The 288,358-nt window shown below is 41.9% G+C and overlaps 1 protein-coding gene across 1 annotated transcript; it reads right to left on the reverse strand.

Moving 5' to 3' along the window:
* Positions 1 to 22,677: 22,677 nt before the first annotated feature.
* On the reverse strand, positions 22,678 to 162,120 carry LOC132406050 (calcium/calmodulin-dependent protein kinase type IV-like). The gene is made up of 11 exons (XM_059991229.1): positions 161,999 to 162,120; positions 120,753 to 120,831; positions 113,509 to 113,571; positions 97,491 to 97,573; positions 92,452 to 92,524; positions 71,337 to 71,427; positions 64,433 to 64,507; positions 35,330 to 35,405; positions 26,647 to 26,773; positions 24,746 to 24,898; positions 22,678 to 22,926 (listed from the first exon to the last, which is right to left on the reverse strand). The coding sequence occupies exons 1-11, from the start codon at positions 162,118 to 162,120 to the stop codon at positions 22,780 to 22,782; spliced, it is 1,089 nt and encodes a 362-aa protein (XP_059847212.1). The 3' UTR covers positions 22,678 to 22,779.
* Between the last annotated feature and the right edge of the window lie 126,238 nt (positions 162,121 to 288,358).

The following is a 288,358-nucleotide window of genomic DNA, read 5'->3' on the forward strand; positions in this document are numbered from 1 at the left end:
GAAGGCTATCAAAGCTTGCAGCGGGAGCTGGACCAGCTGGAAAAATGGCAGGTGGAACTTAGTGTGAGGTGTTGCACTTTGGTAGACCAACTAGGGTAGGACTTACACAATGAACAGTAGGGCACTGAGGAGTGTGATGTGTTACACCTGCAGCCCCCTCCTTTGTGAGAATTGCAAGAGCATTATTGGGTTGGGTCAGAGGACCCAGGAAATGAGAGAGAGAGACATGGCCATTGTCTCCTAGAGACAACGTTTGTGGATTGGGGACTATGCTATGTGCAGGCCCTCGGGCAAAGTGGGCTGGTTGAGAGAGCGAGATTGCATCACCCCAACCTGATTGACATCTACTACCCTGCGAGTTAAGATAAAAGAGGGGCTGTAGGGACAGCCCCTCAGATGCACCAGAAGAAACGCTAGCGATCCCGTAATAGCGGGAAGCCATTTGAAGGAAGCCACGTGCGTTTGGTTCCCTTGTCTGGGAGCTGGTGGCTGGTACCACAGAAAACGACTTTGAACTAATAACGGGGAACCAACTCCCCTGACTCAACGGATTTGCCTCATAGAAGACCCGGGCAAGTTTAAAACCATCTCTCTTAAACCCAAAGAGCTGCAGCTTGAAAGGACAGTGACTTTTATCTTTCCATCGGACAATACAATATCCCCTAGACTAACGATAGAGCTATTGCTTAATTGATGATTATTATTCTACCCGCATTTTTAGATTGAGTATTGACGACGTATATTATCTGAATGTCTGTATTAATCTTATTTTTGTGCCCCTTTATAAATAAAGACTTTTAAAAACAGTACCATCAGACCAATGGACCTCTCGATCTTTGCTGGTAAGTGACCCAGTTACGGGGTTCGTAACAAAAATTGGGGTTCTCGTCTCGAGATTTGAAACCAAATTGGGGAGCCAGTGAATCGGGCTTGTAAGTCCAAACTTGGATCTGGTACGCGGGTAGCCAGATGGGAAACCAGCAAAGATGGACGTGGATGAATTTATAAAAAACCCGACTCTGGAGGCGCTAGAGGCGGCCACCAAATCAGACTTGGTAAATTTGGCGAAGGGGTTAAACCTCGCAGAGGTGAGGTCGTCAATGAAAAAGCGGGAGGTGCGAAGGGCCATAACTCAGTATTACATCGAGAAGAATGTGTTTGCAGCTGAGATATTGGAAAATATCCCTGAAAAGGTACCAGCTAGTGGAACGGCTCAGTTAGAGTAGGAGAAATTAAGGTTGGAACATGAAATTAAGTTAAAGCAGCTGGAAGCAGCAGAGAGAGAGAGAGAGAACGAAAGAGCCGAGAAAGAGAGAGAGAGAGAGAGAGAGAAAAGGCCGACAAACAAAGGGAGCATGCACGCCAGCTAAAGGAGTTAGAGGTGAAACGGGATCAGGAGCTCCAGCTAAGGGCGCTAGAGGTGAAAAGGGAGCAGGAAAGAGCTGAGAAGCAAAGAGAGCATGAACTTCAGTTAAAAAAGTTGGAAGCAGCTGAGAAGGAGAAGGAAAGGGCTGAGAAGGAGAGGGAGGCAGAGAGACAGAGGAAATATGACTTGGAGATGGAGAAGTTAAAGCAAGAGCAACGCGGTCAGGGGTCAGACCGAGAGGAGCGGTTTGATGTTAGTCGGGCGTTGAGGTTAGTACCCCCGTTCGAGGAGACGGATGTTGATAGTTATTTCTTGCTTTTTGAAAAGGTGGCAGTGAATCAGGAGTGGCCCAGAGCACAGTGGGTGGCGTTGTTACAAAGTGTGTTGAAAGGGAAGGCACAGCGGGCATATGCGGCGTTGTCCACGGAGGAGGAGAGTTATGACAAAGTAAAGGCGGCCATTCTCCGGGGTTACGAGCTAGTACCTGAAGCATATAGACAAAAGTTCAGAAATTTACGGAAAGGGTGGAATCAGACGTATACCGAGTTTACCCATGAGAAGGGTGTACTCTTGGACCGTTGGTGCACCACAAAAATAGTGGATGAGGATTATGGGCGTCTCAGGGAGTTAATTTTAATTGAGGAATTTAAAGGTTGTGTTCCGGAGGAGATCCGGATGTATTTGAATGAGAAGCCGAATAAGTTAATCTCAGAATTTGTTAGGTTCGCAGATGAATATGCCCTAACCCACAAGACAAAGTTTTCCTTGAATAAGAGTTCCCCGAGAGACCGTGGGAACGATCGAGAAAGTCTGCCGGCTGAGGCAGAGGTCCCGCCGGGAGCTAGTGGTAAGGTTGAGGGGGAAAGGCCAGACGGCCAGAGATTTCAGGGCTTGACCTGTTTTAATTGTGGGAAGAGCGGGCATGTTGCGTCTCGGTGCTTTGCTCCGAGGAGGGAGACGGGAAAAGGGAAAGCAGCAGTCCCTCTCGGATGTGCAGTGGTAATCAGTAAATCGACAAGAGAGCCCCGGGTAGACAGAGTACGAGAAGGGTCTGAGACTTGTCTGTCAAACGGAACCGTGTCTGTGAGGGAGGGAGACACACCAGTTCCCGTACGGATCTGGAGAGACACGGGGGCTGAGCTGTCGTTGATCAGCAGCAAAGTACTAGAGTTTGGTCGAAAGACGAGAATGGTAGCTGTAAAGGGGATAAATAAAAGGATAGAAATGGTGCCCTTACATGAGGTCATTATGGATTGTGAGCTGGTGTCTGGACCCGTTGAAATAGGGGTGCCATCAGAACTCCCGAGAACTGACGCGGACGTCCTTCTCGGTAACGATTTAGCAGGTGGTAAGGTTTGGGCAGCCATGACGAGGACCGGCCGGCCGGTGAGTGTTGAGGCTCTGCCCCTATAGTCCCAGATCTATCCCGCATGCGTGGTCACTCACAGCATGTCGAGAAAGGCAGCTGAGAACGTGACCAGTTTAAATCTGGCCAGTTTTGATTTGGCCGAGACATTTCTACCGACCCTGTACCATGAGGGTTTAGAGGGTGGTAAAACGAAGAGTAGTAAAGTGAAAGAAGGTAAGGGAGCGGAGGTAGATCTGCCCTTAGCGAGGAGAAAGGTCCTAGAGGCAGAAAATAAAGATGAGGAACCGATAGAGCGGTTAAGAGGTCCAGAGTTGGACAGGGATGATCTGTCTGGTTTGGCAGAACTGTTTGAAGAAGTTGAAAATTCTAAAGGTGTTCCCGATAATGAAATGAGGGCAGCCCTAGATGAAAAGGGTGTCCTTACCTCGAAGAAGTCTGCTGGGTTGGCAGATAAGGTTGTTTCAGCCCGCGGGGTTGAGTTTACTCCGGAAGGGAGTTGCCCAGAGAGTAGCTGGGAGAATCAGGGGAATTTAGAATTTGGACCGGGTACGGGTATTAAAAGCCTGGAAGAGGCCAATATTCCGTTTGAGTGTGTCCAAGATGGGGATGCACGTGGTACTGAACCTAGTAACGGAGTTCAGAAGAAGTCTGAGGTATTTGATTCAGTGGAACAGGGCGGCCGTCCTTGTGGGTCAGATAGACTAGGTTCAGTGAAAAAAGGGTTAACCTTGGAAACAGTGGGAAGTGAGAATTCCCAGGTGTTTGTGCTTGAAGGTGTGTTCAAACTTAATGCGGAGCTCAAAAATGGGGAGATAAATATTATTATTGAAGGAAACGGAAAGTCTGTAGTTCCCAAATCGAATGAAGAAATTTTAAACCCAGCAGATCGCTTACAGAGTAAGCCGGGAGATAGCGAGGCCCCCCACACTATTGTTATTCCAGGATGTGGTGTGAAGAGGCTGAATTCGAAATGCTGCTTGAACAAAGAGTTCTAATTAAAAACCAATAGCCTGAAGGATCCTGACGAGAGGGCTAGCCACCTGTGTAAAATTAAAGAATTGGGTGGAAATGGTCTAAGTTTGGGACACCCTGTTGATAAAATAACCCCTATGAAAAAGGCAGGCGGGAGTTTACCTCGCCAGATTACTCAAGTTCCCCACATGGGAACTCACTGGAAAAGAGGCGACGGTTAATGGGGATGCCATTTTAAATAGCAAAGCAGGTTGTACGGGATTTCGCCAAGCCTGTGAATAATAAAGACAGCCCCCTTGGAAACCTGCCTGTTAAGTTGAAAACGACCGAAAAGATTGGTATTCACATAAACTTTTGTAGATGCACGTAAGCTAAGATCACACCTCCTTAGTTTTGTTACTGAAGAAAAAAAAAATAGGTGGTTATTAAATTGAAGTCTGATGCTACAAGACATTGGTACGGTACAAGATGTTAAGATATTAAAGAAAGTGACACTGAAATCGTTAACTGTTTAGATACTGAATTGAATGTATCACTGTATTACTCTGTAGAAAAGAAAAACTTTGGTATTGTGTTAGCTTCCCCAATCCTGTAAGACTCTGTACTACTTCGATTTTAACCGCTGGTAAAAACGCTTTGAAGAGGGGAGGTGTTACGCCTGCAGTCCCCTCCTTTGTGAGAATCGCACGAGCATTATTGGGTTGGGTCAGAGGACCCAGGAAATGAGAGAGAGACATGGCCATTGTTTGTGGATTGGGAATATGCTATGTGCAGGCCCTCGGGCAAAGTGGGCTGGTTGAGAGAGCGAGATTGCATCACCCCAACCTGATTGACATCTACTACCCTGCGAGTTAAGATAAAAGAGGGGCTGTAGGGACAGCCCCTCAGACGCACCAGAAGAAACGCTAGTGATCCCGTAATAGCGGGAAGCCATTTGAAGGAAGCTACGTGCGTTTGGTTTCCTTGCCTGGGAGCTGTTGGCTGGTACCACGGAAAACGACTTGGAACTAATAATGGGGAACCAACTCCCCCGACTCAACGGATTTGCCTCATAAAAGAACCGGGCAAGTTTAAAACCATCTCTCTTAAACCCAAAGAGCTGCAGCTTGAAAGGACAGTGACATTTATCTTTCCATCGGACAATACAATATCCCCTAGACAAACGATAGAGCTATTGCTTAATTGATGATTATTATTCTACCCGCGTTTTTAGATTGAGTATTGACGACGTATATTATCTGAATGTCTGTATTAATCTTATTTTTGTGCCCCTTTATAAATAAAGACTTTTAAAAATAGTACCAACAGACTTCAACGGATCTCTCGATCTTTGCTGGTAAGTGACCCAGTTACGGGGTTCGCAACAGATGGAACAGAGTGAGCTGGGAACTACAACTCATTGAAAGGGGAGGCACAGGTAGATAGGGTTGTAAAGAAAGCTTTTGGCTTATTGGCTTGCATAAAGCAAATATTGAATACAAGAGATGGGATGTTTGTTGAAGTAGTGTAATACATTGGTGAGGCCTAATTTGGAGTATTGTGTGCAGTTTTGATCACCTACCTCCAGGAAAGATGTAAATAAGATTGAAAGAGTACAGAAAAAAATACAAGGATGTTGGGTCTGGAGGACCTGAGTTATAAGGAAAGATTGTATAGGTTAGGACTTTATTCCTTGGAACATAGAGTAATGTGGGGAGATTTGACAGGTGTTTTCAAAATTATGAGGGGTATTGATAGTGTAATTCAAGCAGGCTTTTTCCACTGCGGTTGTGTAGGACTACAAGTAGAGGTCATAAGTTAAGAGTGAAAGGTGAAAAGTTTAAGGGGAGCATGAGAGGAAACCTCTTCACTCAGTGGGCCATGAGAGTGTTGAATGAGCTGCCATCACAAATGGGACATGTTATCTCAACGTTTAAGATAAGTTTGAATAGATACATGCATGGTAGGAGTACAGATTTCCCCCCCGGCTATTCGAAGGTGGAACGTTTCTAGGAAATGGTTCGTAAGCCGGAATGTTGAAAAGAGATGAAGCAATTACCATTTATTTATATGGGAAAAAGTTGTAAGTGTTTGCAGACCCAAAAAATAACCTACCAAATCATGCCAAATAACACATAAAACCTAAAACAACAGTAACATATAGTAAAAGCAGGAATGATCTGATAAATACACAGCCTATATAAAGTAGGAATAGTGTACTTTTCTGCAATCATTGCAGCACTGTCCACCATAGCGAAAATCTTACGCAAGTGCTCTCGGCAGAAGCACTCTTTACAGTAACCTTTAAGCTATGATGCTGCCAAATCGTACCAAATAACACATAAAAATACACAGCCTATATAAAGTAAAAATAATGTACGTCCATTGTAGTTTCACTTACCGAAGTCGGATAGACAGTGAGCACACTGATGATGGTGTGTTAGGCTGAGTCATCGGAGGTTGGGGTGGTGGGAGGTAGAGGAGACTGGGGTGTCCTGACGAAGGGTCTCGGCCCCAAACGTCGACAGCGCTTCTCCCTATAGATGCTGCCTAACCTGCTGTGTTCCACCAGCATTTTGTGTGTGTTATTTGAATTTCCAGCAACTGCAGATTTCCTCGTGTTTGTCATCTCATCGTCGTCTGTTTCCATCAGGGCAGACAGGTCACCTTCTTCTTTGTCTGCCTGCCTCGATGTTGAAGGTTGAGGTTTGTCGCCTGATGTGGAAGGCTTAAAAAACGACCCTATGCTTGCCTACTTAGCCTCGCGCATTTTTCTATCATATACTTCTTTGTAAGCACTCGAACCATCCTGCAAACCTGCCCTAAACCTACGCACCCTTTCGAAATTAAAGCCATACTTTTCTGCAACCATTGCAGCGTTGCCAATCGCAGTGAAAATCTCACGCAGTTGCTTCACGTTCAGTTCCTGGACGACTTCACTTTCGCTGCTGCGTTCGGCTTCAATTGTTATCCTCTCCTCTTCATCTCTCAGTTCTTGGTCATGGGATGCCAAAACCTCTTCGTCAACTTCCAGAAACCCTTAGCCAAACTCACTATGTCCTTACTACGTTCACCACAATCGAAACGCTTTATTATGTCTAGTTTTACTCTAAGTTTTACCCTTACGCGCTCTTTTAGACTTTTCCAACACCTTCGAACTCATCTTGCTAGCTGATGCACAGAATAAATCGACCTAAGGCACGGAGGCTCACAGGCACGTGTTTGAGCAATGTCGGCTGGAAAGTTCCGGGGCAGGTGCTCGGCTGCCTTTCCTCGTAACAGTGAAAACACCTTCTGTTAGCGAGAACTAGTAACTAATGTAGGTAAACACAAGGAAATCTGCAGATGCAGGAAATTCAAGCAACACACACAAAATGCTGGTGGAACACAGAAGGCCAGGCAGCATCTATAGGGAGAAGCGCTGTCGACGTTTCGGGCCGAGACCCTTCGTCAGGACTAACTGAAAGGAAAGATACTAAGAGATTTGAAAGTAGGAGGGAGAGGGGGAAATGCGAAATGATAGGAGAAGACTGGAGGGGGTGGGATGAAGCTGAGAGTCAGAAAGGTGATTCGCAAAAAGGATACAGAGCTGGAGAAGGGAAAGATCATGGGATGGGAGGCCTAGGGAGAAAGAAAGGGGGAGGGGAGCACCAGAGGGAGATGGAGAACAGGCAGAATGATTGGCAGAAAGAGAGAGAAAAAAAAGGAGGGGGGGAACTAAATATATCAGGGATGGGGTAAGAAGGGGAGGAGGGCCATTTACGGAAGTTAGAGAAGTCAATGTCCATGCCATCAGGTTGGAGGCTACCCAGCCGGTATACAAGGTGTTGTTCCTCCAACCTGAGCGTGGCTTCATCTTGACAGTAGAGGAGGCTATGGATAGACATATCAGACAAATTCAAATGTGTGGCCACTGGGAGATCCTGCTTTCTCTGGCGGACAGAACGTAGGTGTTCAGCAAAACGGTCTCCCAGTCTGCGTCGGGTCTCACCAATATATAAAAGGCCACACCGGGAGCACTGGACGCAGTATACCACACCAGCTGACTCACAGGTGAAGTGTTGCCTCACCTGGAAGGATTGTCTGGGGCCCTGAATGGTGGTGAGGGAGGAAGTGTAAGGACAGGTATAGCACCTGTTCTGCTTACAAGGATAAGTGCCAGGAGGGAGATCAGTGAGAAGGGATGGGGGGGGGGGGCGAATGGACAAGGGAGTCGCATAGGGAGTGATCCCTGTGGAAAGCAGAAAGGGGGGGGGAGGGAAAGATACGCTTGGTAGTGGGATCCCGTTGGAGGTGGCGGAAATTACGGAGAATTATACGTTGGACCCGGAGGCTGGTGGGGTGGTAGGTGAACTAATGTAAGTCTTTCGTAATGGCGAGGTGTCGTAAAGCCACCAGTAAGGTGTCGTTGAAAAATGAGGACACCTTACTGCATGGAGGCCTATGGTCCTGTACAGGTCGATGGGAACAGACTGGTTAAATAGTTTGGCATGGACTAGATGGGTAGAAAGGGCTGTTTTCTCTGCTGTACTTTTCAATGACTCTATGAATACACTAACGTCAAACATGAATTGAGTCCACTGAATTTTGTGGCATCTGAGAGATCCAATATTGTCACCTCAGATTTTGCTATAGGTTGGGGAGATGGTGCTTTAGGAATTGGTAGGTCACTGAAGGAAGATGAATGTGGCTGAGAGGATCAGTAGCCCTTGTACTACTTCTGCCATTTATGTATCACCTCCAAATACAGTATAAATGAACATTCAAAGAGCTTAATATTTTCCTATCAGCTTCTCAACCAGCTGAGGAGGACAGTGAAACATTTTTCAGGGCAGCCAAATTTGAGAAACATCTCTCAGTCTAAGGTCAAAAGGTTGTATAAAGTTAAAAAAAATCAATCTGCACTCAGAAGTTAGTCTGAAGTCTCTTCCCAATCCCAACTAATGGAGATATTTATTATATGCAAATAATATATCAGAAGATGGTTTATAAGTGCAGATGCAATCAGAAGCTAGTCAATTTGAAGGGACCTTCCCTCACTTTATATGAAAGTAAGTGGTAAAGAAAATAATTTAGGATTAAAGGTTGGATGAGTGGAATCCAGTCATATTTGAATAGCAGCCCACTGGACTATCCAAAATTTTACTAATTGGAATATATGAAGCTGTATAGAGTATTGGACTCTGCACATTACATTATGGGCACATCCCTCTCTACCATTGGACATATCACCAAGAGACGCTACCTCAAGAAGCAATATCCATCATCAAAGATTCTTGTCATCCGGCTCCTACTGTTGGGCATGAAGTACAGGAGCCTGAAGACCCACAATACCAGCTATTTCTCTCCAACCGTTCAGTTGTTGAGCAAAACCCATTCACCACTAGTTTAGCATTACTATGACTACTTGGATCACTTTGCACTAAAATGGACTTTGTTCCTTTTTATTCTAATTGTATTTTTCTCATAAAACTACTGTATGTATAATTTATTTGATCTATGTTTTTATTCTTGTGAACACTGCTTATATGATACTATAATACTTAGATGATACTGCTGCAAGAAAGCTTATCTGTGCAGACATATACTTGTGCGTATGACAATAAACTTGACTTTGACTCAAACTTGACGAATTGCAAACAATGATAAACAGAAGGGAGATGCACTAAGAGTGTGCAACACCAGTAAAAAGCTTATGGATTTGTAATTGCTTCCCCACCGCTGCTGATTTTTACCACATGCACGTGGGTGATTTACGATCAAGGATGTGCAGATGTTCATCTTGAGTCAAGTTGGAGTCACCTTCTCCAGCTATATGATATTTTTATTACACACAAGTAAAGAAAACAGATGCTTAAAGATCTGCAGATGTGATCAGAAGCCAATCAATTGGAATCCTCTTCCTCCACTTTCTGACCCTTTTATTGCTTGCAAATAAGGACATGTTGAAGGTATGCTGAAAGCTGTGCAAATGTAATCAGAAATCAGTCAGTTTGGAGCTCCCTTCTCAAATTAACTTCAAGAGGCATTCACATCCCTCACCTTCCAATCAGTCACTGCGCATTAGAGGTTTCTGCCTTCGCAGCGTTGAGTTGATGTTGTTACGAATGAGGAGCAACTCTGATGGGCAGAAGGGTGCAAAGTGGACCCCCCCCCCTTTTTGAGAATCACAAAATCGCTATTATTTCGGGTCTGATACCAAGGAAATGAGAGAGGTAACACCAAAGGCAGTTGTTATTGACAACGCTCATGAAAAATTAATGAGAGAGAGGCCCACAGGTTGGAATGTCTCCTATTGACAAAAAAGAGAGATTACTGCTATTGTCTCTTGGAGAAGGATTGTGTATTGAGTACTGTTCTATTCATTGAAACCCCTCAGGGGGCAACCAGAGCGGTCTGGTTGAGGGATTGCATCATCCCAACCTGATTGGCGCCTGAGACCCCGTGAGTAGGGATAAAAGTAGGGTCTGGGGCAACACCCCTCAGACGCACCAGGAGAGACGCTACCAGACCGGTGGGGGCTTGTGTGTGTGTCCACCCTTGCCTGGGTGACGAGTCCGCCACGGAAGAACAGTCTAGCTAAAGGATGGAGGGGTCATACATGAATGGCCACAACAACAACGCATCAAGATCGTAGGGATCAAGATCGTAAAAGGAAAGTCGGCAAGTCAATAGCTGTTACTGCTTTCTCTCTCTCTCTCCAACAATTGCAACACCTCGAACAACAACTACTGCAGCCTGCATGAACTGAACTGAACTTTATATTTCCATCGGGCAATTCATTATCCCCTAGACAACAATGGAGCTTATTTCTTATTGATTATTATTATACCCACACTTTTAGGTTTAGTATTGATGATGTATTTTATCTGTATATTTGCATTGATATTATTTTTGTGTATTTTTACTAATAAATACTGTTAAAAATAGTACCATCAGATTTCAACGGATACTCCTATCTTTGCTGGTAAGACACCCAGTTACGAGGTTCGTAACAACTTGTGGCCTCGTCTCAAGATTTGATACCAAATTGGAGGGCCAGTGAATCGGGCTTTTAAATCCAGACTTGGATCTGGTTGCGCGGATAACCAGATGGGAAACCAGCAAAGATGGACGCAGCCGAATTTACACAAAACCCGACTTTGAAGGTGCTAGAGGAGGCCACAAAGACGAACTTGGTAAATATTGCAAAAGGACTAAATCTCACAGAGGTCAGGTCGTCAGTGAAAAAGTGGGAGATGCGGAGGGCCATAACTCAGTATTATATTGAGAAGGATGTGTTTTCGGCTGAGGTATTGGACAATATCCCTGAAAAGGTACCAGCTATTGGGACGGCTCAGTTAGAGTTGGAAAAATTAAGGTTGGAACAGAAGAAAAGGGAGTATGAGCTCCAGCTAAAGGAGTTAGAGGTGAAGAGGGAGCATGAAATTAGGTTAAAACAGCTGGAAGCAGCTGAAAAGGAGAAGGGAAGCAGCTGAAAAAGAGAAGGAAAGAGCTGAAAAACAGAGGGAGTATGCAGAGAAGGAGAAACAGAGGCAGCATGAGCTGGACATGAAGTTAAAGCAAGAGAGAAGGGTCCAAGGGGCAGACCGAGAGGAGAGGTTTAATGTTAGTAGGGAGTTTAGGTTAGTACCTCCGTTCGAGGAGACAGATGTTGATAGTTATTTCTTGCATTTTGAAAAGGTGGCAGTGAATCAGAAGTGGCCCAGAGATCAGTGGGTGGCGTTGTTACAAAGTGTGTTAAAAGGGAAGGCACAACGGGCATATGCGGTGCTGTCTGTGGAGGAGGAGGAGTATGAGAATTACGAGGAAGTAAAACAGGCCATTCTTCGGGCCTACGAATTGGTACCTGAGGCATATAGACAAAAGTTCAGAGATTTAAAGAAAGTGTGGAATCAGACATATGCAGAGTTTGACCATGAGAAGGGTGTGCTCTTGGATCTTTGGTGTGCGGCAGAAAGGGTGGAAGAGGATTTTCGGTGTTTCAGGGAGTTAATTCTGATTGAGGAATTTAAAGGTTGTGTTTCGGATGATATCCGGATGTATTTGAACGAGAAGCCGAATAAGTCTATATCAGAATTTGCCAGGTTCGCAGATGAATATGCCCTAACCCACAAGACAAAGTCTTCCTCGAATAAGAGTTACCAGAAAGACCGTAGGGATGGTAGAGAAAGCCAGCCGGCTGAGGTAGAGAATAAGCCGGGAGCTAGTGGTAAAGGTAAGGAGGAAGAAAGGCAGGCTGGCAGGAGGGTTCCTGGCTTGACCTGTTTTAATTGTGGAAAGGTTGGTCATATTGCATCTAAGTGCTTTGCTCCGCGGAAGGAGACAGGAAAAGGGAACGCAGCAGTCCCTACAGGGTGTATTGTGTCGATCAGCAAATGGACGAGAAAGCCCCAGGTAGATAAAATACGAGAGAAATACGTGAGAAATTTATCTCAGAAGGAACTGTGTCTGTGAAAGAGAAAGAAACACCAGTTCCAGTGCGGATCTGGAGAGATACTGGAGCTGAGCAGTCATTGATTCTTGGTAGGGTACTAGATTTTGGTCCTGAGACGGGAGAGGTAGTTTTGAGAGGCATAGGAAAAGGGACAGAAGCTGTACCTTTGCATGGGATCATTATAAATTGTGATCTGGTATCTGGACCAGTTGAAATAGGGGTGCGATCAGAATTCTCGAGAGAAGGCGTGGACGTCCTTCTTGGTAATGATTTAGCAGTGGGTGGGGTGTGTTCAGCCATGAAGCTGATGAGCAAGCCTGTAAGTGTTGAGGACCCGCCCCAGATTCCAAGATCTACCCCTCATGCGCAATCACTCGCAGCATGTCAAGAAAGGCAGCTGAGAAAGAGACCAGTTTAAATCAGTCCAGTATCGATTTGGCTGAGACATTTTTACCGACCCTGTACCAAGAGGGGTTAGAGGATGGTAAAATGGAGAATAGGGAGGTGATAGGGAGAAAAGGAGAGGAGGTAGACCTACCCTTAGCCAGGAGGAAATTTATATAACAGGATCTGGTTTTGAGGGATTTCGACAAAGCATGTAAATAATAAAGACAACACCATGGAAGATTGACTGTTAAGTTTAAAACTAAAATAAAGATTAGTATTTGCATAAACTTTTGTAATGTACTACAGAATAATCACACATGTATTGGTTCACATTTTGTAATATACACTTAAGCTAAGATCACAACTCTTTAGTTTTGTTTTGCTGAAGAAAAGGAATAAAAATAGGTGGTTATTAAATTGGAGTCTGATGCTACAAGAATTTATTAAGATATTAAAGGAAGTGACAATGTAATTGCTAACTGTTTAAATGCTAAATTGAATGTATAACTGTATTACTCTGTAGTGAAAAACTTTTGTATTGTGTTAGATTCTGAAATTCTGTAAGACTCTATTAGTTAATTTTCCCCTTTTGGGTGAAAATTCTTAGAAGGATGGGGGTGTTACGAATGAGGAGCAACTCTGATGGGCCGAAGGGTGCAAAGTCACCCCCCCCTTTTTGAGAATCGCAAAATCGCTATTATTTCGGGTCTGATACCAAGGAACTGAGAGAGGTAACACCAAAGGCAGTTGTTATTGACAATGCTCATGAAAAATTAATGAGAGAGAGGCCCACAGGTTGGAATGTCTCCTATTGACAAAAAAGAGAGATTACTGTTATTGTCTCTTGGAGAAGGATTGTGTATTGAGTACTGTTCTATTCATTGAAACCCCTCAGGGGGCAACCAGAGGGGGCGGGTTTGATTGGTTGCATCATCCCAACCTGATTGACACCTGAGACCCCGTGAGTGGGGATAAAAGTACGGTCTGGGGCAGCACCCCTCAGACGAACCAGGAGAGACGCTACGAGACCGGTGGGGGCTTGTGTGTGTCCACCCTTGCCTGGGTGACAAGTCCGCCATGGAAGAATGGTCTAGCTAAAGGACGGAGGGGTCATACGTGAATGGCCACAACAACAACGCATCGACGGATCAAGATTGTAAAAGGAAAGTCGGCAAGTCAATAGCTGTTACTGCTTTCTTGCTCTCTCTCTCTCTCCAACAATTGCAACACCATGAACAACAACTGCTGTAGTTTGCATGAACTGAACCGAACTTTGTATTTCCATCGGACAATTCATTATCCCCTAGACAACGATAAAGCTTATTTCTTATTGATTATTATTATACCCGCACTTTTAGGTTTAGTATTGATGATGTATATTATCTGTATATTTGCATTGATATTATTTTTGTGTATTTTTACTAATAAATACTGTTAAAAATAGTATCATCAGACCAACGGATACTCCTATCTTTGCTGGTAAGATACCAAGTTATGGGGTTCATAACAATGTGTAATTATGATCTCTGAGTTATGTCAGGAGTAGTGCTATTCTGGAATGAGGTGTGAATGTCTGAAAACAGAAATAAATTCCAAAAATGCTAGACAAGCTCATCAAGTCACCTATCTCAGTGTGGAAGTAAAAATTAGCTCACAGTCTGCAATAGCAATAAGGCAGACAAATTACATTGCCTCAATAAAGATTAACGCGCGGCTTTACATAGTAATAAAGCAGTCAAATTATGTTGCCTTTATTGAAGGAGATTTCCAGTAAAATGTTAAGGAGATATTGCTGAATTTGTGTACAGAATTAAGTGAAATCTGAAGTAGTGGATAGTTAAATTTTGGCTATGTTGACAGCTCCAGTCATTGGACCAACTACTGCTTAGTAACACAGCTAGTAAAGATGGTACTTCACAACTCCGGAGACCCTGGTATACTCATAATGACTGGTTTTATATAAGTGTTTTTCCGGTGACTCCGTGGAGAATTTCACAACCAAAATCAGTGATAATAAACCTGATGCTGATGGTGATTCCTATTAGTACTTCAACAGTGAATGGGTTAGATTGTTGCTAGCTTCTATAAATTAACCCTAGTGTTTATTATGCGTGTTTAGGTGAATGGTAAGACATCAGGATGTGGAATGTTAGTGGAAATGTTGGGTGAATAATGTAGGATAGGAACAGTGCAAAAATGAGTATTTGATGATTGATGATTATTCATTATTTTTTTCTTCTTTTTTTCTCTTTATTAGTTATTAGGTTGATGGATTAGTTTTTCATAGGGTTAATTTTTTTTTCTTTTTCTCTTTTCTTTTTTTACATATATATGATATACCTAGTTTTGCTTTGTTTATATGATATTTGTATCATTCATGATTTGGGAAGACTTAACTATATTGTAACTATTGCTTGTGTACCCTTTCATGTTCAGTTTAAGTTTGTAAGTATGTAATCCCACTATCTATGTATTAATCTTATCATGTTGATAATAATAATAATAAAAAGATTGAGAAAGAAAAGATTGACGAAGTCTGGGCTGAAGGGTACATTTCAAAGATTCAAAGTACATTTATTATCAAAGTACATATGCAGTATACAACCCTAAGATTCATCTTCCCGCAGACAGCCATAGTACAAAGGAAACCATTCACAAAACACAAAAAAACAACAAACACTAAAAAAAAAGCAAAAAAAAACGCAGAACATAAAACACTAAACCCACAAAGTCATAGAAAGACTCCAGGGGTATTCAGTTTAGTTCAGTTCAGTTAATCTAGTATTGTGTCATGCATTAACCTCAGGTTGCAGAAGCTAGTTTGCCCTGATGAAAAAATCGCACAAAATAGCAACAAAGAAGAGAATGACCAGAAACTGGGAACACATAACATGAACTGCAGATAGATGCTGTATCCCTCTATGGTGCACATTTTTTAGCTTTACTTTATCCATATCTATTCAGCCATGGATCACCTTTCTTATGGAACCTTTATTAATGACATTGAGAAATATGAAAAATTAATATCAATATCTGGCATTACTTTTCATAAATTTTCATAGATAATTTTGCAGTCTAGTTCAGCCAACTTGCCATTCATACATACATACAGAATTGCATTATTTAAACTTTAAGAACCTATTTTCAGGCTTAATGTTTGCACTGATAGACTGAAGCCTTGATATTAATGAATGGGTCCAGATCAGACCCAATCTCATTGCAGACTGTCAAGCAAGGCTGCACCACCATCTGAAATATTTATTCATTCTCTTTTGTCACAGAGCTACATGTTAACTCCAAACAGAGTGCAGCCAATAGAAAGAACAAAGGGGAATCTGTTTGATGTATGTGGCTTCCAGTCTAGAACTGAGGTCACCTCAACTTCCTTCATGCAGTGTTGTAGTACACATTTGTGCACATTCTGCGGACAAGCTCAACGTCATCATTGGCACCAACACTGAAGGTTGCAAGAGAGTTGGCCTTCAAATGAACACCCACAACATAAAGTGCCTCTGTCAACCGGCCCTCTGATGGTAAAGATCTTCAAGATTTTGACATTTTTCTATATCTCAGAGCCACCCCCCCCCCCCAATAACTGCAAACAACTCTGATAAACTTCAATCTTGCTTTCAGTGTACAGCACTGCCTTGAGTGACTGAGAAAAAGAAAGCGTTTGATAATAAAGATCTTGTATCTAGCACAATGCTCATGGTTGACCAGGCAGCAATGATCCTTCTACTGAATCCAGCATCATTAGAACCTGGCATCATAGAAAAACTGGAAGGATGTCACCAGTGTCTCTGTAAAATCCTCCGTATGGATTGGCAGGATAATGAACCAACATTAGCACCTCTCCCACCCAACAAACACCAGAGGCATTTAAAGAGAAGTAGATAGATTTTTGAAAGATCAGGGAATTGAGGGCTATATGGAAGTGGTACTGAAAAGGAGTTGAAGCCTCCAACAGATTAGCCAATAATCGTAGTGAATGTTGAGGTAGTCTTCAGAAGTTAAGTAGTCTAATCTTGCCCCTATATTTCTCTATACCTGTTGGTCAAAGACAAAGCCTGAGGTTCCAATATCACTAAATACTGGTTCACAGTACAGGTTGTTCCCAGGAAATAAATGGGTTCTGTCCTTACAGATGTCCATTCATTGATTTAATAAGTGCAATTATGAATAAAGCATGGCAACACCTCAACTTGGGAATCTGCAAAGATCTGGCTGCATTACGGCGTGGTATGGAAGCACTATTGTTCTTCAGTAGAAATTCCTACAAAGAGTAATGAATACAACCCAGTCCATCACAGGTAAAACCCTCCCCACCACTGAGCACATCCACGCAGAATGTTGTTGCAAGAAGGCAGCATCTATCATCCCCCACCACCCAGGTCATAATGTCTTCTTGTTGCTGCTTTCAGGAAGAAGGAAGAGAAGCTACAGTTTCAAAAACAGTTATTACCCCTCATTCATCAGGCTCTTGAATCAAAGGGGGAACTTCACTCAACTTCTCTTGCCCCATTGAAATGTTCCACAGCTATGGACTCACTCTGAAGAACTTTTCATCTCATGCTCTTGATAGCTATTGTTTATTTACTTATTATTATTATTTCTTTCTTTTTGTATTTGCACAATTTGTTTTCTTTTGCATACTGGTTTAATGCCTAAGTTAGTGCGGTCTTTCATTGATTCTATTATGATTATTATTCTATTATGGATTTATTGAGTATGCTGCAAGAAAATGAATCTCAGTGATGCATATGGTGACAGATATGTACTTTGATAATAAATTTACTTTGAACTTTTGAACTTTAAACCAGAAAATACACAAAAATTACTCAAGATGGTAACTACTTTCACAACATTGTAATGAATGACATCAAAACCACAGTAGACTGATAAAAATGTACAGTCATTAAAAGTGGAGAGAGAGAGAGAAAAAACTAGTTCTACCATCTGTAGGAACAAACTTATGTATTACATCAGACTTTTGAATTTGTTAATATTATAGAAGTTCGACCTTTTGTATGGATGTCCAAAGGTTCGGCATTTGTAACATGGTGAAGGTCTGTATCATCTATCTGTCCATGAATTCTGCCCAACTCCTGGTTACCATTTTTTCAAACAATCCAGGTGCACAATGCCTTCCCTCATATCTCTTTATATCATCAACTCAAATTCCACTTTAAAAGTCTCAAAGTTCAAGTTCCTCAAGTTGTAGAGGCTTACGGCAGATGAGGTTACTTTGGAAATCTCTGATAAAAGAATATTGTAGTTAAAAGTAGGATAATATAAAATCACACAGTGGATAACTGTAAAAAGCCTTACCATCTTAGAATGGGTGGCGTGGTAGTGTAGTGGCAAGCACAACACTTTAAAGTACCAGCGGCCTGGGTTCAATTCCTGCCATGGCCTGTAACGAGTCTGTACGTTCTCCCTGTGGCTGCGTGGGTTTCCTCCATTTCAAAGATGTACCAGTTAGTAGGTTAATTGGTTATTGTAAATTGTCCCCTGGTTAGGCTAGGGTTAAATTGGGGGATTGCTAGGCAACGTGGTTCAAACGACCGGAAGGGCCTACTCCACGCTGTATGTCAATAAAAAATTAATAATATTCTTTTCTTAACCACCTTCAGCCATTTTACACAGACCTGACTTCCTGAAGGCATCCCATGGGAGACTGACTAGTTTTACACAACAATCTGTAATCCTAGATATGTGCAATCTCTTCATGATGTAAAGACAGGTGGCTATTTTTGGCATGGCAATAAAACTCAGTTACTCCTGACATCTGTTCAAGCACAAACTGTTTGCTAGTTCTTTATATCAGGAGAGATTGGCTGATACAGTGCACTTATGCTTATTATTCTATGAAGTTATTTCAGATATACATTACAATTGTACTTCAGTGCTAATCCATCCTCAGGCAAGTGTTAGATGAGTGTTTTATACAACTGCAATTGCCAACAAATTCAGAGAATCTGGAGTCATAAATGATCTAATTCTGTAGTTTTTATTTATGATTATAGATAACATAATAACGTTTGTAGCTGCTTTCACACTTCTGCAGTTTACAGCTGTGGATGAGCTCCTGATTCATGCACCAAAACAAGAAACACACACCAATATCTGGTATCCCTTGATATTCCAGTTAATGAGTGCAGATAGGCAGCCAGCATGGCGGTAGAATAAAAAGTTACTTCAGAGAAAGGTGGTTAATGCAATAAAAATAACATCAAATGCAATAGAATGCCCCAAAAATATTTCAAGCACATTAAAAATCTTGCAATTTGCACAAGTCAATGTAAAACAGCCAATTTTCAGCTGCATATATGTGTTATGGATTTGTAACAGTACTGTTTTATCATCAAAATGCTGCTTCCGACTAAATTAAACAGAGTTACTACAAGATATAATCAACTGCATACTGACGAAAGAAGATTGCATTAAAAAGATTGCTGTACACAAGATACATATATCTTCTACGTAATACTGCTGGAAAGTTTTGAGTAAAAGCCTGGCCAAAATATTCTTCTCACACACAAGTAATGCATAGTGCCATATGGATCATTCTCAGTTAAAAAGCCATTTCATTGATTATAAATATGCATAACATATCAAAACATAAATTTGTTGATAGAAGTCCTTTGAAGACCTGTAAATAATTTGGAATTAATACTACATTGTCTGACTGATGTATTTTTATGTCATACTTTACGTGGCACAATAATAGAGAATGACCAATTTGACAAAATTATATTAAAGCATTATTACACTAATTTAATCTTGCCTTACAGCTGAAATGCAACAACTAATATACTTAGAAAATCAATTTCTAAAACATTGGCAGTTTATCTAGTTAAGAAGAAAAACAATTGGAATCATGTTTGTGATAACCAAATGCTTAGTTTTGGAATTTGTAAAGCAAACAACATATAAAAATGAACATTTTCACCTTTTAATAATCTCTACTAATACATGATGGTTTGGAGTTTTGGTAACTATTTACATAAACTATCTGTTTTTGCATAAGAGGCATATACTGTTAAAGAGTAGCACACCTTGTGGAATTTCCATATTTTCAAATAAGTCAGAAATTCTGTAGGATTTTCTCTCTTCATCTGCTGTATTCCAAGGAGCGAATGCAGAAAATCAGTAAAATCAGAGTAATTGTGAATATTTTGGATTATTTTGCAAATTAATGCAGAATGTTTCCCCTTATGTCAAACACAAGCTTCTTCTAAACCTTTCAACACCTCAATTATATCTGTAAGTATTTTCAGCCTGAGGTTTTAATGGCTTTGATGTGCTTTGTGACATTTATAGAAATGCATCTTGCTGTTCACCACCTGATTTTCGGAAAGTGAAAAACATACTCTTCAGACTGCTGGCATTTTAGGACATCAGATGTGTGACTAATATGTTACCAAGTTGTAATCTTTGAACTTTTAACATTTTAAGGCAAATATTTGAGGTGAGTTTCCACCAGTGCAATGAATATGCATCGGCACATTCACTGAATACACAAGGGACACCTACATTGTAGCCCAAGGATGCATGTAACATTGATTCCTGCTATTCCAGCCGTTTCATCAGAGTTAATAAGAAGGCCAACATGTAGGAGGGAAATATTCTTTCATTTCTTCTGACTCATACAAACATTGTATCTGTAAACAATAGAGTGTAAAGTGTATATGGTATAATTTATGTCTAATTGAGACATTCTAACAGAATAACCTAACTAAAATATGTCATTTCACAAGCCTTCCTAACAAATTTCTAACATATTGTCTAGATCAAGAAATTATGACTTATTTAATGATCAATTTGAACACAATGAGAACAATAAATATTTATGGCAGATAAAAAAAATGAAAAAATAGTTAAATTTCAATGATGCATAAGGTGGAACAGATTTTTGAGTTGTGAGATTATTTGTATTTATTGATGTAGATTGGAAATATTCCTAAATCTATGGGACATTAAACTAGGGATCTGACCTATAGTTGGACTTCATGATTTTATTAGACCATCAATTTTAACAATTGTTATACTTCCTATGAGTTGAGTTAATTTAAATCTACTTGTATTAAATAGTCTTAAAATTTTAGGCATTTTAAGAAATAAAAAAAAACCAAAGTCAAGGCTTAGCTGTCTCACACACAAAGTAATTTCTCTTGAATTGAGATTAATGATGAAAAAAGCCAGATAAAATGTTCCAGCAACATAATATCAATCTAACCATTTACCAAATATTGTCAGCTGAAGTGAGAAAATTGTATTCATGCAGGTCAGTCAGCATCCAAAAGTCAAGTATCTGTTGATGAAGTTTATAATATGAATTGATCATAATCAGTTTGAAATATGATTTGGGTTTAAATTACAACGTTTGATAAAGTCAAATGGGTCAAGCCCTAATCTTCAAAGAATCTGTGCTTTTAAAAGCAAAATGTTGAAAGAAAAAAATTGAAAGTTTGACCAACTCTTCCAAAGGGAAATATTTTTGTCATGTGGTTGTTCATACAGTTAATCAAGTAATTCTTTGATTTTACATTCCACTTACAGTATAATATGGTATGCATTATCGATTTATTAAACTATTTTTTTGCTGTAACAAATAGAGTGTTCATAGAAATACACGACACTAAAATGCTCACAATGTACTGTTCTTTGTTTGGCCTTTTTGATTTATAAAGTTTCCCTTTAACCTTTTACAGGAATATGTTCCTTTTGTAAATTGATGAATCACTTTACATATTGGTCAGACAAATGAGTTGCTTACATATTCCAAAAGCTCAAGAAATACTTTCACCTCTAAGGTTGGATTGCACTTATGAATTGGGCACAATAGGTGGCTAAGCGAAGCAACTTAACTAGTAGAAGAACCATGCCAATAAAATATTTTTGACTGATGTCTGAATGAGCCAGTCCTAGACATTTGGAATAAGAGGAGAAATAGAAATGAAACTTTCTGAATTTTCTATTCCAAAATAAGTTTGAAATCATTAGGGGTAGATCAACTTTTTCAGGGAGGTACAATAACTGTCATGATTGAAAAACAATATTAGAACAGTAAAATACTGTAAAATCCTGCTGGAATCTTTTTAGTAATGCTGATCGGTAAATTGGAGGTTCATTCTCGATGTTACTAAGTGAGAAAAAAGACAAATTAGAGTTAATACCATATCAGTCATATGATATTTGCCTTTAATGTAAAAATAAAGCCAGACTGCTATTTAATAACTGGCTTTAACCTATTAGCATACTTATCAGTCTGTCCTTCAGAAGACAGGAGAAAAGAATATTGGCATGTGTGATATTGCAGAATACGATACACACGAGAGGACTTAGTGTCACAATCCCTGGGCCATGCTAGTTATATAAATAGATATTGAACTGTACAACATACCCCTGATAAGACACAGGTTTTGCTTTCAGAACTGACAAGGAATGCTGAACCTGAGAGAATAGGGAAGACCTGGTATCTTCAAAGGCCTATTTTCCTATTTCGTGTTTGGGTTAATCTGCGATATTTTCAACAATTTTTGTTTTCTTTACTCCAGACATCCATTTTTACTATTATCTATTTCATCAACGTAGTTAAGTTATGATTAAAATAGTATAAATTACATTTAACAATATTTGCTTGTACTACTATTGATCTAGTCTGCTTTCACACCAATTGATCTGTTCAGTCAAAGCCTTCGGGCCAATTTGACCCAGTAAACATCGCCACTGAAAGGAGTTGTATTAGTTTTGCAGCAAAGCCCTTTCCTCCTTCTTTGTTTAAATCACCTAAATTAATTAATTCCATTTACCTCCAGGGCAAAATCTTTATTATTAAAAATATTTGAGTGGATATTACATCCAATAAATAGACTGTAAGATGGTTGGATACTAAAACTGCAGTCACCTTATATTTAAGTATTATACTTTTGTAGATCTATACTGAGTACTACAGCATAAAATACTATAAATATATACACATCTTCACTCATGATTTGAAAATCTGCCATATTCATTCTACTAGAGCAGGGGTTCCTAACCTGGGGCCCACGGACCCCTCTGTTAATGGTAAGAGTCCATGGCATAAAAAAAGGTCAGGAACCTCTCTACTAGAGGAAGATGCAGAACACTTTTTACAGATTTTATTTTTTTGCAAAACACGCCATTGCTATTGATTCAGAGTACTGCTCCAGAGAACCTTGCCAGTATTCTTTCCATAACTTCCAGTGAGGGAGACAGTCCATGGAAGGAACGCCGAGAGCCTTGCTATAAATTTTGCCCATTTTCCTTTTCGGGGCTCTGATCTTGAACAGAACTGGAGTTGTGCCTTCCTTTGGTGCTCTCGTGATTGCTATGGCTATGGTTGCTTGCATTTCCTAATCGGCTTGAAGCTACAACAGCCTTCACAGCTGCCTGCAAAAACATGAAAGAACAGATGCAGACTCAGTTTAGCATTTCACCTGAAACGCAACACCTTCAGCAGCACTATATTTCTCAGTTTTGCATGGGGGGGCGTTGGGGGTTTAATGATCCTTTGACGTTTGCACAATTTGTTTGCTTTTTGTGCGGAGGGGGGCTTAGGGTTTGATGCTCTTGTTGCAATCTGCGTGATTTGTTTTCTGTGTATGGGGGGTGTTGATGTTCTTGTCCATTGCATGATTTGTTTTTATTTGTGTGGGGAGGGGGGAGGGTTTGATGTTCTTGTTGACGTTTGCGTGATTTTTTTTGTTTTTTTTTTGCACGGGTTGAGGTTTGATGTTCCTATTGCCACTTGCGCAATGTGTTTGGTTTTTGTTTGCTCGAAGAGGGGCAGATTTGGGTTTTGATGTTCTTGTTGCTGTTTTGTTTTTTGCACATCGGGGGTGTTGATGTTCTTGTTGCCCTTTGAGATATTTGTTTTTTTTCGCACATGGGGAGGGGGTTGATGTTTTTCTTTGAATGGCTTCCATGGTTTTCTTTGTTTTGTGGCTGTCTGGAGAAGACAGATCTCAGAGTTGTATACTGTCTACATATTTTGATAATAAATGTACCTTGAACCTATGAAATAGGAGTTGAATGCCCGATCTTCTGGTAAAGAGGAGAGAGTGCTCCCATCTGAGCCATCTTTGACACTTGGTTGTGGAATTCACTCCCACAAAGAGCAGTAGATAATAAATCAGTAATTTAAATCTGAGATGGATGTTTGCCAAAGGATTTAAAGTAGATCAAACTGCTGCTGGCAAATGTATTTAGGATGCAGAAATATGTAATGGCATCAGTTTTGAGACTGATGGAATTCACTTGTGGGTTGATATGCTAATATAATAGAAACTGAATGGTGCCCTAGAAGTGTATTGAACTCCAGGCATACAGCAGGAAAGTGTAAGTTCTGACCAAGAGCCTGCTCCTGCAAAATTTATTATCCAGAAAAGTTGTGATTGATTTGCTACCATGTTTCAGATCTCCAGCCATTGGGTAATGATGACTGAACTTTTTGGTCTTCAGAATATTTCAGTTCAAATCCAATTCCCTCTGCTTATTTTGATTTTATTTAGAAATACAGCACAGAACAGGCCCTTCCTGCTCAATGAGCTGTGATCCTCAGCAACCCACCTATTTGACATTAGCCTAATCACAGGGCAATTTACAATGACTAATTCACCTATGAACCAGTACGTCTTTGGACCGTGGGAGGAAACCAGAGCACCCAGAGGAATCCCATGCAGTCACGGGAAGAATGTACAAAATTCTTACACACGGCACCAGAAATGAGCTCTGAACTCGGTTGCCCCAAGCTGTAACAAAGTCGTGCTATCTATTGGTGACCTGGGGTTTCCTCGATCTCACCTTCAGTTGTGAAGCAAAAGGTAGATTCAATGCAGTACCATGGATTGTGAATGAATGTTTGTCAAAATGGCACTAAGAATAGCCACAGGTGATGAAGCACAGTGTTAGCACTTCAAACAAGAACGGTAATGGAACATTACAAATAATTCCAATGATGAGTGAGATTGTGTTTGTGTGTGTGTGTGTGTGTGTGTGTGTGTGTGTGTGTGTGTGTGTGTGTGTGTGTGTGTGTGTGTGTGTGTGTGTGTGTGTGTGTGTGTGTGTGTGTATTTATTTACAGAAGTAGATAAGCAGAATTTTTTTAAAGCAGAAATTAGAAGTTCCTTTAAAATCCAAGGATGGATGTGTTCACCTAAACTTTACTTAAAGTGTAATTGATTGCCAAATTTCTTGTGTATTTACTCACTTTAAGCTTGCGCCTTGCATTAAATTCTTGCATTTTCTTCTGTGCATTGTCCATGTGAGCAATATTGGCTGCCTTCCCGGTCACCCAAGGGTGTTGGAGGGCCTGCTGAACAGTCAGACGCTTCTGTGGATCTTGGACTATCAGCTTTCTTACCTATGTGCAAAGATCGAGGAGCTCAGATTCCACACCTTTACAACAAGCTGAGCAATAAAGATGTTCATTATGTTGTTTACCTGATCACTCATCACACGTACACTCAAAGGCCCCTTTATTAGGGACACCCACTCATTCACGTAACTATCTGATCAGCCAATCATGCGGCAGCAATTCAATGCATTAAAGCATGTAGACATGGTCGAGAGGTTTAGTTGTTGTTTAGACTAAACACCAGAATGGGGAAGAAATGTGATCTAAGTGACTTTGACCATGGTGCCAGCTGGGGTGGTTTGAATATCTCAGAAACTGCTGATCTCCTGGGATTTTCATGCACAACAGCCTGTAGATTTCACAGAGAATGGTGCAAGAAACTAAACAAGAATCCTCTGAGCAGCAGTTCCCTGGGCAAAAGTGCCTCCGTAATGAGAGCGGTCTGAGGAGAATGGCCAGATTGGTTCAAGTGACAGTAACTCAAAAAACTATGCATTATTACAATGGTGTGCAGAAGAGTATCTCTGAACATCGAACCTTGAAGTGGGTGGGCTACAACAGAAGAAGACCATGAGCATACAATCAGTAGCCTCTTTATCAGGTACAGAAGATACCTAATAAAGTGGCCAATGAGTGTACAATCCTTTTTCACTGTGCTAGAGGCTTATGTAATATTTTTATTCAGTGGAAGCAGAAGAAATAGAATAATCTCCAAAACTGAGTAAAACAGCCCAAGAATCGGAGAAATTCAAAATGTATTTCAATGGGAAAACAGTTGTATGTTTTGAGTAGTGAATTTCAATGTCCTGATATTGAGAAGGCCATAATTCGTTGAGTGTACTGATCTTATAAGTGAGCAATCTGGCAATTGAACAAATTCAGTCTTTAGAGACTTTGAGTTTACATGAAAGCCAGTTCAATATCATCCAAGCAAGATAATTTATGCTGCTCTCCAACACACTTCCTGTAAAATCAGTTCAACTAGCAAATTATTAGGGAATTTTCAGACGCAAATCTCTTTCAGACCAGATCCAAGTGTCTTCATTGCGTTACAACAAACAGTCTGTTGCAGAGACTCGGGGACACAGGATGACAGGGTTCTGATGCAGGGGTTTCACTCTGAAATGTCAGCAGTTCCTTCCCATAGTAACTGCCTGACTTCCTCTAGCACGGGGGTTCCTTTTTCATGTCATGGGTCAATATTATTAAGCAAGAGGTCCAGATTGAGAGCCCCTGCTCTACCAGACAGCTTGTTGCTCCAGATTCCAGCTTCTGCAGTCTCTTCTTAAACACAAGCGATTCTGCAGATGCTGGAAATCTTGATTAGCAAGCACAAAATACTGGATGAACTCAACAGGTTAGGTAGCATCTATGGAAAGGAGTTGATGTTTTGGGCCGGGATCTTTTGTCTCCTTCTTCGTTGTTTTACATTGAATTATACTGTATACCATCATGCTTTCAGATGATTCTGCGCACAAAACTGCAATCAAATTGACTGCAATGATGATATTCTAGTAATAGTACTGTCTTCAGCCTTTCAAATAGACTTCAATTAAACTCTTTTTAGGTGCAAGGGCATCAATCACCTTATAAAAGTTTTTAAATACAAGCTATTTTGGAGATGGAGAGCAATGAATGAATGCTTCTGAGTAGTTTTAAAAGATTCTCAGTCATTAAAAAATGATACACTGCCCTGTAATATATTGAAAGATTCACCACTCTACATTGGTTTCTCAGATCCCTGCAATATTTACCAAATCTTTTGCATTTAGGGACACATCATCCCACCAGGGGGAGACAAACTCATAGTCACAGTTCAAGATCCTGCTGTACATATACTGGTCACCACGGGCATCAAAAAATGGTTCAAATCCACAGAGTCTAGAAAAAAAAGCAAAAGGTAACTGTCAGGCAGTATTTCAATACAAAGTGCAATCAAAATGCACATGTAATTATTGATGCAAGAGATCGGCTGCAATTCACAAAACGGACGGACTCATGATCTTTCATCGGAAGTTACAAATTGGAATCAGACTCAGGCTTATCATCACTGATATATGTCATGAAGTTTGTTCTGCAGCAGCAGTACAGTGCAATATATAAGCTACATTATGACATATAAAAATTAACTAAAAAGTGGAAAAAGGGAGTTTGTGTTCAGAAATCTGAAGGTGGAGGGGAAGAAGCTGTTCCTAAAACAATGAGTGTGTGACTTCAAGCTCCCGCACCTCTGTCCCTATGGTCATGATGAGAAGACAGTATGTCTTTGATGGTGAGGGTCCTTACCTTTTTAAGATGTCCTCAATGGCCATGGCTGAGTCTACAGCCCTCAACAGCTTCTTTTGATCCCGTATATTCGCAGCTCCATACCAGATGGGAATACAATAAATCAGAATACTTTCCATGGTACAACTGTAGAGTTTGCTCGGGGCTTTAGTGAAGAAATCTCTGTCCAATTATCATCAACATATCATCTGTAGCACCAGGGGTCCAACGCACCTGACCACCGCTACAATACCATCAGGATTGCCTAGCGTTCATACCTAGACCACATTTCAGGAAATCTCATCATCTGCTTATCGTCCTTCTACCTGTATAAAGGCAGAAGCTAAAGAGCAAGATCTCAGAAGTAAGGGCCACAAAGAGGTCATCACAGGAGGCCGAGGAGTGCCTATGGGATTGCTACGAGTTGGTGGACTGGGCCACATTCAAGGACTCATTAAAAGATCTGAACAAATGTGCTGCAATTGTTATGAACTTTTTGAAGTCAGTCATGGACAAGTGTGCCCCCACAAAGTCATTCAGTCTTCTGCAATCAGAAGCCCTTGCTGAATCAAGAGATCCACAGTCCTTTGAGGACCAGATCAATGGCGTTCAGATTTGGTGGTCAAGTAAGTTACAAACTTTCAGGTATGACCTCTGGAAAGTCATCTCAATGCCAAGTGGCAATTCCGGACCAAATGTGAATTACAGAACGACGCTCGGCCGCTGTGGCAAGGCTTGAGTGCCATCACGTTTTACAGAGTAAAACCATGCGACATGGGTGACAACAAGGTTTCGCACCCAGATGAGCTCAATGTCTTTCATGGTGACTTTGACCGACCAAACATGGAGTCTCCTTCACAAACTCCCGCAACCCCAAGGACCCTGTGATTTCAGCCTCTGAGGTTGACGTGAGAGCATCCTTCACAGGAGGGTGAACCCATGAAAAGTATCTGGTCCAGACGGAGTACCTAGCCAAGTATTGAAGATCTGTGTTATTCAACTGGCTGGAGTGTTCACTGATATCTTTAACCTCTCACTTCGGCATTCTGAGGTACCAAGCTGCTTCAAGCAGGCTTCAATTATACTGATGCTGAAGAAGAAAAGTTTGGCAATGAAAGATATCAACTCCTGTTGGAGTCGCAACTTGGATCCACTCCAACTTGCCTACTGTCTTAACGGATCAACAGCAGATGCCATTTCATTGGCTCTTCATTCAGTCCTGGAACATCTGTGCTATGAAGATGCATACATATATACTTCGATAATAAATTTACTTCAAAATTTTGAACTTTGAACAAATCAAATATCCTCAAACTCCTTATGAAGTATAGCCACTGGTGTGGCTTCTGCAAGATTGCATCAAAATGGTGGGCTCAGGATAGATTCTCTGAGATTTTGACACCCAAGAGCTTGAAGCTGTTCACCCTTTTCACTGCTGACCTTCGATTAGGACTGGTGTATGTTTTCAAACATCCCCTTTCTGAAGTCTCCAATCAATTCCTTACTGATGTTGAGTGCAAGGTTGATCTAGTGACATCATTCATCCAGCTGATCTATCTCACTCTTGAGATCACCAACTGAGATTCTGCCAACAATAGCTGTGCCATGGGCAAATTTATAATATGATCATGAAAATACAGCCAGAAGTATCAGAAAAAATTAAGAAGGAATGGGAAAAAGAACTTCATTGTCTTATACCCACTGAGCAGTGGGAGAAAATTTGACAATTAGTCAATTCCTCTTCTATTTTTGCTAAACATGTTCTAATACAATTTAAGGTTGTACATAGGGCTCACATGTCCAAGGATAAACTTGCTGGATTTTACTCTCATGTTAATCCAACCTGTGACAGATGTCATTCTGAAGTAGCTTCATTGACCCACATGTTTTGGTCTTGTCCTTGTTTGCAAAATTACTGGAAATATATTTTCGGTATTATTTCAACAGTTCTGAATATCAAATTGCAACCGCATCCTATTACTGCAATTTTCAGTTTACCAATGGTGGATAATATTTGTTTATCCCCCTCAGCTCGATGGATGATTGCATTTGTTACATTAATGGCTAGAAGATCTGTCCTATTGAACTGGAAAGAAATTAATCTTCCAACTATACTTCAGTGGTTTTCTCAAACTATCTCTTGTTTGAGCTTAGAAAAAATTAGAAGTGTTGTCTTTGATTCTTCAGTTAAGTTTGAAGAAACTTGGAGACCATTTATCCAACATTTTCATATCAGTTAAACTGACTTTTCCTAAACCCTGCTTTTATTATCCTTAATTATTTGGATGGAGGTGCGGAGTTATTGACGCTACTGTGTATATTTGACATAATGCAATGGCCCATGTTGGTTAGGTTTATTTTTCTTTTCTTTTTTGGGTTTTTTTTTCTTATTATTTACTCCTTTTTTTCATAATTACTATGAGTTTGGGAGGTTATTATATATGGATTATCATCTATATGAATGTATACTTAACCTTTTAATTATGTACTTTCAAACTCTCTGTATTCATGTTTCATTTATGTTTGTTTAAAATTAATAAAAAAGATTTAAAAAGAAAAGGAAAGATTTAACAGAGGTTGGGACTGCTTTCTCAGGAGCAAAGAATGCTAAAGGAATTTGAAGGGCAAGGTTTTCACAGAGAGTGGTGAGTATTTGGAACGAGCTGTAGAGGTGGGTATAAATAGGAGGAACTACAGGAGCCCGAAGACATACAATTAGCATTTTAGGAAGAGCATCTTCCCCTCTCCTATCAGATTTCTGACAGACAATGAACTAAACCATAAACGCTAACTCATTATATTTGCTTTCTTTTGCTCAACTTCTGTAATTAAAAACAAATAAATATATATTTCTTATTGTAATTTATAGTATTTTTATGTTTTGTACTGTACTAATGCCACAAAATAACAAACTTAATGATCTATGCCAGTGATATTAAATCTGATTCTGAAGCCCTCCAGTCTGGGCAAAGTTCCCATAAATCATTTCAGCATCCTTGCTGGTTTAATCACACATATTCCTACAATTGTGGTAACCGGAAATGCATAAACTGCTCCAAATGTGACCTAACTGACGATTCATCAATAGTGTCCCAGACTGAACAGGATGTGCCCAAGCTACTTGGATTGTCTAGAGGAAAAGGGGCTGAGGAAGAAGCAACTATTGCTATTTTTGGATTAATTACATTATGAAATAAAATTGCTGTAAAGTAGATCTTATAAAGATTCTGATAAAGTGCATTCATTTTCATAGTTCTTGTAACAGTACAGTTGAAATAGTTATTCTTAAGAGTGCATAGCAATTCCACAGTGCCCTTCACATCCACTTCAATCAATTAAGTTTTTTTTGAAGATTGGAAGTCCCTTCTCTTCTCTTTATCCCATCAACCCTACTAGGGCATAGGCCTCCGACAGCAGCTCGCCACAGTCCTCCATCCTGGGCCAGTCTTTCAAGTTTGTCCTCGGGTATAGCCCATCGTCAAAGATCCTTCCTCTCCCGGGGTTGAGGTCCGTGGAGCTTTTGTTGGCATTTCTGTAGCTCTGGGGTTTAAGGGGTGGGGTTGTCAGCCCTATGTCCAACCTCAGTCAGGCCTGCAACTGTCTGTGATGGAGATGAAGTTTGGACCATCCTTTCCTAATTCAAAGACTTCTTTACACAGAGAGTGGTGAGTGAATTGAATCCCCTGTCAGGAGTGGTGGTAGAGGTATATACATCAAGGGCATTTTAAAAACTCATAGATAGGCACACAGACAATAAAAAAATGGGGGCTATGTAGGAGGGAAGGGTTAGATTGATTTTAGAGTAGGTTTAAAGATCAGCCCAACATTGTGGGCCAAAGGGCTGATATGATACGTGTTCTATGCTCTACATTCTAAAATTAAGATCCCTCTGGTGTTGTAAATATTGCCAAGGACATAGGAGGGTTTTCTTAAAAACTGCCCCCTGAAATCTTTTCTATCTTCCTGAAAGGTTAGTCAGGGCCTTTGGGTTAAATCAGATTGCTGCAATATCAGTAAATGGGGATCTGTAAGGGGTGTAATGGTAGCATATCGGCCAGTGCAGTGCTTTACAGCGCCGGTGATCAGGAATCACAGTTCAATTCCCGCCACTGTCTGTAAGGAGTTCGTAGAATTTCTCTGCGACTGTGTTTGTTTCCTCCAGGTGCTCTGGTTTCCTCCTACATTACCAAGAAGTATGGGTTAGGGTTAGTAAGTTGTGAGCATGCGACATTGGTGCTGGAAGTGTGGGCTGCCCCTAGCACACCCCTGGACTGTGTTGGTCATTGACTCAAAGAAAGCATTTCACTGTTTGCTTTGATGTTTCAATGTACAAGTGACAAATCTCTTTTCATCTCAAATTGTATTTCCAATGTGCACAATTCAGCCCAAGCAGAGTCCCTGCTGACCACTGACTGGAGCAGGGTTGAGTACAGCTTGGTCCAGACTTTTCAGTGCAAGTAATTCCTCTGCACCAAGCAATTTGCTCAGAACCAACAGATTGATTAACTTTTCAGAAGATCACAATCAGGTTTAATATCACCAGCATATGTCCTGAAATTTATTAATTCAGCGGCAGCAGTACAATGCAATACAGCGGCGTTTTCCACCTTTTTTTTAGCACAACACCCCCCTAAAGCACCCTTATACTTGCCAACACCTCTCTTAGGCACATTATACTTTCCGCACCCCCCTCCCCCCGCAGGGTGCAAAAAACATCTCTCCTATATGCTAGCATGAGAAAAGTGATTGTACTTTAAATGTTATTTGTCTTTAAACCTAGCTTACAGAATACCTGGGCGCTGTACAGCAGCTTCAATATCAATGTGATTCTTGAGCTTGATGGTTTTTGGCAAGAGTTGAAATATTTGGTTCAAGTTGTGACAGCCAAAGCCTTAAGTCCCGACGTGTAACAATGCCCAAGTGACTCTGTTATGTGGTTCACTGCAGTGGAGCCTCTTTCAACAAAGTAGGAGGATGGAAATACAATGAAGAGCAGTTTGGCTCGTCTCCAAAAACCAGGAAGCTGACCGTGTAGCCAAATACCAGAAAAGCCTACATTTTTGAAAAGCATTTTTGCTTCTTCATTGTTCTGAATTTCAATAATTTCTTCTTGCAAGCTCAGTTCCTGTTCTTCCACCTTGCAAAGAAACGGGTTAATTACTCAGTCCGGAATTTCCAGATTGTTCAAATCCTTGAACAGATTCTGAAAATCCACAACGTTTCTTTGACCTTTTTGACACCGTGGTAGAATTTTTGCTCAAAGTCGACAAAAGAGCTTGGGAAACAGGATTGAACTTGTATGTGCAGTGACTGCAGGTGTAAGCAGTATTCTTGCAAATCACCCTCTATGAAGGAGAGTGCCATACTTCCCATGCAGGGAAACTGTGGGGGCATTCTTCTCACAATGTCTTGCTTAAAAATATTTCCAATTTTCCAATGAAAGTGGACACTGCACTTTTTACCCGGATTAAATCAAAATTCTCACCCTGCAGTTTCACATTAAGAATGTTCATTTTGTCAGACAAATTGGCTAGGCATGCCACATCTCCACATACAAGTTCAATCCTGTTTCCCAAGCTCTTTTGTTGACTTTGAGCAAAAATTCAACCAGGGTGTCAAAAAGGTCAAAGAAACATTTTAAGCAGCAGCCTTTTGACAGCCAACGCACTCAGTGTGAAGAAGCAAGCATGCAAACTCTTCATCGGTATCTTGGCATAACTGGTAAAATATTCTGCTATTTAAAGGATGAGCTTTAATTTTGCAGATATTACAAGAGTTATGCTTGAAAAATGTCACTGGCTGAGGTTTTTGGCTGCGAGATGTTGACAATGGATTACACAATGAATTGCAAACAGACATGGAACTTGTTTTTTCATAAATGCCACTAATCCAGAATGGTGACCTGTCGTACTGTATATAGTGCTCCATCTGTTGCACAAGATATCATGTTCCTAATCAGAATACTTTTATCCTCAATATGCATTTTGAGCTCGTCGCAGATTGGTTCTCTGTTGATATTTGTTTTTAACTTTTTACAAAAGAGAATCTCTTCATAAAGCTTTCTATTTTTGATAAACTGTACACAAGCCATTAGCAATGCCTTGTTGTCTCGCACAGTTGACTCATCCAGTTGTATCCCATATTTTGTAGCTCTGTGCATAGTTGATACTTAATGTCTTCACTCATTTTGTCAATATGCCGAGCTACGGAGTTATTACTCAGAAGAATTGATTTTTAAATACTGGTATCCATTTTGAGAACAGTGGTGAGTACTTCTGACACAGCAGGCATAAATAAGCTTTTACCAATTGTATGAGATTTTCCACACTTTGCTAACATATTGGAAATGTTATAAGAGGCAATAAGACTACTATTAAGGTCACTTTTAGATTTCTTGGCATATGACTCAAGTTTGCAACACTTTTCAAATGTTCCTTTCATCTTCTGGAACTGAGTAATATCATAAGTAGCCTTTTCAGGGTGTCTTTTACGAAAGTGTTCCTGCAATCTTGATGGTTTCATGGTTTCATCAGACAGTACAGTATTAAAAATAAGACATATGGGGTGCCGTTGATCTGACAGAATTGGAATAAAACCATATTCCAGGTATGTAACATTGTATTGATGCATTTCCTGTCATTTCTGTTTCTTAGCAGGATTAGAATTCAAGGCTTCTCTGCCTTCAGAATCATAGAGATTGCACTGTATGTATTTATCCATTATTAATGGGACTAAATTAAAATAAAATATAAACACAAACTGGAATGCCTATCAGATGTTGATGAGGGCAGTGAGTTGACATGGATGGACCGGTGGTAGAGGCATGTAAAGGAATGGCGAGGCAAAGATGAAGACGATCACAACATCAAAAATTACATTGACAAGGATTCAGTTTGGAATCTGAATGTTAGTTGGGATACAGCTGGTGTTCAGCAAGCTACTTAATACTATTCCAGTCAGTGCGATTGACCAGCCATGTAAGGTCTCATAATCCCCAAAGATGGTTCCTAACCACGCATATGAAGCTGAGGTCACTTTGATCACCTCAAGAAGAACCCTCGGAGTCAGCAGGTTAACTGATTGGTTCTACTTCATCGTCTGCACGTGCTTCATCCTTAATTTTTGGATCAGTGACTGCTATACTAACAGTCGCTCAGGTCTCGTGCCTCAAATTACAATACTACTTACTGCCTTCCCCAAGAATCTTGAACACCACCCCCCACCCTAATGACTTCTATTTCCCCCTAACGCCTCTTTATGTCATGTAGCCACCCCTTTGGGAATTGCTGCAATACAGGATAACTATAGAAAAAAAATCTGTGAATTATCGTTAGTATATATTAAATAGTTAAATTAAATAAGTAGAGCAAAAACAGAAATAAACAAAGTAGTAGTGAGGTTGTATTCATGGGTTCAACGTCCATTGGAAGAAGCTGTTCCTAAATCACTGAGTGTGTGCCTTCAGGCTTCTGTACCTCCTACCTGATGGTAACAGTGAGAAAAGTGCATTCCCAGGTGGTGGGGGGTCCTTAATGATGGACGTCGCCTTTTTGAGGCATCGCTCCTTGAAGTTGTCTTGGATACTAGGGAGGCTAGCACCCATGATGGAGCTGACTAACTTCACAACTCTCTGCAGCTTACTTTGATCCTGTGCAGTAGCCCACCCACCACCCTCCTCTCCTACCATACCAGACAGTGATGTAGCCAGTCAGAATATTCTCCACAGTAAATCTGTAGAAATTTTTGAGTGTTTTAGGTGACATACCGAATTTCCTCAAACTCCTAATGAAATATAGCCACTGTCTTGCTTTCTTTATAGCTGCATCGATATGTTTATAGAATTTAAAGCAGTGAATGAACTAATTCCACTTTTTTCAAAATACAGCTTTTAAATAAAGCTGCTTTACTTTATCATTCGCTAGGACAGATTTTGTCTGCAGGTTTCCACTACTTATGCAGGCATTTTATCAACGTCATATTAATTCAGCTGCCTATATGACAATGCCAGCAGTTCAAATTAGTGTCAGCATGAACCCAGGCCCTAAGGCTGGTTGTCTTTGAGTTACTTCTGTTTTGGCATCCACAGATTGAGCAAAACATATTGCAAATTAATGGCTTCAGCCCAAGTTCTTAGCAACAATGTTATTCTGGTGCATATGTCTCCATACTTACAAGATGTAGGTAATGACTCCGACAGACCACATGTCCACTTCAGGTCCATAGGTACAACCACGCAGAATCTCAGGTGCTGGAGTAAAATGGAAAAGGTGGAAAATCAGTAATTTATGACTTTGTTCATACTGTTTCTGATCTCTTAAAGGTTTCCTATATTAGAACTCAATATTCTCTGAAATATTCTGTTAATTTTGATTTTATTTAACAAAAACATGGGATCTCCTGACAGATCAAAGTCTTTCACAGTACGTGAGTGTTGCTGGTGTTTACTGTTGATCACTAATTGTCTTTCAGCTGAGTGGCTTGTTCAGTTCTTACAATAGACACAAACTCATCAGTTTCACAATAATTTTATTCCTGATTATATAATTATTTGTACACATTTCTCCGCTAGGCTGGTGGGATTTAAACTCACATTTCTAAACCTTGACTCTTAGCGTCCCAATCGGTCATCCATAAATGGAACCATTAAGCCCTTAGGCCTTGCGATTGGTCGGGTCTGACCATGGATGTTGCGCCCCACCTGTCCTTGTGGTACGCAAGCCAAGCCAAGGCAGTACAATGTGGGGAGCAAGCTGTTGCTATGCAGGAGGTTCCCCCTCTCCACATATCTGATGAATCTAATGGTATGGCAGAGACTGACACAATTTGGCACCTGCCGCATCACATGAGTTGCCAGTCCGTGTTAAGCTCATCTAGGATTACCTCATCTAGGACTGCCTCGGGGTTTAGTCCCAAAACCCTCCCCATGAGCGGGTATAGCTGCAGGGCAGAGGAGGTTTGAATCAGAGTTTTTCTTTCTCCTAGATGAGCTGCCAACCACTGCTGATGAGCCCCATCTGCCTGAAGCATTTGGTTGTTAAGATGCCAGTAACCTGCCTTCATCCCTTCTCCTGTCAATAGAACCGTTTCCATCGGGATTAGTTGCTGATCCACACATGAAGGCCAGGAGCTGGACTTGGTTGTCAGAGGCTATTTGAGACGCATGTCATTGGGAGCTTTTAACAAGTAGTAGGAGCTTGTCCTCACTACCTCCCCTGGCTATGATACACTTAAGGATCTAACCACTAAGCCTCTAATGTGCAAATCCTGTGATCAGCAGGAATTGCAGGACAATAATTGGAAGTAGAAATAGTGAGCTCAGTCCCTACCAGGTCAGATTTAATCCCTGTTTATACCAGCTAAGAATACAAACCAGGATTAAAGCAGACAATATTCCTGGTCCACGTGATTTAGATATTCATTGTCTAAACCTCTGAACCGCTAGGAAGAATCACATGGATTAGATCTGACATTTAACGAAATGAAAGTAACACTCATCCTCACTGACCCATCATAAAGTCACATCATAAAGTAAAGCAAGTCAAATGCGACCAAATCAATACTATATCTTAGTGTATTTAATATTTCATTAGTACTAGAGTAATATTGTAAATATTTTGTTTAATTAAACATTCTTGTTCATTTAGAAAACTCATTATGGGTGATAAGAGATTGCATTTGTCATGACACTACCACATGAAATGCATGTACCTTGCTTGAAATAAACATGAACGAAGACTCGCATCATTTCGGACTCCTGTCTTTTTATTGCAATTGGTTTTCATGTTTTGAAATGACAAAACATAACAATGGCAACGAGATATTTCGAAAACAAACCTGAGATGACTATCTGGCAGTAGAAGCGCAGTGAGACGCTTGACTTAAAAAAAAATCGTAGTGAGAAATAGTCGTGATAAAAAGAAATGCAGCATATTTTGTTCCTTCAGAGCAGCACGTATACATTGCAAAAGGAAAGATGATCGAGCTAAAAAAAAGGTGGAAAACAGAAGAATTTATGTGTTCGTAAACACTGGGTGATAATAATCATAAAAAAGCAGAAATTGCAGGCCTTGTCGGAAAGATGTACGCATTCCATTACACAACAGAAAACAAGATTTTGTATATTGAATGAATTGAGCAATATTTTAAAGCAAATGGAATAGCTGATGAGAAGCAAGTCCCAATTTGGCCAAATGTACTTGACTTAAAGGCATACAGTCTGCTTCAAAGTTTAACTGCTCCAACCAAACCAGTTGAAATGAGCTTTGCTGCTATGGTGAAAGTACTGCAGGAACATTTAGAACTCAAGCAATTGTTGACTGCAGAATGCTTTAGATTTCATAAATGGGATCAAAAAGAAGGGGTGTCCATTTCAGTGTACGTGGCGTAAGTGAAGAAGTTGTCTGAGCATTGTCAGTTCAGTGATGAGCTTAATGGGTATAATGGATACCAGCTCAGTTGTTTCAGTCATTTTACAAGATGAGTTTAAATGGCATTTCAAAGATACTAAGCTGAAGCTCGCAGATACACAAATAAGAACTTACACTGGAGAAAGGATAACTCCTGTGGGAAAGACATTAATAACAATAACCAACAAGCCACATTGGGCTTGTGTGTGGTAAAAACAGGAGTATCGTGAGGCCGTGATTGGCTGAGACAACTACAACCCAATTGGAGAACCATCTACTATTTGTATGCCACATCTGTTTTCATGCTGTACACTGTGAACAGTTGCCCAACGGAGGGCAAAATGGTGTTGGTGTCAACCTCTGGGACACTGATCTGAAAGCATATTGGACCAAGGAAGGACCATGCTGCTCAGAAGAAGCATGAAATTGATGAAAGCACTGATCCAACTACAAAGGTCTTTGTAGGCAACATATTTGAGAAAGCTTCTGATATATTAATCAGGCAGTTACTTGCGAAATGTAGCTTGGTTTTAAGCTGGAAGAGAGTTCAAGGAGCTTCAGGAAGGTGGCAAGCATTCGGCTTTTATGTATATAAGGAATCAGAATGTACTTTGTGTGCATTAAGGTTATTGCATGAATTTCAAGTGGGAGACAAAAAGCTGCTTGTAAAATTAGATGCAACGACCAAAGCCCAAATGGATGAATGGAATACGATAAGACCCTAAGAGGTAGGAGCAGAATTAGGCCATTTGGCACATTAAGTTCCACCATTTCATCATGGCTGATGAACTTTTCCTCTCAGCTCCAATCTCCTGCCTTCTCCCTGTAACCACTCATTCCCTGACCAATCAAAAATCGTTCAACCTCTGCCTTAAATATACATTAAGACTTGGCCTCCACAGCAGCCTGTGGCAATGAATTCCACAGATTCACTACTTTCTGGTTAAAGGAAATCCTCCTAATCTCCATTCTAAAAGGACACTCTTCCATTCTGATGCTGTTTCCTCTGGTCTAAGACTCTCCCACCTTATGAAACAACCTCTCCACATCTACTCTATCAAGGCCTTTAACCATTCAACAGATTTCAATAAGGTCACCCCTCATTCTTCTGAATTCCAGTGAATACAGACCAGACTTATCGAATACTATTCATATGACAAGCTGTTCAAACCCGGAATAATTTTTGCGAACCTCCTTTGAACCCTCTCCAGTTTCAGCACATCCTTTCTAAGATATGGAATGCAAAATTGCTCACAATACTCCAAGTGAGGCCTCACCAGTGCTTTATAAAGTCTCAACATTACATTCTTGCTTTTATATTCTAGTCCTCTTGAAATGTATGCTAACATTATGTTTTCCTTCCTCGCCACAGATTCAACCTGCAAATTAACCTTTAGGGAATCCTGCACAAGGATTCCTAAATCTGTATGCTCCTCAGATTTTTGTATTTTCTCTCCATTTAGAAAACAGTCAACTCTTTCACTTCTTGTATCAAAGTACATGACCATACACTTCTGAACACTGTATTCCATCTGCCACTTCTTTGCCTATCTCTTAATATGTCTAAATCCTTCTGTAGTCTATTCCTTCAAAACTACCTGCTCCTCCACCTATCTTTGTAATGTCTGAAAACTTTGTAACAAAACCATCAATTCCATCATCCAATTCATTGATATACTATGTAAAAAGAATTGGTCCCAACACAGACCCCTGTTGAACACCACTAGTCATTGGCAGCCAACCAGAAAAGGCTCCTTTTGTTCTCTCTCTTTGCCTCCTGCCAGTTGGCTTTATTCATGCTAGAAACTTTCCTGTAGCATCATGGGTTTGTAGCTAAAGCAGCCTCATGTGTGGCACTTTGTCAAAGGCCTTCTGAAAATCCAAGTACACGACATCAACCGATTCTCCTTCGTTTACCCCACTTGTTATTTCTTCAAAGAGCCCAACAGATTTGTCAGGCAACACCTTCCCTTGAGGAAATCATGCTGACTACAGTCTATTTTATCATGTGCCTTCAGGTACATCAAAAGCACAACTAATTGACTCCAACATCTTCCCAACCACTGAGGTAAGCCTAACTGGCCTCTAATTTCCTTTTTTCTGTGTCTGTCCCTACTTGAAGAGTTGGGTGACATTTGCATTTTTCCAGTCTTCCAGAATCATTTTAGAATCTAGTGATTCTTGAAAGGTCATTAGTAATGCCTCCACGATCTCTTCAGCCACCTCTTTCAGAACCCTGGGGTGTACACCATCTCATCCAGGCGACTTATCTACCTTCAGACCTTTGTTTCCCAACAACCTTCTCTCTGGAAATGGTAACTTCACACACTTCATGACCCCTGAACTTCCACATTGAAGACGAATGTAAAATAGTTATTCAGTTTGTCTGCCATTTCCTTCTTCCTCATTACTACCTCTCCACCATTGTTTTCCAGTAGCCTGATATCCACTCTCACCTCTCTTTTCCACTTAATGTATCTGAAGAAATTTTTGGTATCCTGTTTCATACTAATGGCTAGCTTACTTTAATATTCCATCTTTACCTTCTTAACTACTTGCTTAATTGCCTTTCATTAGTATTTAAAAACATCCCAATCCTTTAAGTTCCCACTAATTTCTGGTCTACAATATGCCTTCTCTTTGTCTTTTATGTTGGCTTTGACTTCCCTTGTTAGCCATGGTTGTGTCATAGTGCCTTTTGAATACTTCTTCCTCTTTGAGACATATATATCCTGTGCCTTCAAAATTGCTTCCAGAAATTCCAGCCATCACTGCTCTGCCATCATCCCTGCCAGTGTTCTTTCCCAATCAATTCTGGCCAACTCCTCTCTCATGCCTCCGTAATTCCCTTTACTGCACTGTAATACAATTACATCTGACTTTAGCGCAGGCATGGGCAAACTACGGCCTGCAGGCCATATGCGGCCCGTTAAGCTTTTTAATCCGGCCCGCAGAACTTGATGAAATTATATTAATAAACCTTGTTAATGTTTTTTTCCCCGCAATTCCGGCGTTTTCCCAATAGATGACGCACTCTATATACATTTGTGGCGACCCATTTCCTGGCACATCCGAACCGGCTCACAATTAGCCAGAGTTCCGGATAAGGGAGATAGCCTGCGGGGATTTGCGAGCACAGATCTTTGGAGCCTCTGCGCAGGGGGGCAGGTTGAGGGAGGCTTAAAAGTGAGGCTGGGGATTTCGAATAAAGTTTTTTCTTCGACTGCAGTTACCGACTCCGTGTCGTAATCTTAGCGCTGCATGTAGCACACCGCTACACATTGACCTTTGTTGAGGTGCAGCATATTACTCTACATTTGCGCTTTACTCTTTGTTCAGCTCGACCTATTTGTATGAACAGGCGTTCAGCGTCATGAACATCAACAAAGCCAGCCACAGATCCAAGTTAACTGACCAACACCTCAGATCCATCCCGAGAATCGCCACAACAAAACTAAATCCAGACTTTGATGCGCTGGCTAAAAAGGGAGACCAACAACACTGTTCCCACTGAAATTAAAAATAAGTTTCTTCATTGTGTTATGTAAAAAATGCATTTGAAAATATTTTCTTCAATAAGCCTTACATGTTGCATGTCATTTCTGTTAAGTGATGGACATGAGTAGTGTGCAGGTGCACGTACTTTCTCAAAATAAAAAATGCGCTCCAGATCAAATAACGCGCTCCGCATACTGGCCACGATTCTGTCATTGTGCGGGTCGTTGTTGAGTTTTGGCACAGGGGACAATTGAATAAGAAGGAGCAGGACAAGTAGACCTGCATCTCCTACTGTTTTTGAAATAAAGACAGTCAGAAGGAGAGTGATGATAATAATATCTTGAAGGATAACAGAATTTTCAGTGCGTTAAAATAATAACTGTTACTATTAAAAAAAGCTGTATTTTATTCATTTAATTTTCAGTGTTTTAAAAGTCATTTCAATAAATAGCTAAATACCATGGGACTTCAAAGACAGATATTTTGTTGTAATGCATTTGTTCATTTTCAATTGAAATTAAAGCACATGTTTTCTACATATCCCATGATATTTTATTTTCTCTTATGAGGTGTATTACCAAAATACTCTGTCCATCTGCTCCTGGTCCAGCCCCCCTGTCAAATTTTAGAACCCTTTGTGGCCCACGTCAAAAAGTTTGCCCACCCCTGCTTTAGCGCCTTCTTCTCAAATTTCAGGGTGAATTTGATCATATTATGATCACTTACCCCTAAGGGTTCTTTGACATTAAGCTCTCTGATCAATTCCAGTTCATTGCATAACACCCAATCCAGAGTAGCTGATCCCATAGTGGGCTCAACCATGAGCTGCTCTAAAAAGTCATCTTGTAGGCATTCTGTAAATTCCCCTCTTGGAATCCCATACCAACTTGATTTTCCCAATCTACCCATATATTGGAGTCCCCCATGACTATTGTAACATTGCCTTTTTGGCATGCATTTTCTATCTCCCATTGTAACTGTAGACCACATCCTTACTACTGCTTGGGAGTCTGTATATACTGTAACTCCCAGCAGGATCTTTTCACCCTTGCAGTGCCTTGGCTCTATCCACAACATCAGTTATGCCTACAACATCATATTTGCCAATCTGTAACTGTGCTACAAGTTCATTGGCCTTATTTCACATACTGCTCACATTCAAATATAACACCTTTAGTTCTGTATTCGATCTTTTCGATTTTGTCTGCCATTACATTGCAACTCATCCTGTTGACTGTAATTTTGCCATCCCATCAGCATCTCCTTGCTAGGAGTCTCATTACACATTGCCTCTGTTTGTAAACCAACTACTCCATCTTCAGTGCTATCACTCTGGTTCCCAGCCCCCTGCCAAATTAGTTTTAACTCACCTGAACAAATCTGCCCACAAGAATATTGGATCCCTTCGGGTTCAGGTGTAACCTGTCCCTTTTGTATAAGTCATACCTTCCCCAGAACAAATCCCAATGATCCATAAATCTGTACCCATGCACCAGTTCCTCAGCCAAATTATCCTATTCTTACCCTCGCAGGCACATGGCACAGGCAACAATCCAGAGAATACTACCCTGGAGGTCCTGTTTCTCAGTTTTTTACCTAGCTCCCTAAAATCTCTCCTCAGGACCATCTCACCTTGTCTACCTATGTCATTGGTGCCAATATGCACCAAGCCTTCTGGAAGGCCAAAAAGAAAGGAATCAATGGAGATACAAAAACAGAGGATTCGTCAGATGGTGTTGCGTATGAGGAAACCAAGAGCAGAGATCAGATCGTAAAGGGAGTGATAGAAGGATTAATAAGAGAATACTCCAGCGAACTGAAGATCAAGATGCACAAACCAGTAGAAGAAAAGGGAAGGGGAAGAGAGGTGTCCAGAGTTGTCAGAGTCAACTCCTGCAACCAACACGGAGGGGGGCCCAGAACCTGAGATTGTTAACACAACTACACGTCTCTACCGCCAGGCAGAGTTAGCGCTGATGCTTTTTTCTGCTGGTGGGGGAGGGGGGTAATCGTTGCTGTGCTGATGCTTACGCATGGGAAGCAGGTGCTGGAAGCGGCTCTAACGTTTAACTGTCATTCATTCTTTGGGGCACTCCTCTGTTTTGGTGGATGTTTGCAAAGAGAAAGAAAATCAGGATATATATTGTATCCATTTCTCTGACATTAAATGTACCTTTGAAACCTTTGTCAGGAAAGACGTTATCCCATACAAGGAAGAAAGCTTCTACGGTGACTAAATCTTGAGGCTTGACTGGGACAATTTCTTATTTACAATGCAGTGGATGTCTATAAAACAGTTGTATTATTTAGTATAGTGTGTGTGTGTGTGTGTGTGCGTTTCAGATGCATTCTATATTGAATTGGAGTTTATAGCTAACCAGGGAGGAGTGTTGTGTGTTTAATATTGCAGTGGTATTTGAGTAACATTATAAATATATAGTTTGATTTAGCATACTTGCTCATTTAAACAATTCATTACATGTGATATGTAAAAAAATAAGTGAAATGCATATGTCATGATGCTACCATGTGGTATGCGCACTTTGCTTACAGTAAGCACGAACTAAGTCTTGCATCATTTCAGACTCCTGTCTTTTTATTGCAATAAATTTTTTGTTTACAAAACATAAAGTCAACAGGCTGGATGTGAGTCTTCCACAGTTGTATCAAAAGTAGAACAACAGGAGGTGTTAACTTTTTACTATTTAGAGTTGCTACTTTATTAGGTTGGGTGTCAACGTGCAAGTCCTCTAGCCTGCAGCTCAGCCTTGGGCCAGGTGTAGCACCTGCTTAGCCCCCGATCAGGGTCATGAGAACCCACGGGAGCAGGTGGTGGATGGTTTTATGAGCAGCTGGTGCAGATCACAAGTCCTGGCTATGCGACTACGGACGCCAGGCAGACAATCTCAGAAGAATATTGATAATGGCTGGGGTCACCCATCTTGTAAAGACACTGCCCAGAAGGCAGCAATGGCAAACCGCTTCTGCAGAAAAATTTGCCAAGAATGATCATGGTCATGGAAGTACCATGATTGCCCATGCTATACCACACGAAGTATAACAAAGGAAAACTTTCTTAGGTACACCTACTTGAAAATGCAAACATAGAACATAGACAACTGCAGCACTTTACAGGCCCTTTGGCCCACAGTGTTGTGCTGACCATGTAATCTACTCTAGAAACTGCCTAGAATCTCCCTACTGCATAGCCCTCGATTTTCCTAAGCTCCATGTACCTATCTAAGAGTCTCTGAAAAGACCCTGTTGTATCCGCCTCTACCACCTTTGTTGGCAGTGCATTCCACGCACCCACCACTCTCTGCGTGAAAAGCTTACCCCTGACATTTCCTCTGTACCTGCTTCCAAGTACCTTAAATTATGCCCTCTCGTGTTAGCTATTTCAGCCCTGGAAAAAAGCCTTTAGTTATCCACACGATCAATGCCTCTCATCATCTTGTACAACTCTATCAAGTCACTTCTCATCCTCCATTGCTCCAAGGAGAAAAGGCCAAGTTCACTCAACCTCTTTTCATAAGGCATGCTCTCCAATCCAGGCAAATATCTGATTGGCCCATCATGTGGCAGCAACTCGATGCATAAAAGCATGCAGACATGGTCAAGGAAATCATTTGTTGCTGAGATTAAGCATCAGAATAGTGAAGAAATGTGATTTAAGTGACTTTAACCATGGAATGATTGTTAGTGCCAGATGAGGTGGATCGGGTATCAGACACTGCTGATCTGAGATTTTCACATTCAACTGTCTCTAGAGTTAACAAACAAAAACAAAATAATATCCACTGAGCAGCAGCTCTGTGGGTGAAAACGCCTTGTTAATGAGAGAGTCAGAGGAGAAATGCCAGAGTGGTTCAAGCTGACAGGAAGGCAACAATAACTCAAATAACCATGTGTTACAACAGTGGTATGCAGAAGAACATCTCTAAGCTCACAACACATCAGTCCTTGGGCAACAGTAGCAGAAAAACATATGCTTGTGAGGTACCAAATAAAGAGGCCACTGTGAATTTTCACCATAATTTCATAAAAATTCATCAATTCTCATTATTAAAAATATCTCTCCTTTTAGTGCCAGTGTATTAATAGGCAATTCAGCATGTCCATTTCTTGCCTAGGAAACATTCTAATCTGGGTGACATACATGCATATTTCAACTTTAACATAAGAATTGAAGTCACTCAAGCCTGTTCCAACATTTAATAAGATTAATTGTCCACTTTCCTGCCGGATTTCCTTATTGTTCAGAAACCGTTTGATTACACCCATGGAATGAACACTTTCAGCTTAAAGGGAAGACTTTGCTAGCTTTCATTCTAATTCATAGACACTGTCAAGTCAAGTCAAGTCAAATCAAGTCCAGGATTGATGCTAATCGCAACAAGATAATACTGTAAAGGACAACAGGGCAATGGGCTCTGCTTAAAGATCTAAAGAGTAGACTATAAGACATAGGAGCAGAACTAGACCATTCGGCCCATCGAGTCTGCTCTTCCACTGCATCGTGGCTGATTTATTATCCCTCTCAACCTCATTCTCTTGCCTTCTCCCTTAAGCTTTGACGTCCTAATGAATCAAGAACTTTTGAACCTTTGCTTAAAATGTACTTAGACTTGGGCTCCACAGCCATATGTGGCAATGAATTCCACAGATTCCCCACTCTCTGCCTAAAGAAATTGCTCCTCATCTCTGTTCTCAAGGGACATCCTTGTACTCTGAGGTTGTGCTCTTTGGTCCTGGACTCTCCCACTATAGGGCACATCTCTCCACATCCACTGTATCTGGGTCCTTCATTAATTGATAGATTTCAATGAGATTCCTCCTTCATTCTTCTAAACACCAGTGAGTACAGGCCAAAGCCATCAAATGTAATCAATGTCAACCCTTTTATTCCCAGGATAATCCTTATGAACCTCTTCTGGACCCTATCCAATGCCACAAATCCTTTCTTAGATAAGGGGATCAAATCTGCTCACAATACTCCAACTGCTGTTTGACCAATGCTTTATAAAGCCCTTACATTACATTCTTGCCTCTACATTCCAGTCCTCTAGTCCTCTGGAGTAGTACTGGAGCAGACAGCTAATGTAAGATGGCATTTCTTGAGGACTCTCACTCGTTAAAAGTTATTGTGGTTATCAGTTTACTGCCCGCATAATATGAAAATGATTACTTGAGCCTAGAGTTGAAGATTTTGGTCAACCATTTCTGAATCTAGCTTTTGAGCAAGTGTACATATCCATTCCTGATGAAGGGTCTCAGCCCGAAACGTTGGCTACTCTTTTCTCACAGATGCTGCCTGACCTGCTGAGTTCTTCCAGCGTTGTGTTCGTACATACCCATTTCCTTGTGACACTGAAGGCCACTTAGCCCATGAAATACATGCTAGCTAACAGAGAAAACTCATCAGTACTATTTACCCTGTAATATGTTACTTCAGACAGCCTATTAATAAAGGTAGTGCTGGTGAATCATGGTGACCTTCTGCGGGCCACATAGAAAACCAAATATACCTCTTCTGAATTACGGTCAGTGCAATATGAAGCATGTACTTTCTCATTAAGCAACTTAATGGACTACAAATCTCACATTCTTCTGATTGACTCGGTGGACTTAATTCCCAAGCAAGCAAGTATGACACCTGTAAGTGGACATAGGTTCATCGCCATGGCAGAAAGTGAGGCAGGAGGGGGGTGTTCTCCAAGCCAGACTGAAACACTGAGGAACAAGACTCCTTTTACCCGGTATCTTGTTAGCAAATGAGCGGTTGCTGGAGAACAAAACTGAGGATATGAGGGCATGTTTGCTGTATTGAAGAAAAAAATGATAAATAGTGTTCTGTGTTTTATTGAGGTGTGGCTTACTCCCAGGACACCAGACACGGCAATCAGTCCTGAAGGCATCTCGATACACAAGATGGACCAATCTGCTAATTCACAAAGAGAAGAAAGTGGAGGTGTGCGTTTCATGCGGTGCTCCAATACAATAGTTTAGGCGAATTCACGTTCCTCCGACCTTGAACACCTAATGGATCAAATGCCATCCAGTCTATTTATCTAGGGAGTTCTCCATAATCCTGACCACAGTTTGCGTACAGCCAGCGTCTGACTATTGTCAAGCACTTGATATATCGCATGATGCTGTCATGAAACAGCCCAGCCCGACATTGCATTTCATATTGTAGCGCCGGAGGTCCCAGCACACTGTTATACTAAGATAAGGAATGCCTACCATAGCATACCAAGACCACATTTTGGGAAATCTGATCACTTTGGCTGTCCTTCTCCTACCTGCATACAGGCAGAGGATAAAGAGCAAAGCTTTAGAGTTAGGACAATAAAGAGGTAGGCATGGGAGTCCGAGGAGGAGCTACAGGATTGCTTTGAGTTGGTGGACATAGCCATCATCTGAGAATCTGAATACACCATGAGTACATATCTGAGTACACCATGGTTCTCATGAAAATTATAAAAACAGTTATAGATGAGTGTGTCCCCACAAAATCATTCAGAATCATCCCTACCCAGAAATCCTGGACGAACAATGAGATCCACAATCACCTCTTATAAACTAAAATCAAGTGACATAGGTGACAACAGTGATCCTAGGCTCACTTTCATCGCCAAAACATCGAGGAACCACTATGATATCCCACAGACCCCACTGATCCTGTGATTTCAGGGGCTGATGCACAAGCAGCCTTCAGTAGAGAACCCATGGAAAGCACCCACCGCAGATGGGTTACAAAAAGTAGTGAATACAGCCCAGAGCATAACAGGTAAAGCCTGCCCTACCAATGAGCATGTCTACTGGTTAGGCATAGTTCAGCCAGAGACTCATTCCACCCAGATGCAACACTGAGCGTCATAGGAAGTCATTCCTGCCTGTGGCCATCAAACTTTACAACTCCTCCCTCGGAGTGTCAGACATCCTGAGCCAATAGTCTGGTCCTGGACTTATTTCCACTTGGCATGATTAACTTATTATTATTATTTAATTATTTATGGTTTTATATTGCTATATTTCTACACTATTCTAGGTTGGTGCAACTGTAACGAAACCCAATTTCCCTCGGGATCAATAAAGTATGTCTGTCTGTCTGTACATGGAGGATTCTCGCAGGAAAGCGCATCCATCATCACGGACCCCACCACCCAGGTCATGTTCTTTTCTTGCTACTGCTATCAGGAGGAAGGTAGAGGAGCCTCAGGACTCACACCACCAGGTTCAGGAACAGTATTACCCCTCAACCATCAGGCTCCTGAACCAGTGAGGATAACCTCAACTCTGAACTGATTCCATCAGGAAGGAGGTACAGGAGCCTCAGGTCCCACACCACCAGGTTCAGGAACAGTATTACCCCTCAACCATCAGGCTCTTGAACCAACGGGTTCACTCAACTTCACTTGCCTGTCACTAAAATGTTCCACGATCAATGGACTCATTTTCAAGGACTCTTTATCTCATGTCCTCCCCATTAATTGCTTATTTATTTATTAATATTATTTCTTCCTTTTTATATTTGCACAGTTTGTTGTCTTTTGCACACTGGTTGTTTGCCCAGTTGGGGCTGTCTTTGATCGATTCCATTATGGTTATTGGATTCATTGAGTATGCCCGCATGAAAAAGAATCTCAGGGCTGTATATGGTGACATACATGTACTTTGAACTTTGAAAAACCCCTTGATCCTCCACTTTAGAATGGAGGTGGATTACAATGGCAAATGAATCTACTAATCAGTATGTCATTGGATTGTAGAAGGAAACCAGATAATCTGATCCTCAACCAGAGAATAAGTTAAGTTAGCCCTTGCTACCTTCTCACTTGGTTCCTAATCTGTGGACTCCACCCAGGATGTCTTGCCCTGTGCAGTATATCAATGAAACTACTGTTCATCCAATAGTAAATAGGAAGAGAATAGTTTTACTAATATCACAGTGACAATGAACCATGCCATCCAAATAATCATAAATTAGGGGAGATTATTAACCATGGATGCTGTAACTGGAGGAATTCAGCAAGCCAGGCAACATCTGTGGAGATCTGTGAGGGATGGTCGACATTTTGGGGACGTGATACTGCATTATAAGCAGAAAATAGGAAAGAATTCCATGGGAAATCTACTTAAGACCATAAGATATAGGAGCTGAAGCAGGCCTTTTGGTCCATCGAGTCTGTTCTGCCTCAATGGCCCAAATACTTAAGGCTTTAAACTAATCAACCACAGAGGGTTCAGGTGAAGAAAAAGTTAGAAAGTTAAAGCAAAAGTACATCATAGGGCAAGGTAGCAAATAGGAAATGATAGCCAGATTTGGACAAGAAAGGCAAAGCATACAAACACAAGAGCAGCAGGGTGGCATGAAGTGTACCACTCCTGTGACCAGGCTTCATTTCCGATCTCTGGTCTGTTCAGAGTTTGTATTTTCTCCCTGCAACCATTTGGGATTCTCCCATATCCCAAAGACTAGTTGATCACTTTGAACTGACATATTGACCCTATAGTGTAGTTTCATGGTGGAATCTGGGACAGGGGTGGGAAACCGATAGAAATATGAGATAATAATGTGGCTCGGTAGGATAACTAAAACATTGGAATGGATGATAGTTGATCTGGATTCAGTGGACTGAAGGCTCTGTGGATTATTATTCTATCAGAATGCATTTGCAAAGCAGAGAAAATGATTCAAGAAAAAAGGGTCTATTTGAAAGCGAGTAGCAATTCAAGATAGATGAATTAAATGTACAAATAGAAATAAATGGGTACAATCCCCAAGCACGAACAAGTTGCAAGTTGACACAGGCTAAGAAATAAATCATTCTGAGCATTTGACATTTCAGAAGGATGGAGAGAAAGGAAGGGGAAGTGGGATAGCTCTGTTGAGAAAGAATAGAATTAGTCACCGAGGGAAATGGCTGAGAGGTTTTTATGGTGCAGATAAGAAATCGTAAGGGGAAGTAGTCACAGATGGAGAGAATTCATTCTCCAACAAACAGTGGAGTAAAAACTAAAAAAAGTAACAGGCACTTGAAAAATAGGTTCTGTAATAATTGTGGGGATTTTAATCTTCATATAGATTAGAGAAACCAAATTGCCAAAGAAAGCTTTGAAAGTGAGCTCATTGATTACGTTAGGGACTTTTTTTTAGAATAAAATGTTAGCTTCAGTCCTGTTCAATGAGAAAGATTAATTAATCATAGAGGAGTAAAGATTCCTTGGAAGAAAAATGAACATAAGATTAGGTTTATTTTCAGATTGAAAGTAATGAACTTAGGTCTGAACTGATGTTTTTAAATGAAATAAAGACAATTAAATGGTACGTGGGCAAAGTTGGTTAAAATGGAAAAGATTTAACAGAGAACTGAGTAGTAACTTTTCCACCCAAAGGGTGGTGAGAACAGAGTTCAGAATAAATTATACAGCATATGAGCCTACTTCCAGATGAAGATGGTGCCACTGAACAATGCAACCAAGGGCATTCTCCAGACAGTCCAGAAAACTACTTCTATCACTTCTTTTACATCATCTTTTTCTTTCAAATGTGGTTCAAATGTTGGAGCCTAGGACCTACGTTTTCGTGGTGTTTTTTTTTTCAGGCCAATTGAGCGATCTGGTGCTTTGCTGTCTCCAAGGGTGTTCTGAGAGGTTTCGAGGCCAAGGAGCCTGGAGATGGGGCGCGAGCCTATGATCGACTCCCATTTCGCATTGATCTTGATGATTAAAGCATCGAGGAAGACTGAAATCATCAAGAGAGCAGAAGGCGAGTGAGAGTTTACCAGCTTCTTGCTCACTGTTGTTGGAGGAAGGAGCCTGCATGCGATGGTCTTTCCCTCCCTCTCACTCACTGCTCCTGAAGGAAGGTCCCTGTGTTCAAATGGCCTCTCTCTCCCACTAGCTCAATGCTGCTGGAGTCCTGGGTCTTGGGCAAGGTTTAATCAACATGGTTTGTGGATTGGACTCTGCAGTTCACATTATGATGTGCTTCTGTTTCTGGTCACTCCATTTGTTGCTATTTTGTGTGTTTTTGTTTGGGGTTGTCAGCAGATAATGAATGGCACAGGGCTAGATTGAAATGAACTGAGCTGAGCTGAGTATGCCTGGACTCTTTCAATCTTTTGTTTTATATTCTGTGTGTTTTGATCCCTTTTTTCCATTTTTGCATTTATTTTTGCCAATGGGGGTGGGGGGGGGAATGATGTTTTTCTTTGAACACGTTCCATGGTTTTCTGTTTTGTGGCTGTCTGTGGGAAGATGAATCTCAGGGTTGTATACTGCGTGCATACTTTGATAATAAATGCACTTTGAACTGAATTATATAGTATATTAGTATATGATCATATGGAATGAGCTGTCAGAAGAAGTGGTTGAGGCAGGTACAACAGTTTAATTTAAGAAGAGCTTGATTGATGCGTGTTCTTAGGGGAGTTGGGCTTAGAAGGATTTGGGCTGAATGTAGGAAATTGAGTATAACTGTCAGGGCACTGAGTCGGTGTGGACACTTCGGGCTGCAGGTCCTGTGCCTGAACTGTATTGATCTATGACTTGTATGACCCTAAAATATATTAAAAACTAAAATGGAAGATACGTGTTAGTAGACACATGGCATAATTCTTAACAAAAATATATTCAACTGTGAAACAAAAATTCGACAGAAGAATGATATAACCATTCATTAGGATGCTAAAGAATTGAAATAAAATACATAGAATCCTATGAAGGTTAATGATTGGCCAGACGATGGGAAGATTTTAGACAGCAGTGAAAGATTTTCTAAACAAAAACCGAGAGGGAGAAAATAGATTAGAAGAGAAATATAACAACAAACAGTATGAGTTTCTACAAGAACATACACAGGAAGAGATGGCCCTGGGATGGTGAATGTTGGCTTCTTCGAGGCTAAAACTGGGGAATAAATAATGGGAACTAAGGAACTGGGTGAACGAACAAATATTTTTCATCCACCATTATAATAAAAGACATGAAGTGTGTTAAAAAATAGAAAATCTGGGAACAAAAGGTAGGGAGGAACCTCCAATTTTCACTATCACTAAAGTAAAAGTGATAAATAGACAGACCTGTTGGCTGGCTTCTCGGGTTTGTAAACAAGGTGGATGTGGAGCTGGTGGAGTCATTGGTTGTGATAATCCAAAATCATCCTGGTACAGTAAAGATGGCAGGGTCTCCACCAAAGTTAGGTGTTCCTTCCCTCTGCAAGCCTGCAGGTCACCCTAGGACAAGGTGTATCACTTATTTAGCCTCCCCACCCCCCAATCAGGGTCATGTGAAGCCATGGGAGCAGGTGATGGATGGTCACATGAGCAGCTGGTTCATATCATGTCTTGGTTACATCACCACTAACGTCAGGCAGACAATCTCTGAAGAGTATTGATAATGGCTGGGGTCACCCGTCTTGTAAAGACACTTCCTAGAAGATGGCAATGTCAAGCCACTTTTGTAGAAAATGACACCGTGATCGTCTATGTCATATCACACGGCACATAATGAAGATGATGATTATATTAGAAAATGGCAAATATGATAGCCCTATTTACAAAAGGAGGGAGACAGAAAACACTGAAACATAGATTAGCAGAAGCAAGAGTAAGCTCAAAGTTCTAAGAAAATTTATTATCAAAGTACATATATGTCACCATATTCTTGCAGGCATACTCAATAAGTCCAATAACCATAATGGACCATAACCGCAGCAAATGGGTGCACAGCCAATGTACAAAAGACAACAGCTGTGCAAATACAAAAAGAAAGAAGAAATAACACTAATAAAATAAATAAAAAAGCAACAAACATCAAGAACATGGGATGAAGAGTCCTTGAAAGTGAGAGTGGTTCTGCTGTCTGGTTCTTCAAGCCTTCTCCACCATTCTAATTGGCCACAGCTGATTCTCTACATCAGTGCAATTTTTCAGACCTCTTCCCCTTACTCTTTGATGCCTTTGGTGTCAAGAAATGTTCCCACATTCTCCTTAAATGCATTTAGTGACAGCCATCTGTGGTAATGCTTTGTCAGGCACCCAGGACTTTTATTCTTCATTTTTAAATTTCTCTTTTGTCTATCCAATAATCCAATATTCATTCCATTATTCCCCTTTCCGGACTGATGCTGAAGTCACCCCTTATAACTGACACTTGTTCAGACTTTGCCGTTCATTTCACCAACTAATTGATTGGTTAAGGTGTTGTAGTTAGCTTACATCTTGTGAATAAATACAGAAAAAAAAAGCAAACAAGGACGTAGTGTTATTTTGTAAAATAATTAGATCGGAGTTGGAGCAAAAATTAAAAGCTTTACATCCGTCATTGGGTTAATGCTGGAGTGAATTATCAAGGAAGAAGTGGGATAGACAATGCCATCATAGAGAGTTAACTTAATTTTATGGTAGAGAAATCATGTCTGTCAATTTATTGGGTTGTCTGAGGACTTAGTAAGCAGAAGGGATGAAGGGAACCAGTGGATAAAGTGTACTTTGGATTTACACAAGGCGACACATACAAAGGTTCAAAGAGTTCAGGGCATAGGGAGTGATCTGTCAGCATGGGTAACCATATGAAAACAGTGAGTCAGGGATTAAGGGTTCAAATTTGTTTTTGTTTTTAATAGGAGTTGGAGCTCAACTATTTTTGATGCTTGTTAATAATGCTGTTGACTGAGCTGAGTTGAGGGTACAGTTGCTGGATTTGTCGATGATACTCTGATGGGTGTGGAAGTTGTAAACAGTAAGACACACAAAAAAAACACTGCAGGAAGTCAAGCAACAATGAGAAGGAATAAAGTGCCGAAGTTTCGAGCCGAGAAACTTCATCAGGACTGGCAAGGAAGCGGGGAGAAGCCAGAAATAGAAGATGTGTGAAGGGACAGATGTCCCCTGCTTTAAGAAAGTTCGCTTCATGCCACTTCACTTTTACGAAAGATCTATATTAGTACCTGTTTTTGCTAACCAAAAGAAATCTGAAGAGCATTTTCGCTTTTACAAAAAAAAGCGCCCGCTTTAAACTTGTGTTTACCCCGAGAAAGACTACTATGACCTTGAAGGCTAGTGCGGGCAGGTGTGTGCGCATGTGTGTACGTGCTGATTCTTTTCTACAAATCAGTTTTGGCTAAATCTTTCTGATTCTGATAAGCATTACTTTATATAGGCTGTGTATTTATCATATCATTCCTGCTTTTACTATATATTTGTGTTATTTTAGGTTTTATGTGCTATTTGGTATGATTTGGTAGGTTTTTTTTGGGTTTAGGAACGCTCAAAAATTTTTCCCATATAAATTAATGGTAATTGCTTCTTCGCTTTACACTATTTCGGCTTACGAATGGTTTCATAGGAGCACTCTACCTTCGGATGGCGGGGGGGGGGGGACCTGTATGTGGGTGGGGGAGGGGCTGGGAGGTGATTGGTGGTAAAGGTAAAGGCCTGAGAAAGAAGGGATCTGATAAGAGAGGAGAGTGGACCGTGGGGAGAAAAGGAAGGAGGAGAGGCACCAGAGGGAAGTAATAGGCAGCTGAGGAGAAGAGAAGGGGTAAGTAGGGGCCAGAATGGGGAAGGAATATAGAGAAAATGGAAAGAAGGGAGAAATCATCAGCATCTACTTTGCACCGATGTAGAGGAGGCCACATCATGAGTAGATGAATCCAATAGACTCGCAGGTGAAGTGTTACCTCATCTGGAAGCACTGTTTGGAGCCCTGAATGGTAGTAACGGAGGAGGTGAATAGGCAGGTGTATCACTTCTTCCGCTTGCAGGAATAAGTGCCAGGAGGGAGATCAGTGGGGAGGGATGAATGGACAAGGGAATCACGGAGAGAACAATCCCTGTGGAAGGCGGAGAGTGAGGCAGGAGGTAGAGATGTGTTTGGTGGTAGAGTCCTGCTGAAGATGGTGGAAGTTGTGGAGAATGATGTGTTGGATATGGAGGCTCACATGTGGTAGATAGGTTCTCAGGATATCCACAAGAGTCTGTAAAGCTGAGCTTCCCAACCTTTTTTATGCCATGGACCCTTACCGTTAACTGAGGGGTCCACGAACCTCAGGTTGGGAACCCCTGCTGTAAAGGGACATGGTGAGGCAAAAAACATATGGCAGTTGAAGTGTAAAATGGGAAAATTTGAGGTCATAACTTTTGTGGAAAATAGAGACAATCAGAACACTGTTGAATTGGATGAGGATTGAGTGATTTGCGTGTCTTCATACATGGAGTTCAGAAATTTGAAATACTTCCACAGTAAGTAATTAGGCAAAATGAATGTTGGCAATTACATTAGAAGGAATGGAATGGGGAAGTCAATGACTCTTGCTGCAATTGAACAGGCCATTGGTGAGACCACACTTGGGATTCATGAACATAGTTTTGGTCCCCTTATTTACAGAAGACTATCCTTACACGGCGGCCAATTTAGATAATATTCCTAGGATGAAGGGTGTTTCTTATGAGACAAGGGAGATTATGTTGGGTCTATATTCAACAGATCCTAGAAGAATCTGTTGATTCTTCAGCAATTGCTGAAACGTATGAGTCTAAGGAGACTCGACTAGGCAGATACTGAGTAGTTTCCTCTTGTGGGAGAAGTTAGAATAAGGAGGACACAATTCCAGAATGGGAGTTTACCCATTAAAGACTGGAACAAGGAGGACTTTCTTCTCTCAGAGGGTTGCATTTGTTGGAATTGTCCACTCTAGAGAGAAGTGGGGATGCAGGTCACTGAAAGTTGTTAAAGACAGACGTAGACAGACACTTGTACTGAGTGTTATAAGCAACAAACAACATGCTGGAGGAACCCAAAGGGTTGAGCGGCATCTGTGAAAGACCATGAAAGGAAAAGAATTGTTGGTGTTACAAGTCAAAACCTTGCATTAGGACTGGTGCAGGGCTTTGACTTGAAATGTTGACAATTCATCTCCATCCACTGATGACGGCCAACCCGATGTGTTCCCCTCTGAGACTATTGCTGCAGATTGCAACATCTGCATTTCTTGTGCCTCCAGGTGTTCCAAGTAATGGGTGGAAACATGGAGTGAATGCCAAGATCAAATTGATGGAAATCTTACAGAACGTTCGAGACAGTTTGAGCAGCCACTTGATCTATTCCAGCTTCTTTTTCTAAATATCTGACTTCCATGGCAATTTAAGTAGGAAGAAATTCTTTTAAAATTTTGCCTGAGGAGATAGTGCTGCCTACGTGGAGTGACCACGTGGATTTCCACTGGGTGCTTCAGTTCATTCCCACTCTCGAAAAGAGACATGGGCTGGGGCCAAGTAAGTAGAGAACATGCTCTGTTGGTGCTGGAAACATAGAACATAGAATAGTACAGCACATTACAGGCCCTTCGGCCCACAATGTTGTGCCAACCCTCAAACCCTGCCTCCCATATAACCCCCCCCACCTTAAGTTCCTCCATATACCTGTCTAGTCTTAAACTTCACTAGTGTATCTGCCTCCACCACTGACTCAGGCAGTGCATTCCATGCACCAACCACTCTCTGAGTGAAAAACCTTCCTCTAATATCCCCCTTGAACTTCCCTCCCCTTACCTTAAAGCCATGTCTTCTTGTACTGAGCAGTGGTACCCTGGGGAAGAGGCGCTGGCTGCCCACTCTGTCTATTCCTCTTAATATCTTGTACACCTCTATCATGTCTCCTCTCATCCTCCTTCTCTCCAAAGAGTAAAGCTGATCATAATCCATACTCTCTAAACCAGGCAGCATCCTGGTAAATCTCCTCTGTACACTTTCCAATGCTTCCACCAACTGGACACAGTACTCCAAGTGTGGCCAAACTATAGAGCTGCATCATTACATTGCATCTCTTAAACTCTGTCCCTCGACTTATGAAAGCTAACACCCCATAAACTTTCCTAACTACTGTAAAGAGGGTTTCTTCTTTTTTGTTAACTAGCAGGAAAGCTAATTTACTGATAACGAGAATGGTATTCCTTTGTAAACCAAATGGGGATTAATGTTCTTTCTTCTGAGTCTGTAAGCTTTTGTTGACGGGCTTTTGGGCAGATCGGCGCGAGGGGGTCGAGAGAGAGGATGCAATGCTCTAAGCTGGGCGAGGATTGGACCCCAAAGGGGGGTCCGAGGCCGGGAGATTCTCCGAGGAGGGGTGGGGGGGATGAAGCTAGATGTGCTTGGTTGACCACTCGGAGGGTCCTGAGCTGTTTGGAGAGTCCGAGGAGTTCGGAGGGTCCTGAGCTGCGAGTCGAGGAGTTCGGAGGGGATCGAATGGTGGCCAGAAGACTTCAGAAATTGAGCTCCAACGGCTGTGCACGAAGTGGTTTGGACTTTGATAAGTTTGGCGCCTTTTCTTTAATTTTCTCTTCATATATACTGTATCGTTATTAATCACTTAGTTATAGTAACCTTTATAAATTGTACTCATTTAATCGCATATGGTGTACTGTCTGTTTTTGGGTGAGGCGGGGACATCACACAGCATCCACACCAGCTGATTACCCAGTTTGGCGGGGCCGAAGGCTGCTCCCCCTAGACGAAATGAGCTGAGTGAGCCTAAGGCGACCCAGGGGGTTACATTGTGGGGTGCTCGTCCGGGATTGATTTCTGTGGAAGCTGTGTGATCACCCTCTTTAAATTGTGTCTGCGGCGAAGAGCTGGTGTGCCTTTGTGGGTGTGTGATTGCTGGTTATCGCTGTGTGTGTGTTGGGTGGGGTGGTTGCTGTTGTTAGCCTCGAGGTCGTTGTTCGAGTTCCAACTAGCGCTGACGAAATGGTGGTGGGACCATGGGTTGTCCATACTGTTTGGAGAGTGAGGAGTGACAGGTTGGGATGTTTCAGCAGTGGTGGGCTCCGCCCGGTTATTGGAATAATGTCCAGTCCTAAAGGGGCGGAAGCGTGGGCGGAGCGGACCTCTCAGTTGTTGGGTGAGTGGCAGTGCTTGGCTGAGGAAAAGCGACAGGGACGGGCTGGTGACTTTGTTAGAACTGTTGGGCGCAATTACCTCGAAGTGACCGCTGCCAGTTCTGGGAAAGTGTGGGAAAATGCGTGTGGTTTGACTGGAAGTCAAATGCCGCAGCTGGGGGGCTTATCATATCCGTGGCAGGAGATTGGTGGGAAGTTTTTAGGGTATCCCTTTTTGCCTAGGGGGGCAGATAAATTGCTTGTGGTGCAAAAGGGATCTGTCAAGGGGATCAGTTGTTCCGTTGATTCGAGAGGTGTCGGGAAACTTAGAGGAGGCCCAGTGGGGGAACGGCTTGGGGTCTCTGGGGGAGCACGTTCCCAGCAATGTACCAAGGAACTCCCGAAAGGAGCAGACTCTATTCCTGAAGGCTTAGAGGGGCCATGCGTACAGGTGTTGTTACGGATGGATGGAAGTCAAGTTAAAGCCATCCTCGGCACCGGGGCGCCGGTGAAGTTGCTGTACAGTTTGTTTCATAACCGTTATTGGAAGCATTTACCCTTGACAACATTGAGGACACTGGAGATTCGGGGTACCAGTGCCGGTGATTATCCAGACAAAGGTTGTTGGTCAGTGAAAATGGAGTTCTTAGAGGCAAATGTGGAGGAGACTGAGGTTCATGAATCGTTAATGCTGATGTGTCCGGACCCTGTTGAGACGGGCAGCATTTCTGTTCTAGAGAGAACCAAAATCCTGCTGGTGCGCTTGGGAGCCTGCCCGGAGGAGGCGGGTGAGCACTGTTTGGAGACATTGTCGATGCACCCAGGGTTTCGAGCTGCTTTTGCGGATGTGTGTAGCAGCATTGGGCTGATACCGAATTCAAACAAGCGCCAGTGGCGGTACGGCCTGGGGGAAGTATCTGAGGGTGAGACCCTCTTAGTGGACGCTGTGAAATACCACGAGAGAGGGGAGTTGACTGCTGAAGACACCTCGGAGAGAGAGAGGTTGCGGCGACTGGCCCCTGAAGCCGTGGAAGACGTAGGCAGCATGTGTGTGGATTATATTGCGTTGAAGAGGCGCACTGTCAGTGACCAGAATATGGCCCTGAGGGCCAGAGAGGCGATGGCCTGTCTGAGTGGTGTGAAGTGGTTTAAGGTGCTGGATCTGAGGAGTGGATGTTGCCAGATCCCGATGAGTGGGGCCGACAAGGACAAGACGGACGTTATAAATTCCCTAGGAGTCTTCGGGTCCGAAAAGATGCCACAGGGTATATCTGGAGCCCTTGCAACCTTCCTGCGGGGCAGGTGGAAGACCATAGGGGATGTGGAGGCGTTTTGAGTTTTGGTGTATGTGGATGATCTCTTGGTGTTTGGATTTGCCTCAGGAGAATATGAAGTGAGGTCGTTGCAGGAGCAGCTGAGAACTACCGAGTTAAAGTGTTTTCGGGACACGTGCCAGGGCTGGCGAAGGTCGCAGCTCGTGAGTGACTGTCTCTACGGAATCAAGTTTGAAATGAAGACGGAGAGACTGGAGAAAGCGATCTGGAACCAGTCGGAAGACTTACAAGTTGGAGAGAATGAAGAAAGTTGTCTGACTGAGGGTAATAGCAAACTGAGAACCCGGTGAGGGGAGTTTGCGGAGGTGAAGAAATTACAGACGAATCTCAGCAGAGAGAAGCGGAAGCTTGAAGGGAACCTGAAGATGACCATCGACAGTTCAAATGAAGTGCAAAACCTGAAAGTTGATCTGGAAGAAGTCATGAGGAAGAAAAAGCTGGAGAGAAGTGCAGTGAATACTGAACAGGAGGCTGAAGAGACTGCGGGAGCAGTGCAGGCCACGTGTTTCCGTTTGGAGAAGTTCAAACAGCAGCTACCGATCACAGGAATGAGGAAGAATACAGATTCGATGGATGATGTGCTGGATGTGTGGTACATGCTGCCTTTTGCTGACTTTCCCTCGATTGAGGAAGAGACCTTTGGCCCTTCTCCCATTGAGTCAGGTGTAGTGGGGAGGGTTAGCTGTGTGCAGTGTGGGGCATGAGTGAGAGGTTGAGAGAGGAGTTCGTAGTGGGCCCAAGGTATCCCCAGTTGTGTCCGAGCCTGAAGGGTTTAGGTGAGGGGGTACGGAGGCCTCAGAAGGGTTAGGGAACTCCCAGATAGTTGGCCTAAGTAGCGCCTGAGGAACAGGGCGTGAGGGTTACTGTGTGGGGAGATGTCACTGTTAGTGCTTGGGTTATGGTGTGTTGGCAGGAAAGGTGGCGAGTTATTTAGTAGTCATGAGGACATGACTTTTATTTGGTGGAGGGAGAGTGTAAAGAGGGTTTCTTCTTTTTTGTTAACTAGCAGGAATGCTAATTTACTGATAACGAGAATGGTATTCCTTTGTAAACCAAATGGGGATTAATGTTCTTTCTTCTGAGTCTGTAAGCTTTTGTTGACGGGCTTTTGGGCAGATCGGCGCGAGGGGGTCGAGAGAGATGACGCAATGCTCTAAGCTGGGCGAGGATCGGACCCCAAAGGGGGGTCCGAGGCCGGGAGATTCTCCGAGGAGGGGGAGGGGGATGAAGCTAGATGTGCTTGGTTGACCACTCGGAGGGTCCTGAGCTGTTTGGAGAGTCCGAGGAGTTCGGAGGGTCCTGAGCTGCGAGTCGAGGAGTTCGGAGGGGATCAAATGGTGGCCAGAAGACTTCAGAAATTGAGCTCCAACGGCTGTGCACGAAGTGGTTTGGACTTTGATAAGTTTGGCGCCTTTTCTTTAATTTTCTCTTCATATATACTGTATCGTTATTAATCACTTAGTTATAGTAACCCTTATAAATTGTACTCATTTAATCGCATATGGTGTACTGTCTGTTTTTGGGTGAGGCGGGGACATCACACAGCATCCACACCAGCTGATTACCCAGTTTGGCGGGGCCGAAGGCTGCTCCCCCTAGACGAAATGAGCTGAGCGAGCCTGAGGCGACCCAGGGGGTTACACTACCCTATCTACCTGTGAGGCAACTTTCAGGGATCTGTGGACAATGCTTGTGTGCTGAACCCAACACATCCTCACACTGTGTTGACCTTTGGCACAAATGAGCATTTCACCGTATTAGTGCACAAGTGAAAAATAAAACTAAATTATTTTCCTTTTTTTAAATCAGTCTACCTCCTGCTCATAATAAAGTGGCCGTTGAGCGTACGTTCATGGTGTTCTGCTGCCACAGTCCATCCAGTTTGAGGCTCAATGTGCTGTGCTCTCAGAGATGCTCTTCTGCACACCACCGTTGTGGTTATTTGTTGCCTACCTGTCAGCATGATGCAGCCTGGCCATTCCCCTCTGAGCTCTCTCATTAACAAGGCACTTTCTCCCACAGAACTGCCATTCACCGGATGATTGTTGCTTTTCGCACCATTCTGCATGAACTCTAGAGACTGCTGTGTGTGAAAATCCCAGGAGTTCTCAGATGTTCAAACCACCGTGTCTGGTACAAACAATCATTCCACGGTCAAAATCACTTAGATCACACTTCTCCCCCATTCTGACAAACAACTGAACCTCTTGACCACGTCTGCATGCTTTTAAGCATTGAGTTGCTGCCACAAGGTTGGGTGATTTGATATTTACATTATCAAGCAGGCATATAGTTGTACCTAATAAAGTGGCTACTGAGTGCACGTTTTCATTTACTTTGATTTCAAAGTGTACTGTGTGGTTATCTCTCAAATTGTTCCTTTGGTGGTTGTGTATGAAGGGGATGGAAATGGTGAGAGGACTATGGTGGCCAGAATAGGTGAGAACTACGAGCTATTGAGATGATATAAAAGGAAGTGGAGTTTTGATAAGGGATTAATCAATTTGAAGTCATTGTAATTGTTATTGGAAGACACTTAGAATGAGAGACTACAGAATGTTGCTGAACAGAAGGATTTAGCCATTTTTTTGGGGATAGAAAATTATTGCATCCTTTGAATCTTTTTAAGATTCAGTAAAAATTGCCTAATTTTGCCAAACACTAATAAGAACAATATAAATGTACCGAACATAAAATAAAACTGAAAAATTCAAGCCTTCTTTATAAATGTCACATTTCTTCTGAAATGAACAGCGCAGATTAAATTCATCCCCACCTGCTAGCTTCAGAATCTTGATATGAACGCAAGCAGAGAGAGCTACAGACACTGTGAAAACTCAACTTTGCTTAGGGCTGTCTGATTCCATCTTGGTTATAATATTTTCTCTGTTACAATGACTGTTAACTGTGACAGGAAAAAAGATTAGAGCGAAGGCTGCAAATCTGACACTTCCCACGATAAAAAAACAGGCCGCTTAACACAGCTCCATCTGTGATTGTCTCACACCTCTTGCAACCACCTAATATGATACATATGATAAAGCCAACCACTCCATTTTGGATTTTACTTCAATTCTTAAAAGATTAAAAAAAATATCTGAAGCTGAAAGAATCCTCTGTATTAATGTATTTATCTGTATTAATATATTTAATGCATTTTTATTTTAGTTAACAGAACTAAAACAGATAAAAGGCAATGAAATGTTGTAGCAAATAGAAAACCTGAAGGGTGGGCTTTTCCTGTGAAGGACTGGGCTATATCTACCACCTTTAGTTGGCTTTTCCATTCTAGGTACGGAAGCACCAAGGCCCAAGAACAGAAAAGCCTGCAAAAAATCAAAGGATACAGCCCATGTTTTTCCTTGTATTTGCACAGATTGTTTTCTTTTGCACACTGGTTGTCAGTCTTTGTCTGTTTTTTTTTTCACTGATCCTATAGTATTTCTTTGTTCTGCTGTGAATGCCTGCAAGAAAATGAACGTCAAGGTAGAGTATGGTGACATATATGTTGTTTGATAATAAATTTACTTTGAACTTTGGGTGTGCTTTGAGAGAGAAGAAGAATAGACTCCTGGTAAGTATTTGTGGTAGCATAATCTTGGAGAAAACATTTAATATCAGCAGTTAACACCAGCAATGGTGCAACGGTAGTGTAGTGGTTAGTGCAATGCTAACATAGCTCAGGGTTGTCCAGACTTTAGAGTTCTATATATTTTGACACTGTGTCACAAAGAAAATTTTGGAGCATAGAACAAGAGGTGGTCAAAGAGGTAGGCTTTGTGGTGGATCTTAAAGAGGGAGAGGACAGGAGAGATTTGGAACAAGTGAAAATCTGCAGGTGCTGGAAATCTGGGCGACACGCACAAAATGCTGGAGGAACCCAGCAGGCCAGGCAGCATCTACGGAGAGATTTCTGGATGAGTTTAGGACTATGGCAACTGAAGACCCTGCTGCCTGTGGAGGGGGTGATTAAATTCAGGGAAGAATGAGAGTTCTGAATGGGAGGAAAATCAAAGTTTGAGGCCTGGGAGAAGGGAGGAGACCATGAAGAAATCTGAAAAGAGGAATCTGGTGTAAGTTAAAATTTGGTTAGCAGATTGGTGGATAAACTCAAACTTATGGGGAGTGGAACAAGGGAGGACACCTAGAAACATTTCCATTGGTTGCATCTAGAGGTAACCTTGAGAATTAGCAGTAGGTAAGCAGAGCAGGAATGATATTTGGCTGGATGGCAGAAGATGGTCCAAATCCTGACAATGAGGCGAAACCGTATCTGTATGGAACTCAACCCTGGTTTTGGACAATGCAGGTGAAGACCACCCTGTAGATGAGAGATACAAAGTCAGGATGAGCTCCATCGATTTGTCAGCTGGACTCCAAATGTAGCATGAGAGAGCAGGAAGAGAGGTCACTGCCGGTCATTCGTTGGACACTTTTATTCATTTGGATGATGGAAAAATCATTTCACTTCTCTTACCCTTGGGAGAATACCACTGGGAAAATGTAACCTGCTCATAAGAATTATATAAAAGATGCTGACCCATTTTACACTTCACTCTGATTGAGATGTATTTGATCTGTAAAGAGAAATGAAGGGACAGAAGATTTAAGTTGATCTTGGAGTAAGTTAAAGGATCAGCACAATATGGAGGGCCTGTGCTGTACTGTACCTTTCTATGTTCTAATAAATTGGAGTGAAATTAGAGGAAGTTAATTCCTCATAAAAATATGAAAGCACCTCTTCTTTCCCTTTTTTCTATGGCACCCTTCCCCGGATCCCCTCCTCCTTCCCTTTCTCCAAAGATCCATTCTCCTCTCCTATCAGATTTTGTCTTCATCCTTTCCTACCCACCTGGATTCACTTATCATCTACATATCCTCCTTCCTCTCCCCCCACCTTTTTTTATTCTGCATCTTCCCCCTTCCTCTCCTGAAGAAGGGTCTCGGCCCGAAACGTTGACCATTTGTACATTTCCACGGATGCTGCCTGGCTTCCTGAGTTCCTACAGCATTTTGCATGTGATGCTCTGGATTTCCAGCATCTGCAGACTTTCTCATGCTTATAACTTATAATGGATTGTGCTCCTTCAGTAAGTTTGCATCCAAAGATCATGACATTTTAAAATATCGAAAGAAACCCTGTGCCACTCACCACAATAACCTGGAGTCCCACATACTGTCTTCATGGCAACTTGTTCATTCACAATTTTGGACAGACCAAAGTCAGCTAAAAGCAAGAAGAAAGATAATGTAAATTACAGTGAAGTGAGAGTCAATCATCACAGAAACCACCTCTGTGGCCACCATGTCCTTGCTCACCATTAAGTGCACATCTCTACCGACCTATTTATCAGCATTTAATCTGTAGATGCCTTGATGGTTCAAATGCTTCTTCAGTCTCTTAAATGTGAGAGACTCTGCTTCAACCACAAATGCATTCCAATCACCCATTGGGTAAAAAGTATTAATCCTCAAGTCCTGAATTCCATGTGATCGAACATATTGGACCAGTCTTCCATGTGAAATCTTGCCAAGGCTTCACCGAAACACATGTGGACTACATCAACCATGCTGCCCTCATGAATACACTTGGATAACCCTTCAAAAAGGATCTCCCCAAGCAGTACCCCTCGTGCTAGACTAAATTAATCCCTGGCTCTCCGAGTGAGATTACTTCGTCCCTCAACATTATTTCTAATGACTTCACTTTTACTGATGCTGCATTCACAAGCCTCATTTGACTCTCCTGCCCTTCTTGAATAAATATTCCACTGTGGAGCAGGGTCTAGATGCCCTTGCAGTTTGGACAACACCAAAGTAGAATCTTTCACTGGGGAATCTTACCCATTTACAGAGGAGGAGGAGGATGTGAATCAGCCCATTGTGTTGATACAAGCCAAATGGACAATCCCTCTTCTCAGTTCTCAGTTCACAATCCCACAGGCCTTCAGGTACTTTTGAAATACGTCAAAAGCTTTTGCCTCTACTGCTATTCGGGTTGTTAATTACAAATCTCCACCACTTGTTGAGCAAAATAAATTTTTTCCTCAAGTCCATTTATTTTGCTTAAACCTGTGCAGCCTAGTTATTGACCTCTCTGTTAAAGATTGTTAGCAATACAATTTCAATCAAACAAATAAATGCTGACTTCTAGAAGATTAGTATCAAACCCATTTTAATTACAAGACCTATCATGAGGGGCTGGGGTCTATCTCACACTCAGGGTGTCCTGGATCCCAAAATAAGCAGTGGAAAGTTCCTTCCTTTATACAGTACAGAATTAAGATGTTCATAATTTTAGTTTTAACCGAACACTAACCACACAGAAAAATAGGAGCAAATAGGTACATCTGTAGCATGAGGTATTTTTAATCATAGAACAGACAGTAACTAAATCATATGAATGCATGTTCCTCTTTTCTGCACTTAGAACTGCATCCTGAAGACATCCTAAAGACCATCTGCTATAAGTCTAAGCTTAGGACATTGGGTTGTTGGGTTACAAAGTTCAAATAGTAAAATGCAAGTTAGCTACCTAGTTCATTAACCCTTTTGCAGACCCTTTGACCAGCTGGTCTGGATGACCATGTGCAACATTTTAGCAACACCAGAAGAATAAAGAAGTTTTATATTTTCATAACTTTAAGGGTCATAATGGAGAAATACTGGCAACTCTGGTGCTATCAGGTAAATATTCTTCCATGATTTAAAAATTTATTCTTCCACGAAGATGTTCATCTCAATCACTCATGATTTTATACACTTCAGTCTTGGCTAATCCAAAGAAAACAACCTTATTTTAGCGGTCCCTCACAGCAACAACAATTCTTCAGACCAAGCAATGTACAATATTCGTAGAGTATGTACACAACGCTGGAAGAACTCAGCAGGTCAGGCAGCATCTGTGAGAAAAGAGTAGCCAACGTTTCGGGCCAAGACCCTTCATCAGGAAATATTCGTACCTCTCTTCTGCACTAAGACATGGCACTGGGCGATTGAGAGGGTGAAGATCTTGATGAACGGTCTTGGCCCGAAACATTAACTATTTATTTCTCTGCATAGATGCTGTGTGACCTACTGAGGTCCTCCAGCATCTTGTGTGTGTTGGTCTTTAAAAAAGTGATTCAGTTAGTTCCAGCTCTTGGCTCTTCATCGTGGTATAGTCATTGAACCATGAACCACAGTGCTGTATCTTAATTCTCAAACGTAACTTACAGTGAAATCACTTTAGAAGTTATTGCCACACAATTTACTATACGTTCCCAACAGTTCATTGATTAGAATCACATAGAGCACAGAAAGGAGGCCATTTGATCCATCAAGGGCTTTTGTCACAGTCTGTGCGAAGGAAACTTGAGTGCTGGTATCTCACTTATGGTGTAGAAGGCATTCCTGGGAAAGGGGGCTACAAAGGGTCATGGCATTAAGTAAATTACTGTTAGCGCTGTTGTTTTAGCAACTCTTTGAGATCTTCTGTCCTTTCCTTGTTGCTTGCTGCTTTGCCAGGATCTGTTGCCATTCCCTGTTCTCTGCTGTTGCTCCCATAGTAACGAAAACTGTCCCAGCTGCTGTGCTCCATGCCCACTAAAATGATGGCCTGGTACCGAGGCTTTGGGCCTACTCCGGGCTGCTCCAGGATTTGGATCTAAGGATCAGTTTGGTTTGGAATGTTGATGCTCGCTTCTGTTTGTATGATTTGTGTATTTTTCCCTTTCTCTGTGCACCGGGCATTGGCCTTTATTTTATTTTTTAAATCGGGTTATTTTTGGTTTCTTGCTTTGTGGCTGCCTGTAAGCAAACAAGGATGAAGGCCTCAGCAGCTCTTGCTACCCCCCCCCCCCCCCCCCCCAGCGGTGGCTGGCTGGTGTGGAGATTGCCAGCCACTGCTGCCAGTCGGGGGAGGGTTGCAGGAGCTGCTCCATGTCTTGTGTGACTGCCCAGACCCTATACCTCCTCTGGAGACTCAAGTAGCTAGTGCTGCTATAGAGTTCCAACCCAGTCATTCCTTTCCTACTCCCAGAAGCTGCTCAACCACCAGTGTTCTCTCAGCAGATACACAGGCTGGTACTTGGATCGGAAAGGTTTGGAGCAGGGGTTCATGGCATAAGCATGGTCGGGAACCCCTAGATTAGATGGATGTGAGCCAAACACAGCCAAAAAGAATTAGCTTAGATGGGCTTGACATTCTCTTTCATAAGTTCCCATTGCACATTGATCAAGAAATCTTAGAGTTGTTCAGTCTAGCAAAAGGATGGTGAGACAGCAGCTTCCATCACATGTAAGAGATGGTGACGAGAGAGAATGGAGGATCTAGGTGGTCTGTCAATGCCTAGAGTGACCTTTTCTTCTTTCTGTACTCTGTAATTCCAATCAATGGACTGTTGGGAACATATAATAAACTGTGCGGCAAAATTATTTCACTAAGTTAGGCTTGGGAACTCATGAGGTTCATGGTTCAGTGAATACAGCTTGATGAAGATCCAAGAGCTGGGACTAACTGGAGCTCTTTTTTTTAAAAAAGCCTAACACACACAAAATGCAGTGGCTCCCATTCACCGTGTTAGCCTGGCGGACAGGCCCGAGCTGGCATCGCACGCTGAGTGGTTTCAGCGCTTGCTCCTGCTCGCCCAGTGCCGGCTGTCACATCTCCGTACCCACCTCTGGGCAATTCCTAGCCGTGGAGGTGCCGGTGGTAGGGAGGGGATTTTGTACTAAACTCGGGTTTCCAACACAGCAGCAGGGAGGGCGAGGGTCTCACGCAGCTCACAAATGGCAGTTCAAGGCTCAAGCAGATATAAAGCAAGATGATGGAAATACTCAGCAGGTCAGGTCAAGACATACATCTCCACTTGCTGTAGAGACTGTGAGCAAGGGTCTCCCTCCTCCCACTCTGTCCCTATTCTAATCAATTTTTACAGGAGCACCATCGAGAGTGTCATGACTAGCTGCATCACCATCTGGTACAGGACTTCCAAGGCATTTGATCACAAGGCTCTACAAAGGATTGCGAGGGCTGTTGGAAAGATTATTGGGGTCTCTCTTCCACCTCAGCATTGTCAAGGATCTCTACCGTCCGTCCCTCAATCTCTCTGATCCTCCACCATCAGGCAGGAGGCCCATAGCATTAGGACTGGGCCTGTTATGATGGGAAACAGCTTCTTTTCCCAGGCTGTGAGACTACTGAACTCCCTCCCACCACCCATGTCTTATCACTTATACAACGCCAGTGGAGTTATACTATTTGCCTTTTAAATGGTGTTGTAAATGCATCTTATGCTAAAGGTGAATTTTCTGGAATTATGTGCAAACTTATTTGTGGTAATATTATTTTATGCGTTGTTTGTGAGGAGTGTGCACCTTGGCCTGGAGGAACATTGTTTCCTTCGGTGGTATACATGTTCATGGTTGAATGACGATAAACTTGTACAAAGTGCCTCTGACCTGAAACACTGGCTCTGTTTCTCTTCCTACGGATGCAGCCTGACATTCTGAGTATTTCCACCATTTTCTGGTATCTGCAGTTCTTTCAATTTAACCCGGCAGGTTTTTGTTTTTGAAAAAGTAGAGGGTGGGGATTGTGGCCTGTACCTGTGAGGCATTCAGACTAGCAGACTAAGGGTGCTGTAGCTTGCATCTCCAAGTTTGCGGATGACATGTAGCTGGGCAGTAGTGTTAGCTGTGAGGAGGATGCTAAAAGGATGCAGGGTGACTTGGATAGGTTAGGTGAGTGGGCAAATTCATGGCAGATGCAATTTAATGTGGATAAATGTGAGGTTATCCACTTTGGTTGCAAGAACAGGAAAACAGATTATTATCTGAACGGTGGCCGATTAGGAAAAGGGGAGATGCAACGAGACCTGTGTGTCATTGTACACCAGTCATTGAAGGTGGGCATGCAGGTACAGCAGGTGGTGAAAAAGGCAAATGGTATGTTGGCATTCATAGCAAAAGGGTTTGAATACAGGAGCAGGGAGGTTCTTCTGCAGTTGTACAAGGCCTTGGTGAGACCGCACCTAGAATATTGTGTGCAGTTTTGGTCCCCTAATCTGAGGAAAGACATTCTTGCCATAGAGGGAGTACAGAGAAGGTTCCTGGGATGGCAGGACTCTCATATGAAGAAAGACTGGATCGGCTAGGCTTATATTCACTGGAATTTAGAAGATTGAGGGGGGATCTTATTGAAACGTGTAAAATTCTAAAGGGATTGGACAGGCTAGATGCAGGAAGATTGTTTCCGATGTTGGGGAAGTCCAGAACGAGGGGTCACAATTTAAGGATAAAGGGGAAGCCTTTTAGGACTGAGATGAGGAAAAACTTCTTCACACAGAGAGTGGTGAATCTGTGGAATTCTCTGCCACAGGAAACAGTTGAGGCCGGTTCATTGGCTATACTTAAGAGAAAGTTAGATATGGCCCTTGTGGCTAAAGGGATCGGGGGTATGGAGAGAAAGCAGTTTCTGAGTTGGATGATAAGCCATGATCATACTGAATGGCGGTGCAGGCTCGAAGGGCTGAATGGCCTACTCCTGCACCTATTTTCTATGTTTCTATTTTTCTATGAGATTATTGACAGGATAATTATAGATTAAATAAAATGGGAGCCAGTCTTAAGGTAATGAAACCTGTACACAATTTAAATTAGAACATATATAAAAAATTACAGCATAGTACAGGCCCCCGGCCCACAATGTTGTGCCAACCTTTTAATCTACTCTAAGATCAATCTAACCCTTCCCTCCTCCATAGCATTCAATTTTATATCATTCATTTTTCTATCTAATGTCCCTAATATATTTTCCTTATCACCACCCTTGGCAGGATGTTCCACACACCCACCACTTCCTGTGTAAAAAGCTTACCTCTGATATCTCCCCTATGTTTATCTCCAATCACATTAAAATTATGCCCCCTCTTTTTAGCCATTTCCACCTTGGGGGAAAAAGTCTCTGGCTATCCCTTTGATCCATGCACCTCCATCAAGGCAACTTTGTATTTGAATGAGGAAAGTCTGAGGTGGATGCAGACTGTGGGTAGCGAGTCTCGATCTTCCATTTGGCTTAGTGCTGTCGGTCCAAGATCAGACCTCATGCTGCGTCTGCAACCAAAATATTATCCTCCCTTTTCCCTTTGCGAGCTGTGCATTTCCTATGGCTTGAATCTCAATAAAATGGCAGTGTTCTAAAGAAAATCTTCAATGACGAGACAGAGAAGCTGACTTTCATTATGAGAGTATCCTTTCGGGAAACAAACTTCCTGTTGTAAGGTATTTTCATGGTTTTTATGATTTATGGCTGCAGAAACTCAGAGTATTATATTAACACATCAAAAAACATGAGACAGGTTTTCCCTACTGATTAAGCTGGTAAAGGCATTCAGCCACTACAGCATAAAGAAGCCAGCCAACGTTGTTATGAGTTTATGCTAATGTAGCAGATCCAGCATTCTGTTTCACCCCTATGCTCTTGGACTGGGAGATCAGACCTGATTGCTGGCTGATTACTCCTGGTAGAAAGAGTATTTCTTGAAATTGCATTCCAGTTAGATATTAATGAAACAAAGAACAACTGAAATATATAGCTGGTCAGGCAACATCTGCAGGGAGGGAAACATTTACCTTTTGAATTTTCATCAGGGAATGAACTACCGTGAACTTTTGTTGGTGTGCAACTTGAAATGTCCTTTCTGCAATACTTTGAAATATTGACAGCAAAAAGGGTGAAGTGAGAGGCAAATTGCTTACATGGACAGTGGCGAGTGTGTGGAATGCACTGCGGGGGGGGGGGGTGATAATGGAGTAGTGGAAGCAAATACAACAGAGGCATTTACCATGACATGCAGAGAATGGAAGGATATAGGCCTTGTGCAGACTGATTCAATTAGGCATTTAATCACCAGTCCAACTAGTTCAGCGGAACATCATGCATCGACAGGCCAGTTCATGTGCTGTATTGTTCTATGTTCAAAGGAGGAATTATGTCCCTGTATTGTGAAGTAACGATGAGTTCACCTTAACTTTGAAGTTAAGTGCATCTTAAATTAGCTTAAAATGAGACTCACCAATTTTCAATGGTGCAGCTGAAGAGAGGTCTGCATACAGTAAGTTTTCAGGTTTAAGGTCTCGATGGACCACCCCATTTTCATGTAAATACTGAAAGGGTTTTGAGAAATACAGCAAATTAGTATTTCACATTAACAAATAAAGAACAACCTAATTTTGCATTACAAACGAAGAAAGGCCTAGATTTACGCGGCAGCCTTCAGGGCACTCGGTGACACTCAGCAATCGGTGAAGTAGATGTTGCCGTGCGGCAGTATGGGAAATAAGACTGTCTACTTGCTGTCCGCAAGCTGCCACAGACAGCACGTGACATTAATTGTATGGGACTCATGGGAAATCTCCACAAGCAAGCTCACCCTCACTTGGGAAACAAACATTTTTGATCAAAAGACAGTCTTCTGGAGAAATTCACCAGGCCAGGCAGCATCTGTGGAGGGAAATGGGCAGGTAATGTTTCATAAAACATAGAACACTACTGCACAGTACAAGCCTTTCAGCCCAGGATTCTGTGCTGACCTTTTAACCTACTCTAAGATCAATATAAACCTTCCCTCCTACAGAATATAGCCCTCCTTTGCTCTCTCATCCATGCACCAATCTAAGAGATTCTTAAATACCCTGAATGTATCTGCCTCTACCATCACCCCTGGCAGGACGATCTACATACCCACCACTCTCTGAGTAAAGAATTTACCTCTGATATCCACCCCTATACTTACCTCCAATAACCTTAAAATTATGCCCCTGGTACAGTCATTTTCACCCTGGGATAAAGGTCCCTAGCTATCCACTTGATCTATGCTGCTTATCACTTTGAACATTTCTATCAAGTCACCTCTCGTCCTCCTACCCTCCAAAGAGAAAAGCTCAACCTATCCTATAAAGTGGGTGGAAATACTGTTCTACCAAATATTTTTCCATCCTCTAGCTTGCCGTTCACCTTGGGCAAGGTATAATACCTGCTTTGCCCCCCAGTCAGGGTCACGTGAAGTCATGGGAGCAGGTGGTGGGTGGTCGTATGAGCAGCTGATGCACATCACAAGTCCTGGTTATGTGACCACTGACACCAGGCAGACAATCTCAGAAGAGTATTGACAGTGGCTGAGGTCACCCATCCTGTACAGACACTGCCAGAAGAAGGCAATGGTAAACTACTTCTGTAGAAAAATTTGCCAAGAGCAATCATGGTCATGGAAAGACAATGATCGTGGCCCACGTAGTACGACATGACACATAATGAACGAACAAATCCTAATACGATGTGCTCCCTAGTCCAGGCAGCATCCTGATAATATCTCCTCTGCTCCCTTTCTAAAGCGCCCACATCCCACATAATCAGACCTTTCATCTGGATTCCAGGGTGTACCATGCCCCTAACTTTGTGCTCTTTGGCAATGGTGCAAGACTAAGCATGAAGTAGATCTACACACTCTGATCCCAATCTCAATCTGTTGCATAAAATCTTCAAGGAGCATATTAATGATGAAGCATTAAGTAATGTCTTTCATCAGGAGTTAGGCAATGTGCTCCTGCTCATGTGAGGCTCCTTAAATAATTTCCCTGGAAGTGGGAAATGAAAGAGAACCGGAAGTGATCCCGAGAGTCATGGAGTCATACAGGCCTTTCGGCCCAGCTGGTTCCTGCTGAACAAGATGTCCATTCAGCTAGTCCCATTTGCCAGCATTTGCCCCATAATCTTTCAAACCATTCCAATCCATGTACCTGTCCAACTATCTTTTAGAAGTTGTTATCCTACCTGACTGAATCACTTCCACTGGCAGCTTCTACCACACACGTGTAAATAAAGTTAATCTCTCCCTCCTCACCTCAAACCTATGCCCACTAGTTCCTGATTCACTAATCCTGGGGAAGGAAACTGTGCACCGTTAGCCTATCCCCCAAAGTGATCCTAAAAATGGGAAAACATCTCAGTATCATTTCATTTTAAAAATTTGTGCAATATGTCTTCTCTTGCATATTGGTTGTTCATCAGCCAATATTTATGTGTAGTTTTCCATAAATTCTTTTGTATTAATTTACTGTATTTTCCTGTACACGCCTGCAAGAAAATGAAGCTGAAGGCAATACAAAAGCAGTACTCTGCAGAGATCTCAGGCCTAGCTAAAAAAAACAAATTTCATGACGTATGTGTGAGTGATGATAAATCTGATTCTGATATGGGGCTCTATTGTGGACTGAGAGAGGGAAGGGGGCAGGGAGAGGGGAATCATGTTGGGAAAAGGGGAAAGGGAGAGGGGAGGGAGGCAGGAAGCACCAACAACACATTCTGTAATGATCAATAAATCAATTGTTTGGAATCAAATGACCTTGCCTGGTGTCTGCACACATGCCACCCATTCCTCCACCCCCCCTCCACCCCTGGCACTCCTTCTCTACCTCCTATCCCACCCCCCTCCCGGGGCATGTCACTCTCGTCATTCTCAACATCCTTTGCTCCCACCAGCTTTACAAATTCACTCTCTGCTCCATGATGACAAATACAGTCCTGTGCAAAAGTCTTAGGCACCACAGATGTGTGTGTGTGTGTGTATCCAAGACTGTATATGGTAACAAATATGTACTTTGATAATAAATTTACTTCAACTTTGACTTTGAAACAGGTGAGGTGATTACTAGATTACTTTAGGGAAGAGAAATCTGTAGCTAGGAGTTCTACCTGTAGTATGTATTTTTTATCCGAACACTGACTGCAACCAAATGCACATGGAGCTTATAGTGAGATTATGTAACTGTTCTCGGTGCAATGATCTGTTTATGCATAGAAGACACAAACAGTTGTCATGCCAACTCCTGATTAATGTAATTATCCATATTCTACCCTTAAAATGCTCTTTGAAAAGTTTACGAAGCAAGTGTAGACCTTAATCAGAGTGTAAAGGATAGTTCCCACCTTAGAGAGCCATCACTCCAATGGAGACAATTTGAAACTCCTTACGCTCCTCGAGAAAGAACGAGGAGTTTCACCACCCACAAATAAGCAAATTAATCCTTTCTTTGCTCAGCCTTCTGCGGTCAATGCCTTCCAAATGGAAGCAATAGTACTCCCTCATTATGAGGATCGCCTCCGACTGACAGCCCATCCACAGGGGTAGAGGGTACATGTGCTGTACATTTCCCTGCGAAAGCACGGTGAAGGAACTGACCGCTGGCTCATTGATACCTATTGGATTCAATTGAGAATCAGTTCTGGTGCTGAGCCATTCAATTCTTTCCTATTCCACACTCACCCTCCTGTACTTTTCACTGACTTTCTACCACAGTCTTTCCACCTTCCCTTTCATACCCCTGTTTCCCATCATCCTTCCAAATTATTTTCCTTTTCACTTCCCTGTCTCTTTGTGATGAAAATTTACCGTGAACTGACTAGAAAGTTAGTTGCTGTTGTCCAGATCTCCTTTGGCCTCCACCACCTCCCTGTCCAAATTGCTGCTTTCTTCCCATTTGCTTCCAACCCATTCTCTCCCACGTCGCAGAGATCAGTTACCTCCAGCACATCTTGCTCCTACTCATATCTGCTCTTGCCTTTCCCATGTACAGGAGACTGATTAGTACAAAGATAAAACCCTCTGGCACAAGCCTCAGCAGCGACTGTGTCAAGTAACCCACACAAATCTTGTTGTTTTGCACTGAAAGCCTGCCAGAGAGAATGTGTATTTGTCAATATGACACTTAGCACAGCAGCATCTGTCGAGTTACATAAGTGCATGTAAGATGCGAGTTGGATCCAATTCCATCACAGTGGATGGCTTCTATAAAGTTGTGACTGCATGTCCAAAAATTTGCCATAGCAATTTAAAATGTCATAAACACCTTATTGCTGAAATACAAGAACTCAGCGCATCAAAATAAAGTCCTGAATTTCTCAAGATTCGCACTGCATGGAATCTGTGCTTGCATATTCCCCTTCTGCTTCTTGCACCTCTCCAATTAATAGTTGCTTAGCAACACCCTGCATTGTCCTGCAGACATCAGAAATGGGAAATGAATTGCCGTGTTCTATGCTGATACTTCACCTATTTAAAAAAAATAAGTGCAAGTGTCCGTTCTCATTCTACAAAGAAAGTGTCCCAGTTAGAAACAAAGAATCCTCAATAAAATACCCATTCAAAAACTTAATGTAGTGTGTTGACATATCATGCCAGCCCCCATTATTTTATATCATTTGCAAAAGACATTCTTGCTCATTCTTTCACAATACCTCACCCCCACCACTGTAACCTACACAGGAATAAATAAATCTCCATGTTATGTAATAATTTAAATGAATAATTCCATTCCTCAGCAACACAAACAAAATGCTGATGGACTCAGTCAGTCACGCAGCATCTATGGTGGGGGAATAAAAGGCCGGAGTTTTGGGCCAAGACCTTTTATTAGGGTCCCAGCCCAAAATAATGACTGTTTATTCCCCTCCATAGATGGTGCCAGACTTGCTGATTTCCTCCAGCATTTTGTGTTGCTCAGAACTCACAGCATCTGCAGAATCTCTTGTGTTTATGATAGCAATTTTTACCTCCAATGAAGTTAATGATCATTAATTCTCCAGCTTGCTTTCTGATGACCAATCTGCTACTCTGCAAATTTTCAGCATCCTTTCTCAGAAAACTAAATACAAAAAGGTTCAGCCCAGTAGAGGCCCTTCTGCCCACAATGTTCTACTGACCCTCTAACCACTTAAGATCGATCTAACCCTTCCCTCCCACATTTAAAAGTTAAAGTTCAAGTCTGTCCCAAGACTTACAGGCTCATCAGGCCGGTGCTTATGCTGGTTTCCGTGGTGTGAAGCGAGACTGCCAGATAGGATGCCAGTCTATTGCGAGGTTAACCCCCAGCATTTTGCCAGTACCTATTTTCAGCTGGGTAGACTGGAGCAATGTGTCTCCAGAGACACAACACACTATCTCGGCTGGGGCTCGAACTCATAACCTTCAGATTGCTAGCCCAACACCTTAACCACTTGCCCACGCGTCACACTTCACTCCCACATATCCCTCCGTTCTTCTTTCATTCACAAACATTAATTAAGATATACAAAGTAGCACCATAAAGATCACATGTTTTATGGCACTTCCATCTCCTATGGCCCAGACACATTGAAAGTTGTAAGGGAGCAACCTCACATGGGGCCGGTGTGTTGCTTTGGTGTTAACACCTTCCTGCACTGCATTTTCTCTGTAGCTGCAACCACTGTCCTCTTACAGCTTTTCCTTTGCACTATCTCAAAAAAGTATGCTTTGGAATGATCTGTATGGACGGTTGCCTCACAAAACTAAGCTTTTCACTTTATTTTGGTACATGTGGCAATAATAAACCAATACCATTATGCAAGAGTCTCCAGGAGCTGGTGATCATGAACATCAATGGCATAGAATCTGGATACATTGCATAGGCAAGTCAGGAGTGAATGCTCACTGCCCAGGTCAAGACCATCTAGTAACATAGAAAGCTACAGTTTGTTTGTTATCCAGAAACCCTGCAAACAGCTGGATCACATCGCACTCTTGAAAAGTTTGTAGAAGGTAGAATTGTGGTCTAAATGCTGCAAAGAAATTTTGGCCTTTATAAAATAAGGCTAGAAGAAATCAAAGATCAGGACTATCTTTGTCGACCTGTCAGGGACAAGCTTCTTGTCTAGTTTAAAGGCTTGTTGTTGATTCTTGAAAGGAACATCCCTGCCATAACAATTGAACATCTGCCACTAGTGGTGCCGAACAAGAGGTTGCTGTGTATCTCCTCAGGCAAGGCAGCTTACCCAGCTCATCATCAACAAATGCCATAAGACCCAGAACACGTGCTAACAAGGAACCAGCTGTATTTGCAGTCGTGCCTAATAATCCAGAGAGTGGAGTTCAAATCCTGCTGTGGCAGCTATATAATATAGAGAGTTTTGGAAAACAAATATTAGTAATGTTAATCACAAAACTACTGAATCATTGTGAAAATGCTTTAGGTTAAGGAAAAGAAATCTACCATCGTTACCTGGACTGGCCTATATGTGACTCCAGATTCACAACGTTATACTTCCTCTAAAATAGTCTCTCGAGCCAATCTGTCTGTTAGTCAAAATCAAGAGTATGTATACTTTATACAGCCTTGAGATACGTCTTCTTACAGGCAGCTATAAAACAAATGAACCAGCAGAACCCATTAAAACAAAAGAAGACCGTCAAACACCCAATGGACAGAGAGAAAAAAAGAAAAAATGTGCAAACAATAGAAGTAAGCTTTCAGAACTGAAGTTCACAAAAGTGAGTCCACACTGTGATAGTTGCAGGCCACAGCCACAGTTAGGTGCAGAGATGAGGGATAATTACGGGTGCATGATAAATACCAGCCCTGTCAGCAATGGGCACATCTCAAAATGACAACCATCCACCTTCAGTGTCCTCAAGTTCTCAGCGAATGGAGACGTAAACACAGCGGCATAATACTGCTGGCAATGGAAGCTGGAATGAAAGTCCCTTACCACAAACACCAAGTTCACACAGGAAAAGCCAAAGCACCTAAACATGACTTCTGCAGCAACAAACTGCAGATCTCAGAGTGAAGCTGGACTGCAAGCTAACTTTCCAAGCCTACTGGAAGAGAGTAGTTGTCAAGACTAAGGCTGTCATAAGATCATAAGATATAGGAGCAGAATTAGGCCACTTGAGTCTACTCTGTCATTCAATTGTAGCTAATGTATTATCCCTCTCAACCCTAATCTCCTGCTTTTTCCCTTAACCTCTAACATCCTTAGAATCAATAATCTATCAACCTCTGCTTTAAATGTACCAAATGACTTGTCCTCCACAGCCATTTTTGGCAATGAATTCCTCAGATTCATCATGCTCAGGCTAAAGAAACTCCTCCTCACCTCTATTCTTAAGGAATATTGTTCAGTTCTGAGGCTGTGCCTTCTGGTTTTGGACTTTCCCAGTTATGGAAACATCCAGCCATAATCTGTTCCACATAGTGATAGTACAAATAAGGAACATCGGTTTTTGGAGATCAGTTTGCCTTGATCTCACATACCATGGTGACTTTCAGAGGCAAGAGTTCAACATGCTGACTTGACTACTGCACATGGCGTGTCTTGAGCTATCAACCAAATATGATTTTCTAGACAATTGTTACTCCAGGCTGAAGGAGGCTCTGCCTGGCATATCACAAGATAGAGCTGCGCATGTTAAAAAGGAAGAACGTTATGTAATGGATGTACTTTAAAGGTCAGGAGCAATGGACAAGTATGATCTGAAGCTTCTGGTCGACTGTCACTATAATTCTCTGACTCTTTCCCTTTCTGACTTCCCTTCCTTGCCCTACTAGTGTTCTGATGGTTCCAACATAAGTTTGAGTAAACCACGTCTGCTTCCAACCAACTATCTAAAGCCTTTCAGATTACATATTAGCAGATAATGAAAATTTCCAACATTTCATGTTTTCACTTCAGATTTGCAATCACCTGGATTATTTTGGATGGATATTTTCTTTAAATATTGAAAGAACAGCAAGGGTTTTCATTTTTCTGATATAAACCATTGGTTTGCCCTCTTCTCACTGTTGCCATCAGGTAGGAGGTACAGAAGCCTGACGGCACACACTCAGCAATTCGGCACACTCTCAGCAATTCAGGAACAGCTTCTTCCCCTCTGCCATCTGATTCCTAAATGGACATTGAAATCATGATCACTGCCTCACTACTTTTTTATTTCTGTTTTTGCACTACATATTTAATTTAACTATTTAACATACATATATATTCTTATTGTAAATCACAGTTTTTCTCTACTATTATGTATTGCTTCATACTGCTGCTGCAAAGTTAACAAATTTCATGACATATGCTGGTGATATTAAACCTGATTCTGAGAACAAGTTTTAGCATTAAATATTCCCTTGTTGTATTATGCTAGAAGGTGATTGTATCTACATTACAAACATAAGAGATTCTTCAGATGCTGGAAATCCAGAGCAGCGCGCGCACACATACACACACACACACACACACACACACACACACACACACACACACACACACACACACACACACACACACACACACACACACACACACACACACACACACACATACGCACGCACGCACGCACGCAGCATCTATGGAGAGGAGTAAATAGTTGACATTTCAGACCAAAAAGGACCTTTCCAGTCCTGATGCCGGGTCTCAGCCTGAAACATCACTTGTTTATTCCTCTCTTAAGATGCTGCCTGACCTGCTGAGGTCCTCCAGCATTCTATTCGTGTCTACATCCCCTTTCCTTACAGTCATGTAAGTCCCTCTTTGCCATTTCTTCAGCTATTTATGTCAAATTTCTTTTATTCTAATTTTGTACTTAATTTTTCCCACAGAAGTAGCAAGAAGTCAACTCTATCCGCTTTAACTTTAACATCAGGATATGAAGTACAGTGGCATTTGCCTAAATATGCTTGGCAACCTGATTCAAATAAACTTTCCAAGGGTTCTTGGATATACTTGTTCTGTAAATAAGGTTCAGGTATTTTTCAAAAAACTAAATTGACTAGGAAGCAAATGTTATTGCATATTGAATGGAATTACTTGTGAAAATGCAAGACTGATGAAATCCAATGGCCATGAAATTCTAATGGACCATTTTGGGTGTGCTAGAGGGTCGTGGCAGGAGGGGTCGATGACAATTTTAGTTGCAATGGAAACATCAGTAATAGCTTGTGATCCTGGGAATGAAAGGGTTAATATATGAAGCATGTTTGATGGCTCTGTGCCAGGCACCTCCCAGTCTCCATCCAACTAACTGGAATCACTTGCTTTTGGTTCCCAACGCATCACCTGCAGCCTATTTAAACCCAGCTCTCATCCACAGCAGTTGTTCATTCATTGAATCAGCCAACCTCAATCAGTTCCTATTTGCCACCAGTTACCTTGTTGAGTTAAGCATCTGTTCTCTTTTGTTTTGTGGCCCCTCATGTCTTGCTATTTGCAGTTTATTATTAAAGCTATTGCTCACTGACATATCATTTCTGCCGCTTTGTTTGAGTCAAGCCTCCTCTAGCTTTCCTGACAGGATGAATGAATCTACAATTGGCCCAGCAGGGTATGCTCACTTAAGGGAAATTTTTTGTTGATATAAGCACATGATCCAGAAGCAGCATGAAACCATTGAGCATCTCCTCGCCATTCTCTTCTAGCTCTTCACCTCGATACAGGAACCCCGTGCCAGTCTATCTCTTCCCTCTGAGCCCTGGATTTTGGTGCCTGAACATTTCAGTGGATCCTGAGTGTGATACCATAACTTCCTGTCCCAGTGTGTTTTACATTTTGAGCTCCAGCCATGTTTGTATCTTATGGACTGGGCCAAGATTGTCTTCCTCACCTCTCTTTTACTGGTGAGTCTGACCTGGGCTGCCGCTAACTGGGACAACAAGACCACCATTTACAACAGGTATGAGGATTTTGCTGCTGAAATGCACTGGACTTTCAACCATCTGAGATGTGGAAGGAAGGCAGATACTTTGCCTGCATCAAGGCTTCACGCTCTGTGCTGGATTACACTGAGGAATTCACATTCCTCATGGCGGAGTGGGTTGGAATGCAGAAGTGCTGGTAGCCCACTACCATCATGGCCTCTCTCAGTGCTTGAAAGATTAGCTGTCGACCTGGGAGGTGCCCATCAACCTTACCTTCTGTGTTGGCAAATGTCTTATGGAACGACCCTCCGGGTCATCAGCCAGGCTCTCAGTTCTGTTCCCAGAACCATTTCAGGCTGCAGGGTCCTCATCATTAACACCCCCAGAACCCCTGCAGTTAGGGGGAGCTCCTTTTAAACACCCCCAGCCCCCCTTCCCAAGAGCTTCAACATCAGCGGAGAAACAACTTGCGCGCTAAACGTGGAGTAGTCCCAGCCATTGATCGACGTTCCCTTGAGGACTGGGATGGTCAGAGCATGCATATGGCTGGTGCACGTGAGCACCGGAGAGCACCGTGAGTTCATTCAGTTCCTCCTTATTTATTCACCCAACACTCCTCTCATCTCGGGTTACCCCGGCTCTCCATTCATGACCCTCACTTTGCCAGGTCATCTGTTTCACTGATTTGGGCACCCACCTTGCCTGCAACCTCAGCCGACTTCACCCCGCAAACCCTTGGAGACAGAGGGATCCCTCGAACTTGCCTAACTCCCACGGGGATATCATGACCTAGCCGTCCCCTTCAGTAAAAAGGAAGCCAGCCCCCTGCCACCGCACATACTGCACAACTTCACGATCAAACTCCTCCCGAGCACCACCACACCATGAGCTTGCCTGTTGTCCCTCTTCTCTCCTGAAACCCAAGCCAAGAATGACGATATTGCTGAAGTGCTACAGCATGGCTTATCTGACCATCCCAGTCTCCAGCTGGTGCAGGATTCTTCTTTGTCAAAAAGAGAGATGGGGTCTTCATCCCTGCAACAACTAGCTAGCCTCAACAAGGTCACCATTAATAATCACAACCCACTCCCTTTGATAGATAGCACATTCAGAACTCTCCACAGGGCCCAGATCTTCTCCAAACTGGATCGACAGTGCAGATACAACCTTATCCACATCCGCCTGGGAAATGAGTGGCAGACTGTATTCATAACACCCACTGGCCACTGAATACTTCATGATGTCTTTTGGACATTCCAACAATCTAGCTGTTTTCCAAACCTTCATCAACGAGCTCTTCTGAGACAAGCTACACAGCTATGTGTTCGGCTACCTCAAGGGTATCCTTATCTTGTTCAAAGACCCCCAAGACAATGTCCGTCACACCTATTCAGTCCTTTATCTCCTCAAAAAACAGCTGTACTGCAAGCTAGAAAAATGTCAGTTCCACACTCCAGTCATTTCTTTCAATGCATAACTATAGACCCAGAGAGAGTGCATGCCATTGTTGAATGGCTCTGACTGCATTCTCTCAAATAAATACAGGGCTTCTTGGCTTCTATGATTTCTACTGCCTGGTCATCAGGATCTACAGCCTTGGCAGTGTAGGAGCTCTTGTGACGTTAATACAGCTTGGGGTGGGTGGCGCTCCAGAGTTCGATTCTGGTGCCATTCCGTAAGGAGTCTCTGTATGTCCTCCCCGGGGAATGTGTGGGTTTTCTCTGGGTCCACTGGTTTCCTCCCATGGTCCAAAGATGTACAGGGTAGGTTACTGGATCATTGTAAAGTTTCCTGTGATTAGGTAAGGGTTAATCAGGTTTGTCGGGTGTTGCTGGGCAGTACGGCTCAAAGGGCTGGAAGGGCCTTTAACACCTTAGTAACCCCCGACAAGCCTGTGCTATATTGCCAAAATAAATTTTAAAAAATATGGCCAAATTGCTGCTCGCCTTGCCTCCCTCACCAAATCACCTACCTCATGGATAAACTGGAATGCTGCATTTTCGAAGAGCCCAAGAGATACTTTACAACCGCTCCCGTTCTCTACCATCCAAACTCCTCCAGACCATCTGAGGTAGAGGTGGACACATTTGGCATGGGTGCTGGGGCCATCCTCTCCCAGGGAGGACCGGATGGGAAGAGATACCCTTATGCCTTCTTCTCGTGCAAGGTCAACTCCCACAGCACCATTATGGAGTAGGAGACGGGGGGGGGGGGGCATCTAATGGACCTTGGAGGAATGGAGACATTGGCTGATGGGGAACACCCAGCTTTTCTTGACCTGGTATGACCACCAGAACGTCATATTCATTCAGTAAACCCACCAACTCAATCCACATCAGGCTTGCAGGTCCCTCTCCCTCAAACAATACGACTTCACCTTCTCCTAACAACCAGTATCCAAGGACACTAAGGCAGATGTCCTGTCATGACAGTTCGGCCCAGCTGAAGTGTAGATTGACCCTTAGCCCACCATACTATCATCCCAGATCTTCGCCCCAATTATCCGGGACCTTGAGAGCCATATCTGCCAGGCTCCACAGCCCAGGCCTGCTCTGAACGACACACCTGAAAGCCGCATGTACTGCCGATGGCCATGCTCTGAGGTGTTCCAGTGGGCCAACTCCTCACAGCTCTCCAGCCATCCAGATCCACAGTGGATCCTGGATTTTCTGTGTCGCCAGTGCTGATGGTCTGCCATGATCTCAGATGTTTGTTGCTGCCTGCCCTCAATGTGTCCAGTCCAATTCCACCAACCAGTGGTCTTCTGGGCTCCGACCGTTCCTTCTATGGTCACAATCTCACATCGCTGTGGATTTCATCATGGGTTTGCCACCTTCTGATGGGTTCGCAATGATCGTGACGGTGGTGAACTGTTTCTCCAAGGCAGCCCACTTCATTGCACTCCGCAGACTTCCATCAACTTTTGAGACAACAGACCTCATTCTCCAACATGCAGTTCTCCTCCACGACTTCCCTCAGGACACTCTGTTGGACCGAGGCTCACAATTTGTCTCCCACCTCTGGTGAGCCTTTTGCTCCCGTCTCCGCATTACAATGAGTTTGACTTCTGCCTATCACCTGCAGACCAATGTTCACTCTGAAAGAGCCAATTAGCAAGTGGAGAAGTTTCAATGTTGCTTTGCTGCCTCTAAATCTTTCACATGGAAAAAGATTCTCTCATCCTGGTTCATTAGTCCCTTAAAATCACCCATCACATCAATCCTGTAATTTACTGTCTCCATCTGGCACTGTTCCTCAGAGTCACACCTACCTTCCACATGTCCTGCCTCAAGTCCGCTGTTGATGGGCCACCCAACCCCCCTGTGCCTGCACCTCTGGAGCCGAGGATGGTGGAAGGTATCCAGTTTACGTGGTTCACAAGTTGATGGATTCACATCATCGTGGACGAGGTGTGTAAAACCTGGTCGACTGGGAAGGGTATGGCCCAGAGGAAAGACCTTGGGTGCCATCCAGTTTCATCTTGGATCCATCGCTCATCAACAAGTTCCACTGGATCTATCTGGATTTCCCTGGACTATTGGGTGCCAGCTGTGGTGGGATGAGGGCCGACTTACACAGCAAACAGGAATCATTTGCCACTTTTGTCCACGTCATCACCTGCAGCCTATTTAAACCCAGCTCTCATCCACAATCCTTGTTCACACAGACAACCCAGCCAACATCAACCAGATGCTACCAGCCTCCAGTTACCTTGTTGTGTTAAATATCTGTTCTCCCTTGTTTTGTGGTACCTTGTGGCTTGCTATTTTGCTGCTTATTATTAAAGGTATCACTCACTGCTAAATCATCTCCACTACTCTGCGTTTGGGTCAAGACATTCAGGGCCTGTACTTGTTGGAATTCAGAAGAATGGTGGGGGGGGGAGGTGATCTCATTGAAACCTATCAAATATTGAAATGCCAAGATGGAATGGATGTGCAGTGAATATTTCTTATGTAGGGGAGTCTTAGAATGGAGGTCACAACCTCAGAATATAAGGATGTCCATTTAGAACAGAGAAAAGGAGGAATCTGTTTAGCCAGAGCATAGTAAATATGTGAAATTGATGGCCTCAGACAGCTGTGGAGGCCAGGTCATTTAGTATATCCATTTAAAGCAGAGAGGTTCTTGTTTAGAAAGGGCATTAACGGTCATAAGAAGGAAAGAGAATGGGGTTGAAAGGTTTAATGGTGGAGCAGATTTGATGGGCTGAATGTCCTAATTCTACTCTTTTGTCTAATCGTCTTATGGTCTTATGGCATGATGTTTGGAGTAGTGGGTCTCCACTGCATGGCTGAACTGAGTTATTTATGGAAGTAATGATTCAGTAATCTGGAACAAAGGTTCAGTGGGATGTGGGAGAAAGAAGTCAGGACCATTGTGAATCTTGGTGTCACTGGAGGGTCAAAGGACAATTGAAAAATTGGAGGTGAGGGATAAGTTTGTTGGGGTATTGGGAGAGAGATAAGTTGGGTGGAATGGAGAAATAGGATGGTGGTTTGTATTGGGTGAAGCTATTTTGAAGATAAAAATATAGAATCTAAATCAATGGGATCCCCGTCTGTTACAATGTCATTGAGATTTACTCGGCCCAGAAGTAACCAATGAAGACTTTCGCAGGATGTCTTGGTCTAAGTTTCAAATGTGCTATATACCTAAATCTCCAGGTCAACGTATCAAAAATTAAATGGGAGTTTTCTAGAAATAACATCTTCTGTAGGGTGTGGGTGAGTTTTAACCATCAAAAATGGATGGTTTGGGGTCATTCATAATGTGAAAATGTATAAAAATTTCAAACCTGAACCCAAATCTTAAGCCCATTCAGCCCAGAAGATGGAATCCTTATTTGCATATTTTAATGCTGAATATATCTCTCCAGTTGTCCAGTTCCCTCTACCTCAGGAAACCTGGCTGTTCATGGGTGGCAAAGTTTGCTGTATGTAAAAGCTATTTTTCCCTGAAAGCAGAGTACCAGAATTCTGAATATAAACATAAAATGCCAAAAATACTTGTTAGGTCAAGCAGACCTGTGGCAGATATTACATTTTACACATGCATTCTCTACCATTAGAGGTGAAGAGCAGCAAGACATTTTCCCCCTTGGTCCATTGAGCAAACCTGTTTCCTGTAGAGAGATAATGCACTGCTCAAGGATTGTGACCTTTAACCATCTAGCAACACAGTCTCAAGTCACATCACGAGATCTCCCTGTGATTTTCTGTGATCAACTTCCTATTTCCATATACAAAACACTATATACCTCCACTTGCTCTCTCAAAAGCAAACTCAAAATCTCATCATTGGTCTCTGGGAGAGTTACTCACATGATTGAAAACAAGTCAGGTGGGCAGCCTGGACAGGACATCTGCTTACAATGTTTAAGTATAGGCAGGCCTTGTATCTAAAACCTACAGTACTCAGAAACCCTAACCTTCATTACCATTGCTTCATGAACAAATTAACTGGAACTCTCACCTCAGTAAATATTGGGGCCTAACCTGTTATTTACAGCAGACTCATACACACAGTGGCCACTTTACCTGGCACACCTCTGCACTTGCTCTTTACTCCACCACTTTCCCTCTCCCGGTTTCATCTATCACCTACTACCTTGCAATTCTTCCCCTGACTTAATGCTGATAAGTATGAGGTGCTACATTTTGGTAGGAATAATCAAAATTGGACATACATGGTAAATGGTAGGGCATTGAAGAATGCAGTAGAACAGAGTGATCTAGGAATAATGGTGCATAGTTCCCTGAAGGTGGAGTCTCATGTGTATAGGGTGGTGAAAAAAGCTTTTGGTATGCTGGCCTTTATAAATCAGAGCATTGAGTATAGGAGTTGGGATGTAATGTTAAAATTGTACAAGGCATTGGTAAGGCCAAATTTGGAATATTGTGTACTGTTCTGGTCACCAAATTATAGGAAAGATGTCAACAAAATAGACAGAGTACAGAGAAGATTTACTAGAACGTTACCTGGGTTTCAACACCCAAGTTACAGAGAAAGGTTGAACAAGTTAGGTCTTTATTCTTTGGAGCATACAAGGTTGAGGGGGAACTTGATAGGGGTATCTAAAATTATGAGGGGGATAGATAGAGTTGACGTGGATAGGCTTTTTCCATTGAGAGTAGGGGAGATTCAATCAAGAGGACATGAGTTGAGAGTTAGGGGGCAAAGTTTAGGGGTAACACGAGGGGGAACTTCTTTACTCAGAGAGTGGTAGCTGCGTGGAGTGAGCTTCCAGTAGAAGTAGTAGAGGCAGGTTCGGTATTGTCATTTAAAGTAAAATTGGATAGGTATATGGACAGGAAAGGAATGGAGGGTTATGGGCTGAGTGTAGGTCGGTGGGACTAGGTGAGAGTAAGTGTTCGACATGGACTAGAAGGGCCGAAATGGCCTGTTTCAGTGTTGTAATTGCTATATGGTTATATGACTCTTCATTTCTTTTTTTTTCCCAGTCCTGATGACGGGTCTTGGCCCAGATATGATGACTGTACTCTTTTCCATAGATGCTGCTGGTCTGCTGAGTGCCTCCAGCATTTCGTGTGTGTTGCTTTGACATCCCCCTCTACTTCCCTCCAATCACCTTAAAATTGTGCCTCCTGGTATTAGCCATTTCTTCCCTGGGAAAAAGCCTTTGTCTATCCACTTGACCTATGCCTCTTACCAGTTGCTGTGACGCAAAAAACCCAATTTCCGATCATCACACCAATTCCGAAGCCACAGTTTCTGCTGATCACCCAGTTCCGAAATCCTGTCTTCCACTTATCACTTGAACCCAAATCCTTGACTCTTGGTGGCCATCCAACCTGAAGCTGAATGTCAAAACTTCCCGGAGAGAGGTTCCTGTCACATAGCAACTGCTTATCTTGCCGACACACACACACACACACAAAATCCACACTGCAATTACAGTTTTAGCTGGTTTATGAAAAGCAAGCTCACACCTTCAAGGATTTTTTTTTGTTGTTGATATTTAACATGGTGGACAGCTAAGTATAGTTAATTGAGTTCCTATTTTGCAATGAGATCACTACGTGGCTGGATCATGCACTGTGAAACCCTGCTTCAAAGTCTTGAAGTAACACCAATTTAAACCTGTCTTGTTATAGAGTGGATGTGGTGAGGATGAGGCAGCAGTCAGAGGAACAGTGACGATGGACTCATTATTCAATACAATTGGCCTTTTCAATGCGATATCTGGCTTATTTAATAGCATTTCGGAAATGAAATTAAAAATAGTTTCAATTCTTACAAAGCCTGGAAGGTATCTTCACCTTCTGCCTCTTTATTCTTTTTTGACATAGGAGCTGAATGAGACCATTTGGCCCATCAACTTTGCTCCAGCAGCTATAAGTACAATAGCTTTGTTGTTAAAGGGATTTCACCACTATCTTCTCTTGTTCAACAGGGACAGACAATAAATGCCAATCTTAATAGCAACACCCACATACCTTGAAAGAAGGAAAAATTAGGTACATATTGCCAGACTGAAAAGGGATGATTGGTGGAAAGCTTTCCAATCCCACTGCTGGTGTTGTTAACTGAGATTATATAACATATATAACCATAGAACAATTACAGCACAGAAACAGGCCATCTTGGCCCTTCTAGTCCATGTCGAACACTTACTCTCACCTAGTCCCACCGACCTACACACAGCCCATAACCCTCCATTCCTTTCCTGTCCATATACCTATCCAAAATATCAGATGTTAAGAGAGAACAGTACAGCGGTGCCCTGGTACAGCCCAGATCGACTAGTAATTTTTAACCAAGATCCGAATTAGTTGTAAATTTATGGACCTGAAATGTTTTTTCTTTCCACAGACCTGCCCAGAGAGTCCAGCACGTACTGCCTTTCTTCAAAATTTTGAATTCTGAGTACCCACAGCCTTTTGTTCTTTTCAGCCAGAGTCTAATCTACAGACCTGTAATTGTGTTACAACCCCAGGTCATGTCTGTGACAATGCGTCCCAGTGAATTCACCAGCGAGTCACTGACATTCACACCGGGTTAGTCCGTGACTCTCCGAAGAGGCAATTAAGCTTTTGTTTAGGCTTGGTCACACAGAATAAAAAAAGAAAGCGGCTTGACACAGGTTGGCCATTTGTTACGCTCCTCCATCGCAGGTTACATTTTGAGAATAGCGGGGATTCTAAATTATACACAATTAAAATTCAGCCAGCAGACAAGACATTTGAAAAAAAAATACAGCAATGTCACATTTGGTTTATATAACTACAGATAAATAAAAGAAATAAGATGGTGGGTGGATGAAGCCTTAATCCAGGCATACTATTTAACTTTAAAGCAATCGGCCTGATATATATAGGGTATTTATTGTACTATGTACGATATTAAAACCATCTTTCTCTTATAATGCAGCTTACAACAGGCCGTTCTGAGATTTTAACATGTTAAAAATAATGTGGTTTTGCTATGGGAGTCAGTCTCTAAGAAAATTCAAATGATGAACTGTCAAGGCAAAGTGATCCATATTCTTTTGGGGAAAAAAATGTTTCCCTTCCAAACAGCTTGGAGTAGTAAGCATCATTTGATTCCTGCAGTGATTGGCTCTGTGCTCCACAACCCAGTAGACAGCATTAGGAAAGTTAACTGACTCTGCATCCAGATACAATGGAACTGCAGGGTACAGGGAGTACTTGAATGGTTTACAATGCTGATCGCCAAAGGACATAATAAAGAACAAGAAACTCTGGAGAGGGAGTATGCTATCAAAACCTTTCAATATCTACTGTCCCCAGTGCTGACCCAAGGCAAACATCACATAAACTGCAGATGCTGGAAATCCGAACTAAAAAAGGGAGAATGCTGAAAAATAACTCAGCAGGTTAGGCAGAGTTTGTGGAAACAGAATTAATGCTTCAGGCCGAAGGTCCTTCATCAAAAGTTCTGACCTGCTAAGTGTTTCCAGTATTTTCTGTGTTTACTTCAACCCCAGGTTTCTGCCAACACTGAAGGGTGACAGGTGGAGAGAACCTCCAGACAGGATTTCAGTACGGGAGAGGTTATTTCAGAGGCTGGAGACACAATAGACTGCAGCTGCTGGAACCTAGAGTGAGAAGCACACTGTTGGATGAACTCAGCAGGTCGGTCAGCATATGTGGAGGGAAATGAACAGTTGACATTTCAAGTCAAGACCTCTCATCTAGACATTTCAAATCCTTGAGGGTGTATGGCCACTTCAAGAGATCACTAGCATGAGAAATGCTGGAAATCCAAAGCACCACACACACAACGCTGGAGGAAATCAGCATGTCAGGCAGCATCTATGGAAATGAACAAACAGACGACGTTTCGGGCCAAGACCCTTCTTCAGGACTGAGAAGGAGAGGAAAGATGACAGAATAAAAAAGGGGGGGGGGGTGGTGGTGAGAGGAAGGAGCTGCATTGTGATAGGTGAAGCCAGGTGGGATGGACAGGTGAAGGACAGGAGAGGAATGAATCTGATAGGAAAGGAGAAAGGGAAGGAAGAATGGATCTAGGGGAGTGATAGGCAGGTGGGAAGATGTAAAGGACCAGAGTGAGGAATAGAAGAGGAGAGCAGGAAAGAATTTTTGTTACTGGACGGAGATCACTGCTGACTGCGTATTAACTATGTTTTAGCTTTCTCCAATATCCTTTAATATTGACGAAAGTTTCAATATATTAATCAGCTGGATTGCACAGAAACGATTTCTGCTGGTTGAGGAGTCCAGAGTGAACGGACTGAAAATTAATGACATATTTCAGCAATGACCTCTCTGAATATGAAAACAGGTTTGAAGGGGTTAATGGAAACACTAGAGACTGCAGGATGTTGGAGTCTGGAGCCACACAAAATGGTACTGGAGGAACTCAGCAGGTCAGGCAGCGTCTCGGGAGTCATACGGAAAATGAAGGGTATCAACCTGAATTGTCGACTGACCACTTCCCTCCACAGATGCTGCCTGACCCGCCTACCTTGTGTTGCTTGAGGGGGTTAATGGCCTCCAAGTTCTGAGCTTCTCTACTCCGAGCCCAGTTTCTAGGACAGTTCATATGGGGATGAGATAATTGGGTCCCGCGGCTCCCCTCAAAATAATTTGAACAGGATAAGAGGTTTCTCTTCTGTCAGCACTAAACAACCCAATTCCCAGTTGTACAACCACACACTGATTCAGGGAACAAGGCTGCAATGTTAACATTGGAACTGAATTCCTCATGGACATCACTGAATGTTACATGAAGACTTATGAATTAGGGGACGGAGTAGATCACTTAGCTTCTCGAGCCTGTTCCACCATTTCATAAAACAGGGCAATCTGACTGAAAGCTGAACTGCGCATTCCCATTTACCCAAGTAACCTTTCACCCTTGCATTACAAGAATAGCTGCCTCTGCCTTAAAAAATATTTATTTATTTGTTTATTGTGATACACCGCAGAATAGGTCCTTTTGGCCACGCCGCTCAGTAATCCTTCGATTTAATCCTGACATGATTGCAAGACGATTTAAAATGACCAATTAACCTACTAACCACAACATCTTTGGACTGTGGGAGGAAGCTGGAGCACCAGGAGGAAACCCACGCGATCATGGGGAGAACGTACAAGCTCCTTCCCGCCGGCGGCGGGAATTGAACCTGTGTCGACCGTATTGCAAACTGTTGTGCTAACCACTATGCTGCCGTGCTGCGTTGTCCCTGTGACCGTGTGGGTTTCCTCCAGGTGTTCCAGTTTTCCCTCACAGCCCAAAGAGCTACCAGTTGATACCAGTCCCACCGAAGGGGCTCGGCCTGAAACGTCGACTGTACTCTTCTCCATAGATGCTGCCTGGCCTGCTGAGTCCCTCTAGCATTTTGTGTGTGCTTCCAGTTGGTAGGTGATGCTGTGGTAGTTAATAGTGTTATTAATACTCCACTCAGTTAGCCACTCCCACATGCGAGGAGTTCACATATTGTACAAGCAGTGTTGTCAATAAAGTTCAGTTGAATATCCTGCTTGCAGGCTGCCTGGAGCGTGATCTGCATTGTCCCTCAATATCGAACACATATAGGCTAATAGGTCATTGTAAATTGTCCCCGATTAGGTTTGGATTAAATTGTGGGATTGCTGGGTGGTGTGGCTGTAAGGGCCAGAAGGGGCTATTCCGCAGTGTACCCCAATAAATTAATAAATAAAATCCACACCTCCACTCCCACCATCCTTTGTGAATGATTTCCAAAGATGTACAACCCTCAGAGAAACGAAAAACACCCCATCTTTGTCTTAAGCAGTTGCACAAAGAGGCCATTCACCCCCTCATGCCCTTTTCTCACTGTGATGTGGTATGCTTTACAATGCTTGTTTTCTTTTGGTAAATCTTTCGTTAACTTTGTTCTCTTACTATTGCTTAAAAATAAAACCTGATTTACTCAAGATAAAATAAATATGCAAGAGCTCGATCATCATCAGGAGTGAGATGGTACTGAAAACTGTTTGTTTGGAACTGTAGTTTCTCACCAGCTAAATATGAACCCAGGCAATCCAACTTCAAATGAATGGACCCATTCTGACTCAGAACAATGTGGCTGGTTGTTACTTCCCAGGACAAAATGCAACAAGTTAAATTGTGTGATGCGCAGAGAGAAATGATTGCTTGTGGGGCGGAGGTGTGCTGGTGAGGAAGAGCTGAGAGGAAGAGTGCGACTGGAAGTGAGAAATGTCTAAGGTGACTCACCTCAACAGCTTCCAGAATCTGCTTTACAGCATGGGCTGCATCCCGCTCACTGTAATATCCTTTTTCCACAATCCTGTGGATACAAAAAAAAAACAGGAAAGGTTAAGCAAGCTAAGGCTTTTCTCTTTCGAGCGAAGAAATGATGAGGGATGATTTTTTTTAGAGGTGTACAAGATGATAAGAGGCACAGATAGAGTGCTTTTCTCCCCCCCCCCCCCAAGATAGAAATGGCTAATACAAGAGGGCATAATTTTAAGGTGATTGGAGTAAAGCATAGGTGGGCCGTCAAAGCTAAGTTTTTTTTAACACAGAGAGAGGTGGGTGCATGGAACGCATGCCAAGGGTGGTAGTAGAAGTGTTAGTGACATTTAAGTAACTCTTAGAGAGGCACATGGATGAAGGAAAATTGAAGAGCTACTGTATGTGGGAGGGAAGTGTTAAGTTGAGCTTGGAACTGGTTAAAAAGGGCCTGTACAGTTCTATGTCCTAATGTCCACTTAGCACAGTCTTAACATTTTGGTTATGAATGAAATAGCTAATAATTCAAGGAAACCTCGGATTGAGAATGTGACATTTTCCTCTGAGCACTGTAAGAGGAATATATGGAACTCCATTTTAATTGTTCCCTGGACCCAGGGCCACATTGAGTTTGCACTATTGGTCTCATAACCAATACAAACTCCACAATGAGAACATAGCCCATTTTCCAGGCCCAATAAGAAGAGGATTTTCCTTTGCATTTGGATGTATTAAGTTTAAATCGGTGACTACCTGACATTGGAAATGGCCAACGTAATTGACAAGCGTCAACGTCTCAACCATTAACTCACTGTCATTGTGAAAATCACATAATAGAACTTAAGTGTGTTCTTTCTTTGTTTCCCTCAGACACTTTACAGGTTTTTGCACTACATTTGCTGGTGGTTGTGTCGGAGGGGAAAATGCTGCAGAAGCTACGGAGCATTATGGACAATCCCTCTCACCCCCCCATGACACACTGGACAAACAGAGGAGCATCTTTAGCAACAGACTGATTCCACTGAGGTGCACCACTGATCGCCACAGGAGATCCTTTCTCCCTGTGGCTATAAGACTCCACAACTCCTCCTTAAGTATATGGTTTCATCGCACATCTCTATTTTGCACTGTTGCTTTTTAATGCACGTTTTCTATTTTTTCATACTTCAATGCTTACATTTTGTATTTTAAAGTACACATTACTGACTGAACAACCTTGCAACAATAATTTCCTTCAGGATAAATGAAGTTTTATCTTATTTATGTATTAGCACAAGCTTCAGTAGAAAGGTGATTTTTTTTTAAATTTAGAGATACAGCGTGTAACAGGCTCTTCCAGCCCAATGATCCTCACTGTCCAGCAACCTATTCAACACTAGCTGAATGACAGGACAATTTACAATGACCAATTAACCTAATAACCAGTGTGTCTTTGGACTGTGGACAAGAAACTGGAGCACCACATGGATACGGAGAGAACATACAAACTCCTTACAAATGGTGCGGCAATTGAACTCTGAACTCTGGACTGCCCTGAGCTGTAATAACGTTACGCTAAATGCTGTGCTACTGTGGCTCCCTGTGCTGAGAGATCACTGAACACAGTAGTTAACAACCCTGCAAAGATTTAGGCCTTGAGATTCTCTTGTACGGGTTCATTTTAACACTTTAACGATGCTATTAGACCATACTGCTACAGGAAGATGGATATCTTCCAAAGGTAGTGTTTGAAGGCAGAAACTAATTAGGTCTGATGGTACCTGCCTTTCCTGATGTCAGGTCAATCACCCAAAATGTTTACTCTATGTTGGCTTCAGGAGACACCTAAGAAAGGCAACCAGGGCACTATTCTTTATTTTTAAACATGGAAGACAGATTTAACATGCAAAGTTATCACTTAGTGCTGCACACTGCTCTACACTTGGTAGAGCCCTTGAAAATCCGGGGGAGATGGTGTAAGTCTCGCGCTGGGCCATACCCATATCCGCAGCAGGTGTCAAAGGTGAACAGCCTCTGGCATGTTCACCTCTCAGCTTCCTGACTTACTGCTGAGTAGACCATCCAGCCTCACATCTGCTCCAATGTTCAGCCTGATCCTGGCCGAGCTTTGAACTCCGTGCCATTTTCCTGCACTGACCCCATAGCTTGTAGCATTTAAATACCTCTTGAATACACTGTGGCTATCTTTTCTTGTCCTTTTAGCAGAGAATGGCAAAGATGCTCCAGCTTTTTGGCAAAGGAAGTTCTTCTCAACTCAATCACAAATTGCCAACCTCTTGCTGTGGGATGACGACCACTGGGTCTGAACATGACAGCCGGGTGATCGTCACTGAGACAACATGGTAGCATAGTGGTTAGCACAACATTTACACCACCAGTGACGCGGGTTCAATTCCTGCCGCCGACTGTAAAGTATTTGTATGTTCTACCCGTGATTGTGTGGGTTTCCTCGCACAGTCCAAAGACACACCAGTTGCTAGGTTACTTGGTTATTATAAATTATTCCATGATTAGGTTAGGGTTAATTCGGGGGTTGTTGGGCCGCTTGGCTCAATGGGCCAGAAGGGCTAATTCTGCGCTGTACCTCAATAATATGTAAATGACTTCTTATATATTCTCTCTCCTAGGAAGAAGTTCTTTGGCCAGAGGGAGGTTATCTGTGAAGTTAACTGCCACAAACGGCTGTAGAAGCTAAGTAATAGGGTACATTTAAAGCAGAGGTTTAGGAGAATGGAGTTGTGAGGGGTAATAGATCAGCCATGATAGGATGGTAGAGAAAACTTGATGGGCTGAATGGCCTAATTGTGCTCCTACTGCATGTCTTACGGTCTCTCAAGCTCTGTGAGAATTTTGTATCCTCCAAAGACTTCTCATTCTTCTGAATTCCAGAGAGGCCACGTTGCTTTGTTTCTTTACAAAGTCAAACAGTGCAGCACAGGAAGGGCCCTTCAGTGAAGTATGTTGTACCAATCTCAATAAGTCTACTTCACGATCAATCTAACACTTCCCTCCTAGACAGCCCATAACCCTCCAGTGTTCCTCCATCCACGTGCCTATCTAAAAGTCTCCTAAATATCCCTATTGAATCAGCCTCTGCCATGATAGCTGGAAGCTTGTTCCACACACCCACCCCTCTCTGAAAACCAACTTCTGACACCTTCACAAATTTTCCTCCACTCACTCAAACTGATTTATAGGATTAAATAGGCAAGGCGAATTAAGGAACACACTCAAAATGCCGGAGGAGCTCAGCAGTCCAGGAAACTTGTATGGAGTTTGAACAGTTGATGTTTTGGGCCGCGATCCTTTATCAGAACTGGAGAAAAAAAATGATGAGGAGTCGGAGTAAGAAGGTGTGGGAGGGAAGGAAGAAGTACAAGGCGGTAGGTGATAGCTAGAACTGGAAGAGGGTGAGGGGTGAAGTAAAGAGCTGGGAGGTCGATTGGTGAAAGAGACAAAGGGCTGGAGGAAGGGGGAAATTGAATAGGAGAGGGCTGAAGGTCATAGAAGAAAGGGAAGGGGGAGGAGCACCAGAGGGAGGTGATGGTTAGGGAGGGAGAAGGTGAGAAACGGAAATAGGAATGGGGAATGGTGAAGGGGGAGGAGTAATTACTGGAAGCTCAAGAAATTGACGTTCATGTGTTGAGACGGAATATAAGGTGTCGCCTCTCCAATCTGTGAGGCCTCATCACCGCAGTAGAGGAGGTCATGGACTGACATGCCGCAATGGGAATGGGAAACAGATTTAAAATGAGTGGCCACCAGGAGATCCCTCTTTTTCAGGCAGATAGAGCATATGGTCTCCTAATCTATATTGGGTCTCACTGAAATGCACAAGGCCACACCGGGAGCACCGGATAAGGTGGATGACCTCAAAAGACTCTCAGGTGAAGTGTCGCCTCACCTGGAAGGACTGTTTGGGGCCCTGAATGGCAGTGAGGGAGGAGGTGTAGGCATATAAGGATCTGGTGATGGTTCAAGAAGACAGCTCACCATCACCTTCTTAAGGACAATTAGGAATTAGCGTTTAAATGTTAGTCCAGCCTGAAAACACCACATCTTCAAAAAATTAAGAAAAATAATATGGACCTCATGCAAATGGACTAACTAAAGGATGTGATGGGCTGAAGGGTCTGTTTCTGTGCTGTAGCACTCTATGACTCTAAGAAGTAAGCTTTTCTACCTAAACTGGTGCTTATGCTCTTCACTACTTACATTAAGAAGTGTTCGGTTAGCCGCCATCTTGAACTGCTGCCATATTTGCACAGGGAGTTCAGCACAAAGGCCAGCAACAAAAGATGGAATAATAGCACATTTCTAATTCAGGAGCACATTATTCTTGGGAATAGATTTGTGCATCTTATAGTTGCTTGTACACCACAAGGATATCCACTATTGCAGTTTGGAATTTTTTTGGACCTTCTAAATAAGAACAGAAAGAAATAGAAGGAGGTCACCTGTCCCCTCTTGTTTTTTTCTCTGCCATTCAATATGGGTAATCTTTTATCTTACTGTCACTTTCCAGAACTAAACCCACATTCCCCGTTTTCCATAATGTCTCTCAATCTCCGTTAATTTCTTCAAGTTGCTGAACTAGTTGACACATATCTGCAATTTATTTCTCTGCAGCTTGTGGCTTGGCATATTTACATATTTCAGAGGCAGCAAGGAACTGGGCTTGGCTTGGCTTCGCTCCACAACTGCTCCTGCGTAGGCCTTACCTTTTACAGCACCGTCAACAAAATTCTTTTTGCTGATCAATCAAACTTTTAGCATTTATCTCAATTAAAAACGAAGCAAAGAAGTCCGAAAGACAAACCGGCAATTCTTTTTGTTGGACAGGAAAAAGACAAGGCTCATTGTATTTTCTGATAACTGAGCTCTGTGTTATTTTAGACTTCTGCTGCCTTTTACTTATAAATCCACAGCCAATTTTCTTTAGGTTTGCAAGAAAACAAGTCAGTTTCTGGCTGCATATCAAACAGACAGTTTGAGGAAGGAACTCTGGGGTTGATACGCACCTGTCAAAAAGCTCCCCACCAGTCACTAGCTCCAGAATCAGGATGATCTCTGTGGGAGTCTCAAAGATTTCTTTTAGTTTAATCTAGAGGAACAAGAGGATAAGTGATTATCTCCACTGTTCATTGAATTAAGCGCTGTTGACTAATCCTTCCTTGTTCTCCTAACTGTGGGGTAACAATTGTGGGGTTTATGTACCTTTAACATTTAAGTTGCAAGAAACTGCAGAGAATTGTGGGACACAGTTCAGCACATCAAGGAAACCAGCCTCTTCTCCACGGACTTTGCCTCTACTTCTTGCTGCCTCATATTTCAGCATAATTGAGGACCCCATCCCATCCAGTGAGTCACCAGCTGAAAGGCGCCAGAACTGGTGCACTCCACCAGGGGCGGAGTGGAGTCCAGGCTGGAGTGGGTGCTGCCCCCCAGTGTTCGCTCAGCAGAAGACAAGCTGCATTCTGCTCAACTGCAGATTTCAGCAGCGTTCATGGCTCGGGTCTGGACTATTTTTTTTTTGCACGGCTGTATCTAACTGTGATCTTTAGGTGCCTGCTACCTTGTACGTGGGCTATGTGTGCTTTGTGCTGTGTGATTGTCGGTACCGTGGCTCTGGAGCAAAGCTGTCTCGTTTGTCTATGTTCATGGGTATTCATCCACAGTTGAATTGGAATGGAATTGAATTGAATTCTCACCCTCCCATCAGGCAGAAGATACAGCAGCCTGAAAGCAAGTGCCACATTACACCTCAGCTCTTTCTATTCTTACACCTTATTGTCTACCTGCACTGCATTTTTTCTGTACTTTTTATACTTTATTCTGCATTCTGTTACTATCTTACTGTAAGCTACTACAAGGCACCGTGTAATATATTGATCTGCCTGAATAGTGTGCAAGACAACTTTTCAATGTATCTCAGTACATGTGATAATAATAACCCAATTCCAATATTCCTAACATTTCTGCGGATTATTTGAATATCTGCGAGCATCCAGGGCATTCTTATACATTCCAGCTGGTATGGAGCCTCCAACGCACAGGATTGCAAGAGGCTGTAAAGGACTGTAGACTCAGCCAGCTCCATCACCAGTATAAACCTCCCCACCCTCAAGGATGTCTTCATGAGGTGGCATCTATTATTACAGACTCTCACCAACTGGGACATGCCTTCTTGTTACTACCATCAGGGAGGAGGTACTTGAGCCTGAAGACCCACAGCCAACAATTTAGGAACAGTTTCTTTCTCTCAGTCATCAGATTTCTGAATGGCCCACAAACCCGTGAACACTACCTCATGATTTCCTGTTTTTGTGCTATTTATTTATTTTGTAATTTATAATAATATTATGTCTTTACACCATACTGCTGCCACAAAGCAACCAATTTCACATCATAAGACTGATAATTAACCTGATTCTGATCCCTTGAGTGGACAAGCAGGACAACAATAGCTACACTGGTTGTCAGCAGCTTAGAACGGCAAATGGTGTTTCTATCGATGGTCTGCCACCAGTTCGCAAGGAAATTCTGCCTTTTACACTGTAGCTGGATTTATCAGTAACAAGTGATTAAATCATTTGAAAGATGGGAATGGAAATTGTCAGAACCAATCAGAACTTTTGGAAAATGGGACTGAAGCTTGTCAGAACCGAATGTGTCAGAGGACAATATTGGAGGCTTGTCAGAAACAATCCATCAGACGCTATTTCCCCCTGGTGTTGACTCTGTATAAACTGGGTCTAGAAATTCATCTTCTGTATTTTGGAGATACAAGGTGGCTTCTATATAGCCATTTCCCCCAAAGATATCAAAGGCAATGAACTTACTGCTTAAAATGGACCATTGAAAATGGGGTTGTTTGTGAAAGACAGCTGTTGTGCAATTGCAAGGAATACAGGAAAGGAGCTGTCCTGCTCAATTTATCCATGCAGATGCTGATTCTTCACATCCATATATCACTCTGTGTGTACCTTTATTCCTATTATGTTCAGTCAGGGATACGTAGAAGAATGGATATAAGATGGAAATCTGATGGTGACGGTAAAAAATACTGCAGCTGTTCACTGTGAAAGAAGGTGTGTGTACAAGGATCATTGTCGTTCAACTGTTCATTAACAACTTGGACTCTGGAATCAAAAACTCACATGCCTAAATTTGTGGATGATATCAAACTGAAGGGATAGTCAGTACTATGGAAAATGACAACAAACTAAACTTCAAAGTTCGTATATGTCATCATCTGCTCCGTTGAGATTCATTTTCTCGCAGGTATTAACAGAAGAACAAAGAAGTACAATAGAACTACAGGATATTTATAGAAGTACAGAATGGGAAACAGTTCAACATAGATAAATGGCAGCTGGAAAGTTTTTGTTGGAAGTTGTGAGTCTCAGTGGTGTAGTCTCACAATACAATTACACCAGTCTCTGAAAGTTGCAACACAGCCTAAAAAGGCCATAAAATGCCAAATGAGCAGTAGGTTTTATTCCAAGAGGGACAGAGCTGAGAGAGAAGGAAATAATGCTAAGTCTGTAACAAACCTTGGGCAGACCATACTTAGAATATTGCAGACAGTTGTACTCAGAGATACAATACTGTAACAGGCCCTCCAGGCCCAAGAGCCATGTCACCCAATTAACCAACTGATCAGTACGCCATTGGAATTTGGGAGGAAACTGGAGCATCCTGAGGAAACCCACACGGTCTAAGACCATAAAGCCATAAGATATAGGCGCAGAAGTAGGCCATTCGGCCCATCGACTCTGCTTTGCCATTCAATCATAGGCTCATCTACTTCATCTAGTCATCCCCACTCCCCTGCTTTCACCCCATACCCTTTGATGCCTGGCTAATCAAAAACCTATTTATTTCTGCCTTAAATACGTCCAATGAGTTGGCCTCCACAGCTGCTTGTGGCAACAAATTCCACAGATTTACCACCCTCTGACTAAAGTAATTTCTCTGCATCTCAGTTCTAAAAGAACATCCTTCAATTTTGAGGTCATGCCCTCTTGTCCTAGACTCCCCTACCATGGGAAATAATTTTGCCATATCTAAACTGTTCAGGTCTTTTAACATTTGGACTTTTTCTATGAGATCCCCTTTCATTCTCCTGAACTCCAGGGAATACAGCCCAAGAGGTGCCAGACGTTCCTCATACGGTAACCCTTTCATTCCTGGAATAATTCTCGTCATGGGAAGAAAGTACTAACTCCTTACAGACAGTGACAGCAATTGAACCAAGGCTGCTGGTGCCATAATAGTGTTACACTAACCACTATTACCATGCTGCTCCAAAGTTCTGGATTTGTTATTTAAAAAAAAGCATAAAGGGTCACTAGAGAAGTTGCGGTACAGATTTATAAGGACAATATCAGAATTGCAGGGTGCATATAACAGGAAGGGATGTCATGAGTAGGACCTGTAGGCTGATAGATGATCTACAAGAAGTCCTTAAATCACGGAAGGTTATTAATAGAATGAATAGAAAGAGTATATTTCCGTTAATAAGGAAGGGTATACCTAAAGGTCATCAAACTGTCTAAGCGAAGTTTGGATAGTACATGAATGGTAGAGATATGGAGTAGGTCATTGGGAGTAGGCAGTTGGCATGGACTAGATGGATTTCCCAAGAAATCAGACAGGGAATTCTAAAGAAATATGCTTAGCCAAAGAATGATGAGAATGTTGGACTCCCCATCACGGGGAATGAGTGTAGTAATACGATAGCACATTCTATAAGATGATAAGACTCTGGAGCAGAAGTAGGCCATTTGGCCAATTGAATCTGCTCTGCCATTTTATCATGGCTGATCCATTTCCTTCTCAGCCCCAGTTTCCTACCTTCTCCCTGAATCACATTGTGCCCTGTCTAATCAAGAATCTATCAACCTCTGGCTTAAATATACCCAACGACTTGGCCTCCACAGCCAGCAGTGCCCATGAATTCCACTGATTCACCACATTTCACACTCCACTTTCAAGTCAAGTCAAGTCAAGTCAAGTCAATCGTCATTTCGACCATAAACTGCTGGTACAGTACACAGTAAAAACAAAACAACTTTCCTCCAGGACCCTGGTGCTACATGAAACACAAAACTACACTAGACTATGTGAGACAGCACAAGGCTACACTAGACTATGTAAAACAACATTAAAACCGCACTAGACAGCAGACCTGCACAGGACTACATAAAGTGCACAAAACAGTGCAGGGCAGTACAATAATTAATAAACAAGACAATAGGCACAGTAGAGGACAAATTACAATATAATAATAAATGATGTAGATGTCAGTCTGGACTCTGAGTATTGAGGAGTTTGATGGCTTGGGGGAAGAAACTGTTGCCCAATCTGGTCGTGAGAGCCGGAATGCTTCGGTACCTTTTCCCAGACGGCAGGAGGGAGAAGAGTTTGTATGAGGGGTGTGTGGGGTCCTTCACAATGCTGTTAGCTTTGCGGGTGCAGCGTATGGTATAAATGTCTGTATTGGCGGGAAGAGAGACCCCGAAGATCTTCTCAGCTGACCTTGCTATCCGCTGTAGGATCTTGCGATCTGAGACGGTGCAATTCCCGAACCAGGCAGTGATGCAGCTGCTCAGGATGCTCTCGATACATCCTCTGTAGAATGTGGTGAGGATGCGGGTGGGAGATGGACTTTTCTCACGGGGAGGCTGTGCATCCACAGCAGGAAAGGGGGATTCTATGGTTATGCTGATGAGGAAAGCCACAGACTCTAGTGTGGTCAGTTTGGGCCAATGGTTTGTTTCTTTGTTTGTTTTATTTATCTACGGTATGTGGACATCACTGGCTTTGCCAGCATTTATGGTATATCCCTAAATGCTAATGGAAGAAGAAATTAAGAGTCAACCACAGAGATGGCTTTGGATAGACATAAAGACCAGACTAAATAAATTTTCACCAATGGGAGGATGGTGGGGTTTGGTGGGAGGACTAGTGCAGCTGTCTCACAACCCCAGGGACCCAGATTCGCTCTGACCTCAGGTGCTGTCTCCGGCGTTTGCACATTCTCCCTACAATTGTTGCCACGGTTGCTCCACTTTCCTCCCACATCTCAACTACGCACTGGCAGGTTAATTGACAACTGTAGATGACTCCTGAATGAAGGCTGAGAGAATTAAAGGGGAATTAATGGAGAGAGAATAAGTTGCAGGGTGACAGAGAAATAAGGAGGTGGGAATGGGACTGAAATGATGGCTCTGTTGGGAACTGGCAAGTACCTGATGGGTCAAATGGCCTCTTATTGTATTATAGTAGGTGATAGGCTTTAGCATACCAGATAAAATTCTATGACAATCCAGTAGGTTCATGTTCATCTTCATTGAGATTAGCTTTTTTATAAAATAACTCCTGACCTAATTAATGCCGTTTAAATCCACACCCCCGATTCCATGGTGGGATCTGATCTGCAATTCCTCCCCAACTTACAAGCACCTGACTTATCTACCAAGGAGAATTTGAGAGACAGGTGAGATTGAATTTACCCGCTGCTGTGGGCTTTCAAGCGTCTTCTGCTATGTGAGAACTTGGTTCCCGGCTACATTTCCCACTTGTGAATGGTTCAGGTTGCAAACAGTTCATGTGGGCGGAACCCTGTGATATGAGGGCCCACCTGAAGCATTTCTGGATCCTTAAAACAGAACCTATGGCTACAAGTCCAGTAAGAGAACCACGATGCTCCTGTACTATGAGGTTCTGTAATGTTAAGTCATTACCTCTCCTCCCAATCCTAAAACACTGTTTTTATCACGGCCTCAATCATCGTTTCTGGCATTGCATCTTACTTTACCCCTTTGTGTAAAAATAATTGATCCAACCTGCTGACCTGGCTTTCTAACATTCAATCTTATGCTTGTGCTTCATTCTGCAACATGTCGTCACTGGAAACACATCTAGCCTGACTCGTTCAGTGATAATTTAAACTGAATTTATAAAATCATCTCTTCATTTTATAACAACTGCACAAGTTGAATGCTTTACCTAAAGATTTACTTCTTAGCTGCCTTTTTGGATAAATAGATGTTCTCAGCTGCAAACCTTCTATGAAAATTGGCACCAAAGTTCAAAGCAGATTTATTATCAAAGTATATATATGTCACTATATATAACCCTGAGATTTATTTTCTTGTGAGCAATCACAATAAATACAAAGAAACACAGCAGAATAAGTGAAAGACTGCACCCAACAGGACAGACATACAACGAGTGTGCAAAAGACAACAGACGGTACAAATACAAAAGAAAAAAAAGCAATAAATATTAAGAACATGAGATGAAGTGCCCTTGAAAGAGAGTCCTTAGGTTGTGGGAACAGTCCAGTGATGGGTAAGTGTAGTTGAATGAAGTTATCCCCTTTGTTTTGAGAGTATGATGGTTGAGGGGCAATATCTATTCCTGGTGGTGTGGGTCCTGATACTCCTGTACCTTCCAGCAGCAAGAAGAGAGCATGGCTTGGATGGTGGGGGTCCTTGATGATGGATGCTGCTTTCCAGCAACAGTGCTCCATGCAGGTGGGCTGTATAGTGGGGAGGGCTTTACCCGTGCTGGACTGGGCTGTATCCACTACTTATTGTAGGATTTTCCGTTCATCAGCATTAGTGTTTCCATACCAGACGGTGATGCAACCAACCTGTCAATGTACTCTCCAACACAGATCTATAAAAGTTTGCCAAAGTTTTAGATGTCAGGCCGGATCTTTGAAAACTTCTAATGAAGTAGAGGCGCTGTTGTGCTTTCTTTGTAATGGCATTTAAATGCTGGACCCAGCACAGATCTTTTGCAAAGACACCACTGAGGAATTTAACGTAGCTGACCCTCTCCAGCTCTGATCCTCCAATGAGGACTGGCTCATGGACCTGTGCTTTCCTCCTCCTGAAGTCAATAATTGGCTCCTTGGTCCTGCTGACATTGAGTGAGAGGTTGCTGTAGCACCACTCAGCCAGAATTTCAATCTCCCTCACTAACTGGCACTATTATAACTTGGGGACAGAGTAGGAGGTGCATTTGAGTTACTAAAAGAACTGTATAACAAATGCTCAGCTTATGAATGATGTTGTCAGACCTGTCTCTCATCTCTCTTATCCGTTACCACGTTAGTAAATCTAGCATGCACCAGGGTTTTAAAGACTGTACTGGAGCCCCGGGAGCTAGCCTGGGTTAGAAGGGTGTGTGGACACTCAGCAGGACTGAAAAGAAAACTGTCAGTGGACTGAGGTTTGTTCTTTCTGCCAACCCGTATCCTCCTCTGAAGAGGAAAATGGCCCTCCAAGTTACTCTGCTCAAAGAAATGCTCACAATGCAAAGCTGATCTACTTGCTTTGAGGCAGGCCGGTCAAAATTTAGGTCAGAAATGCCGGTCAAGCACAGGGGAGAGGTTGGTTACAACGTTGAACATGGTCCAGTTTTTGAAATGGCCTCAGAATTAATTTGACTTGGCTGCAGCAATACAGTTTTCAGCTCCATCATATGTGCCTGGTGAAGAACCCTTTGACAGTCTGGACAATTCCAGATCAGTTAATCTTCAGAGGAAAATCAAGTGAAAATCAAGTAACCCTTTTACTGAAGGTGTTCATTGAGGCCTATCATGTTTGCTGTTGAGTGCTGGGGCAGCAGGCTGAGGGTAGCAGACACCAACAGAATCAACAAACTCATTCTTAAGGCCAGTGATGTTGTTGAGGTGGAACTGGACTCTCTGATGGTGGTGTCTGAAAAGAGGATGCTGTCCGAGTTGCATGCCATCTTGGACAATGACCCCCGTCCACTCCATAATGTACTGGTTAGGCACAGGAGTACATTCAGCCAGAGACTCATTCCACCGTGATGTAACACTGAGCGTCATAGGAAGTCATTCCTGCTTGTGGCCATCAAACTTTACAACTCCTCCCTTGGAGTGTCAGACACCCTGAGCCAATAGGCTGGTCCTGGACTTATTTCCACTCGGCATGATTAACTTATTATTATTTAATTATTTATGGTTTTATATTGCTATATTTCTACACTATTCTTGGTTGATGTGGCTGTGACAAAACCCAATTTCCCTTGGGATCAATAAAGTATGTCTGTCTGTCTGTCTGTAAAGTGGAATTTCATTGCAAATACATGCACTATTGTTCTTTTTAATATATTGTTTTGTGTTGTCTCTAATCCTAGTACAATAAAACAGAGACTTTCTATTGACTTTAAAGAGGATATCAAATATGCACTATTGTTGAGAACAGTAATACTTAATAGTCATGTGATGTTCCCCTGCTGAGTTTTTAATGTCACAATATTAAACCTCTGATCCTTGTGTTCCATGATCTAACATGCTCTCTCCCCATCCTTCAGTAGCCCTATAATCATCAAGGAACTTTGTTTTCCTTCAACTGTAGTTAACAAAGCCTCTGTAACAATTTTATGTTTCAAGTGCCCTTCCAAGTCATGTATCTTGACATGGGATTACACTACCTTTCCTTCATCATTACTGTGCTAAAATATTCCTTCACCAACACCACCTTCATTACTGCAGGTGGGTCTGAGGGCATTTCACCAGGACCTACTCAAATGCAGGGATGGAGTTTACCAACAATTCTCATATTGTACACCTTTGTCCTAATTTGGTGGCTGTGCCTTAAACTCTGCATTCTGTTCCTTCTCTTTCAGAATTTCTCTGTACTTTTCACCTCCCATTTTATAAGACCCTCCTTAAAACCCACATCACTTGCACATGTCTAACCATCTCTTTTGTCAAAATTTGATAGTATTTCTGTTTGGGACCTTTATGTTAAAAGCATTGTACGTAGCTGTCTATTGAAGGCAATTAATAATGAATGACCAATGGGGAGACCCACTTTGGCAATTAATAGCTAACTTTATTAAACATTGGCAGTCAATTAAAGACAGGTATCCTTATAAATGTGTTTAACACTTGTACAGTATTTCCACAAAAGCAAAATACTGCAGATGCTGGAGATTTGAAAGAATAATAGAGAAAAAAATTCTGGATTGACTCAGTAGGTCAGGTAGCAATAGTAGAGGGAGAAATGGTTAATGTTTGAGACTGATGTCCTTTCACTGGGAACAATAACATCTAAACGTGCTTGAAGGGGAAAATGAATTGAGAAACTACCGAAAGGTAGAAACATGGATTAATCTTTGGATGTCATGAGACTTGGGCTCCAAGGTATAATTTCAATGGCCTTGCACTATTATCCTAGTCTTCATGAATTTGCTTGAGAAATTGTTCACCGAAAATAGTAAAGTCAGTAGAGTTTTAATCCATATAATTTCCCTTGGGTTCCCAACAGATTCTCTGCTGGGACAAATGTGAACTAGTTTAATCTTGTGAAGATAAAATGGATTAATATCAATTGTACAGTCTAAAAATGAAACTCAGCTCTAATGCTCTGTCTATTTGATAGAATAGATAGAGCTGTGAAGTAGTTAATTTACAGGATTAGTATTCCAAAAATCCAAACTGAAGATTCAGATACACAAATTCAAATCTCACCACTCCATCTGGGGAGTTTAAAGTACTTCTGTAATTAGATAACTAGATTCTCATAACCGGTTCACTAATGTCTTTTAGGAAAGGAAATCTGCTGTCTTTGTCTGGTTTGCCAGTTTAATCTTCTATCCATCTGGTATTTTTGTGAGTCCAGACCCACAGTGATCCCTTTGACGGTTCAGCCCCTTCTGAAGTGATTGAGCAAGCCATTCAAATCAAGGAGAATTATAGATGAGAATAAATGCAATTCTTTCTAATGAAAACAACAGCCTATCAATTAATAAAAAATAGTGCTCAACCCCAAATGGGTAAGCAACACACACAAAATGCTGGGGGAACTCAGCAGGTCAGGCAGCACCTATGGAAAGAGAAAACAGTGGACATTTTAAACTGAGACCCTTCATCAGGATGGTCCACGCAAACTGCTGGAGGAACTCAGCAGGTCAGGCCCCAAATGGGTACGTTTGTCCTATATTATTGGCAAGCATCTGGTTAATTTCCAAACCTAAAATAATTTTGACCAATCAATTGTTATCTCTTTTTAACAAGTCTGAGGCAATTTATAACGTGTTATTTTCACAGCCTATAAATACAACTGCACCATTTGCAAAGCACAAGCACATGAACATTTCCCATTTGCACCGAGGCTAGCAAATCAATGCTGGCTTCAGTTACATCGAGAGCAGCTCTGTTGGACTGGATTTTTTTACTGCCCTGAAACTGCTCTTGGGCTGTGGTTTTTGTTCCAGTGTGATGGCCTGTTCCCCCATTTTGATTCCACTGGAAGTCTGGCTCCCAATACTTCTGTGCTAGCTTGCAGGAGCTGTCTCAACACAAGCAATGATGCATGGGCTTTGAAGCCAGAAATCCCCCACCTTCACTGGAGGCACACTGACTATCCCAGACATGTCATTAGGTGTCAATCTTTTCTGCTTGGAAGCTGTTCCTAATATTAAAACATTAAAACACACTGACTTTCAGAATTAGAATAACCAAAACTAACTTAACTAATAAAACATAATCCATTTACCCTTCCCATCCCCTGGGAGTATTTCCTATTCTTTGATGCTGAGATACATCCTAGGATATGCTGGGACACTTCATCAGTGATACAAATGGGGTCATCGGGCGTTTTCGGTCTTTCAACAGCAGCCACTGTTGCCCAGGCAACCCAGCCAGGGTTGATCAGGCCCTGGCTTGTGTCCCAGCAGCACTGGTCCATGGGTCACACCTCTTGATCCACAGCCATCTGGAGGCTCGCACAGCAGCCTCTGGTGACAGTCCTGATAGCTCGTTTGTCTGTGGCCCCAGTAATGCTGAAGGAGAGTGTAGGTTTTGCACAGACGAGCAGCCAGCAAGGCCTCTACACCTCACCTCTATCAAGCCCTCCACCCCTATATCTGGCACTGCTCTACCAGCTCCTGACATGGTGTTTGCTATGTTTGCACCAGGCCTAATCCTTCACTAATACAGCAGGCAGGCTCTCTAGCCTGGAAATCAGGACTTCCACAGAGAAATGCAGGAAATTTCCTGCATTAGTGAGGCTTGGGAGTACTAAGTTAGGGTTAATGTGGCTTATGCTTCTGGAATTTCCAATAGCCTGTCTAGCAACCCCCAATTTAACCCTAGCCTAATCATGGGACAATTTGCAAGAGCCAATTACCCTACCAACCAGTACGACTTTGGACTGTGGGAGGAAAATGGAGTTACCCAGAGAAAACCCATGTGGTCATGGGGAGAACATACAAATTCCTTACAGACAACGACAAGAATTGAACCAGGGTCATGTACATTTCTATGTACATGTGACAAATAAACTGGAATCTCGAGTTCCTCAGTATTCTTGATGGTGACCACTAACTTTAGCAGCTGCCAGTGCTTACATTGCACACAAAATGCTGGAGGAACTCAGCAGGCCAGGCAGCAACTATGGAAAAGAGTACAGTCGACATCTTGGGCCGAGACCCTTCCGCAGGACTGGAGAAAAATGCTGAGGAGTAGATTTAAATTTTTTTCTCTTGTTTAATTTAACTTTTAAAAAATATACATATATTCTATCCTCCCATCCTGTGCACGGACTGGTAGGTGCTTCAGGTCCCTCCAGACTAAGACTAATAGGCACTGGAGAAGTTTTTTCCCTACTGCGGTCACTTTGCTGAACAGTTAACTGTCGGCTAACTATTACTTGGATTGCACTACTTGTATGTATAATCTATATTTTCATTTATATTTATCATTATTATTGTTATGAGCAGAGAGACAACATCTGCCGGAAGTAAATTCCTTGTATGTGCACACGGTACCTGGCGATTAAAGTCTAATTCTGATTCTGATACATCTTACTGTAATTTACAGATTTTTAATAATGTATTGCAATCTACTGCTGCCACTTAACAAATTTCACAACATATGCCAGTGATAGTAAACTTGATTCTGATTCATTAAACTCCAATGGATACTCCTTATGAACAAGGGGATCATTCCATTATATTCAAATAGTTGCTCTACAACTACAATTGGAAATCTAATTCCTTCTTCCTTCCACCCAAAACAAATATATTGAATATTTCTGTACAAAGTAGTGAAAGAGGAAGATTTCAAAGGGGAACTAAGGACTTCAGACAGGAAAAACCATTCCTGGAGACACAAGGGACTACAGACGCTGGAATCAGGAGCAAAGGAGAAAACAAGATGTGAGAGGAACTCTGCAGCTCAGGCAGCATCTGTGAAGGAAAATGGACAGTTGACTTTCCATGTCAAGACCCTTCTTTTGGACTGAAGTATAGAGGGCAGACAACCAGTACGAGGACAGTGAAGGGAAGGGGTGGGGCAGCAGACAGCAGGATCCAGGTGAGGGCTACCGACTGGCAGGCGGAGGGGACAGTGGAAATAGCGACAGAAAGTTGGGAGGCGATAGGTGGAGATGACAAAGGCATCCATCCCTGTGTGTTTTATCATTGTTAACGTTCCTATCATAGCCATTAGGATGCATGGTAATGTAGTGGCTAGCACAATGCCTTACAGTACAAGCGACCCGGGATCAATTCTTGCTGTGGCCTGTAAGGAGTTTGTATGTTCTCCCCACGACCATGTGGGTTTCCTCCGGGTGCTCCAGTTTCTTCCCACCCTTCAAAGAGGGTTAATTGGTTACTGTAAATTGTCCTGTTCTTAGGCTAGGATTAAATTGGGGGATTGCTGGCTGGCATGGCTCTGGTGACCAGAAAGACCTATTCCGTGCTATATCTCAATAAATAAAAAAAATACATATCCTCTCTTCCTCTGAGTTAGAGATATTCAAATTAGTTGATTATTTTTATTTCACTTTACTAATTTAAAAGAGACAACATTCCAAACTCAGCTCCTCCTAATTGGATCAGATTTAATCTACCAATATATACTGTAACACACACAAAGTGCTGGAGGAACTCAGCAGGCCAGGCAGCATCTATGCAAAAGGCGATAGTCGAACTTTCAGGCCGAGGCCCTTCATCGGGTCCTGCCGAAGGGTCTCGGCCCCTAAACGTCGACTGCAGTCTTTTCCATAGATGCTGCCTGGCCTGCTGAGTTCCTCCAGCATTTTGTGTGTGTTGCTTGGATTTCCAGCATCTGCAGATTTTCTCTTGTTTGTGAATATATACCATATCCTGGATTTACTCTGTAGTCTAGCTATTTAGTATCTTCTGCAAGCTTGTTCTTAGGGAAGGTCATATTATTCATAGCAAGAATTCTAAAGGTCAGAAAGTACTTCACAGGACATCACACCCTCCAGGTATGAATATGAATGTACATGGAACAAAATTATTTCCACTGGGGAAGTATTCATAATAAAAATCACACAATTGATTAAATACTTTTAAACTGTCAAAAACATCTACATATTGTAAAAGGCTGATATTTAATTAAGTTCACTGACATTGAATTCTCCAGGAATAACTTGACAGTCTAAATCTATTTCACAGGATTTTTTTGACCCAGTAAAAAGCTCTCAGCCTATTGCAAGTAAGCCGGCTGACGGAAGAGCAATCAATTCAGATGGATTCAGCCACTTTCAAGCCCTCTCTCCATTACTGGATGGAATCTCGTACTCCAAGTGCTCCCGAAGGCAAAGCTTCAAATGTAGAAAGGGTTCCTGTCCCCACCAGTCTTTTTGGACAGTGAGTTCAAGGTCGTTTCTGGGTGAGCCAACATAAAGAATTCATTTGTATTCAGAGTTGAAGCTTGTGAGATGTTCTTTCTGTCTTTCTTCCCCACACCCCAGCAAATCAACAGCAGCTGCTTCCAATGTGGAAGACTAATCTAGGTTGGGAGAGCAGGGGGAACGCTATACCGTCAGAATGTTACACCACTGAGAAGGTGCCACACTTCGGTGAACGATAGAACGTGAATGACACTAATTTATTTCGGGATAGCAGGCTCTTCTGACCCAAAGATCTCATACTGTCCTGTTACACCCATGTGACTAACTAGCCTACTGACCGGTACTCTGGAATGTGGGAGAAAACCAGGACCACCCAGAGGGAGCTCATGCGGCCACAGAGAGAACATACAACTCCTTGCAGACAGTGGCGGGAATTGAACCTGCCTCCGCTGACTCTGTAAAACCATCACCCTAATGGGGGAATAGCAGAAAAATCTGCTGTTTAATAAAAGCTGATTAACCAGATTGATGGTAAACTACGGAACTGGACATAAATTTCCAAAGAAGTTATTTGTGAGGTGTTCTTTGGAACATGCAGGTTTGTTAATGTTGGGGTTGGTGCCTGCCTGGAGTGAGTCGAACTGGTTACTGAAGAGAACAAGGATCCATAAATTACTGAATGTCACTTGGTGGGGAAGAGAATAAATGGACGCTGGTCTGGAGCAGAGCCAATAAAAAGGTGTTAAAGGTCAATCAGATGACCTACAGCCGATGACACCAGAATGCAATATTTGAATTGGTAAGGAACGAGTATAAAGGTGGACACTTTGAGCCTGCTAGCAGCGATAACTCTCTCAAGAGATCCACCATCACAAGGAAGAAGCCCCGTTCCTAGGACTGGGTGAAGAAAGGATCAATCATCTGGCCAATGGGGGATCCCCTATTTCGGCCATTGTTGCTTGTACAGAGACAATAGGTGTGAGCTTTGATTAATTATGAGTTGTGTAGTGAATTTCCTCACCTAGTTCCTTTGACAAATGGCCAACAAGATCAAAATGGCTTTACACGTTAGTGACATTCCTTGGGATTCCCATAGCACTGTTCCTGAATTATTCAACAGGAATCTACAATTTACTACAAGATCACTTTATAACTGGTCGGTGATATGATTATACTTCACACAGGTGCTGCAAACTTCAGTCGCAAATCATGTAATGGCCTAACTGGTAAATTGCAGTTGGAATAAACCTGTCTTTTCATCAGAGTAGCTCTTTTTATTTGCTGGTAAGAAAAGCAGAAAACATACAATTTTATGACATTTATATAACTGGTCCTGCATTTATAGAGTGTTTTGGTTCATAGTGAAAAGAAATGACACAAATGACCTGACTTGGTCTAACCAAGCAGAGTCCACTGCCAAGAAGGCCTACCAGCACCTTTACTTCCTGAGAAAGCTGAAGAAATTTGGCTGTCCCCTAAAACCCTCACTAATTTTTATACGTGCACCATAGAAAGCATTCTTCTAGGGTGCATCACAACCTGGTATGGAAGTTGTCCTGTCCAATACCAGAAGAAGCTGCAGAAGATCGTGAACACAGCCCAGCACATCACACAAACCAATCTTCCATCCTTGGACTCACTTTACACCACACGCTGTTGGAGCAGTGCTGCCAGGATAATCAAGGATAAGTCCCAACCAGCCAACACACTTTTGGTCCCACTTCCCTCCGGGAGAAGCTTCAGGAGCATGAAGATACGTATGGCCAGATTTGGAAACAGCTTCTTTCTAACTGTGATAAGACTGCTGAACAGATCCTGACCCGGATTTGGGCCGTACCTTCCAAATATCCGGGCCTGACTTGCACTACCTTACTTTCCCTTTTCTATTTTCTAATTATTTTCTAAATAAATTTTATTATATTTACTTTGATTGTACGCTCTAGTATCAATTGTTTGGTGACAATAAAGTATTTGTATTTGTGTAGAAAGAGGGCCCCACTGAGCTGCCGGAGGGTGTGGTGATCACGAGAACCATCTATGGTAAACCAAATGCTGAACTGCTGTGATTTCATGTCAGCCGGCTGGTGGATTATTGGAGTCTTACTGGAATCTGCATTAGTGTTGTTGATTGCAAAATAACCACTAATTTCCACATCGGTGACTTCCCTGCTCTTCACCATCAGAGCATGTCCAAGATGCAACAGGGAATTCATGCTTCACCTTATCGTCTTTCTGAAGAGCTCCAACACAGAGCTAGATGTACTTTATACTCAACAGAACTTCACTTCACAGGTTCCTAACTTAGAAGCAAGAATAGTGCAAACTAAGCCACCGCCAACACAGAAGGCTGCTGTTTCATCAAACGCAATGATTCACTTACAATATTCGGATGAGAGAGCCGTAGCAAAACACCAATTTCAGTTCTTGCAATCTTCTTATCGATCTGAAAATGTTAAAAGAACTCTGAATTATAATTGAAAAATGCTATAGGTGCTGATTCATAAAAAGACAATCTCATTAAAATCGCACATGTTGGATCGATGGGTTTGTTTATTTATATGAAGCAAAATTAAAGGGTGCAGAAGTGTGGTTCAATTCCTGTATAGTACTGAAAATCTATTGATTTTTGAGGCAAAATGGATAATGGTGTTACTCCTAACTCAGTGTTAAAATAAAAGGGACAGTAACTTGGATGTCCATGAGAAGGTAGAAGTTCTCCTCCTTCCAATGGAACCAACCTCAACAAAAAGCCAGCATCTGCAGAAGAGGGGAAGAGGAAGACAATAATATGAACACGAATCTTTATACGAAAACCTTCGTTTAACTTTTTACATGGGTTTTTAACAAATGCTCACAATTTTAAGTTTATGAAATACACACTGATTTGCTATGTAGACCATTATTGTGCAAATTATGATTCACTGAAAAGCCAGGCCAGTCAAAATCTTTGAGGATAAATGAAAAAGCCAACTTCTGCCCCGCCCTCCACATCTGCCACTCTGTGCATAAAGGAAAGAGGAACTTTAGGAATTATTTTATGAAGGTGGTATCCATCATTAATGATCCCAATCACCCAGGACAGGCGATGTTCTCATTGCAACCATCAGCAAGGAGGTACAGAAGCCTGAAGGCACACACTGAAAGATTCAGGAACAGTTTTTTCTCCTCTGCTGTCCAATTTCTGAATGGACATTGAACCCATGAATGCTACCTCACTACTTTTTAAAAAAGTTTTGCACCACTTATTTAAATTAACTATTTATATATATACTTACTGAATTTCATGTTTTATTTCTATTATTACGAACTGTATTGTATTGCTGCTGCAAAGCCAACAAATCTCACTACATATGCCGGTGATATTAATCCTGATTCTGACTCTGAGGTAGACAGCACTGTCAAAGTTCACACGAAACATTTTGAAAAACAGAATTGCTCAGAGGTTAGTTGGAGGCAAAAGATTCTGCTGTTATTAGAATATGGAGCAATGTATGAGACACTGGTGGAAATGGATGGGTCAGGCAGCGTCTGTGAACTATCTGCACCTGGTCGAGATGAAAGATCTCGACCTGAAATGGTGACTGTCCATTTTTCTCCATAGATACTGCCTGACCTGCTGAATTCCCGCAGCACCTTTTCTGTTGCTCAGAGCTGAACCTGGTCATGTTAATCTCAAGAGGCAGCTAACATGCTCTGCTGATTTGAAAAATGTTTCTACATTTTTGCTTATCAGTGGTAAAAACAAACATTATCCATGCAAGTAAATTTTAATTAACTTTACTCTTTATAAATTATGCACTCAGAATTATATCATTACTGTTGGATCGGGGAATACGTTGTAAATGAAACACTGCACTAAAAACTCTGTGGAAAGATAACTGCAAGTACTGGATCACATGGTTTGCATTTGCTGATAACCTACTTTCAAACTGTTTAGTTTTCTAAGTACATCTAAATTTGGAAAGGACTCCATTTCAAATTACATCTGCCAGTACTAATTTCCACCTGCATATGTTATATGGGCAAACTCATCAATAAATAGGACATTGGTATCAGCAGAGGAATAATTCAAGAATATCTTTGACCTAGTTTTTCAGGTTGCCATGTCCTGGGCATGACTTATTTTTAACATTTATTAGTGTAGAATTGTATAAAAACACACACACAAACTATTGAAATCTCCAGTGGCTGCTTCTGCTGTCAGAAACCAGGCACATTCACCACTGTGACTCCAGGGAATGGGAATTATATCAGTAGAATCCAGTGACAATCTGGAGCACAATTCAGACTCTGGGTTACATCTCACAGGAAACGATCCTGGACTCTCCAGAGACACCTCTGATCATTTTCACTTCTTTCTGTGAGTCCAGGATTTTGGGTCATAATCTTGATTAATATGGTTAGTGTGTACTGCCAGAGGTCAGACAAGGTCTCAAATCCCAAAGCTGAAGTCTTTGGAAACAACATTTAAAAATTAAGATGTTGAAAAAGCTGAAATCTAATTAAAAATTAGGAAAATCCAGAGATATTCGACAGGCTAAGTCTCATTTGTAAAGGGAGAAAGCTGAGATAATGAGAGGTCACTGGCCTGAAATGTTAGCTTTGGTTCTGTCTACATTGATGCCGCTTGCCCAGCTGGGTGTAATCTGCTTAAGATTTTAACCAATGGTCTGTCTGCAGATTTTAGTGGTTCAGGAGTTACGACACTTTAAATCAGGGGTTCCTAATCTGGTGTCCACAGACCCCTCGATTTATGGTCGGAGTCCATGGCATAAACAGGGTTGGGAACCTGATGCACCATTAATAACTCTCGGAGACTGGAAGAGAACGATAGGCTTTTATTAACAGCAAAAGGGAGCACGACATCTCGAAGACTGTGGGTGGAGCAGTGTCCCAATCGCCTTTATACAGGGGTCTGTGGGAGGTGCCACAGGAGCAGTCAGTAGAGGGGCGTGTCCAGACAGGTATACATAGTTTACCACAGAACCCCTGCTTTAAATGAACTTCATTGGTTCTAAAGCACTTTGGGAAATCATAATGTTGAATAGAGTGCCATTGAAATTCACTTTTTCTTCATATTAGAGACACACTGACACCATCCAAAGAACAAGCCTTTCATTCCAAATAGAGAGTACCTGTACAATTAATCTCACTGGCTTCTTTGCAGCGTCTAAAGTATGCAAATAGCTAATATGTTCAAAAGAAAGAATTCTATTTATACAGTGTCTTTCAAGCCCTATTCAGGGTGTCTAAGGTGCTTTAATACTAATAAAACGTTTCTGAGTAGTCCTTGTTGCAATCGACAAAACACAGCAGCCAGTTTGTGCACAACATGTTCTCAGACACAGCAATTTAATGACAACCAGATAATCTGTTTTTGGGGATGTTGGCAGAGGGATAATTATTGGTCAGGACACTGGGAAGATCTGCTCTGAATAAAACAGTACCAAGGGATCTTCTAATCTGATGAGAACAAACACCCCAGACAGGGCACAATTCCTGCATGATTATATGTTAATGAAAATGAAATTCTCATCATACCAACATTGTCTATTACTTTATTGTGGTCTAATTCAGCTCAACTCTTCCCACTGTTAAGTAAAGAAATGTAGGCTGTTTGCGGCTCTACAAAAGGCTTTCAGTACCTCCAAGGGTTAATCTGTGCCATTTCATTCAGTATTGTGCTCTGTATTGAAAAAGCACAAGGAAGTATTGGGTCTAACAATGACATCGATATTTATTATATTGTATAAATAAATATTCAAAGCAAAATGGGCCTGCAAAAGTACATGTCTAGCATTCTAAGAGGAAATAAAACACCCTCTTGGCTAAAGTAGGCTGTACAAATGTAACAAATTGGTTCCAGTTCTATACTTTATCATACCAAGAAAATACTCTGCAGACTTCAAGCATGCTTCTTGAGTAAGCTGCCTTGTGCAACGCTGATACCTCTGGTCAAAACACTAATGATTATTCTTTGTTTGGTGCCATCGAGATTCAGGTTAGTGCACAGACTACAAAGTTAAGCCTAGAGCTTTAGTAAATCTACCAAATTTCCTCTTCATTCCAAGTAACTGTTACCAGAAGCACCACGTGTCAGATGAGTCTTAATAATATAAAGCATATTAAGTCAGCAAGCTAATTACCGTTGATCAGGTCAGTGACATATTTTACTCCTTCACACCATAAAGACCTTATAAATGCACCTCAAAGTAGTTAGTATTCTTTCCTCTTACATAATTTACTCTTATCACCTGCCAAGTCCCTTTTACCCATCATGCTGTGCTTGCTAATTGGCTGCTCATTAAATACTTCCGTGAATTTAAACCCTTCTCTTTGCTCTGTTTCAAGAATCTTCTCAAGTCCTGCTATCCTCCAGCTCCTTCGGGAAGGAACTCCCTGAACTTCCATGTAGCTATACCTGAGCTAGAAGACGCATAATGTGGGGAAGTGGGAATTTGAAAGAGCTGACTCAGAGAGTGGAGGAAAAAGGCCGGAGAACGCAGTATCATCCGAGTTTGGACGTGGAAGGGTGTTTATGCCAAATAGGTTGAATTGAGGTGGGAAGCAGAACTTACATCAGAAGTTTATCCTGGGATTGTGAAGGATACTGAGTTTGTTTGACAACTAGATGACACTGTGCTAATGGTTCGTTTGGTATGTAGGTGGCAGACTTGCTGCTAAACTTGCAGGGCAGCTGGGGGATCTGCAACCCCTGACCCACACATCCCTTCAAAATCTCTTGGAATGGTTAAAAACTTGGGCAAAGTTGGGGACTTAACCTCTGAGGGCCCTTGTAAAAGGCCATTATTGTGACCAATCCCATGCGAACTGGATGCAAGAATAGGCTATGCGGCAATTGCAGCTGATCCTCCTGAAAGGGTCAGTGAGTGAAATCACGCCACTTCAATTGAAAATGCTGCACCAGAACAGGGGAAATATATACAATGGTGGTCAATGAAAACATGTGGCCTTGCCCACAGTCAGTTGGTAAAAGGGCTTATGTTATGGGAAGAAAGACTTTGGAAACCTGTTCTGATATCTATGTGATGGCCAGACGCTGCAGCTACATCGTAGGCCTGGCATCACAAGGCTGACTGGGACATGTTGATGAGATTTGTACAGGTAAATTACTAAAGAAAACATTATTACCTAAAACCATGACAGCACAAAGTTCATGGGAAGCAAATGTGTGTCCTATGCAAGTTATTTTAATCATTATAGGCGATATAAATTCAGGCCTTTGAGAGTCAACATGTCAGTTGTGACTGAATTTGGAGCACTTTAGCAGATAATGCTTACATGACCTCTAGACTGATGCTAATATGGAGTGTGTTACTCCTTGGAGGTGCTGTCCCACAGGGGAGAGGATAAAATGAGGTCTTTTTATGTCTTCCAGATGGGCATAATATCAACCCTTGGCACCATGTCAAAGAAAAGCAGAGACTTCTCGAAAGAGCCTGGCCAATATCTATTCCTCACTCAACGTCACTAACATTTTGGTGATAATTGCGTTGCTATTGGTGAACCCTTGATGAAATTAATCAACAGGACTTCAGTAGTATTCAAGAACCTTGAGACATCTGTACAAATATTCTATTTTTTCTTTATCAACAGATAAAAAAGTAAATAAATTTATATAAAATATATATTTATAATAAGCAGATTCAGCAGGGGAAGTTAATCACTTCTTAAAATTTACATCAGGCTCCTCCTCCTGTGGGTGTACACCAGTATCAGAGCTCTTTGCTGTCAATTTAACGGAAAATGTCTGAGCGAGATATGAACGTTTGCTCTCTATCTGCCCTGGCCTATGCCAGGCCTCCAACCCACTCTGCGGCAGCTCTTATCCTCGAGCAAGGCATTAATTGTACACACCGAATTAAAGCTGCACATTCTCTGAATAAGCAGAGAACATCCATTTTGCAATTCCTTAACACTCTGCTTATTAATAAAGGAAGAGAATCTTAACATAGCAAGGGGAATAAAATTGTACAGTATGTATTGAATTGTGTACCTTATTCTGAGTGGCGCCATTGGAGGTAGCGAAAGAGGAAGACAAGAAGGAAGACAAGATAAGAAAACAACAAGACCAGGGTATCCTAGCTGAATAAGCCAAGCAAACTCACCGGTTTTACTAAGTACACATAATGGATCAATCTAAAGACATGCACAGCCAGTTATCAGTCATCTTTAGGCACTGTGTTGGTGGACACCAAACTCTGAGATTCTCACTTCCACCCTGCCACCTTGTTCCACTCTGCTGCAAGGCGTTTCAAAACCCCTGTTTGGCTTTTGTGTTATCTGTGGTTGGATCTGGTTAGTCTTACGTTTTCGCAGGCTACGTTCCCGCTTTCTCATGCTGGTTGCATTTGTGTTACAAGAAGGTTTGTGAACTACAGTAACTTAGCATTGTTAGCAGGGCACAGTAGGCAGCCTCTCCCTGTCTGGCTGATTATTAAATCTTGGCCGTCAAATGGCCGGGATATTAATACTTGTGAAAGACATAATTCTGCAAAGGTTGACAGGACGGCTTTAAATAAGAAAATCTATCAACAGTAATAGAAGAGGAAATTATTGGCCCTTTAGTCCATGCTGACTCTGCAGGGGATGTGCTTCTGCTTCTAGCCCCACCAGCCTTTTCCATAGGTCAGGAATGATTCCTTTTCTAGCATCGATCCAATTGCCCTTTGAAAGCCCGGACTGTGTACTTCGACCACTCTCTCAGGTCATGAACTCCAGATGCGATTCAGCTGCTGCATGAAACAGGTTTCTTCATGTTGGCTCTGATTTTTAAAAAATCTTAAACTGTTACTCCCTTGCACCATTGGGAACTATTTCATTCTATCAACCCTGTCTAGGCCCCTCATTGTCATTCTATTCCATGAGTTACACGGACCTACACTGGAAGATTGGAAGGGCTGACTCTTTGTTGACTAGCATGAATAGTTTCTTCCTCTGTGGCATACACTGTGAGAGAATAAAAGTCCGCTCAATCTTCTCTACTCCCAAACAATCCTAGCTTCTCCCGCCTTTCCTTATAAATGTCATTTGTGCAAGTGCAAAAGGACCTTCAAAAACTGAGTGCACCATGGTTGACCCTAATACTCTTGTACCAAACACCACGCCATTTGGCCCATCGAGTCTCCACTGCCATTCAATCATTGATCCCTCTCAATCCCATTCTCCTGCCTTCTCCCCATAGCCCTTACTAATCAAGAATTTAACAACCTCTACTTTCAAAACACCCAATCACCTGGCCTCCACAGCCATCTATGGAGAAGCATTCTCCAGATCCACCACCCTCTGCCTGAAGAAATTCTTCCTCATCTCTGCTCTAAAGGGATGCCCTTCTATTCTGAGGCTGCGCCCTTTTGGTCCTAGATTCTCCTACTGTTGCAAACATGTTCTCCATATTCACTCTATCTAGGCCTTTCAATATTTCATGGGTCTCAAACTGATTATTCTTCTAAACTCCGTTGAGTACATGAGTTATGAGCGCAGCCAGCAGTAACATAAACCCTTCTATGAACAACTCTTTTCTGCACCCTCTCTGAAAGTATAGCAAAGCCATCACAGCATCAGATTTAATAAACTCAGAAAGTTAAAATAGCTTTCACTTACAGTTTTCTGCAGGACTTTTGCTGCATATTGTTTCTGGGTTTGCTTTTCTTGGCATCGGTACACGACGGAGGTTGCACCCCTACAGAGAGAGAGAAAGGACAGATTAAAACTATCCAGTTCAGATGGGGTTTATTTTATTCAACCAAAGTTTACATTCAGCGTTCATCAGCAGTCCCTGGAGGATGAGACGACTATTCACTTTCCATCAATAACATTCTTCACTTTGAAATGCTGGGGGAGCTCAGTAGGTCGGGCAGCATCCATAGAAATGAATAAACGGTCAATGCTTTGGGCCGAGATCCTTCATCGAGGACTGGAAAGGAAGGGGGAAGGAGCCAGAATAAGAAGGTGGGGTGACGGGGAGGGAGTACAAGCTAGAATGTGATAGGTGAAGCTACGTGGGTGGGGAGGGGTGGGAATGAAGTAAGAATCTGGGAGGTGATAGGTGGAAAAGGTAAAGGGCTGAAGATGAAGGAATCTGATAGGAGAGGAGAGTGGACCATAGAAGGAGGAGGGTGGTGTTTGGTTGCCTTCTCCCCCTTCCCCCCCAAACTCTCCTCAGGAATCACTCTCTCCATGATTCTCTTGTTCATTTGTCCCTCCCCACTAATCTCCCTACTGGCACTTATCCCTGTAGGTGGCAGAATTGCTGCACCTGCCCATTCACCTTCATTCAGAACCCCAAACAGGTCTCCCAGTTGATATAGCTGTGAATCTATTAGGGTCCTCCACTGTACTTTGTCCTTCTGAAGTGGCCTCCTCTGCATTGCTGAGACCCAGAGCAGACTGGGAGATTAGCTACTTTGCCGAACATCTTTGTTCCATCCGCAAAAGCAGCAATTCCTGGTGACCAACCATTTTGATTCCAATCCCCATTCTCACTTCCATTCCGGCATGTCAGTTCATGGCCACCTCTTCTTCTCCAGCCCTTTAGCTTTTCCACCTATCACCTCCCAGCTTCTTACTTCATCCCTTCTCCTCCACTCACTTGGCTTCACCTATCACTTTCTAGTATGTCCTCCTTCCACCACCCTCCCCCCCCCCCCCATCTTGCACCTTCCTTTCCAGTTGCGATGAATGGTCTCGGCCCAATACGTAGATGCTGCCTCCGTAGAGTCCCCCTGGCATTTTGTGTGTTTTGCTCTGGATTTTCGGCATCTGCAGAATCTCTTGTGGAGAGCAATGAACAGTCAACATTTCAGGCAGAGGCCCTTCATCTGGATTTGTCAATCTTTCAGGCTGAGGCACCTCCACTCAATAGATGCTCCCTGACCTGCTGAATTTCTCCAGCATTTTGTGTGTGTCGCTCTGGACTTCCAGTATCTGCAGAATCTCTGGTGTTTATTCTTCACTTTGACCTGTTGCAGACAATGGGATGTCCAAAGACAAGATTTCTTAACAAGTTTACTAAAAACTGCAAGTCATTCTGTCATGTATTACATCATTACATCCCATAGAAATAGGGTATTTGTTAAACACATGAACTGAAATTGTCAGCTGTATACAGCGTTCTTTATATGGAATCCTTTTGATGGATTGAAATTACATTGTGTGATACTTAATGAATAGTAACTCAAGTGCTCATATAGAACTCATTAAATGATTCCTTTAATGAAAATCTTAACTCTTGTAAGTAGAACTTCATACAGGATGATTAATAAATTTGCACAGGGTGAGTTTGCCCTATAAGTTTCTACTGAATGTGAGAACATTCTGGAAAATCTAATTATGTGCTTATTAACAACAAATCAAGTCAAGCACAAAATTTGAGAAGTGAAAATTAATATGAATTATTCATTTAACACGACTTCCAGTGGAAAATGGAACGCCGGGGAGTTATATGATTATGTAGGTATTGACGCATGAATGTATGTATTTTGTTACTGCTGCACCGAATATCAATGTTACTGAAAACACAATATTAATTGCATTTTCCTTGAAATGAGTGGTTTTCTTGACCATTTCAGAGGATAGTTAAGGGTCAACATTATTACTGTAGTCTGGAGTTATGTCTGGGCCAGATTGGGTAAGGAAGGGAGGTTTCTTTCCCTAGAATGCATTGGTGAATTAGTTTATATTTTCATGACCTCCAGAGGCTTCATAGTTACTACCTAGAAAAATAGAAGGCTATGTGGCAGGGTAATTCTAGGCTGTTTCTAGAGTAGGTTACATGGTTGGCACAACATAGTGGGCCAAAGGTTCTGTAATGTGCTGTAGATTTCTATGTTTCTATGATTGCAACAGATTATTCTTTATTTCAGATTTGAACAATTACCTGGAATAAACTTCTCTACCTTTCACAGTGAATCCAGTAACTTAATTACTATCCGGCTGCACAATGAGCTGACTAAGAGATATAGCAGTAGCCGCTTTATTAGCCACCCCCTAATAAAGGTACACCTGTACACCCGCTTGTAATGCAAATATCTAGTCAATCAATCATATGGCAGCAACCCAATGCATTAAAGAATGCAGACAGGGACAAGAGGTTCAGTTGTTGTTTAGACCATATGTCTGAATGGGGAGGAAATGTGATCTAAGTGACTTTGATTGTGGAATGATTGTTACTGCCAGATGGGGTGGTTTGAGTATCTCAGAAACAGCTGATCTCCTGAGATTTTGAGACACAGCAGTCTCTAGAGTTTACAGTTAGTGGCAGTTCTGTGGGTGAAAACTCCTTGTTAATGAGAGTGATCAGTGGAGATTGGCCAGACTGGTTCAAGCTGACAGGAGGTATCTAATAAAGTGGACATCTTGGCCCAGGAACACCATGTGCTCATCTTTGAATTAAAAGAATGATTTAGTTATTCTGGTACCACAACTTAAGGATCTGGGTTCATAATTTTCCAGCTTGCAGTCATGGGAGAGAGGGTGACCTGGAGCAGGAGCGAGATAGAGTGAATCACCCTTCGAGTGAAGAGCGAAGGGCAGAGCCTAGTTTCATTTCTGGACCCTATTCAAGCAGTAGGGATTTTCTCACATGGATCCGGTTGATGTCATGGCAAACTAGTTTGCCAACTGTGTGTGTTTAGATGTTAATAATGCATTGCATGAAAAAAATACATCAGCCACGACTTAACTAAACATACAATGGGCCCTTTGACTGATGTTATCACACCAAACTAATTAAACTAGTAATTAAATGCCTAACTAAACTAATCCCTTCTGCCTACACAGGACCTAATCACCTCCATTCTCTGCAAGTTCATGAGCTATCTAAGAGCGTCTTAAATGTCTCTATTACACTTGTCTCCACTGCTACCCCTGACAACGCATTCCATTCATCTACCACTCTACATGGAAAAGCTTGTCCCCCAAGTCTCCTTTGAATTTGGCCTCCCTCATGTTAAACATGTGCACTCCAGTATTAGACATTTTGACACTGGGGAAAAAAAAGATACTGGTTGTGTACTCTGTACCCTTTATAATCTTATAAATATATACCAGGTCTCAATTCAGCCTCCGCTGCTCCAGATAAGATAACTCAAGTTTGTCCAGTCCCTCATATCCATCTAACCCCGGCAGCATCCTGGTAAACACATTCTCCAAAGCCTCCGTATCCTCCTTATAATGAAGCAGCTATAAATGTATGCAATTATCTAGATGTGACCAAACAAGACTATTGAAAAGCTGCAACATCTTGAACAGAGTCTTGAACTCAGTGCTTTGACTAATCATTGTTGTCGTTATGTACTGTGTCACGTGATATGGGGCAATCATGGCCTTTCCATGACCATGATTGCACTTGGCAAATTTTTCTACGGAAGTGGTTTGCAATTGCCTTCTTCTGGGCAGTGTCTTTACAAGACGGGTGACCCCAGCCATTATCAATACTCTTCAGAGATTGTTGGCCTGGCATCAGTGGTGACGTAACCAGGACTTGTGACATGAACTAGCTGCTGATATGACCATCCACCACCTGCTCCCATGGCTTTATGTGACCCTGATTGAGGGGCCAAGCAGGTGCCATGCCTTGTCCAACGGTGACCTGTGGGTTAATGGAGGGAAGTTGCACCTTACACGTCCTTTGGTAGAGATGCACCTCCAACCCGTCACCCAGCCTTGACTCACAAGCCTTCATTACCACTCTTCTCTCTGCATCGAAAAGTACTGATTTCAGACGAGAATGGGACAGGCTGACACTGCAACTCTACACCCAGAGAGAACTGTGGTATGTTACACATGCTCTCTTCAGGTAGATATTACAAATGCTGTCAAAGAACAAGAGAGTTCTTCTACCACACAAACAAGGATTATCTGGCTATTACCATATTGCTATTTTCTGTTTGCACACTGAGAGCTTTGCTTCCTACAGATCGTCAGTGAGCACTTCAACAGTATTACATTGGCTGCAAGACCATGAAAGCACACACCCTAGCTCATTGACAGCTTCTATCCCACTGCCATTAGACTCTTGAGCAGACCTATTGTATGGCAAAGGTGAACTCTCAATCTCTCAGGTCTTGGCTCTTGCACCTCATTGTCTACCTGCAATGCATTTTTGCTGAAAATGTATCACTATATATATATCAATATATCAATAGCATTTTGCTATTGCTTTTCCCTTTTTGGAATAACCATAAGAAGTAGGAACAGAATTAGGCCCTTCAGCCCATCAAGTCTGCTCCGCCATTTTATCATGGCTGATTTATCATCCCCCTCAACCCCATTCTCCTGCCTTCTCCTGTAATTTTTGATGCCATTACAAATCAACCGCCGCTTTAAATATACTCAACGACTTGACCCTCACAGCTATCTGTGGCAATGAATTTCACAGATTCACCACAGATTCTGGCTAAAGAACTCCCTCCACATCTTTGTTCTAAAGAGGGGTTCTTCTATTTTGAGGCTATGCCTTCTGGTCCAAGACTCTCCCACTATTAGAAACATCCTCTGCCCATCTGCTCTATTTAGGCCTTTTAATATTCAGTCTTCTAAACTCCAGTGAGTACAGGCCTAGAGCCAAACGTTCCTCATATATTAACCCATTAATTCCCAGGATCATTCTCATGAGCCTTCTCTCCAAAGCCAGCAATCTTTTTCTTACATAAAGGGCCCGAAGCTGCTCACAATACTCCAAACGTGATCTGACCAATGCCTTATAAAGCCTCAGCATTATATCCTTGCTTTTATATTCTAGTCCTTGAAATGAATGCTGACATTGTACTTGCTTTCTGTATGGATGCCATGCAAAACAGATTTTCACTGCACGTCGATACATTAGACAATAATGAACCAATTATCAATAATACAGTAGTACAAGCCGTTCTATTCCAGTTTTTTAGCGTCTGGTTGTAACAACCATGTCAGACAGTGTTGGGAATGAGAGCATGCTGTGTCCATGCTATTTGGAGACAGATCTGCACCTGACAAACTGGTGGTGTCTGGACAAATTTCCAGGCCTATGTTTCTACATTTCCTGAAACTAAATAGTTGTAAACAGGCCATCAACTCACTCGATCAAATTGAATTGGAGTTGAGGGTTAGCTGTGGTACCATCCATAAGCTGCTTTGAACATAATTTAGTCAAAATAAATCAACAGTAAATAATGCCTTCGGCTGGATAATATCTTGAAAGGAAATCATCAGGGACGTTAAGTAGGTCTGGGAATAATGATTGAATAAAGCATTCTGGGTGCCTGACTGAAAGGTTGGTGAGGTACTGCCTTCCCAGAAAAGCATCTGGAGATCAAAATTAAAAACACAGAAACAAGATATTTAATTCTCGTACTTCTGCCCATAATTATACAACAGTGTACTCATTTTACCATCCCTTGCGGTGAAATTGTGAGACTGAAATCGTGTCAGCCTAGCTCTGTTGTACTTATTCAGTCATTAGTGAGGCAGGTAAGGTCAATATTATTACTCATTCCTAGCTACTGAATCGATTGGAATAAGAAGCTCCTTGGTCACCACATGTAGGCCAAACTAAGTGAACATAGCAGCTTTTCTTCCTTCAAAGACTTTGGTGAAACAGATGTGTTCTGACGATGGGTCTCGGCCCGAAACGTCGACAGCGCTTCTCCCTATAGATGCTGTGTTCTACCAGCATTTTGTGTGTGTTGGTGTTTTTTAAAATGTAATTTATTGGTTACTTTAAAAAAAATTTAAACTTTTTTTTATTAGTTTCTACAATGAAAAAAAACAGTAAAAAAAAAGTTTGTACAGTGCAAAACAAACATATCGAATATACCGTTCACAACAGTTAAAGAAAAACACTCATGGTAGAATTATATACAGTTACTGCCCCACCCTCCCATTTCCCAACTCCAAGCCAACCTTACAATAGATAGAAAAGCTAATCAGAACTTTTATCTCCACTGAGCTGTATTTATAAAAAGGTATATTGCCTACCACCTGGGCTATTATATGTTTACACATCAGATACCGTAAATCTTAACCAAAAGAAGCTGGAAGTAAGGGATCAATATACAGAAGGAAAAAAAAGGGATGGACCTTTAAACTAAGTGGAAATTATGAAAATATTCAAAAAAAAGTCCTCATGCCCTTTGGAACTTTATGTCCCAATTACTTTAAATAAATTTTGTTTCATGTCAGATTTAGTAGGCAGCCTTCCATCCCAGGGGATCATGGGTTTGCACCTCTGGTGGACTGTGTCTTCCCCAGGGCACAAGTCTGGGTAGGAAGATTTGAAGAACCGGCTGTTGCCCGTGCAGTGGGTTCCCCCTCTCCACGTCACTGATGTAGTCCAAGGGAAGGGCAAGCGCCGATACAGCTTGGCACCAGTGTCACCACAAATGATGCCAGAGTGAAGTTGTAAACGACATCAACCTGCTTCAGAGACCCTGGCTTCAGATTTCTTCTGCGGAGTTTACTCCCGAAGCCTTTCCCATGGGTGGGTACGGCCACAAGACAGCAGAGGTTTAAAATCAGAATTTTCCTTCTCCTAGGTGGGCTGCTGTCCAAGATTGATGAGCCCCACCTGCCCAAATTTCAGATCTAAGTCAACAAATTTAAACTAATTAATAACCAAAGGTCATACAGTTCATCCCAAGACTTCATCTCTGGGTGAACTGTTTGACCTTTGGTAACTAATTCAACAGCTTGAGGCAGCCCAACCAGTAGCGTAGTGGTTAGCACAAAGTAGTACCAGCAACCTGGGTTCAATTCCCATTGCTGCCTATATGGTGTTTGTGTGTTCTCCCCGTGACCGCGTGGGTTTCCTCCGGGTACTCTAGTTTCCTCTCACAGTCCAAAGACATATTGGTTGGCAGGTTAATTGGCCATTGTAAATTGTCCCATGGTTAGGCAAGGGCAAAATTCGGGGATTGCTGGGCTGTGCAGCTTGAAGGGCTGGGGGGGCCTATTCCTCGTTGTATCTCAATAAATAAACCAAGTCGATTGAATTCAAGCACCTCTCCCAATGCCAAATTGTAGATTCCAGCTCTAGTCCATAACTTGAGCACACTTTGGTGTAATTGGGCAGTGCAGGCCCAACAAGCCTGCACGGTCCAATTACATCCATGGGATCAATTAACCTACTAATCTGTACTCCTTTGGATGCAGAAGGAAGCTGGAGTCAGGCGAGAACATAAAACTCCTTACAACATGTGCTGAGAATTGAACCTGGGTTGCTGGTGCTGGAATAGCGTTATGCTAACTGTTACTTTACTCTGCCGTAACCGTTACTTATGCTGGTGTTGTTAGAAAAGCTACCCCATGAACAAGATGCAAACTAAGGCAAGTTCAACACTGCCTTTTTACCTCCAGCCTTCCTACAAACCAGGGCCCCAGAAATTCCTTCTAGGTGAATTAATTGATTTACTTGCAATTCTTTCAATTTGACGTATTGAAGTTAACACCCATATTGGGAAGACTAAGATCAGGCAGGATGGTTGCCTTTGTGTAGACCACAGCTGTGACCTTGAACTCTCTGTTTTATCTCTTTGCTCCTTACTGTATATCTAAATAAAATTAAGTGAGTGTTCTATCCCCACGCTGACCTATCTCCTTAGCGTTCAAACTCTTCCGGGTTTATTGACTTGAGTGTGCCTCCTTTTGAAGCTTGAGTGGACAATGTTTGCATCTCCAGCTGTTCTTCTGCTATTTTGTACTCATATCTGATCAAGTTCATGTGGAACCACTTCGCTTTTGGCATTTCTTGTCACTAATCTTTAGAGTTCTGCAATACTGTGGCCACTTTGCATTTTGTTTTTGTTCTAATTGTGTTTGTTCTTGTGACAGGTGCGCTTAAATTATGGTTTTCTTGTGAATGTTGCTTATATGATGCTTATATGATGCTATGTGCCTCTGATGTTGCAAGTAGGTTTTTCATTGCACCTTTGCACACATAAATGTACTTGTGTATATGACAATAAACTTGGCTTTGGACTTTGAGAGGGAATCTGGGGATATAGTTACTGAGACCTCAAGTCTATTTGTGTGAAGCTTGAGAAGAAGAAGAAGAAGAAGAAAATTTTATTTCTTACATTCAAGGGAGTAAAAATCGTTATGTTTCATCTCCATCGCAATGTACAAGCAATAAAGAGGGAAAACGTGGGGGGATATTGCCCAGACACTAAGATTGTATATTTTGTATGCATGTATGTACAGTCAGATACACAATCAGATCTATGTACAGTTAGATATGCAATCAGATCAATGTGTATTGATGTATCAGATGGCCTGGTGAAAGAAGCCTGTTGGTCCTGGCTTTAACGCTGTGGTGCCATTTGTCAGATGGTAGCAGCTGAAGCAGGTTGTGGTTGAGGTGGCTGGAGTCCCTGATGATCATCCTTTCTACACACCTGCTGCCGTAAATGTCCTGAATAGAGGAAAGTTCACATCCACACCACTCTGTGCAATGCCCGGCGATTGAGGGTATAACAGTTCCCGAACCAGGCGGTGACTCAGCCAGTCAGGATGTTCTTAATAGTGCCCCTGTAGAAAGTCCTTGTTTTGCCACTTGAAGCTTACCTTTGACCTTGGATCAGCCAGGGTCTTTGAGGGCTGGTTCTGCTGAGATATGCCATATACAACAGCTTGCATCTCCCTGTTCCATTGTAGGAGTCAGAAAGGATATTTCTACACAATGTTGGGAAACTTTGGTCAATGAAGCTTTTACATTCACATCTGGAAGGGACATTGGGTGACACTGCAGAGTTCAACAAATTGCAGGCATTTGTGAAGGTCAGTCATTTGGAGCATGCACTCATTCCTCATCGACCCAGGCGTTGAATGTGTTTGACTCTTTTAAGGTTTGCTTTCTGAAGTGAATGCCAACCTGTGAGGAAATGTTCAACCAATGTTGGAAATTCATTTAGTTCCCCTCACTATTCCTGATACAAAGAGGCTCAACATCAGGAAAAATAACCACATTGTTTTGGGAAAACCTGCTGAGTTCCTCCAGCATTTTATGTGTTTTGCTCTGGATTTCCAGCATCTGCTGAATCTCTAGGGTTTAAAAAAACATTAGCATTCTTTTGTTTACTCAAAGCTCTTCATGACAGTGCCAGGAAGACTGTTAATGGCGTCTCAGTAGTGCTGAAATGGTGATGCTTTTCCTGGTCATGGTTTTTAAAGGATGAGAAGTAACATAAATTTAACACTTATATATTCTCATCTTGTTAAATCCACTTCTGTAGTAAAAATTGACAGGCAAACCTGACCAATAGTTTGGTCAAAGTTGACAATTTTCAGGAGGATGATAAACATCAGTAAACAAATGATATAGGGGAAAAAAAAGACTCTGAAATTCAGGTGCTGGACAAGGCCAGCATGGAATGGCAAATAAAACTGTGAGTGTACGTTGTGTCCAGGAGCAGAAGTATAGAGAGAGGCTCCTTAGAGAAGTTTCCAAGGTTAAAGCTGCGTCACAGAGGTAGAGAGGTGGAAGACATGGAAAGCTTTGGAAACACCAGGAGGCACTGCTGAACCAGCATTCAATCTGGGGGTGGCATGGTGGCTTAGTGAGTAGCGCCAGCGACCCAGGTTCAATTCTGCCACTGTCAGTAAAGAGTTTGTAAGTTCTCCCTGTGACGGTGAAGATTTCCTCCGGGTTTTCCGGTTTCCTCCCATCTGCTGAAAACATATGGGTTAGTAGGATAATCGGCCTTACTTCCTGCCTGTTACGACGCTGGCGTTTAGGGCAGCAGCAAAGGTCCTTCAACTCTGGTGGTGGTCAGGGCTTCCTTCATCGTGTCAGTAGCTTCCTCTCAATAGGTTAATTGGCCACATGAGTGTAATTGGGCGGCACTGGCTCGTTGGGCCGGAAGGGCCTATTACCGTGCCGTATATCAAAATAAAAATTAAGTCAGTATATCAAGAAAAAGTTTAAGGGTGACCTTTTCACAGAAAACTGCAGTCTGGTAGTCTTGGTGTTGATTTCGGTAAGATGCCCAAATTTGTTTGTGTGTAAATGGCAGGATACTTGGTAGTGTGGAGGAGCAGAGGGATCTGGGGGTACATGTCCACAGATCCCTGAAAGTTGCCTCACTGGTAGATAGGGTAGTTAAGAAAGCTTATGGGGTGTTAGCTTTCATAAGTCGAGGGATAGAGTTTAAGAGACGCGATGTAATGATGCAGCTCTATAAAACTCTAATTAGGCCACACTTGGGGTACTCCGTCCAGTTCTGGTTGCCTCACTATAGGAAGGATGTGGAAGCATTGGAAAGGGTACAGAGGAGATTTACCAGGATGCTCTCTGGTTTAGAGAGTATGGATTATGATTAGAGATTAAGGAAACTAGGGCTTTACTCTTTGGAGAGAAGGAGGATGAGAGGAGACATGATAGAGGTGTACAAGATATTAAGAGGAATAGACAGAGTGGACAGCCAGCGCCTCTTCCCCAGGGCACCACTGCTCAGTACAAGAGGACATGGCTTTAAGGAGGGAAGTTCAAGGGGGATATTAGAGGAAGGTTTTTCACTCAGAGTGGTTGGTGCATGGAATGCACTGCCTGAGTCAGTGGTGGAATTTAAGAGACTGCTAGACAGGTATGTGGAGGAATTTAAGGTGGGGGTTTATATGGGAGGCAGGGTTTGAGAGTCAGCACAACATTGTGGGCCGAAGGGCCTGTAATGTGCTGTACTATTCTATGTAAAGGAGTGTCTGCTTTCCTTCAACAAGCAGTGAATTACAACGAAAATAGAAAATCAATGTGAAAAATAATTATTATGGTGTGTTTGGGGAGGAAAAAGTAATTCAAATGCAAGATGATTTCTTTTTTAAAAACACTTTACATAACACCATAACTTACTGCTTTCATGAGGGCGAACATACCATTATTGTCTGTCACTGGAAAAATAAAGTGCAAGTTCAAGTCCATTTAATAAAGAAATCAGATTTTTCTTTTGGCTCTTACAGATACATAAAACATGTGCCAATTGGAAACTGTATTTCACATGTGTAAGTTTTTAAGTAAAATAGTGATGGTTCAAGTTCAAGCTTATTGCCATCATTGGAATAGATATACAGGGTATAAATACCATAAAAATTGTTTTTTGCAACAGCAGCACAATACATTGCAGTTAACATAAGTTAACAAAAATTAAATTGACATAAATTATTTATAATGCTTAAACACTTGTACAATAAACAACACTAGTGCAAGATTGAAAGAAAAAAAATCGTCCAAGGTAATGTTAAGGTTTTTCAAATTTGCTTCAAGAACCAGATAGCAGAGGGGAAGAACTATTGCTGAACCTCAAGATGTTGGACTTCAGACTCCTGTACCTCCTGTCTGCCTTGGGAAGAGGACCTGGTCCATTTATACAGTCAGTGAACATCATTTACTCAAGATGCTGAGTTATATTCTGGGACGTGCTGGGAGTAACCTGGGGTCATCGGGTGTTTCAGGTCTTCTAACATCAGACAGTCTCACCCAGGTGACCCAGCCAGGATTGATCAGGCCCTGGCTTGTGTCCCAGCACCATTGGTCCACAGGTCACACCTCTTGATCCATGGCCATTTGGAGGCTCGCTCAGCAGCCTCTGAGTCGGTCCTGAGGGCTCTTGTCTTTGCAGCCCCCATAACGACAAGGAGAGATTAGTTTCTGCACGGCAAGCAGCCAGCAAAACCTCAACACCTCACCTCCACAAGCTCGCATTGCGCCCTCCACCCCTGTCTTTGACACTGTTCTACCAGCTCCTGCTATTTGGCTTTCTTACGCTCACACGCAGTAACAACTATGAACAACACTGGGCTTTCAACGAACTCCACTTATGCCTGGTTCACAGCAAAGGATTTGTTAATTTCATTACAACCAGTCCTATTCGTTTCCCTGCACTGACCCTTAGGTAGCCCAGCTACTAAAATATATTACACCATGTTTACCTAGCTTCCAGCAACTAACTTACAGATCTAATCAGGAAAATGAATGGAAACTAAAGAGCACTAAATCACAATGACATTATTTCCTAATTTCTGGAACACTATTTTCCAAATTTAATGCAATTGTAACAGATGCTGCTGTCACTGAGCTTTCATTAGCTGCCTTGTTGTTGGATCCCATCTGCATCTTTACTGTAACAATTGTCTTCGTGTTTAGTTATGGTCATGCAAGCATCTCTGATACTGCTATTCTAAAAATACCAATTTCAAGTCCATTACTCACCTTGTGACACACCTGATTGGAATAGGAGATCATGATATCGCCCAACAAAACAAATAAATAACATGATTTAATTCAGAGCCATTGAATTAATTCCCCCATTCCCCCATCACAGCTCCTCCATCATAAATATACCACGATATTCCAGAAGCAGTCCCACCCAGATTCAATTATTGGAGTCACTTTGTAGTGGGTTTGAGTTTTTTTGCTAAAGTAGACTACAGTACAGTTCACAGTACTCAAAGGACACCACAGGACCATAAGATATAGGAGCAGAGTTAGGCCATTTGGCCCATTGAGCCTGCTCCGCCACTTCATCCTGGCTGATCAATTTCTGCTCTCAGCCCCAATCTCCTGCCTTATCCTCGTATCCCTTCATGCCCTGACCAATCAAGAATCTATCAATCTCTGCCTTAAATGTATATAAAGCCTTGGCCTTCACAGCTGCCTGTGGCAATGAATTCCACAGGTTCACCACTCTCTGGCTAAAGAAATTCCTCCTCATCTTTGTTCTAAAAGGACACCCCTCTAGTCTGAGGCTGTACCCTCTGGTCTTGGACTCTCCCACCATAGGAAACATCCTCTCCACATCCACTCTGTCAGGGCCTTTTACCATTCGATAAGTTTCAATAACTTCACCCTCATTCCATGCATGGCACAGAAAGAGGCCATGTGGCCCATTAGTCCAGGACAGTATTGTTTTATTTAGAGATATAGTGATACATCATGGAGTAGGCCCTTCTGGCCCTTCAAGTCATGCTACCCCAGTAACACCCCATTCAACCCTAGCCTTATCACGGTACAATTTACAATGACCAATTAACCTACCAACCAATGTTCCCTCTAAGGTGTGGGCATGGGCATGTGCACACGTCTTTTCCTACCAGCGCACAAAGGAATTTAAACTGCGCACAGAAGGTTGTCACCCTCTACCTCGTTGGCATGTTAAGCGTATTTCACAGTTGTACACAATCCCATTTCCTTTTCTGGTTTCTGATGCAGACGGTGTTGACAATGAGGAGTTTGCGATGAATTCGCTGCACATTTTAGAAATGGCTTATTTATTCCGTTTGTTGAAAAACTTATTCAGTGCACAAATGCTGTTGTCGCTGGGCAAAAATATCGCACAGCTCAAGATTTTTTGCGCACAATGGTTATTACAAATTAGAGGGAACATTGCCACCAACTGGGGCATCTTTGCACAGTGGGGGGAAATCGGAGAAGTCTTTACGTTCCACATGGAGGACATACAGACTCCTTACAGGTGGCGCTAGAAATGAAGTGCTACACCTCCAGCTGCAATAGTGTCCCACTTACCATGAAGCTACCGTGGCGCCCCACTTCTCCACACCTGCATTCTGCTGTTTTCCCTCATTTTAAATCTATCAATATAACCCTCCTCCCTCACATACTCACCAAGTCTCCTCAAAAATGCACCTCGGCTATTTCTCTGAACTACTTGCTGTGGTGGAAAGCCCCATACTCTGGGCAACTTTTTTCCACAGAAGCTTTCTTCTGACTATTTTCTAACTGGATTTCTTGGGAGTTTTCTTACACTGATGATGCCTTGTTATGTTCTTTCTCACTTAGAAGCACTCTGCATCCATTCACTTAAAATCTTACATCATTTCAAAGTTTTATTTTAATATTTATGCATAAATTATATATATATGTTCAAATAATTCATGTATAATTTATGTTCTGTGTGTTGTTTGAATCTACATGCCTGTGATGCTGCTGTGATTTTTCATTGTACCTGAGCCTCACCGTAGATGTGCACATGACAATAAACTTGACTTCCCTTCTCTTGGGCCTCTTATCTAAGAAAGGATGTGCTGGCATTGGAGGAGGAGGTTCACCGGAATGAAAGAGTTAATGTGTGAGGAGGGTTTTGTGATTCTGTGTCTGTATCACTGGAGTTTAGAAGAATGAGAGGGAATCCCATTGAAACCTATCAAATATTGAAAGGTCTAGATAGAGTGGATGTGGAGAGGATGTTTCCTACAGTGGGGGATTCTAAGACCAGACGGCATAGACTCAGAATAGAAAGATGTTCCTTTAGGTAGATGAGAGAGGGTGGCAAATCTTTGGAATTCATTGCCACAGATTTCTGTTAAAGCCAAGTTATTGGGTATATTTAAAGCGGAGTTTGATGGGTTCTTGATTAGTAAGGGTATCAAAGGTTAGAGGGAGAAGGCAGAAAATGGAGTTGAGGGATTTGATTAATCAGCCATGATGGAATGGTGGAATAGACTCAATGAGTCCACGTCTGCTCCTGTGTTTTATGATCTTATAGTCTAGAGGAGGTTTGTTAAACTCAGCCTGTACACTTGTGTTCTAAACAGGGTGAGCTGAAAATCTTCATTTGATGACTCCACCCATCACGTTAAATCAACATACCAATGAAACAATGGCATCATTTTGTATTCAGAGTAAACATATATCCAATCTTCTCTCACCACTTCGACAGTAAGTGACTTAATTAAAATTTCAGTCAGCCATTCCTTTGTCTGGGGAGGAAGAATTTCATTATGTGCCTGATTCCTTTGTGAAGAAGCTTCCTCTCCAGTGCTTAGAAGCAACAGGGAACCCATCAATCCCACACCTAATTGCTAACTTGTGCTTCTGAATTGAAGTCCCACGATGCAGAGACCGCTCTTTGTGTCAATGTTAGCAGAAACACAGAGAACATTTATCCCAAATCCACTGCACTTCTAATAATTCAAAGTCATTTATGTGCTAAGGAAATTGAATTATCCATTATTTATACAAAACAATATAAATAACAAGCAAAAAATGAGAAGAAAGAAATAAGACCATGAGATATAGGAGCAGAATTAGGCCATTTGTCACATTGACTATCGACACTGCTCTGCTATTTCATCATGGCTGATCCATTTCTCCTCTCAGCTCCAGTCTCCTGTCTTCTCCCCGTATCCCCTCATGCCCTGACTAATCAAGAGTCTATCAATCTCTGCCTTTAAAACTTGTATTTATAAAATATAGTTGAAGTGGAGTCAGTGCTGTGATGTGGGACCTTTGTCCACATTGATCTGAAATGTTACTAGATTCTACCTGACCTTCTGGACAAATTCTACCCCTCCTGCCTTTTTTTTCCCCTTATGGGTGGCAGTGAAATAATGACTAAATAGTCCGTTTCATGGAAGTTGAATGAGGAACAAACTCTGCCCAGGAAGATGGAGATAATGATCATACCCTAATGCAGTACTATGGGATATTTCCAACAGTCTGAGAGAACACATTGCTTTCAATCTAAGGTTTAATCTGAAAGCAGGAGCCCATGACAGTGAAGCTTTCCTTCATTATCACATTAGTGCCTCAGCCTAGGTTTCGAATCCCTGGAGTGAGAGCTGAACTTAGGACTCAAAAGATTTGTCACACGTACATCGAAACATACAGTGAAATGTGTCATTTGTATTAATTCAAATTCAAATCACGGAGGCTTGTGCTGGGGGCAGCCCACAAGTGCCACCACACTTCTGGTGCCATCATAGGATGCCCACAATTTACTAATCCCAACCATACGTTTTTGGAATGTGGGAGGAAACTGGACTCCCTGGAGGAAACCCCTGCAGTCAGGCGGACAACATACAAACTCCTTACAGTCAGTGGCAGGGATCAAGCGCTGATCAGTAATTGCTGGCGCTGTTACGCTACTGTGCCACCCCTTCTACTCAGAGGCAAAACAATATTGAGCCATGGCTGACACTCATAAGCCATTAAAAAACTGAGTTAGCACATGGTGTGAGATGAGTTTGTACTGAGAGAAGTCTTTCATGAACTAAACTGCAGCGATGCGGCATAAAACAGCTTCAACACCTGTCGTTAAACCCACCGCCCCAGAAATTTGTCCACACTAGGAAAGGCACACTAATTATGTGACGTGTGGTGTGCCAGAGTGCATGTTCAAGATTCAAAGTACATTTATTATCGAAGTATGTATAAATTATATGACCTTGAGATTTGTCTGCTTACAGGCAGCCCTAAAGCAAGAAACCTGAAAGATCCCAATTAATAAAAGAAAGGCCAACACCCAATGTGCAGAGAAAGAGAAAAAAAACACAAATCATGCAAAGAGTAGAAGCAAGTAACAGCATTCTGAACCAAGTGGAGTCCATAGATCCGTATTCCCGGAGCAGCTGGAGTAGGCCCAAAGCCTCAGTCTTAGTTCATCATATAGCGTGGCAAATCAGGGATATCATGAAATATTCTACTACTATAAATTCCTATATGGCATCTGTATAGTACACAAGGTGTCCCTCCACACAGTCAAGGGCCACGTACTGTACATACAAGTGAATTTTGTGTACTGGCTGTCCAGCCATGCTCTGCACGGTCCATGTTGTACCCCCGTGAGGTAACATGTCTTATGCATGGAGGAGCCAGCAATAAAATCTTGTGGATGCTGTAAGGGCCCAACTGCAATGCTTTGTATTCGGAGACATCACTTGGCGAGAGTCAGTGTTTATTGTTCCTCTTTGGCTGGTCACCCAGCTTGCTCGTTAAGGGTCAATGATTACCTGCAGGTCTGAAGTCACACATAGATCACACAAAGGCAAGTTTTCTTTCCTGAAAGAAACAGAGAAGCTTTTTTTTTCTGATAATCTGATAACTTGGATAACCACTGTCACTATTGCTGATGCCAAGTTTTTCCATTCCAGATCTATTTATTTTCATGCACATAAATCTCTTCAGCCGCTGCGGTATGATTTGAACCTCATTAAACAGGATCATCAGCCCTTGGCCATTGGTTCCAAGGTAAAATTCTAATATGAATCATCTATTCAGACAGGTGAAATAATTTTAAGACCCAACACAAAATGTCAGGGTTCTCTTAGATCATCAATCATTGGTAAGTGAAACTATAAAAGATATGCAAGATCTAGATATAGGGTTTAATCTCCAGCAGATCAGTTCCCCCTTGGTATTGTAATGAAGAGTCAGCTTCGCCTTCTGAACCAAAGTTGGGGTGACACTTAACCCATGCCTTTTGTCTCATGATAGGAGCTTCTCACCAAACCCCAGCTGACAATAATAAAGCATGTGATTTGGTGAAACAAATTCATAAAAAAAGTAGTCATGACCTTGACATTATACCAAAATATGTCCATATTGTTGCATTAGTTACTTTCCATACACCATCACTTTAAATTGCAAAATACTGTACTTTGCAATTCTAGTTAGCTCCAAGTAATCATTGTTGTCAGAGCGATGTAATGTATAAACCATCACAAGTATAATACAATTTCTGAACAGCAGAAAAAATTTGAATGCAGCAGCACAGATACCCACCGAGTCTACTCTCGCTCTTTTAAAAAACATTCTTTAATACTTGTCCTCTTTTCCTTCACTATATATACACATGCACTAAGAGTGAAAATGAATTGATTTCACAAGTTAGGGACTACGAAGAATTTGAAGTTATTGACAACCACGTTGAATGATACAATGAAAATGAAGATTTGGAGGATGCATTCTTCGACAGCATTGTATGAAGGCGATCCATTATCTTCCCTGGGTGTCTGCACTGATTTTGTTCATTTACAGTTAATCAAAAGAACACAGCAGCATACACCAAATGAATTCCTCTGTCAATAAACATTAGGAACTAATACTAAGTTTTATAGTACTGTAGTAGTATTGGCCGTGTTCTAATTTCTTCTGTATTTCATTTAAATACATAATTTATTACTCGGTGAGATTGCAGTTTGTCTTTTTTAATCCCTTTTTAACTATTTCCATGAAACTTTGGCCAATTGGAACAGCCATCTAATTGGGCCAAAATGTACTGGTCGCGATGTGTCCCAGTCGACTGTAATGCCTTCGCTACAAAACAGAGAACCTATGAACATGCAAAATAAGACCCATCCAAATCTGCTTTGCTATTTCTGAAGTTCATTATGACTTTTTTTTTACCTTAACTTCACTTTTCTTAAAGATCAGTCCTGAATATATTTATTGTCTTAACCTTCACAGTTCTCTGGGGTGTTCCAGACCTTTGAGTAAAGAAATTCTTCCTCATCTGTCCTATACAGGAACATTCTGTATTCTGAGCCTATTCTCCCTTGCTTAATATAGCCTCATAATTGGAAACATTTTCTTGGCATCTACCCTGATATGCCCTCTCAGAACTTTCTTCCTGATAATTAGATCACCTGTCATTTTAACTCCAAAAGGTTTACTAGATTGACTCCAGGTATTAAAGGTATATTTTACTGCATAACTGATTTATACCTGAAATTAATCCACTGATCCATTTGGACATTTCCTGCAAGTGTATTCATTGGCACATTGGTCTTATTGTTGTTACATGCAACAAGGAATATTGTCTATATAGATCAATTATTTACAATTATACCTTGAGGTAGTACACTGTAAAACAGGAACAAGAGTGTAGAATAAAGTGCAACAGTGACAGAGAAAATGCAGTGCAGGTAGACTGTTAGGTTTAAGTTCACAATGAGGCAGATTGCCTCTGGTTTGATGGCTATGGGCCTGTATTTGCTGGAGTTTAGAAGACCAGGGGTGGTGGGGAAGGGAGAGGAATCTTATTGAAACCTACTGAATATTGAAAAACCCAAAATAGAGTGAACATGGGGGTGTGGTTTCCAATAGTAGGTGATCCCAGGAGCAGAGCACACAGCCGCAAAATAGAGGGACGCCCCTTTAGAATAGAAATCAGAAGAAATTTCTTTAGCCAGAGAGTGGTGAATCTGTAGAAATTGTTGCTACAGATGGCTGTTGAAACCAAGTCATTGGGTGTACTTAAAGCGGTGGTTGATAAGTTCTTAATTAGAAAGGCCATGAAAGGTTACAGGGAGAAGGCAGAGAATGGAGTTGAGAGGGATAATAAATCAGCCATGATGGAATGGTGGAACAGTTTCAATAGGCTTAATTCTGCTCCTACGTTTTATGGTCTTATGGTCTAAGTGAGGTTTGTTAAACTCGGTCTGTTCCCTCGTGGTCAAAAACGGGTCTTGTACATGGTGAAGATGCCCAATGGTCTAATTCCGCTTCCATGTCTCCTGGTCTGAGGGTTAAGTGGTAGCAGTACATGAGAAAATTTGAGGCTTGGGGCAGATAATCAATGATCATATTCAACACACACACACACACACACACACACACACACACACACACACACACACACACACACACACACACACACACACACACACACACACACACACACACACACACACACACACGCGCACAATGTTGGAGGAACTCAGCGTCTATGGAAAAGAGTAAACAGTGGGTGTTTCGGGCCGAGACCCCTTCACCAGGGCTCACTTCTCTTGATAATGATCATATTGAATGGCAGGGCAGATCTGAGGGACCTGGCTGCTTTCTGCTCCTACTTACATGAGGTGTTGCATTACTAATGTTAGCCAATGTTGAGCATGAACACATGGTAAAACAATCCCACACCACTGAGTCAAGTCAACATCTACAAGGAGTTGGTATCCCCCCCCCCCCCCCACATCATTCAAGCTTGTGATCATGAAATAAAAAGGTCAACAGCTGAGGTTAAAGTTTGCACAGACATCAAACACAATTTCTGATGAAAGGGTAATCCTAAATTCTCTAGGAGGCTTTGGTTTGTCATGTGCCAAAGCAAGTCTTTGCAATTCCAATACCATGATCTACAATTCATCTGAAGAAAAATCACTTATAGAGACAGAACCATCTCTTAGCCTTCAACCCCTTGATATGCAAATACAATAGGGCAAATGATCTGATGCTGTGTTCATGATTGCTGCACTTTCCATGCCTCTGTGCAGCCTTTTGCAAAGGGTTGACAGGCTTTGAGGGAGGGTAACTAAACTCTGGTTTCACCATCATTTATTCTACTAAACAAAGAAAAAAAAATCCAATGTGCCTGTGTTATGGACTTTATCTTCACTGTGATTTTGGAATTTAGAAGAATAATCACACACAGAATGAAACTACATGAAACCTTCTCCATTCCAAGATCCAACAATACAAACAATAAAGGAAATACAATTTGTTTCCCTCATCTTCCCCTCCTACCTAATTACACAATCATTCTGCTTTTCAGCATGTCCATTTTTAATAAATCTAACACAATTTCTCCCCCTGGTTTGTCTCTATCCGTGCCTCATTGTCATCTTGTCATTTGAAAACAGGTGTTTCCAACTTTCTCCAAGCGGGCTGTGTAATTGAGATGTACAGATGGTACAGTAATCTTGGAAAAACAAACACACTTGTAATTGTTTTATTGTCAAATGCTTCCTTTTTTAATAGTCAGAGGATGAAAATGGTATTATTCTGCAAAGCAATCCTATTATTGAAATGTCAATCTCCATTTTGCTGTCAAGCAAAGAATAAAGGCAAACTCGATCGCTTTTTCCTGTAAATACTGTCCTGCACAGAGAATTTTTTAAACTACTTTACCAGCAGCAGCAAAACAGTGTGAACCAATGATAAGGGAAATATAACGATACAGAATAAAAATCAGAAAGAGTCTGTGAAGTTTCTGAAAGCTGGGATGTATCCTGTCCTAAGTGTGGGTGTAGGTCTCCGTTAGTCTCAATAGACCATGGATTTGCGCCTTGGAAAGTTTCCAGGGTGCAAGCCTGGGCAAGGTGTTTTTTTAATGGAAGACCGGCAGTTGCCCAAGCTGCAAGTCTCTCCACTCCACGCCACCGATGTTGTCCAAGGGAAGGGCATTAGGACCCATACAGCTTGGCACCGGTGTCGTCGCAGAGCAATGTGTGGTTAAGTGCCTTGCTCAAGGACACACACGCAGCCTCAGCCAAGGCTCAAACTAGCGACCTTCAGATCACTAGACAAATGCCTTAACCACTTGGCTATGTGCCGAGTATTGGGATCAGTAACTGGTGCAGTTGGTCATATGGCTCCTTGTATCTGCTTCACCATTCCCATTATGGTTGAACTGATCTGAGTCACAGCTTCACTTCTCCTGCTTGTTTCTCACAACTCTCAACTATGCCATTGCCCCAAAAAATCAATGCAACTCAGTTTTGAATACGTATATCCAGTGACTCAATCTCAGTAGTTCGGTGGGAGTGAGAATGCCAAAGACTCATTGTCCTTTGAGAGAAAAAACAATTCTTATCCCAGACTCAATTAAGAACTGTTTTGTCCTGAGACAATGCTTTCTAGTTACACATTCTCCATTATGGAAACAATTTCTCAGCACCTATCTTGTCAAACACTTTCATATTTTCATGTTTCAATCTCATCACCTCCTATTCTTCTAAACTTCGGCAGAACAACTGGAACAGCTTTCTTTATCTACCCTTAACCAAGCCTGACATCACCTTCCCACCCATGTAAAATTTTCCTGTTATGGGATGCACCCGACCTTGCCAGCCTTCAGGGTTTAGGTGCTCTGATTCTCTGGAGTCTGGATAACTAGCACAATCCCTCTAAAAGACTGGCCTGCTTTGCTAATTGGTGGCCATGTTTTGGCGCCAATATTTGGATATTTAAAGAGCACCTGAACTCAGGTTTGGTGCTCAAACATCAGCTTAACTTTGGTTCCGTCTGTGACTGTGTTTTGGACCTTTGTCTCATTTGGATTCTCATTTAGTCTTATCAGGTTCTTGTCTAGCATCCAGTCAAGAACCCTTGTTCTTGTCTCAGTCTTGAATTGCGTGTGGATTCTAATCTCAGATACTCCACTCTTGGGTCCTTACCATCCTCGCCTAGGCCTCTCGTCACACTCCCCTCAATCTCCTTTGTTCCACGGAAAACAACCACAGCAATTTCAATCTAAACTTGCAGCTAAAGTTCCTCATCCGGTAGATTTCCTCTCTACCTTCAAGGGTTCCTACATCCTTCTAACGTATGTGAAGAATTGAATGTAATAGCCTACATGTCCTCTACTAGAACTTTGTACAGTGCAATTTTTCTGCTTTTGTACTTACAAAGCCCAAAATCTCTTGTGTTTGTCAACTGTTACAAAATTCCACCACTCACAAAGATCAGTTCATATGAACCCTCCAATCTCCCTATTTCGATGCACTCTTTAGAACCTATTGTATGCCATTAAATCTATCATAGCAGTTGCTTGCTCTTTTGCCAAATGCATCACTTCTTCTTGCTCTGAATTACATTCTATTTGTCATTTTTGCTCATTTGACTAGCCTATCCACATCCTGTTGCTGTTAATTATTCTCATTCTTACTTTTCCTTTCCTCCTAGTGTTAGGGCTTAATCTGGATTTGGGTATATAGCAGATATTAACTTCAGCAACCAATCTTCAAATTTGTAGAATAAAATTAAAATGTAGCCCTGAATCATTCTTTCCTGGACCCATGTGGAGGTGAAGAAGGAGGTGTGAAAATTGTACGTAATCCAAATGAAGCATTGTAGATACATAAGACCATAGGAGCAGAATTAGGCCATTCAGCCCATCAAGTCTGCTCTGCCATTCCATCATCACCGATCCCAGATCCTACTCAACCCCATACACCTGCCTTCTTGCCATATCCTTTGATGCCCTGACCAATCGGGAAATAATCAACTTCCGCCTTAAATATACGCATGGACTTGGCCTCCTCCGCTGTCTGTGGCAGAGAATTCCAGAGATTTACTGTCACTGGCTAAAAAAAAATTCCTCCTTACCTCTGTTCTAAAAGGTTGTCCCCCAATTTTGAGGCTGTGCCCTCCAGTTCTAGATACCCCCACCATAGGAAACATCCTCTCCACATCCACCTTATCTAGTCCTTTCAACATTCGGTAGCTTTCAATGAGATCCCCCGCTGCCAACATTGTTCTAAATTTTACTGAGTACAGGCCCAAAGCTGCCAAACATTCCTCATGTGTTAACCCCTTCATTCCTGGTGTCATCCTCGTGAATCTCCTCTGGACTCTCTCCAATGACAACACATCCTTTCTGAGATAGGGGGCCCAAAATTGTTGACAATACTCTAAGTGCAGCCTGACGAGTGTCTTATAAAGGCTCAGCACCATCTCCTTGTTGTTATATTCTATTCCCCTTGAAATAAATGCCAAATTGTATTGCCTTCTTTACCAGAGACTTTAGTTACGTTGTAACTATAGAGTTGTCCTGTTGTTACCTTTGATATTTAGCATATAAAATGTCATGTAATATTGGTTCAAAGAAGCCTCTTTTGCCAGGAGTGTCTCATTTTGTAGAATAAAACACTTCTAAATCCACTAGCTTCAGGGACTTTGTTCACGTTTCAACACCTAGCAACTCCTTGCATAAAGGAAGTTCAAGTCAAACACCAGATGGGGAAAAATGTGATCTAAATGATGTTGACAGTGGAGTGATTATTGGTGCTAGATAGGTGATATGGGTATCTCACCAACTGCTGATCTCCTGGGATATCTTACACACAACTGTCTCTGGAGTTTATAGAGGACGAAAAAGCAAGAACATCCAGTGAGTGGTACTTCTGTGGGAGAAAACACCGTGTTGATCAGAGAGGTCAGAGGAGAATGGTCAGTCTGGTTCACGCTGCCAGTAACTCAAATAACCACATGTTCCAACAGTGGTGTGCAGAAGAGCATCTCCGAATGCACAACATGTTGAACTTTGAAGCGGATGGGCTACAGCAGTGAAGACCATGAATATACACTCAGTGGCCACTTTATTAGGTACACGAAGTGGCCATGGTGTTACATTGAATACTTTCCACTGCTAATACACAGCATGATTCCAAAAACTAGAAAGCAGTCATTTTGGAGTTTTATAGTAAATATATAGGCTAAAGAAGCAAGCATTGAGCCTGTATCATGCATATCACAAAGATTCTGTTACTTCTATAAAAGCTTAATTGCAAATTAAGTACTTTCTCTTTTTTTTAAAACAATAGAATCTTTAAGTAAAAATGAGTTTTTACTCCCAAACAATAATAAGCAAGGGAAAGGAGTGGCTCAATATATGCCAGGACTATAAATTAGCTTTCTTGATGGATTATGACCAAGTATCTTGGCTTTGATACTCAATCACACACAGATTTAAGACTACACAGATAGTTGTGATGCATCGCTGGCCTGATATTACTGTATAAATAACCCTGGTCAGAATGTTATTTCTATTCAAATCATCCATTAGACAACTGATGAGAGGCCAGAAGCTCAATAAAGTGAACATTTGCCAAAGCCTAGATGCACAGAACTAAAAAAAATACAGTGCCATTCTCACTTCCATTGATATATGGCTCCAATAAGGAAGAAAAGGCCTCACTGTCATTTCTGATAGGAATTGCTCAAGTGAAACTGTAGAAAATTGCCGCAATCCATGGCTGGTCTGAGCAAAAATTGCATCGTCATTTCTTAATTGATGGCTCAGGAAAAAAAATCAAGGTTTGATAAACGGAATCTAATCACAGATCTTCAGTTCCCTTCGATTTAAAAGATAAAGGGGGAAGACATTCTTCCCAGGTAAAATTGGCAGCTATACTTTGGCCTGCAGTGTTACTATGAACATATGTTAAACAGTACTGCAATCTTCAAAGGAGTGCTTTTATCTCTACAATCTCAGAAATTGGAAATTAACATTACAGAAAGAGATCATTTGGTATAAACACAACCAATTCTACAGATTCTCTGCTGGGAAGAACAGGCCCCCAGTCCTCGGGGTCGCGTTGCCAATGGCTGTTGGCGGGGGCGTCTTAATATGCTCGGCAGAGGATGGTGCTCGGAGAAGCTGTGCCGGAGGGGATGGTCGGAGGCTTGGAGGTTCAACGGACTCGGAGTCCGCTGTGGTCAGGTCCCTTTCACTGTGTGCTGCGTCTGCGAGGCTGAGTTGGGTGATGCAGTGGAAGTCCATAGCGGGGGTATTCCCTTCTGCCGCCTGAATGGAATGGTGAGTCTTTCGGGACCCTGGGGACTTGTGGAAACTGCGTGGTGGTTTCTTTTGAACTTATAGTCTTTGGACTATTTTTACTGTGCCCATGGTCTGTTTTTTTTAAAATCAATTATGCTACTGTTTGCACTGTTGTAACTGTATGTTGTGACTATGTGGTTTTGTGCAGGTCTTGTAGCTTTAGTTTCTGGTCTTGTTTTGTCTAGTAGCTGTGGAGCTCCTTTCCGGGGAACGTGCTAAGATGGTAGCACGATATTAATACGCAGCAGCCTCTCCGGACTCTGGATTGGGGATTGCCAAACGTTATGTGGATTTTCCAGTGTAGTCTGTTTTGTCATGTGCTTTTGTGATATCATTCTGGAGGAACGTTGTCTCATTTTTTAACTGCATTGCATTTGTGGTTTCTAAATGACAATAAACTGAATCTGAATCTGAGATGCAGGAAATCTGGAGTAATTCCACACAAAATGCTGGAGAAACTCAGCAAGTCAGGCAGTATCTTTGCAGGAAATAAACAGCTGATGTTTCAGGCTGACACCCTTCATCAGATAACTTAATCCATTGTGGACTGAACAAAAATGGAACTGATCAGGTGAAGCAAACTTCTCAGCCTTCAGTCATAGACTAAAGCTATTCCAACAATTGACCTATCAAATTCACTGAGGACTTCTATCTCCATCACCTTTCAGCACAGATTTCCTGATTATTGGGAATAACAATCAGCCAGTTCATCACACACCTCAAGCAAAAATTGGTCTCCATAATTCTCTAGCACTGTAAATCTCCCCTGCATTGTTTCTAGTGCTTAAAGTTTGGTAGCCATTATTTGGGGACTACTCAGATAGAATACAAGGTGTTGCTCCTCCATCCTGTGGGAGCCTCATCCTGGCACAATAAACCATGTCGGTCCATGGCCTCCACTTATGCCAAGATGAGGACACCCTCAGGGTGGAGGAGCAACACCTTACATCCAGCTGGGCATCCTCCAACCCGATGACATAAATATTGATTTCATCTTTTGTTAAAATATTTTGTCCTCCCCCTCCCTCTTCTTCTATTCCCTACTCTGGCCTTTTACCTCTGCTTACCTGCCTATCACTTCTCCCTGTGTCCCCTCCTCCTTTCCTTTCTTCTATGGTCCACTCTCATCTCCTGTCAGATTCCTTCTTCTCCAGCCTTTTACCTTTCCCACCCACCTGGCTTCACATATCTCCTTCTAGCTAGCCCCCTTCCCGTCCCCTCACCTTCTTATTCATGGTCTCTTCCTTTCAGTCCTGAAGAAGGGTCTCGGCCCAAAACGTTGACTGTTTATTCATTTCCTCCAGCATTTTGTGTGTGTTGCTTTTGATTTCCAGTATCAGCAGACTTTTTTTTGTGTTTATAACAAACAGCTCTCTGTTGCCTATTGAATTCTAGCATGATCTCCCTGTCCTATATCCTCTATCTTGTTTGATTAAGGCTAGCATCCAGTATGCCTTGTCAACCTACCTGCTCTGCTACTTTCAAGGATCTGTGGGACAAGACTCATTTAGTCATTTGCACTTTTTAGTATCTCACCAATTATCATCTATTCCCTTGTGTACTTACCCTCCCTAAATTAATGACTTTATAGCTCTCTGAATAGAATTCTACCTCGCCTCCTTTGTGTCCACCTAATACGATAACCTCCTGCAGCTCATCAACCATTCTGATAATTTAGGTGTCATTGACTGCATTCATTGGTGCTCAAATGCTTGGGTCCAGATTACTAATATATATCATGGAATCTATGTACCTAGTGCTCCAGTGTGGGGAGCCCCACTGTATACAGACTCTCACTTTCTGCTTCTTCTGAGATGATTTTTAAACCAGGCTTGTACTTCTCCTTGGATTCCACGTGGTTTCACTCTCTCGATCATGCGCCACGTGGGACTTAGCCTTGCTGAAATCCGCACGGTGCACATGTAGTGCACTAACTTTCCAGCTCCCTCTTTGCACCTCTCCAAAATAAATTATTAGAACACTCAGACATGACTTTTCCTGAATAAATTCATGCTGTGGGTCCTCGATTAACTTGTGCTTCCATTGATTGAAGCTGGATCCTAAATAACTTGCCCACCACAGATGTAAGGTTGGCTGGTCTGTAGTAAATCCATCCATCATTTTCTTGTTTTTGTAAATAGTAGTACCACTAGCTGAGACAATGTGTTGTGTCCTTGAGCAAGGCACTTAACAACACATTGCTCTGCGACGTCACCGGTGCCAAGCTGCTTGGGTCCTAGTGCCCTTCCCTTGGACAACATCGGTGGCATGGAGAGGGGAAGGCTTACAGCTTGGGCAACTGCCGGTCTCCCATACAACCCTGCCCAGGCCTGCGCCCTGGAAACCTTCCAAGGCTCAAATCCATGGTCTCATGAGACTAACGGATGCCTATAAGTACCATATTAGCCATCTCACAGTCCAGTGGTACCAGACTTGTAGCCAAAGGGGTGTTCCAGATTGTCAGTAGATTGTCTCAGAAGCACGATTCTGATGTTCAATGAGATCATAAGAGATATACACATATACAGGCACACACATAGAGGGAGAGGGACCATATAGAACACCTTTTTAGAAATCAATCCTATATCTTCAGTTAGGCTGTAGGTTTTAGCTCTAATAGCAAAATAAAATACTGCAGATGTTGAATATCTGAAGTAAAACCCTAGATAGTCATGCAGAAGTTTAGCCAGTCAGGCCTAAGTAAGAACAAGGTCAACATTTGAAGTCAAACATTTTACCTAAAGCTGCTCGATGGAGACACATATTTCAAACATGAACGTGGGATCAAATGGGAAACAATTGACCAAACTACTTTATTATGACATTGATCTAAATGTGGGGAGGTCTATCTTCACCTTATAGAAATGTGACCTGAACAAGTCAGGAGATTGAACAGTCAATTTCTGCCCAAGGGTTAGTGCCGAGGTATCCTTCTCAACTCACTAATAATGCATCAGGGTGCAATTGACTGGAGACAGAGAAAACAAGCTTCCCAGGTAATGTGCACAGAAGAAAGCTGTCACATTCTCACACTAAATCATTCTGAATGAACTAGAATGCATTTGAAGGGGAAAAAATGAATTGGAAGGTCACATTGAAACAGTTGTCTGCTGTGTCAAATGGTGAGAGTTTGGCTGTAAATGTCACCCTCCAAACTGGCTTCCCAGTCACAGCTCTGAAAGGTGTTGAGCAGAGACCAGCACTCGACCCACTGGGGAGTACGGGTAGAAAAGCTGCTAACCATGGTTGACTGGAGCTGCTCTATAACTATGGCTGCCTGGCTGCAGCAATCTATTCTGGAATTTTTAAAAATTTCAAAAACAAACCATAAAATAGCATGGGGCGTCACTGTATCATTGTGGCTAGTGCAACAGGGTGTCAAAGTTCAGAGTTCAATTCCTGCACTGTCTGTAAGAAGTTTGTATGTTCTTCCTGTGACCATATGGGTTTCCTCCGGGTGCTCTGGTTTCCTCCCACATTCCAAAAACATATCGGTTAGTAGGTTAATTGATGATTGTAAATTGTCCCGTGATCAGCCTACGGTTAAATAGGTGGGCTGCTGGTTGGCGTGGCTCATTGCGCTGTAAGGACCTGCCCCACACTGTATCTTTAAATAAAAATAAAAGCTTTATTCATAAAAATATATGCAAAAAATACAAAAGAAAGTGTGTGGCTTTCTTTACATTCATGGTGTTGTCTAGCCCATATATCTGCCGAATTAGTAGCTGTTGTTAGGACACTCTACATACAAAGCATCATTGTCACTCATAAGCATCACTGACTGGGCCAATACATATTGTCCACCCCAAATGGCTTGCCTGCCTTCTTTTCAAAGGGCAGTTAAATTGAAGGATCTGGAACCAGACTGCGTAAGGATGGAAATTTCATTCCACGATGGACATTGGTGAATCAGTTGGGTTTTCACAATACCATAGTTCTGTTGTCATCATTACCAGTACTTTTTAATTCCAGGTTTATATAACTAAAGGTGAATTTTTCAGCTGCATGGTAAGATTCACTTTGCCATATCAATAATCAATGGTTCAATTTAATATCAGAGAATGTATACAGTATCCAACCTGAAATTCTAACTCTTCACAGACATCCACGAAAACAGAAGAGAACCCTAAAGAATGAACGGCAAAAAAAAAGTCCTACGAAGTAACTTAGTTTCTGAACTTCATCTCGGAGGCACAGGAACTGTTACAGAAAATACATAACCATAATATCATTTTGAGTCCTGATGAAGGGTCCTGAACCAAAATATCCACTATTTATTCCATACCATAGATGGTGCCTGATTTGCTGAGTTCCCCTAGCATTGTTTTTTCTGGATTTCTAGCATCTGCTGAAACTCTTGTGTTTATAGTATAATTCATCTCGAGTTTCCTGAAACATTGTAAAAGACGTGAATTATCTGGAAGAAGAATGAATAATTCTTTCCTAGTTTAAATCAATTACATGATTGCAAATGTTGAACCAGATCAAGAGTTATTTGGGTCTTCTAATATAGGCAGTCATTTGTGTTGCAGGGAGGGAAAGACTTGTAGTTTTACAATGCCAGACATCACAGAACAACTTCAAAGTTCAAAGTAAATTTATTATCAAAGTACATAAATGTCACCATATACAAGCCTCAGATTCATTTTCTTGCAGGCATTCACAGTAGATACAAAGAGACAGTGGCATCAATAAAAAAAACATACACACAAATAAAAATGGACAAACAACCCGTATGCAAAAAATGACAAACTGCAAATCCAAAAATGAAAAGCGAACTGTAAACGACAAATAAGTAGTAAATAATATGGAGAAGATGAATTGTAGCATCCTTGAAAGTGAGCCCGTTGGTTGTGGAATCAGTTCAGTGTTGAGCTGAGCATTGCAGCCACTTAAATACTTCTGTACTGTTGATATTGTTGTAAGGTAGGAAGCACAGGTAGATCCCAGAAAGTGACATGTGATAATGACAAAATAAGATGACACAAACAGGTTGGGTTATATCATCTGCTATTGCGATGGAAGTTCTATGTCCTAGTTTTGGAGACAGTAATGATGCTAAAGCCAGCAATATTTGTCATCGTTACCAGAAGAATGACAGGGGTGGGGGTGGGGGCACGATACGAGCGTATAGGGGGAGGGTGTAGAGGTTTAGCTGGCTGCACGCTGTGCAGAACTTACCATCTCCTTGGCATTAACGGGGACTGCAGAGAAAAATGCTGTCAGGACTGTCACAGAGACTGCTGTGCGAGCCTCCAGATGGCTGTGGATCAAGAGGTGTGACCCATGGACCAGTGCTGCTGGGACACAAGCCAGGGCCTGATCAACCCTGGCTGGGTCATCGGGGTGAGAGCATCTGATGTTGAAAGAACCAAAGCACTTGATGACCCCAGGTTACATCACTGATGAGGTGTCCCAGTGCATTCAAGGATGTATCTCAGCATCTGCCACTGGTTAGCTTTATACTGAAGTTCCTGAGCTCCAGGCAGTAATGTAGCGAACCTCCCCGGGCTATCCTATTGGCAGCTTTCTCCATCACTATCAAGAAAAGTCACTTGAACTCCTGTGAAATTCAAGCAGCACAATCAAAGTGCTGGAGGAACTCAGTACGTTCAGGCAGCAAGTATGGAAAAAAGTACAGTTGACATTTTGGGCCAAAGTCCTGCCGAAGGGTCTCAGCCTGAAACGTCAACTGTACTTTCTTCCATAGATGCTGCATGGCCTGCTGAGTTCCTCCAGCATTTCGTGTGTGTTGCTTGGATTTTCAGCATCTGCAGATTTTCTCTTGTTTGTCCTGTGAAATTCAGTTATTTTTGAAACACTCCAATTGGAAAAATACCCTGAAATCTTATGCATAGTCATATAAGCTCAAAGTGAGCTTTAAAAATAATTCTTTAATTACTTATGAGAAGGTTACCTCAGTACTAATCCTTACTCTGAAGCATTATTTTATTGTTTTTTTTTCAATATAAAGGTAAACTTCCTTTTCTTCTTTAAAATATTTCTAATATTTTTGCTTTTGAATTAATTAGGTGCAAGGATGCCCAAATTTTATTTAGTTCTGCATAATGTTTCAAATTTGTAATCCCGGTCATAATTCTTTAATGTACTTGGCTGCTCTGAAAGCACGATGACATCATAGGTGCTGGGATTTCTCCTTGAATCAATGCTGTTTGCTGTTCGTAAATTTTCTAACTCATTTCCTTCATTACAACAGTTTGGAAGGACTACAGGAGCCTAAAGTCCCACACCATCAGGTTCAATAACAATTATTACCATGCAGTCACGGGGATAATGAACAAACACCTTACAGATGGCACCGGAATGTCCCGAGCTGTAATACCTTCATGCTAAATGCTACAGAGCTACCAAGTCTACACTAAACAGTACATCTTATGGTCTACAATGATGCGTGTAACAGTGCATAAGTCAATAGTGTTGAACACACACATGACTTGATCCAGAAATACAGTCACATGATGGGTCCGCCATAATTATACCAAGGTAAGATTTACAACAGGTTTGTGGCTTCACAGGGGGTGGCATGGTTGCGTAGAGGTTAGCACAACGCTTTACAGCATGCCATCTGTAAGATCTGGGTTCAATTCCCGCCACCGTCTGCAAGGCGCTTGTAGCTTCTGCCCGTGACTGTGTGAGTTTCCTCCCACACTCCACGATGTTAGGGTTACTGTGTTGTGGGCTTGCTATGTCGGCGCTGGAGGTGTGGCGACATTTGCAGGCTGCCCAGCAATATACTGAATGACTTGATCTGATGCAAACAGTGCACTTCATATACACGTGACAAATAAAGTTAATCTTTAGAATCTTCTTTTCAGACTAATTGCAAGAATAAAAGATGTGCATTTAAAGACAAAATCTTTTGCCAGTGGTCAAATGAAAGATGTTTAAGATTACATTATTAGATCAAATAGAGCATGCAAAGATGTAGGCTAGTTCTCTACTGCAGTCCTCAGGGAGTACCGCCATGTCAGGACTGCAACACAGCCAGCAGAGCTGCTGCCTCATAGAGATCCAGGTACAATGTTGATCTTGTGGAGTTTGCACTTTCCCCCTGTGTCTCGGTGGGGTTCCCCCGTTTAATCGAATTTTCTCCCACATCCCAAAGACGTGCAGATTGCGAGGTTAGATGGTTGCTGTAAATTGTCACTAGTATGTAGGAATTAGGCATGAATTCATGAGAATGGAGGGAACCTGAAAATGGGATTGAAGTACAATTAGTGTAAATGGGGGCGTTGATGGTCAGCAGGTACCCGGTGGGCTGAATTGCCTGATTCAATGAAAAACAGGTTTTCACTATATCTCAGGTTTATTATCACCGGTATGTGAGTTGAATGTAATACATAATCTAGCAGAGAGAGAGAAAAAAATAATAATAATAATAAATAAACAAGAAAATCAATTACATTTATTGAATAGATTTTAAAAATGAGCAAAAACAGAAATACTGCATCTTGAAAAATTGAGGTAGTGTCCAAAGATTCAATGTCCATTTAGGAATTGGATGGCAGAGGGGAAGAAGCTGTTCCTGAATCGCTGAGTGTGTGCCTTCAGGCTTCTGTATCTCCTACCTGATGGTAACAGTGAGAAAAGGGCATACCCTGGGTGCTGGGGGTCCTCTATAATGGACACTGCCTTTCTGAGACACCGCTCCCTAAAGATGTCCTGGGTTCTTTGTAGGCTAGTGCCCAAGATGGAGCTGACTAGATTTACAATCTTCTGCAGCTTCTTTCGGTCCTGTGCAGTAGCCCCTCCATACCAGACAGTGGTGCAGCCTGTCAGAATGCTCTCCATGGTACAACAATATAAGTTTTTGAGTGTATTTGTTGACATGCCAAATCTCTTCAAACTCCTAATAAAGTAAAACCGCTGTCTTGCCTTCTTTATAACTACATCGATATGTTGGGACCAGGTTAGATCCTCATGTGGCAATGATAAGCCAATTGGAAACCAAGCTCATCTTTCAATGACTCTAACTCCCATCTTTTAGAAGTGATGCCAAACTGAGACTCTTTAATGTTGGTCAGGAACAAACATTCGATGTTTCGGGCCAAATCCCTTCACCGGGACTCATCAGGCCCGAAACGTCGACTGTTTATTCCTCTCCATAGAAGATGCCTGACCTGCTGAGTCCCACCGGTATTTTGTAAGTGTTGCCCTGGATTTCCAGCATCTGCTGAATTGATGACCCAATAATGTTTATGGTGCAAGGCACTACAACAATATCATGGGAATTATCTTGAATCTCATGCCCAATGATTATCCATTAAATAAATTCTAATGAAAAATTATCTGGCTGTTCCCACATTGAAACTGAATGGAGCTTGTTGTACAAAAACTAGCTGCCATATTACCACAGTGACTGTACTTTGAAAGAGCTCTATTAACTGGAAAGCACTTTAAGGTTGTTATAGCCAGGAGTGGATGTGGGGACAAACCCCCACTACCTATTAAATGTTCCCAATAGTGTGTGTCTCAAATAGTCTCTGACAACCAAGTCCAGCTCCTGTCCTTCATGTATGGTTTAGCTACTAATCCCAGTGGAATTATTTCTACTGACAGGAGAAGGGGCAAAGGCAGGTTACTGGTGGCTAAAAAGCAGTCACTACAGGCAGGTTGGGCTTGTCAGCCACAGTTGGCAGTTCATCTATGAGAAGGAAAACTCTGATCTCAAGCCTCCGCTGGCTTGCGGCTATACTCACTCATGGGGAAGGCTTTGGGAGTAAATTGGAAGGGAAAAATTCAGAGCTGAAGTCCCTTTGGTGGTCTGAAGTTGAGTTCAATGCTGACTGGTAACTCCTGTGACGCCACTGGTGCCAAACTGTATCGGCTTCTGCCATTCCTTTGGATTCACCAGCTGTGTGGAGAGGGGGAGCTTGCTACATGGGCAATAGATTGCAATCCATATTTTACTGCCCAGACTTGCATGTATAGACATCTAGGCTGTCACTTCCATTGTCAACCCTGACCAAAGGACTCAACTGTAAAACACCCAGTGGCATACCGAAAATGTCACAGTGCTACTTTAAAAAGCAACTCAATCTATAGACTTGCTGAATTACTTGGAAACGTCTCGGTGTTTCATTACCAATTACACCCAGGTCCCAAAAGCAATTAGTGGTGATTCATTTAAACTCAAATTAGATAGATTTGTGCTATGATTAGGCAAGATCTGCATTACCATTGCATCATGAGTCTACCAGGTAAAATAGAACGACAATGTTCACGTTGAATTCATCTATTCTCAATTGGCTCAGAAAATATACTTTCCACTCACTAATTAATAAGGAAAGTAGACACTAATCAAAAAAACTCCCTCATCAAAACGCTTCTGACATATTTAAAATTCAATCTAATATCACAAAATGACAGATTTCTTGAAGTGGGATTTCCTGTATGTGAAATTGTTTTCAAGTAACAGTTTTAATTAGTTTGTCCTTCTAATTGAATTACAAGCTAATAATAAAAAAAAATCACAATGCAAGAGGTTGGTGTTGACTTATGAAGGGGCATTTTAACCTGTGATTAGTGTGGGAGGAGGAAAGCTGTTGTGAAGCCGCCAGCTCCCAGGTGAGACCCGAGTATGTGAAGTCGTTGTTGGGAAAACCGTTTCGGAAAGTCAGAATGCTAATTTAAACGTGGAAATAGCTTGTTAAAGGGCAATGTTTGGAACCTAACCCAGGGCACTCAGATTTCCCAAGCTTATTAGATCTTGCCAGGGAAACTAAGGTGAAAGCACAGATGGATGGAAGGAGATGAAGGTTAAGCTGGCAATAAATATTACAACCTTACAGCTGCTTTCTTCTGTGACTCAGTGACGGTATTTATCACAGGACTTCTGATGGGTTTATTTTTACTTCAGAAACTCTGGAGAAAGTTTTGGGCAGTCATGCCTGGTTTCAGACCTTTGTTCTTGCCCACTTTGCAATTTTACCAGGATATATTTCCGTGGGAGCCGCGTTGGCGTCCTGTGTGAGACCTCAAAGGAAGGAATGCACCAGAGACGACAAGGGTGTCGGCAGGTGAATCCTCAGCTGCTCCAGAGAGTGGGAGAGGATCATTTGGGAGCTTCAGACAGCATAGCATCATATAAGTTATGGCGACATAGTGGTTAAACCATTAAATACACTGTTCTGCACAATTGATTTGGATACACAGGTTTAATTTAAGAATTTATACCACAATACAGGCCCTTTAGCCCGTGATGTTGTGCTGACCTTTTAACCAATTCTAATTTCTTTCTAACTCACGGGTTCCCAAATCTGGATTTCACTGATCCCTTGCTTAATGGTATTGCTCCATGGCATAAAAAAGTTAGGGAACCTCTGATTAAACCTTCACTCTTACATAACTTATAATTTCTCTGTCTTTTATTTGTCTATCTGACTTTATTTGTCTACCTCTGGTAGGGCATTCCATGTGCCCACCACCCTCAAAAAACTTACCTCTGATATTGCCCCCACCCCTGTACTTTTCTCCAATCACTTTACAATTATGTTCCTTGGTGAATGGTATTAGCTATTTTTGCCCTGGAACAAAGTCTCTGGCTATCCGCTCGAACTATGCCTCTTATCATTTTGCATACCTCTATCAAGTTGCCTCTCATCCTCCTTCTCTCCAAAAAAAAGCCCTCGCTCGCTCAACACATCTTCATAGTCCTATTTTCAATTAATTATTTGAATCTGGGATTAACTAACTAATCAAAATGGTCATTTTTTGACTATTTGAGGTGAACATGAAAACACAGTGAAGTCCTTCAGGAGAAGAAATAAACTCTCCTTACCATTCTGGTCCATCTGTGATGCCAATGTGATTGGCTCTTAATTACCTTCTCAGTTTTGGGGCAGCTGCACAGAAAGCATTTGCTATCTCCTTTGCCCACCACCCTGCACCAGCCCAAGCCACCCGCAGATCTTTGCCAACCTGACATTATCCAGTGGGAGCTCAAGGTCTCACTATTCCACCAAAACTGAAAGGTCAGTCGTCAATTTTTGGCCGTCTCCAATCATGTTTTGAATTCTGCCAAGGATGTTCCCAAGCCCAGCTGCAAGAGGTGGAGGGGTGGGCATGGGGCTAGCAACCCCATTCCGTAAAAGCCCAGAGCTATAGCAGTGCCAACAGAAAATCCACAGCCCTCATACCTAAGAGAGGGATGACCTTCACCAAGAAGATATATTAAGTCATGTGGTGAATACGGAAGCCACAGAGCAGCTCAACCTTTGAGAATCCCAAGACAAAGGACTCTAGCAAACTCCTTTGGTGGCTTATGGTCCAGTCGGGGTGACGGGCTAAAGAAGGTGAAGACGAATCAGGTTTTGCCCCAGGACAGTACCAGAATGGCATCCTGTGAGATTGTGACCAGGGAAACTTCCACCTCAAGCAAGAGAAAATCTGCAGATGCTGGAAATCCAAGCAACGCACACAAAATGCTGGAGGAACTCAGCAGGCCAGGAGGCATCTATGGAAAAAAGTACAGTCGACGTTTTGTCCCAAAACATTGACTGTACTTTTTGCAACAGATGCTGCCAGACCTGCTGAGCTCCTCCAACATTTCATGTGTGTTGCTCAAGCTTCTGCCTCCTTGTGTTTCTCAACTTGCATTCAGTCTTTGATGCAGCCCCTTCACACGCATCCAGCTCAGAGATAACACCTTCACCTAGTTCCATTCTTATATATTCAGTCATAGTCAGAGAATCAACACCAATGGATTTCCATTCTCTCATCTGTCCCATTACATATGGTCTTTTCAAAGATCCATCCTTGGCTTCGCTTCTGTTGCTTATGTGCTGCCCCTTATTTTCCACATGTACACTGGCCCATTCCTTCACTTTATCCGACTCTGTGTACATTTCCTGCAACTAAGCACTGGGAAGACTGATCTTGTTGTCCCACACTCTATTCATTTACATCCATATGACCTAGAAGAAGCCCATTCAACCCACTGCCTCAGTTATGCTTCTCAAAGCAATCCTTCAATCTCATTCCTCCAATGATTTCCACTTAGCTCATACGCTCATCTCCAAACCCACTTGCACGTTGAGCAATTTTACTGCAGCCAACAAACTTACCGATGATTCTATTGTATATAGTTTATTATGTTATATAATTTTTGTTGTATTTCTTTGTTCTAGTGTGAGAATGTGAGTCTCAGAATGGTACACGGTGACATTTGTGTACTTTGATAATAAATATACTTTAACCTTTGACGTCCGTGTCTTTGGGATATGGAAAGGAACTAAGCTGTCCTGGAGGGAATTCCATGTGGTTGCAGGGAGAACATGTAAACCCCAAATAGAGAGCACCCGAACTTAGATCGCTAGAGCCGTGACGGAGCAGTACTAGTCTTCCCCTGCCCTTCTTTACAAATGTATGTAAGTGAATAATGTCATTTAAAGCTTCACAGGACCAGGATGAGCTTCAGGGTCATAGAGTCAATCATTATGAAAACAAAGTCTTGGCCCAGCTGGTGCATGCCAACCAAGATGTCTACGTAAGCTGGTTCTGTAAGTCTGTGTTTGATGAATATCCCTCAACCTTTCCTATCAATATACATGTACAAATATCTTTTAAATGTAGTCATTGTACTTGGCACTCCTTCTGGCAGTTCGTTCCTTTGAGCCACAAAGCTGTGCCATCTTTAAGATGACTTAATTCCATATTTGTAACATTGCCCAATTCCATCTCTGCCTCACCTCAGCTGCTGATCAAACACAACCCCCCATGGCTTTGTCTCCTGCAGACTTCACCACCACCTTGTTCAACCTACCATAAGTTTGAAATAATTTAAAATCCTGTAGCTATGTCTTAACCTGGCACCTTGTTCCATTCACTTATGTGCTTGTTGATGTACACTATCCAAAGACAAGCACTGTCCCGATACAAGTTCTCATCCTGCTTTTCAAATTCTCCATGGCCTCAAATCTCCCTCCCTTTCTCTGTAACTTCATCCAGCCTTATAACCATTTAAGTCAGGCAGCATCTATGCAGGGGAATAAAGCAGTAAACGCTTTGAGCTGAGACCCTTTGTCAGATATCCAGCGTCTGCAGAATCTATTTATGACCAATCGAGATACCTTTTGTACTTAAGTTCTAGCCAGGTCACTCTTGAATTTAACCAACTTCAACGGCAACCATGCCTTCAGCTGCCAATGTCCCAAGCTCTGGAATTTTCTCCCCGAACTTCCACACCACTGGACTCCTCTTTTCCCCTTAAAATCCACTCTTTAGCTCACCTCTCCTGTTATTAAGAAATACTAAGAGTTAATCTGTATTTGACAAACTTTCTGGGAAGTTTAGGACTCTTTACCTTGCTAAAATACTTTCTAAGTACAAAGAAGAAGGCAGGAAAAATCATTGTTGACATTACCCACCCAGTAAACTGCCTTTTCCAAAAGCTCCCTTCTGGAAAGCGATAAAGGGCTTTCCAAACAAAAAAAAAATCTCTTCACACCAGTTTCTTTCCCCAGGCCATTAATCTGATCAGCCATTGTAGTTAGACCCCCCCCATCTTATTAGCTCAGTCACTGCAGTGCATGTAAACACTTCAAACCACTTTTCATAATGCTCTTTGCATTGTAAATGCATGCTGGTATTTATGTATTTATGCACATTTTATTGCATATCTGTACATCTAACTTTATTTTTATATAATTCATTATTTTGCATAAATGTCGAACGTTGTCATTTTCTGTTGCATGAAGCACCAAAGCAACACAGCAATTCCCTAATACAAGTGAACGTACAAGGCGAATAAAGTAGATCCCTGATCCTTGTAGGAGTCCTTGCAAATAGAAACATCCTCTCAGAAACCTGACAAACACCGGCACCATTCCTGCAAATACTGACACTATCTCAAGGAGTCCTGCAGAGGAAACAAAAGTTCACAAGTACTGCAGGGTTACAAAAGAGCACCATGTTTCTCAGAAACCCATCCAAACCTCGACACAGTCTGAAGGATCCCCAGTGAGATGTATATACTGCCGTTTGGTCCTCCTGACAATGCTGTCATCACCAGCAACCTACTGCAAGCATTGGCTACCAGCACCTGGGATTGTAACTGTAGCCATAACTGTGTGTTTGTGGCAGTCCTTTCAAACATTGACACACTCCCAGGAACCCTATTTCCACAACAGCTATGCCATGAATGAACGCAACAACTTGAAGACTCTGGTGTTGAATACACATTAATCCCACTTCTGAAATACTGCTGAGCTCAAACCAAGGTGAATTTCGGAAGAAGTACACAATGCAATGGTGCTACTTGTTAGGCCTTTTTTGTTGGTGGTCTAGAACCAATGTCTATTTCGATAGCAGTTTAACACAGCTAAGCATTCCAAGAAGCTTCAGAGAAGTAAATACACCTTGTTGCCAAGCCACATTTGAGACACAGTGGAGAGCATCCGAACTGGCTAACTGCTTTCATCACAGCCTGGTATGGAATCACCAATTCCCAGGAACAGAAAAGTCTACATAGAATGGCAGATACAGCCTGGTCCATCACACGCAAAACCTTCCCTACCCTTGAGTGTATTTACAAGGAGCGCTGCCAGAAGAAAGCAGCACCCCCACCATCCAGGCCATGCCCTCCTCTTACTGCCACCATTGGGGAGGAGATACAGGACCCATAGGCCCCACAACACCAGACTCAGGAACAATTATTACCCTTCAACCATCAGACTCCTGAACCAGCATGGATAACTTCACTCACCTCAACTCTGTACTGATTCCACGAGCTACAGACTCACTTTCAAGTTCTCTACAACTCATGCCCTGAGCACTATTTTTTAATTTGCACCACTTGTCTTCTTTTGCACGTTGGCTTTTGTCGGTCTTTATGTATATTTTCATAAACTCTGTTATTTCTTTATTTTTCTGTAAATGCCTGCAGGAAAATTAATCTTAAGGAATATAAGGTGACAGGTACGTACTTCGATAATAAATTTACTTTGACTTTTTGACATTTTACAGGCAGGTGTCCAAAGAGTTAAGTTTGAGGAGCATCTCAAATAAAGAGTTTAAGGAGGGAATTCCAGAGTATAGGACCTTGGATGTGGACCCAAAGATTAGCATTACTATTATGGAAGAACATCCTTTAAAAATTAATACAGAATTAACAGATACTGTGTAGGACAAGAAAAAAAGGACATTAAACTCTGGATCATCATACCTTGTGGGGAATGAGCAGAAATTCAAGGACCACAGGTTCCAGGTCCTCCAGAAGCCACAGATGGTAAACCAAAAGAAAACAATGGCATTTCTTGCTTCAATATTAGTGATCACAACACAAACAGCAGGTAAGCTGCATTTTTTAAACAGTAAATTGTGAAGCTTGGTCTCAGAGGCGTGTGTCAAAAAACATCTTAAAATCAAACTAAGGTGTGTGTCAGTTCTCATGAGTAACACTTGGCTTTCGGTTTACTTGAGACATACATTGCATGCAAGCACATGCTTACTACATTTCTTATTAATTATCCTTTGCAATGCCCTACATATTTTTTTCAAATTTATATATACATATATATAAAGTTTCCGGAGCAGCTCTGCAGATGCTAGCAAAGCAAAAATAATATATTGAAAATTCCAAATTGCCGTTTAACAACGAGGATTATCACAATAAAATCTCGCGGCGCATTTTAAATGACTGTAATTAACAAAGCCTAGAATCAGATCGATTAATTATCAGGCATTCTGTGCCCGCAGGGCTCGAGCAGTTCAGGCTGCAATCACTCATCACATGCTAGTGCCTGCAGATACACCCCCACATTAATATTGTCTGCAATACAGTACCTTCCTAATTCCTGTGCCACAGTGTAGTAATCTTCAAAGGCTATCTCCCTGTGGGATCCATCTATCCAGTAATCGCAGCTAGTTCCAGACTTGGAAGCTGGCATGATGATCATGGATAACATAGATATTTTACAGTGATATTTTCTTCAAATCTTGTTTGATATTCCTCAATTTGTTTAAAAGCTCTTGATCCAACACGATTTTTACTTTTGCAGCGCTATTAATAGGCAATAAACCACGTGCACCGATCATTAATTTCTTTAAAGGAAAACGCTGTTTTGAGCAACTCTTTATCCCCACCCTTCAAAAAATTGATACTGATTTCATGAAGCTTTAGAAAGATGCACCTGCCGTCTTTTTTGACACTGCCGAAGCTCTCCGCCCACTCCCCTTGACTGGTGCAATGACGTCCATTGTCTGAGAGGTTTAATCTGGATCTGACGAGTGTTTGGCTAGTCCAGGTGTCAATCAAGGAATGCTGTGGCAACCGGAATGGGGAGGTGGTAATTGACTCTAAGCTCTCTTAAAGCCGAAGAGTTGAAAAACTGCAATTAGTGATTTCTCTGAAAGGGAAACGATAGCTTTTTAAAAAAATAATCATTTATCATATCTTATTCCAGATATGAACTAATAGAAAATGAAGTCTAACCATTGCTCTAAAATAAGAACAGAAAATGCTGGAGATAAGTTAGGAGATGGACTTAACTTTTCACCCAACCTTTAGTCACAACCAAGAGAAGTTAGAAATCCAACATATTTTAATGTGCAGAGAAGGGGGAGGAGTGGAGAGGACAAATGGGAGTTTCTGGATAGGGTGGAGATCAGGGGAGAAGTTGTGGTGGCGTTGGCTGGGAGAAGATGGTTAATTGCTGCTTATCTGTCTGGAGTTGTGAGGAGCAGGAGGAGGGAAGGAGTAAACAAAACAACCCTAGAACTGTAAGATTAAAAAAAACTTCAGGTGGTGGAAATCTGAAATTAAACTGTGAATACTAAAAATACTCTGCTAGTCAGGTAGATCAAATGTTACAAGTGTGTGATTTTTCATTAGTAGTAGCCAGTTCTGAAACAACATGAGAAGGGATGTCTGAGCAATACACACAAAATGCTGGAGGTCTACAGCAATGCAGGCAGCAATTATGAAGGGGAATAAACAGTCAACAAATTTGGGCTGAGATCCTTCAAATATGAAAAAGAATGATCTTGTTAAAGAGTCTTGGCCAGAATCATCATCTGTTTATCCCCTGCCTGCCTTGGTGAGTTCCTCCAGCATTTTGTGTATGCTACTCAAGATTTCCAGCATCTGTGGAATCTCTTATGTTTAGAGAGGATGTTTGTCTGACATTGTTGAATTTAATGTTGAGTCTTGAGATCTGTGTCATGTCAAGAAGAAGATGAAATGCGTTTGACCAGTTTACATTGGATTTTCTTGGAAGAGTGTCAAAAGCCAGGGGAAGAGAGGTCACAATGGGAATGACAGACAACTGCAAATTTTGGACGAGGGAGTTATTCTGCAGATTAGCCACACAATCTACATTTTGTTTCTTCTTTGTGGTGGAGATCATGTTAAGAACACTATTGTAGTGCAATTGAATTTTGGCATCACTTAGGTGCAAAATTTGGGTCAATGGATGGGAGGAAGAAGATACAAACAAAGCAGGCATCCCCTGTAGCTTCATTGGGAAGGTGCCATGTGAATCGATGAGTGAGTATCGGTGAAGATGGAAGACTGAACTAGAACATTAAATAGAGATCACTTCAGAATGTCAGAGTGGAGGTGAATGTGTGCATGTTGGAGGCATCTTATTGAAGTGTCCAGAATTACTACATTGAGGCGGTTGGGGTGACAGGCGAGACTAAGGGGATCCCTGTCCTTGTTTTGCTTAGAGGGAATAAGAACAAATGTGTGGAAGTTAGAGGAGATCTAGTTGGGAGCCTTGTCATCTATACTGGAGGTGAAACCACAATTAAACAGTTACTCACTGGTCTTATACAGAAGTTGCTGCCCAAGGGCTCCTAACACACTCCACCACCGTTATGCTATGATTAGCAATGGTCCATCCCTAGACCACATTTTAGGAAATCTGACCATCTGGCTAAATCTTTCTACCTGCATTCAAGTAGAGGCTAAAGAGTAAGACTCTATAAGTAAGGACAACAAAGAGGTGGTAGAGGGAGGCAGCGCACTAGCTACAGGATTGCTTTGAGTCAATGGGCTGGACATGTTCAGGGATTCAATAGAGGATCTCAGTGAACATGCCACAGTTGTTGCAGACTTTATAAAGTCACTAGCTGACGAGCGTGTCCCTAGAATATCATTTAGTGTCTTGCCCAACTCGAAGCATGGATGAACCAAGAGATCAGCCAGCTGCTGAGGGCCAGATCAGTGGTGTTCAGATTTGGTGACCAAGTAAAGTATAAGAGAACATGGACAACATCTGGAAAGCTGTCTCACAAACAAAGTGGCAATTCTGGACCACACTGGAATCACTGAAGGATGCACAACAGCTGTGGCAGGCCTTGAATATTATCACGTCTTACAAAGTAAAACTAAGAGACATACAGTAGGTGACAACAAGGTTTCACTTCCAGCTGAGCTCACTGCTTTTTATGATCGCTTTGAGCAACACAAAATAGAGGTACGTTTACGAGCTCCCACTGCCAGTGAAGCTGTGATTTCAGTCTCAGAAGCCAATTTGAGAGCATCCTTGAGGAGGGTGAACCCACAGAAAGCATCTGGCCAAGATGGGTTACCTAGCCAAGTACTGAAGACTTATGTTAATCACTGGCTGGAGTGTCACTGACATCTTTAACTTCTTGCTTCAGCAGGTTGAGGTACTCACCTGCTTCAAGCAGGCTTCAGTTATACTGGCACCCAAGAAGAACGTGGTAACCTGTCTCAATGACTATCGTCCAGTAGCACTTACATTTTATGTGAAGAAGTACTTTGAGAGGTTGGTGATGAAACCTAATAACGCCTGTCTGAGGAGCAACTTGGATCCACTCCAGTTTCCCAGTTTTCACAACAGGTCAACAGCAGATGCCATTTCATTAGCTCTTTACTCAACCCTAGAACATACATTAGGATGCTCTTCATTGACTAGAACTCTACATTCAATACTGTCATCCCCTTAAAACTAATGAAGAGGGTGCAAGCCTCCTTGTGCAATTGGATCTTTGATTTCGTGACTCGCAGATCCCAGTCAGTTTGGATTGGCAACAATATCTTCTCCACAATCATCATCAACACAGGTACACCAATAGGTTGTGTGATTAGCTTCCTGCTCTACTCACTTTGCATTTATGACTGTGAGGCTAAGCACAGTTCCAACATCATATTTAAGTTTGCTCTCAACTCTATTGTCATTGTCTGACTCAAAAGTGGTGATGGATCAGTATCTAGGGAAGAGATTTTAAAATCTGGCTGACTGGTGTCAAAACAACCTCTCACTCAATGTCAGGAAGATCAAGGAGCTGATTATTGACTCCAGGAGGAGGAAACTGGAGATCCATGAGCCAGTCCTCATCTGGGGCTCAGAGGTGGAGAGGGTCAGCAGCTTTAAATTCCTCAGTGTTATCAGTTCAGAGGATCTGTCCTAGGTCTTGCATATATGTTCCATTACAAATGATTAAGGCTGTTTTCCTTTCTTAGTTTTAGTATGTTTTCTAAAACTTTGACAAACTTCTAAGGATGTGTGGTGCAGAGTATACTGATAGGTTGAATCACAGCCTGGTGTGGAAGCACTTATGCCATTGAATGGAAAAGCCTACAAAATGTAATGAATAAAGCCAGGACCATCATGAGTAAAGCTCTCCCCACCATTGAGCACATCTATAAAAGGCCTGTTGCAGGAAAGCAGCATCAAGGATCCTCACCATCCAGGCCATGCTCTCTTCTCATTGCTACCATCAGGAAGGACATACAGGAACCTCAGGACCCACACCTCCAGGTTCTGGAACAGTTATTATCCCTCAACCTGCAGGCTGTTGAACCAAAGGGGATAACTTCACTCAACTTTATGCAGCCCAGCCCTGAGACGTTCCCACAAATTATGCACTCACTTTCAAGGATTCTACATCTCATGTTCTTAATATTTATTGTTTATTTGTTAATTATTATTATTTTTCATTCTTGTATTTGCACAGTCTGTTATCTTTTGCACATTGTTTGATTGTCCTGTTGTGTGCAGTTTTTCATTGGTTGTATTGTGTTTCCTTGTAATTACTGTGAATCCCCACGAAAAATGGATCGCAAAGGCTCAAAAGGTTCAAAGGTTCATTTTTTGTCACAGTATGCATGTACAATACAATTCTGATAATCGTCTTCTCCAGAAAGCCATGAAATATAGAAAAAAAGACATCACCTCCCTTACAACTTGCCAACCCCCAAAGCCCACAACTCACCTCCCTCATGCAAAAAACTAACAGATCGCTCACATGGAAAAAAGCAGCTGGAACATCAGATCCCCAATGCTCTCCCCTCACAAATAAAGCAATGATAATATCAAACCCTCAACCGCCTCCCTTGCAAAAAACCACAGCGACAATAACGTCAAATCCACAATCCTCTTCTCGCGGGAAAAATCAGCAACAGTAACATCAAATATCCAAACCCCTCCCTCACATACAAACACATTGCTCAAACAGGGGAAAAGAAGAAAGTCAGACCCCAAATCCCCAACTCCTCCCTCTTACAAAAACTAACATTTCCCATCCACCAATTGACAACGAGAAAGAAAACACTGAAAACTGAAAGAGACTAATATACAGTCCGATAATCACATGAATCTCAGAATTTTGAAAGCATCCTGTCATCACCATACAAGGAGAATGCTTGCACTAACTCAGTCCTTCCGTGAAGTGCGACCGCCATGCTAGGTCTGAACGCCGCTGAACTAGTTATTGACTGCTGTTGACCCCGTGGCCTCTTTTGAGGGTGGCTGCTGACCTCCTACTCATTTGCCTTGATGCTTCCTCGATGGAGTCATTCATGACCCCGTGCCCCATCTCTAGCCTTTTCCACAAGGCAGCTCATGCTTTTGGTCCTCTTTGGGACCATGTCTCTGGTCTTACCTATGAGAGAGCTCGTGCTTGTGCCCTCAGTCCACTCTGAACACGGCAGAGTGCTTCATCATTCAATCGAATTCTAAGCTGCATGTCATAGACTCCAACAGCTTCCGTCACACAATCATGATGAAAGGAACAAGCAGAAGACGTGGCAAAAGTGAAGGGTTGTATATAGTGATATATATGTGTGTTAATAATACATTTACCTTGAACTTTGCATAGTTCACCATACTTTATAAAACAAATAATGGGCCAGAAATTCACCTGTGCTGTTAGAAGTGCACTGGAAGATTGTTGTGAGTTGCTCTAACCATTGATTTGGACCTGGGCCTGCCACTGCAATCATCAGTAGATGGAGAAAGAGTCAGCAACTGGAAGCCCAAGTTGGGGTGCAAGACTTTGTGAGAGTGGTGGTCTGGAGACTGGAGATCTGCAGCTGGTCATTGTGACATATGTTCCGGGTGGGGCGATAGGGTCTGTCCAGAGACCGGGACCTTGGCTCAGAAAGCTAAGCAATAGGTGTTTCACTGGAAGTCCATTCTGATGGAGATTACTGGGACATTCATGGGGATGGGTCAGGGAAGTGCAGGAAGTTAATAAGAAATTGTGGGGTGCTACCTGTACTGATTTCCCACACTGCGTGGGAATCTACTCTGGGCATTGCTTCAACATAGCACTGCTTCAGAGGCAGTTAATGGACAAATCAAGCACACCACTGGTATAAGGATAATTTATGATGGAATTACTTAGACAAATTTGACCCAGAAATCAACATCCATTATAACTTAAAAGATTGACTTTCAGATGTAGAACACCTTAAAAGAAACAGTGCTGTACAATTTGGATCTCTGTCAGCAATTTCAATGGTTTAGTGCCTTTATTGTGACAAAAAATTACCAATCATGTTTGGCCAAGTTGTTTCTCAGTAGTGTCATTACATAAAATGATGCTGCTGATCCAGATGAGGTGATATTGGGATGGGTGACAATGAGAGTGGTCTCCAAGATAACCTGTATCTCAGAGGATTAACAGGAAGGTTTAGGGCTTGAATTTTAGAGCAAAGCATCTTGATATTTGAAGGCAAGGCCATTAGAAATGGAATGATTAATCCTGTGGATAAGCACCAGTGGAGATACCTCAGGAATAGCAAGGTTAGAAAATGGTTTAGAGGTAGGGAGGTTAAGGCCTGGAAATAATTTAGAAACATGAATGAGAATTTTAATACCGGCTGTTTTTGAAATAGAAGGTTATCTGGTTGTAGTGTAAGGAATGGTGCATTGTTAATGTCCAAATTTGAGTTGAGGGCTCAATTATACACATTGAAATTATAGACATTGTTGGCACAGCACCAAAACCAGTCGTTTAGCTCAATCAGTCATCACACAGGCCTTCACTGCAACATCTATTAGCTTAAGCCTCAAATCATTTCTTATTTCTTTGTGTTCCTTTTTAAAGATGACATACCTTAATCATTCCCTATCGTAATGTGCTCTACATTTCACCACTTCTGGTTGAAGTTTGTCCCAGATTCCCTGCATAATTTCTTGTTGAAGTGTATGATACTTGGCTAAACTACATAAGTTTTGTCTGTTTCTTCAAAGGACAGTGAGCAAATGACTAACGCTGTTTTCCTCTTCATTTCAGTCAACAAGGGTCTCAAACTCTCTCCTCCCAAGCATAGTTTTATATGGATGACTCTAATTGGTTCATTCCTGAGGTGGAAACTTTCTCTATCTCTCTTTCTCTCTGTTTCTTTCTGTCTGTCCGTCTCTCCCTATCTGTCTTTGTCTATCTCTCTATTTCTCTACATGTCTCTCTGACTCCATCTCTCTATCTGACTCTATCTCTATCTCTTTATCTCTTTCTGTCTATCTTTCTATTCTTCTCTGTCTCTTTCTCTATTTCTCTCTATCTTTCTATTTTCCCCTCTCCCTGTCTCACTCTCTCTCTCTCTCTCTCTTTCTGTTCCTCTGTCTCTATCTATATAGCTTTCATAACATTCAAATCACCCCTCCAAAAGTTAATAACCTAGGCATACAGTCAGTAAGCCCCTTTGAAGGTTATGGAGTTTTGAGGAGGCCTTAAGTTTGGGTTCCTATTTCACTGGTGGTCATAAAATATCCAGCATTTCATGGAAGAAAACGGTAGTCATTCTTGAAGCCTTGCACAATATTGATGAAATCCCAGAGCAATACAGATATGGAAACAGGCACAAATGGCCCAGATTATCCATGCCAACCAAGATGCCCAACTAAATTTACTCTATTCATCCATGTTTGGTTCTTATCCCTCTAAGCCAGGGGTTCCCAAGCTGGGGTGCACAACCCCGCAGGTAATGTTAGGGGTCCATGGCATGGATTTAAGCCTTAGCTGACCATGTATCAGTCCAATTGGTTTTTAAATGTTATTGTACTTGCCACGACCACCTTCTCTGGAAACTCATTCCATATGTGCACCATCCTCTTTGGGAATAAGTTTCTCTTCAGGTCCCTTTTAAATCTTTCCCTTTTCACATTAAATCTTTGCTCTCTAGCTTTCAAAGTTCAAGGTTCAAAGTACATTTATTATCAAAATACATATGTCACCATATACAACCCTGAGGTTCTTTTTCTTGCGGGCATACATAGTAAATACAACAAAACGCAACTGAATCAATGAGAGACCACACCCAACAGGATGGTCAAACAACCAACATGCAAAGGACATCAAACTGTGCAAATACAAAATAGAAAACATTCATAATGTATAAATAAGTGAGACCATGAGATGACAGTCTTTGAAAGTAAGTCCATAGGTTGTGGTAAGCATTCAGTGATGGGATCAGTTAAGTTATCCCTTCTGGTTCAAGAGCCTGATGGTCCCCTTGTCTGAAAAAGAAAGACTGCATGCATTCAAATTATTTAATTCCATTGTGATTTTATACGCCTCAATAAGGTCATCGTTGGTCTCCCAAGTTCCAGGGAAAAAAACTCGTGTCCTGACAACATTCTCCGAAATCTTCCTTGCACTCTTTCCTACTTAATAACAGCTTACCTATTATGATAATACTCCCCTCTAACATCACGGGAAAGGTTCTCTGATAGTCAAGATTGTTTAATGTCCAGAACACAAGTGTAAGGAGAACAAAATAATTGTTACTCTGGATCCAAAGCAGCACAAATAAAAATACAAACAATAAGGAACACAATAATAATACTAAAACACAATAAATATAAATACATATTGTAGCTGCTTAAACATTGATTGAATGTATGCCTATAAAGTGATGCCAGGCTGTACATGAGGTGACTGACAGGATATAATAAGGTTGTGGTGGAGTTGTTCATCAGTGTTACTGCTTGGGAAAAGTAACTGTTTTTAGTTTGGTGGTCCTGGCGTGGATGCTATGTAGCCTCCTCCCTGATAGGAATAGGACAAACAGTCCATGAGCAGGGTGTGTGGGATCCTTCATGATGTTACTGGTCCTCTTCAGGCAACTTTCTGTATATATGCCCTTGATGGTGGGTAGGCTGGTGCCAGTGATGCGTTGGACAGTTTTGATTTCCCGTTGTAGAGCCTTCCTGTCGGCCACAGTGCAGTTTCCATACCAAGCAGTGATAAAGTTCAGTTCAGTTTCAGTTTATTGTCATTTAGAAACCACAAATGCAATGCAGTTAATAAATGAGACAACGTTCTCCAGAATGATATCACAAAAGCATACGATAAAACAGACCACACCAGAAAATCCACATAATATTTGGTAATCTCCAAATCCAGAGTCCAGAGAGGCTTCTGCGTTTTAATATTGCACTACCATCTTAGCGCGTTCCCCAGAAAAGAGCTCCAAATCCAACAGACAAAACAAGACTAACCAGACACACCAAGACAAGAGACCAACTCTATCACCCACAAACCAAAAACTAAAGTTACAAGACCTACATAAAACCACATAGTTACATATAGTTATAGTTAACATATAGTTACAACAGTGCAGACAATACCATAATTGATAAAAAAACAGACGATGGGCATAGTAAAAATAGTCCAAAGACTGTAAGTTCGATAGAAACCATCACACAGTTTCCACAAGTCCCCAGGAGTGGCCAAACTGCGTCGTGCTGCCATCTTAAAGTTTGTTAGGGTGCTCATCTGTAGAATGATACATGTGCAAAATTGAGCTCTCTTCAGCTTCCTCAGAAAGCAGAAGTTTGGTGAGCCTTCTTGACAGTGTAGGATATGTTTTGAAACCACGAGAGGTTGTGCGCGATGTGCAATCTCAGAAGTTTGAAGTTGCTCGCATATAAAGGGGGGTGTGAGTGGTGCAAGTTCTTCTGAATTTGACAACCATTTCCTTTGTTTGTTGACATTAAGGAAGAGGTTATTTGCCCGGCACCATGCCTCAAGCTCTTCCAGCTTCTATCTGTGGCCTGTCTCATCGTTGTTGGTGATGAGCCCCACCACTGTTGTGTCATCAGTGAACTTGACGATGTGATAGCTCAGTTGTGTGGTCATGTGTGAGCAGAGTGTACTGCAATCGGCTCAGCACAAAGCACTGGGGGGCACCCCTGTTGGGGATGATGGGGAGGGAGGAGCAGTTGTGCATCCTGACTTTCTGAGGTCTATTTGTTACGTTGGCCAGAAAGAATGAAAATCAGTGAGCAGGAATGGAGGTGGCCATTTTGTGAGACTGTCCTTGCAGCTGCCATTTTGTGAACTGTTGGATGAACTGACTCTTGCTGTGGGATAACTTAATCAGAGCAATTGAATGTGAACACAAACATGCAGAGATCTGCAGATGCTGGAAATCCAAATCAAGTTGAACAAAATGCTATAGGAATTCAACAGGCCAGGCAGCATCTATGGAAAAGAGTAATGGATTGATTTTTTTGGGCTGAGACCCAGTCCTGATGAAGGGTCTTGGCCCGAAAAGTCAACTGTTTACTCTTTTCTATTGATGCTGCCTGGCCTGCTGAGTACCTCCAGCGTTTTGTGTCTGTTGAATGTGAATAGAAGGAGTTTCTGCTAATGATCTATCAAACCTGAGACCTCTCTCAGATAAGCTGTTTATTGTGTAAAATGGCAGGCTTGAAAAAGAAATCTGTGATCTTGTGAGTCTTAGTGTCTGGGCGACTGGGTTTGACCTAGTCAAAGTTGAATAAAACAAAAGAAGGAATTGAAGGCGAACAACACACACAAAATGCTGGTGGAAAACAGCAGGCCAGGCAGCATCTATAAGGAGAAGCACTGTCGACGATTCGGGCCGAGACCCTTCATCAGGACTAACAGACGGGAAAGATACTAAGAGATTTGTAAGTCAATTTGAATTTTCAGCATCTGCAGATTTCCTCATGTTTGCTCTTTAAATTGACGGCGAAGACCACATCCAATGGGAATTTGACACAGTCTGTCACGTGACTTAGAGCCAATGAAATTGAAACATTATAGATCAATCTGATATGGAAAATTATAAAAAATAGATGATTTTGAGAGTTTAAGGGGTGACAGCTCTCTGGAGATCAATTGGAGGACCCCATGTTGGACTTGAGGAATGCCTGGCCAGTTTTGACTCCTCTTTCCAGGATGACCTTTTCTATTGTTTGACTGTTTGTGGAGGGTCAGGAAAACCTAGTGGATGTGTACACAGTTTGTTAGTTTGCGAACCCATGTGCTTTTTAGTTGAAACAATAAAGGTACTTGTCATTAAATACAGATTCTCTCTGTGCCTAACTGATCATCATTACTAAGGGGTAATCCTAGAACAGTTAGTAAATCCAACACCCAGTTGCTCAGTGATGTATTTAGACCGAGGAGTAGAATTTGTTTGCCAAGGTCTGTTGGACAATAGTGCTGAGTACTGAACTGAAATCTAGAACCAGCATTCTGACATAAGTGTCCTTGTCTTTTAATGTGTCAGGGCCAGGTGAATGACAGATGCCATGGCATCTGTTGTAGAATGGCTCTGTCGGTAAGCATATTGGTGAGTGTCCAACGGGGCAAGAATGATGCTTTCGATATGTGCCATTATCAGCCATTCAAAGCCCTGATCTCTATTTGTTGTTTGTGTGAGCTCTGCCATTCACAGATCGGGAATCGTCCTTCCTACATTACAATTGGGATTCTGCTTCGCTTGTAGTTGGTGGGTGTAGGGTGTGAATGTGCTGTGGAAATGCAAGCTTACATTTAATGCACAAGTTATTATTTTTTGTTGTTTTTGCACAGCTCGTTCCAGGTTCTGAAGTAGTTATTACTCTTCTACCACAAGGTTTCTGAATTGGTATGGATAACTTCACCCACCTCAACTCTGAACTGCTTCTACAGCCCCCAGACTCACTTTCAAGTACTCCACAACTCATGAATCTACAACTTACGTTCTCAGTATTATTTATTTCTATTTGCTGAATTTGTCTTTATTTTTATTTATTGAGATGCAGGATGGAATAGGCTCTTCCTGCCCTTTGAGCCACGCTGCCTAGCGATCCCCTATTTAACCCTAGGCTAATCACGGGACAATTTACAATGACCAATTAAACTCTGAAACGGTACATCTTTGGACTATGGGAGGTAACAAGAGCACCTGGGGGAATCATCAGAGGTGACCTGATAGAGGTGTACAACGTGACCAGAGGCATTGATTGTGTGGATATTCAGAGGCTTTTTCTCAGGGATGAAATGGTTGCCACAAGAGGACACAGGTTTAAGGTGCTGGGGAGTAGGTACAGAGGAGATGTCAGGGGTAAGTTTTATACTCAGAGAGTGGTGAGTGCGTGGAATGGGCTGTCAGCAACGGTGGTGGAGGCGGATACGATTGGGTCTTTCAAGAGACTTTTGGATAGGTACATGAAGCTTAGAAAAATAGAAGGCTATAGGTAGGTCTAGAATTTCTAAGGTAGGGACATATTCGGCACAACTTTGTGGGCTGAAGGGCCTGTATTGTGCTGTAGGTTTTCTATGTTTCTATGTAATCAGCTTTAATATCACCCGTAAATGTTGTGAAATTTGGTAACTTAATGGCAGCAGTACAATGAAACATATGATAAATAAATATGGAGAAAAAAACTGTGGGGGGGGGGTGGTGTGTGTGTGTGTGTCTATTAAATAGTTAACTTAAAATAAGTAGTGAAAAAACAGAAATAAAAAAGTAGTGAGGTAGCGTTCATAGGTTCAATGTCCATTTAGACATCAGATGGCAGAGGGGAAGAAGCTGTTCCTGAATCGCTGAGTGTGTGCCTTCAGGCTTCTGTATCTCCTACCTGATGGTAACAATGAATTATATAAGTAACAAAGAATGGTCAATCAAGACAATATATTTACAAGATTACTCAAATATTACTGAAATATTGAATACACCAAACTATTGTAGTTCTTTGTTCTATTGTGAATGCCTGCAAGAAATTGAATGCCAGGGAGTAGATATGTACTTTGATAATAAATTTACTTTGAGCATATGTAATGATTGAATGATAATTTATTGCTCGAAAAGCAGAAATAATGAGATCCTTCCTCTAATCGAGTAACCAAAGCTGTTAAAGATACTTCAACTGTAGACAATATTCCATATTCCCCTCCTGTAACATCTCCAGTAAGCTTCTCTGAAGATCTCCCATTGCTGTTTGTGTGAGATTTGCTGCTTACAAACCTGAAAGATGATTTGAAATTTAAAAAAAATCCTTTCACCATTCAATCTCTGTACTTGTAGCAGATGGTAAGCAGGTTGAGGATATATTGTCGTTCCCTTTGCTTTAAGAATTCAGCAGGTGGCTTTCTAATTGCTCATATGGACTGCTGGCTAATCCTCTCTGCAGGGTGCGCTGGTCTGAACTGTGGAAATGACATGGTAGGCAATGGTAAATTTCAATAAGTTAACGTGACTGTGAATACGTGTGTCTCATTAATACCAATGTCAATTGACCTGTGTGCTAAAGAGACTGAAAATTGAAGCATTTTATTGACTGAAGTCATTTAATAACAATTTTACAAAAGGCAAGAGAACCTCCAGAAAACAGAACTAAAAAATTAAAATGGTAATCCAGCAAATTATACATAATATCCCCAAGTTATGCCAAAACAAAGCCCGGTATAGTCAGTCTGTAGGCATGGAAGATCAGTAACTCTGAGAGTGCAGGTGGTGTGGAGGCTGCAATCAATGTGCTCTTGGCATGGTAATTATATAACAAAACCGCTCCTACTATTCCAACTGCAGTGTTATCCTTCATCTGAATTTCAATCACAATATTTCTTTTTTATGGAACCCAATATTTGAAAGTCTGGAAAGACGTTATAATGGTTAACGATGGTTAGCTCTCCTTTTATCCATGAATTATATTTGCTCCACCAAACTGCTTTGAACCAGTCGTCCAATTGAAACATTGCCAGGCATTGTTAAGGGAACATCTCTAAATTTCCTGATCAAAGTGATATGCAAAACTTTGCGATATATCTTAAAGCCATAAGACATAGGAGCAGAATTAGGCCATTCAGCCCATTGAGTCTTCTCTGTTCTTCCATCATGGTTGCTTTCTTTTTTTCTGTCAACACTATTCTCCTGTGTTCTCCCCATAACCTGTGATGCCCTCACTAATCAAGAGACTATCAACCTCCACTGTAAATATACCTAATGACTATGCCTGTACAGTTGTCTGTGGCAATGAATTCCACAGATTCACCACCTTCTGGCTAAAGATATTCCTCATCATCTCTGTTCTAAAGGTGCGCTTAGTGGGTGCCGTGGGATACTTTACTAAGTTTTCCAAATAGAAAATCATCTTTTCATTTGAATAAATTTGAATAAGTTTCTTATTTATTGACAATACTGAATTGAACTGGAGATGGAATTGGCATCTAACTATCAGCAAACATTAAAGTGCATAGCTGATAATGTCAATCTATTTCAGAAACAAGGGAAAATATAAATTATTGAATTTTCCTCCTAATAAAAGCAGAGTAATTTCTCTTGAGAAATTGTACTCTTTGGGGGATGTTATGTCTTCTAAATTTATTAATGTAATTTCCACCTGCATTCTTGATTGACAAAGTAATTGTTTAATCATTTGCTTTTTGGCTAGTTACTAAATGCACTTTTTCTAAGGAATGACAAGTTCCAGTGGCAAAATGACTTAAAACAATGGGCAACTTGGTAAACAGCCTTCTAAGTGGTGGGTACCACAGACTGGTTACAATAAGGAAAGAGGCAGTTTGGCCCATTAACTCTGTACTGGCTCAAAATAAAAGTAATTTAGTTAGATGAAGAGTGTATAAGACCATAAGAACATAAGACATAGGAGCAGAATTAGGCTATTTGAACCATCAGATCTGTTCCACCATTTCATTATGGTTGATTTATTATCCTTTTCAATCCCATTCTCTTGCTTTCTCTAGCCCTGTTTATCAAGAGTCTGTCAAATTCTGCTTTGAATATACTCAGTGACTTGGCCACCACAGCCGTCTGTGGCAATAAATTCCACAGATTCATTACGCTCTGGCTAAAGAAATTCTTCCTCATCTCTGTTTTAAAGGGATGTTCTTCTATTCTGAGGTTGTACCCTCTGATCTTTGGCTTATTACAGGAAATATCCTCCCCAAATCCAGGCCTTCCAATGAGACTCCCCCCTCATTCTTCTAAACTCCAGCAAATACAGACTCAGAGCCATCAAACAATCCGCATATGTTAACTCTTTCTTTCCTGGTATTGTTCTCATGAAACTCCTCTGGACCTTCTTCAAATCCAGCACATCTTTTCTTAGATAAGGGGCCCAAAATTGCTCATAGTACCCCAAGTGAAGTCTGCCCAATGCCTTAGCATTGCAAACTTGCTCCTATATTCTAGTCATACGTTGCAACCTTGCTCCTATATTCTGGTCGTACGTTGCAACCTTGCTCCTATATTCTGGTCGTACGTTGCAACCTTGCTCCTATATTCTAGTCGTACGTTGCAACCTTGCTCCTATATTCTGGTCGTACGTTGCAACCTTGCTCCTATATTCTAGTCGTACGTTGCAACATTGCTCCTATTTTCTAGTCATACATTACATATGCCTTTCTTACCACTGACTCAACCTGCAAGTTAACATTTGTAGGATGTTAAGGATTCTCAAGGATTCTCAAGTCCTTTTGCACCTCTGAGTTTTGAATTTTCTCCCCATTTAGAAATATTAACTTTACCTAAGTGCATGACCATACATTTCCCTGCACTATGTTTCATCTGCCATTCCTTTACCCATTCTCCCAAATCTATCTAAATCCTTCTGCAGACTCCCTGCTTTTTCAACACTACCTGCCCCTCCACCTATCTCCTTATCATCCACAAACTTGGACTCTATCTTGTTAAGCAACCTCATAACTGGCACATTGTCAAAATCCTTCTGAAAATCCAAGTATAAAACATCCATTGTCTATTCTGTTTGTTATTTCTTCAAAGAATTCCAACAGCTTTGTCAGGCATGATTTCCCCTTGAGGAAACCATGCTAACTTTGGCCTATTTTATCATGTGCCTCCAAGTACCCTGAAACCACATCCTTAATAATGGACTCTAGCATCTTCCCAACCACTGAGGTCAGGCTAAATGGCTTATAATTTCCTTTCTTCTGCTGCCCTCCCTCCATAAAGAGTGGAGTGACATTTGCAATTTCCAGTCTTCTGGAACCATTCCAGAATCTAGTGATTCTTGAAAGATCATTACTAATGCTCCACTATCTCTTCAGCCACTTTTTTTTCAGAAGCCTGCTATGTAGTTCATCTGGTCCAGGTGACCTACCTACCTTCTGAACTTTCAGCTTCCAAAGCACCTTATCCTTAGTAATAGCAAATTCCATCACTTCTGCCCCCTGACACACAAATTTCTGTCCTACTGCTAGGGTCTTCTACAGTGAAGACTGATGCAAAATATTTATCAGTCGAATCTGCCATTTCTTTGTTCTTACTACCTCTCCAGCGTCATTTTCCAGTGGTCCAATATACACTCTCGTCTCTCTTTTAATCTTTATGTATTAGAGTAAAAGACAGCTATCCTCTTTTATTTTGTTGGCTAGCTTACTTCATAATTCATCTTTTCTCTCCTTATGGCTTTGTTAGTTGTTTTTTAAAAGCTTTCCAACCTACTAACTTCCCACTAATTTTTGCTATGTTACATGTCCTCTCTTTTGCTTCTTTGCTGTCCTTGACTTCCCTTGTCAGCCACGGTTGCCTTATCCTTTCTGTAGAATACTTCATCTTTGTATAGAGTCTTGGAAAAGTATTCAGACCCAACCCTTTGTTCGCATAATGTGTATAACAACCAGGGATTTTGATAAATTGAACTGAGAATTTTTTATTTGTGAACCACATGCTCCTTTTTTCATAGTAGAGCACAAAAACCAGGGAAAATTGTATAAGATGGAAAAGTAACAATTCTAAAACTGAAATATCAGCAGTTCAAAAGTATTCATCCCCTTTTGCTCAGAGCAACCATGGAGTGACTTCATATGAAAAAAATTGAACGGTCCAGTCAGAGATCTGACCTTAATCTGATAGAACATCTGTGGCAAGACGTCAAGATTGCAGTCCACCGTGCTTCCCAACTAACCTAGCACAGCTTGAGTGATTTTACAAGGAGGAAGCAAATCTTGCTCCATCATGTTCTGCAAGGCTAATGGAGACTTATCCAAAAAGACTTCTGGCTGTAATAGCTTTGAGATGTGGTTCAACTAAGTACTGAACAAAGGGGAATGAATACTTTTGAACTGCTGATGTTCCAGCTTTTGAATTTTAAGTTTTTCATGCTTTACAAATTTTCCTGGTTTTTTTTGGCTCTACTGTGAAAAAAAATTAGCTTGTGCTTCACAAATAAAAGTTCTCAGTTAAATTGATCAAAATCACTGATTGCAAACCAAAGGGTTGGGGCAGAATACTTTTTCAAGGCACTGTATCTATCCTGCACCATCAAAATTGCCCCCAGAAACTCCAGGCATTGCTGTTCTGCTGTCATCACTGCTGGTGTCTGCTTCCAGTCAACTTTTGGCTTCTCTCTCGTGCCTCTGTAACCCCCTTTACTCCACTGTAATAGGGATATGTGAGAGGAGCATTTGATGGCTCTGGGCCTATACTCACTGGAGTTTAGAAGAATGAGGTGGGTATCCCAATGAAACCTATCAAATATTGAAAGGCCTAGATAGAGTGGAGGTAGAAAGGATGTTTCCTACAGTGGGAGCGTAAAGGGCCAGTGGGCACAACCTCAGAATACAAGGCCAAACATTTAGAATAGAGGTGAGGAGGAATTTCTTTAGACAGAGGGCAATGAACCTGTTGAATTCAATGCCATAGATGGCTGCAGAGACCAAGTTATTGAGTATATTTATAGTGGAGGTTGATATGCTCTTGATTAGAAAAGACATCAAAGTTATGGGGAGAAGGCAGGGAAATGAGATGGATAATAAATCAGCCATGATGGAATGGCAGAGGGGACTCAATGTGCCAAATGGTCCAATTCTGCTCCCATGACTTACGATCTTACGGTGTTAGTCCAATTCTCACACTGCCTCTCAGCAACTCTCAAATCCTGTTCTTTGCAATACTTATCCAGCTTCCTTTCAAACATTAGAATTACAGTTTGCCTCCACGGCACATGGATTCACTCCATGTAACATTAAGGAGCAGCTGAGCGCACTGGGGATCTGTCAGCAGTAGTGAAAAGCCAAGCCAACAGCACCTCCAGCCTGGTTTCATTTCAGCTACAACATGGCATCTGTTTGGCAATGTGGAAAATTGCCCAGGTATGTCCTGTTCAAAAAGCAAATCTAATCTAACTAATTAATGTCCACACATTCTACTCTCTGTCATCAGTAGAATGATAGAAGTGGTTACATGCTTTCATGTGGCAATTACTCATTAATAAGGTGCTCCCTGATGCCCAGATTCACTAGGATCACTCTCTCCAGACCTCATTGTACCCTTGGTCCTGGAAGTTCTGCTGAGGGGAATGATTGCCCTTCAGGTTGACAGAGTGTAATATCAAGGGACACCAGTAAAACTGAAGTCCGGAAGCATTAAAGATTGAGCATTCTAATGGTTAAGGTCATTCATTGCACGATGGAATATGATTATGCTTATTGGTAGTTAATCTCCCTGTCCCCGGGAGCAACACGGTAGAGTAGTGGCTAGCACAATGCTTTACCATAGCAGGCAACCCAGGTTCAATTCCTGCTGCCGGCTGTAAGGAGTTTACATGTTCTCCCTGTGACTGCGTCAATTTCCTTCCACAGTAAAAAGGCGTACCAGTTAGTAGATTAATTGGTCGTTGTAAATTGTCCTGTGATTAGGCTTAGATTAAATTGGAGGATTGCTGGGCGGTGTGGCTTGATGGGCCGCGAGGACCTATTCTGCATTGTAGCTCAATAAATAAGTAAGTAAGCACACCAGGTTTTCCTCTGGGCAGTACCCAAGGCTCAACTGTCCCTAGCTGCTTCATCAATGACGCCCTTCCATCACAAAAGCAAAAGTGAAAAATCTGCTGAAAATTTGCAGAATGATTGATTCCCTTCTCGGGAAGCGGTCATCATTGAAGCATAGGTTGATAATTGAGAGGGAACATTCACACTGCAAAAGTTGTAACTATTGAATATCTTCAAGATGAAAGAGGTTAATCACCAAATCATAATATCCTATGTCATAATAATCGTCAATTCCCCACAATATATATCACCATTGACTGGAAACTCATCAGGGTCAGACACATCAATACCGTTGCTGCAAGAGCATTTCAGAGCCCGACTGCTCTGTGTGAGTGACTCATCCCCCAAGCTTATTTCATCACCTACTAGGAACTAATGGTTAGCGCCACACTACTGAAACTCACGGTGCCAGAGTTCATAATTCAATTCTGACGTCATCTGTAAGGAGTCTGTACGGCCTCCCTGTGGAATGCTTGGGTCCTCCTGTCTCCTCTCACAGTCCAAAGGTTTGTAGGTTGATTGGTTGCTGTATATTGTCATGTGATTAGGCTATGGTTAACTCAGGGGTTGCTGATTGGCATGGCTCCTAGGGCCAGAAGGGCCTATTTGGCACTGTATCTCAATAAATAAATAAGTAAAATATCATACCAACCCGCTTCATTGGAGCAACATCTGCCACCTCACGGTTTACTCCCTTCACCGCTCATTCCCTGTGACTGCAGAGTGCGCATTCGACAAAATACACTGCCGTTACTCACACAGGTTACTGTGACAGTACGGCTCAACCCAAAGGCTCAAGCGCCAAGAAGGGTAATGGCGGCAGACAGGCACGTGGAAACACTACGATCTCCTGGCTCCTTTCCAAGAATGATGCATCCTAATAAAAAGAAATGACTGCTCTTTGGTCTTATCTAGGAACTTCCTATACAATGCACTATCAGAGAATCTTCATCAGGAAGACAGAAGGGGCTCACCATCAGCTTCTCAAGGATATTAGGAGGTTCAAAGTTGAAAGTTCAAATAAATTTACTTTGAATTTTTCAAGGGTAACTAGGGGGTTGGCAGTAAATGCTAGGCAGATCTCTAAAATTGAATACGTTAAAACCCTTCAAAAATGCGGTTAAAATCTCTATGAATCCCTTGATCAGCTGTTGAAAACAAATCCTAGAGGAGCTCAACAGATTGAGTAGCATCTGCAGGGGCAAAGGGGTAGATGACGTTCAGGATCCTCACCCTGGTCCAGCACGACTCCACTTACTGTCTCTCGTATCTCCGCTATTGATCAGCTAGCTCCCTTGTAAACCTGACAACGTTCTCCGAGATGCGTAAAGAACCTTAACTGCCTAGAGGCAAATTCACATCACTAACATGCGGAGATGAGGAAGTTATCAATTGAAACAAGTTCACTGTCATCTGTCCCAGAAGACATGCAGTTCTCGTTTTGGTTTAGAATACCCAGAGAGGTAATGGCTCTCTAATCAGAGAATGTGAGTGATGGGAACATCAAATGCATCTCTCAATTAACCTTGAAGTCAGTGTTGTGTGGATTCACTAATCAATGAAAGACTGCACCAACTTGGGCATTCAACCAGAATGCAAAAGAGAGCAATCTGTACAAACACAAAACGAAAGAAATAATAGTAATAAATAAATAAGCATTCATGAACTGGCTTCATTGTATCTCTTAGATTCTGAGTAGGACTGACAGGGTGGGCTCTCTGTTTACTGAGGCTGAAGAGTGAAGAGAAAAGGATTTAAGGGTCAAGTGTCAGAATAAGGGGTCAGGCACTTAAGATGGAGATGCAGAGAAAAATCTTCAAGCAAAAGCGTCGACACAGAATTGCAGTTAATTAGAAATCTTTATCCAGTAGGCAATGCTTTCTCAACCACTATGTTCATTAGAGGCTGACACAGAGAGATATGTACTGGGACAATAATGAGATCGAGGTGGGAATGTGGACTCTGATATCAGCTACCATCCCACTGAATGACAGAGCAGTCTTCAGGGGTCAAGTGTTTTCTGTCTTCAGCAAAATCAATAAGGATAGCAAGCGAGCAAACAAATAAGAGAACATAGAATTTGAAAGTTATAAACATGGACCAGATAGTGCTCAATATATGTGTTTTTTTTTATATAGAGCCTATGGTAGTACTTACCTGTTACTCCTCTTGGTATTTTAAGACCTCATTGTTGCAAGTGTCCAGCAAGACAAAGGAGTCAAAAAGTGGTCATCAGGCTCTGGGCATCTCACAGGAATACCTTTCATCCAGGAACTCCATAATTCAGTTAGAGAAGACGATGGCATGGCTTTGAAGAAAGCACAGAGCAGTGGAGCTAATTTGATGGATCTTCCAAAGCTTAAAAGGTGCATTGGGTTGAATTACCATACTCTAGTGCTTTCAAACTCTCAGATTTCTACATTCACAATTTGATCATTAATGTTTTGACCTTAACTTGTTCTTGGCCAGTTAGTCATAGAGTCATAGAATAACACAGCACAGAAACAGGCCCATCATCCCATCTAGTCCATGCCTAGCTATTAACCTGCCTGGTCCCATCAATTGGCACCCGGACCTTTGCCCTCCATATTCCTCCCATCCATGTACCCATCAAAGTTTCGGTTAAATGTTGAAATTGAACCCACATCCACCACTTCCACAGGCAGCTTGTTCCACACTCTCAACACTTTCTGACTGAAGAGGTTCCCTCTCATGCTCCCCTTTAACATTTCACCTTTTACCCTTAACACTTGACATCTAGTTGTGGTCTCAGCCAACGCCAGTGGATAAAGTCTGCTTGCATTTACCTGATAGTTTTCACCTAGAACTGTGGCTTGGCATCATGTCATTTGTTTTTGCAATGCAAAGTTAAACCTTTATACTTAGATATTGCTTTGGAAATTGAACATTCTGAAGTTGCTTTGCTGGATGCCCAAATGAATAGGTTTCCTTCATCCATAGCTATGTAGTGGGTCACTTTTCCCATCTGGTTGTTATTTAGTGACATGATAGGGCAAGGTAACTCAGTATACCAGCCCCTCACTTTCCCCATCTTTACTGTGTAAAGGTTTGAGGAGATTTGGTATGTCTCCAAAGGCCCTGGCAAGAAGCTAGAGATGTACCAGAAAGAGAATCCTAACTGGTTGCATCACTGACCAATCTGAAGATGCCAATCACAGCACTGTAAGAGGCTTCAGAGGGTTATAGACTCAGCCAGCCCGTTCATAGACACTGGCCTCCCCAACTTTGAGGACATCTTCAAAAGGTTGTCCCTCATGAAGGTGGCATCCATAACTAAGTACCCTCACCATCTGGGGCATGCCCTCTTCTCATTACTACCACCTGGGAGTTGGTACAGAAGCCTGAAGATCAATATTCAATGGCTTAGCAGCAGCTTCTTCTCCTCTGCCATCAGATTTTGGAACAGTCCCAGAACCCATGAGCATTAACTTGCTATTCCTCTTTTTCACCTTTAATTGATTAAATTAGTCCTTACTGTTATTGTAACTTCAAGCATTTTGTTATACCTGCGCTGTACTGCTGCCACAAAATAACAAATTTCACGATTACATCAGTGACACCAAACCTGATTGTGATTCTGAAAAACATTGCGGCTGAGTTTTCAACAAAACAAAAAAAAAAGCATAGGAGAGTAACACTGACTTCTGTTCTTTGCGTTAATTTGCAGGGATCAGTTGGCTTATTGTTTCTGCGGTATTGAGGGAGCTGCTGTTTTCTATGCACAACATCCAACTTGACCATTAAAGTGAGATCAAGCAGAAAGGGCCTCCGCTCAGCCTAATACATACAAATTGTTGGAAGCTGCCCTGTACCTTTTGAGAATCAGCTGCCATCTTTGGTCATTCATCAGTTATCCTTCAGAGAGTCTGAGGAACAATTTGGGTGTTGCTCGTCACTGATGGCTCACAAGGAAGCATGGTGAAGGTGAGGATTGGTTTATTCCCTTCTTCATCTGGGCCTGGGGAGACACAGTATGATCCAGCCTCAGGAGCTGGTCCCACAGGCCCTCAAATAACAGGGCAGCTGGACTTGCTGAAATTTCTTTAGTCATCTCCACTGACTTTTCTACACTCCGGTAGACACCAATCCCTAACCGGAGCTTGTCCCTCTGCTATTTCGTACTGTGCCTTTCACCACCTCAAAACCAGATTCTGTTTTTTAATATTCCTCACAGTATCAGCTCAGAGCTTTTAAGAAGATTTGGTCTCTGCACCTTCTGCAGACTGAAGACTAAGTGGTTATTTTACCAGACCAATAATGCTGGGACAAGGGCTTTTCATCTGAAGAATCAAGTTCAAATTCTACCATGGTTATTTCAATACAGCTGATTCAATCTGGATTAACAAAACCTAATATTGATGTGGGACATACTTTTTTCTCGATTCTACCAGGAAGAAGGTACAAGAGCCTTAGTACTCACACCATCAGGTTCAGGAACAGTTATTACCCCTCAACCATCAAGGCTCTTGAACTAGTGGGAATAACTTTACTCATAAACAAGAGAAAATATGCAGTTCCTCCAGCATTTTGTGGAGGAACTCAGCAGGCCAGGCAGCATCTAGGAAAAGAGTACAGTCGATGTTTCAGTCCGAAATCCTTCGGTAGGACTGTCAAACTTTGTTGGATAATTTTACTCATTTTCACTCACAGTCTTCAAGGACTCACTTTCAAGGACTCTTCATCTCACGTTCTGGATATTTATTGCTTACTTATTTATTATTATTCTTACTTTTTGTAGTTGCAGTTTGTTGTCTTTTGCACATTGATTTTCCGCCCTGTGGTGTGGTCTTTCATTGATTCTATTAAGATTATTGAATTTATTGAGTATGTCCACAAGAAAATAAATCTTAGGGTTCTATATAGTGATGCATTTGCATTTTGATCATAAATTTACTTTGAAATTTGCAAACTCTCTCTGATTCATGGTCCCGACATGGCCAGATTTATTTGTGGTTAGAGGTTTATTGCATAATGCTTAATTCTTTTCTAACCCTTCTGAAGTGGTTTCTTAAACCACTTGCTTAAAGGGCAATTATTGCTGGTCCTGCTGGTGATGTTATGAATAAAATATCATAGGCATTAAAATGCTTTACTCGATCCCACTCACTCATTTGGATCTCGTTTGCTGACAGTTTCATACTTATGTCATCGAGAGAGGGTGTGTGAGCTGACACCCACTACTGCCATAGACAATATACTTCCTCCACTGTAAGTCACTGCCAGCCTGCTATCCAGCTGACGTTATTTTGTTGGAACCTATCGGGAAACATTCCATCAAAGGCTGAATGCTACTAATTAGCACTTTGAAGGTTTGTGAGATGAAGCAACCGACTTTGTTCTCTTGGCACATGAATTCACACGGTGGCACCATGCACTGAGGGGATGTGTCGGTGGCTGGGAATCCACATTAATTCAGTGTGGCGAATGTAACTGATGAGACTTTCCTATCCTGCACATGAGGGGGGTATTTATATGCATCCTTTGTGGTATTATATGCACTTTAGTTTCCCTGCTGTGAAACGTGTAAGTGAATGAAGGGTGACCTGATAGAAATATATAAATTATCAGAGGTGTAGTTAGGGTAGATAGCCAGAATCCTTTTCCCAGAGTAATCAAATAATAGTAGTCAAACCCAGAGGCATAGGTTTAAGGCTGCATCACCTCCTTGTATGGGGGTTGAGGGGGCTACTGCACAGGATCGAAATAAGCTGCATAGAGTTGTGAAATTAGTCAGCTCCATCACGGATATTAGACTCTGTAGTATCCAGGTCATCTTCAAGGAGCCTCAGAAAGGCGGCATCCATCACTAAGGACCCCCACCACCCAGGACACTCCTTCTTCTTATTGTTACTGTCAGGATGGAGGTACTGAAGCCTGAAGGCACACACTCAGTGATTCAGAAACAGCTTCTTCCCCTCTGCCATCCAATTCCTTAATGGACATTGAACCCATGAGCACTACCTCTCTATCTCATTTTATTTCCTATTTTTTTTTGCACTACCTACAAAGTTTGTATTTAATTTAGCTATTAAATATATATACTTATTGTAATTCACAGTTTCCTTTTCTCTTTATTATCATGAATTGCACTGTACTGCTACGACAAAGTTAACAAACTTCACAACATATGCCAGTAATATTGAGCCTGACTCAGAAAGGAAGAAAGTTTAAATGAGATTTGCAAGGCAATTTATTTTAACGTAGAGAGTGGCAGGAATTAGAAAACCTACAACACAATACAGGACCCTTTGGCCCACAATGCTGTGCTGAACATGTACTTACTTTAGAAATTACCCATTCTTCATTATCATTAACACTATGAATAGGGGTCGGGTTGGATGAGGAAAGCCCTCAATTATTGAGATGGTATACCAGTCTAGAGGGCCACATGAGTGGCAGCAGTGTTATTAATGTGTAGGAATGTAATAGAGCAGTACCAAAAGCCTGGACTATGAATTTACAGAATGAAAAGGCATCACACAATTTACTCTGTATGTTTTATTAGCATTTATTTTAATAATTAAAATAAAACACTGACTAGAAATAAACTGTTATTGTTCACTTGTTACATGTCATGTCTATGATGTGGGCGACCATGGTCTTTCCATGACCATGATAGTTCTTGGCAACTTTTTCTACAGGAGGGGTTTGCCATTGCCTTCTTCTGGGCAGTGTCTTTACAAGATAGGTGACCCCCCCAGCCATTATCAATGCTCTTCGGAGATTATTTGCCTGGCGTCAGTGGTTGCATTACCAGGACTTGTGATATGCACCGTTTGCTCATTTGACCCCAGCCCACATGTTCCCATGGCTTCACATGACCTCGATCGGGGGTGGGGGGGGCTAAGCAGATGCTACAACTTGCTCAACTGTCACCTGTAGGCTAGTGGAGTGAAGAAGCGCATTAGACCTCCTTTAGTAGAGGCATATCCCCACCCCACCTCCCAAAAACCGTCATACTCTGTCAGTTTATCTGCAGGTCATCCATTTAGCCTCAATATTCAAAACCTGCCATTCAGTTATATATCTGATATACTTAATTACCTAGATAACTGTTTGAAATTGTTTGCAGGATCCATTCAGTCTATACAGCCTCTTGCACTTAGCTGGAACAAGGTGCTTCCTTGGAGTTTGAGGTTAATCCTTACTGTATGGCCTTTTCAAAGAGAGTGCTTGTAATTACATTTACATCAGGGGAAGAATGAATGATTTGATTTATTGTTCATCCCGGGTTATTACATAGGTATTTGAAGCATTATTTGATTTGTCACTTAGGATTACCCATTTCCCATTCAATTCCTGTCTTTCCAAACTAGTGAAAAGCTGGGACTTTCATCACTGGATCCTGAAAGAACACCTTATTTTCAACAACATAGTCCACTCTTTATTCCTTTCATTGTTGCTGGTGACATTAAAACTACGCCAAGAAGGTTCCTTGAAACAATGCGGTGAGTTGGGAGGTCCGAGAATTCCTGATGGATTGGATAGTGCAGGTTACTGATCATCTATCAAGGAAGTTAAGGTTCAACAGCAGCAGAATTTATTGGATTGGTATCAAGCTTACGGTCCAGATGATTGTCCATAGAGCCAAGCTGAGCTGCAAGCGTCTAAGCTGTTCATTTTCTCCTGAGCTTAAATTAGTAGAACCCAGCTGCAATATTAAAACTGTTTCAGCTTAAACCATAAGGCATAGGAGCAGAATTAGGCCCTTCAGCCCATTGAGTCTGCTCCATCAATCTATCATGTCTGATCATGGATCCCACTCAATCCAATACACCTGCCTTCTCATCATATCCTTTGATACCCTGACTGATCAGCAAACTATCAACTTTTGCCTTAAATATACCTTGGTCTCCACCGCAGTCTGAGGCAGATTCACTACTCTCTGGCTGAAAAATGTCCTCCTTATCTCTGTTCTAAAAGGTTGCCCCTCAATTTTGAGGCTGTACCCTCTAGTTCTGGATACCTCTACCATAGGAAACATTCTCTCCACATCCACTCTGTCTAGTCCCTTCAACACTTGGTAGGTTTCAATCAGATTCCTCTGCATTCTTCTAAATTCCAGTGAGTACAGATCCAGTGCTGCTAAACGCTCCTCATATGTTAACCCCTTTATTCCTGGAATCATCCTGTGAACCTCTTCTGGACTCTCTCCAATGATAATGATATTTCTCCTTGGTGAAGAAGGCTTTTGGAACGCTGGCCTTTATAAATCAAAGCATTGAGTACAGAAGTTGGAATGTAAAGTTAAAATTGTACAAGGCATTGGTAAGGCCAAATTTAGAATATTGTGTGCAGTTCTGGTCACCGAATTATAGGAAAGATATCAATAAATTAGAGAGAGTGCAGAGACGATTTATTAGGATGTTACCTGGGTTTCAGCACTTAAGTTACGGAGAAAGGTCTCTATTCATTGGAGCGTAGAAGGTTGAGGGGGGATTTGATCGAGGTATTTAAAATTTGAGAGGGATAGATAGAGTTGACGTGAATAGGCTGTTTCCATTGAGAGTAGGGGAGATTCAAACGAGAGGACATGATTTGAGAGTTAGGGGGCAGAAGTTTAAGGGAAACACGAGGGGGTATTTCTTTACTCAGAGAGTGATAGCTGTGTGGAATGAGCTTCCTGTAGAAGTAGTAGAGGCCAGTTCAGTTGTGTCTTTTAAGGTAAAATTGGATAGGTATATGGACAGGAAAGGAGTGGAGGGTTATGGGCTGAGTGCGGGTAGGTGGGACTAGGTGAGATTAAGAGTTCGGCACAGACTAGGAGGGCCAAGATGGCCTGGTTCCGTGCTGTGATTGTTATATGGTTATATGGTTATAACACATCCTTTCAGAGATATGGGGCCCAAAACTGTTGATAATACTCCAAGTGCAGCCTGACTAGTGTCATATAAAGCCTCAGCATTATCACCTTGGTTTTATATTCTATTCTCCTTGAAATAAATGTCAACATTGCATTTCCCTCCTTTATCACAGAGTCAACCTTTAAATTAACCTGCTGGGAGCCTTGCATGAGGGCTCCTAAGATGTTGAACCTTCTCCCCATTTAGATAATAGTCTGCACTATTGTTCCTTTTACCAAAATGCATTATCATACATTTCCCAACACTGTTTTCCATCTGACACTTCTTGCCCATTTTTCTAATTTGTTAAGTCCTGTTGCAATTGCAATATTTCCTCAGCACTACCTACCTTCCACCTGTCTTTGTATTATCCACAAACTTTGCTGCAAAGCCATCAATTCCACTACCTAAGCCATTGTCAAGCAACGTGAAAAGTAGCGGTCCCAATACTGACCACTAGTCATTGGTTGCCAACCAGAAAAGGCTCCCTTTATTCCTACTCACTGCCTCCTGCCTGTCAGCCGTTCCTCTATCTATGTCAGAATCTTTCCTGTAGTGCCATAGGATTTCATCTTGTTAAGCAGCCTCACATGGGGCACCTTATGAGATGCCTTTTGAAAATCCAAGTAAGTGACATCCACTGCCTCTCCTTTGTCCACCCTGCTTGCTACTTCCTCAAAGAAATCTAACAGATTTATCATGAGGTAGTCCATCCATGCCACAGTGCAAGCATTTGGCCATTGAAATTGGAAGCTTTGAATTCTGAGTCATTTGGTAACTTGACAAACGGCCAAGTCCAATGAGAGGCAGTTGCCCACTGTATATAGGCAGGGAATTAGAGTGGCTTCTGGCTAGCTGGGTGGCAGGATGGAGGTAAGTCCCTATCAAGGAAAGTGTGAGACGCTCCTTCCCTCCACTAGTCTGCAGGTCACCGTTGGGCAAGGTGTGGCAACTGCTTAGTTCCCTCCCCCACTGGACCAAGGTCACGTGCAGCCATGGGAGCAGGTGATGGACGGTCGTATGAGCAGCCAGTGCACATCACAAGTTCTGGTTACTCGAGCACAGCCGCCAGGCAGATAGTCTCTGTAGAGTATTGGTAATGGCTGGAGACACCTGTCTTGTAAATACACTGCCTAGAAGGCAAAGGCAAACTAGTTCTGTAGAAAAATTTGCCAAGACCAATCATGGTCACCATGATTGCCCATGTCATATGTCACGGCACATAATGATGATGATGATGATGATCTGGCTGGTAGGTTAATGAGGAAGCCTAGGCTGCCCTCTGTTGGTTAGAAGAGAAATAGCTGATGTGAGAATAGATTCAGAGTGTATGAGAGGTAATACATCAAAAAGGCCAGAAAACCAATAGATTAATTCTGTAATTTAAATGAATTTCTAGGGCTTATAAGAATATTTTCATATTTGGGAGTTTGTGTAGAAGTTTCAGGAAAGTGTAGATATCTACTGCACCTTTCACATTCTTGATACCCGGTACATAAACACAAGATATTTCAGCAGATGCTGGAAATCTTGAGTAACACATACAGAAAATGCTGGAGGAACTCAACAGATCTAGGAAGAGGAATAAACAGTCAACATTTTGGGCCAAGATCCTTCATCTGGACTGGAAAGGAAGGGGGTAGAAGCCGGAAGAAGATGAGTGGACCATTCCGGTCCTGATAAAAGCATTGACTGTTTATTTCCCTCTATCGATGCCATCTGACAAGCTGAATTCTTCCTGATAACCCACTGCACTTGTAGTAAAGGGTGTACTTTTAATTTGTTGCCACTGTTGTTATGCAGGCAACATGACATCTACTTGTTCACAATAAGTTCTGTTAAAGAGAGATTACAGACTGTTGCAAGAGGCATAAGGTTGTGATAATACATGATTTTAACCTTCCACATCTTGACAGAGATTCCCATACTGTGAAAGGATTAGATGAGATAGAGTTTGTCAAGTGTGTTCCGGAAAGTTTCCTTAATCAGTACATAGTAGTCCCAATGAGAGAGTGTATGATACTTGATCTTCTATTAAGGAATGCGGCAGGGCAGGTGACAGGAGTTTGTGCAGGGGAACACCTTGCATCTAGTGAACATTAGGCCTATATCCTCTAGGTATGAAGTCCTTTACCATGGAAAAGAGGCTTTAGCTTTTCACCTTATCCATGCCCCTCATGATTTTATAAGTTCCGTAAGATCACCCCCCTTCCCCCCAACACTGCAACAACACCCCCTCCCCCTCAACACCTCAGTCTTCTGCGCTGAGGGGAAATGTCCTACCCAATCCAACCTCTCCTAATAACCCATGCTCCCAAGATCTGACTGGTAATATCCTTGTAACTTTGTTTTTGCATCCACACCAGTTTGATGACATTGTTTGAGGATGGCAACCCGATCTTTATTCTGTAGACCAAAAAGGACGTTACCAATGGCTTGTACAGCTTTAACTTGCCATTCTATCTCCCATATTCAGTGCTCTGATTGATGAAGGAATGTGTGACAAATGTCTTCTCCTCCTACGTAGCATTGCTATGTAGGAATGACGTACCTGCACCCTTAGGTTTCTCTGCCCCACAACACTTTTCTGGTCCCATCCATTTACTGTGTTGTTAGTCTCACAAAAATGCAACACCCCATATTTATCTGAATTAAACTCTAGCTGCTATTCCACAGCTTATTGGCAAAATTGATCAAGATGCCATGGTAACCTTAGATAACCTACTTCATTATTCACTATTCCACTAATTTTGGTATCTATCAAGGACCACCAGACTTAAAAACAGTTACTTTCCACAAGCTGTCAGGCTGATTAACAGTTCCATGGATTAACCCCCTCAGCACCACTGTATCATTTCCTGTCAGTAATGTTATGTACTGATACTTTACGTACTTTACGCCACTTTATGTACAGTCTATACATATAAGCTAATCTTGTGCATTTTTTAATATGCTGCATTGGATCCAGAGTAGCAATCATTTCACTCTCCATTACACTTGTGTACTGAGAAATGGCAATAAACAATTGTGAATCTACCCCACAACCTTACTAGCCATGTGATGCACCATCAATAACTCTCGGAGGCGGGAGGTGAACGATAGGCTTTTATTAGCAGCAAAAGGGAGCACGGCATCTCGGAGACTGAGGGAGGAACAGTGCCTCCAATCGCCTTTATACAGGGGTCTGTGGCTCCTCCCACAGGAGCAGTCAGCAAAGGTGCATGTCCAGACAGGTATACATAGTTTACCAAACCATGGCATCAACATTCTTCCTTAATCCCTTTTATTTATCTATCCAACTATTTACTGACTTGCTTCCTTATTGACTGGTTGATCGATTGAGTTACAGCATGGAGTAGGCCCCTCTTTGAGAAGCACCTCCCAGCAACCACCGATTTAACCACAGCCTAATCATGGAACAATTTACAATGACTTACTAACCAGTAGGTCTTCAGACTGTGGAAGGAAACCAGAACACCCAGTGAAAATCCACACGGTTGCAGGGAAAATGTACAAGCTCCTAACAGACAGCAGGCGGGAACTGAACCCAGGTTGCTGGCACTGTAAAACATTGCGTGAGCATCAACACAGTGGTGCTGCCTAGAGAACTACAAACTACTGTCTCATCCAGGTCACGAACACAAAAGATTAATGGAAAGCAGCTCTCCTCCACAATCCTCTGATCTCTTCTCATCAAACCAATTTTGTATCCTATTGGCCAGCTGGCCCTAGATCCCACTGTGCTGCACAAATTTGTAACATGCAGACCGACCATCTTTTTTCTTACCTTGAGCAAGTTACCATGGTGTAGCTGCATGAGAACCCTTGAAAACTGGAGCTTGGTAGAGGGTACTCTTGGGTGAGCAGTTAGTTCTGGGCATTGATATCTGTTGGGTCTCTGCAATTGGAGGCATATACAAATTAATGAACATAGAACTTCATGTACTTCTGCTGATCGCAGTGTTGCTGCTCTGAGTGAGCAGGTTGTGAATTCAAACACCATTTCAGAATTTGAGAATACAAACTCAGTTGATTGTGCTGCCAGAAACAGTTCTTTTCAAATTTGTGTGTGCTGTATAGATAGAACCAAAAGTTGTAATAAATAACATTTACTCGAAAAACAGATGCTAAGAAATTCACTCCCCTTTTTGTAGTATTAATCACGTTATGCATGTCTACTCTGTAATGTACTCTGTCCCTTCAGAACGGAGAGGACGAGGAACCTCTTTAGACGGAGGGTGGGGAATCAGTGGAATTCATTCCCACAGACAGCGGCGGAGACCAAGTCATTTGCATGTGTAAAGTGGAGTTTGATAGGTTCTTGATTTGTAAGGGTGTCAAAAACTAGGGGAGAAGACATGGAGAATGGGGTTCAGAGGATAATAAATCATCTATGATAGAATGGCGGAGCAAACTTATTGAGCTGAATGGCCTAATTCTGCTCCTATGTATTATGGTCTTATGGTTCCTAAAGGTGAGTTCCAATATTAAGATTTTGTTCCCAGAGGAGTCTGTAGTTCTCTAGATGTAGCTTTATGTCAGCTGTTGCTTTACTTATAGAAATAAAGAGCATGAAATATCCACTCAGATGTTAACAAATGAGAATAAATGCTGGAAAGATTTACAAGGATGTTGCCAGGACCTGAGAGACTGAGTTATAGAGAGTTGAACAGACCCTGGAGGATAGGAGACTGTGGGGTTCTTATAGAGGTGTATAAAATTATGAGAGCCATATATAGGGAAATACATCCAGTCTCTTTCTTCAGGGTTGGTGAATCAAAAACTAAAGGATGTAGACAATAGACAGTAGGTGCAGGAGTAGGCCATTTGGCCCCTCTAGCCAGCACCGCCATTCACTGTAATCATGGCTGATCATACACAATCAGTACCCCGTTCCTGCCCTCTCCCTATATTCCTTGACCCCACTATCTATAAGAGCTCTATCTAACTCTCTCTTGAATGCATCCAGAGACTTGGCCTCCACTGCCTTCTGCGGCAGAGCATTCCACATATCCACCACTCTCTGGGTGAAAAAGTTTTTCCGCATCTCTGTTCTAAATGGCCTACCCCTTATTCTTAAACTGTGGCCTCTAGTTCTGGACTCACCCATCAGCGGGAACATGCTTCCTGCCTCCAGTGTGTCCAATCCCTTAATAATCTTATATGTTTCTATCAGATCCCCTCTCATCCTTCTAAATTCCAGTGTATACAAGCCCAGTCGCTCCAATCTTTCAACATATGACAGTCCCGCCATTCCGGGAATTAACCTTGTGAACCTACGCTACACTTCCTCAATAGCAAGAATGTCCTTCCTCAAATTTGGAGACCACAACTGCACACAATACTCCTGGTGGGGACTCACCAGGGCCCTGTACAGCTGCAGAAGGACCTCTTTACTCCTATACTCAATTCCTCTTGTTATAAAAGCCAGCATGCCATTAGCTTTCTTCACTGCCTGCTGTACCTGCATGTTTGCTTTCATTGACTGATGTACAAGAACACCTAGATCTCGTTGTACTTTCCCTTTTCCTAACTTGACTCCATTTAGATAGTAATCTGCCTTCCTGTTCTTGCCACCAAAGTGGATAACCTCACATTTATCCACATTAACCTGCATCTGCCATACATTTGCCCACTCACTCAACCTGTCCAAGTCACCCTGCATTCTCATAACATCTTCCTGACATTTCACACTGCCACCCAACTTTGTGTCATCAGCAAATTTGCTAATGTTACTTTTAATCCCTTCATCTAAATCATTAATGTATATTGTAAACAGCTGCGGTCCCAGCACTGAACCTTGCAGTACCCCACTGGTCACAGCCTGCCATTCCAAAAGGGACCCGTTAATCGCTACTCTTTGTTTCCTGTCAGCCAGCCAATTTTCAATCTATGTCAGTACTCTGCCCTCAATACCATGTGCCCTAATTTTGCCCACTAATCTCCTATGTGGGACTTTATCAAAAGCTTTCTGGAAGTCCAGGTAGTCCACATCCACTGGTTCTCCCTTGTCCATTTTCATAGTTACATCCTCAAAAAACTCCAGAAGATTAGTCAAGCATGATTTTCCCTTCTTAAATCCATGCTGACTCAAACTGATCCTTCTACTGCTATCCAAATGTGTCATAATTTCCTCTTTTATAATTGACTCCAGCATCTTTCCCACCACTGACGTCAGGCTAATTCCCTGTTTTCTCTCTCCCTCCTTTCTTGAAAAGTGGGACAACATTAGTCACCTTCCAATCATCAGGAACTGTTCCTGAATCTATACAACATTGGAAAATGATTACCAATGCGTCCACAGTTTCTAGAGCCACCTCTTTAAGTACCCTGGGATGCAGACCATCAGGTCCCAGGGACTTATCAGCCTTCAGACTCAACAGTCTATCCAACACCGTTTCTTGCCTAATATAAATTTCCTTCAGTTCATCCTTTACACTAGTTTCTTCGGCCACTATTACATCTGGGAGATTGTTTGTGTCTTCCCTAGTGAAGACAGATCCAAAGTACCTGTTCAACTCATCTGCCATTTCCTTGTTCCCCATAATAAATTCACCTGTTTCTGTCTTCAATGGCCCAATTTTGTTCTTAACTATTTTTTTGCTATTCACATACCTAAAGAAGCTTTTACTATCCTCTAATATTCTTGGCTAGTTTACCTTTGTACGTCATTTTTTCTTGGCGTATTGCCTCTTTTGTTATCTTCTGTTGCTCTTTAAAAGCTTCCCAGTCCTCCGGTCTCCCACTCATCTTTGTTATGTTATACTTCTCTTTTATTTTTATACTGCCCTTTACTTCCATCATCAGCCACGGCTGCCCCTTACTCCCCTTAGGATCTTTCTTCCACTTTGGAATGAACTGATCCTGCACCTTCTGCATTATTCCCAGAAATACCTGCCATTGTTGTTCCACTGTCTTCCCTGCTAGGGTATTGTTCCATTGAACTTTGGCCAGCTCCTCCCTCATAGCTCCATAGTTCCCTTTGTTCAACTGTAATACTGACACATCCAAATTTCCCTTCTCCTTCTCAAATTGTAGGTTAAAACATATCATATTATGGTCACTACCTCCTAATGGTTCCTTTACCTCCAGGTCCCTGATCAAATCCGGTTCATTGCTCAACACTAAATCCAGAATTGCCCTCTCCCTGGTAGGCTCCAGTACAAGCTGTTCTAAGAATCCATCCATTGTGTAGGTACAAGGTGGGAGGGGAAGATTTATTAGGAACTTGAGAAGCAACTTCTTTACACAATGGATGGCATCTATGTGAAATGAGGAAATGGTTGAGGCAGGTACACTAACAATATTTAAAAGACAGCTGGACAGATTATGTGCCAAATGTGGGCACATGGGACGAGATTAGATGGGGTACCTTGGTTGGCACGGGCCACTTGGGTCAAAAGACCTGTTCTGAGACTTCAATCACTTCATTAGGCTTTTTTCCCTATTCTGTGTTTGTCCAGATATCACAGGGGTGCCAGAATATGTGGTGTTACTTGCGGGCTGCCCCCATTACATAGTTAGATTGTGTTGGTTGCTAACGCAAACAGGCATTTCACAGTATGTTTTGATGTACGTGTGATGAATCTGAGTGCAAATCATTCACGTGCATTAATGGAAATGTAGGATAGTTTTGTTCCCAATAAGCCTAACTTATTTTTTGGATCTTGCTACTAAGTCTTAACAGTAACCACCACTCCCCCACTTCTGCGCAACATTCTTCCAAACCCCAAAAATGAGAAGTAGCTCCAGACAGCTGACAGCTTTTTGCTTTGGAAGCGGGCCATAAAAGGGATCAAATTTATTGTAACAATGTTGGCATCTGTACAGAAGTGACTTGCTGAACTCATGGTGAGTAAGACAGCAACACTGTTATGGGAAGCATTCCTAACATTTACGGGATGTTTGCATGATACTCCTGCAAGGTTCCCTAAGCTTCAGCAGTAACTTTGGAAATCTCATCAAACTCCTGTAAATGATAATAGCTTGTTAAAATAATTAATTTAACAATAATACATAGTCCTCCAGCCCCAGGACAGACCATTTCCAGCCTCCAGTAGACTCAGTGCATTCTTAATTAATTTAGAACTTTTACCTTATTACTTTATTTTAATTTATAATTAAATAATAATTATTAAAGGAAAGATAGAAAAGCAGATTATTATTTAAATGTTATAAAGTTGCAGCATGCTGCAGTGCAGAGGGGTGGTTGTGCATGGATCATAAAAGGTTGGTTTGCATGTGCAGCAGGCTATTAAGAAGGCAAATACGATGTTGGCCTTCAATGCTTCAGGGATTGAATTTAAGAGCAGGGAGATTATGCTGCAACGGTGCAGGGTACTGGTGAGGCCGCACTTGGTGCAGATCTAGTCTTCTTACTTGAGGAATGATGTTCTGGATTTGGAGGTGGTGTGGAGGAGGTTCACCAGGTTGATTCCAGAGATGAGTGGGCTACTCTACGAGTAGAGACTGAATCGCTTGGGACTGTACTTGCTGGAATTCAGAAGAATGAGAGGAGATCTTATAGAAACATATAAAGTGATAGATAAGGTAGAGGCAGGAAAGTTGTTTCCACTGATAGGTGAGACTAGAACTAGGGGATATAGCCTCAAGATTCAGAGGAGTAGATTTAGGACGGAGATGAGGAGGAACTGCTTCTCCCAGAGAGCAGTGAATCTGTGGAATTCTCTGCCCAATGAAGCAGTGGAGGCTACCTCAGTAAATATGCTTAAGACAAAGTTGGATAGATTTTTGCTTGGTAGGGGAATTAAGGGTTATGGGGAACAATCATGTAGATGGAGATGAGTCCATGGCCAGATCAGCCATGATCTTATTAAATGGCGGAGCAGTCTCGACAGGCCAGATGGCCGACTCCTGTTCTTATTTCTTAAGTCCTTATGTTCTTATGTTCATCAAGTCTCTGCAACACAGGTACCAACATTGTTACAATAAATCTACAGTAATTCATTTTTTTCTGCCTGTTTCCTATTTGCCCAATCAAAGTAAAAGCCCTTATAAGTTTGGAACTCAAGTCAAGCTCAAATTCAAGTTTATTGTCCTGTACACAAGCACCTGTATGCACAAGTGGAACGGAAAGCTTACTTGCAGCAGCATTGTAAGATCAGCATTCACGATAAAAAAATGGATAAAAAATTATACACATATTTTACAGGAAATAAGCAATGCTGTAGATTGCAACATCAAAGCAGTGAGCTGTTGGCCTCCCGTTTCGCTGTGGCAGGAGCGATTTCCTGTCAATGAGAGTGAGGGCTTGTTGAGATGTTGAAGTGTTGGGATAGACAGTAGTTTTTGATGGACTCTAAATCAAAGTCTCTGAGGGCTTACTACTGCATGGTGGGTGGTGGTTGGTAATTTGCTGCTAATTCTGTGTTGGGGGTACTTGCTTCTAATGTTTTTCTTTCATTCATTCTTTGGGCTTTTTTCCCTCTGTTTCATGGATGTCAGTGGAGAGTAAGGATTTCAGGTTGTATACTGCATACAACATCTGATATTAACTTGAACCATTGAAGGAAGAATACAATTCAAACAAAAAAAAAGGAAAATGACAAAATCATTTTAGTGCAAAGTGATCAAAGTGGTTATAGTGTTGCTGTACTGGGATGTGCAGGTTGGTTCAAGACCAAATGGTTGAAGGGAAGTAGCTGATCCTGGTGGTGTGGGACTTTAGGCTTCTGTACCTCCTGCCTGATGGTAGCTGCAAGAAGATGCAGAGCCTGGGTTGTGGAGAACATTAATGATAGATGCTGACTCCTTGAAACAGTGCAACATATAGATTCTATGAATAGCTGCAACTAATGTGCCCTTGATGTATTGGGCTGAGCCCAATATTCTCTGCAGCTTCGTACATTCCTGCGCATTTGATTTTCCATAGCAGACTGTGACGCAACCAGTCAGGATATTTTCAACAGTACGGCAGTAGAAGTTTGTTAGAGGGTTGGTGACAAGTCAAATCCCCTTAGCCTCTTAAGAAGTTAATCTCCTAACTACTTCACTTAACTGTCTGGGCTAGGAATTAGGATCAACACCTAAAACCCTGAGCTTGGCTTATTGTGAGCAAATCTGTCTAACATTTTTAAACAGTCTGGAACTTCCTTGCACAATTGTTGCAGGTGCTTTGTTGACCTTAAACCAACTTTTATAGGCTTTTGTAAGTTAAGTTATTGTGAGTTTAAGTGTATTTGCATGTTTTGTATATGTGTGCGTGTTATGGGGGTTGGGACAGTGGTTGGGGGTGGAGCCATGAGCGATGGTGGCACGGTAAATGGATTTCGGTCGCCTATGAGCCTTGCGATTGTTTGCTCAAAGTGGGAACTGAAGTTGTATCATTGGCATTTGGAACTTCAGAACGGAAAGCAAGATTTTCATAACAGTTGTTCGTATGTCATTGAAAAAGCAGATGGATTTTTAATGGTTGCGAAAGTTACTTCCTTTACACAATCATGTTAAACAGAGCAGAATTTTGTCATCTCTACTGAGTTAAATAATTTCTCTAATATTCTTCATTCATGTAATATAGAATTTTGGATTCTTCTAGCGGCATAAGTCTATAGGACTTAGGGAATATTGGTGACTACACCAAAAATAATAAGAAACAAATTTAAAAGGTTTCTTCAGGTGATGTTAAACCAGGATCTCACACACCCTCCAAGACGAAGGTAAAGGAAAAGTGTGGTGGAATTTGAGAAGGTGTGGGTATCTACTTGTCCATTTTGACATCTCTCTCTCAAACAAAAACCCTACACTAGATTACTGTTCTCTCATTGCTGTTTGACAGACTTTGCACACAGCTTAACTCTTATTTCACCATATATCCACCGCAGATATCACAAAGAACCCCTTAATGTCATTGAAATCATACAGCGAAGGAGGCCATTTAGCCCAGAAGACCATGCATTATCACACTTGAAAAGCTGTGTGTATAATTACACTCCTTACTCTTGAGAGGGGCCCTCAATTTCCAACCCTCTCCCATCTTCTTTACAGCGCATTATAGAATCTGTTTTACAACTTGATTTGCACCATCCACACCAGGATCAGTAAACTCAAAAAACAGTAACTTCCCCCAAGCTGTCAGGTTGAGCATCACCTCCGGTCATTAACCACCCCACCATGAACAAATACTCATCACCTAGTGCCATTTTGCCAATGTACAATCAGTCTATGTATGTAACAGTACTTGGACATGGTGTTTTATAGGATTGCTTTTATATTTATTGTGTTCTCTGTGCTTATTGTGTTTCTATTATGCTCCATCAGATCCAGAGTAATGATTATCTAGTTCTCCTTTGCACTTATGTACTGAAGAATGATAATAAATAATCCTGAATCTTGAATATACATCAGTGTGTGTATTACTGTCTTCCGTGTTGCCGCATGGCCAACTGGTTAAGGTGTTCTGAAGGTCGCTCATTCGAATCTTGGCTGAGGCTGCGTGTGTGTCCTCGAGCAAGGTACTTAACCACACATTGCTCTGCGACGACACCGGTACCCAAGCTGTATGGGTCTTAATGCCCTTCCCTTGGACAACATCAATGGCATGGAGAGAGGAGACTTGCAGCTTGGGCAAATGTCAGTCTTCCACAAAAAAAAAATCTTGCCCAGGCTTGCGCCCTGGAAACTTTCCAAGGTGCAAATCCATGGTCTGTCAAGACTAATGGCAGCCTACTACACACTACGTCTTCCCAAACTGTGCATCACAACATCCCTCCAGCAGATTTCCTTGGTGCCTTAAATGCAACAATTTGCCACTGCCGATTTGGCCTCTTGCACAGTTGCGACCAACTTTCCATTTCCACTGTTGGACCATCCACTGCAGGCTTTATCCCCTCACACGTCACCTTCTGGTGCAGGTGAGTGCATGAACTACATGCTTTGAACCTTGTGATCTGGTGATGCACAGTGGGGAGCATCCTGATTGGTTGCATCATATCCTGGTATGGAGCCACCGACACCTAGGTATAGAAAAATCTACAGAAAGTGGTGGATACAGCCGAGCCCATCACAGGCAAAGACCCCTCCACTGAGTAGAGCTACAAGGAGAGCTGCCTCAAGAAAGCAGCATCCATCACCAAGGAACTTCCGTTCTGCAGGTCATCTTCTTTTCTCACTACTGTTATTGGGAAGGAGGTACAAAAGCGGTCCCACACCACCAGATTCAGGAACAATTATTACCCGACAACCATCAGTCTCCTGAACTGTCATGGATAACTTCACTCACCACAGCTCTAAGCTGATTTGTAATCTACAGATTCACTCTGCAACTCATGTTCATTTGCACAATTTGTCTTATATTTTACATCAGTTTGTCAGCCTTTATGCATAGTTTTTCATAAATTCTGTTGTATTTCTCTATTCTCCTGTAAACCTATAAGAAATGAATTTCCAGGTACTATATAATAGTAACATATACATACTTTGATAATCAATTTATTTTGACTTTGAAAAATTGCTGAGAATTTTGCAGAAGGTATTGATAGATAATGAATAATCAAGAAAATTGATCAATATGTTTTGAATCTTGCTGGAAAGACATCTTGTAAAATTTGAAGTGTCCAAGGAAAGGTGACTGACTTACAGGAAAACTGCAACTTACAGTGCCTATAAACTGTATTTATGCCCTTTGGAAGTTTTCACGTTTTATTGTTTCACAAAATTGAATCACAGTGGATTTAATTTGGCTTTTTGTTATGCCGATCAACAGAAAAAGACTCATGTCAAAGTAAAAACAGATCACTACAGAAGTGATCTAAGTTAATTACAAATATAAAGCACAAAATAATTGATTGCATATGTATTCACCCCCTTTAATATGACACACTAAATCATCAATGGTGCAGCCAATTGGTTTTAGGAGGCACACAATTAGTTAAATGGAGATCACCATGTGTAGTCAAGGTGTTTCAATTGATAGTAGTAAAAATACACCTTAAATGGAAGGTCCAACTGTTGGTGAGTCAGTATCCTGGCAAAACTACACTATGAAGACAAAAGAACACTCCAAGCAACTCCATGAAAAGGTTATTGAAAAGTGCATGTCAGGAGATGGATACAAGAAAATTTCCAAGTCACTGAATATCCCTTGGAGTACAGTTAAGTCAATCATCAAGAAAAGGAAAGAATATGGCAGCTGTAAAACTGCCTAGAGTAGTCCATCCTCTAAAACTGAGTGGCCGTGCAAGAAGGGGACTAGTGAGGGAGGCCAACAAGAGACCAATGGCAACTCTGGAGGAGTTACAAGCTTCAGTGGCTGAGATGGGAGAGGCTGCACATACAACAACTGTTGCCCGGGTGCTTCACCAGTTGCAGCTTTATGGAAGAGTGGCAAAGAGAAAGTCACTTGAAAAATACTTGCATGAAATCTCAGCTAGAGTTTGCATTGAAGTCAGCTGTAAGAAAGTTCTATGGTCTGAGGAAACCAAAATTGAGCTTTTTGGTCATCAGACTAAATGCTATGTTTGGCATAAGCCTAACACTGAACATCTTTAAAGACACAGTGAGGCCTGGTGGTGGCTGCATCATGCTGTGGAGATGCTTCACTGCAGTAGACTCTGGAAGGCTTGTGAAGGTAGTCGGTAAAATGAGTGCAGCATAATACAGGGAAATCCTGAAGGAAAAGCAGATGCAATCTGCAAAAGAACTGCGATTTGGGAGAAGATTTTTTCCCAGCAAGATGATGACCTCCAGCATAAAGCCAAAGCTATGCAGGAATAGCTTAAAAACAGCAAAGTTAATGTCCTGGCCATGTCAGAGTCCAGACCGCAATCCAATTGAGAATTTGTGGCTGGACTTGAAAAGGGCTGTTCACTCATGGTCCCCATGCAATCTGGCAGAGCTTAAGCAGTTTTGTAAAGAAGAATGGGAAAAAATTGCAATGTCCAGAAGTGCAAAGCTGATAGAGACCTATCCACACAGACTCAAGGCTGTAGTTGTTGCTAAAGTTGAATCTACTAAATACTGACTTGAAGGGCCTGAATACTTATTCAATCAATTATTTTGTGTTTTATATTTGTAATTAATTTAGATCACTTTGTGGAGATGTGTTTTGAAATGAAACGGTGTTTTTCTGTTGATCAATGTCAAAAAAACCCAAATTAAATCCATTTTGATTCAATGTTGTAAAACAATAAAACATGAAAACTTCCAAAGCTTTTAATAGACACCGCATGCACAAGTTTCACTGCACATCCATTTGAAAGCTGGCATTGAATCTTCTTCTGCATTCCGATGGTTCATTGCATTCCAGGCCATGGGTGATAGCACAGTAATTTATGATTTGGTTCTTTTCCCAAAACTGTTGTCTATTTCCTGTGAGGTTTTACAGAAGTGTCCATGGCTCTGAGTGCACGATGGGTCTATATTTTTGAACCAGAGCGTATCCTATATAACCATATAACAATTACAGCATGGAAACAGGCCATCTTGGCCCTTCTAGTCTGTGCCAAGCGCTTACTCTCACCTAGTCCCACTGACCTGCACTCAGCCCATAACCCTGCATTTCTTTCCTGTCTATATACCTATCCAATTTTACTTTAAATAACAATACCAAACCTGCCTCTAGCACTTCTACTGGAAGCTTGTTCCACACAGCTACCACTCTCTCAATAAAGAAATTCCCTCTCGTGTTACCCTTCAACATTTGCCCCCTAACTCTCAACTCATGTCCTCTTGTTGGAATCTCCCCTACTCTCAATGGAAAAAGCCTATCCACGTCAACTCTATCTATCCACCTCATAATTTTAAATACCTCTATCAAGTCCCCCTTCAACCTTCTACGTTCCAAAGAATAAAGACCTAACTTGTTCAACCTTTCTCTGTAACTTAGGTGCTGAAACCCAGGTAACATTCTAGTAAATCTCATCTGTACTCTCTATATTTTGTTGACATCTTTCCTATAATTCGGTGACCAGAACTGTACACAATACTCCAAATTCAGCCTTACCAATGCCTTGTACAATTCTAATATTACATCCCAACCCCTATACTCAATGCTCTGATTTATAAAGGCCAACATACCAAAACCTTTCTTCACCACCCTATTCACATGAGATTCCACCTTTAGGGAACTATGCACCATTATTCCTAGATCACTCTGTTCTACTGCATTCTGGATCCGTATCTGTACTACTGCTCCTGGACCCGGATCTGGGCCGTACCTTCCAAATATCTGGACCTGACTTGCACTACCGTACTTTCCCTTTTCTATTTTCTAATTATGATTTATAATTTAAATTTTTATTATATTTACTTCAATTTGTACTTCAGGGAGTGCGAAGCGCAGAAACAAATATCACTGTGATGAATGTGCGCACTAGTATCAGTTGTTTGGTGACAATAAAGTATTTGTATTTGTATTTCAATGCCCGACCATTTACCATGTATGTCCTATTTGGATTATTCCTACCAAAATGTATCACCTTACACTTAGCAGCATTGAACTCCATCTGCCATCGTTTAGCCCACTCTTCTAACTGGCCTAAATCTCTCTGCAAGCTTTGAAAACCTACTTCATTAACCACAACACCATCTAACTTAGTATCATCTGCATACTTACTAATCCAATTTACCATCTCATCATCCAGATCATTAATGTAAATGACAAACAACATTGGACCCAGTACAGATCCCTGAGGCACACCACTAGTCACTGGCCTCCAACCTGACAAACAGTTATTTACCATCACTCTCTGGCATCTCCCATCCAGCCACTGTTGAATCCATTTTACTACTTCAATATTAATACCTAACAATTGAACTTTCCTAACTAACCTTCCGTATGGAAGTATCCTGCTGAAGAACATATTTGTGTCTGATATCTATTTGACTGCAAAGGAGTTTCCATTTGATGTGACATAGTGAGACATAAAAGGATGCTCTTTTAATGCACTGTTGTCTACAAGTACTTGTCTCAGGCACCTCCGATACCTAATAAAATGACCACTGGTTGAATGTTTGTGTTCTTCTGCTGTGGGCCATCCACCTCAAGGTTTAAAGTGTTGTGGGTTCAGAGATGCTCTTGTACTCACCTCTGTTGTAACATGTAGTTGTGTTACTGTCACCTTGAACCAGCCTGGCCATTCTCCTCTGACCTCTCTTACTAACAAGGCATTTTCACCCACAGAACTGGCACACACTAGATTTCTTTTTGTTTCTTGCAATGTTCTCTGCAAACTGCGTGAAAATCTCAGGAGATTAGCAGTTTCTGAGATATTCAAATTACCCTGTCTAGCACCTACAATTATCCCATGGTCAAAGTCACTTACTGTTGATCACAATTCTTCCCTGTTCTGATGTTTGGTCTGAACAACAAGTAAACCTCTTGACCATACCTGCATGCGTTTATGCATTGCATTGAATTGGCTGATTAATTGCTTGAATTATTGAGCGGGCGTACAGCTGTACCTAATGAAGTGGTCACTGAGTGGATGTAGTTGCCCAAACAATACTTTGTTGCTGTTTCTACCTCTCTAGCAAGCAAGGAAATGATGAAGCAGGCGACAAGCTTTTTGACATCACTTTCATTTGATTTCCATACAGTTGCGAAATTGGTTGTTCACAAGATGCAAACAATTGACTCCAAAGTCCCGAGTAAATTCAAGCGTCCAAGGACAATAGAAATTATAAACATCCCTTTTCTGTCTGGCTTTGGATCTAGGAAATATGTATCCACAGGAACAAAACGGAAGGGACCAGTCATATAAAGTCCTTCTCCCATTCAGCGCATTTTTAGCTTACTGGAGCTGAGGAGAGTAATGTGCATGTATCCAGTGCAAGTAGAAAGTGTAAAATAGGTAAGTCCTTGTTGTGCAGCAGAACACTCAAAGATACTATTAATAATTTTGTTTTGAGGAGATGACAAAATAACTTATTTATGCAATGGAGTAATGGTAGAATTTACGGTCTATATCCCGAATTGTCCCTTAGCTGTGGACGCAATTACAACTGAACTACTTTTGAGGGTTTGGAATCCCATGCTGGCCAGACCAGGTAAGGACAACACAAGGACCATTTCCTGGATGACTCCCTTGTGTTCCCACCCACCACTAGGCTGGTCATAGGGCTAAAGTCTTAAGCTGAGGGAGGGATGACTACAGTCATGTAAGATAGGAGCTGTTGAATGCAAATTGGGAATAGATGCTAGAGGGGTAAACAGCATTCAGTGAGTGGGAGGCATTTAAAAGTGAAATAATAGGAGTTCAGAGCCACCGATTTTCTGAAAGTAAGAAGCAAGGTTGAGAAATGTTGCACACAAAATGCTGGTGGAACATAGCAGGCCAGGCAGCATCTATAAAGAGAAGCATTGTCGACATTTCGGGCCGAGACCCTTCGTCAGGTCTAACTGAAGATACTAAGAGATTTGAAAGTAGTGGAGGGAGGGGGAAATGCGAAATGATAGGAGAAGACCGGAGTGGGTGGGATGAAGCTAAGAGAGGGAGCATGGATGTTCTCCCCCTCCCCCTTTCTTTCTCCCGAGGCCTCCCGTCCCATGTTCCTTTCCCTTCTCCAGCTCTGTATCACTTTCGCCAATCACCTTTCCAGTTCTTAGTTTCATCCCACCCCCTCCAGTCTTCTCCTATCATTTCGCATTTCCCCCTCCCCCCACTACTTTCAAATCTCTTACTGTCTTTCTCTTTAGTTAGTCCTGACGAACAGTCTCGGCCCGAAATGTTGACAGTGCTTCTCTTTATAGATGCTGCCTGGCCTGCTGTGTTCCACCAGCATTTTGTGTGTGCGGTTTGAATTTCCAGCATCTGCAGATTTCCTCGTGTTTGCTTCAGAAATGTTGGTTAGCAAAGGGGATTGTGGATTTGAAAAGAAGCAAGCCAAGTCAGTGAGTTCCGGCACATGGGATACAAGGTATTCTGGCAAACTGGATCCAAAGCTGGCTTGCTGATAGGAAGCAGAGAGTAGTGGCAGATGTCTGTTTTTCTGACAGGAAATAACTATATATAAATAACTTGGGTAACTTGTGGTTTGATAAGTAAAGTTTCTGAGAACATGAAGATTGGTGAAGCTGTAGATAGCGAGGATGGTTGTCCAAGAATATGGAGGGATGTAGTTTAGTTAGAAAGTTGGGCAGAGCTGTGGCTGTTGGAACTTAATCCAGATAAGTATAATGCATTTTGGTTGTCTGATGTTGTTTAGCCAGTAAATGCAGGGACATAAGAAGTCTGAATATACAGAAAGACCTTGGGGTGCAAAATCAATTGAAAAAGTCAACGGAGGTGGATGGTGTAGTGAAGAAGGTGCTTAGCTTGCTTCCCTTCATAAGTAGAGCATGGGATTTGAGTCATTAGGTTGTAGCCACATGGACAACATAGGAACTGGTGCAATGTTTTACAGTGCCAGCAATCGAGGTTCAATTCCCGCCACTGTCTGTAGGGAATTTGCATTTTTTCCCCATGCTCACGTGGGATTCCTCTTGGTGCCCTGGTTTCCCCTCACATTCTGAAGATCCACTATGGGCCAATAAGTTGTGGATTTGCTATGTTGGCGCTGGAAGCATGGTGACGGTTGAGGGGTGTCCGCAGTCCCAAGCTCATTCTCCCATTGTGTTGACCGTCAATGCAAATGGCACATCTTACTGTATGTCGTTTTGTGTGTGTGACAAATAAAGCTAAGTTCTTTTAAATCTCTCTCTCCCTACGAGACATACTCATCAGGCTGCTCGGGAGTACTCTGTGCGTTTCAGATCACCACACTATTATAAGGATAGAAAGAGAGCAGAGGAGATTCGCCAGGATGTTGCCTAGATTGGAGGACTTTAGTTTCAAGGAGAGATTGGATAGGCAGAGATAGTTCTCACTGGAATGAGGGAAGCTGAGTGGTGATCTTACAGCAGTTTATAAAATTATGAGGGGGTAGTCAGTCTTTCTAATGGTAGTGTAATCTGTAATCTAAAATGAGGGGATATGGGTTTAGGGCAAGAGGAGAAATATTTAAAAGAGGCAAATTTTATCATAAAGAGCAGTGGGTGTATGGGGCAAGGTGCTGGCGTCAGGTATGACCATTATATTTAAAGAGCATTTGGGCAGCTGCATGGATACAGACTCGATCGAGGAATATGGTTAAATGCAGGAAAATGGGATTAACATAGATAGATGCAACACATACAAAATGCTGGAGGAACTCAAAAGGCCAGCCAGCATCTATGGAAAAGAGAAAATGTCGAAGCTTCATGCCGAGACCCTTAACTAGGCCTGGCTTGCTGAGTTCCTTCAGTATTTTATGTTTGTCACTTTGGATTTCCAGCATCTGCAGATTTTCTCGTGTTTGTAACATAGATATCTGGGTTGGCATAGATGAGTTGGGTCAAAGGGTTTCTGTGCTGTATGACTTGATGACAGCCCCTGTCCACCCACACACACAATTTACAAAATTTTTCTTTGTCCTTTTGCCTTTTCACTTCCCATCATCCAGCGACTCAATTAGTCTTTCCAGACTAAGCAGTGATTCTCGTATTTCAAGTGTACTACATTCGATGGTCACAATGTGCTCTCCTCTTCACTGAAGAAACCATACGCAGATCGGGTGATTGATTTTTTGCTTACCTCCATGGTCACCTCAGTTTTCCTCTATTCCATAATCTCCCTGCAGTGTAACAAGCTACTTTTCTCTCCTACCCAACTCTGGCAAAAACCTGAAATGTTAACTCGCTTTCTCTGCTCAGCATTTTCTGTTTTTATTCAGATTTTCAGCCTCCACAGTCTTTTTGATTTTCATATTTTTTTCCCAGAGGGAAATTAGTGATCTGGAAGGGCTCTTGAGCAAAATCTGGCTGTGACCCTTATGCTTTATTGGAAAATTCCGAATTAGTTTTATTCTTTGAACTTAAATTTCCCAAGCATGACAGAACTTGAAATCATTTCTTTGGATCAGTGTTCAAGACCTCTGGCGGTGCATTTAATACATTAACCATTATGGTATCAAGCCCTTAACAAAGTAAGTATAATTCAACAATTATATAGTTGAGATCGACAATTGCATCAGGTCTATGGGATGCACTGCCATAAGTACTCTGCCATGTTTCTAGATTGGTTTTTACATATTCCATGGTTTGACTATAGGCAGACTCTGAAAATTTTAGTTAAGCATCATCACATCCCCATGGTTTGCATGGGTATGGTTCAGAGTTGATCATGAGTGTCATGAATGACAAAATTCATAGACCTGAGTGGGACTTAATGTGAGTCTCCTCCAACTCAACATCGAGTATTTCATCAGGGGAAGTTGAGGTGAAGATACATAATGTCAATAGCCTTGCTCTCCAACCAATGTGACCAATGAAACAAAGAGAATAAAAAGTAAAAAAAGTGTTTTATATTAAATCTGTAGCAAGGTTATACAATGTCAATAGTCAATAAATTTGGTCCTGTTAATTTTCCGGTAGGAAATGTGGTAATGCAGTTACGTTTGCCAGCTGGCAAAAAATAAAATCCAAGTATTTTAATGCTCTTGACTTTTGCCTTCTATGTGTTGTTGGTTGGATTTTTAACAAGAGACTTTAAAAAAAATTTTTGCAACTGTTGCCCGTTTCAACTTCTTGTAAGTTACGGAAAAATCACAAGAGTTGATGGTGGTTTGGGAATTGTTGACATTCAAAGCATTTTTTGAAAACTTGTCCCGTTCTGCAATATTGTTAAAAGATTTTCTATCATCCTGAAGATTTTGTTAATTGTTGCCAGAGTAGCTTCAATTTATGTAGCTGATCCCTCAATTTCTTGAGTGTAGGCTTTTTAGGATTACGTATATTTTTCCTGGATTTGCAACATTCTCCCTGTGAACATAAAATTTTAATATGTCAGATTTTGTTTGTATATGGTTTTGAGTTATTTTCAAATGTATTGACTAATACATTTTGCAACTAAAGTTAGAATCTTTAGAAGTGTCAAAAATCATAGTGCAAAATTGTTCAAAGAAAGTGTTGGTGAAAACAGGGATTACATCTCTAAGGCAAATGCACCAATTACTATGAAACTCAAGAAGTACCTAAATCTTATGAAGTATGGTTAGACAATGTTAGTTTGGGAATTATTGCTAATTGCGCCCATGTTCCATATTATATTTAACCTTTGAGAACAATACAGTATACAGCAGATTTTGTAATATGTACAGCTGTTGTCTGGTAAATTGGAGACAAAGTAGACACCGAGACCTATGTTGAAAGAATATACAACCCTAATGTGTTTCAGCAAAACATATTGGAGTTGTATACGTACTGCCTGATATGCCACTGGCTTTTAGGGCAGCAATGACGATTCTCCATCTCTGATGGTGTTCAGTGCTTCCTTCATCATGTCAGTAGCTTCCTCTCTGTTTTCACTACTGTCAGTCACGCAGGTCCCAAGTGAAGACTCAGGAATACCATCGCACTCAGATGTAGAAAGATTCTTCATTGCTGTTTCTGCAACAATTACCCGTCAGGGTTGTTAGCTCTGGCTCTTGGTAGGGTCACCCACGCAAACATGTCAAAGGATAGAGGACAGACTAAAAGTGGTACACTGGTCCTCCAGGTTCAGGGGTTCAGCTCAAAGCGTAAAGTCCTGACTCCAGGCAACATAGCTCTCTGGGTCATTGAGGCATGCAAGCCTCCAAACCCAATGACAAGTTTGGGGTCCTCTTGGAGCTGGAGTTGTGTGTGCTTTCAATATAGCTCCAGAGTTTTGAACTAAATCTTGTGATTTTAGTTTAAAAAACTGTATTCTTTGACAAAATGTACCTAATTAGTCCGCAACACATTCAACTGGAAAAGAGACAGTAAACACATCTTATTTGGATTCAACTGCATTCAATGATAATCAATTATGTTTTGACCTCTGTCTCTTCAAATAGTCTGTAAAGTGTGCTACTCTCAACTTTTAAAGCAGGTTATAAACTCCTTAAATTATCTTAGTCTGAGGGAGGTTTCTGTCCATGAACTGCTCTGGAGGACCCAAGCTCATGTTATCGTTTAGAGAGGAGTTGAGGCTACAGAAATGTAAACGAAATTTACAGCTATTCAGTGGAGCCTTCCTGGTTTTATGCAAACTTGTCTCTCAGTTACTGGAAGGAATTAAACAGCTCCTTACCAAAGAAATCCATAAATCTGTGAACCTGACACTCATCTTCCATATAGGAGAGACAGTACCAGGAAACGGGAAGTGTTTACGGATATCACACCGGCACAGACTTCCTAGGGAGAAATTAAGGAAATGCTGAGTGGTGGTCGAATATTAGGCAGCAGGGCAGAGCAATAAATATCCTGCCAGACTTTATCTGTGCATGATAAGACTCAGAGCAGATTTATGACACAGCGGGTGGTATTCATCCTATTGTGCCTTGCCAGTAGAAAAAGCTCTACCCAGCATAATTCCATTTCCCAGCACTGCGTCTTCTGCTGTTGTCGTTTCTTCCTACCCTCTCTCTCTGCTTTCTTAATTTCTCTTTTTATCCCACCTTTATAACTTTTATACTTTGCTGGGCTTTCTACTGAATTCAACTTTTGGTGTTTCATGCTAGTTTCTTATCTTTGTCTCATTCTCAAGAAAAATAGAAGCAGGAGTGGACCATGCAGCTCCTCGAGCCTATCCTATCATTCGTTGTGATTGTGGTGGGTCTATCCCAAGCCTCAGCTCCTCCATCGTCCCTGTCCCCAATCTTACAAAGATGCATCCATCTCCACTGTTAATGGTCTGGATTTTGTCAAACTGAAGCACTTATGAAGGCTATGTCATTAGCTATTCACTACACTGTACATGACAAATTTTCTACGTGTCTTGATTTTTAATGACCACCTTCTAGTCTTGAAGCCAGATAGGTAGATAGATAGATAGATAGGTACTTTATTGATCCCAAAGGAAATTACAGTGTCCCAATAGCATTACAAGTACATAGATATAAATATTAGAAGAAAAGTAGAAAGAATAAATTATAAGTTACCACAACCAGTCTAACAGGAGGGGGGTCATCACTTTCCTGGCTATAGGTTGACTTGCTTCAGAGCTTAATGGCTGAGGGTAAGAATGACCTCATGTAACACTCTTTGGAACAGCGCAGTTTCTTCGTTGATTAATAAAAGTGCTCCTCTGTTCAGCCAAGGTGGCATGCAGAGGGTGATAAGCATTGTCCAGAATTGCCAGGATTTTTCATAGGGTCCTTTGTTCTACCACAGCCTCTAATGTGTCCAGTTTGACTCCTATAACAGAGCCAGCCTTTTTAATCAGTTTATTGAGCCTGTTTGCATCTCTCGTGTTGATGTGCTTGCCCCAGCAGGCCACTGCATAAAAGATTGTACTGGCTACTACAGATTGGTAGAACGTGTAATGGAGAGCCCTGCATACTTCAAAGGACCTCAGTCTCCTCAGGAAGCAATGCTGGCCCTTTTTGTACACAACCTCTGTGTTGATGCTCCACACAAGTCTGTCATCCAGGTGCACCCCCAGGTATTTGTTGGTCCTCACCACATCCACGTCCTCACCATCAATAGTAACAGGGAGCAGTGCAGGCTTGGTCTTCCTAAAGTCCATCACGATTTCCCTTGTCTTACTGATATACAGCTGCAGATGATTCAGCTGACACCATTTGGCAAGTCCTCCACCAGGGCTCTGTATTCATCCTCCTTTCCTCCCTTTATACACCCAACCATTGCTGAGTCACCAGAGAATTTCTGTAGATGACATGACTCAGTGTTGTATCTAAAGTCTGAGGTATGCAGGGTAAACAGGAAGGGAGCCAATACAGTCCCCTGTGGGGCCCCAGTGCTGCTTATAGCCATGCCTGACACACTGCTCCGAAGCCACACAAACTGTGTGGTCTGCCAGTCAGTAGTCCATTATCCAGGATAAAATGGAAGTGCCATCCTGTATTGAACGGAACTTTTCACACTACAATGAGGGCTGTATGATATTGAACCCAGCCCACCAGCACTTCCATGCCTGCTTTTGAGAATATGGACAAGGCTGACGTGCAGACACGTTTTCTGCGGATCCACACCTAATGCCCCGAGGATTCTAATCCTATGTGGCCAAGTTTGTGGATGATACAAAGACAGGTGGAGGGGCAGGTAGTGTTGAGGTAGCAGGGAGTACGAATAAGAAATATGACAGACTGGGAGAATAGGCAAAGAAGTGGCAGATGGAATATAGTGTAGGGAAATGTATGGTCATGCATTCTGGCAGAAGGAATATAAGTGTAGACTATTTTGTAAATGGGGAGAAAATTCAGAAATCAGAGGTGTAAAGGGACTTGGGAGTCCTCATGCAGGATTCCTGAAAGGTGAACCTGCAGGTTAAGTCAGTGGTAAGGAAGGAAAATGCAATGTTAACATTCTTTTCAAGAGGAGTAGAATATAAGAGCAGGGATGCAATGCTGTAGCTTTAAAAGGCATTGGTCAGACTGCAATTGAAGTACTGTGAGCAGTTTTGGGCCCTTTATCTAAGAAATGATGTGCTGGCATTGGAGAGAGTTAAGAGGAGGTTCATGAGAATGATTCCAGGAATGAAAGGGTTAATGAATGTGAAGCATTTGATGGCTCTGAGCCTGTACTCACAGAAGTTTAGGAGAATGAGGGGGATCTCACTGAAACCTATTGAATATTGAAAGGCCTAGACTGAGCTGATGTAGAGAGGATGATTCCTATAGATGGGGGAGTTTAGGACCAGACGGATACAGCCTCAGAATAGGGGCATATCCATTTAGAATGGAGATGAGGAGGAATTTCTTTAGCCAAAGGGCAACGAATCTGTGGAATTCATTGCCATGGAAAGCTGTGGAGGCCATATCATTGAGTATATTTAAAGCAGAGGTTGATAGATTGTCGATTAGTCAGGGCATCCAAGGTCATAGGGAGAAGGTTAGGAGAATGGGTTTGAGAGGGATAATAAATCAGCTATGAGGGAATGGTGCAGCAGACTCAATGGGCCTACTGGCCTTATTCAGCTCCAATGTCTTATGGTCTTTTCAGTCTGTCAATTTTCTCTTTCTCTTCTTACTGGAACTCAACACAGTGTGGATAATGACCAGATTACTGCCTTTGAAGTTCATTTTCTTAATCTCTTTCTTTACTCTATAAAATCTACCTGCATCACCTCACCTCTTTTATGACAATGTGGGCCACAATCAGATACGTGGATAGGAAAGCATATGGGTCAACTGGGACTAACTTAGACTGGAATCTTGTTTGTCATTGATCAGTCAGGCCACATGGCCTGCTTCTGTGTTGTGCTTGTCCATGACCTTGTGACAACTTCTGGCTATCCACCATCCCCTTCCAAAATGTTCTGCAGATATTCACTGACTTTTCTCCTCCACCCTTTCTCCTCCAGAAAAGTGCCGAGTCATCAATGGTGATAGTGAGGGGATAGTACCTTCTACCTGATGGCAGCAGTGAAAAAACAGCTTGGCCTGGGGGGTGAGGATCTTTGATGATCGATGCTGCTATTCTACAGTAATGTTTCATGTAGATGTGCTCAATGGCTGTGAGAGTTTTACCCTTGATACACTGGGCCGAAACCAGTGTTTCGGCATCATCCCCTCAAAACTTGGCCTCAATACCCTCTTGTGTGATTGGATTCTGGATTTCCTCACTTGCAGACCCCAGTCAGTTCAGATTGGCAAAAACATCTCCTCCTCAATCTCCATTAGCATAGGAGCACCACAGGGCTGTGTGCTTAGCCCCCAGCTCTACTCGCTGTACATCTATGACTAAGCAGCTAAGTACAGCTCCAACATCATAAACAAGTTTGCAAATGAAACCAGTGGGCCATATGAAAAGTGGCGATGACTCAGCATAGAGGAAGGAGACTGAAAATTTGGCTGAGTGGTGTAATAACAACAACCTCTCTTTTAATGCCGTTAAGACCAAGGAACTGATTGTAGATTTCAGGAGTGGGAAACCAGAGGTCCATGAGCCAGTACTCATCAGAGGATCAGAGGTGAAGAGGGTCAGCAACTTTAAATCCCTGGGTGTCACTATCTCAGAGGACCTGTCCTGGACCCATCATTGCAAAGAAAGCACGACAGCGCCTGTACCTGTACTTCCTCAGGAGTCTGCGGAGATTCAGCACGTCATTAAAAATCTTGGCATATCTGTAGATGCGTGGTGGAAAGTGTGCTGACTGGCTGAATTAGGGCCTGGTATTGGAACACCAATGCCTTTGAGCAGAAAATCCTACAAAAGGTAATGGTTTCGGCCCAGTGTATCAAGGGTAAAACTCTCGCAGCCATTGAGCACATCTACATGAAACATTACTGTAGAATAGCAGCATCGATCATCAAAGATCCTCACCCCCCAGGCCAAGCTGTTTTTTCACTGCTGCCATCAGGTAGAAGGTACAGGTGCCTCAGGTTCAAGAACATTTACTACCCCTCAACCATGAGGCTCTTGTACAAAAGGGAATAACCACAGTCATTCTATTTCTGGTGTTCCTACAGCCAACCGTCTCACTTTAAGGACCCCTTTTCCTTTTATTTCATGGTTTGGGTATTTATTGCTATTTATTTATATTTGCACTTGTACAGTTTATTGCTCATTGATCCTGTTGACAGTTACTGTTCTATAGATTTTCTAAGTATGCCTACAGTAAGAAGAATCTCAGGGTTTCATGTGCTGACATGGATGTACTCTGATAATAAATTTTACTTTGAACTTTGATGAGGTCTTCTGTTTGGTTGCATTTTCACTCATCAGCATTCTGATGTGACTACTGCTTAGACAGTGAGATCCTCCCAGGAATCTCCTGCATTATCCGTCTGCTCTTTCCTGTCTGTCAGACATCACTATGTCTGTCTCTACCTGCCACCTCATGAGCAGCAGGGTAACCAGCTTCTGAAATATGCTGTCTATTAATTACTCAGCTTGGGTAGGTTGCAATGATATTAGCTGTTGCTCTGGTTTTAAAAGGTGGAAGTTAACCTTCGCTCCGGGACACAGGAAGCATCCTAGAGTCCAAAGTTGTGTACTCCAGAAATCTAATATACACTGTTATGTTTCTGTCAGGATTAATTCACTAAGTACTAGAGCTGGAGGAACTCAGCAGGTCAGGGAGCATCTATAGAAAATAATGAACAGTTGACATTTTGGGCCAAGTCTCTTCTTCAGGACTGGAAAGGAAGGGGGAAGATGTCAGAGTACAAAAGGTGGGGGTAGGGTTAGGAGGATAGATGGAAGGTGATGGGTGAAGCCAGGTGGGTAGGAAAGGTAAAGGGCTGGAGAGGGAGGAATCTGATAAGAGAGGAGAGTGGATCATCGGAGAAAGGGAAGGAGGAGGGGATCCAGGGGGAGGTGAGGAGAGGTAAGAGGCCAGATGGGGAAATATAAAAAATGGGAGGGGGAGGAAGGCTTTTATTTAGATTGGAAGGAGAAATCAATATTCATGCCATCAGTTTGGAGGCTACCCAGACAGAATATAAGGTGTTGCTCCGACACCCTGAGGGCAGCCCCATCGTGGCACAAGAGGAGGCCATGGACCATCATGTCAGAATGGAAATAGGAATGGAGGAGATTAAAACATTTGACCATTGGGTAGTTCTGCTTTTGTACTGTACCAGAACAGGATACATCCCTCTTCACCTTTTCACCGAACTCCCCAATGTTCAATAATAAACTTTAAAAGATAGTTGGAGAAGTGCATGGATAGGAAAGGTGCAAAAGGTTATGGGCCAAATAGGCTAGCTTGAATGGGAATCTTGATTAGCAAGGACTAGTTGGGCTGAATGGCCTGTTTCTGTGCTATATGACTCCATGGCTCTATAACCCCTTTGCTCATCCTGAATTCTATAGGAGATGTAGTCTGCAGGATTGGACTCCTTACATGAGCTACACCTTCCTGCAATAAAATCTCATGGACACGAGTAATCTCCGTTCGATATTGGCTGTTATTTCGGTGGCCTCAAACTCAAGGGAAAGGAAGTTTCATTTCTGTCCAACTTCAGACCTGGGCCTGCTTGGGCCCTTGGAGTTTTTAACTGATTATTCCACTTATCCATGAGGTTTTAATGATCTCTTCACCTTCACTGCTCTTTTGCAGTTTCTAGTTGATCACTATTTGGACTTCAATATCCAGTCCCTGGAGGTAGTGCTAAATAGTACCATAATGTTGTTTGGAGTACCAAAGATGCTGGAAATCTGGAGTAAACCACAAAATGCTGGAGGAACTTAGTGGGTCAGGTGGCATCTGTGGAGGAAAATGGACAGTTGATGGTTCCGGTTGAGTCTTTTCAACAGTCCTGCTGAAAGATCTCGAGCTGAAAAGTTGACTGCCCGCTTCCCTCCATAGAAGCTGCCTAACACATTAGGCCCTTCCGGCATTTTGGGTGTTGCTCACGGTGTTGTGCTTAGCCTCTAAATTTCTTTCTGTTAACCTCAACGGAGGCAGGGTTAACTTCTTGGATGGCGTGGTTAGCACAACACTATTACAATGTCACCATTCCGGGAGCAATTCCACTGCTGACCGTAAGGAGCTTGCACATTCTCCCTGTGACCGCATGGATTTCTTCCGGGTGCAGCACTTTTCTCCCACGTTACAAAGGTGCATGGGTTAGTAGTTCAATTGGTCACATGGGTGTAATTGGGTGGCACGGGTTCGTTAGGCTGGAAGCGCCTTTCACTAGGCCGCAGATAAATAAAAGTAAAGAAAAATAAACCCACATTGGCTTCTATACCTACACCAGGGCCCAATATCTAACAAAGGCTTTTATTTCTCAAGGTCAAAGTGCATGATCGCACTGCTTCCCATTCGGATTACTGTCACCATTTTGCCCACTCTGTCCACAAGTGTATCTTTCCATTTGAAACTTAAGTGGATGGCTCGCTGTCCCTGTTCCTAAAGCATTTATATGGGGTTAAGCTGAGACCTCAGTATAAATGTCTGAGCGCCATCACCAGCCACAGTCTTTCAACTTGAGTATTTTTATCCCTATTTACCTCAGAAAAAGTTTTCTAACAATGCCAATATGTAGTAGATTAGCTTTAATTCAATCCCTTACTTGGAAGTATAATCAAAGGCTTTCTGCAAAGCCACATAAATAATATTTGTAGAATGTCCAACCAGCCACATTAGTTACATCCACAGAAAAAGCTCACCTACATTCATTATGCATGACATACTCCTTCGCTATCTATGTTGGCTCGCTCTAATTAGCTCATTAATTAGAACTTCATCTCCAGTCAGTAGTGTTAAATGTAAAGTATAGAAGCTGTAATAATTAATATTGTAATAAATAAGAGATAATTGTACTACAATAAACAGTAGATATTGCAATAAATTAGGGAATCTTGCTTTGTCAAAATTCATGCTTTTTTTCACACACTGACACACTCAGGGATTCAGTTAATTCATGCTGACATGTAATCTTAGGAAGCCAGTAGAACAGCCATCACTCCTCCACAATTATTCCGTAAGCTGGTTAGGGTGTTGTTAAAAAGTCTGACTCACATGTATCCAGCTTAAAATCCTCATTTTTCTTCATTGCTTGGCCCTTAGGCAGGAATTAGGTAAAAAAAAGAACTAGGTGCAGGATACTTCAATTTGGCAAGTGTTTGTGTACCTGAGACAGGAAAGGTCTATCTTGTTAATCATTTGAACCGATACCACAACCTACAGTATAGACTCAATGACTCTACAACTCAAGTTCTCAGTATTACTTATTTATTTGTTTGTCTGTCTATCTATTTGCCTTCTTTTGCACAAAGCTTTGACAGTCTTTGTGTGTGGTTTTTTCATTGACCTATTTCAGTATTTCTTTGGTTTTCTGTGAATGCCTGACCCGAAAATGAATCTCATGGTATTAGATTGCGATGTATGTTTACTTTGATAATAGATTTACTTCAAACGTTGAACACCTTCTTACAATTAGACAAGAGGTTGTAATTAAAAATTGGTGATTGATCTGAAGGTCTACTCTTTCCTCTAAGCACACCCACAAAAACAGGCAACACAGAATAGTAACAAGCAATGAAGATAATAGGAGAGTTATTCGGCTGGATCCATGTTTAGTGGCCACACATTTTGCCATGTTGATCCATGGCCTCCTCTTGTGCCGAGATGAGGCCACCCTCAGGGTGGAGGAGCAATATTCAATCTTGGTAACCTCCAATTTGATGGTATGAATATTGATTTCACCTGGTGAATAAGTTCCCTCCCACTCAGACATTTCACTTCTTCTCACCTGGCTTTTACTTTCCCCTGGCTCCCCTCCTCCCCTTTCTCCTATCGTTCACTCTCCTCCCCTATCAGATTCTTTCTTTTCCAGCTCTTGAGCGTTGTCACCTATTACCTTCCAGCTAGCCTCTTTCCTTTCCCCCAGAATGTTTATTCAGTCATCTCCCTCCCCCACCTTCCTTCTCAGTCCTGAAGAAGGGTCTTGGATTGAAACCAACTGTTGACTCTTTTCCACAGGTGCTGCCTGACTGCTGAGTTCCTTCAGCATTTTGTGTGTGTCACTTAACAAATACCCTCATCAGTTCAGGGAACAAGTGTGGAGGGTCAGGTTTTGTTAGTCACAAAGACTGAGGTGTTCTGCTGCGGCATAACACTTTTTCTATTGCGAGCTGGATAAACCATCTATTATGGTTTCCATATACACATGTGCTAGGGATTGTCCATCTGGAGAGATTCTGGTCACCTTTCTTTAATATTCAACAGCATTACCACCACTGAGTTCCTCTAAAACCATTGCCCAGAACCTGACCTTGCCCAATAGTATGGCTAAAAGAGCAGGTCAAATGCTGGGTATCTTAGATAATAGGCTCACCTGATATCCCAGTGGTTACTCATGTTCTGCAACTACATATAATGCCCTGGTTAAGAACATGTTTTATTGTATTCCTACTGTTCTGCTATTAGGTGTTTTATTGTCTGCAGCTTTTCTGCAAAATACAGTGTGTTCTATTAATTAAGCTTCATAGTCTAGTAGTATAGTCTCTGCTAAGATAAGAAGTCACTTGCTCAGCTTAGGGGTGTTGTGTCAGCCAGTTGGGTTTGGCTTGATAACCCTCTGTCCAGTGGGATGCAGTGGAACATTCGAGAGCACTTGGCGGCATCAGGTTTCTAGGAGGCAGTGGGTCTTTGTCGGCAGGTGTTGGAAGAAGAGCAGCAAAGAGCAGAAGCGAAGACATTCGTGGAGCCTTGCCCTGCCCAAAGAACACACCCTATTGCCAGAAGAGCTTTGTGAAGCCGATTGGTTCCCAGGAGGATGTGCCCATACTTCTGAGTTAGCCAGTCCGTTCATAACGGTCTTTGGACAAAGTTCAAAGTGTGACTGGTGTCTTTCATGCAGAATGTGGGTTCAGCGCAGTGAGTATCTGAAACGAAGCACCCAGCCATCCAGCAATGAGCTCCAATGTTTATGTGCACATTTAGACTGCTTTAACTGCTGTGGACCCTTTTCCTGTTACCTGTTTGTTAAAGTGAAAATATCTGTAAATATACTTCCACTTTAACATTATGCTGGTGTAGGTTCCATTATTTCCTGGCGAACGATAACTTTTTCACTGGGCAGTGTTTATGGAGCATTCACCATATTTTTTGTTCTTTCAATGGAACATTCCAACTTTCCTGTTTGGTTGAGCCTGAATTATACCGACCCTACATGTGTGTTGCCTATTGAAGAAGGCTTTCTCATTACTAACGATGCACTGCTGAGTCACATAGTGGATAGCCAGAGATAGCTTACGTGCCTTGCTTATTATGAGCCACATTGAGAGGTGTGATGAAAAATTCTCCACTTGAGTACATCTTTACCAACTGTCAAGAAGCTTGATGTCATTTGGATAAAGCAACCTGCTTGATCAGCACCGCATCCACCACTCGAAAGTTCATTCCCGCAGTGGATGCAGTATGTCCCGTTGACAAAACGTGCTTCAGTTGCCTGCCTCTAATGCCATCTTACTTCTCTGTAAGCCTCCTCATGCTTGAAGGACAGAGAAACAAATGGCGACTTGGAAATGTATTTTGTCAGCATCTCTGGATCTAAGTTGGGAGGGATGCAGCACTCTAACAGGCCTTTCTGGCCCAAAGAGCTAGCACCACCAAATTACTCCCATTTGACCAATTAACTTCCTAACCCATACATCTTTGGACCCTGGGAGGATATTGGAATACCTGCAGGAAATACCTATGGTCAAACTGAGAGTGTTACAGGCAGTGGCGGAATTGAACCCGGGTGTGTTATTAAGCATCTTGTTCCTGGGGAAGTGATACCATTATCTATCTATGCCTCTCATTATCTTATAAACTTCTATCAGGTCTTCTCTCAGCTTTCACTTCTTCAGAGAGAGCAACACAAGTCTGTCCAACCTATCTCTGTAGCGTCTGCCCTCTGATTGATGCAGCATTGAAGTGGACCTCTTCAGTGCCCTTTTCTTTCCTTCTGTAATGAGGCGACGAGAATTGAATGCAATGCCCCAGATCTGGCTTAACAAGAGTTTTATAGAGCTGCATTATAACCTCCTGACTCTTGAAGTCATTATCTTCACTAATATAAGCAAGTGTTCCATTACACATTCTTCACCACCCTTTCAAACTCTGCAGTCGTTTTCAGGGATCGATGGTCTTGGAAACCCAGGTCCCTCTGTACATCAGTACTATTAAGAGTCCTACTGTTGGCTGTGTAATGTTTCTTTACCATTATATTCTCAAGGGGAATGATACACTCATGATTGTAGGGCTTGATTCTGCTCTATTACCACAGTAGCCATATCTCAGATAATGATGAATCAGAATACAGGAAGATTGACAACCAAGTGATATGATGTCATGGCAACAATATGTCCCTCAATGTCTGTAGATCAGAATAGCTGGTCATTGACTTCAGAAAGGGGGAGGGGCAGTATACAAGCTCCTGTTTTCATCAAAAGTACTGAGGTTCAAGGGTTGAGAAATTCAACTTCCTGGGAGTGAACATCTCCAATAATCTGTCCTGGTCCAACCATGTTGACACCATAGCGAAGAAAGTTCACTAACACTTCTACTTCCTCAGGAGGCTTAAGAAATTTGGCATGTTTCCTTTGACCGTCACCAATTTTTATTGATGTACCATAGGAAGTACCCTTCCAAATGCAGCTTGGTAGGGCAACGGCTCGACCCCGTGACCACAAGTAACTGCAAGGAGTTGTGGACAAAATTCAGCTCATCATGGAAACTAGCCTCCCCTCAACGGAATCTGCCCACACTTCTCACCACCAGTATTGTCAAAGCACCATCCCGCCCCAGACATTCTGAAGAATGTGGCACCAGTGACCAATACAACCTAAACCACGTTCTCCAGACAGTTGGCAAAACTAATTCTTTTACTCCTTCCAAATATGATTCTGCTACTAAACTTGGAACCTGTGATTTACACTTTGATGGCGTGTTTTTGGGTGGATCAAATGATCTGGCGACTTGGTTTCTCTGAGGATGTTCAGTGAGATTTTGAGTGGAGTGTGCTGCCTGGAGGCCAAGGAGACTGGAGCCCACGATCGATTTCATTTCTTGCTGATCTTGCTGATTGAAGTGTCAAGTAGGGTTAAAATCTATGAGAACGAGAGCAGAAGATGAGCAGGCGTTCAGCGCCATCTACCTGCATTCGACCAGTCCCCTCTCCCTCTTGCTTACTGTTGCCGGAGGATGGTGCCTGCATGTGACTAGTCTCTCTCTCTCACATTTTGTCATTGCTCTTGGCGGAAGGTGCTTGCATTTGACTGGTTTCTCTTGCCCTCTCGCTCAATGGTGCCAGAATCTTGAGTCTCGGGCAAGGTATAATCGATGCGGTTTATGGATTGGATTTTGCAGTTCATGATTCCTGTGTTTCTGATTTCTGGTTACTCTTTTTATTATTGCTATTTTGTGTAATTTTGATTGTGACAGACTGGCTCTGTGGCCTGCAGTCAATAAACGACACAGCGCTACATTAAACTGAACAAGATTCGGTATCAATGATATTCAAGACAATTATTACACTGTACTTCAGTACATAATACAAAAACAAACTAATTTACCAATTTAACTTAGAATGGAAAATAATTGGTGATCCTACTGGTTTTGGGCATTTCCCCAAAAGTTAATAAAAGAAAACTTCATACAAAAGCAGAAAATGCTTTTTGTGGAAGTGCAAATTGCAGAAAATGCAATTTCCATCTGTGTGGAAATTGAAACACAGTTAATGTTTCAGATTAAAGACCCTCTACTAGAATTAGAAACTTTGACCTGAAATACCTTTTTCTTTAACAGCTGCTGCCTGACCTGCTGAGTGTTTCCAGCAGTTCCTGTTTTTATACTACCCGCACTGCATTTTCCTGAAACAAGGTCTTAGCTCGAAATTTCATCTGCTTGTTCATTGCCATGGATGAGTTGCTCCGGAATTTCTGCATGTTGCTGTTTTTATTTTAGCTTTCCAGCTTCTGTCATTTTTTGACTTTGAAATAAAAAGTATACTTCTTTATGCCCATTGCTTCTCAATAAAATTACCTATTCTATTTTTCAGCGCTTTGGTTAAACTTAAGCTCAATTTCAAATTTATTGTCATCTGACTGTATGCACATACATACAACCAAATGAAGCAATTTTCCTCTGAACCATTGTGCACCACAAAATATATCACACACAGCACATAAAACAAAATTTTTCTATAAATATGTTAATAAAATATAATTCAAAATGCACGTAGTTTGCAACACAATAAACCACTCACTGTCCTAGTGATGAGACTTCTGTGGTGGCAGGGTCTCACAGCCTAAGGGAAGAAGCTGTTATCCAGTCGGGTAGTCCTAATCCTGAATACTATGATCTCTGAGAACAGTTGAAACCTCACATAATATTGCTCTTCAGCTTGCTTTTGAAATCTATTCAACTCAAGTCAATAAAAAGAACCTAGCAGGCTCAGTACAGCATGCTGGCACTCATGCATTGTACAAATAGTACTATAACACCCTAAGAGCATAAGATATAGGAGCAGAATTAGGCTATTTGGCCCATCGTCAGCTCTGCCATTCCATCATGGCTGATGTATTATCCCTATCAACCCCATTCTCCTGCCTTCTCCCCATAACAGTTGATGCCCTGATTATTCAAGAACCTATCAACGTCCACTTTAAATATATCCAATGACATGGCTCCCACAGCTGTCCGTGGCAATGAATGGCATGCATTCACCATCCTCTGGCTTAAGAAATTTCTCTTCATCTTTGTTCTAAAGGGATGTCCTTCTATGGGGGCTGAATTTTTAGTCACGCATTTCTCCAGATGCTCAGCCTTTCTGTCCCTAAGAACGCTGACTCTTTATTCATTTCCATAGATGGTGCCTGACTTGCTGAGTTCCTCCAGCATTTTGTGTGTGTTGCTTATGATCTGCTAACTTATCTTTTCTAACTTTCCAAAGTAATTGAATGAATTGAGATGATGATTCATCAGATGTCACTACCTGTTAGCAGTATATGTGGGTTTATATGACACTCTAGGCTAAAACCTTCAGATTTCTAAACACTAAGGATATTCCAAGGTAGATGATTCTGCACTGAAATCATCTCTTAAAAATAAGTTACAGCACACAGTGGGAGGAAAATATTCACGAAGAAACAAAACAAATGACTTCTCTAGCTTCTTTGTGACCAAGGCTTTGCCTCCAGGCTCTGACTTCCAGATCATTAATATTCTCTGCACAAAATAGATTTCTGTCAGACCTTACAAGCAAAACTTTATATTTATACTCCATCCCCAACCTCTGCCACAGCTCTTCATTGCTTCCTCCTCCTCTCTCTACCATCTAGTCTTTGAAACAAGAGCAGTGGGAAGAAGAGACCATAAGATTTAGAAGCAGAATTAGGCCATATGACACATCAAGTTTGCACTGCTATTCCATCATGGCTGATTTATTTTCCCTCTCAACGTCAACCACCTGCCTTCTCCCCATAATCTTTGATGACTTGACTAATCGAGAACCTATCAACCTCAACTTTAAATATACCCAATGGTCTCCTCAGTTGTACGTGACAATGAATTACACCGACTCACTACCCTCTGGCTAAAGAAATTCCTGCTCATCTTTGTTCTAAAGGAACATCCCTTATACTGAGGTTCTGTCTTCAGGTCCTAGACTCCCCCACTGTCCTCTCCACATCCACTCTCTAGGCCTTTCAATATTTGATAGGTTTCATTGAGAACTGCTGATCTCTTCTACAGATAGTACCATATTGCGAATAAACTCTTCTAGGGCTTTCAGCCGGGTACAGGTATCAATTTGAAGCAACATTTTGATGACAAGTTCTGCCAGCTTCATCAGGGATAACACCTGGGCATGTCTAGTCCAGTGGTATTTATACCCCCGTTGTTTACAAACAAGGTGGGACAGTGGAGACCTGATTGAATGAGGAGTAATCATCACGAGGGATGGACGAATAAATACCATTGGATTAGACATGCCCAGGCATCATCCCTGATGAAGATGGCGGAGTTTGCCATCGAAATGTCAGTTAAAATTGACACCTGTACCTGGCTGGAAGTCTGAGAAGGGTTTATTTATCGTATACGCTGGGAAAACACTAGATCCTTCTTCTTATAATAATATAACCAAACATACACGGCTACTCATTTAAATTTTCCCTCCCATTCCCATTCTGACAATTATTTTATTTGCCTTTACGCTGGTGTCCTCAAAATGACATTAAACAACCTTGAATCTTGGGTTGCCTATTCATGGCCTCTTCTACTGCTATGATGAGGCCAAGTTCGGGTTGGAAGAGCAACACCTCACATTTTGACTGGGTAGACTCCAATGTGATGACATAAATATCAATTTCTCTAACTTCTGGTAATATCTACCCTCCTCATTCTATCTTTTTCCTTTCCCCATTCTGACTACACTTTCACCTCTTCTCTTCTCCTTATCTGTCCGTCATCTCCCGTAGGTTCCTTTCTTCTTTGGTCCACTGGCCTCTCCTATTAGATTCCTTCTGCTTCAGCTTTTTCCTCTTCTACCTATCACCTCCCATCTTCTTACTTCATCCCCCTTCCCCCACCCATGCACTTTGCTCCTCACCTGGTTTGGCCTACCACCTGCCAGTTTTTATGCCTTCACTCCCCCCACCTTCTTACTCTGGTTTCTGACCCCTTCCTTTCCAGTCCTAATGAAGGGTCTTGGCTCGAAACAACAAAGGTTTACTCCCTTTCATATATACTGCCTGCCTTGCTGAGTTCCTCTTGCATTTTGTGCGCGTTGCTCTAGATTTCCAGCTTGTGCAGAACCTCTTCTGTTTAACATATTTACCTTGACCTGAGAAAGTCTTGAGAAAAGAAGACTTGCATTTGATAGCACCATTCATGGCCTCAGGATGCTACGAAGCAATTTACAGCCCCCAGAGTACATTTTGAAATGTAGCTCGTGTTGCTAAATGGGAATCAACAGGAATTCTATTTCCAATCCTATATTAATGATGGCACAACTAACAATATAAGACTCTTTCACTACTACAGTGAAAGGTCAACCTAGATTATTTTGTCTGGAGTCAGTGTTGAACCCATAACTTACTGACTCAGTGTTCCAAACCTGACAGCAAAACTCCCTCAGGTGCAAGGCTATCAGCTATTTGTATCTCAGCCAATCTATTCACCTTGGAAGATTTCAGGCCAAAACAGCCAGTCTAAATTAAATTACTTTAGAAGTCTTTGAAACCGGAAAGTATTTGCATTGCAATAATGTATTAGAAGTAAGCTTTTATATGTCAGACAGTAATCTATATTTTCTCTCATTTGCAGAGTGCAGGCAGACAGCAGCCATAATTTGATGATCAGTCAGATCTCAGAAGATTATTAAAAATACATCACATTTGTTGGATTTGAATTTGACAGAATTCTTTTTTACATTTAATGGACAGACCGAAAAAATGACAAATTGAACGACTTGCTGCTTTAGCTGGTGTTTTTATGGAGTGCCTTGACAGGCTCATTCTCTCCAATCATTCAGGCACAGTATGTGAATGTCACCCTCTTCACTGGCTATCACATTCCTGACAACACACTCCTCTATTGTCTGGGTTACAGTGGTACACCTTCTCTCCAAACATCCTAACATCTCCCTAGCTACTTTTGCTTCTGGGATCCGTGCAAAGAATTGAATTGCTAACATTGATGAACTGCTAGCTACTGATCATTCGTTCCTTCTAGGTCGTGTGAGGAACTACTGTTACTCAGAGGCCACTTTATTATGTACGCCTGTACATTTATGCAAATACCTAATCACCCAATCATGTGGCAGCAACTCAATGCATTAAAGCATGCAGGCATGGTCAAGAGGTTCAGTTGTTGTTCAGACCACTGGTCAGAATGGGGATGAAGTGAAATGGAAGTGAGTTTAACCATGGAATGATTATTGCTGTCAGACAGGGTGGCTTAAGCACCTCAGAAACTGTTAATCTCCTGGAATTTCCATGCACGGCAATCTCTAGAATTTACAGAGAACTGTGCAAACAAACTAAGACAAAAAAAAAATTCTAGATAGATCTCCAGATAGATTCAAGTTGACTGAAAGGTAACAGTGGCGCAAATAATCACGCATTATTATGAGGGGCGCAGGAGAGCATCTCTGAATGCACATCACGAAGAACCTTGAACTGGGTGGGCTACAGCAGCAGAAGACCATTAACATACACTTAGTGGCCACTTTATTAGGAACAGGATGTATCTAATGAAGTGGCCACAAGGTATAAATTCTACCTGTTAGCTTCCAAGTTCTCTTACATGCTGAGAATCAAGCATTCACTCAAGGTAATTCCTCTTCTGGGTGACCGGTTTCATGGGGAAGGTAGAATTTTTGGTTGTGCTCAGTGGTGGAGACCTAGCACAAGATCAGACAGGATATCCAGGTTGCAAATGATACGACAATGGGATACTACAAAAAGAGATGAAGGAAATTCCCAATGTTCCGTTTGCATTAAGATAATCCATACCTTTTAATGTTTACATTACAGCTATCTGTTGTATTGATTGCAATGCACCTATCCATTATTCATGTTACAATAAGATTTCTGCATTATTAATCCATCAATGGAACAATTACGGGGCTGGAAAGCACTTGCAACCATGAAAGCCCAGACCCTGTCATTGTAATGACAGTGGAACTATTAGCATTCATCATCACTAGAGTAATGTGGAATTTCTGTGCATGTTAGTTTAACATGAAAATCAAAAAGCTACTGCACTATTTTGCAGCATTTCTACTGCAAACAAGGAAAATATATTGTTTTATGATCTTTTAAATTATTTCTGAATAAGCCTAATTGAAAGAATACACTGAAACTGATGTGCTTTATTGTGTGGGATCCAAAAAAAGATGTTTCAATGCCATATGAAGACAAAGCTATGTCTTAATAGATCTTCTGGCACGCATAAACTGGAATTTTGTTTGTAAATTGGAATTCCTCTTAAAATATAATAAATTTTGTTGTTGTTCGTTTCTGTGCCTTGGGTGCATTGGACAGCAACCTTGACGTTTCTATGGTATTTTTGTTTGTTTTTACAAGTGGCTAGCTCGACACTTAAACAAGCACGGAAGGAAAGCATTCAAGGAGCCGGCTGGATTCGAACTGGGGGCCACTCACCTCGGGGTCTGGCACAATGCCATTACACCACTGACCAGCCATATAATCAATTTTTAAATAGAAAAAAAATCATTTTGTATTTTTCAGGGAGTGTATTTATGATATTTCTTCTCCTCCTCCTTTAACCTTTTTTGAGGTTCTAGTCTTATATCTCTGAAAAATGTGTAATGTAAGATAATTAACAACATATGCTTTACTTTCTGGGTAATCTTGATGAAGGATTGAGGGACAGGTAGCGTTGTGGCCAAGTTTGCAGATGATAAAAAGATAGGTGAAGTAGTAGGTAGTGTAATGGAGGCATGGAGTTTTCAGAAGGACTTGGACATGTTGGGTTATAGGCGGATGGAATACAGTAAAGGAAAGTGTTTGGTCATGCAGTTTATTAGAAGGAATAAAGAAGGAATAAAAAAATTTTCTAATTGGGGACAAAATTCAGAAATCAGAAGTCCAGGATACCCTATAAGTTAACTTGCATGTTAGTTGGTAGTAAGGAAGGCAAATCATAATCTTAGCATCCATTTTGAGAGGAATAGAACGTAAAAACAAGAATGTGCTGCTTAGGCCTTAGAAGGTGCTAGACAGACTATGTTTGGAAAACTGTGAACAATTTTGGGCCCCATGTCCTAGGAAAGGTGTGCTGGGTCTGGAGAAGGTCCAGAGAAAGTTGATTAGAATAATCCTGGGAATGAAAGGGTTAACGAAGACAAACATTTAATGGCTGGCCTGTACTTGATGGAGATCAGAAGGAAGGGGTAATATCAATGAAACCCTTTGAATACTGATAGATCTGGATGGACTGGATATGTAGAGGATGTTTCCATTAGTAGGAGAGTCTAGGACTCAAGGACCTCAGAATAAAGAGACATTCCCTTTAAACTAAGATGGGGAGTGAGGAGTATTTATAAAATTCATTACCATAGAGGGCTATAGATGCAAGGTTATCAAGTGATTTAAACCCAAGATGGAAATCAATCAATCCTTTTTTTTTTGATTGATTGAATGGTGGCGTTGAGCAGATAGGCTAAATGACCTAATTCAGCAGTTGTAAACTTAGTCAGTTCCATCATGGGCACTCGCCGCTATAGTACCCAGGACATCCTTAATGAGAGATACCTCAAAAAGATGCCATCCATTGTTAAGGACCCAGATCATGCCTTGTTCTTATTCCTACCATCAAGAAGGAGGTACAGAAGCCTGTAGATACAGAAGCCTAAAGGCACACACTCAATGATTCAGGAACATCTGATTTCTGAATGAGCTACAGAACCCATGAACACTACTTCACTACTTTTTAATTTCCATTTCTGCACTGTTTACTTAACTACTTAATGTCTATATACATAGACATTACAATTTACGATTTACGTCAACGATTTAGATGAAGGCATTGAGAATAACATCAGCAAGTTTGCTGATGATACTAAGCTGGGTGGCAGTGTGACATGTGATGAGGATGTTAGGAGAATTCAGGGTGACTTGGATAGGCTGGGTGAGTGGGCGGATACTTGGCAGATGGCGTTTAATGTAAATAAGTGTGAGATTATCCACTTTGGGAGTAAGAACAGGAAGGCAGATTATTATCTGCACGGTGTAGAGTTAGGTAAGGGAGAAATACAAAGAGATCTAGGAGTCCTTGTTCATCAGTCACTGAAGGTGAATGAGCAAGTGCAGCAGGCAGTGAAGAAGGCTAATGAAATGTAGGCCTTTAATACAAAGGGAATTGAGTACAAGAGCAAGGAAATCCTCTTGCATTTGTACAGAGCCCTGGTGAGACCACACCTGGAGTATTGTGTACAGTTTTGGTCTCCAGGGTTAAGGAAGGACATCCTGGCTGTAGAGGAAGTGCAGCGTAGATTCACGAGGTTAATTCCTGGGATGTCTGGACTGTCTTACGCAGAGAGGTTAGAGAGATTGGGCTTGTACACGCTGGAATTAAGGAGATTGAGAGGGGATCTGATTGAAACATAAAAGATTATTAAGGGATTGGACAAGATAGAGGCAGGAAATATGTTCCAGATGCTGGGAGAGTCCGGTACCAGAGGGCATGGTTTGAGAATAAGGGGTAGGTCATTTAGGACAGAGTTAAGGAAAAACTTCTTCTCCCAGAGAGTTGTGGGGGTCTGGAATGCACTGCCTCGGAAGGTAGTGGAGGCCAATTCTCTGGATGCTTTCAAGAATGAGCTAGATAGGTATCTTATGGATAGGGGAATCAAGGGATATGGGGACAAGGCAGGAAACGGGTATTGATAGTAGATGATCAGCCATGATCTCAAAATGGCGGTGCAGGCTCGAAGGGCCGAACGGTCTACTTCTGCACCTATTGTTTATATTTACTGCAATTCATGGTTTTTTCTATTCTGATGTATTGTATTGTACTGCTGCCACAAAGTCAACAAATTTTATGACATATGCCAATGATATTAAACCCGATTCTAATTCTAATGTATATTTATAGTAAAGTACTGCTGGTTATTTCAGACGAGTGGACCTTTATGGCAGAATGCAATTTCATAAAACCTGCCCGTGGATATGTTCTGTGGTTCAAAATTTCCCATGGAAGTTCTTCTGTTCACCTACTGTAAGAAACTTACAATGCATGACCAAATGAACCCGGAGGGAAATTCAGTATTTAGCTGGAGCTCATGAAGAGCATACAGTAGGAATGATAACCATCCTATTGTATCCTGAACCACTGGCTCCATAATCAATCACTCTCATATAGTCTGGTGATTTACGCTATATTGCACAATTTTAACATACAAATTGAATTTGAAAAGTCATCTTTCCTTTAAGCACTTACTATGGATATTACTCTATTGAGCTATTTCTTAAAGGCTACATTTCTCGAGTAATCACACTAAGTTGAATCCTGGATTATGCATACATACCAAGGCAGAGACTGTGTTTATGTGTAGGGCGCGCAAACTCTTCTGCAGGTCATTACATGATTCACAGGTAATATTTAATGCTTTTGTTTTCCATAAAATTTCACAAACCTTATAAAAATAAAAAAGGATGTTAGCTGTAGAATGGAGACACATTATCCTAGAAAGTTGCTATGTAAAGGGTCTCAGCACTTGCTGGTAGCACAGTCTGGGAAAGTGGCCAGTGCTGACATATTGTTTTTGAGCCATTATGATCTTGATGTTGGCCTGAGGGTGCACTTTCCCAAAGTTCAGTCTAGGCAAGTTGAAGTTAGCTATCTCAACTATTCTCAGCGATTGAACCATTTTGTTTATGTGTATGAGCTCTGAATTGACATTCACAGTAAAGTGCTTTGGATAACAGCACCTGCTACTCAGAAGGAGTAAGAATCCCATGACATAACTTCAGGGTCATTATGCTGATCAGTGTTGGCATTATGGGCAGCAACTATAATAGAGTAATCGCCTATAGGCTCCGGATAAAATGGGCAGTGGAGCTGAACGGAAACTTATCAGCCCAGATTTTCTCATTGACTTTATAAAATAAATGTAAGGCAAAGACAAAAGAAAAGCACTGAGTTCAATTATGAAATAATCCGAGGAAGACTGGGTTGCAATCTATTATCCCTTGCCCTCTACTTGGCAACTTTCTGAAACTGAGTCTGCAAGCAGATTACTATATTTGACCCAGAGGTCACCATGAATGCAAGCCAATAGCAAGGCCACTAGCTTTCACCTGGGTGTCTTAGGCCTTCCAGCCTCAGCCTCAACTAATCTGATGTCAAAATCCTCGTCCTCTATGCTACTTTCCGACTTAGTTTTGCCAAAGCACACCTAACTGGCCTTGTTTTTCAATTAACCCAGCATTAGGCTCAATCATCTGAAACACTGTTGTCCATGTCCTATCTATCAGGATGACAATCAGATCCCACAGTTTGTCGAGGACAGGCCTAGGTGAAGTAAGGAGGTAAGTTACTTTCATATCTCTTTCTTCCTCTAACTTAAGAATAGTGGGTATGACTGCAAGGCCAGTTTTCTGCTCTGGGTGTTAGATGTGGGATATCCGGGAGACTTCCAGCCTCCCCGATGCCCACATCTGCACCAGCTGCATCGAGCTGCAGCTCCTTAGAGACTGAGTTAGGGAACAGCAGCTGCAACAAAGTGACCTTCGGCTTGTTAGGGAAAGTGAGGAGGTGATCAATAGGAGCTACAGGCAGGCAGTCACACCAGGGCCACAAGAGACAGATAAATGGGTTACTGTCAGGAGAGGGAAGAGGGAGTGTCAGGTCGTGGAGAGCACCCCTGTGGCCGTCGCCCCTAACAATAAGTACTACGTTTTGAGTACTGTTCAGGGGGATGACCTACCTGTGGGAAGCACCAGTGGCTGTGCCTCTGCCACTGAGTCTGGCTCTGTGGCTCAGAAGAGTAGGGAACGGAAGAGGATGACAGCACTAATAGGGGACTCTATAGTCAGGGGAACAGATAGGTGATTCTGTGGGCGTAAAAAAGAAACATGGATGGTCGTTTGCCTCCCAGGTGTCAGGGTTCGTGATGTTCCTGAAATGGGAGGGTGAGCAGCCAGAAGTCGTGGTACCTATTGGTACCAACAACATAGGTAGAAAAAGGAGGAGGTCCTGAAAGCAGAATTTAGGAAATTAGGAAGGAAGCTGAGAAGCAGGACCTCAAGGGTAGTAATCTTGGGATTTCCCCTTTGCCACGTGACAGAGGGCATAGGAATAAAATGAGGTGGCAGATAAATGTGGGGCTAGGACTGGAGCAGGAGGCCGGGATTCAGATTTCTGGATCATTGGGATCTGATCTCTTCTTGGGTAGATGTGACCCGTACAAAAAGGACAGGTTGCACTTGAATTTGAGGGGGACCAATATTCTGGTGGGGAGGTTTGCTAATGCTGCTGGGGAGGATTTAAACCGGAGTTGTCGTGGGGTGGAAACCAAAGTGAAGAGACGGAGAATGGAGCAGTTGGCACACAGGTAGAGACAGCTTGTAGGGAGTTTGTAAGGAAGGATAGGCAGATGATATAGCAAAGGTGCACTCAGTGTGATGGTTTGAGATTATTCTATTTTAATGCAAGGTGTATCATAAACAAGGTGGATGAACTTAGAACGTGGATCAATACGTGGAACTATGACGTTGTAGCCATTACAGGGACGTGGATGTCTCAGGGGTAGGAATGGCTGCTGTGTGTGCCAGGCTTTAGTTGTTTCAAAAAGGACAGGGAAGGAGGCAAAAGAGGTGGGGGCATGACATTGCTAATCATGGCTGCAGAAAAGGAGGAGGTCATGGAGGAATTACCCACTGAGTCAGTGTGGGTGGAAGTCAGAAACAGGAAGAGGGCAATAACTATTGGGTGCTTTTAATAGACCTCCCCAATAGTAGCAGGGAAATCGAGGAGCAGATAGGTAGGCAGATTCTGGAATGGTGCAACAACAATAAGGTTGTTGTGATTGGAGATTTTAACTGATGCCATTAGGCAGGAACTTGGGAGCATAAATTGGGAGCAAATGTTCTCAGGGAAGTGCATGGCAATAATGTGGCAAATGTTCAGGGAACATTCGCGTGGCATTCTGTACAGGTATGCTCCATTGAGCCTGGGAAAGGATGGCAGGGTAAAAGAACCGTGGTGTACAAAGGATGCGGAAAATCTAGTTAAGAAGAAAAGAAAATCTTACGAAATGTTCAAGAAACTAGGTTCTGATAGGGTTCCAGAATATTAAAAGGTTAACAGGAAGGAGCTTAAGAATGAATTTAGGATAGCTAGAAAGGGCCATGAGAAGGCCTTGGCAGGCAAAATTAAGGAAAACCCCAAGGCATTCTACAAGTTTGTTAAGAGCAAGAGGATGAGTTGTGTGAGAATAGGACCAATCAGGAGTGAGAGTGGAAATGTGGAGGAGGCAGTGGAGGTACTTAATGAATACTTTGCTTCAGTATTCACCAGAGAAAAGGACCTTGGCAATTGCGGGGATGACTTACAGCAGACTGAAACAATTGAGCATTTAGACATTAAGAAAGAGGATGTGCTGGAGCGTTTGAAAAGCATTAAGTTAGATAAGTCACTGGGACCGGATGAGATATATCCCAGGCTATTGTGGGAAGCAAGGGAGGAGGTTACTGAGCCTCTGGTGATGATTTTTGCATGATTAATAACGATGGAAGAGGTTCCGGAGGATTGGAGGTTTGCCAATGTTGTTTCCTTAATCAAGAAAGGGAGTAGAGATAATCCAGGAAATTATAGACCAGTGAGTCTTACTTCAGTGATGGGAAAGTTGTTGGAGAAGATCCTTAGAGGCAGGATTTATGAGCAGCTGGAGAGATATAATCTGATTAGGGATAGTCAGAATGGCTTTGTCAAGGGCAGGTCATGCCTTACGAGCCTAATTGAATTCTTTGACGATGTAACAGAACACATTGATAAAGGTAGAGCAGTGGATGTAGTGTATATGGATTTCAGTAAGGCATTTGATAAGGTTCCCCATGCTCATTTAGAAGGTAAGGAGGCATGGGATCCAAGGAGACCTTGCTTTGCGGATCCAGAATTAGCTTCCCCACAGAAGGCAAAGGGTGGCTGGAGATAGTTCGTATTTTGTCTGGAGGTCAGTAACCAGTGGTATTCTTCAGGGATATGTTCTGGGACCCTCCTCTTGTGATTTTTATAACTGACCTGGATGAAGAAGTGGAAGGGTGGTTTAGTAAGTTTGCTGATGACACAAAGGTTGGGGGTGTTGTGCATAGTCTGGAGGGTTGTCAGAGGTTACAGCAGGACATCGATAGGATGCAGAACTGGGCTGAGAAGTGGCAGATGGACTTCAACCCAGATAAGTGTGAAGTGGTTCATTTTGGTAGGTTAAATTTGAAGATAGAATTTAATATTAATGGTAAGATCCTCCAGTGTGGAGGATCGGAGAGATCTTGGGGTCTGTGTCCATAGGACACTCAAAGCTGCAGCATAGGTTGACAGTGTTGTCAAGAAGGTGTATGGTGTGTTGGTATTCATCAATTGTGGGATAGAGTTCAAGAGCTGTGAGGAAATGTTACAACTATATAAGACCTTGGTCAGACCAAACTTGGAGTACTGTGTTCATTTCTGATCTCTTCACTACAGGAAGGATGTGGATACTATAGAAAGAGTGCAGAAGAGATTTACAAGGACGTTGCCTGGATTGGAGAGCATGTCTTATGAAAACAGGCTGAGTAAACTTGGTCTTTTCTCCTTGGAGTGATGGAGGATGCGAGGTGACCTAAGAGAGGTGTATTGGATGTTGAGAGGCATTGATTGTGTGGATAGCCGAATGCTTTTTCCCAGGGCTGAAATGGCTAAGAGGAAGGGGCATAGTTTTAAGGTGCTTGGAAGTATGTAGAAGGGGGATGTCAGGGGTAAGTTTTTCATGCAGAGTGGTGGGTGTGTGGAATGCACAGCCAGCAATGGTGGTAATGACTCTTAGGTACCAGAAGCTTAGAATAGTAGAGGGCTGTGTGATAGGATAATTCTAGGCAGCTTCTGGAGTAGGTTACATGGTCAGCACAACATTGTGGGATGAAAGGACTGTAATGTGCTGTAGATTCCTATGTTCTATGTTCTGTGATTTATCACCTCTGCGCATGCTGGCCATCCTACACTCATGCTTGGGCAATCCAAACCTTAACCCTAAACTTCCCTTTCTAGTCTACAATCCTCCACTTACTTCTCTCTCCCTACCTCTGCCATCCCTTCCACCTCACTATCACTTATCTATTCTTCCACCACAGTATCAATGTAACCTCTTCCACTCTCAACTTAATTGCTCTTTTGCTGCCTTTTGTGCCAGTCATTGGAATGCTCTCCTTACATCTCCTTGCTCCTCCACTTTTTTCTCCTTCAGCAAACTTAAAATAATAATATAACCCTAAAATAATCTTGAATAATTGCAAGTTTTTAATATGAGGGCTCTATTAATAAACTTCTCTGTTTTTACATGATTTGCTGTCAGATGTTGTTTGATAACATCTCAGTAGAATCAAAATTAGCATTGTTATATCAGGATACTTAATTTTTTTAACTCTGAAAAAGATGGGAAACCGTATTATATATGCTTGTATAGTACAAGCTATTATACTGTAATTTGACATTTCTCTAAACAAAAAGACCTTGTGTAAGTCATGCAATATCAACATGTGAATTACATAGGAGGCCATTTGGACCATCAAGTCTTCTCTGCTGTTTCTTCATGGCTGACTTATTATCCCTATCAACCCCATTCTCCTGCCTTCTCCCTGTAATCTTCGACACCCTTACTAATCAAGAAACTATCAACCTCTGCTTTAGATATACCCAATGACTTGAGATTCCACAGATCCACCACCCTCTGGCTAAAGAAATTCCTCCTCATTTCTGTTCAAAAGGACTGTCCTTCTATTCTGAAGTTGTGCCATCTGGTCTTAGACTACCACACTTTAGGAAACATCCTCTCCACATCCATTGTAACTGGTTTTCAATATTCGATAGGTTACAATAAGATTCCCCCTCATTCGTCTAAACTACAATGAGTGCAGGCCCAGAGATCAATAGTGAGGTTTCTACTCCAATATTAAGCCAAATAGCTTCCCCCCCCCCCCCACCCATACTGTAGTTTCTAAGCAATGCTATTGTAGGCAATGGACTGACTCACATGAATAGTTCCAACGAGAACTGTCAGTGTGCAGATATTCCTAGGTAAGTGTATTCTAAACTTGCCGAACTTTTATAAGCATGGGATGAGATGAGTGATAGCTGCTGGTCATCTAACTCCGCTATACTACAACTATCTTCATGGAGTCCAATGGAGGAGCCCAATCATGCTTGGATCTCAGAGGTGGCAAATTTGCCTTGGTGATCCTTCACCGGTCAGACCTCTTGTACGCGATTGATCCCCATTCATTTGAATTGGGTCCCTGATTATGAGACTAAGTTGAAAAGCAGAGGTTGATTAGTAAGAGTGTCAAAGGTTGTGTGAAGAAGGCAGGACAATGGGTTTGAAAGGGAAAGTAAATCAGTCATGATGGAATGGCAGAGCGGACTCCATTGACTGACGAATGGCCCAATTCTGCTCCCATATCTTAGGATCTTATAGCCATTTTGGAAAATTTTGTTTTTAATAGTTAAGATTATTTAATAAAATTATTTACAGCAGTTTTAATATTTTCAAATGTCTATAAATATTAGACATTTATATGACTCATACAAAGCCTGATAAGCTTTTGCAGGAGACTTAACTTCTAATAAAGGTTGTTCAGGGTGTTGCGAGTACAAAGACTCAAGACCACAGTAGTGAACATGTGCTTACCACTTAGGCCTCACAGACCCTGAGGCTGGGAGACCCAACTCACCTGCTAGTTCAGGTAAGCACAGGAAGACAAGGTGTACCTGGGTTGAGTCTTAAATTAGCCTAATGGTTCCAGAATGAGCAGTGGCCTCTTCCCTGCTGGTCAATGTTTCCATTGAGATGTTCACTGATTCCCATACTTTTATGAATGACCTTTGTAACAGGGATAACTATTTAATAAGCAATAATCTGTCATGTTGTTGATTGATAATTTTGCATTTCAGTGTTATCCTGCAAACACCTTAATACATCAAGTTTTTAATTGAACTATATTGTATACTAATTTGTTTTAAATAGGTTACTTAATAACTCTGTTATAAATAGCAGTCAAAGAAATTTCATATTCCAAGTTATTGGATTCTTAAGTTGTTTATAATAATAATTGTTTCCATTTGTGGGTATTGTTGACTGAGAAAAAAATTCCATCCTGTTTATTTTAATCAGATGAAAGGAGTGATATTGGTTCTCATAAACTGTTGATTTTATCTTTAAGAATTTTAAATTCACACCCACACATTTCTGAGAATTTCTGGCTTAAATTGAAGTCTAAGTAGGAAAGGCAATCAAGCATCTCACTCTCTGGAGCGAGTCAGTTAGTGAAACTTTTTAATAAACTGTGAGCCTCCATTTTTAAAGGGTATCTATTTTGAGGGCTGGGTCCATGCAGAAATGGCACCTACACCTCCAGAGAAGCAAATGTGTTTTCTTCGGCTAGTTAATCCTGTGGACCACCCATACCATGCTTAATGACCCCCTTAACTACCCCCTCATAGAATCTCGGAGAGAGGAGGTTGGGCCACAGGAGGAGGCCATTCAGTCCATCAAGTCCAAATCATCCAGAAGACTTTAGCTTAATCCCATATTCCAGCTCTTGATTCATAATCCTGCTAGTTATCTCTCTTAAAGTGCTTATCAAAGTATTTCCTAAATTGGGTGATGGGCATGTCAGTGAGGTCCAGACCCTTGCTAGTTGTTAACTAAAATATTTTTTTCTTAGCTCCCTTCTAACCTTTTTAACCAAGTGTCATAAGTCTATTTTCTGCACTTACTTCCATCTCAGTTAAATGGAACATCATCATTCTTTCCTCTGTCTAGGCTTCATAAAATTTTATGCCATTGAACTTATTCTGCTCCCCAGTCTCCAAAGAAACAATCCCAGTCAAGTCATTCCTCCCTCATAACTGATACTTCAGCTCATGCAACATCTAATATCTGTCAACATCTGACATTTTCTAGCAAGCTCTCCACCATTCACCCCAATCTCTGCTCACCATCTATATTCACCTGTCCCTGCGTAATATCCCCTCCACTCCACAAGGTCTCTATGACCACTGCTTTATACCATCACCTAAGTCATCAAAAAAAAAAATTCCTGTAACAGAGTTACAATGTTAATTTCTCTGCTGAACTCTGCAACAGAATTTCAGCTGGACCACACACAAAGTGACGGAGGAACTCAGCAGGTCAGAGGGCATTACTGGAGAGAAATAAAGAGTTGACCTTTTGGGCTGAGCTGGCAACTCTTTATTTCTCTCCATGGATGCTGCTGGAATTCCTTCAGCATTTTGTGCATGTTGCTCTGGATTTCCAATATCTGCAGGATGGCCTGTGTTTATAATTTCAGTTGGTATGAAAAGTGCTTGAAGGAATTCCAAATCAATTGGAAACAGGGTTAAAGAAGGTGGTGACCATGAAAATTCATGGAAATGATGTAAAATCAGAATTATAACAATACTGTAATTGGGTCACCCACATAAGTACTAACAGCAGATTAGAGGCTGAAAATCAACCAGTATCTACCTCATCTCAAAGCATTTCCATCATTTGTAGTGCACAAGTCAGGACTGTTATGGAATAATTCCCACATGTTTGGAGTTATGTTTCAATAATACAAGAAACTCAATATTGCCCAAAGAGTGTAGCCATTTTGCTTGGCACCCGGCTGCCATCTTGAAAATTTGTCCATCCCCTACTGCCATATCTGGAGCAATAAGCAATCTGCTGGAGGGATTCAGTGTGGGGCTTGGGGAAGGAATTGTCGGTGTTTTGAGTTGAAACCTTGCATCAGGGCCTGAGATGTCCTTGCCACCCACCAGTTCTGCTTTGTTTGCTGCTCCACGTTGCTTGCATTATTTGTTGCACCACACACCAACATTGTATCTCTGACTATCACAATTGGGTTGTGAGGTGCAGCGTCAAGGAAGTGAATTGCAGCAACTTGTCAAGGCAAGCTTGACTGTACCTCCCATACCCATGACCTCAACATGCCAGAAGGATGTAAGGGAATAGTGGCCACCTCTTCCAAAGCACACATCAATCTGACTTGAAAATACAATGCCATTCCTTCATCGTTGTTGGAATTCCATCATGGCAGTCAACAGCACAGAAGTATTATGACAAAGATGGAGGACATTCAGCCCATTGAAGCTGTGCTTGCTCTTTATAGAGTAAGTCCAGTAAATCCTGTTCCACTCAACAGACACAAAATGCCGGAGGAATTCAGCAGGCCAGGTAGCATCTATGGAAAAAGGTACAGTTGACGTTTTGGGCCGAGACCCTTCATCACAACTGGAGAAGAAAAAAGATGAAGAGAAGAGCTAAAAGGTGGGGGGAGGGGGATGGAGAAACACAAGGTGGTAGGTGAAACTGGGAGGGGGAGGGGTGAAGTAAAGAGCTGGGAAGTCGATTGGATACAGGGCTGGAGAAGGGGGATTCTGATAGGAGAGGACAGAAGGCCATGGAAGAAAGAAAAGGGGGAGGAGCACCAGAGGGAGGTGATGGGCAGGCAGGCAAGGAGATAAGGAGAGAGAGGTAAAAGGGGGTGGGGAATGGTGAAGATGGTGGGTGGGGGATGTTACTGGAAGTTCAAGAAATCAATTCTCATGCCATCAGGTTGGAGGCTATCCAGACAGAATATAATGTGTTGTTCCTCCAACTTGAGTGTGGCTTCATCACATCAGTGGATAGACGTACTAGAATGGGAGCGGGAAGTGGAATTAAAATGTGTGGCCACTGGGAGATCCCACTTTTTCTGGTGGATGGAGCATAAATGCTCGGCGAAGCAGACTCCCAATCTATGTCATGTCTCACTTATGTACAGGAAGCCACACCGGGAGAACTGGACACAATATATGACCCCCAACAGACTCATAGGTGGGGCGACATTTCACCTGTGAGTCTGTTGGGGTGATATACTGTGTCCGGTGCTTCCCGTGTGGCCTGGTGTATATTGGAGAGACCTGACATAGACTGGGAGACCGTTCCGCTGAGCACCTACACTCCTTCCGCCAGAAAATGCAGGATCTCCCCGTGGCCACACATTTTAATCCCAGTTTCTACTCCCATTCCGATATGTTTATCCATGGCCTCCTCCACTGTATTGACGAGGCCACTCTCAAGTTGGAGGAACAACACCTTATACTCCATCTGGGTAGCCTCCAACCCGATGGCATGAACATTGATTTCTCGAACTTCCAGTCTTGGCCCCTCCTTTCCTTCACCATTTCCCATTCCATTTTCCCTCTGTCACCTTATCTCCTTGCCTGCCCAATCACCTCCCACTGGTACTCCTGTCCTCTCCTATCAGACCCCACCTTCTTCAGCTCTATATCTCTTTCACCTAACAACTTCCCAGGTCTTTACTTCACCGCTCCCCCTCCTAGTTTCACCTATCACCTGGTATTTCTGCCTCCCCTCACCCCACATATTAAAGCTACACCTCATCTTTTTTCTCTCCAGTCCTGCTGCAGGGTCTCGTCCTGAAACGTCGACTGTACTCTTTTCCACAGATGCTGCCTGGCCTGCTGAGTTGCTCCAGAATTTTTGTGTGTGTGTTGCTTGGATTTCTAGCATCTGCAGATTTTCTCTTGCTTGTGATCCCATTCCACTGCCTCCCCCCCCCCCCACCCCATAGACCTGCAAGATTTTCCTTTGCCTTCCCTGTGCAGAGAATCATAAAAGTGGCTCTTGAACACCTTTCAAGTACAGATAGGCAGTAAGACATGACCCTGCCTGTGATCTCACACGCCATGTATAAATTAATAAAAAAGAAATTTTACGGCAGAATGCTAGAATTTAAACACATGCATAGAAATTGCATTACATACCACACAGAACATTACCGCACAGTACTGGTCTTCGGCACACAATGTTGTGCCAATCCTTAACCCACTCCAAGATTCATTCTAAACCCTCCCTTCCACAGAGCTCTCCATTTTTCTTTCATCCATATGCCAATCTAAGAATCTCCTAAATGTTGCTACTGTATCTGTCTCTACCACCATCTCTGGCATTGCATTCCACGCAGCCTATACTCTGTAAAAAACCTACCTCTAACGTCTCCCTCATACTTACCTCCAATCACCTTAAAGGCATGCCAGGTCTCCAGCTGTTCACTTGACCAATATCTCTTATCATCTTGTACATCTCTATCTTGTTGCCTCCCATGCTCGTTTGTTCACTCAACCTATCCTTATACGACATACTCTCTAATCCATGCAACGTCCTGGTAAATTTCTTCTTGAAAGAAGCGACGTGACGGACTTTTAACACCCTAAACCAGTGAGTTGTTTGTTATGTCTCCCTGCTCACTGGGAAAATGGAGAGAGAGAGAGAGAGAGAGAGAACCAATGGTATGTTAAATGTTGGGTGAAATGCAAAGTCTTCCGGGGTAACTGCAAGTCTGTGTCTTTGCTATTGTTTTGCTCTTGCTTGAGTGCTCAGTAGTGGGTGCCGCCGCTTTTTTTTCCCGGTGGGGGAGGGGGGGATTGTTGCTTGCGGCTGCTTAAGCGCGGGAGGCAGGGAAATGTGGGTGAGGGACTTTGCGGGTTCTTATGTTTAACTGTCGTTCATTCTTTGGGGCGCTTCTCTGTTTTCATGGATGTTTGTGAAGAAAAAGCATTTTCAGGATGTATATTGTATACATTTCTCTGACATTAAACTTGACCTTTGAACCTCTCTTAAGCTGTCATATCAATCTTAATTATTAATATCTAATATTAGTCTTAATTGACTAATATCAATTATTAGTCAATGACATAAATGGTTAATGTTCAAAATTTAGGAGCACTAAAATTTCCAAGTTGCACAGTCTGTTTCTCTGGCAGTATTAATTCTTGTATGGGATATGAGCAGAAGTAGGAAGTTAACAAAGGACCCTGTCCATCTGAATAGTCTCCGGACAAATAATTCTTATTCTGTATTACAATGCTTGCAAATATGCTGTGGTATATAAGTTTCTAGATTTCAAAAGACACTTGAGAGAAGATAATTTAGGAGGATTCTGACTGTTTTACATACCAGTTGTCTGAGGTCACGGGGTGATGTTAAATTCCTAGTCCGTGTGTTGTTTTTTGCTCTCACATTCTAAAACACAGAAGTAAAATTGTTAAAATGAAATGAATTTCTTCACATAATATACTAATTTTTCATGGTGGAAATAACAGTTAGGCTTATTGTTGTTGAATAACCCAGGACTCTATGGAACTGCAGACTAAATGGCTTAAGTTCAAGCTAACACTTCACTGATTTGCTATTCTGAGCTGTGGGATAGGAGGATGCGTGGACTTGGACGATATGTTAACTCCCATGAAATTAGCTTTGTCACTTATGTTAACATACCAGGAATGACAAGAATCCCAACATCTCCCAGACATAATCCTGGCAGGGCCATCCTTTAAAAGTGCATTCCTGGTTTCCAAATCTGAGCTGAATTAATTACTTTTTTTGACGGGGATTACCCCTGAGTAATTTCAACTTCCTTTTAAAGATACATGGAGAACAAGATTTCTTGGAATTTGATTATGGCATTCCTTGATGGGACCTGGTTTCCAATTCTAGTTCTTGTAAATTGGGACTTTTAGGAGGTCGTGCTGCTGGTAGAAACCTCTTGGCAGCTGGCCATGATATTGGCAGGAGGCAAGATTCATTCAGCGTAGCCCGTAATTTTAACTGGGTGAGGGATAACAAAATTGTTGTGAAGAGACATTTACCGAGAAGGGTGGAGAATTACCCATTGTGGTTTCTTTTCAAGTTGGGATTGGTGATCCACTCACCAGCATTAGTTACGGCCTGTACTCATCAGAAAGCTAGAAAGGAACTGAAGTTGAAAAAAAAATCCATCTAAAACCACAAAGCACAATCTCAGATTTAAAATGAATGTACACCCTAAAGGGTATAAAATAGATTTCCTGAGGTATTGGCAAGATCAGAACAATTGGATAAGTTTTAACCTTACATCTTTGGTTCATTTGAAATTCACAACTCAAATAGGAACTTGCCATACAAAAATGCAAATACGTTATCAATTCTTAACCAAAATAGGGCAGAAATGATTGCTTCTAAGTTAGAGAATTATTTTTTAATTTCCACACATGACATTCTGTTCTATGCTGATTTAATGCCTTTGTTAATTCATTTACTATAAATAGGTTAGATCCTGACACAAGCATGTCAGGTGAAGCCATTAAGAGATCTCTGCTAATTATTTCAAACAATACTTTACTAATTTAAATGTTCTAAGTTAATATACCATTATTTTCATGGAGTCATAGAGCACAACAGCACAGAAATAGGCTCTTCTATGTCAAATAGTTATTCTGCCCAGTCCCATTGACTCACACCTGGACCATCGCCTTCCAAACACCTGCCGTCCATGAAGCTATCCAAACTTCTCTTCGGTGTTGCATGGCAGCTCACATCCACCGCTCCCACTGGCAGCTTGTTCCACACCTATACCACCCTCTGAATCAGGGGTTCCCAACCTTCTTTATACCATAGACTGATACCATTAAGCAAGGGGTCCATAGACCCCAGATTGGGAACATCTGTTCTAAGTAAAAAAGTTCCCCTTCAGGTTCCCACAACTATTTCACCTTTCATCCCTAATTTATGACTTCAAGTTCTAGTCTCACCCAACCTCAGTGGAAAAAGCTTGCTTGCATTTACCCTTTCTATACCCCTCATAATTTCGTACTTTTATCAAGTCTCCCCTCATTCTCCTATGCTTCAAGGAATGAAGTCCTAATCCATTCAAGCTTTCCCTATAACTCAGGTCCTCATGAACTGGCAACATCCTTGTAAATTGTCAGTATTATTGAGATCTTTTCTGTAGGTAGCTGACTGAGACTACATAATATGCAAAATTTGGCTTCACCAACCTTTCATATAACTTCAACACACATTCCTATTCCTGTACTTAATACTCTAATTCATGAAAGGCAATGTGCCAAAAACAATCCAACTGAGAAGACTTTTCCAGATAGATATTTAACTAAGACAGAAAGTATAAACTATTTAATAGTGCTATCCATGAAGGGAACCATCACAGTGTGCTTCAATGGAAAAGGGAAGATGAGGGGAATCATTGAATGACACCAAATGTTTGGCTGATTGTCCATCAGTGTGCAGATGACTCTGTATCTTTTCTGGCAATCAATATACAGTATATTGTTAGTGACTGGGACTGATTTAATACTGCATTTGACCATTCTCCACTCTCTGCATGTCTCTTGAAAAACCAACCTTACCCTTACAGAGAGCAGTTGCTGTTGTTTTGGCCATAACTCCTGTTGCCTTGCCTCCTTAAATAGATGCTAGTTTAGAAACTGGATTGACTGGTACCACATTTAATATGTTACACAGCTTAAGCTCAATTTTTAAAAAGTCAATAGTAAAATATTTTGTGGACGTAGTGAATTTTATGAAATCTGCAATTTTTTTTTGGACTCTGTTGCTTCAGCTTGACCAACGCAGAGAGAAAGCCATTCACAAGTGGATACTGAGAACCCACCTCATATGGGTCCTCCACTTAGCTGTTCACTCATAATGTTTATCCCTCAAATGCAACTCTAGCCTACCATTTCAGTGTTTGGACTTACCCAGACACAACCATCTAAATGGCTGATCGGCTGAATCTCCAATTCAATCAAACATCAGATACCATCATCCTTCCAATTTAACACACACTCCAAAAGCCACTTGTAATGTCTCACCACTCAGCTTTCAGATGACCATTTGAATCGGGAGCAAGTTACAGCTTGTGATTCAGCTGGGAGCTCAGAGAATTCGACCGTGTAGGTAGGATTTAAGCCTACCTGGTCAATACCTGTGGAGGAGGGGGAACTGCGCAGGCGCGAGTGACGTCAGCGTCGAGCGCACACTTTAAAAGGCAGGACTTCTTTTCAGAGCGGGCAGCGGAGTTCATGGAAGCTGAGTCCTGGGCTTTGGCTAAGTGGGCTTCGGCGTAAGGGGACTTCAGTAAGCCTGTGTGATTGCTCGCTGAGAGGAAGAAGGTAAGGTCGCTAGGTGCTTTTTAGACATTCTATTAATCCAGTTCAGGTATGGGGGAGACAGTCAGAGCAGTGGTGTGCTCCGTATGCAGTATGTGGGAGGTCAGGGTCAACACAGTTGTCCCTGATGACCACACCTGCAAAAGGTGCGTCCAGCTGCAGCTCCTATCAGACCGAGTTAGGGAGTTGGAGCAGGAGCTGGATGAACTACGGATCATTCGGGAGATGGAGGCAGAGATAGATAGGAGTTATCAGGAGGTAGTCACACCAAAAAACCAAGAAGTAGGCAGATGGGTGACGGTCCAGAGAGGAAGGGGGAGCAGGCAGAGAGAGCAGAGCACCCCTGCGGCCATTCCCATTAACAATAAGTATACCGTACTGGATACTGTTGATGGGGATGACCTACCAGGAATGAGTTGTAGTGGTCCTGTCTCTGGCACAGAGGTTGAACCCTCAACTAGAAAGGGGAGGAGGGAAGAGAAGAGAGCGATAGTTTTAGGGGACTCTATAGTTAGGAGGGCAGATAGAAGATTTTGTGGGGCAGATCGGGAGTCTCAGATGGTATGTTGCCTCCCTGGTGCCAGGGTCCGGGACATCTCAGATCGGGTGCAGGCTATTCTTGAGAGTGAGGGCATGAACCCAGATGTAGTGGTCCATGTAGGGACCAATGATGTAGGTAAGGTGAGTGAGGGGGTCCTGCTTAGAGAGTTCAGGGAGTTAGGAGTGAAGCTGAAAGGCAGGACCTCCAGGGTGACAATCTCGGGATTGCTACCTGTGCCACGTGCGAGTGAGGCGAAGAATAGAATGATTATGCACATTAATACGAGGCTGAGAGCATGGTGCAGGAAGGAAGGGTTCAGGTTTTTGGATAATTGGTCTTTGTTCCAGGGACATTGGGATCTGTTTCGAAGGGATGGTCTACATCTGAACCGGAGGGGTACTAACATTCTTGCAGGAGTATTTGCCAGTGCTGCTCGGGAGGGGTTTAAACTAGATGTGCAGGGGGCAGGGATCCAGATCCAGAGGGTTGGTCAGAAGGTGCATGGGGTTAAATGTGTACAAGGTTTGGGTGATCTTGAGAAGGTCATCAAAATTCAGGGTGCAATTTGCCCGATGGAAGTTCAAGGAGCTGGGTTAGGTACAGTAGACAGTGTTTTAAGCAAAGAGAGGAGGAGGAATGGGCTAAGAATTCTATACTTGAATGCGCGTAGTGTCAGAAATAAGACAGATGAGCTTGAAGCTCAGATGAAAATGGGGAACTACGATATTGTTGGGATAACGGAGACATGGCTGCAAGGGGATCAGGCCTGGGAATTGAGTGTACCAGGGTATACGTGCTATCGTAGAGACAGAAATATGGGAAGAGGGGGTGGGGTGGCCCTGTTGGTGAGGAATGAGATTCAGTCCTTAGCAAGAGGTGACTTGGGAACAGGGGAAGTAGAGTCTGTGTGGATTGAGCTGAGGAACTGTAAGGGTAAAAAGACCCTAATGGGTGTTGTGTATAGGCCCCCAAACAGTAGCGTGGATATTGGGTACAAGTTGATTAGGGAGTTAACATTGGCATGTGCTAAAGGTAATGCAGTCGTTATGGGAGATTTCAACATGCAGGTGGACTGGGAGAATCAGGTAGGTGCTGGACCCCAGGATAGGGAGTTTGTGGAGTGTCTAAGGGATGTATTTTTGGAACAGCTTGTGCTTGAGCCAACCAGGAACGAGGCTATTTTGGACTTGGTGATGTGTAATGAACAGGAATTGATAAGTGATCTTGAAGTAAAGGAGCCATTAGGAAGTAGTGATCATAACATGATAAGTTTTTATCTACAATTTGAGAGGGATAGGGGCAGATCAGAGGTGTCAGTGTTGCAATTAAATAAAGGAGACTACGGAGCCATGAGGGATGAGCTGGCCAAAGTTAAATGGGCGGATGCCCTGGCAGGAAAGACAGTGGATCAGCAGTGGCAGATATTCTTGGGCATAATACAAAAGATGCAAATGCAGTTCATTCCAATGAGAAGGAAGGATTCAAAGAGGGGGAAGGGGCCACAGTGGTTGACAAAGGAAGTCAGAGATTGTATAGCATTAAAGAAAAAGAAGTATGACAGGGCTAAGATGAGTGGGAATACAGATGATTGGGAAAGTTTTAAGGAACAGCAGATCTTAACTAAAAAAGCAATACGGAGAGAAAAAATCAGGTATGAGCTCAGTCTAGCCAGGAATATAAAAGGGGATAGCAAAAGCTTTTTTAGCTATGTGAAGAGAAAGAAGATAGTTAAGAACAATGTTGGCCCCTTGAAGAATGAATTGGGAGAAATTCTTATGGGAAACAGGGAAATGGCAACAGAATTTAATGCATACTTTAGATCTGTCTTCACCAGGGAGGACACAAGCAATCTCCCAGATGTATGGATGGGCCAGGGTCATAAGATATCAGAGGAATTGAGACAGATTGACATTAGGAAAGAAACTGTGATGAGTAGACTGATAGGACTGAAGGCTAATAAATCCCCGGGTCCAGATGGTCTGCATCCGAGGGTTCTAAAAGAGGTGGCTCAGGAAATTGCGGATGCATTGGTAATCATTTTCCAATGTTCCTTAGATTCAGGATCATTTCCTGAAGATTGGAGAGTGGCTAATGTTGTCCCACTTTTCAAGAAGGGAGGGAAGGAGAAAACAGAGAACTATCGCCCTGTTAGCCTAACGTCAGTCGTGGGGAAAATGCTTGAGTCCATTATTAAGGACGAAATAGTGGCACATCTAGATGGCAGAAATAGGATTAGGCCGAGCCAGCATGGATTTACCAAGGGCAAATCATGCTTGACTAATCTGTTGGAGTTTTTTGAGGGTGTAACAAGGATGTTGGATAAGGGTAAGCCAGTAGATGTTGTGTACCTAGATTTTCAGAAGGCATTCGATAAGGTGCCACATAGGAGATTGGTGAGTAAAATCAGAGCTCATGGCATTGGGGGCAGCGTTTTAACATGGATAGAAAACTGGTTGGCAGATAGAAAGCAAAGGGTAGCAGTGAATGGGTGTTTCTCAGACTGGCTGGAGGTGACTAGTGGGGTACCACAGGGCTCTGTATTGGGACCACAGCTCTTTACGATTTATGTCAATGATTTAGATGAGGGCATTGAAAACTATATCAGCAAGTTTGCTGACGATACTAAACTGGGTGGCAGTGTGACATGCGAAGAGGACGTTAGGAGAATACAGGGAGACTTGGATAGGCTGAGTGAGTGGGCAGATACTTGGCAGATGTCATTCAATGTAAATAAATGTGAAGTTATCCACTTTGGAAGCAGGAACAAGAGGGCAGAGTATTGTCTGAACGGTGTCGAGTTAGGTAAGGGAGAAATGCAAAGAGACCTAGGAGTCCTAGTTCACCAGTCAATGAAGGTGAATGAGCAAGTGCAACAGGCAGTGAAGAGGGCAAATGGAATGTTGGCCTTTGTTACAAGGGGAATTGAATACAAGAGCAAGAATGTTCTTTTGCATTTGTACAGGGCCCTGGTGAGACCACACCTGGAATATTGTGTACAGTTTTGGTCTCCAGGTTTAAGGAAGGACATTCTGGCAATTGAGGAAGTGCAGCGTAGATTCACTAGGTTGATTCCTGGGATGGCAGGGCTGTCTTACGCAGAGAGATTGGGCTTGTACACACTGGAATTGAGGAGATTGAGAGGGGATCTGATTGAAACGTTTAAGATAATTAAAGGATTTGATAGGATTGAGGCAGGAAATATGTTCCAGATGTTGGGAGAGTCCAGTACCAGAGGGCATGGATTGAGAATAAGAGGTCAGTTATTTAAAACAGAGTTGAGGAAGAGCTTCTTCTCCCAGAGAGTTGTGGAGGTGTGGAATGCACTGCCTCGGAAGACAGTGGAGGCCAATTCTCTGGATGCTTTCAAGAAGGAGCTAGATAGATATCTGATGGATAGGGGAATCAAGGGATATGGGGACAAGGCAGGGACTGGGTATTGATAGTGAATGATCAGCCATGATCTCAGAATGGCGGTGCAGACTCGAGGGGCCGAATGGTCTACTTCTGCACCTATTGTCTATTGACCTAGTGTGCCTGATGTCCTCATCTCTCTCCTCCCACCCCAGTTCTCCTTGGGTCCTTCTTACCCATAAATGGGGACCCCTCCCCTCCTTTAATTAAACTGAATTAGCCTCATCAATTTTCCCTTGTCTATTCCACAATGGTGGAATGTGGGAGGAACAGGCCTTTGAGTGTGCAGGGTCCAGTCAATGATGCCTTTTGGGAGGTATCATGCATTTCACATACAATAAAACTTTTCCAGATTCCCAGAAAAGTTGCAGCACAGAAGCCCATTCAACCTATCTAGTCCAGACGGGCTCTTTGCAAGAGGAATCCATTAGTCCTATTCTCCAGCCCTCTACCCATTCCCTTTTCTTCTCAATATTTACTGTACCTAGCTCCTCTCTTAATGCAACAATGTTCTGCACTATTGCCACCGGAAGTGAGCTGCAGACCTTAATCATATTGTATGTAAGAATAAATAACCTACAAACCAACAAGAGAAAATCTGCGGAAGCTGGAAATCAAAGTAATGCACATAAACTGCTGGAGGAACTCAGAAGGTCAGGCAGCATCTATGGAAAAGAGTGTACAGTTGACATTTTGGGTAGAGGCCCTTCATCAGGACTGATAAAGAAGAGATGAGAAGTCAGTGTAATAAGGTGGGAAGGAAGAAGTACAAGATGGTAGGTGATAGGTGAAACTGGGAGAGGGGGAGGGGTGAAGTAAAGAGCTGGGAAGTTGATCAGTGAAAAAGATAAAGGGCTGGAGAAGGGGGAATCTAATAGGAGAGGACAGAAGGCAATGGAAGAAAGGGAAGTGGAACATGCACCAGAGGGAAGGTGATGGGCAGGAGAAGAGATTGAGATAAGATGAGAAAGGGAAATGGGAAAGGGGTATGGTGGGTGGGGGGAGGGGTGACGTGCAATTAATGAAAGTTTGACAAAGCCATGTTGATGCCATCAGGTTGGATATAAGGTTCCTCCAAGCTGAATGTGGCCTCATCGCAGCAGTGGAGGAGGCCATGGATTGACATATCGGAGAGGGAATGGGAAGTAGAATTGAAACCGGTGGTCACTGGGAGATCCTGCATTTTCTGGCGGACCGAGTGTAGGTGCTCGCCAAAGCAGTCTCCCAACCAACGTTGGGTCTCCCTGATGTACATGAGACCGCTCCAGAAAGCGCAGAATACAGTAGATGACTCCAGCAGACTCACAGATGAAGCGCCACCTCACCTGGAAGGACTGTTTGGGGCCCTGAATGGTAGTGAGTGAGGATGTGTAGGGGCAGGAGTGGCACATTTGGAATTTGACTAGTACACTGCGAAGTCTCTTCCAGGGATGCCTAACCCAAAGAAGTTTGACTTCCCTTCGACGGGAGTTCAGTGAAACCCTCTCATTGCTTCCCTTCTGTTATGCCCTGACTCTTTGACAATTTATCTACCCACTCTGTCATGTGTAAAAATGCCATCCCTTTCTCTCAATCCCTGTGTCCTCACTGCATCTGCTCTCAGGATGAGGCTTTTAATTCCAGAACTAATGAAATGTCCTCCTTCCTCAAAGAAAGAGGCTTCCCTTCCTTCACCATTAATGCTGCCCTCACCCACAAATCTTACATTTCACACAGGAGTGCCCTCAGCCCATCAACCCACTACCAGGGTTAGGGTTCAGCTTGCCCTCACCTGCCATTCCACCAGCCTCCGCGCCCAGCATATAATTCTCCATAACCTCCACAATCTCCAATGGAATTCCACCACCAAACTCATCTTTCCCCTCCCCCCCCAACTTTCCACTGGGAACACTCCCTCTGTGACTCTCTTGTCCATTTGTCCCTCCCCACTGATTTCCCTCCTGGTACTTGTACCTGCGAGAGGAACAAGTGCCACACCTGCCCCTACAGCTCCTCCCTCACTATCATTCAGGGCCCCAAACAGTCCTTCCAGGTGGGGCTGCACTTCACCTGTGAGTCTACTGGGGTCACCTACTCTATCTGGTGCTCCCGATGTATATTGATGAGACCAGCATGGACTGAGTTGTCCAGAGAAAACGGGATCTCCCGGTGGCCACCTATTTCAATTTTGCTTCCCATTCCCATTCCAACATGTCAGTCTATGGCTTCCTCTACTGCTGTGATGAAGCCACACTCAGGTTGGAGGAGCAACACCTTGTTCTCCATTTGGGTCACCTCCAATCTGATGGCATGAGCATCAATTTCTCGAACTTCTGGTATTTCCCCCCTTCTGCCCCGCCCCTTCACCATTCCCCATTCCCATTTCCCTCTCCTACCTAATCTTGTTACTTGACCATTGCCCACATGCTCCACCCCTTCCCTTTCTGTCCTCTCCTATCAGATTTCTCTTTCTCCAGCCCTTTAACGCTTTCATCAATCAACTTCCCAGCTATTAACCACCCCTCCCCTTCTCCCAGTTTCATCTATCACCTTCACACACTGACTTCTCATCTTTTTCTTCCAGTCCTGATGAAGGGTCTTGGCCCAAAACTTCAACCGTTCACTCTTTTCCAAAGATCTGCCTGGCCTGCTGAGTTCCTCCTGCATTTTGTGTGTATCACTAAACTATAAACTGTATTTGATTTTTCTGCCTTTCATTTTGCAGTTGGAAAGATGAGTTCAAAACTCCTGAGACTATGCAAAAATATATATATTTTTTAACAATTCTCTTTCGTCTTACTATCAGTCGTTTCAAATCACTTCTGAACATTGACTACTCTTTCTAAGGGAATTGGTAATTGATTCTTTGTCTGGTAATATTCAACGTGCTGTGAAAACTCATTGCAGTCTGCATTTGAAATTTAATTCTTTGGGACTGAATATCTGAGGCAGGATATATTGTTGCTATCAAGTAGGATCCAGTACAACTGGGCCTGACTAAGACAACTGCACTGCTCCAAAGAGCGCTATATGAGGTCATTCTTGCCTTCCGCTGTTAGGCTCTAAAACGAGTTAACTTATAGCCAGGGAAGTGATGACCCCCTCCAGTTAGATTGTTTGTGGTAACATATTTTATTCTTTCTACTTCTATTCTAATATTTATATTTGTGCACTATGACACTGTAATTTCCTTTTGGAATCAATAAAGTATCTATCTATCTATCCAATTTTTTATATACCTCACTTAAATCTAGCCTCAACCTATGCCCTCTCTTGTAGAAAATTATCCAAAGAATACTCTGTAAATTAGCTTGTGCTGTATGGCCAGATATAACAGAGACATCTAGCATTTAGATGGTATGGAGATTATAAATTTAAATAAAAATTTAGCTCAATATTCTTTTAGGCATGAATTAATGATTTGAAATAATGCTTTTGATACTCTTCAGCGTCACGTTACAACTGTGCAGATGAGGAGAAATCTATGACCTACAGAAGCACCAGGTCAGTGGTCAGAAATAATGATATTTGAAGAGAAACCATGCAGGAAATGGCACACAATATACCTGTCAACAGAGATGTAAAAATAGATTTGCATACCCCTGTCTTATTCCGGTTTAATGATGCATTATTTTTCAATTGTATATAGATGTGTGCTGTTTCGATCTAAAAATAGGAAAAAAAAACCTCAGTGAATGCTCTGCATTTTTCAACAAACTCCTCGCGAGAGAACAATTCCAATGCTACTTTTCTTTGTAAACATAACCTTGCAAAGTTATTTGACTCTGCTATAAGCCAACGTTCATGTATAGGTTGAAATCTGCTTCTGAAACTTGACTTTGTTGATTTCAGTGGAACTGAACTTTGGAAGCAAGAGTTTACTGCAAGTACATTAATGACCGCTAGCACGCATTGCAATAGGTAAACTTTCTGCTCTTTGAGTGCCAAAGAGCACGATGTTTGAAACAGTGGGTTATAAAAATTACCATATGGAAATTGTTCGCACTTAAATCAACTATGCTGAGACGAATTACCCGGAATTTGGAATGTTCACCACATTCCGGCGTTCCACGTTCTGCCTTCAGACTTGGGTTCAGATTCAGAATAATTTATCATGTTTGTATCGAAACATACAGTGAAACACATCATTTGAGTTAACAACCAGCAGACCTATGGAATGCTGGGGGTAGCCCATGAGTGACACCACGCATTCAGGCAGCAACATACACTACTGGCCAATAGTCTTCGGCACATACATATAACTAGGGTGCCTAAGACTTCAGCACAGTACTGTGCTTGTCAATGTGGAGCAGAGAGCTTTGTTTGGAAATCTGGCGGGAGCAAAGGATGTTGGGGACGGTGAGGTTAGAGCGTCACGGGATTGGTATGGGACAGAAGGCAGAGATGAAGTGTCAGGGGTGTGGGGGGGGGGGAGTGGCGCGGGTGCAGATACACCCAGCATCGAGACATCAGACAAAGTCATTTGACTCTAAACTAGGGGTAGGCAACTCCTGGCCAAATCTGGCCCGCGAAGATATTTTGACTGGCCTGCGAGCAAATATTGGGATACTATGCTTATCCGGCCTGCGAGAGATTTTTCCTTATTCTGAGTGTTTCACACAACCACACTGATGGATATGCATGGCGACTTGTTACGCTGGTCCCAGGTTCCGTTTTGTTCCAAACCAAACACTGGTATAAACGAATGACAGGAAGGCAGATTACCTTATTAATATGTATCAGATACTCTCCGTGCACGCGCAGGTTTTCAGATGGGATTGTTCAAATTTATAAGCAGAAACAGCGTCACTGTGTTTTAACAAGAAATCCATGCTAAATATCCAGATATTTACATGTGCTATGATACTTGTTGAATAACTCGCATTTCAAAATGAAATCAAAGAAAACATTTCCGATGATAATTAATGCAAAACGCAGGAAGGTAGACACATATTAAGATCGAAATTTTACTCTGAAGATGTGTCAGTGCTTGACTTCTATAGAAAACATATTCATCCAAGTGGGAAGTATCCTAACTTAGTGGACCCTGCAAAATGATGGCATCATTGTTTGGCAGCACTTAGCTGTGTGAGCACACCAAGAATCATTTGAGAACAAAAATTGACTGATGCCCATCTGGATAATGTCGTGCTCTTGGCATCAACAAATCTGACACCCGATATTGAGAAGCTTTCAAGAAACAAACAGCATCAAGTTTCACATTGATTTATCGACTGTTTGCATTACAATTTTCTTTTTTATTATACTTAATTTACTACCATTCAATGCATCATGTTCATACATGTTATGTTTAAAGATTCTTTGTGTCCTTTTAATAGATTCAAAAGATGCCTTGATTGAAATAAATTGCAACTAAACTGAGTTCTTTGATTACTAATTGGCATCCCTGGTTAAGCACAGATGATTTTCTAGCATGGGCCATTCATTAATTTGAGGCAAAACATAACTAGATGTTTTTAAATGGATAATTCCCATTTTTTCAAGTTTGTCATGGCATTTATCTGGCCCACTGTCCACTCATTAATACACAATCCGGCTCACAGAGCGAAAAGGTTGCCGACCCCTGCTCTAAACAGTTGATTTTTTGGATCATTACAGAATGTCTCTCTGGTGCTTCCTGCTCCCTCCCCTTTCCCTTTCCCTTTTTCCGACCATGATTCCCCTCTCCCTGCCCCCTTCCCACTCTCAGTCCACAATACAGACCCATATCAGAATCAGTTTTATCATCACTCACAAACCTCATGATTTTTTTTTGCGGCAGCAGTACAGGGCAATACGAAAAATTACTACAGTACTGTGCAGACGTTTCAAGTACCTTAGTGATGTGTATGCGCCCAAGACTTTTGCACAATACTGTAGCATGCCCACAATACTCGGCAGAACAACACAGATCACAACAAAAAAGAATTTGATAAGTAATCGCACAAAAACAACAAAATAAATCCTCCCAGCTACCCACACACATGGACAGCCCTCCAATTCTAGGAGTGCCCTATGGGCCTCCAGACTCCAGTTGACAGCCATCGGGTTTTGACTTACAGATTTCCAATTAACCGTGGGCTTTGATCTAGGACTAGCTGATAATGTGATCCTGAACTCCAAACTTGAACTCTGGGCACACCGACTCACTGGTTCCCCTTGTCGACTACTCACAAGGCCATCCGATCCTGGAGCCCACTGACATGGGATAGTCAAACATCCACGGATGTCCTTTGTCGCCTGGCTACATCGTTGGCCTTCAAGCATGGAGTGGAGGCCTAGACTTTGGATGTCCTTTGTCACCTATCCGTGTTTTGAGTACAGAGTATAGGCCTGGTCTCCCAATATCCTTCATCACCTGTTGACGTCACAGGCCTTCAAGCCTGAGCTGCAGGTATCTTTCATCACCCATCCACATTGCTGGCCTCCGAGCACAGAGCGGAGGCCTGACTCCAGATATCCTTCAAACCATGGACACATTGCTGGCCTTTGAGCTCAGAGTGGAGTGTGCAATGGCCATCAGGTTTTGATCTTCGATATCGACCCAGGTGATGACAGGACCCCGAACTCCGGGCCTCTGTTACCTGCCCACGTCGTTGGACTTCCTATATTGTATATTGTCCCTGTGAAGTCTAGTCTTCAACCAATTGGAACAGCCTGCCATGATCAAGTCTGCTCAGACTCCTCAACAATTAACTCTCCTGTCAGCCTTCTCTTTTCCAGTCCAAGAAACCCCAACTTGTCTTATCAAGCTGTATAATTCTTGCCAATTGATTAAACACTCCAATTGATGATCACAGGCCATTCACAGCCCAGTGGACATACACAGCCTGTTCCCACCACCAATGCCCAACTGCAGACTCACAAGGCACCCCAGTGACTCTCTCCCTTGTGTCACCAGTCCTGCCCACAGCTTCAGACTTTGCTGATGGCATTCATGTGGTCTCTATCTGCTGCATGTACCAAGATCTCTTTACCCTTGTATTTCTCAGAGGCGGTTTTGTGAGGAAATGTTGTATAGACCCTCCATTTTCTGACCGTTTAACTTGCTGTTTCATTCAATGAAATTCCAGGTGGTAGTTCTAAAAGGTTGTCTTCATTAAAAAGGAAAAGAAATGTCTGACTATCCATAAATCACTTTTACAAGTATAATCACTTCCTCGTTGTTAAAGGAGAAAAGTTATTTTACCACACTGCTGACAACAATAAGAGTCAGTGAGATTAACATAGAATATAGAAGACAACAGCACAAGACAGGCCATTTGGCCCTTAGTGTTCTGCTGAACCAGCTAAAAAGCAAATCCAAAACACCCAAACACTAACCCCTCCAACCTACAGTACGTCCATATCCCTCCATCTTCTTTATATCCATGTTCCTCTCCAAGCGTCTCTTAACGGCGTCTGACGTATTTGCTGGTACCACCACACCAGGCAGTGCATTTCAGGCTCCTACGACTCTGAGTAAAAAACTCACCCCTCACATCCCTACCCCTACCCCTGTTCACCTTCACTACATGCCCTCTAGTATTAGACATTCCAGCCCTGGGAAACAGATACTCTCTGTCCTCTCTATCTATGACTCCTAACAGCCGTGTTTTGTGGTGCTGGGCGAAGGAGGACTCCATCCATGGCAATGGAATCTTGCAACTTCAATACAAGTACCACTTTGGAATCTTCTGCCTCCTCCTGTACCCATTGCTCAGAGGTCATTCTTTGTTACTGAGTGGTTTCAACGGAAAGGAGATGCAAGATTTCTGTGCCTCACACTCCTGTTTCCCTCTGGCAAAGCTGGGCCCTCAGCCCGAAACTTAGACTCTTTATTCCTTTTCATAGCTGCTTCCTGATCTGTTGAGCATCCCCAGCACTTTTTTTTTGTGATACTCTGGATTTCCAGTGTCTGCAGGATCTCTCGCGCTCATAAATTCCATTCCCTTTCTGGTTGGGGCATCTCAGAAATGGAGTTATCTGTTCCATAATAAACTGTAGTCAAGATCAAAAGATCATGCATTAACTTTTTCCATTAAAGTCAAACCAGTGTAAGACTTAAACTATGAATGGTAGGGCACAAGTGAGTGTAATGGAACAGATCAGCCTCGGAGTCAAAGTGCATGGTTGTGGAAAGCAGAATCACAGGTAGATAGATTGGTGAAAAGAGCACTTCACTCACTGGCACTCATCAGACAGGGCACTGAGTGTAGGAGTTGGGTCATAATGTTGCAATTGTATAAGTCATTGGTGAGACTGCGCTTGATATAGTGTAGACAGTTTTGGCCACCATGTTAGAAGAAAGATGCTGTTAAACTGGAAAGAACAGAATGAGGTTGCCAGAGCTAGAGGGTCTGAGTCAGAGGGAGAGACTCTGGCCAGGCAAAAGAAATTGGGACTAGCTGAGTTGGCACCATGGTTAGCATGGACCTGTTGGGCTGAAGGGTCTGTATTCATGCAGTAAAGTTCTATGACTCTATAAGCATGTCTGTGTTTAATGATGAGAGAACTTGAAGTCACAAATGGAGAAAATGGAGAGGGTTCAAAAGAGGTTCATGAGGATGATTCCAGCATTGAACGGCTTGTCATATGAAGAGTGTTTGATGGTTCTGGGCCTGTATTCACTAGAATTCAGAAGAATGAGGGGTGACCTCATTGACACCTGTCAAATGGTGAAAGGCCCTGATACAGTGGGTGCTTCCTATGGTGGGAGAGTCTCAGAGTAGAGGGATGTCCTTTTAGAACAGATATGAGGAGGAATTTCTTTAGCCGGAAAATCTGTGGAATTCATTGCCACATACATTGATGCATTTGAGGCATTGATTGTGTGGACAGTCAGAGTCTTTTCCCCAGGGCTGAAATGGTTGCCACGAGAGGACACAGGTTTAAGGTGTTGGGGAGTAGGTACAGAGGAGATGTCAGGGGTAGGTTTTTTACTCGGTGGTGAGTTTGTGGAATGGGCTGCCGGCAGCAGTGGTGGAGGTGGATATGATAGGGTCTTTTAAGAGGCTTTTGGATAGGTACATTGAGCTTAGAAAAATAGAGGGCTATAGGTAAGCCTAGAAATTTCTATGGTAGTGACATGTTGGGCACAACTTTGTGGGCCGAAGGGCCTGTATTGTGCTGTAGGTTTTCTATGTTTTCTCTGCAGCTGTGGAGGCCAAGCCTCTATGTGCATTTAAGACAGAGGTTGGTAGATTCTGGATTGGTCATGAATGAAGGGATATGGGGAGAAGGCAGGAGATTGGGGTCGAGTGGAATAATGGATCAGCCAAGATGAAATGGCAGAGCAGACTCAATGGGCCAAATGGCCAAATTCTGCTCCTATACCTTGTGGTCTTAAGGTTTTATGGATCTATTCATTCTTCTTTTCTTTTTCAATCTTTTTATTAAATTTCATATATAAAAAAAACAACACAAAATAATGAATAGATTACAGATTCAATAGACTTGAGATTACATTAGTAATAGGATAATAATATCCTATTAAAACATCCATCAACAAAAGGTACATAAATCAATCAAGTCTATATAAATATATATGAAAAACAAAAATAATCGTCGAAAAAAGAAAAAAAAATTGAAATTATATATGAGAGAAAATATATAATGAACAAAAATACTAAACTAAAACTAACATGGGCAATAATAGCACTTTATAAATATATAAAGGTGTCAAGAAAAACTCCAGAACTCCATACCTGAACAAGTATAAGTAGAGAAAAGGATCTGAAATAAGCCAAATTAATTCATATGAAAGTGTCGAATAAATGGTCCCCAGGTTTCTTCAAATTTAATTGAAGAATCAAAGATAGTGCTTCTGATTTTTTCCAAACTCAGATAAGAAATAGTTTGGGAGAACCACTGAAATGTAGTAGGAGGATTTACTTCTTTCCAGTTTTGTAATATAGACCTTCTGGCAATTAATGTTACAAAAGCAATCATTCGTCTGATTGAAGGGGAAAGCTGATTGCCATCTTCATTTGGTATACCGAAAATTGCAGTAATAAAATGGGGTTGTAAATCGATATTCCATACTGAGGAAATGACATCAAAAATGTCCTTCCAATAGTTATGTAAAGTGGGACATGTCCAAAACATGTGAGTCAATGAAGCCACTTCTAAGTGACATCTGTCACATTGAGGATTAATATGCGAATAAAATCGGGCAAGTTTATCTTTAGACATATAAGCTCTATGTACAATTTTAAATTGTATTAAAGCATGTTTAGCACAAATAGAGGAGGAATTAACCATTTGTAAAATTTTTTCCCATTTATCTGTTGATATATTACATCGAAGTTCTTTTTCCCATTCTTGTCTAATTCTATCCGATATTTCTGGCTGTATCTTCATAATCATGTTATAAATAAAAGCTACTAATCCCTTCTGACAAGGATTAAAAGTAAAAATCAAATCTGAAAAATCCGATGGAGTTGAATTAGGAAAAGATGGAAGAATTTTATGTAAGAAATTTCTAATTTGTAAGTATCTAAAAAAATTAGATTTAGGTAATTCAAATTTGTTGGATAGTTGATCAAAAGACATCAAAGTACCTTCAAAAAAAAGATCACGAAAACATTTTATACCTTTCCTTTTCCATATACTAAAAGCTTGATCTGTCAATGAAGGTTTGAAAAAAAAATTACATAAAATAGGGCTGTCCAGAGCAAAGTTTTTCAGATTAAAGAATTTGCGAAATTGAAACCAAATTCGTAGTGTATGTTTAACAACAGGGTTAGATATCTGTTTATTGAATTTGGCTAAATCAATAGGAAGAAAAGAACCAAGAACGGAAAATATAGAATATCCCTTAACCTCACTACATTCCAAATTTACCCACTGTGGGCACACAGGTGAATCCAAATCTAGTTTCCAGTACATTAGGTTACGAATATTATTCGCCCAATAATAAAATCTAAAGTTAGGTAAAGCTAGACCACCATCTTTTTTAGACTTTTGTAATTGCCTTTTGCTTAACCTAGGATTTTTATTTTGCCAAACAAATGAGGAAATCTTTGAATCAATATTATCAAAAAAAGATTTAGGAATAAAAATTGGTAAAGCTTGGAATAAATATAAAAATTTCGGTAAAATCATCATTTTAATAGCATTAATCCGACCAACTAATGATAAAAATAAGGAAGACCATCTAGTAGTAAGTTGCTGAATTTGATGAAGCATAGGTAAAAAATTCAGTCCAAATAAATCTTTATATTTCTTGGTGATTTTTATACCTAAATAGATAAAGTTATCAGTAACAACTTTAAATGGCATCCTATCACTCAATAAAGTTTGCGCGTTTAAAGGGAATAACTCACTCTTATCTAAGTTTAACTTATAACCAGAAAAACTACCAAATTGAGCCAACAAGGATAAAATAGCAGGAATAGACCTACTAGGATTAGAAATATATAACAACAAATCATCAGCATAAAGCGATAATTTGTATAACTTCTCATTACGGGTAATACCAAAAATATTAGGAGACTCACGAATAGCAATAGCTAAAGGTTCTAATGCAATATTAAATAATAAAGGACTTAAAGGACAACCTTGTCTCGTACCACGAGATAATTGAAAAAAAGAGGATCTATAATTATTTGTAAGAACAGAAGCAACAGGTTTATAATATATTAATTTAATCCATGATATAAAATTAGGACTAAAATTAAAGTTTCTCAATGCATTAAATAAATATGTCCATTCAACTCTATCAAAGGCTTTTTCAGCATCTAATGAGATAACACATTCTGGGGTTGTAGGAGATGAAGTATAAATTATGTTAATCAATTTTCTAATATTAAAAAAGGAATATCGATTCCTAATAAAACCAGTTTGATCTTCTGAAATAATCTGTGGTAATACCTTTTCTAATCTAATGGCTAAAATTTTTGTAAGAATCTTAGAGTCTACATTTAATAATGATATAGGGCGATAAGATGCACATAAGGTAGGATCTTTATCTTTTTTAAGAATTAAAGAGATAGTAGCTTCATAAAACGATTGAGGTAATCTCTTCTTAACAAACGCATCATTAAAGATTTCAGGATCTATTCATTCTGATGTTGAGGAATGGAGCTCAGATTGCTGAATAAAATTGCTCATATTGAATCCAGAAAGTGGTAAGCTGATTGGATTCAGTTGGATAATTAATCATCTGTTAATGCAATTAAGCACCTAAGATTGGCTGAATCTGTGGTTGTTTTATGTATGTATTATGTATTTATTTAGAAATATAGCGCAATGAATCACATTGGCCAGGAACCCACATATTTAATACTAGCCCAATCACAGGACAATTTACAATGACCAATGAACCTACAAGCAGTATTGGAAATGAACTATGAACTCTGGAATGACCTGAGCTGTAACAGCTTTGTGCTAACCCCTATGCTACTGTGGTGCCCAGTAAATTGTAAATTGTTCATTTGTCTGTGAACCAAAACATTGTTTTACAGTTCCCTCAAATATTACCAGATGTGATTTATTTTGAAAGTGTTGTGTAATGTCCCTGGGGTGGGGAGTTCCATGAGTTGAATGCTGTGAATTATCCATCATGGAAAGCAAAGATATCATAATGCAATGTGAGGTCATTCAGCTTACCGTGACCAGTACAGTCACAGTCATTTAACCTTTTCCAATTTTCCAGTTCTTGAACAAGTTGTTGTGGGCTACAACATTTCAAGTGCAATTTCAGGTCTCTGCCTCATCATGCAGTGACTTCCAAATGCCTCTCTCTTTATGGGTATAAAGCTTTCTTCTCATAGAGTCAAACATCATGGAAACGGGCTCTATGACCCACTGCATTGAAGCCAACTGTCAAGTATGCATTTGCACTCATCCCCTTATTCTCCCCACCCTCCCATTAACTCCACCTTAATCTACCAACCTGCAGGTGTTTGGGATGTGGAAGGAAGCAGAATTTTCAGAAGAAACCCACCTGGTTACAGGGAGGTCAAGCACATTCCACACAGACAATGCACAGGTCAGGGTTGAAGTCCTATCATTAGATAGGACTCAGCTGGTTGTGCAACAGTGCCATCCAATTAAGTCAAGTCAAGTTTATTGTCATTTGACGATATTTTGTCATTTGTCTATATACATGTTTACTGTCAAATGAGACAATGTTTCTCTGAACCAGGCTGCAAAGCACATTAGGCATCTATTAGTCTCGAGAGACCATGGATTTGCACCATAGAAAATTTCCAGGGCGCAGGCCTGAGCAGGGTTGTATGGGAGACTGGCAGTTGCCCATGCCGCAAATCTCCCCTCTCCATGCCACCAATGTTGTCCAAGAGCTGATGCAGCTTGGCACCGGTGTCGTCGCAGAGCAATGTGTGGTTAAGTGCCTTGCTCAAGGACACAACACACTGCCTTAGCTGAGGCTTGAACTAGCAACCTGCAGATCACTAGATCAATGCCTTAACCACTTGGCCATGCGTAACATAGTAGTAAACATAATACACATATAACACACAATAACTTAGGAAAATAAGAAATCTACAAATAAATTATGCTGAGATAAACAAAGTAAAGTGCACAAATTAAATATTGTAGGGAACAGTACTAATTATCTAGTGACACTTTGAATGTGCTGCAGCAGGGGGATCAGAAGCCTAGTGGCCTGAGGGAAAAAGTTGCTTCCCATCCTGACCGTTCTTATGTTTATGCCTCGGAGTCTCCTGCCTGATGGTAGAAAGTCAAGGAGGATGCTGGATGGATAGGTGGGATCTTTGATAATACTAAGCGCCCTGTGTATGCAGTAGTCCTGATGAATGGTAGTGTGACCCCTCTGATCTTCTCGGTCATTCCCACAGTCCTTTATAGGGATCTCCGGTCTGATGCTCTGATGCTCTGCTGCTCCCACACTAGATGTAGGTGCAGGACGCTCTCAATGGTGCTCCTGGTTAATTAAACATCCATAATTAACAAACTTAATTCCCCAATTATCAAGCTTTGGTCAAGGTCCTTCCTTGTGATTCTCTCTGGAATTCTCTTATCTTTGTACTCAGTTAACTCCTCTTCATTCTCCCTTCTGTTAAAAAAAAAGCATTCACCTAATCAATCTTCCTTAAAAGCCTGGCAACACATTCCAAAATTGCCTCTGTAATACCTATCTGGCTGAATTTGTGACTTCAGTACAGACTGTAGCTTGAATCTGATTCTTCCTTGCCTCTATTGGTTAAACTTTCACAACTACAGTGCCCCAGTTTAAAATTATTGTACAATATTGACACCATTTAAAGGTTATGAACCTTAGTTAGCCTGAAGTTCTCCAGGATGCTTTTCCACTGCACATGCCAGAGACGCTTAACCACAGCAACACTATCCTCTTCACATTTTCTTGATGAGAAAACTCTGAACTTGCTGGAAGGTCAGACAATGCAGACTGAAGTTTTAATGACAGAAATTGGGCAAGGAATGGCTTTCAGCTTGGCTACCCTGACAGCAAATATTTAGTGTGCTGTGCATTTACTCTGTTGAACATTTTCTATTAAAACCAAATGCACTGCTACAGAATCTAGAATGTATTGTTCTAGATAAGCAATTGCACAGTGGCGAAGTAATAATTGCTCCTACATCATAGCTCCAGGGACCAGGATTTATTCCTGACCTAATATGATATATATTGTATGCTGCTTTCAAAATTCAGTTCTTTTCACCTTCTAGGAAATTGTCTTTAGCAGGTTTTAACCTTAATGTCATTTAAGCATTGTACATGCGAAGTAAGTTGAACTCACCGTTTCATTCAGTAGTACAGAAATCACATTTTGATAGTGACCTGCTAAAGTTGTTGCAGTACATTCTTCATCAGCTGTGCTGTACTGTACCGACATCATCAATGTAATAAAGACCATGGACCTTTGAAACACTGACAATGAGAAAATGTCATTAGGCAGTATCAGATAAAATCAGGTTCTCATCTGCAAAAAGGTACCTCTCTGAGTTTACCTTTCATTGCTAATGGCTGCTCAGCTATCTGTCAATAACAATGCAGTATCTGAAAAAAATAATAAAATGATGTAAAGGGTAAAACTCATTTGCTTTTGGAAAAAGAGTAAGTGTGGGTGTAACCCTGAGCTTCCAGTAATGAACCCTCCTTCACTTTATGTCAAATTTGGCAGCTGTGGAAGAAACAGGAAGTTCATTCTCTTCAAACAAACACTGTTCCCTGTTCACTTTCTAAATCAGAGGATCGTGATGCTGGCAATCACTTTAGTAACGGAAATCAGAGAAGTACGGGAAATATTTTAGCTAGGAAAAAAGAATAGCTGTGACTTCTTTCCAAGCAGGAGTCAAAGGGCTCCCTGTAGATAAGTCAGACATAGAAAACAAAGGTAAGAAAGAGTGACTAATACATATATATTTTTCAGTGTGAGGTATTTTACAGTAAAAATTACAGCTTCCAGCAGAAAGGTATTATAAGACCATAAGATATAGGAGCAGAAGTAGGCCATTCAGCCCACTGAGTCTGCTCTGCCATTCAATCATGGCTGGTCCAATTCTTCAAGATATCCTGACTAGAAAAAACCTAACTGTGTGAAGAATGCTCTAAGAGAAGGGTTCCCAACCTGGCATCCACAGATCTCTTGCTTAACGGTATTGGTCCATGGCATTCAAAAAGTTTGGGAATGCTTGCTCTAAAGGAACTTCAAATTGAAAAGGTAATACATAGACAGAGCCAGTTTGTTTGAATGTAAATGTATGGTTTGTTGAAAAACTATTTCCTTTGTAAAGCCTTGAAGTTTCCAGATTATGTTTTATTAGAAACAGTTGCATGCCATGAAGTGGCTTCCCACGCATTTTCCTTAAATCCAGCTAAGGATATAAACATCAAATTTCTTGTTGTAGGATCTGTAAACAATATAATAATTGGGAAAAATTGGATGGTGCTAAGAGAGATAAATTAGCAATCATAAAATACATTGCTACATTCCACAAGAACATCTGAAAGTGACTTTCCTGAAGTTAGACCAATTCTTATGCTTACGTGGAACACCAATATTTTGTACTTTGCAACTACTAGAGGTTGCAATTTTGCTTGAAGTGTGGAAATAGCTTAAGGAATGTAACTGAAGTTGTGTTAATGGTGATATCAGAAAACTTTGTTTTAGAATAGTTATTTCAGTATGTCTGTTTAACCCATTCTGCACTGATGATCTAAAATGAAATGTCATGATATATATGAGGGCAATTATGTGAAGAGTAAAGAGTTGATTGGTGGTCTCCTTCAAGAGGACCAGAACCTTGCTGTAGGGTGTGGAGGCTTGCCTGCCTCAATGGCCCGGAAAGTTATGTTGGCTGGAGTCAGGGCTTTATGCTTTGTGTCTTGGTAGGGTCACCCATGTCAAAGAGGTCAAAGGGTTGAGAACAGACTAAAACTGGTCCACCAAGTCCTCCAGGCTAACAACCCTGACTGGTCAAACAAAATTGTCATGGAAACAGCAATGAAGAATCATTCTACATCTGCGTGTGATGGTATTCCTGAGTCTCCACCTGGGACTTGTGTGACTGAAAGTAGTGAAAACCAAGAGGAAGTTACTGACATGATGAATGAAGCCCTGAACATCACCAGAGATGGAGGGCCTTCATTGTTGCCCTAAATGCCAATAGCGTAATGGGCTGTGAGCAAGGTTGGTGGTCTAGATGAAGGAACTGATAGTATTGTGGCCAAATTTGCAGATGATACAAAATAGGAAGAGGTGCAGTGGGTCTTGCAAAGGCAGGGGGTCTGCAGAATGACTTGGACAGATTGGGAGCGTGGCCAAAGAAGTGGTAGGTGAAATGCAGCGTTGGGAAATGTCAAATTAAGCATTTTACTAGGAAGAATCTTTGATGACTCTTCGATTTCCTTGAGGTTGAGTTGGAAGTAAGCAGGCAAAAAGTAATGCTAACATTTATTTCAAGAGGACTGCAATAGAAAAGCAAGGATATACAGCTGAGATGAATAAGAAACAGAATACATTTGAAATATTGCGAGCAATTTAGGGCCTGAAGGATGTGCTGATTGTGGAGAGTGTTTAGAGGAATCTCACAAGAATGATCACAGGAATTAAAGTCTTAACGTGTGAGAAATTTTTGACAGCTGGGTGCCTGTAGTTCATGGAGTAAAGAAAGATGAGTAGGGACCTAATTGAAACCTATTGAATACTGCAAGACCTGGATAGAGTGGAGAGGATGTTTCCATTAGTAAGAAAGTAAGGATCCAGAGGTATAGTCTCAAAGCTGACGCTTTAAAACAACTGAGAAGGAATTTCTTCAGCCTGATAGTGGTGAATATGTGGAACTTGTTTTCACAGAGGCCTGTAAAGGCTGAAAGATTGGGTAAATTTAAGGGAGAGATTGGTGGATTCTTGATTGATAAGGGGGATTAAGGGTTTCGGGGAGAATGTGGAAGAATGGGGTTGAAATAAATAAAACAGAAAACAGCCATGATGGAATGGCAGAACAGACTTAATGGGCTGAATGGCCTAATACTACTCTTTAATCTTGTGGTCATAAGATCTATTCACATAATTCTAATCTTGGTCAGCCACATACACATAAACATAGAACATAGAACATAAAATAAGCATACAGCAATTTATTTTAAAAGCTAATTTTCTTCTTTTATAAAAACTCTAATAAAGTCTGAGGTTAAACCTTTTTAAATTATTCTGATATCTAGAAGCTAGGATTGTTGCTCTTGAGCCTATAGGTACAGACATTTGAATTCTGCCATGCAATTGGTAGCTGGCCAGTAGTGTAGTGACATCCACACCAGCCTTCCTAGGTTCAAATCTGGCTGGCTCCTTTGAGCATCGAGCTAGCAGCACAGTCTCATAAACCACAGACAAAATCCTAAAGAAGTGGCAAGGTTGCCGCCCAGTGCATCACAAGAACAACAAGAGCAGCTTGCTAAGGGCAAGTTTAGGTATCTATGTTCCCAAAGTGGCAACAAATATCACAAGATAGCACAGACGGTGGAAGTAACGGAGAGGATTCCTTTGCTTAGAGTAGATGAAATGCCTGATTCAGAGGACTGGGGAGGCACGATGCTGTAGTGGTTAGCACGCTTTACAGTGCCAGAGACCTGGGGTCACTTTCCGCCAATGCCTGTAAGGAGTTTGTACGCTCTCCCTGTGTCCGCGTGGGTTTCCTCTCACAGCCCAAACCTCCAGGTTGGTAGGTTAATTGATCAATGTAAATTGTCCCGTGATTAGGGTTGTAGGGTGGCACCACTCAAAGGGTTGGAAGGTTCTATTTCAGGCTGTGTCTCAGTAAAAAAATAAACAAGCATTCCCAAGTAGTTAGAGGGAGTGAGAGCAAAGATAACGGAAGGACTTGTTAAATAGTCCAGGTTTCTCTAGACTTCTCTATGCCAGATAATCAGATGGTGGTGAAGAAAGGAAGTAAAGACATTCCTCATGACAATAGGCCTGTTTAGAATCAGTGGTGGATGTCGATGTAAAATAGAGCAAGGGGAAAAAATAATGGGCTCATGAAGAGGTTTGAGTTAATCACAGAGCGCCCCAGTGGACTCATGTTTAAACAAACTAATTAAATTGTTTGAAGATGTAACAGAGGATACCAAAAGAAGGGAAGATACTGGGTAAACACGAGGAAATCTGCAGATGCTGGAAATTCAAACAACAACACACACAAAATGCTGGTGGAACACAGCAGGCCAGGCAGCATCTATAGGGAGAAGTGCTGTCAACGTTTCGGGCCGAGACCCTTCGTCAGGACTAACTGAAAGGAAAGATAGTAAGAGATTTGAAAGTAGTGGGGGGAGGGGGAAATGCGAAATGATAGGAGAAGACCAGAGGGGCTGGGATGAAGCTAAGAGCTGGAAAGGTGATTGGCGAAAGTGATACAGAGCTGGAGAAGGGAAAGGATCATGGGACGGGAGGCCTTGGGAGAAAGAAAGGGGAGAAAGGGGGGGGGAGAACACCAGAGGGAGATGGAGAACAGGCAAACAACAAAATATGTCAGGGATGGGGTAAGAAGGGGAGGAGGGGCATTAACAGAAGTTAGAGAAGTCAATGTTCATGCCATAAGGTTGGAGGCTACCCAGCCGGTATATAAGGTGTTGTTACTCCAACCTGGGTACCGGGTGATGTCTTTATAGAATTAAAAAAATACATTGATGAAATATCACAATAAAAGCCTGGTTAATAAAACTAAAGCACCTAAAATGGAATGGTTAGTGTCAGCCTGGAAAAATATCGACTTCAAGACAAAACGCATCATGCCATGGTAAATGATTATTTTACAGACTTGAAGATGATGGGCACCAGTATTTCCCATGGACCACAAGGCAGGTGGAAACAAAGCCAATTCATGATCACAAAACAAATTTGATTTGGAAGCTGAGAGAGGTAAGCTTGCAGTCCTACAGGCATAGAGGAAATGAATGAGGTTGGCTGGTTATCTCTATAGAGAACTGGCATGGATTCACAAGGCTGACTGGCATTTGTCTGGATCATATTGACTCTATAACTAAAGAATTTAACTTGTCCTCTTCTCAGGCAATGAAATCTTCCACAATTGACTCCATACTTACCAAGGATGGCATCGACTCATAACCACACTCTCAAATAGCCAGGAAGTTGAAGGAGCAGTTAGGAACTGGCTATCAATATTGACTGTGTGAATGTCATCAACATCCTGAATCAAACTATTAATTCAAAAAGACTGTTAATTAAGTAAACCCAGTACATATGTACTTGTAAAAGACAGATCACTATTTCTCAAGAATATTCCTGCCTTTGGATTAATTAGGCAATAGACCCAGATGTTGCAACTTCTCTTGCTTTACTGAGATATAAATTTTGACTTTGACCCCCTTTGTACCCAATACCCCTCATACCCCCAACCCACAGATGGAGCAGTGCTTTTAGTCTAGAAAGTGCTTCCTAAATCACTATACATTTCCACCATCCATCAGCCTGAGAGAGAATCTTGGGTCAGGACCCCAACATTCCCTTCTCTCTCCACGGATACTTCTCCACCCTGTGACTTCCTCCCGCAATACGTTGTCTATTGCTTATCCATCACCTTCTACTCCTTCACAGACCTTTTTGAACTTGCCTCATTTTTGGGGCTTTTATGTTGATTGTGGAGTATTTTGCAAGCACATTTTGCATTTTCAGGGCACGACACCAAGATCAAAAGTATGTACATACTAAAATGACTTTGCCACAGGTAGAAAGATGTGACATTCAGGAAATACCTTGTGAAAATCACTTCAAGAATATGCACTGCGTCTCTTCATTGCAAAAGTAATTTCAGCACATAATTAGCCCTGATTCTCTGAGGCCAAGTTTTCATTCAAACTTGTTTTTGAATCTTTGCCAGCTCTTTTCATTTCATTTCACACGCTAGATAGCTAGATGAAAAAGCTTCATCCTTTCAGTTACATATCCGGGCGGCAAAGAGATGAATGATGGCTGAGCCACGCGTGGAATATTGTGCGCGGTTTCGCTTACCACACTATAGAAAGGATGTGGTAGCCCTGAAAGAGTTCAGGAGAGATTTACCGGGATGTTGCTGGGATGGAGGGCTTTCGTTACAAGGGGAAATCGGATGGGATAAATTGTTCTTACATAGTTTTATAAAATTATGAGTGAAAGAGATAGGGTAGATAGTCTTTTTTCTGTGGGTATGAGAATCTAAAACCAGAGGACTTATGTTTAAGATGAGACGGGAAATATTTCAAGGAGATCTGAAGGGCAAGTTTTTCACACAGACAGTTGTTGGTGTAAGGAACAAACTGCCAGGGGAGGCGGTAGAGTCAGACGCTATAACAATGCTTTAAAAAATGTTTGCACAGGATAAGAAATGAATAGAGGAGGGCTTCTCAACCTTTTTTAAATTCCATGGACCCCCTACCATTAACTGATGGATCCGTGAACCTCAGGCTGGGAACCCTGGGAATAAAAGGATTTGGGCCAAATGCAGGAACGTGGGTTAAGTGGGCATGGGACAGCACGGATAAGTTGGGCCAAAGGGCCGCCTCCTGCACTGTACTCTCTATGACCCTATGGTTCAATGTCATACTGACCATGGTAAATGCTGCCGGCAGCTGTTCCACTCTTACAATAAAGTGCAGATTGCCAAAGCTTATGTAACATTACTGATCTCCATTGGGAATGAGTGCAGAAAGTTGTGGCCAAACAAACACATTTCTGCTTGTCCAAAGTTTAACAAAGTGTGGAAGTGCACCACTGAGCAGAGCAAGGAGAAGCAATTTGGCCGCCGGAGGATTTGCTTTAACTTGTTAAGGAGGAACAGGATGTCTGTAACATATTCTTACAGCCTCGTTTTATGCTTTTATAATTCCCAGGTTCAGTGTGGGACATTCCACTCCAGCAGATACTGAGGATGAATCCCAACGGAAGCCAAATAAGCAAATGAAAGGTAAAACTCTTCCACAGAAATCAGCAGCCAGCTACTTCCGAATTGCAATCACTATTTCATTTTAGGAAACCCAGCAAGCAATTTGCATCCAGCAAACATCCACAGAAATATGATTTTGACATGGCCAGATGATGTTTAACAATCTTAATATTGACTAGCAATGAGCATAACTTCCTGGCTTTTCTAAAGAGGTCAAAGAAAGACGCACAACAGTATATCTCAACAGAGACTCCAAATCTAGTCTCAGGAGCTGTAAGTGTGGAAATTTTTACTTCTTCTTCCCAATGACATGTGTGTTAGGAGGTTAATTATCCTCTGTTAATTGTCCTAGAGAACTCAGCGATTCAGTAACTGCTTCTTCCCTTCTGCCATCTGATTCCCAAATGGACATTGAACCCGTGAACACTACCGCACTTTTTCAATAATATTATTTCAGTTTTTGCACGATTTTAAATCTCCAATGTACATGTGCTGCAATTAACTTATTTATTTTCCTTCTATGTTAAGTATTGGATTGAATTGCTGCTGCTAAGTTAACAAATTTCATGACACATGCTGGTGACAAATAAACCTGATTCTGATTCTACTGTATCACAGAATTGAAGGAGGTGGATCCAGGAGCATTGATGAGCATGTTGGAAGAATAAAATAAAATAAATTCTACCTCCTGTGCCCAGTGAAGTGGCCACTGGGTGTACGTTCGTGGTTTCTGCTGCTGTAGCCCATCCACTTGAAGGTTTGACATGTGCATTCAGACATGATCTTCTGCACACCACTGTTGTAATACGTGGTTATCTGAGTTACTGTCACCTTCCTATCAGTTTCCGACATTCTCTTGTGACCTCTCTCACTAGCAAAATTATTTGACCATGGAAGTGACGCTCACTGGATTTCTTTTTTTGTTTTTCACACAGTTCTCTGAAAACCATAGAGATGACTGCGTGTGAAAATCCTAGGAGATCAGTAGCTTTTGAGTTATTCAAACCATCCCGTCTGGCATCGATATGCGTTCCATGGTCAAAGTCACTTTGACACATTTCTTCCCCCTTCTGATATTTGATCTGAACTCTTGACCATGTCTACATACTTTTAGGCATTGAGTTGCTGCCACATGATTGGCTGATTAGATATTTGTATTAACAAGCAGGTGTACAGGTGTACTTAATAAATAGCCACAGAGTGTAGAACATAACAGGGTTGATCAATGTGATCTCAGTGACTTTGACCATGGAATAACTGTTGGTGCCAGGCAGGATGGGTTTGCATACATACCTAATAAAGTGACTGCTGAGTGTAGCTATTCATGTGCCTTTTCACAAAGCACGATGTCCTTCCTTTCCACTATGGAAAGCTTAAAAGGGTGCTGAGAAAAAAAAAGTTATCTCATCAAAGAGTGGGGGGGGGGGGGGGTGGGATCTGGAGACCAAGGCTGTCATTTCATTAACAAACTCACCAAGATGAGCACTTGATGTACTGCAACTTCCAAGCTCCAGCCTAGGAGATCTGTCGAACCTTGAAGGGGATGGGCTACAGCAGCAAAAGACTTACAGGAGTTTCCTAACAAAGTGGCTACTGAGTATATTTGGGGGTAGAACAGTCTACTTCAGCCCTGCTATGTTCTATGTTAATGAGTAGCTATAACCTATATCTTCTTATGGAGGCAAATTTATTCCAGAAGTTAAACTGCAGTATACTAATTTCTGCATTTCATTTCGTTTGTTTTTCCTGGGTAGCCATAGTGTTGACTTACCAGCAGTACCCAGCAGGGGGAGACAGGAGACAGAAAAGTGAAGAACCTTGCATCTAAATGAATGCAGACATTTTCCTCTCCGTTATCGATAATTATCAAAGTTATTATGGATATTAATAGTGCTGAGTGTGCTGTGAGGTGAACACAACTAAAGCTTTGGTATATGTCCTATAGCTTTAATAAATAATAGCTTTAATGTCACTTCTGCATTTATTGTATCCACCACAGGGGTACACAACTCTCCAAGAGTTAGAGAACATGGAACACAGAAGACTACAGCATGGGAACAGGCCACTCAACCCATGATATTAAATAAAATTAATCCCTTGTGCATGCACATTTTCAATATTAAAATCAGGTTTGATATCACCGGCAGCTGTCATGAAATTTGTTAGCTTTGTGGCAGCAGTACAATGCAGTATATAATAAAAGAGAGAAAAGAACTGTGTATTACAGTAAGTATATATATATTAAATAGTTAAATAAATGGTGCAAAAATAGAAATTAAAAAGTAATGAGGTAGTATTCATGGGTTCAATATCCATTCAGAAATCAGACAGTGGAGGGGAAGAAGCTGTTCTTGAATCATTGGATGTGTGTCTTCAGGCTTCTGTACCTCCTTCCTAATGGTAGCAAAGAGACGAGGGCATGTCCTGGGTGATGGGGGTCCTTAATGATCAATGCCACCTTTTTGAGGCACCGCTCCTTGGAGATGTCCTGGTTACTGCGGAGGCTGGTATCCATGATGGAGCTGACTAATGTTACAACTCCCTGCAGCTTACTTCGATCCTGAGCGGTAGCCCCCCCCCCCCCCCCCCCATACCAGACGATGGTGCAGCCAGTTCAAATGCTGTCCACAGTACACCTGTAGAAATGTTTTTGCTGACATACTAAATCTCCTCAAACTTCTAATGAAGTATAGCCATTGTCTTGTCTTCTTTGTGGTTGCATTGAATTTGGGACCAGGTTAGATTCACAGAGATACTGACACCCAGGAACTTGAAACTGCTCACTCTCTCCACTTCTGATCCCTCTATGAAGACTGGAGTGTGTTTCCTCATCTTACCCTTTTTGAAGTCCACAATCAGTTCTTTGTTCTTACTGGCATTGAGTGCCAGGTTGTTCCTGCAACACCACTCAACTAGCTGGTATGGCTCACTCCTGCACACTCTTCTGTCACCATCTGAGATTCTGCCAACAATGGTTGTATCATCTGCAAATTTATAGATGGTATTTGAGCTATGCCTAATCACACAGTCATGGGTGTAGAGAGAATAGAGCGGTGGGCTAAATACACATCCCTGAGGTATGCCAGTGTTGAATGTCAGTGAGGTGGGCATGTTGTTTCCAATCCACACAAATTGTGGTCTTCTGTTTAGGAAGTCAAGGATCCAGTTGCAGAGGCCCAGGTTCTGGAGAGTTTGATAAGAACTGTAGGAATGATAATGTTAAATGCGGAGTTATAGTCAATAAACAGCATTCTAACATAAGCATTTGAGCTGTCTAGGTGATCCAAAGTCACATGGAGAGCTCATGAGATCACATCTGCCATAGAGCTATTGTGTGATAGGAAAATTTCAGTGGGCCCAGGTCTTTGCTGAGGCAGGAGTTGATTCAGGCCATGACCAGACTCTCAAAGCGCTTCATCACCATAGATGTGAGTGCCACTGAATGAGTCATTAAGGCAGCCTACCCCTCTTATCTTGGGCATAATTGTTGCCCTCTTAAAGCAGGTGGGAACTTCCAAATGCAGCAATGAGAGATTGAAAATGTCTTTGAACAGCCCCGTCAGTTGATTGGCACAGCTTTCCAGAGCATTACCAGGCACTCCACCAGGGCCTGTCGCCTTGTGGGTGTTCACCCTCTTGAAGGACAGCCTGATGTCTACACCCCTCCTTCCCCCGCTTGTTCATGGACACATCCAAATGACACTGAAGTGTTGTTATCAATTCTGTTTCTGCCAGTACCCCTGGCTGCCTTTTCCAAGCATTTACTACTCTCAGTAGAAAAAAAAATTACACTTCGTTATCTTAAAGCCATGCCCTCTGGTATTTAACCTTAATTCCATGGGAAAAAGTCTCTAACTAGCTACCTTACCTATATCCCTCATTTTTTATGAATGTCTCTCGGACACACTCCATGCTGTGGAATAGTAGTAGTGTAATCACTCCAGCTGAGTATGATGTTTCCTAAGACAATGTCAATTGGTGCATTTTCAGGTGGCTATGGAAGGTAATCTGGGATACTCATAATCTGGTGCAGTGTCCACAAAAATAAGTGGCGACTATGGCTGTGTCTCTCTGTCGTTCAGTCTCTCCTTTTGCAGCTGCTGCTCATTTTCAGCGGCACAACGGAGGTTGTTCTGAGGTAGCACAGCTCCCTCCTCTCCCAAACAGGTTTCTCCAGGTAAACCTATTGAGTAAAATGTCTTCTAGTTTTTATATATAATGCTGAATTTCTTCAGACTGATTTTGATGTTACTGTATCTTTGAAGCGTTTCCTTTGCCCACCAGGGACTCACTGGATTTTCCTTTAACTGGGAGAAAAGGATCTGTTTGGGGAGACATGAGTGAGGCAGACAGATGACATAACCCATCCATTGGAGTTAGGGTTGCTTTACTGTGGAGATGCTATTCATGGTCTTTGTCAAACTGTCTGTGTGTCTGTCCTTCCAGCTGATCATTAGAATCTTTTACAAGGTGTACTGTTTCAGTTCCCTACGTAAGTGGTCTATGGTTCAGCCCCATACAGTAATATAGGAAGGACAACTGCTCTATAGACCAAAAGTTTTGTTTGGACCTGTAGATCATGGTCTTCAAGGACTCTTTTCCTTAATCTTGCACTAGCCCTACCCAGGCAGAGATTGATCTCAAAGTCGATGTTTGTTTTTGAGGAAAGGATGCTACCAAGGCAGGGAGAGTGGTTTACATTTTCAAGGGCAAGATCTTCAACTGTTATGGAGGGCTGGATAAATAGCTGGTAGGGCGGTGGCTGATACAGGACCTGTCTTTTTATATTCAAAACAAAACCCAGGACTTGGCAAAGGCATTCAGGATACATTGGAGATCTTCTTCAGAGTGTATTACAATGGCACTGTCATCCACATACTAAAGCTCCATGATAGTTGTTCTTAGCCCTGAACCAGTCGAAGTTGAAGAGCCGGCTATCCATTCTATACATGATTGGGATTCCCTGTACATGAATCACCATGCTCTGTAATTCAGTATGTCAAGATAAACAAGAGGGCTACAACACGTACAGAGGTGCATACATCAGAGTTAAACTCACTGCACTATCATTTCTAGGCATATTCATTCAGCTTTATTGAATTTTTTGCTAATTTTGCTAATTATTCTCCTGCAGCAAAGTACCAGTTTACTATTTCTTTGAAAATCATACTGTTTCTTTTTAACTTTAACAGCCTTTTGAAGAGTTCTGAGATTTGTGCCATTTGGTCATTTCTCCGCATGAGTTCCATTAACTTCTTCCAATATTATTTTCTTTTATAGGTTTTTACCAGTAATCTGTTCATAGCTCCCTTTAGTATTCCTGTCAAATCCAACTATATAAAAAAAAAGATGTTGCTTCTCTCTTCATATCACTTCCAGATCCAAGCTGGCTTTTTTCTTTTTCCTCAGAATAGATTCATAGAATCATAGAGCACTAAAGCACTGAAACAGGCCCTGCAGCCCACCTAGTCCATTCTGAGCTATTACTCTGCCTCTCCCCACCAGTCCTAAACCTGGAGCACAGATCTCCATACCCCTCTCACCCATGTGCTTATCCAAACGTCTCTTACCTCTTTCTTTTTGATTTAAGTATTTCTAAAAGTTGCTTCTTTTAAAATGGTTTGCTATCGCTTGACAAGTCTCTCTTATTTGTTCCAATTTCCTTCTGCTATTAACATACATATCATATCTCTTAGGAAAATCTCTTTTTTGCTGGTATTATCTGCAGAAGATCATACTTAATAGACACACTTTACCTCGAAATGTATTTAATTTGTATGTTATTGACTTTATATTTTAGATCTTCCACAGCTGGTGTTTTGCTGAATTCATTTTCTCCCAAACAATTAATCAGAATAAAAGTGTTTTTTTTAGGTTGGCTTAAGTTCTACTCAACAGTTTTATGTTTAAATAACAACACACACAAAATGCTGGTGGAACACAGCCGGCCAGGCAGCATCTAATGGCTGTTATAGCGGGTCTGGGCCAAAATATGATCGAAAAGATGAAGGGTCAAAGGAATAGCGAGATGGAAATAGGAATAGGAATGGGGAGTAGCGAGAGAGGGTTTCACTGAACTCCCATCGAAGAGAAGATTTAAACTTGTTCAGTGTAGCCCTGCTGTGTTCCACCAGCATTTTGTGTGTGTTGTTTGAATTTCCAGCATCTGCAGATCTCCTCGTGTTTGAGTTTTATGTTTAATATCACTTTTGTTCTTAATCAGATAGAATTAGTTAAATCACGTCACAATTTGTCTAATGTCTTCTGCTTTATCCCCAGCCCTTCATTACACTCTGAAATTGACATGCAGGTTATATGATAAGAAACTATTTATTCTGACGTGGCGTGTACACAAATCACCAGCAAGAACTGATCTAAACTTATTGTTGTAGTAAATTTGAACAAATGCCACCTTTTTATTAAATTATGGAGGGTACATGCTCAGTGACAGTTTATGAAGGGTGTACAATATTAGATTAGTCTTTTTTATTCAAATTAATAATTTGTCATTGCTAAGCTGCCCCACTATTACTTCTTATTCTGATTACAAAACTAAATTCTAACTCTGAAAACATTGCATATCTTTCAAAATTGTCTGCAGTTCAATCCCTGATTTCTTTTGCACTATTCAAATCCATATTTAATATTTATTTTTAATCTGCCTAAGATTTACTCGATTTATGGACAAGCATTGATTTAAAACGCATTCCATTCACCTGAGAGAACTACCAAGTTGAAATTACATTCTTTTAGATCTAGAACATTGATATCCATTCATATTGGTGAGTTTGGTTCCCAAGATTTATTTTTCCTTGTTTTTTTCCTTGTTCATAACACTGCCCCCTCTATGTGTGTTCTTCTCTTAATTCTCTCATATTATTTTTACCGCTATTTTCTTTGGGTGGTGTGTTGGAGATATGTCTCTACCAAAGGAGGTGTAAGGTGCTTCTTCCCTCCACTAGCCTGCAGTCAACCCTTGGGCAAGGTGAGGTACCTGCTTAGACCCCCTCACCCCCAACCCTGATCAGGGGCACATGAAGTCATAGGAGCAGGAGGTGGATGGTTGTATGAGCAGTTGGTGCACATCACAAATCCTGGTTATTGAACTACTGATGCCAGGCAGACAAACTCTGAGGAGTATTGATAATGGCTGTGGTCACCAGTATCTTAAAGACACTGCCCAGAAAAAGGCAATCACAAACCACAAATTGCCATGAACAATCATGATCACGGAAAGACCATGATCGCCCATGTCCTATGATACGGCACATAATGACGATGATGCTATTTTCTTACCCTCTCCTTCTGTACGGTTTCACTCTTTGCACCTTCAGTTTACTTACAACTTCATTTCCAACCCCCACCCCATCCCAATTGCCCCATAGAGTCAAAAACACTACAGCACAGAAACAGGCCCTTACGATTCTGGGGTCTCTCATAGCTTCTCTGGAGGATCTCAGTGAGAGTATAGGGTTGGTAAGATGAAGGCTGCAGTTACCAGTGGGGTGTAGATTTTGATGCATAGTGGTGGGTGGGTGGGTACACAGTGGAAGGCCACAGTTGGCAGTTGAGGTGCAGCTGAGTATGGAAATGAGATTGGTGTTTGGGTATTAGATGCCAGCAGAATGGGCTGGGTCTTCAAGTGGGTGGAGAAGGTTTTTGTTGGAGGAATTTGATACCCTGGGGTGGGAAAAGAAATGCTAAGGAGCCCCAAATAGCTTACCAATGAATAAATAACTTGGAAGAAAACCACTTAAGTAGGGTTCTAGGTATCACGCTGCGCCATATTCAAGTTTGTTGAAAACATCACTATCATAGGCGCAAAACTGCCTATAGGCGAGGGTACTGAAAATATGGCTGAGTGGTGTCAAAGCAACAGCCTCTCACTCAATGCCAGTAAGACCAAAGAGCTTCAGGAGGAGGAAACCAGAGGTCCATGAGCCAGTCTTCACCAGAGCATCAGCAATGGAGAGGGTTTGCAACTTTAACTTCGTCCAGCGTGTAAGTGCAATTACAAAGAAATCACGGCAGTGGCTTTACTTCCTTCGGAGCTTGTGAAGGTTCAGCATAGCATCTAAAACTTTGACATATTTCTCTCGATGAGGGTAAAGAGTACATTGACTGGCTGCATCACAGACTAGTGTGGAAACATCAATGCCCTTGAATGGCAAATCCTACAAGTAGTGGATATGACAAACAATAAAGCCCTCCCCACCACTGAGCATATCTTCACACACTGTTGTTGCAGGAAAGCAGCATCCACCATCATGGACCCCCACCACCCAGGTCATGCTCTCTCCTCGCTGCTGCCATCATGGGAAAGGTACAGGAGCCTCAGGACTCACACCACAGGTTCAGGAACTGTTATTACCCCTCAGTGATCAGGCTCCTGAACCAAAGGGAATAACTTCACTCAGCTTTACTTGCCCCATCATTGAAATGTTCCCACAATCTACAGACTCATTTTCAAGGATTCTTCATCCCTTGTTCTCGATGTTTATTGCCGATTTATTTATTTTTTGTATTTTACACAGTTTGTTGTCATTTGCGTGCTGGTTGAACACCCAAGTTAGTGTGGTCTTTCACTGATTCTATATTACGGATTTATGGAGTATGCTTGGGAGAAAATAAATCTCAGGTTGTACATGGTGACATACATGTACTTTGATAATAAATTTACTTTGGATGTTAACTTTGAACCTTTTCAGTCAGAGCTCCTGTAGGTCACATGGAAACAGGCTTTACAAAGCATTGAGAGGCAGCACTGTGGTCTAGCGGCTAGCGTAATGCCTTACTGCACCACCAACCCAGATTCAATTTCCAGTGCTCTCCGTAAGGAATTTGTACTCTCTCATGACCACGTGAGTTTCCTCTGAGTGCACCAGTTTCATTCCTTGTTCCAAAAACGTACGGGTTAAGGTTAGTAAGCTTTGGGCAGGCTATGTTGGCGCCAGAAACATGGTGACATTTGTGGGCTGCCCACTACACACCCTTGGAATGTGTTGGCTGTTGACGCAAATGGCAGAGTTCACTTGTATGTTTTGATGTTTCAATGCACAAGTGACAAATAAAGCTAATATTTTTACTTTTAAAAAATACCCTTGTTGGGAAAGGGTGGTCTGCAAGAAAATTCCAGAATTGCCAGGCAAATGTGTGTTGATGCCATGGAATGCCACAATGTATGTCCATATGGCTTCTGAGGTGCCCACCAGTTATCATTAACTTCTAATTTCCTTATGCTTTATTTTGCACATGGAAAATTTTTCTAATAAGCATGGAGAAACACAGTCTAATTTGCTGGCACACAGACGCTAGAAGGACAAGTAAACTTCTTCGACATTCTTGATATGTCTTAACCTGTTGTCATTAAGTCTCGATGCAACAGCTCAAAAGTTTAAATTAACTGAAGGTAAACAAAGTGAAACCATAGGTATAGTTCGGTATTAAACTTGATTTAAAGCCTTTATATTGTAGGGAAAAGGAAAGCCTGAATAGTATTTTATAATGCTTTATTTGAAAATCAGTATTTTGTTCTCAAGCAAGAGAAGTGGTGGTATCCAATTACAGTTGGCTGTTTGAATGGTGGGAGATAGATTCATCTCACCAGGCAGATACATTAACAACAATTAAGAAACTCTTACTAGATAGGCACATGGTTGATAGAAAATTGGAGGGCTATACAGTGGGGAAGAGTTAGATTATTCTTAGAGTAGGCTAAAATGTTGGCATAACATCATGGGACATTACTATGCCGTAATGTTCTATGGTGAGATGACGGTTTTTAGTGAAATATCAATGCTTTAACCTTCATGTCAGAATAAAATTAGATAAATAGTAGAGAGAGGTGGAAATCATTGAAGAGGTTTTTGCTTAGGACATGAATCAGAGGAAATATTATCTATTGAGTTTCATGTAGAGGCTTCTAGTGTCAAGAAGGAATTTTGAGATCCACAGTTTGAGGATTGCACCATGTTAGATAATCCCTTCCTAAGATTGATTAGGGGAGAGTTCATAGGCAGGGTTTTCTGATCTGCATTCAGTTTTCCAGAATTGTTCCAGCGCTTGAAGGTTATCTGGATTTTTCTGTATGATCCTATACGCATTTACCTTGGCATTAAACAGTAACAGGGTTACACTGAATGTAGGACTCCTATTTACTCATTGACATTGTATCAGAAACAGGTTTATTATCACAGCCTTATATGGTGTGAAATTGATCAGTAAGAATATTTTTTTTTTAAATCCTATAGTGTGGTAATCAGAGCTAAATATATTACTCTGGCTGTGACCTAACAAACAGTTCTAGGCACATCATCTCTGCTCTTGTAGCCTATGTCTTTGCTGAGAAAGACAATGGTTCTTGCATACTTTCTTATCCCTCTCCTTGCAAGGGTATTTGGAACTCCAAGGCCTCTCAGTCCCTCACCACCTCATGATGTTCTACCATTCATCATTAACTCCCTCATTTTATTTCCCTTTGCCCTTCCATTATTGAACTTTCAAGTTGGGGAGCTACAGCAGCAGAAGACCATGATTGAATTCCATTTGTCACTTCTGTACCATCTAACCAGCCCAATGGCATCTTCCTGGAGCTTAGGTCTCCCTTCCTCATTATCAACAGCACTGCCATTTTGGTTTGATCAGAGCATGTCTTAGTTACCATAGCTACACAGATTCAAGTCATCAAAAGCATAGACTACTGTGGAAACCTCACCTGGCACCTTATGAAGACTGGTGATGGTTTATGAAATGAAGTGGCTCTTACTGGATGAGAGAGACATCTCAACAACTCAGAGGATGTGTAATCCAACAGGAGAAGCTGTTGTATCCACTAACTGAGGAATGCAGTGGCAGAATGTTTGTCAATATTTCCACCATTCATGCAAGTGCCAGAAGAGCTGTCTTACAGGATAAGCAGGAATGAAAAACTCCCTTAGTAAAGTAGTTTATAGCCAATAAATGTGGCAATGTAGAATATATTTGGTGGTGGTGTTGTGTCTGAGCAACTATATAGCAAATAAGTATAGCATGCATGTGGGAGGAGAGTTTATAACTGGTGTATTCACATTGCAGCGAGAGGGAGAGGGAGAGAGCAGTGTGAAGACAACAGGTCAATGTGCATAGGTATGTTATCAGTCCATATGTAGTGCTAAGGAGAATCATTGCTCTCAAAGAAATAGGTCCATACATTACACTTCCTCCCCCTTTTGATTAATGTAACATAAACTGTATATGTAGCAAAACATTCAATTCCCCTTTAACCAAAAAACATTCAAATAAAAATGCTTTCACAATAACAGTCCATAAATATAAAGATTAAAGTGTAAAAGACAAAAGTTTCAGCCTTTTTGGTGGTGCTTTATTTCTTTCAGGATAACACCTTTGAATCTGTGGGGTGCTATCAGGTTTGGCAGGTGTCTTGTCAAAGACAGCTTTCTCTGTTGCAGGTGTCACGTTGCTGTTAGTAACATGATTATCACTGAGAGGTAAGTCTGGTGGCTGTAGGGTGTCTATCTTGTTGGATGCAGTTGACTCAGGTGTGTCCTTCAGCTGAGCATCCAGTATGTAGTCTACATGACTTCTTCATGTATGATGTCCAAGATCCACTGTATACATCAGTGGTTCGGTTCGTGAAGCTGTCCTACTGTGTGTCCACTTGTCTTCTTGGTAATCACATGCTAGGAATCCTGGCCAACCTTAAGGATCCGTGCTGATTTACTTGGCAACTGGCTGAACTGCTTATTTTGCACTTCCCTCTGTTGGTCCAGTTTCAAGAGGTCTATGCGAGATCTTAGATACCTGCTCATGAACAGCATTGCAGGTGTTTGACTTGTTGTTGCATAAACAGAGTTCAGATATGTAAAAAGGAAATTGTCCACCTTGCGCTGTAGAGAAATGTTTATCACTTTAGTGGACTTCTTGAGGGTTTGGATAAATGTTTCAGCCAACCCATTCATTGCTGGGTGGTGAGAAGCTGACTTTAAATGCTTCATGCCATTTTTCTTCATGAATAGTCTGAACTTCTCTGATGTGTATTGTGGTCTGTTGTCATTCACAGTTTGTTTTGGTAAGCCATTTCTGGTGAAGGTAGTCTTCAGAGGGGAAATAGTCTTTTCTGATGTGATTGACTTCATTGGTATGACCTCCAGCCACTTCAAATGAGCATCCACAGCAATCAGAAACATGGAATCCACGATTAGCCCAGCGAAATCTATATGTACTCTTTGCCATTGTGAATACAGCCACTCTCATGGGTGCAATGATGCCTCTGGGGGTGCATTTTGAACTTTGTGGTATCCTGAACAGCTTTTGTTCAAGTTTTCAATCTGTCTATCTATTCCCGGCCACCACACGTAGCTCCAGGTGAGACATTTCATCCTGACTGCATCCAAATGTCCTTCATGCAGACTCTTTAACACTCCAGTGCGCAGTTTAGAGGGAACCATAACATGAGATCCACATATCAGCATTCTTTGACATACAGACAGTTGTTCTTGTCTCACTGAGAACTCTGGAAACACAGAATCACCCTAATCTGGCCATCCTTGCATGGTGATGCATTAGACTTTTGACAATGTCGGGTCAATCCTTGTTGCTCTTTCTATTTCAGAACCTGTTTCTGGCAACTGGCCCACCAATGCTTTGTATAACACTTCTGCTGGGTCACAGTATGAAGGCTTCCCTTCTTCAGTTGCCAAGAGTGGAAGATGCGACAAGCTGTCAGCATTGCTGTGTTGTTTGGTACCCCTGAACTCTATGTCATAAGAGTGGGCTCCTAGGGATAATGCTCAACTGGGTAGCAGTCATCACTGGAATGTCTCTCCTTCATTGAAAACGGACACAAGGGGCTGGCGATCTGTCACTAGTGTAAACTTTTGTCCCTAGAGGGAGTGGTGGAACTTCTTTATTCCCCATAATAGACTAAGGGTCTCTTGGTCGATCTGTGCGTAGTTGCATTCTATGATCATCAGTGATCCTGAAGCAACTGCAATTGGATGTTCTATCCATCCTCCATACTGTGAGACAAAGCAGCTCTGAAGCCATAAGGGGACACAACACACACCAGTCTGATGGACAGGGGTGAGCAGTTCATCGGATGTTATTAGTCTCTTTGTTTTCTTGAATGCTCTTTCATATCCTTCTGACTACTTCCACTTTGCTCCTGTCTGCAAAAGTGCTTTCAATGGGTGTAGCACTTTAGCAATGTTTGGGAGAAACTGGTGGTAGTAGTTTACAAGGCCCAAGTATGGCCCGAGTTATGCCACACTTTCCTGATTGGGTGCCTGCAGCACTGCTTCAATCTTCTCTTGTGACTTACGTAAGCCCTGCTTGTCAATGGCATGTCCACAATATGAAATTTCATTCTTGAAAAACTCACATGTCTATCTCTTTGCACGCAGACCATACTCACTCAATGTAGTAAGTACTTTACCAAGGTTCCAGTGGTGCCCTTCATCATTCTTGCAAACCACAATGACGTATGTCATCAAGGTAACATTATATTCCTGAGATATATTGGAGCAATTGGTCCATTGTTCTGTGCCATATTGCTGGAGCTGATGTGATTGCAAAGACAAGATGATTATATTGGAACAGTCCCTTGTGAGTGTTGATTGTGAGGAACTTCCTTCTTGACTCTTCAATCTCCATTGCAGATAGACTTGTCACAAGTCAATCTTTGAAAACCTCTCTCCACCTGCCATAGATGCAAATATTGCACAGTACACAGAGTTGATGCTCACTTTGAAGACCCTGCATACGTGTACAGCTCAGGACTTCCCTTTCTTGAACACCAGGACAATGGTGTGGCCCAATCACTCCACTCAATCTTGGAGAGAATGCCAGAGGCCTCCAAGCTCTGCAGTTCAGCGTCCACTTTCGGACGTGGTGCGTAAGGCACTGGACGCGCTTTATGGAATCTTGGTGTTGCTGCTTCATCCAGTTCAATTCTGGCCTTCGTGCCTTTGAGTTTACCAATGCCCTTCTCAAACACATTCTCATTAGCATTAAGCAGCTGTTACAGCCTCTGTTTAGTGCCAGTATTTGGGCTGCATTTGTCTATTGATGACACATTGAGTGCTTTGAATGAGTGCCAGACTAGTTGGATTTCTCTCAACCATTCATGCTGGCCCTCCCCTTTTCAATACATAAAGGTCTAACTGCTGTGCTTGACCTCCATACTTCACATTCACTTTCACTTTGCCCTCTGGGAGATACTTTTTTTTGCCTGTTTAGGACTTCAGCATCACTGAGGTCTTTTCTAATGGTAGCTTAGAAAATGGTCTAATGTAGTCAGCCTCTGAAATTATAGACGAAGCTGACTCTGTATCAGGCTCCATTTTCAGTGTTACACCAGATACAACTATTGTGATCATATGGTTTTGTGATCTGCTTCAGTAATGCTACGCAGTTCTAGGAATGACAGCCCACCTTTGTCAGACTCTGTTGTCTGATCTGGATTCGCATTTAATCATCATGCATTTGTTTAGTTTTGTGTCTGAAACTTTTCTCCCTGTGTGGCTTTTCTCCCTGGTTGTGCTTTTTGTCTGGCCATCTCACTCTCTCTATGTGACCTTGTCTGTGACATTTTTGACAAACTTTTTCTTTGAACTAACAGTTGTTTACATCATGGGAGAATTTGCCATGTCGATAAGATTTTTGGCTTTTTGCACTATTCAGGGACATTTTGTTATTTACGTTCTAAACTCTTTCAATAGCTCTGCTGCATCCTTTGCTATAGTCTCTAATGATATTGCAATAGTCAATGTCATGTTACAATAGAGTTCAACCCTCTAGATATATGATTCCCAGTCCTCATAGCACTAATAAGTTGGTCAACTTTCCCAGCTAAGGTCATTGCCACATTATTTTCACTTTTTCCTTGTTAGTTTTGCATCTTTCACTGTGTACTATGCAGTCACTCATGCACTCTTTGTTAAGATCTGTGACTGTCTTCTCTGTACTGTTTCCTCTTGCAGTCTCTCTCCCTTTCAAGTCTGTCATCCCGTAACTGTTGGTGCCATTGGTGATGTTCACTGACATTCAGGTTCATACTCATCACCAGTTTGTAATGTCTGTAGAACTATGTATCAAATAAATTCAAGCACGCATGCAGGAGGTGAGGTTTTAACTGGTGTATTCACATTGCAGTGAGAGGGGGAGGGAAGGAGGGAGAGAGAGAGAGAGAGAGATCAATGCATATAGGTAAGTTATCAGTCCATAGTTATTGCTCAGGGGAGTCATCGCTCTCTAAGAAATAGATGGATCCAAGAAATTACTTAAATTAGAATAAGAAATTACAAGTGGTTGTGGGATGTGGAGGTGGGCTTGTAGAATTCATTCACTTGAAGGTTGGCAAAGACAGCAGTTGTTTTAAAGGTTACTTCAGTGCCATTCAAAGGGCCATAATTGATGTTCTGTATTTGGAGCATAGAGACAGGAGTAATCAAAGTAGCCCTATTGTTGGCCTAACCATCACCTCCTGACCCTGTAGGTTAAATGGCTACTTGTTGTCCTAAAAAATTCCTCTTTCTATCCCTCCAAAGGCAGAAATTCTGATAGGAAGCTAGAGTCAATGGTGATAAAACTACTCTAGGTGGAAACTTTATCATGTACACTTGTTTCGTTAATGCATAAAAAGCAGGCAGACATGGCCAAGGAGTTCAGTTGTTGTTCAGACCGAACATCACAATGAGGAAGAAATGTGATCGAAATGACTTTGACCGTGGAATAATTGTTGGTGCCAGACAAGGTGGTCTGAGTATCTCAGAAATCTCCTGGGGTTTACATGCACAACGGTCTCTAGAGTTTATCGAGAATGATGCAAAATCAAAAATCATCCTGTGGCAGTTCTGTTGGTGCAATTGCCTTATTAAGGAAAGAGGCCAGAGGAGAATGGTCAGACTGGTCCAGGATCACAAGCAGGCAACAATAACTCAAACAACTCAGTGGCCTGCAGTCAGCAAAAGATACAGTACTGAACTGAACTGAACATTCCTAGACTGTTTCAAAGACTCTACAGTTTGATGTGTAATAATCTGTGTATTTTTCACTCGTTTTTTGCCAGTTGCATGATGTGTTACTTTCTTTGCGCATTGGGTGTTTGATGTTTTCTGTGAATGGATTCCACATAGTGAATGATGTTTCTTGGTTGCGGCGTTTCCTGCAGGAAGACTAATCTCAGGGTTGTATACTGCACACAGACTAAGATAATGAATTTACTTTGAATCTTTGAATTACAACAGTACTGGGCAGAAAGGGCACCTTTGAATGCACAGAACGTCAAGTAGATGGGATATATCAGCAGAAGACCACAAACATACTCTCAGTGAACCACTTCAGCAGGTACAAGAGGTACCTAATTGGGTGGCCACTGTGTGTGGATTTGACTACACTGTGAGTGCAGAACGAAAATACAGCTCATACCTATGCTGAAGAAGATGTTTAGATACTCATCCCTTATTTTAGGTATATTTCCTGAATTTGTGAGAATATTTGCTTTAGCCTTGTAAGTGTAGTCACTCATGTCTTATAATCCTCTTTTGCACCTACAAGATTATCCATAATACTCCTTCAATGATATTATGTTCTTTTTATC

This window comes from Hypanus sabinus, chromosome 16 (genome assembly GCF_030144855.1).
Source record: "Hypanus sabinus isolate sHypSab1 chromosome 16, sHypSab1.hap1, whole genome shotgun sequence".
Lineage (NCBI taxonomy): Eukaryota > Metazoa > Chordata > Chondrichthyes > Myliobatiformes > Dasyatidae > Hypanus > Hypanus sabinus.

Bases quoted from the DNA above. Each gene is read 5' to 3' on its own strand.
- LOC132406050 (XM_059991229.1), bottom strand. From the start codon at position 162,120: ATGTTATCCATGATCATCATGCCAGCTTCCAAGTCTGGAACTAGCTGC. The intron at 92,525-97,490 runs GTGCGTATCAAC...TTGTATCCACAG, and splicing joins GGTGGGGAGCTTTTTGACAG to GATTGTGGAAAAAGGATATT. The intron at 24,899-26,646 runs GTAAATATTGCA...CTTTGCACATAG, and splicing joins CCCTAAATGCAAAAGATTTG to GTAAGAAAGCTGATAGTCCA.